At 36.9% G+C, this 234,699-nt stretch overlaps 22 protein-coding genes and 2 long non-coding RNA genes across 59 annotated transcripts; 13 read left to right on the top strand and 11 right to left on the bottom strand.

Annotated features, from left to right (window-relative positions):
- The first annotated feature begins 482 nt into the window (after window positions 1–482).
- LOC124404511 (disintegrin and metalloproteinase domain-containing protein 11) lies at window positions 483–44,318 on the top strand. 13 transcript variants are annotated; one of them, XM_046878694.1, is made up of 25 exons: window positions 487–875; window positions 17,065–17,115; window positions 19,599–19,744; window positions 21,693–21,755; window positions 21,850–21,929; window positions 22,553–22,622; window positions 22,908–23,054; window positions 23,871–24,071; window positions 24,246–24,320; window positions 24,909–25,081; window positions 25,466–25,632; window positions 25,780–25,943; window positions 26,700–26,873; window positions 28,439–28,743; window positions 29,448–29,567; window positions 29,664–29,745; window positions 29,828–29,923; window positions 30,703–30,865; window positions 36,943–37,081; window positions 39,247–39,399; window positions 40,432–40,503; window positions 41,738–41,787; window positions 42,004–42,463; window positions 43,013–43,213; window positions 43,488–44,318. In XM_046878694.1, exons 1-25 carry the CDS (start codon window positions 791–793, stop codon window positions 44,116–44,118), a joined length of 4,068 nt encoding a protein of 1,355 aa, XP_046734650.1. In that variant the 5' UTR covers window positions 487–790; the 3' UTR covers window positions 44,119–44,318. The 13 variants fall into 13 exon arrangements, with proteins under 13 accessions (XP_046734656.1, XP_046734652.1, XP_046734650.1 ...); XM_046878693.1 differs by having other exon boundaries at window positions 41,738–41,877; XM_046878692.1 differs by having other exon boundaries at window positions 488–875; window positions 41,738–41,886.
- A 1,475-nt stretch (window positions 44,319–45,793) lies between these two features.
- Window positions 45,794–53,948, top strand: LOC124404514 (protein real-time). Its single transcript, XM_046878702.1, has 15 exons — window positions 45,794–46,142; window positions 47,285–47,434; window positions 47,597–47,728; window positions 47,829–47,957; window positions 48,052–48,161; window positions 48,365–48,438; window positions 48,517–48,819; window positions 49,006–49,094; window positions 49,287–49,424; window positions 49,572–49,692; window positions 49,817–49,941; window positions 50,838–51,087; window positions 51,191–51,315; window positions 51,441–51,583; window positions 51,711–53,948. The coding sequence occupies exons 1-15, from the start codon at window positions 46,080–46,082 to the stop codon at window positions 51,778–51,780; spliced, it is 2,022 nt and encodes a 673-aa protein (XP_046734658.1). The 5' UTR covers window positions 45,794–46,079; the 3' UTR covers window positions 51,781–53,948.
- Window positions 53,949–54,653: 705 nt separating this feature from the next.
- Window positions 54,654–56,071, bottom strand: LOC124404518 (PHD finger-like domain-containing protein 5A). Its single transcript, XM_046878711.1, has 3 exons — window positions 55,919–56,071; window positions 55,452–55,642; window positions 54,654–55,376 (listed from the first exon to the last, which is right to left on the bottom strand). The coding sequence occupies exons 1-3, from the start codon at window positions 55,968–55,970 to the stop codon at window positions 55,287–55,289; spliced, it is 333 nt and encodes a 110-aa protein (XP_046734667.1). The 5' UTR covers window positions 55,971–56,071; the 3' UTR covers window positions 54,654–55,286.
- An 887-nt stretch (window positions 56,072–56,958) lies between these two features.
- On the top strand, window positions 56,959–61,504 carry LOC124404515 (MAGUK p55 subfamily member 7-like). Of its 5 annotated transcripts, none has more exons than XM_046878706.1 (11): window positions 56,959–57,323; window positions 57,817–58,103; window positions 58,209–58,340; window positions 58,526–58,552; window positions 59,079–59,246; window positions 59,329–59,400; window positions 59,469–59,593; window positions 59,728–59,855; window positions 60,148–60,324; window positions 60,452–60,795; window positions 60,891–61,504. In XM_046878706.1, exons 1-11 carry the CDS (start codon window positions 57,299–57,301, stop codon window positions 61,065–61,067), a joined length of 1,662 nt encoding a protein of 553 aa, XP_046734662.1. In that variant the 5' UTR covers window positions 56,959–57,298; the 3' UTR covers window positions 61,068–61,504. The 5 variants fall into 5 exon arrangements, with proteins under 5 accessions (XP_046734662.1, XP_046734660.1, XP_046734659.1 ...); XM_046878704.1 differs by having other exon boundaries at window positions 60,040–60,324; XM_046878703.1 differs by having other exon boundaries at window positions 60,022–60,324.
- A 2,556-nt stretch (window positions 61,505–64,060) lies between these two features.
- Window positions 64,061–67,118, top strand: LOC124404573 (vacuolar fusion protein CCZ1 homolog). Of its 2 annotated transcripts, none has more exons than XM_046878824.1 (10): window positions 64,061–64,311; window positions 64,664–64,761; window positions 65,022–65,133; window positions 65,211–65,426; window positions 65,502–65,677; window positions 65,779–65,922; window positions 66,030–66,175; window positions 66,276–66,540; window positions 66,603–66,730; window positions 66,826–67,118. In XM_046878824.1, exons 1-10 carry the CDS (start codon window positions 64,237–64,239, stop codon window positions 66,876–66,878), a joined length of 1,413 nt encoding a protein of 470 aa, XP_046734780.1. In that variant the 5' UTR covers window positions 64,061–64,236; the 3' UTR covers window positions 66,879–67,118. The 2 variants fall into 2 exon arrangements, with proteins under 2 accessions (XP_046734780.1, XP_046734781.1); XM_046878825.1 differs by having other exon boundaries at window positions 64,062–64,311; window positions 65,040–65,133.
- On the bottom strand, window positions 66,778–70,078 carry LOC124404572 (probable 28S rRNA (cytosine(4447)-C(5))-methyltransferase). The gene is made up of 9 exons (XM_046878822.1): window positions 69,932–70,078; window positions 69,614–69,717; window positions 69,366–69,520; window positions 69,019–69,254; window positions 68,763–68,930; window positions 68,457–68,652; window positions 67,988–68,356; window positions 67,398–67,879; window positions 66,778–67,354 (listed from the first exon to the last, which is right to left on the bottom strand). The coding sequence occupies exons 2-8, from the start codon at window positions 69,711–69,713 to the stop codon at window positions 67,409–67,411; spliced, it is 1,695 nt and encodes a 564-aa protein (XP_046734778.1). The 5' UTR covers window positions 69,714–69,717; window positions 69,932–70,078; the 3' UTR covers window positions 66,778–67,354; window positions 67,398–67,408.
- Window positions 70,079–70,683: 605 nt separating this feature from the next.
- Window positions 70,684–77,306, top strand: LOC124404571 (CCR4-NOT transcription complex subunit 3). 10 transcript variants are annotated; one of them, XM_046878814.1, is made up of 11 exons: window positions 70,759–70,917; window positions 71,118–71,180; window positions 72,926–72,949; window positions 73,306–73,538; window positions 73,642–73,797; window positions 73,955–74,134; window positions 74,637–74,924; window positions 75,058–75,313; window positions 75,597–76,192; window positions 76,269–76,478; window positions 76,579–77,306. In XM_046878814.1, the coding sequence occupies exons 2-11, from the start codon at window positions 71,156–71,158 to the stop codon at window positions 76,675–76,677; spliced, it is 2,067 nt and encodes a 688-aa protein (XP_046734770.1). In that variant the 5' UTR covers window positions 70,759–70,917; window positions 71,118–71,155; the 3' UTR covers window positions 76,678–77,306. The 10 variants fall into 10 exon arrangements, with proteins under 10 accessions (XP_046734771.1, XP_046734772.1, XP_046734775.1 ...); XM_046878815.1 differs by lacking the exons at window positions 70,759–70,917; window positions 71,118–71,180 and adding an exon at window positions 70,684–70,719; XM_046878816.1 differs by lacking the exon at window positions 72,926–72,949 and having other exon boundaries at window positions 70,756–70,937.
- A 227-nt stretch (window positions 77,307–77,533) lies between these two features.
- LOC124404574 (probable ATP-dependent RNA helicase DDX47) lies at window positions 77,534–80,150 on the bottom strand. The gene is made up of 8 exons (XM_046878826.1): window positions 80,017–80,150; window positions 79,510–79,603; window positions 79,278–79,442; window positions 79,002–79,168; window positions 78,630–78,866; window positions 78,253–78,476; window positions 77,862–78,123; window positions 77,534–77,714 (listed from the first exon to the last, which is right to left on the bottom strand). The coding sequence occupies exons 1-8, from the start codon at window positions 80,083–80,085 to the stop codon at window positions 77,565–77,567; spliced, it is 1,368 nt and encodes a 455-aa protein (XP_046734782.1). The 5' UTR covers window positions 80,086–80,150; the 3' UTR covers window positions 77,534–77,564.
- Window positions 80,151–81,045: 895 nt separating this feature from the next.
- LOC124404575 (acyl-coenzyme A thioesterase 13-like) lies at window positions 81,046–81,903 on the top strand. Its single transcript, XM_046878827.1, has 3 exons — window positions 81,046–81,348; window positions 81,421–81,605; window positions 81,702–81,903. Exons 1-3 carry the CDS (start codon window positions 81,265–81,267, stop codon window positions 81,901–81,903), a joined length of 471 nt encoding a protein of 156 aa, XP_046734783.1. The 5' UTR covers window positions 81,046–81,264.
- A 644-nt stretch (window positions 81,904–82,547) lies between these two features.
- Window positions 82,548–83,423, top strand: LOC124404576 (acyl-coenzyme A thioesterase 13-like). Its single transcript, XM_046878828.1, has 3 exons — window positions 82,548–82,684; window positions 82,908–83,092; window positions 83,185–83,423. The coding sequence occupies exons 1-3, from the start codon at window positions 82,604–82,606 to the stop codon at window positions 83,336–83,338; spliced, it is 420 nt and encodes a 139-aa protein (XP_046734784.1). The 5' UTR covers window positions 82,548–82,603; the 3' UTR covers window positions 83,339–83,423.
- Window positions 83,424–84,193: 770 nt separating this feature from the next.
- On the top strand, window positions 84,194–89,705 carry LOC124404570 (glutamyl aminopeptidase-like). Its single transcript, XM_046878810.1, has 15 exons — window positions 84,194–84,342; window positions 84,420–84,799; window positions 85,359–85,506; window positions 86,166–86,436; window positions 86,522–86,692; window positions 86,786–86,883; window positions 86,967–87,101; window positions 87,184–87,482; window positions 87,586–87,671; window positions 87,739–87,866; window positions 87,930–88,133; window positions 88,233–88,312; window positions 88,392–88,540; window positions 88,655–88,787; window positions 88,870–89,705. Exons 1-15 carry the CDS (start codon window positions 84,295–84,297, stop codon window positions 89,237–89,239), a joined length of 2,700 nt encoding a protein of 899 aa, XP_046734766.1. The 5' UTR covers window positions 84,194–84,294; the 3' UTR covers window positions 89,240–89,705.
- A 238-nt stretch (window positions 89,706–89,943) lies between these two features.
- On the bottom strand, window positions 89,944–96,421 carry LOC124404569 (peroxidasin homolog). The gene is made up of 4 exons (XM_046878809.1): window positions 96,216–96,421; window positions 94,057–94,574; window positions 92,605–93,696; window positions 89,944–92,059 (listed from the first exon to the last, which is right to left on the bottom strand). The coding sequence occupies exons 1-4, from the start codon at window positions 96,404–96,406 to the stop codon at window positions 89,982–89,984; spliced, it is 3,879 nt and encodes a 1,292-aa protein (XP_046734765.1). The 5' UTR covers window positions 96,407–96,421; the 3' UTR covers window positions 89,944–89,981.
- A 6,492-nt stretch (window positions 96,422–102,913) lies between these two features.
- Window positions 102,914–116,498, bottom strand: LOC124404866. Of its 3 annotated transcripts, none has more exons than XM_046879327.1 (4): window positions 116,391–116,498; window positions 115,388–115,735; window positions 106,601–106,765; window positions 102,914–105,990 (listed from the first exon to the last, which is right to left on the bottom strand). In XM_046879327.1, the coding sequence occupies exons 3-4, from the start codon at window positions 106,741–106,743 to the stop codon at window positions 103,209–103,211; spliced, it is 2,925 nt and encodes a 974-aa protein (XP_046735283.1). In that variant the 5' UTR covers window positions 106,744–106,765; window positions 115,388–115,735; window positions 116,391–116,498; the 3' UTR covers window positions 102,914–103,208. The 3 variants fall into 3 exon arrangements, with proteins under 3 accessions (XP_046735283.1, XP_046735281.1, XP_046735282.1); XM_046879325.1 differs by having other exon boundaries at window positions 116,323–116,491; XM_046879326.1 differs by having other exon boundaries at window positions 116,306–116,482.
- Window positions 116,499–116,927: 429 nt separating this feature from the next.
- Window positions 116,928–124,500, top strand: LOC124404867 (DENN domain-containing protein 1A). Of its 3 annotated transcripts, XM_046879328.1 has the most exons (15): window positions 116,928–117,202; window positions 117,660–117,815; window positions 117,916–118,053; window positions 118,194–118,329; window positions 118,416–118,469; window positions 118,549–118,806; window positions 119,484–119,585; window positions 119,712–119,939; window positions 120,020–120,196; window positions 120,553–120,585; window positions 120,769–120,823; window positions 120,893–121,076; window positions 121,197–121,329; window positions 122,268–123,095; window positions 123,899–124,500. In XM_046879328.1, the coding sequence occupies exons 1-15, from the start codon at window positions 117,186–117,188 to the stop codon at window positions 124,265–124,267; spliced, it is 2,868 nt and encodes a 955-aa protein (XP_046735284.1). In that variant the 5' UTR covers window positions 116,928–117,185; the 3' UTR covers window positions 124,268–124,500. The 3 variants fall into 3 exon arrangements, with proteins under 3 accessions (XP_046735284.1, XP_046735285.1, XP_046735286.1); XM_046879329.1 differs by lacking the exon at window positions 120,553–120,585; XM_046879330.1 differs by lacking the exon at window positions 122,268–123,095 and having other exon boundaries at window positions 116,930–117,202.
- A 902-nt stretch (window positions 124,501–125,402) lies between these two features.
- Window positions 125,403–131,018, bottom strand: LOC124404865 (valine--tRNA ligase). 2 transcript variants are annotated; one of them, XM_046879322.1, is made up of 18 exons: window positions 130,563–131,018; window positions 130,260–130,433; window positions 130,030–130,157; window positions 129,678–129,842; window positions 129,401–129,602; window positions 129,039–129,327; window positions 128,849–128,973; window positions 128,614–128,759; window positions 128,323–128,530; window positions 128,059–128,235; window positions 127,865–127,986; window positions 127,665–127,773; window positions 127,325–127,603; window positions 126,898–127,233; window positions 126,458–126,613; window positions 126,165–126,368; window positions 125,801–126,076; window positions 125,403–125,709 (listed from the first exon to the last, which is right to left on the bottom strand). In XM_046879322.1, exons 1-18 carry the CDS (start codon window positions 130,725–130,727, stop codon window positions 125,491–125,493), a joined length of 3,480 nt encoding a protein of 1,159 aa, XP_046735278.1. In that variant the 5' UTR covers window positions 130,728–131,018; the 3' UTR covers window positions 125,403–125,490. The 2 variants fall into 2 exon arrangements, with proteins under 2 accessions (XP_046735278.1, XP_046735279.1); XM_046879323.1 differs by lacking the exon at window positions 126,898–127,233 and having other exon boundaries at window positions 130,563–131,016.
- A 1,100-nt stretch (window positions 131,019–132,118) lies between these two features.
- On the top strand, window positions 132,119–140,181 carry LOC124404551 (nuclear pore complex protein Nup153-like). Of its 2 annotated transcripts, XM_046878772.1 has the most exons (8): window positions 132,119–132,355; window positions 133,181–133,471; window positions 133,567–133,879; window positions 134,064–134,673; window positions 134,796–137,934; window positions 138,641–138,768; window positions 138,919–139,040; window positions 139,483–140,181. In XM_046878772.1, the coding sequence occupies exons 1-7, from the start codon at window positions 132,287–132,289 to the stop codon at window positions 139,007–139,009; spliced, it is 4,641 nt and encodes a 1,546-aa protein (XP_046734728.1). In that variant the 5' UTR covers window positions 132,119–132,286; the 3' UTR covers window positions 139,010–139,040; window positions 139,483–140,181. The 2 variants fall into 2 exon arrangements, with proteins under 2 accessions (XP_046734728.1, XP_046734727.1); XM_046878771.1 differs by lacking the exon at window positions 139,483–140,181 and having other exon boundaries at window positions 132,120–132,355; window positions 138,919–139,148.
- A 6,210-nt stretch (window positions 140,182–146,391) lies between these two features.
- On the top strand, window positions 146,392–148,222 carry LOC124404554. Its single transcript, XR_006929019.1, has 2 exons — window positions 146,392–146,439; window positions 148,166–148,222. It is a non-coding gene; the product is annotated as an uncharacterized LOC124404554 (long non-coding RNA).
- On the bottom strand, window positions 147,809–155,530 carry LOC124404552 (WW domain-containing adapter protein with coiled-coil homolog). Of its 3 annotated transcripts, XM_046878774.1 has the most exons (12): window positions 155,332–155,530; window positions 155,088–155,121; window positions 153,576–153,813; window positions 152,905–152,990; window positions 152,634–152,714; window positions 151,907–152,108; window positions 151,044–151,382; window positions 150,533–150,756; window positions 149,973–150,114; window positions 149,644–149,870; window positions 149,282–149,409; window positions 147,809–148,901 (listed from the first exon to the last, which is right to left on the bottom strand). In XM_046878774.1, exons 1-12 carry the CDS (start codon window positions 155,370–155,372, stop codon window positions 148,823–148,825), a joined length of 1,821 nt encoding a protein of 606 aa, XP_046734730.1. In that variant the 5' UTR covers window positions 155,373–155,530; the 3' UTR covers window positions 147,809–148,822. The 3 variants fall into 3 exon arrangements, with proteins under 3 accessions (XP_046734730.1, XP_046734732.1, XP_046734731.1); XM_046878776.1 differs by lacking the exon at window positions 151,044–151,382; XM_046878775.1 differs by lacking the exons at window positions 155,088–155,121; window positions 155,332–155,530 and adding an exon at window positions 154,154–154,288.
- A 282-nt stretch (window positions 155,531–155,812) lies between these two features.
- On the top strand, window positions 155,813–165,650 carry LOC124404550. Of its 2 annotated transcripts, none has more exons than XR_006929017.1 (10): window positions 155,813–156,099; window positions 156,681–156,817; window positions 156,915–157,167; window positions 157,259–157,376; window positions 157,498–157,645; window positions 157,753–157,840; window positions 157,979–158,354; window positions 158,442–162,905; window positions 163,112–163,147; window positions 163,257–165,650. XR_006929017.1 is itself a non-coding variant. In XM_046878770.1 (10 exons), exons 2-10 carry the CDS (start codon window positions 156,751–156,753, stop codon window positions 163,259–163,261), a joined length of 4,854 nt encoding a protein of 1,617 aa, XP_046734726.1. In that variant the 5' UTR covers window positions 155,813–156,099; window positions 156,681–156,750; the 3' UTR covers window positions 163,262–165,650. The 2 variants fall into 2 exon arrangements, 1 of the variants encoding a protein (XP_046734726.1); XM_046878770.1 differs by having other exon boundaries at window positions 158,442–162,204.
- A 5,965-nt stretch (window positions 165,651–171,615) lies between these two features.
- LOC124404553 lies at window positions 171,616–175,902 on the bottom strand. Its single transcript, XR_006929018.1, has 3 exons — window positions 175,504–175,902; window positions 173,185–173,337; window positions 171,616–173,043 (listed from the first exon to the last, which is right to left on the bottom strand). It is a non-coding gene; the product is annotated as an uncharacterized LOC124404553 (long non-coding RNA).
- Window positions 175,903–175,995: 93 nt separating this feature from the next.
- Window positions 175,996–184,147, bottom strand: LOC124404549. Its single transcript, XM_046878769.1, has 7 exons — window positions 183,909–184,147; window positions 182,900–183,077; window positions 182,041–182,158; window positions 181,799–181,943; window positions 181,492–181,579; window positions 180,988–181,360; window positions 175,996–180,620 (listed from the first exon to the last, which is right to left on the bottom strand). The coding sequence occupies exons 1-7, from the start codon at window positions 183,970–183,972 to the stop codon at window positions 176,316–176,318; spliced, it is 5,271 nt and encodes a 1,756-aa protein (XP_046734725.1). The 5' UTR covers window positions 183,973–184,147; the 3' UTR covers window positions 175,996–176,315.
- Window positions 184,148–185,728: 1,581 nt separating this feature from the next.
- LOC124404490 (melatonin receptor type 1A-like) lies at window positions 185,729–208,284 on the top strand. Its single transcript, XM_046878652.1, has 4 exons — window positions 185,729–186,487; window positions 205,291–205,549; window positions 205,682–205,898; window positions 206,727–208,284. Exons 2-4 carry the CDS (start codon window positions 205,291–205,293, stop codon window positions 207,388–207,390), a joined length of 1,140 nt encoding a protein of 379 aa, XP_046734608.1. The 5' UTR covers window positions 185,729–186,487; the 3' UTR covers window positions 207,391–208,284.
- Window positions 208,285–228,689: 20,405 nt separating this feature from the next.
- Window positions 228,690–233,839, bottom strand: LOC124404030. The gene is made up of 2 exons (XM_046877835.1): window positions 232,609–233,839; window positions 228,690–228,908 (listed from the first exon to the last, which is right to left on the bottom strand). Exons 1-2 carry the CDS (start codon window positions 233,771–233,773, stop codon window positions 228,754–228,756), a joined length of 1,320 nt encoding a protein of 439 aa, XP_046733791.1. The 5' UTR covers window positions 233,774–233,839; the 3' UTR covers window positions 228,690–228,753.
- LOC124404029 lies at window positions 231,094–232,255 on the bottom strand. Its single transcript, XM_046877834.1, has 2 exons — window positions 231,983–232,255; window positions 231,094–231,914 (listed from the first exon to the last, which is right to left on the bottom strand). Exons 1-2 carry the CDS (start codon window positions 232,100–232,102, stop codon window positions 231,117–231,119), a joined length of 918 nt encoding a protein of 305 aa, XP_046733790.1. The 5' UTR covers window positions 232,103–232,255; the 3' UTR covers window positions 231,094–231,116.
- Window positions 233,840–234,699: the final 860 nt, after the last annotated feature.

Here is a 234,699-nt window from a genome sequence, read left to right as displayed (position 1 = left end):
CATTGCTTTTTTTTTTTTAAGACATTGAATTTTTCGTTAAATTTTATTATTCTTATTCTGGCTTCTTTACCTCTGATCTCGAGTTGTTTGTTATTCGTTAGTTAAATCCGTTATATACGTATATATGTGTATATACGTATGTATATATACACATATATATATATATACGCGTATTAACACGCTCATCCGGATTGTATGCATCTTTATATAAATTTATATATATATTATATATATGTTGTGATAAATAAATCTAAAAACGTTAACGTAACTATACAATCGTTACGCGTAAGTTATAAAATTGTTATAAAAAAAAGTCAAGAGCGCGTAAAATTATACCAGCGTTAAATATATTATATACGTATATGTATGTACTTATTATACATTTAAACCATACAATTGATAGGTAAAATTATTAATAATAATAAAAAAAAGACTGTCGCTGAAAGAAGATAATATATGATAACGAAATAAATTTCGCGATTTTTAAGACTCGCGTTGTTGGACTAAATAAATTATTCACCATATAAAAGTCCAACGATAAATATTGCACGATTGCCGTATTAAAGAAACTGATTATAATTGCACAAAAATACGGCTACTCCACCCTTCTGCAGGACATTTATACATGGCGTACGCGATTTGTCCCAGATTCGCGATATTAAACAATCAAATCTCAAGTAGGTACCAATGATTATACCTAACATGAGAAGAATCATCGAATCCAGCATCATCATAGTGTTTAACGAGCGTAATGTAAAATGGAATTAAACAATGTTGTTAAGACGTAAACATGTTTTGGGTATATTGTGGACTCTTTGTTCTCGTGATTGCTGTACCTGGATTTACTAGCAGCGCCGACAGCACTTCGAAGCGAGGTAAATCGCACATTTTAATTATACTATCGCAATTACCATTGTTATTTAATCTCTGTATTTTCCGCTGCACGTTTTTCTCAAGTCCCTTATCGACGATACAATTCAATTCACATTTATTCTTTCCTTCTCGTTCTTATTCAACTTCGACAAATCATTACTAACAATAAATTACTCGTCCCAAAAACTCGTATATTAATAGTAAAAAATTCAGTTTAGTCAAGTAATAAAAGATGAGTTTCTCCGAAAATTTTCGTCTCACAATTAGTTAGCTTATGCATAAAGATTGTCTTATTCAAATGTTACTTCGTAAAGTATACTGCATATGTTTATCGAATTTTCATTCATAAATTTTATTAAATCAATGTTATATAATTTAATTTTTTAGTTACCGTACGTAATTATCAACAGGATGTTAATTACTATCGTTACATTATTATAATAACTTTGTTCAATTTTCAATTCCCGAAATTATTTATACACATCTTCATATTGTTCAATCGTTATGCATATAATATTATTAGTATAGCATATTTGCAATGTAAAAATAATTGTAAAAAAAAATCTTGCAATTTCTCGACGAAGAGGATAAAAGTGGAAATTAATTTACAGAAAACTGCAGGAAACCCTCGTTTACACAATATCAGGTTTCTTTGATAAAATAAATAAATATACAACGTAAAATGTAGAATTTACTTTAGAAACCAAACTCTGTGTCTGCAGATTAAGATTTGCTACATTTATAGTAAAAATTATATTTTTTTCTATTTCATTTTCTTTTGTTTGGGCCAAAAACCGTGATACGTCTCTCTCTTCCTGTCAGGTTTGAGCAAAATTCCCTCTTTTCAAGTGGATGTAATATACAAAGTACGCACGCAGGGATTACGGAATTATCTATATATACGTATATAATTTACCCCCTTCGGACGGTTATATTTATTACGGTATATTCGTAATACGTAACGAACGAGAAACATTCGGCGAAAAGCAAATTAGGTTAGGGGTTGATGGACGCGGGTTGGAAAATCGGAAACCCGGGAGTTTGTCTCGAGCGAATTGAGCTGCGAGCCCCGGTGAATCTCTACGTGGAACCTACATACCTGTAATACATACATATATATTAAATTGGTTCAAAAGAAATGAAGAAAAAAAGAATTGTTTCCAGTGTAGAATCCTTGCAAAATTGTCGTTTATGACGAAAAAAAAAGTCACCTGCAGATTTGAGCTCGATCGGATAAGATTTAGAGGCCCCGCTTTCGAGTTTTAGTTTTTACAATGAACAAGCAAAAAAAAAAATGCTCACCTTAACACTCGCCGTCTCGATTTCGCACGATAATATAGACGAAAATGTAAAATATCAAGATACATTTTTTTGTAGACGGCAATATTTTGTAAAGAAAAAAAAGTAAAAACAAAAAAGAATTATGAAAAATTTTATTTTCTCTGATTTTAATACGATTATTTTTCATTATTCAATTTCTTCAGTTTTCGAGTCATAATGATTCTCGAAACATGCGAAATTGAAAAATAAATTAAATATCCGGAGACCTTTTTTCAGTTACATAATATTGTTGCCTGAAAAAAAAAAAAAACGGTGTCTTGATATTTTTCACTTTCGTCTGTATTTTCACGGAAAATCGACGGTGAGTATCAAGATGAGTATTTTTTTTCACGTGTTATTTTAATCCATAAAAAAAAAAAAACTCGAAAGCTGGACCCCTAAATCTTATCCGATAGAGCTCGAATTTTCAGCTGGGGTTTTTTTTTTCTTTTCATCATAAACAGCAGTTTTATGAAGAATCTGTACTGAAAATAGAAATTTTTTTTTTTTCATATTTAACACCGATCTACGACCATCCAACATTGAACCCCCCCCCCCCTCCTTCAGATTTAACGACCACCCTAACGCATCTACTACAGAGTTGCACCCGACATACCTTTGCACGTGAGGAAAACGTTGTTACCCGCAAACGGCAGGGTTTGATGGGATAAGTTTGGGGTAAAGGTAGAGGGAAATAAGGGTCGTTAGTACGGCGGGTAGAGGTACGGATGGGTATCTCCTATGGGTTTTCAATTGAAAATGTGTCCATCAAAAAGCCACCAGAATGGTGCTAGTAAAAGCAATCAAGGTTCAATTCGATTGCCGCTTTCTTTTTAAATGTGGAACTTTTGCTACACCAACGCCATCTTAATTTCACTGTATTTTACGGACAGTTTTTATATACGTAGATAGTCTTCCTTACATCTACTCTGTGGTGTGAGTATATATGGTGTGCCTGGAACTCCTACGACACGCCCCTTTCTTCGAGGTTAAAACCTTTAAGCGAGATGTGTACCAACCGTCTAAAGAAATCTCTATATTGTTAGGGAATTATTTTTCTGGAAAACGCTACCCTGCTCGGTAATACCATCATGTATAGTTGAGTTGTGAGTTATTTAAAGTCTCGCTCATTTTTTTTCTCCACGTAGATTCAACGTCACAACAATTAATCACCTCCGATCTAGGGTATTTTGGCGCTGTTGGTAGACATCTTACTTAAGTCTAGTTCAACGCGAGAGAGAAACTTTTTTGGACAAAGAAGCTGCACTCATAGGCACACCATGTATACTCAGACCACGTTCCACCCTCCATAGTCGTTAGGGATAGTCGTTATCACGAAGCAATCTTGAGGACAGCGCTGTGCAGTTGATGGAAAACGATACACTGTCGGGAAAGAATAAGAGTTACATGGGTGCCTGGGGGATGAGGTCCAAAAAAGGACGAGCCTAGCGTCGAATCAAATCAAATCAAATCTCTTTCTCTGTCTCTCTTTGTGGTACGTCTATCTGTTGTATGGGAAAATATGGGGAATTCCCTGCGAGCATGACCAACGTTTAAAAATTTCCTGACCATTTTTTATCTTGTTTAAAAATTTGTCTGGAATTATTCCAACTCCAAAATGGTAGCCATAATTTTTTCTGATTTCTTATTCAACTGCTCAATTATTTATAATAATATTTCAAGTGACTTTGAAAAGGATCTTTTTTCAAAATTCTCCAAAAAATTCTCAGAAACTGTAATTTCTATTTCAAAACCAGGCCAATTTTTTCAGAATTTTTTTTTTGTTTATTTAGACAATGAATAAGAAGAAAAAAATGGTGGAACGGTCTGAAAATTACCCGAAAAATTCTTAAAACTTCTGTTAGTCACTTAGAACATATTTTCTACATCGGTTTCATTATGGAGCGATTTTTGGCTAATTCTTTTTTTTTTTTTTTTTTTTTTGTTTTTTGGCACATTCAATCGATCTAGAAATGTTTTCTACATTTTATTTAGAATTTATTATTTTTTAATTCTAAACGAAACTCAGGGATCGTTGTTTTTAGAAAATATTTTTATGTTTCGTTTGTCGATGTTCACTAAGTCTTAAACGATCCGAAAATTGCGAAGTAACGATTTTTCCTAAACGTTCATCGTTACAGTAATCCAACTACTTAATTTCAAGTCTTCAACCTCACGTTGAAACGATACAAATTGCGAAGCTTCTGTAACAATTTTCGAACCTCAATTACGATCTGAGACACAATTAGGGGTTCAAGGAAATCGTTAATCGTCGCAATGTGTAATGCTGGTTGTACATCGTGTCAGGTTGTTTCCTGTGTCTTGACACATACCCAACACTGCTCGTTCATGTATTGTGAACGTGTTTGAAGCCACGTATGTACTTCGGCACTACGGAAATGGATGAAGAAGTGAATGGATGAATGGGCGCCATTCACTGTTCACCATTCATCATTCGTGCAGAATTCATGCTTCACCCTAACTGAAGTTGATTCTGTTTACATTGATCCGTTCAACAATTCGGATGGTTTCTTGCAAACAACTTTACGACAACAGAATAAACCAAAACTAATTTAGTGAAACAATTGTTGTTAGAAATTTTAAGAAGAAGATCGATTCACTTATACAATCCTATGCAGTGTTATAAGCTCGAATGAGAAAAGTGTTAAAATAAGTGATACCAAGTTCAGGTACTTCGGAGTTCAAAACTTATACGAAGTGCATCAAAGTCTGCACTTTATTGACAAAAGAAAAAAAAAAAAAAAAAACCTTGACGAAGTTGTCGTCTGATCTTGATGATTTTTTGAAATGTCGAATGATTGAAACGAGACGATTAATGTATAGGTTTCGGATAGATACATTCATCATTTTACCAATTGCTTGTGTACAACTTGCAAGCTTACAATTTTTTACAATTTTTACTAGCAATTTTTAAAAAGTACTAGTATAATAAATAATACAAAGAAAAAAAATTACACAATTATACCACACAGGTATACGTCATAAAATTGTGTTCAAGTATACGATCCTTTGATCTCGGATGCAATATATGTATGTATGTATATATATATATATATAGTATAACATGTCTCCAAAGTGAATGAGAGTTATATACGTGGGTTTTTAAATTAATTACTCCTAATCGTCAAGCTTTCCAGCAGCCTCGCTTTGAACTTTTGCGCAGGTAACAACGAACGCAAGAAGAAGAATAAAACGAACAAGGAAAGAGGAAAATTAATTTCGCTATATATATGACACGTATATAACAGCCAGTTTTTTGTTCTCTCTTTCATTCCGGGTTTTTTTTTCCGAGATTTTTTATTTAACTTTTTTTTTGTTTTTTGCAGTACCGCTTAAATACGGTTTGAAGGCCTTTTTCTCTTGCACTCTTTCTCTCTCTCTCTCCCTCTCTCTCTTTCCTTTCCTCCATGAATTGCAAACACCACCGATGTCAAGGGGGTCGAGTTTTTTGTCGTCACAATACAGATCGTTATAATACGCTAAAACCGGGCGCCTTGATATCCTGCGTAATCAGATCAGTATCTGGGAAAATTAGACTCTACGTCAGTCGGCAGTGTTTTTTTGTAAATTTTGAATAAACAGTAGATATCTGCGGCAAAGCTCGATGATGCGATAAACAGTTCACCACCACCACCATCACCCGATCACCATCAAATTCTGGACATCCGTATACCAGGATGTGTAAAAACGATGCGATATCGAAGTGAGGTTTAAAAAAAAAAAAAAGGAAAAGAAAAAAAATTACAGAAATTTTCAAACCTTATCTAAAACAAACTAAAATCAAATATGCCGGACTGACAAAACTTTCGACTCTTTTCGATACTTCAATGATAAAAGTAGGTATAACAAGATTCGGCAAACGAGATAAAAGAAGAACGAGAAAAAACATGAAATGAAACAAAAAAAAAAAAAAAAAAAAAAAAAAAAACATACGACATGAATAAATAACATAAATAAGAGGTGAATGACGTAAGTCGGAGAAATGAAATTTTTCTACCAGAGCTGTCGTGTATCTTGTGCATATATTAGTAGATGGAAGGAAAAGGAAAAGATAAAGAAAAGATAAATCAATGTAAGAAAGAAGCAAAAAAAAAAAAAAAAAAAAAAAAACAAAAACGAACGACGAGGATATATTTTGAAGAAGACACGAACTGCGAATGGATTAAAGAAGACGTTTTTGACGAGCGTGGTATTTGTTTTAGAATTCCTACGCTTTACCGATGTTGGAAGTGGCAAAGCGTTTGAAATCTGAAACGAATGCGCGTAAACCTTCTACATATATATATATATATATATATATATATAATTTGATAAGACACATGCTGTCTGTCATGTGAGTATAATATAAATCTAAAAACTTTGGTGAAACACGAATGAAGGAAAAGAAACAGAAGAGAAAAAGAAGAAAAAGAAAAGGAAAAAAGGAAGGTGTTCGTTTAAGGATACGTATGAGGTATACGCGGGCGAAGGTAGCCCTCACATTTTCCTTGGTAACCATGCAAGCGTTAAGGACTTTTACAAATAAAGTATGTCTCACTTTTTTTTCTTCTTCTCTTTTCTCAACTCGTCTCTGCTAGGCTCGCGATGCCTGCAGCACCACCAGGAGCAGCAGAGGTTTGACGGTAACTTCGTTGGCCCGGAAAGGTAACTAAATCTCTTTGGCAATCACCGGAATCCTTCAACCCACGTCCTACTCCAACGCTTCGAAACCCTGCAGCAGCAGCAGCAGCACACAAGGAAAACGTCGTCAAAATCTCTTTCAAACGAAATAGGAAGAGGACTTTTGAATTTCTTTTTACCCTACCTGTGCGGAAAGTAAGACTTTCGGACCTGCGCATAAACGAGAAGTTGTTCTTTCCCATGCAGGAGGTGGTGAAAAGTAGTTACGTCACAAGGGAGTGAAAGAGACTATCCCAAGCTGAGTCAATCTTGCGCTCGCAGCTTGGAATACCCTACTTTTCCTTCCTAGGTGCGTAATGTATTATTTTCCGCACTAGACACGGAAAGTTGGAAAATGAAGGGTCAGGAGAGATTGGGAGGCTCAAAAACCACGTTTGGCTCTGTTTGGACCTCGCGGATAAAACCGGGAACGAGTTTCTGATTCGCGCTTATAGTTGGAACGAATTTTTGTAAAAAAAAAAAAAAAAAACTTGATCAAGTACATCTTTTAGTTATAATAAAGTTAAATCGTAGTCACATATTTCTCGAGACTCCCGAAGATTCAAAGTCTCTTTCACAATTCAAACGTAAAATTAGGCGATTTTTAGCGTCTGTTGAAAGTGAACAGATGGGAAAGTAAATAAATTACGTCCTAGTTAGGAAATGGCAAACCGTATCTTCACTAGTGGGCAGAAACTGTTTTTTCCCACTAGTGGGAAAAATATTTCCAAAAAAATAAATATAAAAAAAGTTTCGAATGGTACGAGACCCGACGCTCAAAGGTCTAAAAGGGCAAAAATGAGAAAATTTAAAAATCCGACACAACGAAATTCCTCGGTTCGGTTTTAATTCTGTATTAGGCGATAAAAAAAAAGTAGAAAAAAAATTCGGCCCACGTTTTCCTTAACGCGGGGGGGATGTTTTGTGTCATTCACTGGATTCTTGAGAATTTTTCTCAAATTTTCGAAAATGGGCATTCGCAATCGACTTGAAATATTTATAAAAAATAAACGGTTTGATAAAAGGATTTGAAAAAAATTCAGGGGCCATCTTTTACCGAATAAAATGTTAGAAAAAAACATGAAATGACTTTCAGATGGTCGGGGCTTAACACTGGTCGAGTTGCTGTGGAATACCCCGTATGTACATGTATAGTGATATAGATAGACCCCAGCTTACCTCGCATGCAAACGGCTCGTTTAATATGCATTCGCTGTTTTACTGCTCCGTGTCACGATCGCGAACGACGTTTATTAATTCATTTCATACATGATTACTAACTACTCTGCCCTGCTGTCAAGGCTTATTGTTAATCATTTCATTTCTATCTCCTCCCCCTCCTCATCCCCTCTTATCTAACCTTCGAATCACCTCTGCACGTTAATTAATTTACAAATGTTAAATGAATTCAAATCAATCGATCGATTTCGAATAATATTATACTCTGTATAATAATTATATACATTAGAATTGTATTATACATGCAAATAATTATAATTTGTACAAAATGTAAGATAATCAACGATTAGATTTCCATTATACTTTAATACAGGCTATAATACACTTGAATGAAACGCGGTTCAAAGAAGCGAGAAAAAAACATAGAGAGAAAGAAAAAAGGAAAAAAAATGTATTCAATAAATCCGGGAATTATATATATATGACCCAGTAACCGGACCACCGGGCACTGACGGATTCCGTGCAAAGAAATAAGAGTAAAATTACTCTTGACAATTTTTTTTTAAAACAACGGTTTTTGAGTTAGAGCCGTTTGAAGTCCACCAATCACGGCGCACGAGTCTGGCGCGAGGCTAGCGAACGCTGCATGAGGCTCAGTTACGCTAGCCTCGCGCCAGGCTCGTGCGCCGTGATTGGTGGACTTCAAACGGCTCTAACTCAAAAACCGTTGCTTTAAAAAAAAATTGGCAAGAGTAATTTTAGTCTTATTTCTTTGCAAGGAATCCGTCAATACTCGTGTATAAGCCCAATAGAGTGCATAATAATACATAATAATATTAGAGATGTTGCGGCGGGAAATGAAAAATAATTGTGAAAAGAAGAGAGAAAAGGAGAAATAGAAAATTAATCGCCACTCGAGAAGCATCGGGCATGTTAATAACCATAGTATATGTACACATACTCATACATAGAAAACGATGACGAGGACGATGGCTGATTATCATCTATCGAGTGCCTCTTTTAGTATTCGAGTGTTGCCGCTTCGTGATATATTATATATATATATACACACATTATACATATATATTATATGGAAAAGATGTGCAGAGTTGTTCCTCTTTTTTTTTCTCCCTCCTGCGCGCATCAAGTTTTCTCGGCATTTCTCTCCCGGTCGTTAATTACTTTCAAGGGTTTTCAATCTCTTTATCTCTCTCTCTCACTCTTTGGCTTTCTCTATAATCTGCCTCTTTACAAGCTCCTATCATACAGGTACGATAAAGTGCATATCTTGTAGACTCGTTAATTACGTAGGATAAAGTCGTTCTTTCTTAATATCACTGCGATAACTTCGTTATACATGCATTTGTAAACATAAATTAGAGAAATTTACATTATTTTATATTTATAAAATAAGAAGGAAGCAAAAAAGTGTTGATTTTTTCAAAATATAAATGTTTCTGTTTTATTACAACTAATTTGTTTTATTGAATTATTAAAATTGAAGAGTCGGTTAAGAACTTTATAGACAATTCTGAAACGTCAAACGTCAAACGTAGACTTGATTTTATTACCAAGCGTCGATTTTCTTTAACACGACGTAAATTTATATTTTGATTGATGAAAATTCTTCTTGTTTGCGCTATTGTTCAAAAATTGAAAAAACTGTTGTAAAAAAGAAGTGAAAAAATCAAACAAGGATAATCTTACATACAGCGTAGAACGATCATCTTTTCCAAGAAGAGAATTTGTTCTTTCAATTTTGAAGAAATTTTTTTCGCGCCATGCCACGGTGGAAATTCGCAAATTATGCTTTTTTACATCTATTATAAATTTATTCAACCGATGTTAATTTTCTTTGCTCTTTTAAGACTTTTATACATCCTGAAGGAGTTTAATTGTTGCTGTTACGTTTTATAATTTTCATCGTAATATACATTATACATTTTTTAATACTGACATGTTTTTTTTTATGTATTGTTATTCTTTACACATATGATGATGACCATCTTATACATTGAAAGGAAAAATTGCGATGACGCAACGGTGGGAAAAGAGATGAGAGATATATGTGATATGTATAATATAGATATATGAGAGAACTTTAGGTATATACAAAAGTTTGGAAAACGAGACACACTTTTTCCGGATTAAGGCTGTGAAACGACGACGTCGCGTCGGGACTCGTTTCGCATCTATACCTATACATACATATACACACATATATATATATGGCATACATAAGTCTCTATAAATGTTTCTATGTATGTGTGCACGATGAAGAGCTTGGATCAGCAGAAAAGAAGAAGAACTATATGAATAGAGGAAGTAGAACAAGAAGAAGAAAAAATGGAAAGCCTAAATCTTTATGTTACATCTTAAATTATGACATAAATGTATTATACACGTATATATATATATACATCTGTACGTACATTACATGCCTGCTCATAATACTGAATTAGTGACGATTTCAATTTGTCAAAGTGCATAAAGGCTAGTAAAAGGCGAAGAAGAAAAGAAAAGGAAAAAAGGTGAACAGTAAACTATTATTATACCTATAATAGGTACTGCCGGAAATGCAAAAAAAGTTTTGACGAATGGCGATCAAATTGATTTGAAGAATACTGCGGGTAGTCAACGAAACAAAAAAAAACAACAAAATTTTGTTGTTTAACCATTTTTACTATTTTTATTTTTCTCGTGCGGATTTGAGTCTGCATTATTATATTTTTTTTGTTTTGGTCAAAAAATGATACCAAAATTTTATTTTATATATATATATATATCATGTCAAATGGCGGCAGATTCGTACGTTTCACAATTTTTATTTTCGCCTTGGAAAGTGTTTAATAATACAATATTCGGAGGAAACGGAACTGGATGCTGCACCCTGCAACGATTGAGTGGATTCGAGAATGAAAAAAGGGAAAAGGAAGCGATAGGGAGGAAGTCTGAGGGGGAAAATACGTAACAGCTTTTCGCTCTCCTTTGAGGAACTTCGTGAGAAGAGAGAATTATATATAACTGGGAAAGTTGTTGGTAGAAAAGTCTTGAGGGTAGAAAAAATGACCTTTGATAGGGTTCGTATACGCTTTTTGGAATCTGAAATTCTCTGACTTTTTTAGGTATTTTAATTTTTTAATCCTGAAAATATGATTTTTTCAGTATCCTTTCACGAAATATGCCGCTGATGATTGAAAATTTTTTTTTTCACACATTAATACTGAATTTCATTGTTAGACGATAGAGAAATATTCGGGAATTTAATAGTTTCGAAATTTTAAACCTAATCCAAAATCAGGTGAAATTCCGTTCCAAAGAGTTAATGAAAGTTGTTGAAACGTTGGAATCGCGAGTAGTTGTAAACGATTTTTAAAGAAAGTATTTCCACTGTGCAAATTCACAAGGTATATTGCAGAAATTCGTCCGAAACACAATAGTATAAATATCGCGAAGCTAGTGCGTTAAATCGATGATTTCAGCAGGTGTTGCGCATATTATTTTTCTAATTGAGTGCGCAAAACAGTACATTCCCACACTAGAGCGGGAATTTGACAGAAAAGTGTAAAATTTGTAAAAATGGAATTAAAAAAGATATTTCACATGATGCGATTCCCGCACTAGTGCGAAAATCTACTATTTTGCGCACTCGTTTCGGTACGCAAAATCGAATTTTGCGCACTCATTTAGGAAGATTCTATGTATGTATACACAGATGTATAAACAGTGCTGGAGAGCTGACTCGTACGTGTAAGCTTCCTAGGATTGCCGGTAAAAACGGGAACATTTTCTCTTTGGCAAGAGTGTATAGGGATGGGACTCGAAGGATATACGGTGCAAAGTCGTCGTTTCGGTAGAAGAGAAAAATAAAAGCCGAAGAAGACATCCTACTGACGGGTCACGTTTCACCCTGGAAACGGCCGGTCGTTTGCTGCACATATATACATACATATACTTGCGGGAGACGTTTGTTCGCTTTCTAGATTTAGAGGAGAAATTCCACAGCATTCTTTCTGCAATTTTTTCTCTCTCTTTGTACATTATTGAACTAACTTTTTCGAAATAAAAAAAATTCGTCTGTCAAAATCATATAATAGTTGTGATTTTTGAGATTTTTATTATAAATAATGCAGAAGTTTCAACGCAGATTTTTACTCTCCCTGATTAGGGAGATTCAAAAAGTTATTTTTCCTTTTCAATTACGCGTCTAATCTTTAGTTCACGATTGTTTCGCCGCATCTCCGAAGCGAAATCGACTCTCGTAATACAAAGTTTGTTGGTGGAAAAATAAGCTCATTTTTTTTTCATACCTTCTGTTTGGTCAATTAAATTCTCTGTTACCTCACCTTATAAAATTTTTATCACTTTTCCTTCCCACGGAATCCAGGATTTAAACTTCTTTTAAAATACGATCAGGGATACGAAGAAGATCCGGTTCGTTTATTCTTAATTCGTATTTCTCCGCACGCAGGGTTAGACGTGGAAAATTATTGGAAAATCTCCTCATGACGTCAGAGCCTGGTCGTCGGCGCCATTTTATCACCACATAATCTAACTTTTTCATTTTAATTGAGATAAATCGTAATTCTTTGGGTTACAAATCACTCATGTCACATGAAATTAATGAAACATAATCAATAATACACCCTGTTCTACCATTCGCATGCGAAAAAATATGTTCAACGGTCAGCCGTCAGCCTGGTTGCATTAGTTCGATTTTTTTCAACCAGATGACGCATTGCAAAGTGACAGTCCCAATAGAAAAAGGTTGAACAAACGGCATGACGACGGTTTCTAAAACATTGAATACAAAAAGAAAAAAAAAAAAGACAAACGTATACCAAAAACTTTTGGAATTCATTGATCGACAAACAGAGATCTCGGAATAGCCATTGGATTTATAAAATTAAATCCATAGGGGTAGTTTTCACCCTTCTTAGGGGTGCATATAGGTAGTATCGGGGGTTGTAAGTATTCTCGGCCTAAAATCGTTCTGTTTCAAAATAAATATTCATATAAATCTCATTCAAGAACAGTGTATAAAACAATGTTGATGATTGACCCCGTTTTTACTAAAATTTTAGATGTTCTTTTTGGTTTTATTAAATTTTTGACTCTAGATTCGGATTCAGAGTCGAAAAATACGAAACGTGTAATTGCACTTCCGTGTCAAACAAAAAAAAAACAAAATAAAAAATGAACCGCGCGAATAAAAGGGTTGAGAGCTTCATCCATCTGGCCCAAATAAAAACTCCCACAGGAGTTTATGTTACAACGAATAATAGGCTTTTACATTTCGTCACATTACCCGCCTAATTACGATACCCGAGGCCGGTTGGCGTCGGCCATAGAATAGTGGTTATCCAGAGAGGAAGTCTCATACACGTATAATGTGCCTAACTTGTCCATCGGACCTTAGTCTAACTATTTTGCATTCAGGTTACAACTAACTGTTTACACACACACATATATATGTATAACTGGTATAATAAGGGTAATACCGGCGGAGGTGGGTAGATTCGTGGATTCTTATTCAGGGTAGGGTTAAAAAAACTTGAATTGTCGATTAATAGAAGGACTAAAATATGGAATTTGCATAGCCGTGAAAATCTTATTCAAAAAATTAATTAAAAAATGTCTGAGGTCCAAGTATAGAATATTGTAAACATAGAAATTCGAAATAGAGAATAATCAAATATAGAAAAGTCAAATAGAGGAATTGCGATAATTCTAAAATTCGGCATTCCACGTTCTGACCATTCTTACATTCTCTTACTTCTCCACACTTTTCAACTATCAACATTTCAAAAATCCTTTTATTATATATATATACAAATTTTCGTTTGTTTAAAAATTCGGTATTACGGCTCTTCGATTTTTTCATCTTTCTATATATCTACCCCCACCCCTGTCATTCGACAGGCAAGCAAGCAGGCAGGCAGGCAGGCAGGCAAGGAAGCAAGCAAGCAAGCAGGTGCAGCCAGGGCGTGGTACCTGCCTTGCCACCCCGACAATATCGATTACGCGAGTCCGCGAGCGGTTGCGCATTCCGGGACGAGAGGTAGAGGGAGAGAGAGAGAGAGAGAGAGAGAGTGAGAGAGTGAGAGAGAGGTAGAGAGGGAGGAAAAGGGACACGTGGACGGACGCAGCCAGACTAAATTTGCGTTGGCCTATATTTTAGATCCGCACTCATCTGCCTCTCAAAGATTGATTGCTTTTTCCCACTCATGCAGCAGCAGCAGCAGCAACGGCAGCGGCACCGCCGGCGGTGAGGAAAAGAGGAAAAGAGGGAAAGAGGGAAAGAGGGAGGCCTCAACCCCTTCCTACGCCCATCATCCCTTACATATATATATATCAATATATATATACCTATATATATATATATATATATATATATATATATATATATATATATATATATATATATATGTATATATCTTACCACCGTCCTGCAGGGCCCTCGATTTCGCCCCCGACAGCCGCCGCCTCGCGCCCCTTCTATGTATATGTATATGTATACATACATACATACATACATGCACGTTATATACATTATATAAAAGCAGACGAAAATTTGTCGACCCGAATTATCGGCCTCGGGGGTTACGTAAGATTGCACCAACGAGCCGGGGATGAAGGGGAGTAAAGGGTGTAGTCCGCACTCTCGCGAATCCCTCTCTAATCCCTCCTTCGCTATTCGAACAAGTATAATACCCACCTCGAAACGTACACAGTATACACATGCAATAAACATACACCCTTACATTATTTCCAGATGTATGCGTGTGTGTGTGTGTGTGTGTATGTGTGTATATATATATATATATATATAGCGAATTTCTGTGTAGAGCGATGTATGCAAATAACCTTGTCACACAACCGAGTTACTCGAGATTCGGAAAATAATAGAAGAAGGGAAGACGAGAATATGATAAAAAAAAACTTTTAAAAAACAAAACAACACTTGGATTCAAGTTTTTCAAGTTTCACAATCATGTGTTTCATAAATTTATTCTACGTCCTCTATACTATGGGTATACTATGTATAACAAACAGTGTGAAGTATATTGTTGTTCAATAAAATGAATGACCGCTTAGTGTGTATATTATTATTATACAGAAATTCAAGCAATAATGGGGGGGGGGGGGGGGGCGAGTTTAAGCCACGATTCTACATATCACGAAAATGATTCCTTTATATTATTTGTAGTGGGAAAGTGTATAATTCGAATATGCAATCAAAGGTGAATATAAATATATTAACGTGATACGTAAATTCAATTTAGGCACGTACGTAACGAATATATTACATGCAAATAAAATGAATAGCTCGCAGCTATTAATTTTAAGAGAAATGAAGCTCGCGTTTTGGTTTTCAGAAAAAATGCGGGGTAGGTGGGTATTAGGTATACTTATTATTATTAACAAAGTGAACGATACCGAAAATAATAAAAAATTGTAATCGTTTTTAAGCCGGAAGTTCACAGCAGTATGCATGTGAGAAAAAACGCGATTATTCCTGTATATATATATATGTAACGTATTATATACATACTTGTGAGAACCCGCGTTTATAACTTATCATCGATTATCATATACCATAACGTATTACACATAGATGTTAGAGAACATACATATTACATAATTCTCGAGTTGAATCTCGCGGGAGTCTAATTTGCCGGGTTTAATGCCTCAATAACCCTCGACTCACCCCGTTGCTATCGTCGAGGTATGTAGTGCCTATAATGATATCATATTTGTAGAGGCACTTAAACCCTATATTATGTGTAACGGTATATCTAGAAAAACTCTGCGAACAACCGTTCAAATCAAACATCAAACATCCACGCGATTTCACTGCCTTTCTATATACCCAATTCTATTACCCATGGATATGGATACATATAATTATAATATACTATGTCGATATATTAGGGTGGGAAAAAAAATTACTATTTTCTTTTTTTCGTTATAGTCATACTGTGAAAATGTCGATGACGAGAAAAAATTCTGAAAAAATTTTGGCTCTTAATATTCATATTGAGAAAAGTATCTATATTTGCGGTTTTCTATTTCCTGTTTAACGAACATATAGGAATTTCTTTTTTTTTTTTTCTTCTTCTTCTTCTTCTATTTTGGAATTATATTACTCAACAACTGATTGGCGTATCGTTAAGAGCAATAAATATTCTTGAAGAAATTTGAACGATCTACAAATAAGATCTCTTGTACTTTTTTTCGTTAATCTTATATGGATCAAGGGTTGATAAAAATATTAATTTTTTACAACAGTTTACGTTAAAAATTTATTTCTTGTTGAGTAGTCGGAAATTTTGGAATAATTTCGATGTCTCGGTAAAGAAGATGACACGAACTTTAGGAAGTATTATATTTTTTTTTTTTTTCATTTTTCAACCATTATTTCATAGTGGAAATGAAAAAAATCGTGAAATTTGACACAACTAATTTTTAACCGCAAATAACTTTTGAAACAGTATAGATTTACGAATAAATCGTAACAGACCTTTTTTGTAGATCGTTCAATTTCCTATAAAAATATTTATTGCTCTTTACGATACGCCAATTCTTTGTTGAGTGATAAAATCCTCCCCCCTTCCCCGCCTGAAAAAAAAAAAAAAATTCCTGCGCTATTTAAACGGAAAATAGTAAATCGCAAATAAGCACCTCTTAATAAGAGAAGAGTAGAAATTTAAAAAATCAAATTAAAAATACATTCAATAATCTGTATTATTCGACCAAGTTTATTTATTTATATTTTTTTGTCATCAGTTACGATATTTGTAAACATTGTATAAACAATACCCTTAAAATGTGTTAAAGTTAATTTTCCGTTACTATTCGAATCAATTTTTTCTTACCAAATTTATTATAGTTATTACTATATATATATACATGGATATATAGTTATTATTATTATTATTATTATTATCATTATTATTATTTACCAGTACAGAGCAGTTTAATAATTTTTATAATATTCTTCTGTTTCAGAGGCCGACTATACTTTAGATGATTCCTTTTGGAATGAAGAAAGTCCTGTTGGTAAGCCGAGACAAATATTTCACCAATATGGTTTCAATTTCGTGATGAAATTTTTTTAACCCCCCCTCCCGCAAACCAATTACAACTTTTTGATTTTTATTTTCTTTTTTATTTTATTTCTTGGTATTTTTTTTTTTTTTTTTTGGCTTTTTTTTTTGTACATTATTGTTTCCTCGTTTTCGGAACTTCTCATTTTCTCACGCGGCTCTACCCTGCTAATTGAAATTTGCAATCAGGTCGAAATCTCGGAGTTAAACACGAACATATTATACTTTTCAATTATGTAGAGACAAACCATCGTTGTGTCGGATATCTGTGATTTTAATTCATCGTTATTTACTTTTATTTACTTCCTGTGTGTTTTACTGTAAGTTTTTTTTTTCTCTCTCTCTCTCCCTTTTTCGTACCGGCGGAAATGAAAATAATTTCATCGTAATGAGGAAAACCTTTTACTAGCAACAACATTTCAGGATTGCAAACGCAGAAAGTAAAATTTTCTTGTAATATTTTGTAAAAAACAGATTTGGCATAGCAATCCCACGTATATTTTTGTCCCATGATTTTGTTGCGATTGCGAAATCAGATCTGCACGGTAAAATGAATTTGTAAAGATTGAATAATGATTACACGATTGTTCCAACTTGAAAAATTAACGTTTGATTATTTTATTTTATTCAATTTTTGTTGCGATTTTGAAACAATTATTTGATTAATTTCTTGTACTTAGAACAAAATATTGGATTAAATTTCCACGAGAAAATTTTCAACAAAATGCGTCTGCAAATTGATTTTATTATATTGGAATATAATGTAAACAGTTTCAGCTAATGTGTAATAATTTGAAAACAAATAAAAATTTGAAACTCTCTCTTTCTCTCTCTCTCTCTCTCTCTCTCGGTATTATATAGATTTTTCTTGGTTACCCAACTAATTCTGTCCATCATATTACTTGCGCTTATTTTCATTGCTCCGTTCAATAATCAACTCCTTTTTATATTGTCATTTTCAAATCGCATACGGAGGAAAGCAGAAAGAAAAAATCAGAATTAAAGTAAATTAAATAAATAAATAAATAGAATAATATATCATGAAAAAGTTATACCGACCGTTGACCTACTTCGTGGGGAAAATTAATTGAAGAGAAAAAAGCAAAAGACTAAAACCAAATGCAGCACTCAGCGAGTGAGAGAGAGAAGGAGAGGAAAAAAAATAAGAATTCACAAGAAGCAGAGAAAAAAGTGTGAAAAATAATCGTAAACTAGTTTCGTTAGGCTGCACGGTCACGTATACCTATATTAATTACAACGTTCGAAATTATACTTACACTATAGTCTACATCATTCTACACATAACACGACATATTTATTATGTACATGATATTAAAAAACCCTTTATAGCACCTATAATTCATAACTTAAAGAGCGATGATCAGCGGTAGCAAAATTTTTCAATTCATTTTTATCAAGGTATAAGTAGTATAGTATGAAGAGAAAAGTCTGACGTCTATAAGTATACTTACAATGTACATACATATATGCTATGTGTGCTACAATATATAGAACGATATGTACAAGAATTTGGCACAGTTATTCTTTTGAAATTTATATATTCCGCGGTATATAAGCGATGTAGAGAGAGAACGACATTGATTATAAAGACATGCTGCAGGGTGTAGAAGATATTTTGCCGATGGATTTTTGACGTTGGTATTATAGGTATACATATATATATATATATATGTACATATATACATGCGAGATTATAAGGGTATAAACTATGAGGTAATACCTGGCAGCAGATCTACAAAAGGACAGACAAGGGTATCGGTGAGAATCGGATGGGTACGAATTCCAAGTATATACATATGTACGCAATACATGATTCATACGACATACGTATACACGTATAATGTATATAAATATGATGCATATACATGTTTGTGTGTGTATATAGACGGACAGAGAAGCTTCAACTTGAGTGATTAATGTGGGAGCTCAGAGGTGCTCGAAAGTGTGTTGTTACGGGTAAAGGAGAGGAGGAAATGGATAGATATAAAGAAAGGGAAAGAAAAAGAAAAAGAAAAAAAGGTAGAAAGAAAGAAGAAAAAAAAAAAACAATCGAAGAAAATAAGAGAAAAGCAAAAGAGGAAAGAGACGTGAAGATAGACACGTTGAATATAGGTATATAGCAGCATCACTTCACTCACCGAGTTTACGAGAGATCGAAGAAATGAATCATTATGAAGCGGTAGATTCGTACCGATATACGAATCCAAGTATGGAAACGAGCCATCTCGGCGCCTGCCGATAGGCAACCGGAGTTACAATTCGCCATCTCACGGGGAATGAGAATGAAAAGCCCGGTTGCCTAACCTCAGGCGCCGAGGTGGCTTCGTTCCATTTTAATATCTTACCGAACAAATGAATGAATGAAATTGTATAATAATAAGGCGTGTAAATTATAATGTGTATTATTTGTTTCAGGCGAGGTTGAGAGATTACTACGCGAATATAGACAAAACCAAGAGCTAGTACGAAATATCGGGGCTCATTACTATCAGATAATATACCCGGTCCAGTTGCGGCATCACGAGAAAATGGGAATATCCACAAGAGAAGTTGGGGCCAAGGTGAGAATATTAATTCATTATTATTAAGTCTAGTTTGTATTTGTGTATGTATGTACATCATGATGTTGTTGAGATGATACTGTTGTGTAGGATTTTCCTGTTTTACCGACATATTCAGAAAATCGTACCTACGCTAGCAAATTGCCGGAAATCTGAAAGGTCCATTATACCTGTATAATTAAAGTTCGTAAAATCGACGAAGAAACAGGTGTAACACATATCGATCGTTGGAATTCAACCATAACCTCAAAGTATGAGAGAAAAATATTTTGAAAACGGTATATATTTAGAGATGAATATTTCTATTGAGTTCCCAAACTTTTTATTCAACGATCAGCCATGAATCAAAATGTGAAAATTTATTTAGTACCTATAATTATCTAAAGTTTGAAAATATTTCGCTACGAGGGTTAAAAAAAAAAAAAGAAAAAAGAAAAAAGAAAGAAAACAGTGTGTTTACGGTACGAATTTTCGACTCGGTCGGTAATGCCCATCCCTAATTTATTAGCCATTAGTCACGAATGCGTGTTCTTTGAGGAAAAAGAAACGGATCGCTATACCGAGATTAATCTATTTGATAACTACACTGCATTCCTTGAAACGCTAAAAAATCCGTTATATCCCACTATCTGATAAATGGAAGAAGAAGAGGTTAGAAAAGGTTGTCTTCGACTAGAGTAAATCGGAAAGTTTAGTACAGCGAGGATCGCGCGTAGTCGGAATAAAAGGGACATACGTTCGTTGTAATTCCCAATGGTCCCCATGAAGAAAAGATACTGCCGTGGTAATCCAATACGTGCAGTAAAAAAACTTTAAGAAACTGTATACGTATACATACATATACATGTGAAGACATACATAGAAAAAGACACGAGATGCGACAGTAAAAAAGATCGAGATAGTAACGTATATAGAAAGAAGAAAAAAAAAAGAGAATAGAAGGAAGGAAAGAAGGAAGGAAGGAAGGAAGGAAGGAGGGGGGAAAGGGGAAAAGTTACAGGTATCAGCGAGGAGGAGAAGTTTTTCTTTGCTATCTAGCACGATATTGAGACGACGTTGAACGTGGCTTTGTCGGAAAGTCGATACATCTGTCAGTTCTAGCCTTTTTCTTCGACGTATAATATATGTATACACGTACATTCATACATAGTTTTATATACATGCATGCACCATATACATCGTACGATAGCTTCTTCACTTCACTTCACTTCACTTCACTTCTCTGCATCCACAAGGCAGCTCTCAACGATTATATTTTTATCCACGATGACGTCGCTGAAAGATGTTATACTGTGTGAACTAATATACATATATATGTATATAACATACGATATTCAAATCTATACAATGTACATACATTGTACATAGTATATAAGATTTTGTATGTAATTTCCATGAAGGTTCCCGTTCCTTCGCCTGAAGACAGGCAACCGAAGTACGTAGTTACATTTTAAACCTGTACTACCATTACTGAAAATATATCCTCGTTCGACTTACCAGCCGAGGTGTAGAATCTTTTAAGAAATTGAAAACGATGCCCTGTAATTATGAAAATGCCACCCACTGCGTATTTTTTTTTTTTCTTTTTTTTTTTTTTACAGAAATTGAAAGATCTCGTACTATTTTATAGAAAATTATAAATATGGATAGTTTTTAAAAATTGCATTGTCTTGTAGATTTTTTACTCGAAAAAAGAAATTTCCCAATTTCCTTAAAAAATCGTAGAAAATCGTAGAAATCATTTTCACCAGGTTACCTCATTCCATTATCAGCAAAATGATTATACGTCATGCTGGTTGCCTATCTGCTGGCGAAGCGCTGCAGGGAATCCATTTGGTGTACAAAGCCTCTCATTTCTCTTACGTTATACACCCTGTACTAATAAAAGCCTATATATTCTTATTATGTGTAAAAAAATCTCATTAGCCTTATACACAATGAATTTTAGAACCCACCGAGAAACGGACACGTGGGAGACAACAGCTATCAGAATCAAAGAGGACGATCACGCGTAAGGATATTTAGTTTCAATATTGTCTTTCAAATTCTCGCTGGCTTGTAATAAACTTTCGTTTTTTTTTTCCCATAACCCTTTACATTTTCAGACGGGAAAACACTATCATCGGACGTCCATTCTTCTCAAGGCCTTCAACCATAAATTTCGTCTAGACTTAGAATTAAATACGTAAGAAATTAACGAAAATTATTAATTCTATACTTAAATTATACGCTATCATTTTTATTGTTATTTCTTTATATTTATTTCTATCCCTCTCTCTTTCTCTCTCAGTTTATTACGCGTGGAAAAATCTTACTTGACATTTATTACCGCGGCGTATATTATATTATTATTATTTACTGCGCCGTGACTATTATTCGCTGTAATTAATTTCGAAGCCTGTTCGTTAACGTCAAACCGACGGATGACGAGAAAGACGAGGGAAAGGGTTAGAATTATTTAACGCGTTTATTATATCGGTAGAAAAGCTGGTTTTATTTTAGAAGGAATTAAAATAAAAAATTCGAAATATAATTGTAGTTTCTGTATTTGATTATTAACATTATTATTATGTACGAAGCATTAATTACAAGACATGTTGTTTTTCTATTTTTTATTCTTGTTTTCTCTGTTGTATAAGTTTTATACACAGTACCAGCTGTCTAAATCCAATTTCTATTCTTTGTCGTTATGATATAATCATTGCAGAAAGTATAATGAAATTAAGATTTTTAAAATTTCACAATTGTATATAATAAATTCGAAAAAAAAGGAAAACGAGCAATACAACACATTGTACCTGGTTACAGGCAACTCTTAGCTCCAAATTTGATGCAGAAGCACTTTTTGCCAAGCGGTGTGGAACAAGTATCGAATCAGGTACGTAAGACATTCGCGTGATATTGTTTTTACACATTTATTATACGCCACGTATGAAGCAGAGAATAATTGTAATATAAAAAAAAGTCAGTAATAATAGGAGGAAAAAATACAAAAATACAAAAATAGATAAGAGTTATTTTTTAATTTTTGCAAAAATCTTTTCAATTTCCCGTTAGATGTAGGTAATTATAAAATTATTTTATTTCTTTATTTTTTTTTTTTATTTATTTTTTTTTTTTCAATGAAAAATTACTCTATTAAAATTAATTTTCTACTTGACAGGAAATCGAGCATTGTTTTTATCATGGAACGGTCAAGGATTACCCGGGAGCAAGTGCGGCTTTTCATACCTGCGACGGTGTGAGCGGTGTTATTCATCTAGGCAACGAAACATTCGTCATGCATCCTTTCTACGGCGGTGATATGTCGGTCAGTAAAATCGAACGAGTAGAATTCTCAACCCACAATCACAATCTTCGATTGTACGCGTGGTGAGAGTATACATGGTGTGCCTATGAGTGCAGCTTCTTTGTTAAAAAAAAGTTTCTCTCTCGCACTAAACTGGACTTAAGTAAGACGTCTACCAACGGCGCCAAAATACCCTAGATTGGTGGTAATTAATTGTTGTGACGTTGAATCTGCGTGGGGAAAAAAATGAGCGAGACTTTAAATAACTCACAACTCAACTATACATGATGGTATTACCGAGCAGGGTAGCGTTTTCCAGAAAAATAATTCCCTAACAATATAGGGATTTCTTTATACGGTTGGTACACATCTCACTTAAAGGTTTTAATCTCGAAGAAAGGGGCGTGTCGTAGAAGTTCTATAGGCACACCATGTATACTCACACAACGATTCTGCGTAATAATGTTTGGAAAACAAGATATAAAGGAAGAAAGAAAATTCCCAGATAACAGTTCTCTTCGAGTGTTTAGTCGCATCAAGATTCGAGGCAGCCGCGAGTTTATAGCCTGTACAAAAAAAAATAAAAATACCTCGATAGAGAGGAGTTTTATGGGTTTTCAGAAACGTTTTTACGTAATTGACATTGATTACTTGACAAGGCAAAAAAAAAAAAAAAAAAAAAAAAAAAAAAAAAAAAAAAAAAAAAACGAGAACGTAGTTGACCAATTGCCAGAGTATTTGAAGAAGCTAATTAATTATAGTATAACAGTAGAAAATAACGATCATGCGTGGAAAATGAACCATAGAATGTAGACTATATACGTGCCTCTCTTTTAGCAGAAACATCCACACGTCATATTTGAAGCTCGTACAAAGGCTAACAAAGGCTGCGCAAATCTGGTTAATAATCGTCCGCCAAAAAATCGTCGGCAAAAACATATCCTCGGCCTTTCCGAAGACACATTTACACGGTACAAACGTGACGTTCGCGAGGCAACGAAGTACATCGAAACAGCCATGATAATCGACAAGGCCATGGTAGGTGATGTAGAAGAATATATACGTATATACGATGCAATGTAGAATCGAAATTGAAAATGGGAATGAAAAGACGATCACACTCGAATAATGCCCAATCATTAGTGGGTCGGTTGTGCAATCGTTCGACTAATTCGACTCCAAGGTACGTGCTAATCCGGATATTGCTTGCAGTTTGACAAGAGGAATGGCAGCACGAGAATGCAAGTCGTCTACGACGCGATACAGGTTGCAAACATTGCAGATTTGGTGAGTTGTTTCGCAATTTTTAACGGTCCGTTTCTCTGTCTCCAGAGATAAAAGGAAGCCATTACAATCGCGACGAAAATTAAGAGATGAGTTTTCACTATAGACATCGACCTTTTCAATTATTTAAATAACAGAATTCCAAGAAATCAAACACAAATTACGAATCTGAAGTCAGATCGCGAAATCCAATATGTCGGAAAATTTTTTTTAAATATTCCGATTTTCGTAGAAGGATATTTTTTGGATCATCGATAACGAATCCAACGTCAGACTTTCAACATTTGTAATAGTGGATCTATTACACTGTTTCGAAATAAAAAAAAATCTGTAATTCGAAATTTGAATTGGAGATTCTTCTTTTTTTTCTTTATAAACTTGGAGGTTCCAGTGTGAGAACGATAAGTTCGAGATCTGGCTATCATGGCCATTTTTAAGCCACTTGTATCCCCTTCTCAACACCCGCAAACACAATCAATGGATGTATCGTTACTCAAATTCGGTTGAACCTCAGGATTCAACTGTGATAATCCAGATTGCAGCTGATGATCAACTTATCTTGAAATTCCATTTTTCCGTTATTCTCGACAGTACTTTCGCACCCTGAACACAAGAGTGTCTGTAGTCTACATAGAAACGTGGCTAGGAGGTAACAAGGCGTCGATAAACAAGAGCAGCGAAATAAATAAGGCACTTGAGAACTTCAGCGATTATACAAAGAGGAGACTTTTCAGGGTTGAGAAGGACACTACGCAGCTACTTACGTAAGCATAATTTGAATGTTGGATCGTCGTAGATCGGCTTTAAATATAAAAAAAAAACGAATCTTTAATTTTTCGGCATTTTATTTCGAACTCTGAGTCCCCCTGCTGGCCTTTTTTTTTTTTTTTTTTTTTTTTTTGTACTTAATTCTTGAGCACTAAAATGAAATTCCTGTACAATCGAACGTAACGACGATTCGAAATTGAACGAAGATTTAAAAAAAAAAAAGTATAAAATACGACTGGGAATGGAAATCTGAAAAAATTATAGGGCAATTTTTTTTACACTCGGAGCCGATTCATGATCATCCAACATGATCTTCCATTTAACGACAATCCTAATGTACACATCCGTCATGTTCCTTACACAAAAATTTCTTCGATTAGGGGCGAAACATTCCACGGAGAATCGGGCATCGCGGTACCGGAAACGGTATGTTCAGACACCTCGGTGGGAATAAGCGTCGACCTGAACAGTTACGAGCCTCACCTAGTGGCCGGTACGATGGCCCATATGATTGGCCACAACATCGGAATGCGTCACGACAACGGGAGTAAGTTCGAACAATCATATATATGAAGAGGACTAACAATAAGTAGTTGGAAAGTTTTTCTCCCATCCCTTTAAGCTCGGATCGATGATCATATTTTACATTTTTTCTTTTTCCATTTCTGTTCCTTTGTTTTTTCATAATTTTCAGGAGAGCAATGCGTCTGCAAGGACTGGCACGGTTGTATAATGGCCCAGTCGATAGTAGGCCTGGAAAATGTTCAACCTTATAAATTTTCCGGATGCAGTAAATCGGACTACGAAGACGCGTTGAGACAAGGCCACGGTATTTGTCTTCTCAACAAACCAAACGAGGTAATTTATCGTCCATATATCATAAATCTGTAGATACACATCCATATCTGAATTTACGGTCTCAGATCACGTTATAAAGGTTTCATTGACATTATACCTATGATTATAGTTTTCTTTATCCTACGTTATTTTTACTCCATCATTCTGGCCTCGGCTATGCAGTGGTTACAATAATAATAACAATAACATCAATAATAAAAATAATAATACAGCAACCCCTTCGCACTAGAAATAAATTTTTTCACGATCTATAAACTTTCGCCCATTCCGCACTGCATGCTGCCGCTGCTTAAATACAGACTGCGGTGAAAAGGGGTTATTTAAAAGGTTTTTTAGTTCGCCAGCTCTTACGGCTCGGCAGCCCCCTTCTCTCTGTTTTTGTGTTTGTTTATTTGGTTTTTTGCTTTATTTTTTTCTTCTTTTTTTCTTTTTCACTCTTTGCACGGTATGTAGACTCAATTTTACGACGAGATAGGAGGTGTGATAAAAACAGACAACACGATTTAGAGACCTTTGGTTTACGTCCACTTCCCACTTCTCCTTGCGCAGAAGACATTAAAAAACGGTAAACCGTTAAAGTAGCTACTCCCGCACGATGCTCTTATGTTTATTTTTATTTTTCCTTTCTTCTTCTTCTTTTTCTTCTTTTATTGTAATACCATTAATACCTGTATCTCGCACGAGTTTTCTCTTTTTATTTTTTTGACTTTTATTTTTTATTTTATTAACCACAACTATGACGTTATCATTTCATAGCTGGCATCGTCGGTGACGGGGACTTGTGGTAACAAGAAAATCGACGACGGTGAAGACTGCGATTGCGGTACGATAGAAAATTGCCACGAAAAAGATCCTTGCTGTGATCCGATCACCTGCAAACTAACTTCCGAAGCGGAATGCGCTGGAGGTCCGTGCTGTGACAACTGCAAGGTGAGAACAACTGACAATAAATCCATAATATTATAGGTATTATACCTAATCAATCAATCAATCGCTATATCGGCATCAAATCTCACTGCAATAATTTTCATCGTGTATCTATCGACGGAGGGGGGAGGGGAGGGAAAAAATTATCGAAATATGATCACCTGTCGAATGGTGACAACCAATACCGCGTTATTATCAAAGCTTGTCACAAATTTTCCCGACCGACACATCGCGTGCATGGACTTTATGTATAGTATATCCTGACGATGATATAAGTTTCCTTGGATACCTATATATACATGTATATGGTAGGTATAAAGGAAGCTTCTGCCAGCAGTAAGTGGCGAAGGAAACGAAAGAAGGGGTGAGAAGGGGTGACGAGGATGGGGATGGGGATGGGGATGGGGGGCAGGGAGGGATTTATAATTGCTCGAAAATTCAACAACGTTCACAATCAGAGGGAGGAATTATAGAGGCTATAATTGACTTCCATCCGTCGAATCGTGTCGCTGGTTTCCGTGCAGAGAAATTTTGCTTTTACCCTCTACAATCAATTCTGTGTATCCAGTTTATACATAACCTATATATACATACCTATAGATATAGATATAAAACCGCGGAGGAGGGGCACCGAGGGGATGGGATGGGATGGGGTGTAGTGACGTCAATTTGTCGATGTGTAAATTCATTCCGACGACGCATAAGAGAATTTCCTCTCTGTATCCGTCGTACGTAGGTATATATGTATACCTCTATGTATACACGATTGACATCTGAAGGTACATAGACACGTCTACAGGGTGTCCCAAAATTCAAGCAACAAGTAATTTTGATAGAAAACACAGGTTTTTAAGTAAAAGTTTACATTCTTTTTTTTTTTTTTTTTTTCTTTGATTCAGGGAGTATAGAGTTCAGGGTTATGTGTGGAATGGGATAGGTATCGGGTAAATGGTCTCCCGAAGGGTTACTTTGCTGGCACGTGCGCACCTCTTTCGTTGAAATTTTCTTACACCTTCAATTTTTCACTTTGGTGATCAGAATTCACCGCCCAGATCACGCGATTTAACGCCGTTGGCCCTTTTCCTTTTTCTGCGGGGATCTTTAAAGTCTTAGGTTTATGCCGTCAAGCCCATCACAACCATCCACGTCTTGAACGAGGAAATTGAGCGCTGGTATCAACGAAATTCAGCCACATTTATGCAAAAATTATGCGTACCTATCATATAACCTGTACTGCATACTTCATAAATAGAAGAAAAAAAAAAAAAATGTTAATTTTTAATTCTTAACCTAAAAATTTCTATCAAAACTATTTCTTGCGTGAATTCTGGGACACCCTGTACATTATTCCAGATTGATTTTTAGAATATCAGGTTCAGGGTGCGCGAAATCCCGCCGAATGTTCTCGCAGAGATTCTGGGATTTTGGGATACCAAAACGTGACGGTATCTCGTTACGGTAATGAATGCTCGTTACACGTCCGGTAGGGTGTAAGACGATGGAATCAGGCAGACGAGACACCGACGTCAACCGGGTATCATGTGTAATTTGACGTTGTATCGATTCAGCTTCGTGCTCGGGGCGTCGTTTGCCGAGAGTCAACAAACGAGTGCGACCTCTCCGAGGTGTGTTCCGGTGAATCGGGCCAGTGTCCGGTCGACGTCTACAAGAAAAACGGAAGCCCCTGCGACAACAACGGCGGATATTGTTTCGACGGGGTTTGCCCGGCCCTTAATCTACAGTGCGAACAGGTCTGGGGATACGGCGGTATCGCCGCCGACAAACAGTGCTTTGAGCAGTTCAATTCCAAGGGGGCGATAAACGGCCATTGCGGTACCGACTCGAGTGGTCATCTGGTCAAGTGCGAGGCAGAGTAAGTCGCTGCTCCATAGACTATACGAATCGAAAGTTGGAGGATCTTTTTTCGTTCGACATTTCACTGGAATGTCATCGTCACAAATAGCATTTCACGGTGGTCATACTGACTGACAAGGATAAGGCATCCCAGATCGACATCTCCGATTTCATTTCTTTCTTAATATGTTATAGTTGATCAAAAACTAAACGACACGTATTTTTTTTCACCTGCCATTAAACACTTTAAGAGGATGAAACCACTCTATAAAGTTAGGCATGTCAAGGAATGATATCGCAGTTTCACCCACAAGAACTCCATACTTTTCAACCAATCCAAGTGGAAGAGGTTTGCTCAAAACGAGTAATAAAAAGTGTGATTTTCTCAATAACAAAATAAAAAAAGAAACTGCCAAATCGCCACTTGATATGCCTTACTTTGGAGGGTGGTTTCATCATCTTGAAGTGTTTAATAGCAGATGAAAAAGAAATATGTATCGCGTAAAAAGAAATCAGATCTGACAGATCGTCCTGGGATACCTTCTTTGTCGGGGAAAACTGGTAGGTCGGATAAAGAAGTCAGGATAAAGGAAATCAGCCTGTTTTAGCAGCCATCATGATTATACTGTACGATCTCCCAACTTTTATGATTCGTAGTTAATGTAACTGAGAGTCACACTGTACACGTGAACACATTAATCATCAAACCACGTCGATTTCCAGGAACATTCATTGCGGTTCGCTGCAGTGTCAATCCGGCAATAAGCAGCCGGTGATTTCCGGCATGGATCAGCTTTACTCGAGAACGATAATCAGCATAAAGGGTCAAGACTACGAGTGCAAGTGAGTTTAATTCACTGCGAGCGCCATTGAGAGGATGTAAAACTGGCCTCTTATCATATTTACCGTTCGTTATTGTTGTTCCTCGGTTGCTTTCAGGTCGACAACAGGAACCGTTGAGGGCTCTGAAATGCCGGACATGGGTCTGGTCAGAGACGGGACAACGTGCGGCGACAATCTGGTGAGAAGAAAAAAAAGTCGTAATTGTAGTTAATACAGGGTTGAAAATAACAGGCGACAAAAATTTCAACTTCCAATTACAGATATGCGTCAATCAGACATGCACCAGTCGCTTTCCACACGAGCATACTGGCAAATGTCCTACAAATCGTGACGACAACGAATGCTCTGGAAAAGGAGTGAGTAGTCCATTGATCTGATGGCTAACCCTTTCGGTCACACATTTTTCCCTTAATATTTTGGCTGGAATTTTTACGCGCGAGAGTTTTTGAGGTCGCTGATCACCGATCTGAAGTTCGAATTTGATCATTTCTAAATCCAAGATGGCGGATGCAATATGGCGGATGTAAAATTGAAAAAACTATCCAAATTCGATGATTCTGGCCGAAACCTGTTACCCGGAGGTTGTTGCGGTTGCTGATCACGGATCTGAAGATAGAATTTCATAATTTCTACATCCAAGATGGTGGTTCCAATACGGTGGATGTAAAGTTGAAAAAACTATCCAAATTCGATGATTCTAGCCGAAACTTGTTGGACACTCGCTGGTTTTTGGGGTTAATTTCTAAATGCAAGATGGCGGATGCAATATGGCGAATGTATAATCGGGTTAACTATCGAAACCCGTTACCCGGGGGTTTTTGCGGTTGCTGATCACGAATCTGAAGTTCGAATTTGATAATTTCTAAATTCAAGATGGCGGGTGCAATATGGCGGATGTAAAATCGAAAAACCTATCAAAATTCAATAATTCTGGCCGAAACTTGTTACTCGGGGTTTTTGGGGGTCACTGATTACGTATCTGAAGTGAGAAGTATAATAAAAAGTTATAAGGCTAGGATATAGAAATATTTGAGGTTGGACGTTCAGTATCCCCTTGTGACTGAAAGGGTTAAAGAATGAACTCACCCCGTTTTCGGTACCAACTCACCACCTGGTTATTCTCATTTCACCGCAGATATGCACGAACAGAAATAAATGCCACTGTAATCACGGATGGGCAGGGCCAGACTGTTCGATACTTCAGGAGCTGACAACAGCGGGGCCAATAACATCCAGCACAGCAGTGTCTGGTAAATCTGGCCTAGAGAGTAAAATGGCGAAGAAAGAAACCCCCTACGGTGAGTTAGCTTACCAAAGCGAACGAACCCCACATTCGTTATACTCTTAAAAATTTTGTCCAAATTTTTTATAGACAAGCCAATATCCGACGTTGCCGAATCTCCCTCTTTTCATAACCCATATATATCATACATTTACGTTATGTACAATATTATACAACTCGGAGCTGCTCTCGAGGTTCTTCACGCTCGAGATTCCTAATTTAGGAGGCACAAAATTACCAACTTCAAGGGGTGGCCACGTGTCACCCGCACTCGTTTTCACCCTCCAAAAAATATTAATAATTTACAGGTTATTCCGCAGCATCGCCGAGGAACGAGATTAATTTATATATACATATATTGTATATATATCCACAATTATACAGCTGCGTTATATAAACCCTCGATCGTTATACTTTTTACATCTTTATAATGAATACGCAGAATATTTCGCGACAGTATCGAGTAATTATTACTCTAGAATTGTATAATTTAGTATTTCGTTAAATTTTTTTTTTTTTTTTTTTTTCGTACGTGCGCTCCCGTTTTTACTTTCTTTCTTTGTGTTTTTTTTTTTTTCTCTATATTAAGAAGTAACGTGATATATATTCTCGACTGTTACACTTTTTAATCATTTATACTATACACTTGTTCGTGTTTATTTTATTATTGTATACATACACGCATTAATTCACAGTGAATTTATTTAAACAACGCGATATATCTTAAATATATATATATATATATATATATATATATATATATATATATATATATAATTTTCAACTATACATATAATCATCAACTTCTTTTGATTTTTCACTAGTTTTTTTTTTTTTCAAACAATTTCATACCCGCAAATGTGTACAATCGCAATACAAAGATCTCGCAGAACGTTGCAGCAAATAAGAAAAGCATAACAAAGAGAGAAATGATGAAGATATAGAAAATTCTACCCGATCTCGCATTCGTATGTCAACAAAAAATTATTATTATTATTATTATTATTATTATGGGGTCATACTATCAGCTGTGCACAAAATTTTTTTTATTGCTATACCTATATATAAATATACATATATATATTATCACACACGCACACCTTCAAGTATAATATATTAATACACCGGTAAATTGTGTGATAAATGTTTTCACGTTATAGGTATCTGTATACATAGCATATATACATTGATATACATTTATGTATTTTATACAGCCGTAAATAAGTTCGATATTGGTGTAATTTCGTTTTCCTTACGTTTTCCCGGTGTATTTATTTCTTATTACACATCGAATTATCCCAATTTTTTTTATCTAATTAAATATCTGCACCGAACGAATATCGATGAAAAGAAAGAAAGAAAAAAAAAAAAAAAAAAAACCGCCAAGTACATAGTGGATGATTTTCAATCGTTTGAATGAAATTTGAAAAAAAAAAAAAAAAAAACATTACACAAACAAATTATAAACAAGTACATATTAAAAACGTTGCAGGGTTTTCGGATCTTGTGGATCCTTAAAGAAAAAATCCGGAATTCGATTCCATCTTATCAACTTTTATTCATTCCGGCATTGCGTTTAGTTTCTTTTTTTTTTTTTCTTTCTTTTATTAAATTCTATCAAAATATTTCTTCGTCGTATTTATGCAAATTACCGGGGTGGGGGGGGGAGGGGGGAGGGGGGGGGGGGCTTATTCAACGCTGACAGGGTTAAAGAATTTATCGTCCATTCGTCGTAAAATTTTTAAGATTAAAGTCTCAGCTCTGTGCGAAAGCTTTTGTGTCGGCACGCGTTGCGAGAAAAAATGACGATAAAATGAGAGAAAAAAAAAAGAAAGAGGGACAAAACACCGCAAAAAAACTTAATAAGTAATAATGATAATATTCGAGTAAACGCGTGATTTATTATATACCTGTGCCTATAGAAATACATACATACATACATACATGTATATAGATTCAACCTTATATGTATGTACATAACGAGTCAAGTTTGAATAGAGGAAAATTGAAAATCCTCCACTGAAACGGAATTGGATAATGAAAAGAGATGAAAAGAAAAATACGGAAAACATTGGAAGAAAAAAAAAAAAACCTCGTTACCGCGAAAAAAAAAACAAAAAAAAACCTCGTTACCGCAAAAAAAAAAAAAAAGAAAAACGACGATACCTATTTTTATCAGTTATTACCTCGGATAAAATTTTATTGCTTTATAATATTATTAAATAGTATTTTCTCAACGATTGCGGTTAAGCAAATACCGTGGATTTCGCATGATGTGTTGCTCTAAATGAGTGATTAGAAAAAAAAAAAAAAAATAAAAAAAACAATAAACAATTTATGAGGATACACGGTACGCGTGCATGTGTGTCTGGTGGTTTCAGGGGGCGAGAAGCAGAATCTTAGCACGCCAACGATGGTAGTAATCCTGGTGGTTGTCGTCAAGTCAGTCTTCATTTGTTTTGCACTAATGGCTGGTTGCTACAGGTACAGTAGCCAAATCTACTTCCGCGTGTATGCAGGAAGCTCACTTGGCTGGCTGATTGTATATGTAAAATATTACACGTTTCGAAGAAAGAACGAAAAGAAAATAATTGAAAAGGAAAAGAAAAAAAAAAAAAAAAAAAAAACAGAACTAACCGACAGTTGAAAAAAAAATAATTTTTTTTTCATTCACTTGTTTATTTTATTTTGTTTGTTTGTTTTTATCATGGTGCTCGGTGGTGGGTTTTGATCAGCGTCTATAATATTATTTATATTAATATATACGTACACGAGTATAAAAATCTTTTTTTCAAAGTAAAATACTGATATTATACGATGATATAAGATATCGTTTTTTAATTATACCTTTTTCATACCTATTATATCACCTTATTACACCTATATTATTATTATATTATTATCATGATCATCATCATCATCATCATCATCATCATCATTATTATTATTGTTGTTATTATTATTATTATTATCATTATAGCTGGATGAGAGGAGGCATCGCACGCGGCCGTCTGCAATATTGCTCGAAATGATTAATGAATCAATGAATGAATATATATAAATATATATATATATATTTATATGTGTGTGTATATTTGCATACATAAATGTGCATACATCTTAATATACATATATATGTAATACAGATAGTATGTATACTGTATAGTATAATAAACATACGCATTATATTATATGTATATAATGAGTGAATTCTTAACGAGACTGCATGGTTAGTCAAATGTTAAAATTTGTATAACGCGCACGCGCTGATATCCGAAAGCAATTGTTTCACAGTGTGACCAAACGTCGTAAACGTAACCTTAAAAAGTTTTCACAGTAACTATACCAGTGACGACTGTGAAAATTTTTTAGGTTGGTCACCGTGACGGACAGTTACTTTCGGATTTCAGCGCGTGCGCATTAAATTTTAACAAAAGACGGACCATTCATTCGTTAGAAATACAATCTGCATATGTATGTATGTATGTATATACATATATATATATATATATATATTTGATCGATGTTTATGTATTGTCTTTTCAGTCCTGTGTTCACGGTGTGTTTTCGATGTGTTTATATTATATATACAATATACATATATACTTTATATGGCATTATGAAAAATCTATATTATTTTAATTACAACTTACGGATTTGATTTTTTTCATTGTTTCGCGTCGACTATTGAATGAGAAAAAAAAAAAAAAAAAAAAAAAAACAACCGATTGTCAAACGAGACAAAAAATTTCAAAACTATTTATACAACATGACAATTTTCATTGACGCATTTCCCTTTCGACAGTTAAACTATTATCGTATTAATTATTTATTTAATATTGTTATACACGATTCTTTTTTTCTCACGTATTCAACGGAAATGACAAAAGTCTTTCACTTGTATTCACTCTTCTACTACCTATACATATAACGTTTTCCTCTACCGTTCGCTCTGATCTTATCACATTACTATATGTATACATATACTATATATTATACATACAATTCTAAAATAGAGTAAAATATTGTGCACATATATATACATATACATATACGTGTGTGTGCCTATATAGTATATAGAAAATTTTTCACGGAGAACGACTTACACGTTTTATAAATTTATTATAATAAATGCATGTATGTATCTACGTATGATGATATGTATTACATACATGCAATGTGACAAAATTTTTTTCATACAATATGATATGTATATGTGCGCAAATGTGCCAGCTGTTGTATGCCCTATGTGAGCACGATTATAATAAAATTTTGGATTATTATATATATATATATATATATATATATATATATATATATATATATATATATATATTATACATGTCGAAAGAAGATTGAAAAAAAAAAGAAAAAAAAAAAAGAGAGTGAGAATCATGTTACCATGCTGCATCGTAAATTTTTGTGCTGTGTGGCGCACGGGGAATAAATCATACGATTTATTGTATACAATAATAATTTCTTTTTTTTTTCTATATATATAAAATATATATATTCATTTTATCCGATTGATTTAAAAAAAAATTTCTTTTCTTTTTCGTCATTTTTTATATACGTAGGTGTACGAGTTCTCTTCCGTTTTGCTTCTTCTTTCGAATTTCCTTTTATACTTTGAAAACGACGGTAAATAATATCGTTAAAAAACATTTATATCGCTGAAAAACATTCAAGAAACAAAGGTATCAGAAGAGCGTGAAAAAGTATTTTAAAAGCAAGATGGTTGCTTATTTTTTTTTTTTTTTTTTTTTTTTTTTTCTAATTTCACGACGCGTTCTTGAAACAATAATTTTTTAACCCTCATCTCGATACACAATTACAATACATGTTTTTACACGGATACGTGTAGGTACAAGTTGGATTGTAAATCACGTACATACATGGTAAACAAAAAAATGTTGATATTCCTTACCTGTTATAATCGCTAGAAATAATGAATAACAAAGCGATGAACAAAGAGTAACGATATCACGATAAAAACGATAAATAAGAAAGAAAAATAGTTTAAAGAAACGAGCGATTCTACAACCATTATATCCTATAGATAGGATATATATATATTTATATTGTATAATAAGTATGCCTTAAATTATACGTTGTGATAAATGCAACATCGTAACATGGCTTAATTCGATTACATGTGTTGTGTATAATAGCGATCATGCGACGTACATACATAAGTGTATAATATATATTTATATATTTATATATTATACACATATTATATACGTCAATTATCAACATTTATACTCGCACTAAGTTTTCTATCTATTATTATCATTTATCATTAGAAAATCTGCGACTAGTGCAAAAGATGAATCCAATATAATCGTTACGAAATTTTTATTTGTTTATTTATTTTTTGTCGTTTTTTTCTCTTCTTCTTTCAATTCGCGATTTTTTCTACATTTCTATTACTTTTGAATCATCGTACAGAAAAAAGTATGTCATACGCTCATATATACGTATAACAGTATACCTACGTCAAAGTAATTTGAAAAGGAAAAAAAAAATTCGACATTCAAAATGGATAAAAAAAAAAAAATTTCACTACGGTTGTTACTTATTTATTTTTATTCTTATCATCGTTGTTGTTGTTATTATTATTATTATTATTATTATTATTATTATTACTGTTATGATTATTATGAATGGTGTGTTATATACGTGCTGATATCGGCTTCTCTGTTTCTTTCTGTTTCTGTCTGTCGCTGCCATCTCTCTCTGTCTGCATGCTGTGGCCCTGGTCTGTGGGGGCGGATGATATCGGCAATACAACAAATTTTGGGAATCCCCGACTTGGTTTGGATAACACACGCGTCGTCGTCCTCGTCGTCGATCCTGGTTTACCATCGTCGTATCGATATAAAAAAAAAAAAAATAAAAAAATTCCTCCCTCCTCTTCTCCCCACCCCACCCCCACCCACCCCCTCCATTATTATATATATATATATGTTTATATATATATATAAAACGTTACGTTTAATGGATGAATCGATAACGAAAACGAAAACGAAAACTATGAAAAAAAAAAAAAAAAAAAAAAACACGAACAACCGACGAAAAACCGATCCGCAGAGAACTACCACGGCTCAAACACTATATTTTTAGTTGGTATGCTCATGTCGGTGGTAGGGGGTGTTTTCATAGTATTTGCTCTGATGGCTCTCTGCTACAGGTCAGTCGTAGTACATAAAAACTTCTCCCTCTGTCTCAGGTTAGTGTGCAGTACATACACATAGAATTTCTTTATATTTTTTATTATTCTTTATCTTTATTCCTTTCTTCTACTTATTCGTATTCAATTCAATTATTCTTCTTCTTATTCTTATTCAATTTATATACTCGTTTATTATTATTTGTTTCTTTGATGATTTTTATTATTTTCTTTCTTCATCCCTACGTATGTATTAAACATTCGTATTTTACTTTCTTCTTTCTTTGTTTCTTTTTCTTCTTCTACGATATCATATTCATAGATTTTCAATATGTCCAACGTAGTCTCTTTCTCTTCTCTCTCTCTGTCTTTCTTTCTCTTTCTCCACCTTTCTCCTCGCATTTGACAATATTGTAATATCTTTATATCGAACACACGTGTTAAATATTATTACACTACATGTAACATTTTATAATATATCGCGAAAAAAAATAATCTTTCGCGACTTTTTGTATATATATATATGTATTATTCGCACATTTGACGATGACAATATATTATGAAAAATGTAAAGTAACTTGTAAACGGATAAAGGAAACAACAGATATAAAAGTTTTTTTTCGTTTTTTTTTCGCAATTTTTTCTTTCTCTCTTCTCACGTTTTACTTTCCGCACTTTTATCTGTTCTGTACATACATATTCATTATCCTAAAAGCGCGGGGTAAATGAAGGAAAAAAAAATATATACATATATATGTATAATATATGAACAAGTCATCCGCGTGTAAAAGTAAAAAGTAAAACAGAAAAGTGAGAAATCATGTGATAAATCACTGGCGCTGTAATCAGTCGGACGATTTTCAAGCCGGTATAAAATATTAATCATACGCGGGAGAAGAATTATCGCTGTGAAAAGAATGGAAGAATAAAAGAAGTGGTAAAAACACCGAGAAAGTTTTTTTAAGACGAGTTATAAATTTTGTGAATTCGCAATTTTAGTGAACCTGCCGTGACATTTTTTTCTGACCATGGACATGTATACATATATATTATTATTTTGGTTTCTAATATTCGGTATCTCGCTTTAGAAACGTTGTAAAAAAAAAAAAGTATACGATACAACATAAAGATTTGGAAGAAACTCGATAAATTCCACACAGATTTGTTTGCACTTCTTTTTTTCTCACACTGTTTGCATCATTTTTTTTTTCTCCCCATATTATAACGTTTCACATGCAACATTGTACGAATTTCCATAATTTGAATATCCTAAAGAGAAAATCGAAAATATAATTCCCCTAACATCTTGTCACCATATATACCGATATTATTGTTTCCATCATACTTATAATTACCATCATTACTATTATTATTATTATTATCATAATTATTGTTATTGCTGTTATTATTATTATTGTTGTTGTTGTTATTATAATTTATTTTGCTTAAATAATACTTGTTAACGAATGGGTGGTACTGCAGTGAAGGGCATCGAACGGTACAGATCGATTTGTGCAAGGCCATCGTCGGGTCTACCATTTGACTGGTTTATACAATTTATGTTTTATCTATATATATATATATATATTGTAAAACCGCATGCGATACTTTATTGCATTATGATTATTATGATTATGATTATTATTATTATTATTATGAATATTATTACTATCATCATTGCTATTTTCATTATTATTATTATTATTATTATACATAATATCCACGATTAGATGGTAGCCCCAATACCGAAAGCCGTTACTTGTATATAATACCTATACATATTATATCAATGCATCGATATATGTATATATATATATATATATATATATATATATATACAAATGTTATTCCAAAATAGTATACAATGTACTCCTTGCTACTATACCTATACACACACACACGTGTATATATATATATATATATATATATCGATCTTATATGCATATACATATATATGGTGTGGATATACGTATACAAAGTACATTATAGGTATATTATGTCTGATCATGCATAGCCCACCAAATGCACAATTTTATTTTAAAATTCAAAAAATAGAAAAAGAAAGTACCAAAAAAGATGAGAAAACCCTGAAAAAGAACAAAAAACAAAAAAAAGAAACGAAAATTGCTTGTTAATTAATAGCGTTGCATGCGCTTCTTTGTCCTGTAATCACTGACCGTGGAATCGGCACCATGATAATCTATCCGTCGTGTATATTCTCACAGAAGGAAAAGCACCATACAAAAATACGATCCGCCATATTTAAAAAAACCAGCACAGAAAAACTACACAGGCGTATCCGGCAACCACAACCCCGAGGACGCCGCCCTTGACAGAGTCAACAAGATGCTCACATTCGGCAGCATGCCGTCCTACAGGTACGCGAAATCCTTCCGCCCAAATTTTTTCATATACTTTGATTTTAATTGTGTTAAATCGAAGGAGAGAGTTTTGAGATACTAAAGGAAAATAGAACAAAAAATTGCATGGAGTAATTGTTATCATCGTTATTATTTATATACTAAGTAATATGTACACATACATCGTATATAGTATAGGTACCGATGCTCAGATCGACTCTGCATGTTCAATAAACCTAGAAATCTTACGACCCATGTGTTGGATGAGCACCGTTTGCACTGTTGGCCGCGCGCTGCAGACTCTTTTGTTTGCTGCTCGGCATGAGGCGCGCGGCCACTGATCTCTAGCATTGGTTATACAGTAGAGACGAGTGCGCGCGCCGGTAGTGCAAACGGTGCTCATCCAACACCGTGGATCATACATTTCTAGGGTTATCGAACATGTCAGAATCAATCTAAATGTCTGTATATACAATACAGAGAAGCTTCTTAGAATTTCCGAAAGAATTCACTCCCCGCAGTTTGTGTATGGAGTAAAATTTTTTTTTCAAATCCGTCTTCTTTACCTTTTTTTTATTCCTTCTGCTTTTAAACTTCCAGTTACGTATTGCACACCCTATTATATACATATAATAGTATTGTTATACGGTATATTGTACAATCATACTGTATGATATACCCTCCATTTTGATGAAGTGAAATTGAAAAATGATAGAACAAAATTTGGCATATCGTAGCATTTGCCATCCTTACGAACACGTCAAAAGCAGGGTTCGTTCGTTTGTTCGTTTTTTTTTTTTTTTTTTTTTCTTTTTATTCTTTGGTCCTTTTGGACTTTAATCGACTTACATATACCTAATTTTATCCTGCATCTCCGTATCACTTCGTAGTTCATAACGTATCTATAATAAATATCTACCCATATCCAGGGATCTTTATACGAGCGCATTGTTAAAAGGCGTAACGTATCAAGATGCAATTTCGTAGGAATTACCTAACTGTAGGTAAATAAAAATAGCCCGCGGCATGCCTATATTAGTATATTTCTAGCCGCGACGAGAGCCAGCGCGTCCTGTTCCGACCCATGAATAACGTCGTCGCCGCGGACGGGACACGGCTAAAGTAAGTTCATCTCACCCCCTCTAAGTGGCGTCTGCTCGTCACTCTTCTATGAGAAAATCTCTGACTACGTATACCCATACCGTAACACTTTGACTCCACGTCCGATTATTTTTACCCTTCGTTCGTAATTCGGTATGTATATATATTGTATATGTGTAACGTACATACATTACATGATGTGCAATTCAAAAATCCAGTAAATAACTGTATTTTTTTTTTTAATCTCATATTTTTTACAAATGTTACGGTATAATTTCGAAATCAGTAATCTTACAAAGAAAGTAAAAAAGTCATGTGGTTCGTTCTTATTTTTCTTTTTCTTTTGTTTTCGAAAACAGACGTACATTTCGTCCCTCAAGCAATGGAACAGTGTTAAAAAAAAAAAACACCGCACTTGTAACAGCTTGAATTTTTTAAACTATCTTAATTTTTATTCTCATCTTTGATGTTGGAATATTGAAAAAACTTTTATAACGAAGTCGAGTTATATGCCCACATAATTGTTCATCCTAATCTTGAAAATAATTTATATGATACCTCGAACATTTGAAAACGGTTACAAAATTAAGTAGTCAAAATTACACGAGTTGTGGGCTTAGGGTTTTTTTTATTAACAAATTAAGACCGCAGTGAATCTCTTTTGACGTGTCGCTGGGGGTTGAATAATAATCATTGCATAACGCGTAAAGACAAATCGAAATATTCTAGACGCCTATATAAATATATACATAGTGTTAAACATACACCTAATACTTACTTAGAACATGCACGCGCCATTTAGACATACATATATATACCTATACGAGAAACAATCCAAACGCTGCTATGAAAAAATATCCTTTATAGACAATATTTTCGATGCCAAATATTACCGTACGAACGTCTGTAATTTCGCATGCTGTATTATAATTTATCGAGTTTGTGAAGAGCGCTTTGATTATTACATCTAAATTCTCTAATAATTAACGATAAAAACAATGCAGCTACAATAGTAGCTATACATGATATGAAATTCGAGAAACAAATTTATAAGAAAAAAAATATTTATTTCGATTCATGTTATCTCGGGAGTAATGCGATTCTTCAACGAATGAACGTTTTTTCAACGTTTTTTTTTTTTTATTTTTTTTTTATTATCTTAATTCTTTGACGCTTCTAGAATAAAACAATAATAATGGCGATTAGAGAGGAAATAGTGGGATAAAAAAGTGAATCAACGATTTTGAAATTTCAGGGAGCATAAACCGCAGACGAAGAGGTCGGGAATCGAAGTGGAAGACGGAGGTACGGGAGCCGAGGAGGCTGTCTCTTTCATTGATCTCCCACCAAACAGTCTCGCAAAGTTGCCTGAGAAAGGAATTTTAAAGAAACACGGTGGTTATGGTATTGTAATGCCTGATAGTTGTATAAAAGAAAAGTGGGCCGATGTCGACTCACACGAATCGGATAACCAAGACGCGATAATGTCCCAGTCGGAAAATAACTTGGGTGGCTTGTTAGGTATAGGGGGTGGTGGAACGATATCGGAGGTTGAAAGGACACTAAAAAGCTTAAACGGTTACCACGAGGACATAATAGAGGCCCTGCGAAATGCCGCATCGCATCGGGGCCTCGCGACAACGCCGTCGGGGAGTTGCAGCCTCCTCAACGAGGACGCTGTCAGGAAGTCGTTGGCCGACTGCGGCTATGCCGATTCCTACGGCAAGTGCTCGGACAGCCAGGAAAATATGTGCGACAATATACGCGACGATCATTCGGAGAATCGCGACGACGAGGACGACGACGGTGCCGTTCCGCCTTGCGGTCCGATACGCATAAGGAACCTCGAGGACCTCATAAGACAGCTGGAACACCATTCGACGCGCAACATGAGTCCGAGCGGTTCCGAGGACATTCGGATATCCGAGAGCGATCGGCAGTACAGGATAGACTCTTCCGTATGCAGCGAGTCTTCCCAAGGGTGAGTTGGTGCTGTTTCTCTATTCAAATTTCCCGCTCTTGTTGTACAATGTGGCTAAGCCAAATGGCGCCGAAAACTATTTAACCTATCGGCAATAGGTTTTAGATCAGTTAGGCTGATAGAAAGTTAGAGACAACCTTGTGCAAGCTATGAGGCTTTAGTTTTCTTACATTGATGCAGTACACTGGGAAAAATCCGTTGAAACAGATACTTCAAAATTAAATATTGGGCAGCGCCATATTTTCTTTACCGATACCATTCTCGGCAATTTTCACTCGTGAATCTTTCTGATCATTTTCAAATTAATCTCCGGTTGTTTGTAAAATGATCAATTCTTTCTCCGACCTTGATATCTCGGGAGCTGATCAACGGATTTCCATCATCTTCGTCTGAATTGACGCGGTTCTTTGCGACTTATTGTTAGAATTTTAAATACTGAGAAAAATCGGCAAATTCTGGCACGTTACTTTCAGTTTCTTGACATTAACCCTTTATAATCAGTGAAATGTAACGATCGCGCTAATATGACGAATTTTTCAATCCCCGCAGAAGTCGACGGTGCAGCCGGGGACGCGACGACGATTCGAGATTTGTTTACGCCAGATATCGACAGCCATCGTCAGGTCGCAGTCCTTACGGAACTCACCAACGTCCGCTCGGACATCAGATGCACGAAGAGGAAGGTATATACGAAACTGCGGACCCCGACAGGGGCTCCAACAACAGGGGTGAAACACCAGACAGCGAAAGGTATCACCAGAACCATAAAGCATGATGATTAGATCACGTTGAATTGCGAAAGCGGTAATTGTTTCGTCGGGTATGAATTTTAGCTTTATATTGCAGTATCCAGAGAAATGATTTGAAACCCGGCACCGATTAGAAAAAAGGGAACTAGATGGTTCCATTTATGAGTTTGGTTATTATAAAAGGTTGCGCCCTGATCCAGTTTGCAAATTATAGTGCGGGCTTTAGTGATAGCGGTATAGATCCAACGGGCTCGTATAATGTTGTTATTTTCTAGTGATGCATTTATTCAAGCTCAACAACAATTAGCCCGGTGGACGAATGAAGATGGAGTTCAATATCGACCGCCGCAGCAGAGCCCACCCTTCCCAGCGTCATCAATGGGAATAACGATTCATCAGCCGCACCTGAAACTGCTACTGCAATTGAGAAAACGAGAGGAACTCCAGCGGCAGAAGAAGCAAGCCGAACTGGAGACGGAGAAAAAGGGAGAGGAAGGACAAGAGGAAGAATTGGATGTGGAGTATCAGGAAGAGCGAAAAGATGTGGAGGATTCGGAACAACGACAGCAACAGGGAACGGAAAATCATCCGATAAAACATCGCGGCTATTATCCCTCCCCGCCCCATTCAGAAAATGGCCTCCACGACATGCACGTCGAAAAGGAGGCAATAAATGCTCAATCCCAACAACAAAACCCCCCCGAAATTCATGATGGAATCGATGTAAATCACATGCCTAATGTTAACAATTGCCCACTAAACGACGAAGACGACGATGATAATTTTAGTCTAGATTGTAACATAAAGAACGATTCCCAGAAAGAATTATTAAATACCAACAACACTAGTAATAATGAAAATACTGCCCTACTGCCCCCTTCGCATTTTCCTGAGTACAAGCATTGATAATTATTAATCGATGACAGATAGTGTCCAAAACATAGTGGTGTGATTTAATCTTGAACTCGCATTTTATACTGAGAAATAGTGTACATAACGATAAACTATAATTGCAACAACAGGTATTAAATTATAATATAAAATTAAAATAATCTATATGAGGAAAAAAATACGAATGTTTATTAATAAACATTAATAAAACACTTGTCAACTTTTCGCCATTTCATCACCTACTCTACATTGTATCACAATATTCATGGTATATCCATGCTGACGCAAATTAGTTTACTTATTGCATATAAAACTCTTTCGCGCGCGTTCGAATTATTTGTTTCAACTTTACGGATATTATAGCGACGTATGAAACACCTAATAGGAGAAAACTGAACGTACACAAAAATCCAATAGAAAGGAAGAAATTTTTATCAATAATTCCTTCCTACCCGACTGAAATTTCCTCTACTCCTGAGTAAATATTTTTTGCCGTGAAAAACGTGGACATGAACTCTTTTTTTTTTACTTCTCGTAATAATAAATAGTCGACAAAAAATAGAAAGAGGAAAAGCCGAGATACTCGTTAGTGTCTCTATCAATTCTGCTCGCAAGAATGATATAATAATTCCAAAAATTGTAAAATGGTGATACTAGACCGGCTAAAAGTGTACAAATAGTTCTTATCTCATGAATATTTTCGTCCCTAATATTTCGTAGTCAAGATAACCAGAAATCGAAGAACAAAAATCATTCAAACAAGATGGCCTTACTCGATTGATTCCGTCATAATTCGAAACTAAAAAAGCAACCGACTGAGCGTCACAACAGAATAAGAGAGCTATAAATTCTCGTCCAAGTGGGTTTCCTTATTCGACAGAGAAAGTAGATGAAAGGTGGATCTCCGTATGTTTCTCTATCTACTGACGCATGCGCACAAGATCACAAACGTCCGTGAGTCGATAAGCGACAGCAGCATGTCAGTTTGTGCAGCTTGTTCATATACAACAATTCGGAAGGTTATTCTTAGAAAATAGTTTAGAATAATAAAATATGCATGTTTTCACAAAAAATGGCTGTTTAGATTCAAAGTTCTTTTGCCCAATCTTAAAACCGCACGACTGCTCATGCGCTAGTAGAGAGAGAGAAGGGTAAACGACTTTCATTCTTTCTCTCTCTCTCTCTCTTCCTCTTTCAGCGCTGCCTTCCCTCCTCTATTCTTATACCTCCATGGGTGCGTTACGAAATTAGCTTGCAGCGCTAAAAACTTCCTAGGACTGAAGCAGAGCTTCTCACGAACTCGGGAACGCAAAGGAGATAAAATAATATTGACAGCACCAGGAGTCAATATCGGAACGCACCCTATATTGAGCATGTAACCGAGAGTGCATTCTGATATTAGCTCCCAATGCTGTAAAATTTTAATCTTTTTTGCGCTCCCGAGTTCGCGATTAAACTTCAGTCTCTTTCCTAGGGAGTTTTTAACGCTGCTAGTTGATTTCGGAACGCACGCTGAGAGGAATGGAATTTTCTGAGCAAGTAGCGTCGCCTACCGACAAAATAAGCAACTACTTGAAGTTGCGGTCACGGTCTTGATCACTGATCACATCTTGGATCACATGATCACTGTTTTTTTTTTTCTCCCCGAAGCGTCAACTGCGCAGAAGATACAAAACCGCAAATTGACAGAAGCAGCGACATCTTGGATTTGCAATCAGACGTAATGTCAGCTGTGAAGTAGCGATGGGTGTGTGTGTACGTCATAGTCTATTGACAACGCGACCCCGCATCGTTCGTTAAAATACGACACGAACGTACCTACATAAACAGATTGTAGCGAAAAAAATAGTTAAATTTATCGTAATTTTTTTCCTCCAAATTCACTCCCCTCCGTGTCAAATATTTCGTAAAAAGTATCTAAATATCGTAAAGTAAAAAGTATCGAAAACAGATAAAGAAACACTTCATTCATCAAAATGGTTCAACATTATCAATCTCCAGTCCGAGTTTACAAACATCCATTCGCACTTGTCATGCTGGTACGTATAAATCCATATTATAATATCAACCTTCAACCTGACATTGGAAAAATATTTCCGACAATTCATAGTCTATTTAATCGACACACGGTATTTTTTTTTTTTTTTTTTTCTTTTTCTTCCTTTCTCATTCACTCTGATTCCTTCTCTCTTGTTTCACCTTTCTTCTCTACATATTCTGAAATTACATCCATTTCAGTCACTGTAAATTGACCCATTAATTAGATTATCTTTAATCGCCTTGACAACTTACCACATATGTCCGGCACGGATGTATTTCATGTCCAATACGTACAAGGATAAATAAAAGGAATGACTTTCAACTTATTGCAACAAGCCTTGAAAATGAGCCTCGAGAATTTATTTAATTGCCGGATGTAAACCCTACCAATCGTATAAATATTTCTTTATCTCTATAATAATAATAATAATAATAATAATAATAATAATAATAACAACAATAACAACAACAACAATCAATGATGAGGAAAGATAATTATCCCATCATTCTCTTATTCAATCAGAGTCTAATGTTCTATTGCCGTCGTCGAGTTGTGTAACATTAGTGTGCGATAAAGCAGAGAAAAAAAAATAAACTAGCTGGCTCGCTGGACTCTGGATGAAATTAGCATTCGTTTCAGGTTTTTTTTTTCTTTCTTTTTTTTTTGTCCCTTCCCCAAACTTGTTTACAAGCATCACACGCTTCATAAAAATATTGGGAGATTAACACGTAGCCAAATTTATATGGACGATATGATAAACGGTTTAATTTATGTATAAATGGATACTAAATACTTCAAAGCACGGATCAAATGGTAGATTCTGAAGGTCGCTATACGACGATCATTGACACAGGAAACTGTTAACGATGCCTAAAATTAATCGTACACACAAATATCGCTCGGACACTATACACGCAAGTTTGTATGTGAAATAGCGATGTTCGAAGGTTGCCTACAGTGACTGGAGACTATTGCTATTCTATGAATGATTTTTAAGGTCGGCGTACGGAACTGACTGAACAGTAACCCAAATCCATAATCGGTGATCGTTCGGAATTCAACAGTAATATCACGAGAACGTACGACGGAGAATAACAATCAGCGGCTGATTTTTCATATGTTTTTTTTTTTTCCTCTTAGGCATACGAAAAACGATTTCCAACATGTCCTCAAATACCAGTTTTTGTTGGATGCGAGGTAACAATGGATGAAGAGAGCAATGGAGGGGCGATAAGGAAGACTGAACGACGTTGTAAACTGAATGTAGAGGCGCCTTATATTCTGAAAAAAGTAGGTCATCTTGTCTCTTACATTTCTCTGTAATCAAATATTTTACCTATTTCTGAAATTTTTTCTCAGTACCATTGTTACTTCAAGTAAAGTGTTTTAATTTTATATATTCAATCTCACGTAAGTTTTTTTTTTTTTTTTCTCCTCTTTGTCTTTTAACAGATAATCGGCGTCGACTTTGTCTACTTCATCCAGCGAAATGTTCTTGATAGACGCAATAGCATTTTGGAAATTGAAGCGTGTAACGAAAGCTTCTCCAACAGAGTAGCCGTTGTAGAAAAATGTAGATATTATGTGAGTACGAGTGATTTTCTTTAAGAAGAAATGTTGAAGACTCGGTAAAGTGTTATTTCTTTTTTTTTTCTGGTAATATAATAGCTAAATCAATTTTTAGATTCACCCAGAAAATTCAAGTTGGACATGTTTCGAACAAACGGCTAGTTTGGATATAAAAAATTTCTTTGGATTTGAAAACTCGATGGAAAAGCTAGCCATGAAGCAATATGCCCAAAATATTGCCAAGGTAATAATCACTGAAATTCCATTCGTGCGAATCATATTTTCTCTAAATATACCAGATGGAATAACTAACAACGAATTTTTGTATCACATTTCAGGGAAAAGAAATAATTGAATATTTCATAAACGAATTGAAAGAAGAAGGCATAACATACGTAGAACCCTGGACTGATCCTTTGCCAAAGAAAGACATTGAAGTCGATATTCCGTGAGTATTTTCCACTATGATTATACAGTTAAAATTAGACCAAGAATCCATATAGCTCATGCTTGGAAAAGCATTTCTGGAACGTGTACAGCAAGCTTATAGCCAGCCTAATGATAGCAATGCTGACTAACCACGTTAAAACAGACACGTTAAACACTAGTTTATTTACTCATGGATAATAAAACACATGTAAAAATTTTCAGCGTCAAAGGCGAAGGAGAAGTTGTAGGTAGTAAAGAATCCAACGATTCTGAGGCGAAGCTTCCAAGCAGCCGAGGTGAGATACCGAGTCCCGAGAATTTAGCAAACGCGAAACGTATTTACAGGATCGTTCAACAATATCCTGTTTTTTCAGACATGCAACTTTCATCGGATTACATCGCAAGATATCTAGGAAAGTTAAATATGATGCAAGAGAGTAGATTGGTACAATTGCGTCATAGTATAGAAGAATTACGCGGCAGTTCAGTTCCGGGAGATGCTACGTTGCTAAGATTTTTACGAGCTCGAGAATTTTCAGTCGAAAAAGCCAGAGAAATGCTAACGCAGTCTTTACACTGGAGAAAGAAGCATCAAGTTGATAAGCTTCTGGATGATTACGAAGCCCCGCAAGTGGTTAAAGATTACTTTCCCGGAGGTTGGCATCACTTTGACAAAGGTAAACAGATTTTGGAATGCAAACTACTATTACTAATCTAATTTTAATACCGGACATAATTGTCGGCAAGCGTTATTCGATTTAATTAAATTTCAGTTAGAGAATAATGTTCAAATGCACAATTTTTAAATTGTATTGAATCATTTTTTTACTTTTCATCATATATTTTTATTTGACAATTGACAGACGGTCGCCCGCTTTACGTTCTACGATTGGGACAAATGGATGTTAAAGGTTTGCTGAAATCAATCGGGGAAGACGAAGTCTTGTTACTGGTGAGGATATATTTCGGCTCTTTTTGAAGCTCGTGCGAATCTAATTTACAAAACTAAATTCAATTTTACAATAATATTATGACAGTGCAAAAGTTCGAAAGTGTGAGGTAGAAATTTCAAGAATAACACTCAGTTGTATACGCTAACGAGTACCCGTATCAATACCTAATAAGCGACAAACCATGATTACAGGCTTTGCATGTCTGCGAAGAGGGTCTGCAGCTAATGGATGAAGCAACAACAATTTGGGGCTATCCTGTGTCTCAGTGGACGCTACTCATAGATTTAGAAGGTCTAAATATGCGTCATTTGTGGAGACCTGGTATTAAGGTAGAGTAATTTTACTATTATACCTGGATGAGAAAAGAACCACGAATGTGAAGTTACTCGAACGTTTCATTCACATTAATGATGAAAACGATTGTTTAGAAAAAACAAAACTCAGACGATCAATGAGACTGCTTTTTATATTTTCAGGCATTATTGCGAATAATTGAAATTGTCGAGGCCAATTATCCTGAGACAATGGGTCGTGTATTGATTATACGAGCACCTAGATGTTTCCCGATATTATGGACACTTATCAGCACCTTTATACGTGAGTTTGAATATTTTCGCGTAGAGAATTTTCGTATCAGTTTGTTTTTATCTTATCTTTATTTTCCTGTCAACAGAACAATGTCTAGTTGTAATTTTACTAAGGCAAATGAATTTTGTTTCAGACGAAAATACGAGAAACAAGTTTGTATTCTCTTGCGGCACCGATTATCAAGAGCAAGGAGCCGGAGGTCTGACCGATTACATCGGTCAGGATGTGATACCGGATTTCTTAGGTGGTCCATCTGAGGTAATGCATTTCACGATTATTTATATATTAGATAATATTATTTTTAAACAATATTTTTGATAACTATCTTTACCGCGATTGAAACAGTTGATTTACTTGTTTTGAGAAAGACCTGTGAATCGATAGTTGCCGAAAATAAAACGTAGTAATGCATTGAATTGGGTGACAGGAAGGAGTTTGCGAGATGTATGATATGGTACCGTGTCGCTTTTACATTATCGACGCAGAAGCCAGCAGTGTAAGACCAATTGATGAAATATATAATCTGTGTATTGTCATTCACACATCACAGATCATATCGACGACACTCTTGGTTTAAGGCCAAAATTTAATAAATATTGTGTCTCAAAGTCCGAGTGATACTGTCATAGATTACAATCAATTAATATGTCAAACAACATGCCAAGAATACCGCCGCTCACAACGCTGCAGCATAATCGTATTATTATTTTTATTTATGTGCTTTTACACCTTTTTCACGTCCGATAATACACTTTATTGTATTCAACGACGTATTTTTTTCTTATTGTTTTTGTCAATAAAATACGCAATTTTTTAACATTCAGAACTGCAATTGAGATACTGGGCGTAAAGTAATCTTGAAAATAATTTAACCACACTTCACACGTTCGTCATATGAATGTTCAATGCACGAAAGTTCTGAACACACAGCGGAAACAAGTTGTAGGAGAAAAATAAGGAAAAAATCTAACGAATTTGTACTATCTGTAATAATCCGTATCTGTTTTCAAAACAGTGTCACTGAATTGATATTTGTGTGGCAAAGCTATCAATTTTTATCAGCTCATATAATTTAATAAAACTTGCTCTCTGTCGCGGAGTTCGAACTTAAAAATGCAGCTACTTAAAACTACCATGTTTTTCTTGTTCATCAGACATTCATAGTAGACGGAGGCGTCGTGCCCAAACAGTTGTACCGACTCGATCTGGAGGTCGGTGCCTCAACGGAACACGAGCACAGCTTGTATCAATCTATAAGTCTCAGTCGTGGTCAGGTCCACAATGTCGTTATACATTGCAACGATCCAGGAGCCGTTTTGACGTGGGATTTCGACGTCATGAGGCACAACGTGACGTTTACCGTACTGCGTAAAACAAGAAACAGTATATGCGACGACGCGGGTGGTGAGTGTGTTGTATAAGTTCTGTCGTTTTTGCTACATCTTTTGAAATCCAAATTTCCTATCAATCATTTCAAATATCAAATAAACTATGTTTCATTTTTCAGGCCCCAGTCGCTCATCTTTCACTAACGGTGAACTCGACGCTGCAGCAACGAAAGAATGGAAGGAGGGAATTGATTGCGTAAAAGTTGAACCTGGTGTATTGTGTCATGACGGGGAAAGTATTCAGGTATGTTATGATGAGATATTTTCGTTTCGTCCCTGGATTCGATTTTCCAAATATGTACTCGACGACTCTTTCACTAATTTTATACGCTACAAAATTCTTGCAATTTTTTTTATTCCTCCGAACAGGGTACCCACATAATGCAAGTAGCTGGAAGTTACATCTTACAATGGCAGTACCAAGAAGATCAAACCGAACGACTACCAGCAATTACATCTCACAAGGCCCAGCTTATGTATTTCTACGAAACTCTGCCGTCGGCTCAGTACAGGTAACGATACTTGATTCGTCTTAAAACAATACAAGAAGGTGGAAGCAATTTTTGTTTTTCTTTCTCTTTTTTTCAACCAGAATTTAACTTCGCAATTTTCATTTTTATTATTATTATGTCAAAACAGAGGTTCGATGATGAGTTTACAGTCGGCAATCAGCGGAAAGTCCATCGCTAGTTCATCTTTGTCCAGATGAGAGACAATAATAGCAGAAGATTGTAGCCACGTACCACTTGACGATGACGCCTGAACAATCCGATGTAAACTACTCAACAGGTTAAAGTCGACTAGCAGAATTAATCGCTACATCGATTCACCTTAGAACAATATATGGAAACAGTGACGCTACTGATTAAATTTCAATTTTTTTCTTGCAACAAATTGGGAAATACGTACGATACACTAAGAACAAAGGATATTACTAGTGAAAATACGATTTACAACTCTAGATCATTGCATAATATTTTGTAAACTTTTTGCTTTTCTGTTATATTTTTTTACTTTCATTTACTACATAATATTATCAGGAGAAACAGAATTTTTTCGAAGAAATTTTAGACTTGTTTGGCGTCAGAAGTAATTGGACAGACTAAACTGCAGCTAGCTAAATTAATCGAGTATAGTACATATATTCAAATATCTAATCATCAATTCGGAGAAATGTTTTATTTTATTTTTTCTCCAGTTTTGGAGAGTTTAAAGTTTAAAACGAGGAATAACTCGGTGATATGAATAATATCTAAATAAATATTTTAAATCCAGTAATATGAAATCGATTTCACCGTAATGAAATTTACATCACATACGTAACACACGACGAAACCTGGTCGGAACCTCAAGAAATTATTTACACTTCCCCACGTTGCAACTAAAGTTTAATTTGTATGTAAATATACACAGACTTGCTATGATCAATTAATATCGAAGCAATATTATAGAATAATGATAAAATAGAGACCTACGTTTGAGCCAATAATAAATACTGGACTATAAGTTAAACAAACATAACGTCCTATAAATGATACGGGTGAATTGATATAATTATTCAGTATCAAGCAATAATGGAGTAACAAAGATGAGGAGAAAGAAAAAAAAAAAAAAGTAGTAAATACCGAAGAACCGTATACAATAAATGTTTCACGTACCTCGCAATAGTCAAGATATGAACAAACTCGATGTAAAACAAGATTTCACAAAAATGCAACACATGTACAAAGAGGAAGAAACAAATAACCCAAAAAAAAAAGAAAGAAAGAAAGAAAACGATTTACAATTTTGCATCAAAATAATTATCGAATTTCATGTGCAACATACATGCTATTAAACAATCAATTGACAACTGATCAGAATAATCGAAGATATGTTAAAAAAAAAAATTTAGCTTAGGAATTGACACGAATTTTGTAATGAATAATTTCAGTTAAACAATTAATTTCGAGAGGATAACAATGTAAAAGCATGAATTCTGTTTTGGAATAAATTTTGGTAGGAACCTATGGCCCTCCCGCCCCGTCCAGACGTTATAATTACACGATAAGATTGATGTCGGTGTTATAATACGAAATAATAGCATTTAAATGTGGGAAAGTCCTGTAATTATAATATTATCATTTTTTTTTTAATTATTTCAGAAACATTTATTAACGGTGCCGGTGTAGAAAAAACCGCGCCAAGTAAACATAGAAATGCATCGCTTGGCGTTGAAATTTGTAGATTATTAAAATTAGTTCGCTTTTAAGAATATTTTTTTTTTATTGCAATCGTTAAATAGCGTGAATTTTTATCCTTTCTAATAACTTTAATACTCTTTGATATAAGGCATATTGAATTGAATTAACCTTTTACCAATTAGACGGTCGTTTAATAAGAGCTGAATATAAACGTTAGCAACGTGCAAAATATTTGATTTTAGAATCTCATATTCGTCATGAGCGTAAAGTTTATACGTAAACTAGTATAGACGTACAGTAATATTGCTTACGTCTTACTGCCCTGATAAGTAAAATTCAATAGCTGCTAGGATGTTTGAATACAGAGAAAAGATTTCAAGTATTTGCTCTTTACGATTAATCACATTTTTTATAAGTATATCAGATGACCAATCGAACAGGTGCTCTGTATTACTGAGAATTAGCTTATGCAGCACCGGTCGATCTTTAAGATGTAGAATAGTGAATTTGTGAATAGTAAAAGATAGATTGTTACAACGATAATAACTGATAATCACGTCGGTTGTTAGTCATAAATCAAAGCTGAGAAGTACAATACTGAAAACTAACCATCTCATGCATGTTAGTCAGGGTAGATTAATTGATTAGTGTTTAAATTAAAGAAAAAAATATATATATATGTAGATATGTAAACAAAAACAAAAACAAAAAAAAAAAAAGATAAAAGAAAAAAATAGTTGTTCAAAGTTATAGCAAATTTTCTGTAGGATATGAAGTGTAATTATTGGTCTATCAATCGTGGTTTATCATTGTAAAAACTTCAATTCTCTTCTCTAATAATTTTACTGACAATCCGGTCTACTAGAAGATGACTTGATAAGAAATAACTAATGCAGCTCAACAGTATTGAATATTGGCCAAATAGGGTAATATTTGCCAAATAAGTTTGTGCCCAAGTTAAAATGAATTGAATCAATGATATGTAATAAATTTCAACAGCTCTATTATTAAACATATATATTTCCCTAGGTATAAGGGTAGTAATAATCGGTATTGGTTTTAAAGTTCCAATTGATATTTATCGAACAAAGACTAGTTTAAAAGTGTTCATTTTCTCAACTGAATAGCGTGACGAATACAAATATAATATGATACATATGATATGATACGTTCGACAATGTTAGCAAAACTGTTAGAAAATGTTGAATAATTGATACAGGTAACTGGAATTGTTACTGGATAAACTTTTAGAGTTTAATAGCCATATAATAAGTGAGACACCGTAGCAGAAGAGTAATGCAAGTGGAGTTGTCTAGAGAATTGAATATTTGAATATTTTTATGCCGTCCTTTTAAACAGTTACGTATTTATAAAACAATATGGCTTTTTGTAAAAATGAGTACAGTCTTTTGGAAAAAACCCTTTACAGAGGTTCTCTCATATAGTAATTGTGAAAAGGTGAGAAACAAGTTTTTCTTTAACAAAAATCCTGCCCTCAAAATTACGTGCCAAAGTTTGACATCCGTGTTAATAAACATTGTTTGATCTACGTGCATTATTCTTCTAACGTTATTTCTTTATGTATGTGGTTTAAACGTACATTAAAAAACTTTTAGTACGTTGTGTGCAAATATAATGTACAAGGACAAAAACAAATTGTAAAGAAAATGAACAAAACATTATTTATCCGTAGAATAATGTTGATGACAAATGAATAGAGCTATATTTAAATAAAAATCAAATATAACTTTTCACGATAGTTTTTAATTTTCTAATTATCCCTTGCGTAAATCCAAATCTCTGCACAGGATTGACAGAGGGAAAATTTAATTAGGATTCAGTTAAATAATCTTGCCTATCGCCGCTTAGTGATAAGCAAGAAGGAAAATGAAATACAGGTGTATGAATTTAATTCAATCGTTTATTATAAAAACATAGAACGCAATGTTTCATTCTCATTCATTCTCATTTCATACATCATAACTTACAGATACCAAGATTTTGCAGTAGATATTTATGCAAATAATTACATCTATCGTCGTTTAAATCCATACTTTTTCCTTTCGTAGAATAGATCCGTCTTCGAACTTCCCAGGTTTACAATTTTCGGGCACCCGTCTCTCTGTTGTGAAAAATAATTACAGAATTAACATTTTCAGCGTCGCCAATTTCAAACTCTGATACTAATCTTACGTACGTCTTTTTCTTGAATCGTACATTCTTTGCAGTAATACGCATCAGATACACCGGGTCCTCCGCAAATAACGCAACGTCCTTGGTAAGATCCGTAATTACATTCGTCACAAATACGTACCAGTGTACAAGGCCTCACATACGAGTCGCAAATTACACATTTTCCATCACATTTTTCACACAATCGACCAATAGCTAGAGACGGAAAATTCAAATAGTTTATAGCAAATTAATCACAGGTGAAGCTAGGTTAGCTCGAGTAATTTTAGGTTATGTCAAGTTGTAGAATCGCCCGGATGAGACATCAAGAAATATTACAAAGGTTGCAATTTCGAAGACGATAATACCGGTAGTCTTACGTATTTCTAGAGCTATTATCAGCATTGAAATAAGTGAAAAAATCACAAATCGAGCGGAGAAAATAATGATCAGAATTACGATCAGGTCTTACGCTATTCTCAAACAACTTACCGACGCCCGGCTGTTTCCTACAAAATATCAAATCTGGATGATGCTTAGCCATGCTTTGGAATGATTAGCGTCGTTCGGATACCTCAGACTAATCAAAATTATTTCATCAACGTGAAACTTGCAACGAACGATGCATGGAACGGTGATTATTTACGTTGACATATTTCCACGGCATTCCACGGTTTGTTGAACCGCCGACTATTACGTTTTGAAGATGGTCGACTCTAGTGAAAAAAGCTGTGCCGGTATAAAAGTAATCTTCACCCGCCACCAGTGGGTACATACATTTTCAAACGCAAATACAAGGAATTTGAATTTTTTTTTAAACTTGTGCTATGATTCTTGAACGAAAATCAAACTCCCGTATTTCGCACAAATCATCAGACTATTAGTGTCTTGATGTCGCTGGTGCAGTCGGTCTATGTAACTGTAATTCTCATCCGAATGATCTTCGTTTAGCTTTCATGTGTCGACGTTGTGCCAAGTGTTATCTCTCCGTTAGACTTTAGTCCTATATTATTTACTTTTTAGTCTCAAGTTTATCTCTGTATAAGTTATTCTCCTGTAGAATATTTCATCCCTTTTGTTTTGGTTCTCATTTTCTTTTCCACCCATTGTAATGAAAGTATTCAATAAACACCTAACATCTAGCTTCAGAGATAGAACTGCAGTAGTTTGCTCCGCTCTCTCTCATTCGATAATCCGCGTCATAGTCTATCATAAACCGTTGACTCAAGACTATTAAAGACGGCTACCCTAACAGGATTTCCTGTGCTTATGGGATTGTGTGTCAAACGGCTTCCGCCGATAAAGAAGCTGTCGGATCACTACAGGCCTACTTACCTGCCGAGTAGTGGTCACGAAAATTTACCCAAGGGTAACAGATTCAAATTCGTCACCAACGCCAGAACCACTCACCCCCTCGCACACAAAATCAGAGTGTACATACATACAAACATTCGGCCACATTCGGCGATCTTCCGCAGCGACGAGCAGATGAATCCATTGAATATTTCCTCTCTACCCTCGAGTACGATTAGAGGGATGAATTGAGACCGCTACAGTCGTCAGATGCGATGAATTTGCCAATCCAAGTAGACACCAGAATTAGCTTCCTCGCAGCGCGTTCACTGACTGCAGTTTCGCATTATTTGGCATGTTAGAGCACAGCGCGAAGTGTCGTTCGTGCGTATTTTTGGACGTCGCGCGCCTTTTCGCGTCCGTCGGATTATGTACGTGCGAAAAAAGTAGTAAGGCTTCAACTCGGAGGAAGGAAATAGAGTGATATTCGAGCGCATTAAATTTTGTATCATTTTTCATTCCCGCATTGTTCAACTGTGCGAACGATTACGGGGTGAATGACGGGTCCCAGGTCCCGTGATGGATAATTCTAACTGGGATGCAGGTGAGTCTTTCAATTATAGCGTTATTTTTATCCCCTTATAATTCGTTCTGGTTTCACGATATTTTCTGACAAGTTGTCGAAAAAAATTGAATATTTTATATACCACAGTATACAATTTTCACCAATATTCAATGAAAATTATATCTGCACTACATTAGTCAGTTGTATTTGTTTACAGATTGTTCATTGAAATTCTCTCGTAAGTAATAGTATCAATTGGATAAGACTTCCAATCAATTCTGTAGACATTTCAAACCGTACTTTCTAAACTAGAACTAATTAGCAAAGCTGTGCAATCTTGTTGATCTTTTAGGCTGAACAGGCTTAGTCAAGTCTTTACATCAAATTTGTAAATAGACAATAACTATTTATAGAATATTCTTGAAGCCTGGTTATACACGGTTTTTACGCTTCTTATCTTCTATTCGTACTTCTCTGTATAACTACTCGTGTTATGCGGTATAAAATTTTTTCTTTTTCGCATAATTTTCAGCCTTATCAAAGCTCCTCATTTCCCTGGAAGACAATAAGACTGAACTTCCAAGCTGTAACGAGGAAGAATTAAATTTTCTCAGCGATTTACTAAAGTCAAAGGAGCTTAACGCGTTGGTTAACATTCACAACAAGATAATAAACAACACCAATGATGAAAAATTCTTTCCTATATTGTCCAACTCCATGGATGTCGACGTCGATGTTTTGGATGTACTTGCGTCAAAGACACATGTATCCGAAGATTGCAAGGAACTGTTTCATTTGTTACAGAAGCCTCACATGCAGGTAAGAGAAGTAAATCAATAAAATTGGAAGATAAGTGATTATATAATAAGTGAAAAAAAAAAAAAAAAACTTGAATCCTTTCATTTCACATTCTGGGATTTTCAGGCTCTGCTATGCACTCACGACGCAGTTGCGCAAAAGGATTACTACCCAAAAATTCCTGAACTACCGTTAGAAGTCGACGAAGATGATGAAATCATAAAAATTGTGGAGCTAATCAAGTCCGACGAGCCTTTGGTACGTCTTACCGATCGCTAGATTTCCTAGAATTAATTTACATTTAAGAGACAGCAAAAAGGGACAAGATTACTAGAGTAACGGCGAAGCACTGACCTCTTTCCCTCTCCCGAGATAAATGAAAATCATCGAAAGGCCAAATGTATTAACGAATTTCTTTTATCATTGACAAACTTGCTTCGAAGTGCGGTCCTGGTGTTGAACCGATTGTGGTAAGTTTCTCATCGGGCTTTGAAGATTGGTTACTTTCGTTGGCAAAACGTGAAAAAAAAAATTTACATTGAAATATAAATCTGCCAACTTTCCTATTTCCCTAGCAAATTCGATTCCCAACCTTTTTGGCGCCAAGTATCATTAGTTACCCCCAATAGTTACGTCATAAACCAGAAAAGTTGAACACTGTAAAAATTGTTTTGAAAATATCGTACGGCCATTAAATATTCACGCATCAACGGATGAGTCAAGTTCTCTGATTACGCTATGCTGTTCTATAAATTGCATTGTCGACAGAAACAGTAGCTGTCTATTTCATAAGGCTCTTATTCCAGAGCAAATGATTGAATCTTACGATTCGTTTTTTTATTGGGCTATTTTTGTGTCTCATTTTACTTTCTGCTCAAACTCGATGCATGGAAACGAAGATAGAAAAGCTTAATCGATCGCAAAAACAATAATTACAGTAATCAAATTTAACGTCTGATGAAATAAACCTGTATATCAGTTCTCATTTTCTAACAGGGGGCAACGATAAAGACCTGCGAAGGAACAGACAAGATAATTTTCGCACGAATTATGCTGGGCGGCCCGGCGGACAGATCTGGGGCTATTCATGTCGGCGACGAGGTTCTTGAGGTGAATGGTATCAGCGTCGAAGGAAAGACACCGGCTTGTGTGCTGAAAATTCTGGTAAGCAGATTTTTAATTCCATCGAGGCTCGTTCTTTGGTAAAAAAAAGTGCGTTGTTCACGGTTTAGCTTTCATGTTCTAGGACGATTTTGAGGGCACGGTAACATTCAAGCTTGTACCAGCGAGTAGCAAGTGCGGCGTCAGAGAAAGCAAGGTAAAGTCGAGAAACATTGTGAAATTATAAAATTACACGAAGACACTTCGTAACAACTACTTTCACAGGTTCGTGTTCGAGCACATTTTTCGTACACTGCCGCGGACGATCCTTACATACCTTGCAAAGAAGCAGGATTAGATTTTGTCAAAGGGGATATACTTCACATCGTTACTCAGGACGATTCTCACTGGTTGGTATTATTTTGATCAAGCCTAAAAACCCTGAATTAAACTTTTCTTCGACGCAGTAATTTCTTTTGATAATTAATAGGAAACGATTTCTTGAGTTCGACTTCAACTTTAAAATATTTTGTTGTTTTTTAAGGTGGCAGGCGCGACGTGAAGGCGATCGAAATATGAGAGCTGGTCTCATTCCAAGCAGAGCCCTTCAGGAGCGAAATATCGTCTTAGAGCGACAACTCAAGGAAAAGAGCGATGAATCTGACAATATAAGTATGTAGTACGCATTGCTATTTCATTGTCAAATTCTTAGCGTATCATAGGTTCGATAGAGACGAAAAAAATCAATCCCCCTTCTCTCCTGACTCTCTAATTTGAGTGATGAAACTTTGGACTTTTGTTGACAATTAACCGCCACGCACTCCTAACTCTCGGTTAGGCCTGTGTTCTGTTCCAGTGGCTTTGCCTGCCCTGTGTCCCCGTCCCCAGACCTCTTCGCTCGTCTTGCCCACAAAGTGCAACTTGCAGGGTCCTAAGACTAAAAAAATCATGTATGACGTGGCAGAGAATGACGACTTTGATCGTGAGGAGATTCCGACTTATGAGGAGGTTGCCAAACTCTATCCAAGACCCGGATTCTTCAGACCTGTCGTCCTTGTTGGGCCTCCTGGGGTTGGCAGAAACGAGCTCAAGCGGAGACTGGTTGCCACCGATCCGGATAAGTACAAGACTCCGATTCCTTGTGAGTTTTAAAATGAAGACAAATTCTAATCTCAAAGATCAGGAAAAACTGAAATAACAAAGTCATTCGCTGTCCAAAAATTTTCAAAACTAATCAGTAAAGGAACTTTCTTTTCACCATACATTAGATACTTCAAGACCGCCAAGACCTGGGGAGTTGAACGGCAAAGATTACTTCTTTGTGTCGCATGAAAACATGAAGGAAGACATAGACTCTGGAAAGTTTATAGAGTACGGTGAATACAAAGGAAATCTTTACGGCACAAGCCGCGAGAGTGTAGAGTCGCTAGTAAACGCTGGATATGTCTGTGTGCTTAGTCCGCATTATCAGGCTTTAAAGATGCTGCGAAATCCGCAGCTCAAACCGTTTGTCGTATATGTGAAACCGCCGAGATTTGAAATACTGAAGGAAACTAGAAACGAGGCAAGAGCGAGATCGACATTCGACGAGAAGAACTCCAGAGGTTTTACGGTAAGAATACGATATTTCACTTCGTCACATGCATCCCATTAAACACTTCACGTTTGATTTGATCTTTTATATCGTCTCAAACAATTTCGTTCTAGGATGACGAGTTTCACGAGATGATACACAGCGGAGAACGAATAGAGTTCCATTACTCCCATCACTTTGACGAAACAATTATCAACGCAGATCTATCGATGGCTTTTGAAGAACTAGTCAGCGCCATTTCGAGATTAGAAACCGTACCCTTGTGGGTTCCAGCTTCCTGGGTTCAGTGAGAATTATTGTCTCAAATAGCCTATTTTGTATAAATTCAAGAGCTTGATACTGAGAGATAGAATTGAAAGTCCACGGTGTATTTAAGTTTGTTTAAAATTTGAAAAAAAGAACGAATGAACGACGCCCTGCAGACCGTCGAAAAGTTGGAGGGAATAGTTTTTGTCGAAAAACTTTTACCCTACCACCGCCGACTCTGACTGAACTTCGTCAATAAATAAAAAAGAGAGATACGATTTTCTTAAAAAAAAAATGCATTGTGTTTTCGCAAGAGACACGCATGCTGGCGTCTAAAATTTTATTCTAAAATTTTTCATTATTTCAAATAATGAGTAACTGCCTGTGTCGATTACCACTGATAGGAATCGACGTGTTCAATCTTCTACAGTAATGAGTTAGATCGTTAATTAATAAGAATCCAACGCCAACATTTGGAATACGAAGACGAATGTTTAAAAAGCCAGAAAATTCTCAAGGATTTACTTATTCAACACTACACTGTTTGTGTTCAACATACAGGCAGCATTTTTAACAATAACACTATAGCCGGCCATATTATAGGTATTGAAATATAGATTTGTTAAAAATTAGAATATTGCAATATTTTTAGAAGAAAAAAAAAAAGGAAAAATTGAAAAACGAAAAATTAGACAAATCAAATGAAAGACATTGTCAAAGCAATGTTTAGCTATAAAACGAATTAAAAATGGTATTATAATATTAATAGTGTAATTAATTTTTATTTACCATTGAATTATTATTATTACTATTATATAAATAATGATTAACCCAATTATTGTTAACTGTTGCCAAATAAATAGACAAAGAATTGAAGTAATAACGCTATTATCCATATTCAAGAAAAAGAATAAAAAATAAAAATAGGAACCAATATTGTTACATCCCAAGCGACTGTAAGTTATGTTATTTTACAGAATTTATTATTGATGTATACTGATCAATATACAGCATCTGTTGAAATATTTAATTACGGTTTCAACGATCTTATATGTCTTTGTTTCTCAGATTTCTAAAGCCTACAATCTCCCAACAATTTTATTTTACTAAAAACATTCGTCCGACTATCCGGAAAAAAAATGCACATCATACCAGGCAATCTGGACGAATTGCACACCCTCTAAATGAAACGAAAAGTCAGTTTTAGAGGGTGTGTGCTTCGTCGAGATTGCCTGGTACGATTCTCATTATTTTTTTCTCAGACAGTACCACTAATGTCCACTAAAATCTCCCAGTTACAGATTTTTTTTTAAACATTATTACTCTTGAAGTAAAATTTATATTGAGAATATAGCCGAAACACGTGTATTTTAAATGGGAAAATCCACCCGCTTACAAAAATCTAGAAAAATTTGCGAATTGTTTTTTAATTGTTTGGCGTCCATTTGAGGGGCGGCCTGAAAAAATTTGGCGATACTCTAAATAAGGACATACATATAAGTTGAACTGAGACGCGCATCGGGCTGATTTAACACAAAATAACATCTAGGACCTTGGAGATTAAATGAGCAATTCGCGCTGGGTTAAAATACGCTTCCGCGCTACTTTCGCGAACGAAAAACGTAGCCCAGACGCACCTGTGCGTGTTCACCCACATGTTTTTCGCCGTCACATAGGCAAAAAGCGTTGCTCCATGTGCAACGATTGCCTACATACAGGCAGATTTGAACACTAGCATGAGATGAAATAATTCCCGATGCTTATACACGCATTTTAATAATAATAAATTGAAGAGACGGAAATGCGTTAAAAAATCGATCGTTGAGATTCTGTTTTACTGGATTGTAGTATTTCCATGAGCACGCGAGCAGTCTATAAGCTATACATACAAAGATCCTTACCTGGAATTGTGAATTGTAATCGGGGATCATCGTAAACAACCTTTCGGTATCGTATCATCCTCGAACACTGCAGTTTTCTCATTTGCACGTGACTGATTTACACAACTACAATGCACCGAATGTCACCAACTGATGGTTTCTACGCGAACGTTCTACTTCGACTGGACAAAGGTCGAGGAAATATACAAACCGGCATCGAACCGAAATCGCACCGTCGGACTTAAGTTAGTTCGGCTATCTCGTGACGTTGTTTTACTGATAAACTATCAATGACACCGCACTCCGTAATTATTCTAACGAAGACACACTTTATCCGCGATTAGTGCATGTTTTCATCCTAAAGAGAACATACCAACATCAACTAACACGCGATTACTATGATTGCCAGAACGAAACTCAACGACAGGAAAATAATAGCTAAAATGGCTACGTGATCGTTTGTCGATTGTTTATCAGAGCTCGCGTATCCCGCCAAATTTAGGAAATATCGATACAAGCGCCATCTTGGTGAAATCAAGATCATCAAATTGACCGCGGTAAGTGCATCAGTAGTTGATATAGTACTTTTGCGACAATTGGTGAAGCGAAAATTCGAATTTGCTTCCCATAGAGCCGCGTTTTATCGCCGTCGTTTTCCTGCTATGAACTTCTTTTGTTTAACTGATTAACCTCAACGTACTGATTAACCTCAACGTCCTCATAAAATAAGTGGATATTTACGCTCCTATCAACTCTTTAGCGGCGGAGATTCTTCATCCGGATCAATCAGACCACCTTCCGTTAAATATTTCAATGCCGCGTGCCTTTATTCAATGCCGCGTGCGTATAAGTATGCTTGTGCTGAAGTCGAAAGTCGCAGTTTGCTCACTTCTCTGTGCTTACTTTGAATGCGTTCCGAAATTAGCTCCTAGTGCTATCAGAAATCTCTTATCTCTTTTGCGCTGCCGAGTTTGTAACTAGCTCTGTCTCTGTCCTAGGGAGTTTTAAGCGCTGCCAGTTTATTTCGGAACGCATCGGAGTCTAAATTCAAAATGGTGGCTAGACAGCCAGCGTCATTCACGATTATTTTACTAACTACGAATGTAACATTTCCACGGCCTTGATCATCACCTCTTTTAACAACAGTTTACGGAACAAAATAGTCTCATAACCACTTTCCAACTAGCTGTCAGAATTCTCTCTGACAGAAGCGTCGAGAGGAGAGTGACATAGCGATAAAATTTATTTAATAATAATATGATATAAATCGAAATAATTTGTTAGCGTCGAATTAATTTATCCATCGCCGCAGAGCTAATATAAATCATTTGAAATGACATCGAAGACTGAAATCACTTTGGAACATTTTTATATTTTCAATGGAACATACGCAAAGAAGGAAGGAGAGGTAAGAATTTTGTCAATATTATTTGTCGTCGAAGTATTTCGGGTCATAAATTTAACTCGAGTCTAATATTTCACTCCCTTCCTCCGACACAATTGGACAAACACACCACTGCTATGTATTGTTGTCTGTAAAGATAACTCAAACTCGTCGATGATAAACAATTTTTGTGACTCACAAATTATCATATCAGAACACATGTGCACTAGAAAAATCCAGTTATTGAAATGTCATTCAATTATTTGCGGTATACCATTACCGAACAGTCAATCACTATTTATTTTTTTTTTCATTTTACACACAAACCACGAATTTTTGATTCAAGTTTTTTAATTGCCACCTGTTATTATTTTAGGAAGAGAAAAAGATTCTGTACTATTACCCAATTTCAACTGATTCGGAAACACAAATAAAAAATATCGGACTTGGCGAGGCGATCATTAAATTTACCCAGTAAGTAAACATTATAACACTTAATCATTCTTACCCCACAATTGATAATTCCTTTCAATTTCTATTCCCAATTTGTAATTACCTTTCTTGAAATTATTTTTAAACCCCAAACTTTTGCACTTACAAATTAGCATTCAAAACTTGTTTTGTAATAATTTTAACATCCCACGCAATGTCAAATTTGCAATCATAATGCTCCAACTTTAGATCTATAATAATCAGTGTTCAAATAATAGATGTCTACCACTGGATCATGAAAGTTTGCTTTTAATCAACAGATCCTTCAGCCCCGGACAAACATGTGATTACTGTCATACTCACAAAACCCGACAAATCTATTTCGAACCTGAGCCAGATTTCTGGATGGTTATGGTATTTGTTTTCTTATAATATCTTACAAGTGCTTTCAACCGAATCATGTCAATCATTTGTGTTTTTAATTCCCGCAGATTGTAGGCGTACCTTATCTTTGGAAGACCAAAGATGATACGGAATATATTGAGTACCAGCATGACGAAGTATCTAGCAGCGTGTGTCAAGCGATCCTAAAACAAACTTATGCAATGTTCAAACTGTTCATGGGATCTTTTAATACCATTTTAAATGACCCTGATTGCGGTTCAGTCCTTTTACTGAAACATAAATTGGATCACTTTTACTCAAGGGTAATTACCGATGGAGTAAAATTTTTTCTCCAGGACTTTGATCGATAAATTCAATTTTTACCGTTTTGATTCCAGTACCTGCCATCTCTAAAATTGAACAACAGTGACATTTTGGACGTTTTTCAAGGCTTGCAATTTTTACCATTAGATAAGACGACGTTTCTCCACGTTCAATGTTTTATGAATCTCGTCGAAGCAATGTTTTCCCAAGTAAAATACACTGCTTTCCTCTATAATGATCAACTAGTTTGGTAAGTAAACTAGTGATAAGTAAAGTTATTAATCACGCTTCAGGCGAAATTCGAGTAATTTCCGCCACTACGGGTTTGATAAAAAATATTGCTTTTATTAGGAGCGGACTGGAGCCTCAAGATATGCAAGTTGTTTACAACTATTTAGTAAGCACCTTGCTACCAGCTCACCTTGAAACTGAATTACACGGCGGATCCATGCCGCGCAATTCTCCATCCCCGTTCACAACCTCGCATTACGGAAAGTGAGTTTCGATTATTGACAACAGTGAATTTACAAACAAAACGCAGGAACAGCCTTAATTATTATTGACCATGCAATATACATCAATCTTTAAATTGTATATTCTAGGTTCGTAACTGGTCCTAGCAGCATTAATGAACCCAGTGGAATTGGCAAATTACCCAAAGTGTTCATAAATTATTCCACAACGCCGATTTCGCTGTATTTAGTAGTCTATCGTGCACTGAGTGCGACGATATGTTTATTTGTGGACAGTAGGTATACTTCGACGGTACTTTATAGTAAAATTATTTATAGCCATTGAACAATGCAAACGTTAGACACTCTTGCTAATTATGCATATATTTGTTGAAGGTAAGACCAGCTTGCTTATGGATTTTTTTAAAAGCCTCGACACGTTTCTCGGGCCCCAATTAACCACGCTGGTCAGTCTGGTGGCGGAACAGTGTTCAAAGCACGTATCATTCACGGCTGAGTCATGCCCAAAGTATTTGTACTTCAACAAGCTAAATTTAGCCTATAAAAGCACGATTCACATGGACAATAGACGCTGTTCTAACGTATTAACGACACCTGAAGTACTACGGATAATAACCGATATAAACAATGATACCAAAAGGTATGTAAATGTAAATCAAACTTTTCATACAGCTTTGCCAATGACCTTTGATGATATTTCAGATTCAAAGAAGCTGGCGAAATCGTGATAAAAACTATGAGCGAATACTGGGTAGTTGGCAAACTGTCGAACTTGAGAGAATTTTTTGTTGTGATGCAACAAAAAAATGCTAATTTAATTGAAATTGATGGTGCGTATAAAATTGAATAACAAATTTTTCAAAATTTATTAACAAAATTGAGTTTAAGCATTGTGTTTAATAATCACTGTACACGACCGTTTCAGATGAAGTAAGGAGACTCTGTGATCAGCAATTGAAAAGTATCTTCTTCCACTAGTATCAATGATCAATCAAGGACGGTTCTAACATTGAGTTGGCGATCAGATTCCACGACCAAAGTAATCGCTAACGAACAGTTTCTGAACATTTGAACAATTCGGTTCACCTAATATCACCTACAAATCTGTTTGATTATACATTCGGGTTGACAGGTATATACAAATGTATATAGGTAATAGTGAATTACCTCACCTGTGCTGTACAGCAACATGTAATATAGTAGATAACAAAAATATTCCAAAAAATAATATCTATTTACATCATAGTGCAATAAAACTGTACTGACATTAACTGAGACTCTACAAATTTCTAGTTTAGGGGTAAATATTTTTCCACCGTTATTTTTATCATGAAAAACGGGGAAATTTTTATACATTCATCCTGAAACTGGCTAAAACGTATTACTGAAGATCATTTATAAAATTTCTTTAATTAAAACCCTGCAAAACGTTGAACTCAGATTTGCTTTCATGTCATGATTTTTAAATCAGTTATCTAATTATCAGCAGTTTCATCTACACGATTAGTTTATTCAGATGTAGCAGCATCATCTTCTACAATTTCTCGCTTGACAACCATATTCGAAAACTTTTTAAATTTAGCAACGAAAAATCCGTCCATGTTATGTGTATGAGGATAAAAACGTCTGGTCAATTTAAGAGTCGGGTGAAACCTGTGCTGCCTATAGTTTGTAAAGCCTTCCTCACCGAAATCTAAACCAGTTGGTACGAGTTTCACGTCTCGTTTCTTCAACGCGTAATCAACTATCCATTCGTTTTCCTCCGGAAGAATTGAACATGTTGAATAGACAATAATGCCTCCGGTGTCGGAACGTGCATTGACGCTGTCTATGGCAGCCAATAAAAGTTCCCTCTGCAATGTGCAACAACGTTGAACGTCCAGTTCGTCTTTGTTTATTTTTACACCAGGATCCTTTGCCACAACTCCAGTGCCCGTACAAGGAGCGTCAAGAAGAACTCGATCAAAACCTTTTATGATCTGTAATGAGAAACAAAAAATACATTATAGCATTGTTACAAGGCAATTACTTGATTATTTTTACTGTATAATATAATGATAATCAAACAATGTAAGGGTAAAACTCACAGAAGGTATTTTCCTTCCATCGTAACTGCAAATAACTGAATTCACTATTCCGAGTCTGTGGAAATTTCCAATCACAGCTTTGATCCTATCGCGATTTACATCGTTGGAAAATAAGACTCCGGTATTTTTCATGAGAGCTGCAATGTGGGAGGATTTGCCACCGGGTGCTGAACACATGTCCAAAACCCTTTCATTCTCTTGGGGATCCAGGGCAATTACTGGTAAAAAACTAGACGCGCCTTGCAGAATGTAGTGTCCCGCCAGGTATTCTGGTGTGGCCCCCATCGGAACTTGCGAGGAATAAACTACCAGCCCAACTTTAGTCCATTTTCCAATTGGGTCTAAATTAACTCCTCTGTTGATCAGAGCCTGTGAAAACAAAGTCAGTACTAGTGGCATTGCTCTTCCTGGTTCGATCTACTAGAAATTACACCGTCGACCTGAAATTTAACGCAAATTTCATACTCACTTGGGCCAAATCTCTACGACGTGTTTTGAGACTGTTTGTACGAATGGTCATTGGCCTCTGTACTTCGCTTGCCTCTAAATATTCAAGCAGTTCATTCAAAGGAAAGATTTGCATCAATTTCTCCATTAGAAAATCGTTGTAACTAAAGTACATGCACAGATCAGTTCGCAACAAATCTATATACTCCTTTCGAGCTCTGTAAAATGTGAGAGTTCAATATTTAATTATGATTTATTTCACTTGAGCTAGCATTTTTCCAATACCTATAATCCGTACTGGCACATAGACTAGAAAATAAATAGATACCTGTCTTTGTCTCGTAGTCTTTTGAAATCTGATAAGACTATTATCACATCTCGGATTCGCTGTTGAACGTCTTGCAAGCTAACTGGGTTTGCTAATTCCTCAGCGGTAGGAAACGTGAATATATCTTGATGCGTTATCGATTCTTGCATTTCCTCGGCAGCCAATTTTCTGAAAGAATATTTTTTTCAAGACAAATTTTTAATGAAGGCTCCTTAGACTGATGTTTAACAACAGATTTTTTAACATCTGAAATTACCTTTCTTTTTCTTGTTTCTTTTTCAACTTTTTGTTAGCTTTTTCAATGGGAAGTAGATTTGACTGCTCTTCTTCATCTTCATCATCATCTTCGGTCTCATCATCTTTTGCATCCGAATCTTCGCTTTCAGCATCACTATCGCTAGCATCGCTGTCTGCATTTCTTAATGGCATTTGTGGTTCAGAAACTTCTTCATCATCTTCGGTTGCCGCTTCTTCTTCGGATTCCTCGGATTCCTGTGAATTATTCCATAGAACATTAATCTTTAATACATTTATCTAATACTGGGGAAATTCTACTTCTGAAAAACTATTCTATTGCATATAAAAATAATCTGAATGACTCACAGTCTCAGTTTCAACTTTCTTTGCTGCTTGAATTACAGATTCTTTGAGTTTCTTTTTTTTAGGCTCATTCGACTTCGCTTTTTGAGTCTTGCTTTTTAACTGTCTCTTTTTCGCTCTCTGCTTCTGCCGGTGGCTCAAGGAACTTGCATCTTTCACTGGAATATACAGAGAAAAATATATGTAGAAAAATTGGCACAAGTAATACCGAGTCGATAATGATGAATCATTTTCAAGCAAATTATTGTTACCAATGAGGCCTTTTGGGAATGTTGGATCACTTTGCTTCTTTGATTTTCTTCCTGGTCCAGCTGGGACAACAGCTTCGTCGAACTTTGCTTTACGACCCATGTTTCTAAGCAGAAAATAAATTTAGGTGAAATAAACGTAATCTGGACTTAGGAGAATTCGACGAATATACGGTACACAAACTTGAGCTTTCCTCAATCTTTGAAATATCGTTTAAATCGAGTAATCACCAAATATCGTTGACTGATACTAGAGTTTGCTTCACTTCCTCTATGAAACAATGAATCAAAAAAACTACTACTATCTGTAACCAAACTTACTCTGATTAAAACTGTTAGAGCCCTTATAATGTGTAAATATTTAATAGAACAAATTTTGTGTTTTGAACATAACCAAAGCGGGCTAACACATGGCATAAACGGCCTTGAACTAAATAGATTCGAGAAAGGTGAATGCAGTGCACAGTCTGTACAATGCAGAAATCGACCCGTGTAGCAAGCGTAAAGCTTGATTTACAACAGAAAAAAATGGTGGGTATGACGTCATTTTTCACCCGGCTTTCCGCGTCGTTAAACTTTTAAACGTGACAAAATCTTCTTGGAAACATTAAGCAATGAAAATTATACTGGAAAGCATTAAATTAGCATGTTTCACATTCAAATTGGAACTAAAATCAAGAGACCAGTGATTAAAACTGTTTTTAGGACTGTCTGCCATTTTGAAGCGCCAGTCACCCTGCCAATGAGATTGTGGGATAATCAATCGTAGTTATCTTCCTCATTGCGGCGGAAATTGAGAAGTTTTCGGAACAGCGTTGCGATCTTGCGATTGGCGTGTTTCCATTGTCTCCGCTGGCTCCGTTATTTCTTGTACTTTGTTAATTAAATATTATAATAAAAATTAGCAAAGAACCGTGTAGAATATTTCGATTCCATAAACAGTTGGCATATTCAATGTGGATATTAAACAACAGCTCGTTTAATATGCTTAATTATAGAGATAGAAGCGAGAAGGATAAATAGGTCGTTTTTTTTGACAAAGAATCAGATTAAAATGAGTTTGTGAATACCAAACTTGCGCGTTGATCGTCCCGCGATGGTTTTCGCAAGTGTGCGTCTGTGTGTTGTGTATGCGTACTTTACTGCGTGTGTGTGCATGCGCTCTAATGCATAATATACACATAGCAGCAGGTTCAGTTGTCCAGTATTTGATACATATTATTCATCGATGCTGTCACATTTTGTGTATATTTGAGTTGAGTGAAGAACCGTTAACGCAAAGAAGCGAACCGATCTTCTAAAGAGAGGTTAAAAACTCGAATCTACGATAATAGTGGCGAGCTTCAAGCCCGACTCGGTGATCGCTTTATAAGACGGTCGGTCGTTCGTTGTCATTTGAAAACGGAAGCCATCTTGTGGCCGAGCCTCCCATATTATTACCAGGGAATAATAGTTGACCAACTAATTGTTCCGAAAAATTAATTCGTATCTTTTTCATTACGTCTAGACTATGCACGAATCATTGTACCATATGTTTACATAGCCATGGCTGCGACGAGAAAGTTGCAAGGTGAGGAGAATATGTTTCCAGCATGTTTACATCTAGAACCTCTTGTGTTATTACCCTCCACCACGTATATGTTCCCTTTGCATATCGCCACATTTTGAGACCGTTACAACCGGCAATGCTCATTCAGAATCGAATAATGCGACCGCGACTTGAATCCCGCACAAATTTCCCATCCAAGCTTCAGTATTTGACAGTTATTATTTGCCCCCTGGGTGAATGCTTGGACGGTCTTCCTATCTCCACTCTTTTTATACCATTCTCAAAATCTTACCCCGACATTTGTTTTTTCACTTAAATATCACTCCTCATTAACAAATATCGACTCCTTCTGTTAGCATAACCTTAAAACTCTCACCTTTCGGTCAACTTTTATTTTCAAAACTTGTAATCACAGTTACAACTTTGTTGCCGGGGGCCTCCTGTCTTCTCGATCCTCCGTTATGAAAAAAAGTTTACATGTTTCATCTGTACTATGTTATTCATACTAACAAATTGACAGTTATATCAGGTCCGGTTCTTTTGCTACCTGTTGAAAGTAGTAACAAATTTTTTTTTTTTTTTGTAACCAATATTCATCGTTTATTAGATAACTTGGTTTACTTTTTTCATTATAATGTAGTTATTACATTTACACAATTTGTTTGATGTTTGTGAATAAAATCATACATCTTACTCAATGTATATGGAATGTCTGCGATCGATAATTAAAATTCTTACTACATGCACTTGAATCAGGATTGATGCTGTTTTATAATCTTAGCATGTGTTGATGTTCCTAATTGTGTATTGAGCGAATGAACTTATCGTCAAATTAGGATCGTACAGTTATCGAACAACCAGTGAAAAACTGAAAAACTCAAAAAGCTCATGTGATCGTTGAAATTCTAATTCATAGTTGAAACAATGTTGTGACAGAGTAAATTATTATACAGGCCTTACGACGAAAAAATATTGAATTTAATAGGCATATCGAAATGTGTGACTAATTATCCTAGCCAATAAATTAGAATTCGACGAACCTTACTAAAAAACAACAATAAAAAAGCAATTTGAAACAAGTAAACACATAGATTATTGCTAAGATTGAAAACCAGATAGGTTATTCAATTTAGTTTCACATTTTATCTCCAATATGTTGACAATGTCTAATGATATCTTGGCCATAAAGTAGCATAGTGTAAACAATAGCTGTTCTGATAATACTTCTGTTATAATATTGAGTACAAAGTTTAGTTTTCGTGTTTTGAATCGTTGAATCAAAGAGTTTCACACAATCATAATTTCACACAAAAATGCTTAACTCCTTACATATTTGTGAGCAAAATTTATATGCCTTAAACAATACGTTCCCTATCAGCATTTTTTCATATCAACAAAAATGTCAAGATTTACAGGAATTGGAATATTCTAATTAATGTATGTGATGTAATGTCATTATTTTCAGCTACGACGTTGATTTTCCCACTTCCCACTTTCATTTTAGGATGTTGTTCAGTTCTTTTTTGTTTGTTTTTTTGTTAGAAAACGTTGCCCTACTTTCAATATGCCTTACGCAGAATTTCCTCTCTTCTGTACCTTGACTTTTGATCCAAGTAGAGTAGAGAATATCATTGATCATCCACGCCCAGTCTTCAAGAATCTATTTGTAAAGGAGAAAATTTATCTATTGTAAAATTGGTGTTAATGGTAGAATGTTATTTTAACAATATAGATACTTATCACTTCTTTTTGCACCAACAATGTAGGAGTTAAGATGAGAGAAATAAAAGGTAACTCCTACTTTATATCACGTTAATGCGATAATTCTCTAGCTTGACTTTGACGGAGGGAAAATTTTACTAAGAAAAATATTATCTCACAAAATCTTTCCATAGTCACTTCTCGTTACATTTTCTGCCTATTTATTAACGAAAAATCGGAAAGAGAACATAAAATGAAACACTTGTAGTGTAATATCAGTATTTCTTGAAGCTCACATACTTTTTTGAAATAAGAAATACGATCGTTTATATTTTTATCCTATCCTTCATAGGCAATCAGAAGTTTGAAAAAATTTGAACATGTACCACTTAGAGTTATCTCGTTACAACGAAAACTTTTCTGAAAGTTACATTTAAAATTTCAGGTGAAATAGACAGGTGCCTTAAAAAAGTGACGGAGGGCGTAGAGACGTTTGAGGACATTTGGCAAAAAGTCCACAATGCCACTAACAGCAACCAGAAGGAGAAGTACGAAGCTGATCTCAAGAAGGAGATCAAAAAGCTTCAAAGGTTACGCGACCAAATCAAGAGCTGGATTGCATCTGGAGAAATTAAGGACAAAAGTACCCTCCTTGATTATCGGAAGCTAATCGAAACTGTGAGTAAATCGAATATAAATAGAATTGACGCTGAACAACTGTACGACCATAATTTGGTTTTGTTTTTTGGAATCGATTGACATATTCATTGATACTCGACAGCAAATGGAAAGGTTCAAAGTTGTAGAAAGGGAAACGAAGACTAAGGCTTATTCTAAGGAAGGCCTAGGAGCTGCCCAAAAACTTGACCCGGCGCAAAAGGAAAGAGAAGAAGTCAGTAACTGGCTAGCTAATTCGATAGATGCGCTCAATTTGCAGGTGAGATACAAAAGTTTATTTATTGTGACGATTTTTATCCGTCCTTGTGATTTTGTACCTACTCTCAACAACATCTGATCATCGCACATATTGATCACAATCTGCTGGCGAGAATCCAATCATAACGTTTACTATCATTGAAAAATTTTCGGTATAGCTGGATACATTTGAGTCTGAAATAGAGTCATTGCTTGCCGGAAAGAAAAAAAGGCTAGACAAAGATAAGCAGGATAGAATGGATGAGCTCAAAGCAAAGCTTGAAAAACACCGATACCACATTCGCAAGCTGGAGACGTTGTTGCGCATGTTGGATAATATGTCTGTCGAGGTTGACACGGTGAGTGCATCAAATTCATAGATAATCTCCTTATTTTTACTTTTTTGGGCAGCTGGCGACATTAAAACTTTATCTAAAACAGCTACGTACTACGCTGCTGCATTGTAGTAATTTTATAAACAAAATTAGTCGCTCAAGAAAGAAAAATAAAAAGAAACAAGAATAACATTAAGCATTCCACAACCTCTCAAATTGTGCAACAAATGCTTGCAATGTGAGGAGGATTGACAAGGAATGGCAAGAGAAAAAGAAAAACACCGTGTAATTGTTGTGTATATTCGGACATACACAAGTAGCTTGTTTGAAAAACTGAATGGTTCTACAAAAAGAATAAAAATAAAGAAATTATTGTCAAAAGCAGACGTTGTAAGGTGTAGAATTTGCGGGACACAGTGCGCGATGCATGTTTCATTGATCATTACTCCCAATGCTATGTTTTTTGTGTTAAATCGTCAAAGGTGATTAAAAGTTGTCTTATAAAATTTATGAAATATTTGTGTAGATCAAGAGGATAAAGGATGATGTCGAATATTATATTGAATCCTCCCAAGAGCCAGACTTTGAGGAGAATGAGTACATTTACGATGACATTATTGGACTGGACGAAGTCGAGTTATCTGGTGTTGGTATACCATCGTCAGCAACGACGGATAGTAACAACAGCAACGAAACGGGAGGCACTCCAACGTCCACTAATTCAGGAACTTCGCCCATACCGTCACCTCCTCTAAGTTCCACCATGCACAATCATTCGAGTGATAGTTCTACAGATACGGATAAGAAAACAAAGGTTCGATAATTGCAGACTGACGAATACTGCTGATTTTCTTGTGAATGAAGAAGTCAAATAGAAATAGTTGACACGTTATTTTACACCCAGATATCAAATTTATCACTTTTCATGTAATTTTTTATTCTTACAGCCTGTGAAACCGACGGCAGTGAGACCTTTACTTAATTCCCAAGGAAGTATTTCAACGACAGGAAGCACTACTGTAATAAAGATGAGTTTGTTGTCGAGCAGTACGCCGAGCAAACCCATTCCCATGACATCTAGCCATAGCTCGCCTAGCGCAACAATTAACCATATTGCAACGTCGAACGCTGGAAACTTTGCAACTGTTGCTGCGTCGCACATAAACTCTCAAGTCATCCATTCTACCTCTAGTAAAACATCATGTAAGCAATTGAAGAGATATCCTATTTTTCACCATCTAGATATCGCTCAAAATGTCTCACACAAATGCATTATGGGTAATTAGCATTGCAATTTGGTCAGCGGAGAAAGCAAACAAGATTCATCTAATATTTCTCATGATTAGACACGAGAGTTTTGACTTTGGAAAAGGGAAAATGTCGCATCATAAAACATGGAGTTATCAGAGAATCCCAAGCTGCTTATTCAGTTTACACTTTGATTCACGTGCGCACTCATCATTATTTGTTTGATATATTTTTACAGCTCATGGAAGTGAAAACGGGCTGTTATCATCATCATCAACATCAAGCGTAGCGTCGAACGTACCTCCAACAATTATGCAGCAGCACAATAATCCACCGCCACTTCAGCCGTCTCATATACTGCTAAATCAACAGAGTCAGAATCACAACAGCGAAGCGGAAATGACGACGCCGATTCCCTCGTCGTCGTCTCCGCCTTCGCCTGTGAGCAGTCGATCCTCGCCATTGCCTGCAAATTCCTGTTCACCGGTACCATCTGCCACCAACGGTCTCATCTCTAAAATTCCCGACGGCATGTCTTCGCTAAAATCCATTGCCCAACAAGTTATTGTCAGAGCAGGTCTTGAGATACCTCCATCGGAGCCAACTAGGAACCTCTTTGACACTACGAAGGTGTCAAATGCTACTTCGGAAGCACACATTCCGCCGCTACTTGGGGTGGCGCCGCTGGGACCGGTGCCTCTCCAGAAAGAGCACCAACTTCAATTCCAAATGATGGAAGCAGCTTACTATCACATGCCTCATCCCTCAGACTCTGAACGACTCAGATCGTATTTGCCCCGCAATTTGTGCAAAACGCCGCCCTACTATCAACAAGTAAATCTCTCAGCTACCGAGTTTATACAAAGGATTCAGTCGTCGAGACGTTGGGGCTAATTAGTTATCGTTACAGGTTCAGCTTCCACATTCTGATACAGTGGAATTTTTCCAGCGACTATCAACGGAGACGCTATTTTTCATATTTTACTATATGGAAGGATCCAAGGGACAGTACTTGGCAGCTAAAGCTCTTAAGAAACAAAGCTGGAGGTTCCATACGAAATACATGATGTGGTTCCAAAGACACGAAGAGCCTAAAGTTATCAACGAGGAGTACGAACAGGTAACATTTTTCACTTATTTCTATCTTAGAACCCTAAGCAATAAAATACTTGAAAATATGTGATTTTTTGCTTATCTATTGTGTTTGCATTTTTTTCCAGGGAACGTACATATACTTCGATTATGAAAAATGGGGGCAACGCAAAAAAGAAGGCTTCACTTTTGAGTACAAGTACTTAGAGGACAGGGACCTTAACTAATCTCAGATCTGTCGCTCATGGGGTCTCCGAAATGCACTATTTCTGTACCGGTATTATCAACAAAAAAAATCTAAAAGACATTTTATTTTTTATGATTCTATATTTTCACAAAATATAATTTTACTTATTGGTAAAAAAAAAGGTATCTGAAACGACAAAAATGAAGAGAAAAACTTTGAAAAAAGATATGAACACCTGCTTAGTGGGCACAATGAAGGCATTCATTACATAATTATACTGTGGTAAAAATCTCCCCCACCCCCCCTTACCCTCGAAAAAAAGTTAAAATCCATAATGACGTATGTTTACCGGGGACAGTACACTGTAACTAAATAATAATATGAGAGGCACCAGGAACACACCTGAGTAGAGTATGATTTGGTGTGTGGTCTGTGATCATAAGAGGAAGAAGTTATACTCGCTGGCGACTGACTCGAAATACCAGTACAAACATGTGTGCGGCCCACCCACCCTGCGAAGGTGAGGTGGAGGGCGCTCATGCTATGGTATGTCTTAATGTTAGATTATAAGTAGCCTTTTTGTATAAAGTATATTGAGGTATAAAACCCTTAAATTGAATTACTGTACAGAATGTGTAGAAATAGTGAATAATAATATTATGGAATATATTTTATTTCTCATTTAAATGAAACCTAAGTTGTTTCAATTTAACCAAACTAGTGCCTCTCATCCAATTGAAATTTATATTATAATTTTTTTTTTCCTTGTCTCTGAGACACATTTATTAAGAGGCCTCCATCAATTTTATACTCATAAACGCAGAAGACTGAAAATAACGTAGATCAATCATTTAACTTTATTAGATTAGAATTGCGATTTTATTACTTGATTTACACTTTCTTGTATAACAATTCTTATTTCCTATCTCAGCCTTTTCTCTTTCCTTTGAATCCCTTTCCTTTTACTCTTTTCCTAACACCGATAGATTGCTCTGTGTCGTCGTCGTCGTCGTCACGGCCACCTTTTCTCTTTTTTCCTTTGCCAGACTTTTTATTGTCGTCAATGTCCTTCATTTCCTAAAATATCCCAAGATCACAAGTATCAGAATTATTATTATGCCAATATTATTTTTGGTGGTATAAATTTGACCGAAATACAAATATTTCATGGTCTTTGTATTTTTTTTAAGTCACTTGGGTATATTGATGGAATAATTTACTCACCATTTTTACCATACGTTGAGCCTCTGATACTCTTTCTTGGAGTACCATAACTTCGTCTTCCTGCGTTGTATAAAGAGGCAGCTTTTTCGATATTAATTGCTCTATCCTTTGATACAGTTCAACGTCATATTGTGTAACAAACGTGATTGCCCTACCAGAGCGACCAGCCCTAGCAGTTCTTCCGACTCTATGGATGTAGTCTTTGCTGTGTGTAGGTATGTCAAAGTTAACAACTATATCGACATGAGGAATGTCGAGACCCCTGTTCAAGAATTCAGATAAATTAATGTGCATTCCTTATTCTATTCAATATCAATTGGCTCTAAGGCATCTGGGGAGTGATTACCGAACTGCCAACATTATAATACGTATATGCGATAAGTTTACTTACCTACTAGCTACATCAGTCGATATTAAGACTGATCTGTTCTTAGCCTTGAACTTTGTCAGTGCAGCTAGTCGTTTATTCTGCGACATCTGCCCGTGCAAGGGAACAGCCATGAACCCAAGATTTCGTAACAGGAGGGCTGTTCTGAGTGTATTGTTGCAGGTGGCGCAGAATACCATAAAACTATTTCCAGCCAATTCATTCAATATGTGAACCAGGTACACGTCCTGTTTGAAACAAGTTGATTTTTTTTTTTTTAAGTATTCGAGAAACAAGTTCTTTTTACCGGAATTGATGACTAGTCAGAATATGGAAGATTTAAAAAAAAATTTGCAGGGTATGATTAATTTATGGTATCAACGGATATACTAGTAATATACCTTGAATTTAGCAGGAATGAAGATATAAGATTGTTGTAATTTTTCAACAGTTTGGTACTTAGTGGACACTTCAACTTTTACAGGATTTTGCAAAGAAGCTCGCTGTAACTTTTGAACTTTTTTCGTCATTGTGGCCGAAAATAGTAATGTCCTCCTCTCTCGTGGTATTACCCTTAATATTTTATCAACCTCAACTTCAAAGTCCATGTTCAATATGCGGTCAGCCTCATCCATCACCTGAAAATGGAACAGAAAAAATGAAATCGGAATAGTCTTAAATAAACTGATGAAACAGTGGTAAATTATTATTATTAGGTTACTCAAAATAGGAATGAAAGATGAGAGGATGATAAATCCGAGTGTGAATATTACCAGATATTTAAGGGAGCGTAAATTAAATCCCTTGGTATTTTCAAGGTGGTCGACGAGTCTTCCAGGTGTCGCGATCAGAATATGGGGTTTTTTGGCCAGAGTCAAGGCCTGAGACATCATGTCCATCCCGCCTACAATAACAGCACATTTCACACCAATATTGGCACCTGTTGGAGATGAAAATCAAAGAATACTTCGTAACCCATATAAACGAATCATATCTAACATATAGCGCCTCTCAGACAAGCCGTAATTGTACTTCTGACAAAACCTTACCTAGCGCTTCAAACTGTTCTGATATTTGAAATGCCAACTCTCGTGTGGGCGTCAAAATAAGAGCGAAATATCTTTGTGGATTTTCCAACAAAGCTTGTAATATGGGAAGCGCAAAGGCTCCTGTTTTTCCAGACCCGGTTTCTGCCAAGCCTATCACATCCTTTCCTAAAATTATGAGATAAACCTGTAGAATAGTTTACTAGGAACCAGGATATATCGTACCAATAATTACCTTGGAGCGTTAACGGTATGGCTTCCTTTTGGATCTTTGACGGTGTTTTCCATTTCAGTTCTTCACATGCTTGACAAAGCGAGTCGACAATGCCCTGCAAGTAAGACGAAGCTTTTTAAGGGGTGCTCTGTTCGACCTCGATGTTCAGTTATACATCTTCAAATATCGAAGTCCATGCATCTCAAACGCGAAAAAAAGCGCGTAACAGCCCCATTTTATACCCAATTCTGAACATACTTACTCCAATATATTTTCATTTGATGCAGAATTAGAGATATGCCATGAATTCTACGAAATAGTAATCTTTTCGAATTGCGTATAACACGGGGATGTTCGTACGAGGATTTCGATATTTGGAGATATTTACGTCAACGTCGAAATCGACTAGGACATCATGTTAAGTTTTAACTCGAATATTGAAAAATGCCAGATTCAAGAATTGATTGCAGGATAATTCATAACCTTGTTTGTTGTTCTTTCAATAATTTTCATCAACTTCATACGTACCAAATCTTTCCAAGTAACACCCACATCGGATTCTTCGGGATCGATCTCTACGGTACTCGTTGATGCCATTTCATTGAATTATAATAATATTTAAACTTAAATTCTCTCACGTGTGACTATCGCTGAAATATAACAAAACCTTACAGGTTATGTGTCACGGTGCGTGGAACCCACGCGGAACCCGGGCAAAACAACTAGATAAGTCAGCAAGCACTTTTTTTATACGATTTTCAGTTACAGTTCTCCTAGAAATATGGTTGAAGTGTCGTGGACACGTGGACACCTAAGGGTCACACAACTTTTTTCAGATAGCCGTCTTGGGAGAACTCAATAGCAGCTAACTTGGGGGTTATTATGGTTTTTCACCTATCCCCAAGGACTTATTATACCATTTCCCAGCATTCAAGCATTTTGTTTGGTTGACTTAACTTTGCAAACCAATCAGAATCCTTGGATGGTGGGAATTAATAAGCCCCCTTCGATTTCCTACCACGGAACCAACGAGTCAGTAAGTAAAAACGCATTTCAATCAATTTGTTGCAACTAAGGAGATTGTTTAAAATACGCAAATGGTCTTTATCTTTTTCCAGCTCTTTCTTTAAATGAAAACACGGTGTTTAAATCACGCTGTACGCATTACAGGTCTTACCGTGCGCGTAGACTTGATACCTTGTGGTTTTGAGATTTAGCCAGACATGAACAACTGGGTGTAGTGTACACTGATATACAACTACGTCATTACTACTATAGAAATATTTTGGAATTCAACGTGTTGAACATATCGTCAGTGTTACGTTACCTTCTGGTGGTGGGGGATGGGGCCAAAATCACCTAAAAGGTGCGTTACGTAATTTATGGACAGCCCCTTGTAAGTGGGGAGAAGGATTCGGACCGCATTTAAATGTGGGTGCGAATAATAATTTCCACTATATGTAACAGTGGTACAGTAACGACGTTTCCATCATACTTTATTTGATTGAATTTAAAGAATACTCCGAGCAGTAATGAATATAATTAGATACGTTAGATATTTCTCATATCACAAGTGAAACAACTAATTTTCTACGCTCTTGAACTCATTCTCCGTGAGATACCGCGGTTATTTAACTTATTGCAAAACGAATGGGTGAACTCAGGCATATAATCGTAAATTAGATAATGCGAGCTGTATAGAAGAGTTCATATATAATAGAGTTCCGTTATTTTATTAACTTCATATTACAAATAGAGTTCTAAAAGTTGCCAATAATGTCGCGTAACATTGTCGAAATTGTCAAACGATACAGCGAATTCTGCCAAATAACTAAATCATTTGATCGCAATTTAAAAATGGTTGGCATCAAAAAATATAAATGTCACCTACAAATTTGTTATGATTTTCTCACGCAATTGGAATTTTTTCAGTTGAAGTACCATTCGGTGGAGAATGGAAAGGTCAGAGCAGAATTTACTGTCACCGAAGATCATGTCGATAACGAAGGGCATTTGCATAGAGGGATGACAACCACTTTAATCGATATGACATCTATTCGGGCACTGTTTACGCATAGAAATGGATTCGTGGGGATGTCCATAAATATGCATATTTCGTAAATTATAATGTTTTTCAACAATACTACTTATGTGTCATTTTTCTCACTATGGCAAAAACTTGCGTTTTGTAATGTGATTATTTGATGTTACAGATATTTACAACCAGCACTTCTTGGAGATGTGGTTTATATAGATGCTGAAGTATTTAAGATTTTACAACTGAGTGGGCCGAGGCCGATGGGATTGGTTGATGTCGAATTATCGAAGAAAAATGAAATGCGGGCTGAGAACGTCATTGCTCGTGGCCAACATTCATTGACCCCGTATCTGCAGGAACACAAAAAAAATGTATAATTGTTTCACCATCAGTTGCATTCGTACCGTTACCGAAAAAGAGTGAAGTCTTTGCAGAGATGCGGTTGCTGTTTGTGATCATTAGGCGTTATTATTATTGTCGCGCAACAGTAAAGAAAATAAGAAATATCATATTTTGTGTACTCAATATTGCGTTAAAATATATAACTATAGCAGGAAAAAAATCCCCGCTCATGGGGCGCTTACTTTATAATATTTTGAAAGCTGTTGGTCATCTGTCGTCAAGACAAAATTAAACCATTCACTCTGGTTGTTCCTACTGGTCTCAATAATCGTACACATTAGATTTATTTTTTGTATCACTAGCGTCGCCAGTGTTCCTTTTGTACCGAAGTGTCATTGGTTGCAGAGATGCGCAAAATCGATCAATCGATCATTTTACAATGTGATTGGTAGAAGGTCTTCAATTCAAACTGCCGCCTCATACTCCCTCCACTGTCTTCGGTACATACGACGCCTGTGCCATCTAATTATATGCAGCTATTTGTTTATCACTGCCAGTTCCCGTAATCAGCTGATTACAAAATATACCATTGAGGCTATGAGGGTATAAAATATTTCATCGTCACGTTGATTACATCACATACAATCAACCGCGAACATCACAACGTGGTCTTGATATACGCTTCACTGGTGATTGTTAACATTTTTTCTTTATAGTTATTTATTTACTGAAAAAATGTCACGTGGATTAGCAACAATCAAAAAAGTGGTGGAATATGTAACTAATTCTAAAGGATTCGAACAGTGCCTCAAAAATGTAGGTTGAAAAAATATAGTGTGAAGTATAATAGTACAAAGAATGTCTATTTATTCATTATTAAATTCCTCCGATGGAACAATAAGAAACAATGAAAGGTAGATTTTGTAATTTTAAACAACGGTCAATGTTATTGGCCAGCTTTCACTGCAAATGGATTTTTCAATAATATATATCTCTCATTATGCATGTATATCACTTCATAACAATTGTTCATCGCTAGGTGACGGTGGTGTCTGCCGGGGATGGAAAATGCAGGGTAGAGTTTCCCGTCGAAGATGGTCATCTGAATGGGGGAGGAACCCTCCATGGCGGATTTACAGCAACCCTAGTTGATTGCATTTCTACATATGCCTTGATGACCACTGGCACTGGTGCTCCAGGAGTATCTGTGGATATGAATATTTCGTAAGATCTACATAGTGTGATGACAACTTAATTGCATACCTTTATTCTTCATCTTATTACCATCAATAAACTTTTGTTATTATAATTTATAGATACTTAAACGCGGCATTTCCAGGTGAAATGATTGTAGTCGATGCTAAAACCTGCAAGGCTGGGAAAACTCTGGCTTTTCTTGAGGTCGAGCTATCGAAAAAAGATGGAGGACGTATCATTGCTCGAGGACAACATACTAAGTTTATCAAGTAGATTGAATGATAACTTGATATGTTATTGATTGATTGCTAAAACGCCATCGTATGGCAGGAATTTTCATGTTCAAAGTTCAGAAAGTTCTTAATAAAAAAAATACTTAAAATTCATCGATATACTTATAGTTGGGACAATATGGTATATGGTAATGCAAAAAAGAGAAAAAGGAAATGTAAATATATATTTTCTCGTTAAAAAATTTTTTCCGCCGCTGAACAGCTTTGATCCAATTCCTACTAAATTATATCCAGAATTTATCTTTACTGCAAAATGTTAACAATATGGTTTTGCAGAACAAATTCTAAACTCGGAACATACCGTTTGTATGTACACACTTGTACAAACAAGTTTCATATACCTAAAAACTTCCGGCAGTATTGAAAAATGTCAGAAATATGGATTTTCAAAAGAAATTCCAAACCTGGAACATACTATTTGTGTGTACACACTTGTGCAGACAAGTTCCATATATCTAAAACCTTCCGGCAGGATTAAAGAAATGTCAAAAATATGGAATACAACAGCTGTATGTACAAACTTGTAGAAACAAGTATAATAAATCTTAAACCTTCCGGCAGGTTCGGCAAATGTCAGCAATATAGATTTCCAGAATGAAAACCGAATCTGGAACATACCATTTATACATACAAGCTTGTACAAACAACTATGCGTCACAAATATGGAACGTCCAGGTAGAATAAGCATAATAGTTACCCGTTACTCTTCCTGATTCATATCGCTAGTATTGGAATTACATAAAATGTGGAAATTGTAGCACTAAAAATTGTCCTAGAGCAATAATTCGACTAATTTTACTGCTCCTCGTATCAACTGAGGTTGCAAAACTGATTGTGAGCTAGCACCACTTCATATATATCTCTAAAACCGTAATATCTCTAGCTATTCAGCAGTTAGTTTCTTTGCAACCTGTTGATATATCCTAGAAAAGCATCATGTTGCTTTGGTATTATTTGTTCGGTGTTACGCAAATTATAACATTGGTAAGTTAGCCGAAATAATTCTTTATCATGTTCGATGCATATTTATTCCGTCAATAATTCACTTTTTATCCATACAGACAACGGCAATCGACTACCGTCTTCCTACGGATGTTATTCCAACGCACTATGACCTTAGTTTATATCCTGACATTACTTCAGGCATTTTGTATGGTAATGTAAGCATAGAATTGAATGTAACAGCAACACGCAGCACAATTATCGTCAACATAAATGACCTCAGCGTATCCTCAACAATTTTAACATGCAACTTAACGGAATCCGTGTTGGATATTACATCAGTCATAGAAGACACAGATTCGCAGCAATACATAATTATGCCTTCAACTGAAATTGAAGCAGGAATATACACATTGTCAATGGAATACAGCGCCAATTTGTCTACAGACCTTGCAGGCCTTTATGAGAGTACTTACGTCGACGAGGACAATAATACTAGGTGAGTTAAGCATGAAATTATTGGTAACACTTCAGGACATATTTATAATCTTTCCATTGTAAAGAAGCAGGACAATTCCATCTTATTCTAGTACTTACTGGCCAAGATTCCCAAAATTTGTAATATTTAAAGTATTCAAAATATTTAAATATTTAAAGAAATTTTATTACAACATAAACGTCCATCCACATGTGAGATAATTTTAACAATGACACCTTATCGACTGCAGGAATTTTTAGTATATTACATATCTTTAGTACAGTCCGAGTCTTACATTCTGATAATATTCATGTAGTTTATTGCTCAGACATGATATTTTTTGCACGAAATATTTGTTTATTACGGATAGTTCTTATCACTATTCAAGGACACAAAAGCGATAAATTAATGGGACTATTCTCCAATGCTAGTTCACAGTTATCATGTTCAATCGTTCTTTGCATCGTTATAAATTATTTCAGTTGATGATCCATGCTGAATTGAAGACTATGTAAACTAGAAGAATACGAAACTCGAAAACTTCTAAAATGATTCAATGTCATTAACTTTCTCTTCTCAGGATAGTTACTGTCTCCACACTTCCACCAGCATATGCTAGAAATGTGTTTCCATGTCTTGATGAGCCAAAATTCAGGGCACCATTTGACATCAAACTTGTACAGCCTTCTGGAGATGATTACATTTCACTTTCTAATATGAATGTTGAGGTAAAACGAAGTAATCACTTGATCAAAAAATATTGTCACCACTTATAAGCCGCTCTGGTCACTGATCACGGAAAACCGAGAAGTTAGGAAAATGTCATTAAATTACAAAAGTAGTCAGGGAATATTTCAATTCGTCAGGGTATTTTGTGGCGGTATGCAACAAAAAAAAAAAAACAAAGCTTCCCCTGCTATGAAAGATAAAAACTCTAACAACATTGTTGTTCCATCTGCTTGGTTCCATGACCACTCAATAGATCATAAACGTGTTTTTGAACAGTAATTGATTTGTAGCTTTAATTATTAGGAATAAGAATTGGCACCATTAGTTCGGGTTTTGGCAAGGGAAAAAGTATAATTGGGTCAGGGAAATTCAGGGAATCTGTTTAAGTACTTTTAGCGGCCGCCATGTAAGTATTTGACTAATTTTTACAATTTCCATGAATGATTTTCGCGGGTTTCTCTGATATGATACCAGATATTGGCTTGTAATGTGCTATAGAGATTCGATTTAAAGATAAATTATTTCTTTATCAATTATTAAGTTATCATGTTGCTCGTTGAGCTACGTAAAATTGCAGAAAGAGCTTGATTTACTTTTTACAACATTTAATTGAAAATTTCAAGAGTAAATCATTTGTAAAATTTATTATATATTACAGAGTGTTGCTGTAGATGAGCCTGCGTCGGGTTTGAAAACAGTGACTTTCGCCACTAGTCCACCAATGCCGACGTTCCTTGTTGGCTTTACAGTCAATGATTTTAAGGCACTGACAGCAAATGTAACAAATCTTGATGGAGAAACATTTCCAGTCAGTGTTTATACTACCAAAGCCCAACTGGATGAAGGTGCTTTAGCATTAGAAGTTGCAACAGGTGCTCTTTCATACTACATCAATCTCTTTAACTTGTCTTACCCCCTGCCAAAGTTCGGTAAGTATTACAGCATACTTGTAAATTACTAATTTTTCTGTTTAGATATCCTAACAAATGCCAGATGAACCATGATTCATTACAGATATTGTTGCCGTTCATGACATCGGCTTCAATCTAGTGGAATCTTGGGGTATTGTTCAAGCTGCTGAACACGCAACTCTTTATAACATCAGCAGTAGTTCCACAAGCAACGTGGACGATGTCGTCTTTACAACATGTTACGGAATTACCCATATGTGGATTGGAAACCTTGGTAAGGAGGATAAAACTGCCTGATTATCAACTTCTATGAGACTGCGATATAAATTCACTGTTTCGTTTAACATTGATGAATCGATCGTTTCAGTATCTGTGGATTGGTGGGATGATATTTGGATTACCGAAGGTATTCCTACATGGGCACAATACAGGACCGCAAATGAGTTGTATCAGGATTGGGGCTTTGTTAGTAGCATTTGAGGATTACATAAATTTTAAGTCCAAGCTCTGATTTTGAATAGATTCAAGTCATTTCATGGTCTTTACAGATAGAACTGTTCTTATCTGACGAGGTTGTGACTGCTATGGATGTTGATGCGGCTGTTAACTCAGGTTCTATGATTCAAGAAGTCAGTACACCTGATGAAATCGCATCTATATATGACACTATCAGAACTAGTAAGGTAGGTGCTTGAATTTTACAGATGATAGGATATCATTTTGTATGAATTTTAACAGGCGTAATGAAGTATTCATCGATTTTAGGCAGCAGCAGTTATGCGCATGCTGGAAAATTTTATAGAACAGGATATTTTCTACGCCGCAGTTTCTACGGATTTGAAAGAATATGCATACCAGAGTGAAAATACCTTCGATTTTTACTACGGATTGCAGAGCCTTGTCGGTTCAAGCCTCAATATCTCGGCTATCATGAATACATGGACACTTCAAGCAGGCTTTCCTGTCGTAAATATTGTTAAAAACGGAACCGTTTATACTCTTACTCAGGAACGATTTTTATCCGATCCTAACGCCGTCTTAAACTCTACTTCATCAACTTACGGGTAAGCCATGAAATATCAGTAAAAAAAATTTCAACACATTGCCGAGCGTAGACATGGTTTAAATTTGAGATTTTTTCTGGTTAATCTCGTGATTTGTTTGCAGATTCAGATGGACAATTCCCATCACTTACATAACAAGTGAAAACTCGACATCCAACTTGGTGTGGTTTCAGTACGATGCCAGTAGCTGTGAGTAGTATGAACAACTTGAACTTTTGTACAATTGGAATATAAAATTTGATTTTGTACATTTTAGTGGATATTACTGTTGACGAATCGGTAGAGTGGATAAAATTCAATCATGACCAAGTTGGCTTTTATCGAGTGAATTACGAAAGCTCGGAGTGGGAGAAATTGATCAACATTCTAAAATCTGACCCACAGGTGAGTGCACCCGCAATTTTTGTATAAACTACAAAGACATCTCATGAAATTTTCACATTGTAGACATTATCTGCTGCGGACAGGACGCAGCTTGTAGGGGATGTGTTCAGTCTAGCTGCAGCTGGTCAACTAAATTATAACGTAACACTTGAGTTGGGTTCATATCTCAGTAATGAGTCGCATTATATACCTTGGAATGTGGCTTATACGAAAGTTCAGTACATGGTTTCTATGCTAGCCGATACTGATATATCCAGCAGCTTAAATGTACGTATTTTACATTGAATAATTAGCAAGAAATATAAGTATATTGCAAGTCTTATGTGCTGTTCCCGTTACTTAATTTACCTGATCTTTGTTTGCCAGGATTATATCATTAGCTTGGTGAAATCCATTTACGAAACTGTCACATGGACAGTAAGTGATTCTGACTCTCACATAATTTTGTAAGTAGCATTTTCATTTGTACAATTTAATGTCTTTACCGTTTCTCTTCTCAGAATTGATTTATAAACATGTCTTTAGGCGTCTCCGTCCAGTTGTGTTGGACATGGCATGCTACGCAGGTTATGACCAGTGCTTGACTGAAGCTGGAAGCCTTTTCTTAGACTGGATTAACAGTACCGATGATGTCCGTCCTCCTCCCGATACTCGATATGTAGTATACAAATATGGTACGTCTTTATTTAAAAAGCTGAAGCATCGTCTGCAGTTCATATTAATCTTGAGTGAACTGCATGATTCTTAGTCAAATCGCTGTAAAATGAGTTGACTTATCTTTTATACAGGCATGCAAAATGTGAATAGAGAGGACAAATGGGATGAAATGTTCCAAAAGATGCTAGACGAGACAGATTCAGCCGAGAGATTGAGGTTGTTGAACGGTTTGTCAGGAATGAAAAATGCTACAATCTTGACCAAGTAAGAGCGCATTACCGACATTGATAAAAAAGTAAACATGTTAATTAATGTAAGCATTTGTAAGCCCGAGTTTTCTTTATAGATATCTAAATCTGGCTGTCAATCAGTCGTATGTCAAAGCTGCTGATTTTTCTTTCGTCTTTGGTTTCATTTTGGAAAATTCGATCGGACCGGCTACAGCTTGGGATTGGATTCGGGATAACGTGGAAACTCTAATCAATGATTATGGCTTCAGTGAAATCGACATTGCAGGTTGGATTGATAAAATTGCGGCTACGTTCCACACTAAGGAGAGTATAGAGCAGCTGGAATCATTCTTTGAAATATATCCGGGAATAGAGAAGGAGGTTGACACTGCTCTTTTAAAAAATATAAACGATAACATCAATTGGCTGAACTTGAATAATGCTACAATTGACGCTTGGCTCGTATCGTATTTGACATCCGAATAATCACGTAGCTGATCCAAATTGTTTACCACTGCATTAGCTGACATATTCTGTACGCCTGTTATTTTTCCAGATAACTATTTCTTGTTGTTACATCCACCGAAAAATAGTGAATCGCTGTCAATCTAGAGAAATTTGCCAAAATTTTCCAAGAATTTTTTGATCTCAAAAATAGAGTATGATCATTTAGTTCAGTTCGTTTGGTGATGGAATATTAAAATTTGACATAATGGGTACTGCTGAGAAAATCTATCGCAGAAGTATCTTAGTAAATGAGTTGAGTAGAACTTTTAGATTTTCAGTATATCTTTATATGTGACGTTACTTTAAATAATCGGCTCACAATACATGTCCGTTCACATACTTATTAAGAAAAAAAAAATGTACATTGAGAAACATGGCTACAGATATTTCGACGAAGCTGTAAATAAGCTATATTTCATATAAAAATACACGTTAAGAAATTTTATGTACAACACTTACTTACGCATATCGTAAATTCACGTTAAAAAAAATTAGCATGTAAATGATAGTTATAGCGATAACAAAGTAATTCATACAGATCATTTGAAAAGCGAACGAAAACAGTATAAAACATAATGAACGAAAGTTAAATGCCGTGTGAATTCGTTCTTTTGGAACGGTAACTATAATTCTACTTTCTCCGTGTATTGAATCTTTTCCGTTTCTTTCATTCCCCGATTTTCAATCCTCAAACATACACGCGTCACCTCCAACAACGATTTCACACGTTTCTCGATCCCTTCAATCGTTTTAATTCGGCGTTCAGTTTACCAAGTTTCTGTTTCATCGTAACAACTTCCTTCTCTAATATTCTAATCGCATCGTTACAACTCTGCTTCTCCTCAGCGAGACTGTGGCGTTCGTCCTTCTTGTCCCGATTCCTCTTCTTCGAGTATTCCTCCTTGAGACTCCGTCGGAAACGTGAAAGTGAAATACTGTTACTCTGGGCATCGCAGTCTTCACAGCACTCTGCCCATAAGCGAAGATCAACCCTTGGTATCTCATCGCAAGAAACATATTCGCCCGGTTTATCAGTCATGAGAAATACGTCGCGTTGGACGCGCGTTATGTTGTCACCATTATCGCACATAATGCGAGCCAAACTGGTTTGCTTTATTTGCGTGAGCTGTTCCGGTCGGAGGGAGGATGGATTTTCGTACCAGAACCGATCTCCGTCTCTCAGACGTTTGAACTGCTCAAGCAAAAGGCACTTGAAAAGCGGCCCGACCTTGGCGCCGGGTAGCTGGTCCTCCAGGATCCCGCCGACCCAAACATCGACGTTACCCGGATGCCCGTAGAGCTCGCTGAGCTTCCGACGTACCGTCGGGCTGCTAATTTCTCCGGCGAGATCGTCGAAGGTCTCAACGTTGGACATGTTGCAAAATTTACGCCACTCCGTGTAGCCGGGAATGGCGTGATCCCTCGATCTCTGTATGTTCATCGCTGCTAGATCAAGAGCCACAGCGTGGGCGGTCCTGAACAACTGCTCGGTCAATTCGTTGTTCAGATTCTGATCTGGCCGTTTGAGCTTTGCCGGCGTAGCAAACATCCCCCTCATCAGCGGATCGACTCCTCCCTCGTCGACGAGCCTCCAAGGCGCGAAGAAGGCGTCCCTCAACGGTAAAGAACCTTGGGGAATCGGCTTGAACTCAGCGTCGAATCTCTCGAGACGCGGCTGTATAAGAGAATGTCCAAATCTGAGAGCTGCGGTGGTAAATACATTGGAAATCCCCGCATTAACGCCAGGATCGTACCCCTTGTACTCTCCTATAAGCTGCTCTATGGGGGCGCCGAATATCTTCGGTATCCAATGGTTGTAAGTGATGTGCTGCATCTGGGCTCCGACGATTCGACGCGCCTCCTGGTAAATCGTTTCGCCGTCCCATTGCGGGTTAAGCGTGAAAAGTTCACGGGCGATGCGGTTGTGTTCCCTGAGCCATATCGTGTGCATGGCGAGTAGCCCGACCTGCTCGTTGGCTCTTATATCACCGGCGACAAAGCAGTTTATCGTACTCTCAAGGGGGTTTCTACGGCAGTCTACGAACTCCCCGTTGGCGTACGGCAGCAGTGGTTTCCACCCCGGAAGTGTTGGTCCATGGCGAAGGAGACCTCTGTCGTTTGTTTGGTCGCGAAGATACCTGCCCAGGATATCGTCAAAGCCATAAACCTGCGAGGCGTCTATGAAACTCGTCAACTGGTTGAGCTGTTCCCTGGGCATCAAGCCGCCCCAAAGTGGACTCGTTTCGCCCGATCCGCAGACCGCGCTTGTCCTGATGAAGTCGATGCACCGCCTGTTGTTCACCCTCGGATCTCCGGGTGGTACGGGCATCGGGAAACACGGAGCCGCGTTGTCGCAGGACTTTTTACAGTCTATACCGTCCCAGGACTCGCTCGTGACCGAAGGGAGCGCGTGGCCCAGGTCGTGGTCGAGGAACTGACCCCACTGCATAACCATATGGGTCAGTTTGTCGTCGGAAGTAACGTCGTGTGTCGATATCAGCGTCGTTGAGACCAGCCGGGCCGCCGGCTTTGGGAAACCGTAGTAAAGACGGTCCGGTTCCCAACCCACAGGAGAGGAAAAACCGTTCTCGTATATCGGCTGCAGGATCCTCCTGAAACCCGTGTATGACGAACCCCAAGTCGGATGCTGTAGGTTGTTGCAGCTGCCGTCCATGCTGCGGTAACGACTGTGATAGCACATGTCTGAACAGTTGCTGATCCTACGGTGAGCCGTGCAACCCGACAGTCGCTCGATCTCGGCTACCTGAGCTGCGGTCAGTATCTCTTCGTACCTAAACTCTGGATAATTGAAGCACTATTAGGAAAGGAACTAAACTTCAGATCGGAGGAAAATAATAATGTGATACAAGAGGAAAGTAGGGTACCGTATGTTGGAACTGCATTGGGAAAATTTCTACTTCTACGAATTTTTGCAGAAATTCAAACATATATTTCGTATGATTTGGTATACAAATATGTATTTTCCGTAAAGAATAGTTAACTTCTGTTAAAAATTGTAGTAGCTTGTTAGAGTTTTTACTGAAAAAATTGAAATTTTAATCTAAATCTACAAGTTTTTATGAGGAACTATATGGATATTTACAATTCTGTACAAAAATAATTGTTTTTTAGAAAATTGTACGAAATGTCTCCATTTCCATAAAAATTCGTAGAAATCATTTTCACCACGGTGGACTGTTATACAGATAGTACGTTTCTTGCCCTATACTTTCCTACACAGAACGGACCAATTCTTTATCTGATTGTTCAACATACCAGTTTGACTCACGATCAATGTTTTCCATTGCAACAATTAAGCCCATTCTTTACAGTAATATACTCACCCGATGCGTTTCCCGTGACCCCAGCGTTCACCAATTTTCTAATGTTGACCAGGGTGCGTTCGAAGAGTTCAGCTGGCCTGGCGGCGGCTCTGCCAATAGCGTCGGGGTACCTGGAGAGTCTGAAGGGATCAACGCGTTGGGTCCCCTTACTGTTGAGGAGTGCCACTACCGTTCTGTTGATGGCTTGATCGACGGAGGTGGCGGCGTCGTTGAAGGCGCGAATAATCAGAGCATCAGTGGCTCCGGGGCGTCGGATTTTCACCAAGGCCTGAGCCGTGGCTCGGCCGTACTCGTTCACGGCTGAACATTCATACCGGCCTGTGTCCGCCACTGTAACATTGTAAAGGAAGAGGCTTCCGCTTCTGGAAACACGAACATTACTGCTCGCGATGCTGCGACCGTCCTTTTTCCACTGTATAAAAGGCTTCGGATCACCGTCAGCACGGCAAGGAACTTCGATTATCATCCCGGGCTCGGCCTCCATGTCCTCAGGACGGTAGGTCAACTTGGGAGGATTATTCTCCCGGCTTATTACCTCGAGATCAGCGCTTGTCTCTAGGACACCCTCGTCGTTTCTCGCCGCACAAACGTATCGACCAGAGTCGCTGTCCTTTGCCGCAAAAATTGTCAGCCGTGATCCGCCAATGGAAGTCTCGGTTATCGATACTCTTCCCGACGGCGTGATCTGCGCACCGTTTTTCCACCATGAAATTCTCGGCCTAGGATCGCTCTCTGCTTCGCAGTTCAGGTGAATATCCTTCCCGGATTTTGTGCTCTGGGAACGAGGGGTCACCGAGAACCTGAGAGGATTTGTTGCCGTTATCAGGGCTCGAGCCTTCCTCGATCTCGTCGTTCCCATTTCACTTTCGGCGACGCACTCGTAATCCCCGGCGTCGTTCTCCGTCACTTCGGAAATTCTCAGACTCCCGTCTTCCGACATCGCGAAATGATCTCCGTCCAGGAACACCTCGTTCGAATCACGCATCCATTTTATCTCCGGTTTTGGATCGCCCGACACTCGGCATGTGAAGACCACCGATCTGCCAACCCTCACCTCCACGTCATCAGGACCCTCCATTATCCGCGGCTCATCTGTTGGAAGCGTTATCTGATTTCAAGGTGGGTCAAACTTCCAATCCAACGAACACTTCGAATCTTGATGATCGAAGGGTTCGTTCGCTGGAGGTAGAAATTATCTATCTTCTACGCTATACGATCAGACTTTCCAATTGTACCACGATTTCATCTCATTATTCCATGCGAGCTTTACCCTTTCAGATTTTCCCTGGACCATGCAATTCCCTATACCATCGGGTTTAATTGTGCCTGACTATACTTGCAAACATTTAAGATAAATTTGATGGAAGAAGAACTGAATTTGGTTCAAATAATCTCCATAAGATATTGTGAACATGCAGACGTAATATAGTGAACATTATAATAAAACTCAACGGCAATGAAACTCCTTCGGCAACATCCCAATCAACGAACGGCCCCTCATGTTGTTCGGAGAGTCGCAAACGGCTGCCATTTCCCCTGGTTTTTCTTGTAACCGTTGAACAAGCCACATAAGATCACAATCGCATACCAGCGAGTTACTATCAAGTCGTAATCGTGTCATAGGACCGACGTTACGAAACGCGTCCGCAGGTAAACGGGTGATCTTATTGTTCTGTAAAAAGAGTCTCTCGAGCGCGGCCAAGTTGTTGAACGTGCCATCTTTTATCTCGGTTAAGTAATTGTTGTGAAGATACAATTGTTCGAGTTTAACCAGTCCGTTAAACGCACCGGACTCGATAATAGTTATGCGATTTTTGTACAGATACAATTTACGTAGATTTGGCAAATCCGAGAAAGCATTCGCCTGCAAATGTCTTATCTGGTTGTCGTTCAGTAGCAAAGTGTGCAGCTCGTTCAACCCAGGAAAGACTCTCGGGTCAATTTCCACTATGTTGTTAAACCGCAAATCTCTGAAAAAAGATAGAAAATTCTTCTTAGTTTTTCCGAAAATCGTCGATTTAAAAAAGTCAAGCCCCTGCCGGTGTACTTATATAGGTATACCTCTGAGATATGAAAATATTTATGACGATTAAAAACAGAATTTCTCCCCGGGTATGTGAAGCACTTTTTCTTTTTCATAAACAGTGAAAAACCACGTCTGCGATTTCTCAAAATTGCGAGGCGCTACCCCGTGAAGTATCTAAGTGTGTAATATCTAATCTGTGTAGCGTGTGAACAGACGGTCCAGTCATTTATCTTGCTCTATGCCGGTATATTTATAAATCAATTTATAAACAATCATTGAGCTTCTGCAGCCTCTTCAGCCGTTCGCCTCTCGAAGTGCGATTTTTCTATGACCACGGGCGGGGCCGTCAATCGTGCAGAATCTGAACGGAATGTAAACTCAATGGGCCAGATTTGCGCGGCTATCCTAACAGAGAGTATTTGTTTTCTCGAAGCTTAAGCAATGCGTAAAATTAGGATCTGTCTAACCTTACGATAGCATTTGGTACGTGTATTTCATCGCTTTTATTATCACGCTATATGCATACGTGTACATATCCTTTTCCTTTGAACCAGAACATCGAAATTCCTTAGGTATAATAATACTAAAGACTGAAAGATCAGTTTTATTACAAGGCTGAATTAGTCAGCAACGTTATCGTAATGATTCGTGTTTCCACAAACCCGTTGTTTCGTAATTTTAGGAATCTCTGAAATGCAGTAAAAGTAATTCATATTTTCAAAACTTACCCACTTCAAAGTCACTATAGAAAATTGCAAAATAGTGATTTTTTTCCCCCCAATATTTCGTTACGCTGACTAACTTCAGCCTCATGTTTTATGAATAATTAATGGCGTTTCGAAATTCAAAAATGTACCTGATGCAAAAACGAAAATTTTATTTCTTTCTAAAATATCTGTACATAGAAACATAAAACCATCTACGTCACATCGACATGACGATAACTGTGTAATCGTGATTAGTTCCGCGAAAAAATTCAACTGAATATTGATTCGATCGATTAAATTTAAAAATATGTAAATTTCAAACGATTCAAATGAGGTGAGTACTACTAAATAAAACAGGGCTCGGCGATTCGTGTCGTAAATCGAAGTCTGTAATAGCGAAAGCCGATCATGTTATTACCATAGAATTAGGAGATCATGCGATATAATATGCTGCATGTATAACAGAACTTTATCTTATCCATGCAGAGATATTCGTACATTCAGCAGCGAAATATCGAACATATAATATACTCGTCGAAGATGAGGCGGGCAATAGAAACATGCAAGAGCATTTTCTTTTGAAAACATTGGAGAAAAAAACGGTGCTTTCTGTATTTTACAATAATTTTTTAGAAACTATGATTTCGAAATATGAGTGTGTTTTGTTTTATCACGGTTTACTGAATTTCAGACAGTTCGAAAATGGCGAAATAACGGTTTTTCTTTAGCATTCGTGAACGTTACTAACTTTAATATGATTAACACGCCTCGTATACACATCCAGGTGTAACACGATTAGCAATTTTATTTAATTGTTGAAGAAAAGAGGAGATAAAGTTTCATCTTTTACAAATTAAAAAACCTTATTTCTCACTCACAGAACACTGGTATCGGTAGGTGCGCTCGGTAGGCGATTTAACTTTTGGAAGGTGCACCGGACGGTTTTCCTATAGCAGACACACTTGTTGGGGCATTCGTTGTCCGAGTCCGGGTAAGACTGCAGACCATCGCATTCGCCAATCCCGGCAAGAACCGCCAGAATAACAACGAACACCAGTTTCGCCGGCATGATTGTGTATATTGCCGAACGATGAATTTTTACTGTGCCGCAGTGTCACGATTTCCGGTCTACATGTGCGTCATGAGTATGAAATACACCCAAACGCAAACTTGAGCTTTTCCTCTCTGTCGCGAATCCGATTCTTAGTCTTATTATTATCTCGCGACACGTTATATAAAATCCGAAAAGTGATTGAATTACGACAAGTTTGAATTTATTATCGGGCGTTTTGCCCAATAGAAATAAACTGATATGATTTTCGAAAACATAAAAAAAAAACTTCTTTTCTTGCGATATTGGCGAAATTTAGACCGTCCGGCGACACGTGCTGCAGCTCTTTGATCTCCGCTGCTCAGCTCGCCGCACTGGCTGGTCCCAGAGCTACTGCTAGACACTCGAGCTGCTGGGCTGGTTCACCCGGCATCAAGAGATTGTCAAGTATTGGTGGGTATGTATACATGCATGCAGCTACACCCATGCGGTAAACACATAGACGCACGCCTATGGAGGTATGCATGGAAGTATGAAAGGTTCCATGATCTGAGAGGCTTACATTAGCCCTGGGAGTGGGAGACCCGCTGCCTTCTGCCTTCCTCGGCATCGCGGGCCTTCCATGTGCACGTAAAACGAAGTATTACTAACAAAGGGTCTCTGCAACTCTCATTTACTCTCTCTCCCTCTCTCTCTCTCTCTCTCTCTCTCTCTCCCCCCCTCTTCCGCGCTTTTTCGCTCTTTCGATGCTTCGTTCCACTCTCTAATGTATACATTTACGCTCGAGATGATGCATGCATGGTCACTCATTCGCCCGCATAAGTATACGCATTGAGTCGCAAATCTCCTTTCGCATGCATTGGCAATTGAATCTTCAATGCGTCGACTACAGTAGCCGGTTCTTGTGCATTATACATGTATCAGCCGGCTACCTGCGGAATGTAAATTTTCAAACTTTTGGGGTATCCAATTTATATTTATAGAGATCTGTTAATCTCTATATATGAGAAATTTGATAAGCTTTATTTGAAATTCAATCAGGTTGACTGATTTTTACACTTAGCATTTTTTTGTTTGTTTTGTTTTTGTTTTAATTGTTACAGTCTGCTAGAATTGAAAAGTTTCAACAACGCTGTTAATTCTTGTGCAAAAATTCATCGATAATCATCTTACTGTGTTCTTATTCCAGAACAGTTTGTGCGCTTTTCTGTTGCCGATATTCTTCCATTTCTAATTATAGCTATGATCTAAAAGTTTTCTGCTCCTTCTTAGAATTCTTTATCAAGTTTCGCACTTAAGAAAATGTCCACTATACGAGTACATGCATATTAGGTATGTACGTATGTATAATAATATACGACAAATGTATCCAATGTACCGTTATTACAAATACATTATACGTAAAATTACCGCGCGGTATTTAATTCTGATTCATATAAATCTGAAGGATAGGTACACATCTCGTATACCGCAGGATCGTCTTAATAGACAAGTCTCGTCCACGAGATTATTTAGTCTTGAGAATAGTCACCTGCGTGCCGTATTAAGGTCTCGTCTTAAGATATCCTGACTATTAATACGGCCCTTATATATATATTTTTTGTCGGTACAGTCTTTGTCTCGACTTGTGTCGCTTAATGCGCCCTCGTCTCATGTGTGTATATAGATTTGCCCCCCCCCCCCTCATCCCTATATACACGTGGAGTGGATTCCAGGTTGTACCTACAATTGGATATGTAGCACAGCGCTGGCGTGATTGTGTTATAATTCCGTGTTCTTGTCTGCCGGTGCATTGCACCGCAGTCACGCGTTCAGTTTCTGTGTTGGACAGTATATCATTACACACATGAGTATATTTTTTACTGACTTCAACTTGTTCGTGATGATATACACCCACACCCAAGTCAGACGCGAGGTTCTTCGTCTTCCGATTCTCTTCTTTTTTCTCCTGGAAACATTTGATCATTATAAAAATCGACTAACTCTAGATCCTTATGTTCCGGGGGTGAAATAATAATGATACATAAAAATCTGGCTAAAACCGGGAAGACAAAATATGTGCAAAACGATTCACGAGCGAATTGACACGCGAGTGGAAAATCAAAATGGCGTTATTGATCCTACGCTTCAAAATTTCGTTTCGGTTATACGATTATTTCCGGCACTTGCTGGTTATCGACCGCTATTTCAAACCTTACAAAACGGTGGCAGAAATAGCTCAGGTATATCATTTATTATCGAACGGGGTGTAAATATGGAAAACACGACTTGCGAAACTGCAAGCCGTCGGATAAAATCGTCTGCTCGCCGACGCAAAACACCGTTATAATACAGCTTAGAAAAATATATAATTTTTTCCGACAAGGTTAAGGATTAGAAAAACTGGCTCCTAACTGAAAATCGAGTGAGAACCGCTCTGAATTGACTCATATATTAATTTTGTGGCTAAAATACTACGACAAACGGGGCGATTCTTGATTCGCAACGAGGAGACGAGCAACATAAAGGGCGTGGAGTAATATACGCCTGAACGATGATCGTAACACATCGATTAACGGAATAGCACAATTTATCCGTCACGTGTTGTTGCTTTTGGACTTGACGGTTGCATAATTAAATTGACAAAGGTCGGGCCGTGCGAGGCGCGTTGACAAAGGCCCTCGATTTCGTCATCGTCTATATAGTTGGCGCTTTAAAAAGCACATGAGCTAACAGGATGGGATGGGAAATCTGTGACTATCTCTCCTCTTCACGTCGCGTCGCGTCGCCTCTCCGTCCTCGTGGATGATTCTCGTGTCGAATTGAGACGAAAGAACGCGTCATCTGGCACAATAACGAATAGACGTACGAGGAACTACGCGTATTGATATTGTACATAACCACAATCTTGTATCCATATAAAAACACGCCTACATCTGCATCTAACGCGTATTGCTCGTCTCCTGCGCTAAGACGTGTAATAATTTTAAGCAAAGCACGGCCGCAGTGCAGATTCAGCGAGACTCGAGTCGCGGGCAACGGAAATAACCGGTGACTCAATGTATTTAGGCAGCGTTGATTTAACGCTCCAGCCATAAACTGATCGGCATCATCTCGCGAGTTTATAAAGCATTATTATGTATGCATGTATAGAATATTGAACCTTGTCTTACGTAAAATCGGCAGCTTGAAAATTAATATGGCTGCAGAGCAATATGGCGTCTGAAAGAGAGTAATTACGACTGTCTTATTATATGGAAGGGTAGAATATGCTTTACCGCCAGATGCGGCCATCTTTCATATTATATCTATAACAGACTCCTCAATTATAAACTACATATAGAAAAATACATGAATATTTACTATAGTTTTCTGATCGTTCATGTAATCATATAATTCCCACCATCGGCGCTGATACTTGTATCAGAATTGTGTGAGAGCCGCCTGATAGGGGTTCGGATCGTTATATTTATATCTTATATAATGTATTACGTTATATATGTACATGTAATAAATTAAAACTCCGCCACCAAACGATAATTTCCAATTCTTGTCGGCAACGAAAAGTCGTCACGTGTCAATTCATTCATATTAAATTTCAGCACTATTTCAATTTACATAATCACACTCGTATACATGCATAGCTAGCTATGTATATATAATTTTTTTATGCGATCATATCGTGTATATCCCTGGTGAAAATTTCCACTATTACGAATTTTTCTTCATCTTACTTCGTCCAAAATTGTAAATCTGCATAGTTTTTCGTAAAGAGTTGTTAATTTTTTTTACAAATTGTAGTACCTTGTAAATTTTTTACTGAAAAAATTCGACTTTTTATAAAAATGTAAACATTTTTATGAGAAATTATACATACTTCCAAGTTCCTTAAAATTTTTTAGAAAATCATAAAAATCATTTTCACCAGGGATACGCAATTTTCTAATTATTTTGGACGTATTAACGGACGCGAAAGGGTTCGAAAACCGTGAAATGACTCATAAAAAGAAACAAAATATTCTAGATCGCTGCCCAATGGGATTCGGTCAATCTCTGCGGGAATGAAGTTCTTTACCTTATAAGGTAACGGACTTACACTCGTATAGGGATACAATACTCGCTGTGTAAGTTGGGTTGCGTCATAGCAGGCGAGTTTTTGAATGTTTCACATGTCGCGTGGACGAAGATCGATTCATTGCACGTATTAGCAATAAAATTCGATATGAAAGAGGGAAAATTTTCAATATCCGATCTTCAGCGAGTTAGAATCCCATTCGTATGAGCTGCTGGTTAGTCCGCGTTCGTACAATCTTTGCACTCATTGCGGAGTACTGAATTAGAACGTAGTGCAATGACTATTATACGTCTATGTATATACGTAGTATGCATAAACTTGACTTGGAAACGGAAACTAAGAACGTTATACTTACACAGACTGCACATACATCGCATAATGATTTTATCTCTGTGCCGCAGAATCTCGTTGTAGAATCCTATATTCTTATAAACAGTACAGAAGCTTGGTGTTTAGTGAAATGAATATTATTTATCATTTGTCATTTGCCACAAGTCTGACTAATAAAAACGTTTCCAGAGTCGTGTGATTTTGAGAAACGATATTAGCAATGTTTTATTTTTCTTTCATTTTTAAATAACTTTTAAACTTTTAAATTAAAAACTGCATATCCACGCGATAACGCGATTCATAATTAACAAAATAACTTGTCACCACGATATACGCGGATTTAAAAAGTAATTAAACTGTAGGAGACGGATAAATTCTCACTGAAAACAACGCAAACTCCAAAAGAAACTAAAGCAAATTTTTCACACGTCATTTAAACGACGAGGTGAATTCTCTCTTGTACATACATAACGAGTGAACACTTCACAGCTGTATGTACGATCCATTTATTTTTCTAACGAATGCCTACCTGACAAGAAATGTCGAAAAAATTGCGTACATAGAGATTGAAACTTTTCTGATTATCTTTTGAAGGCAGTTTATGTGTTCGTCTAATTTTAAATCTCATGTACGATACGCTGTGTTGGGGTGCAAAAGAGGTTGGAAAATAAACGTAATGCAACGTTTTTCAACGTTTATGAGTACTTTCGATATAAATTTATTGCAGTCGTAAGTGTCAGTTGAAATGGTAATACATACAATAGGTTTACAGAAGTAAGGTTTAATTTATAACAATAGGTATATATTTATATATCGGGAGTAAAACTAAACTTCTTATATCCGCACAATAATCGTCAACTTAACTCTCCGTCTAATTTCTTATAATATATATCTACTAGTTATAATAGTAATAATGATGATGACCATAGATATTTCTATATATACAACAATGCAATCTTAATAATATGTAATATACATATTTAACCTCAAGTACACGTACCGCATACGCTATGTATAGTATACCCGCATACCTTAAATAATATGATGCACACAATAGATTTACGACTTTCACATTCAAAGCTATATACGTGCTATGTATAACGCTTAGCTTCCACACATTCATCCAAGACAATCCACATACTTATAGTTCTTCGCATTGCGTCCGTATCGCATTGAGAATAAAAAATACTCTGCCTATATGTGTCCCATAAAGTTTCCAGCCATACTAGTAATCACCATATTTAAATTAAACTTCTAAAAAACAAAGTCTTTCTAATATTATGTCTATATTTACAGCTAAACAGATTTACCGATACGACGGTAATAACGCGCTCGCTCCTCCTCTTCTCTATAATTTATACAGTTCATCTTTTGTCAATGAGTTTTTCATTTTCTTACTTATTTAGGAGAAAAAAAAAAAAAAAATCAACTAAAAACACTCTACGAAGTATAAATATATTGTAAGAATTACGTGTCAAGTTTATCAGAGCTCCGTACCACACATTATATTCTGAACTTTAATGCTTCTTTTTACATTCTGTGTTATCAGAATTCGTTTTATTAGCTACTATTTTTGTTTTATTCCTGATAAACTAGGCCATGATAATCAATTTACGCGATCACTGTGATTTGGTACAATATTTCTATGTCTGTGATAATATATTGAGAGATTTTACAGGTTTTTAATTTTCATATTTTATAAACTCGTTAACGCTATTCGATTCGCTGCATTTCATCCAACAATTTTCTTCAATTGTCAAAAACGTTTTACAAATTATCGCGATTTTGTCTATGCATCAAGATTGTCGTACAAATCAAATTTCAATGCTTCAGATCTAATAATCGAGAAAGAAAATTCAAAGATGAATAATGCAGAAAATATTCCTATAAGTTGCCAGCGAGTGTTCGGAAAAATAATATACACATACTCTTACGTTATGCAGCATTGAAATCAACTTAAAAATTATTAAAACCCGTCCTAAAACTGGCGTCGACATTTACGCCATATTTGCAACTCAATTATTCGCTCAACTATACGGTGTGTATACCGTCGGTTGAAAAGAAAAAGAAAAGATGGTTTAATCGTCGATAAGAGTTTCGTGTGTGTATGTACATATGTATACATATAAATATATGTATATATATCGCGACTCTTCTACATACGACATCACGGTTCTATCGAGTGTTTCAGTCTGTAATTCGGTATAGAATTAAATACCTCGCGTTTAACGCTACATTGTATGCAATGCAAAAATGACATGGATGTATATAACTGAGAATAAAGAAGAAAAAAAGAAAAAGTAAAGAAAAGAAAAGATAAAAGAAAAACACAAATTTGATAAATTTAAGTCAGTATAAAACGAAATTAATTTCTACCATAATCATATCTCCCGGTGATAGCAGTAAACATGTATGCTGCTAATCGAACGAGTAGACTCATGCAATTTTCATAAATATCGTACGATCGCGCATTTTGCAATGTCTCAATTCGCGAAGAGCGCGTTGAGCCTCGCCGGGTGAGCAAAAAGCGACGCGAGCGTCGCCGGTCGGCATTCCCTTGTCGTTGTACCGTCGTATGACGTTTTCACGCTTGACGTCAAAGTCACCAAAGAAGTCGATGATCTCGTCGATGTCTGCCTTGAAGGGTACGTTCTCGAGAGACAACACGCACCCGGGTTTACCGAAGCCTTCGACGTACTCGAGGGGTGGATGCCGGCCACCGTACCCCATGTGACGAGGCATCCCCCCCATACCCCCCATCATGCCAGGAGGACCTCGAGGGGGGTAACCGGCGTTTCCATACCTGCCCATGTGGGGCGGCATGGACGCTGGGTACCTGCCTCGCTGGTCCTGTTGCATGGAAGCGTTCCCGTAATGCTGGTTGTCCTGAAGGTACTGAGAATCGGCGAGACCCAGGGTCTCCATCATCGTCGTCCTCGAGACGAGTTCTACGGTGGGTGTATTTTTTCCAAGGGGAAGACCGTTCTTGGCCGTAGCTCTTATCGCCTCCTGGCTCGTGTCGAACTCGCAGAAACACTCGCCGGCCGGTTTGCCGTTCTGATTAAGCATCATGTGAATTCTGTGCGGCACGATACCGATGTCCGAGAAGAAGTCGAGCACGTCTCGATCTATCGTCTGGAATGGCAATCCCCGCATTATCACGCAGTCCGACATGGTAACGGCCTCGGTGTTCGGTGCAACCGTAGAGTTTATTTCCGCCTCCCGTTTCATCTGGACGAATTTCTCCTCCGTAACAGTCGCCACCGTCACAGGTTTCATACCGATTTTTAACGGCTGCGATATCGCAGCCTTCGCCTCTTCGACACGTGAAAATTGCACGTAAGCGACGAGCTGGGGTGTCGAAGTCTCCTTAGCCATCATCATGAACAAATTGTTTATCTTAGAATCGTGGAACAATTTCGCTATGTCGATCTCTTTCGCGAACGCCGGAAGGTCCGAGACAACGACGCAGGTCGAAGATCTGGGATCGTTTTCCTTGGTACCGCCAGTCTGCTCCAAACCATGATCCCTGCTCTTCTCCTTGAGCTCGGGTACGTAGGAGTCAACGGCCTTGTCGAATATCACTTCGTCCAGAGGAAGCACCTCGACTTCCGATCCTCTAACGTACCTCTGTACACTTAAAGCCAAATCCTTACCCTCAGCCTTGCCGAACTTGACGTAAGCAATGCCTACGCGATTCCCATGGTTGTCGTTGATCAACTTCAAACCATCCTTCCTAATGTAGATCCCGGGGAAGGCGTGCCTTACGTCGCCGTAACCGGCAGCCAAAGGCATGTTGCGAATCTCGACACAGTTGCCGGTTATCGCCGGTTTCACTACGTTTTCCGCCGATCCATGATACCCGCGGTTGTTCCTACCGCCCATTTGCTGCTGCCTGTCGTGCTGTTGTCCGTTGTCGTAACCACCGTAACAATTGGTCTGAAACGCGTTCGGGTTTCGCCTGCTGTCCAGTTCCTGCATCTTGCTTAAAAACGGATTGCTACCCGACCCGCCACCCGGCATATTCGGCTGCCTCATACCCGGCTGATACTGCATAGAATTGGGACTCCCACCGCCATTTCCGCTGTACATCCTCGACTCCTGGGGCCCATAGGACCCGCCGCTACCGCCAGACCCCCGGGGCGGATATCTGCCCTGATCCATCCGGCCGTGAACGGCCTCGTTCTGGGACCACATGTCCCTCCCGCCTCTCGGGCTAACCCCGATCGCCCCAACCGCCGCTGGGCTCAAACTGGGCATGGGGCCGGGAGATATTCCTTGGCCAATACCGGTCATGCCCATGGAGTGAGCCATGCCCTGTGAATGAGGCTGTATCATACTACCGACGCCGTTCAATCCGTTGATGCCGAACTGATTCGGCTGGATGATCTGCTGCTGGGAGGCGAGGATCGGCGCCGCGGCGAATGAGAGGGAGCGCTGATCACCAGAGGGATCACTGGGGAGAGCGGCGACGCCGGCGCCAAGGATACCAGGGGCCAGTATAGGGGCCTGAATGTGGGCCTGAGGTGGCACCTCCCAGATCCCGTTTTCGGCTATCGACGGCTTTTTGCCACCAGCGGTAACGGAGAGCGCTACGGGTCCGGAAATGACCCCGGTTTTGTTGTTATCCTTGTTCGGAAACTGGCCTACGCACACGACGTCGTTCGCTTGATCCTCGTCGTTCGAATCCTTGTTGCGTCGGTCCGCACCCGAGGATCGTTTCCCGTCCCGATCCCGCGACCTCGTTCGATCCCGCGATCGCGATCTGTCCCTCCTCCTCCTCCGGTCTCTACGATCTCGGTCCCTGTCCCGCGACCTGCTTCTGTCTCTGCGCCGGCGATCCCTGCCTCGATCCCGGTCCCGCCTGTCCCGGTCCCGATCCCTGTCGCGGGACCGCGATCGGTCCCGGGATCGAGATCTCTCTCGCTTGTCTTTGCCCCGATCTTTCGTCGACTCGGGATCGAGATCCCGCTCCTTTTCTTTGTGATCCTTGTCTTTTTCCTTCTTCTCGATCGGCGCGTTTTCCGGCTTGGCCGGTACGGCAGGGACCACAGCGATCGGCGTGCTCTGCATGAAGGTCTGCAACGATATCGTCTGCTGGCGGGCGGCCTCGATGACTTTTTGCATCTCGGTGCGGGAGCTCAGCAGCAGTTTTATCTTCATCTCTTTTATCTTACCACCGTCGCTCATCATCGCCTGACGCGCATCTTCATCGGTACTGTGAATCAGGAGTAACGGTTAAGACAATATTTTCACAGAGATGAACTCTCTCCTCCTCCTCGTCTCATCCCAACTTCAAAAGATTGTTTAGATATTTACTTTGTACCAGGAAATCGACTGTATGAAACACGGACTGACCCCGTTTTTTTAACTCCATGTTTTTACAACTTGTTTATACTCAATTAGAAGAGCGTTACAACAGACGAGATTTATTATTTCTTTCGCTTAGTTACATTTAACCTTGTGAATCTGTTTTTCTACGTTTAATACCTTCCGGAGGGAATTTTTTTCCAATGCAGCATTGAAGAATAATTCGGAATGCATCTTAAGGGGTTATACGCATTTGTTACCCTGATATGTATAAAATTTTTTACAATAATAAATTGAAGCGTCTCTTTGTGAAAAATCGTTGAAAAATTCCTATTTTTCGTCCTCCTGACTGCGTGCAACGCCTTAATGTATTATTTTTTTTCTCCGAAAAATTTACAATTAATTTTGATTCTGCGTAACTTTTTTTTAAACAAGAGGTCAGTCTTCACGCAACGGACGATTTCCAGTATAACTGTGAAACGATATGGTATCGAATAGACTTCTCTGTTCAATTATACCTGAAAGCTATGAAAGCATCTCCTAATTCGCCGCCGACGATGTGGACCCCGCCTTCGGGGATGCTTAAGCCTCGGAAAAACTGGCGTATATCCAGCGCGTTTGCGGACCACGCAAGATTCTGTAGTCTGATTATTACGCTCATTTTCGCACTATTTATAATCAATCTGTAACAAATGAAAGAGATATTTTTCGTTTTTTAAATGTTTCATTTTCCACTTTCGTAATTTTATTTATTTTTTCATCATATTTCCTCGTTCTCGCTCTAGTTTCGTCGACGAGGTGATTGTGGAATTAACAACACAACATATAAGAAAATGAAAACAAAAAAAAAACACGTAAGCTTTTTCAACCGTGAGTGATAACTTTAAAAGTCAATCCAACCATTGTTACATCATCTTTCAAACGTGGCGAATCAAATATGTGAAAGGCTTGAAATGAGAGTTTGGAAAAATTCTAAATTTAAGTTGAGTGATTGCCACATCTCGAATGGCTTTAGAATTAGCATTGTCTTGTGAAACTCCATGGTCACTTCGTCATACCTAAATCTGGGCATTAAAAAATGTCCAATAGAGAGATCGTTAAAATTCGAGTGCCCTCGTAATATAAGCTGAAATGAATTGTGTTCGACGTATACTGATTTCAAAACATAAACCTAGTGGTTTGTTAATTTTAGAATTAGGCTTCAGCCTCTTATTTTGGGAAAGAGCCAACATCGCCGAGAAATATCGGCGGCATAGTTCGCGCGGGAAGGAAGGAAAATTTTGTGAATCATGACAACAAACAAGAAAAACGTTAAAAAATTATCAAAATTCATTCTATACGTAGATTTTCGTTCTTTCATTAATTTCCTGAAAGAATTTTTTTTAAAACGTTCATATTTAAATTGAAAAAAAAAAAAATATTGCAAGTTATTTTGTCGCTAGCTCGAAATTTTATAGAACCTCATAAATATTTCGAAGCTGAGTTTCGTAGAAGTAAATAATTAATTACACGAATAACCCTTCGTAGAAAATAATTCGTCTTAAAATGCTTATACCGTGTTGTACCCAAATAACGGAAATTTAATAACGTCCGATTTTCGACTAATCATCATTTCAGTAGAACATAATAGTTTTCGGCGTAAAGCGCAAGCACATTGAAAGCGTTGCTGTTGATGAAAATCCAGCGTAACGTAACGGGTGACGCAATAATTCCATCTTTATCGTATGCAAAAAGTTGACGACCTCGACCGTACGTATCGACTATCCCGATGACCGTCGTAAATCATTTTTAATGCTGCGACAAATATCGAAGGTACATAGGCTCTATATAATTCCATCACCACATCATGTAATATTATAATCGAATAATATAACAAGTTTTCTTTTCGTGCAGATCGATCCATCGTCTCAACCTGTGTCGACTAATTATGAACGGTTTGAGGGGAGGGGGATTGTGTTAATATAATATTAAGTTGAAAAAAGTGCCAGTGAAGATCATTTGGATTTAATTATTGGATTCATATTAACGTAATCTGTTATTTATTTTTTCTCGTTATAATCATTTTCGCTGTAGGTTTTTTTTTTTTTTTTTTTGTTTTTTGTTTTTTGTTTTTATGTATCAGTCGAGTTATATCAGAGTAGATAGCGTGAAGCTTAATTATTGTCCAATTTAAGAGTTCTGAAAGTTGTTGAATCGAAGAGAAGGAAAATTCTCATGAACGAATATCAGGAAGTTGCGATGAATAGTAGCCTCTCCGACCTGCGACCTCTCTCTTCCTAATCGCCACCGTCATTCCTCTCCTTTTTGTTTCAGTTTTTTTTTTTTTTAGATCCGTTCACAATACGATACGCAAGACTCACTGAAGAGCTGCAAGATATAATTGCAGAATAAGCTGCAAAACATATTTGAACAGTCGCAACAAGAATAAAAGCTGTAGAATGGAAGTGATTTCCTTGAAGAACGTATATATGAAGCTGACGATGAGCTTGGAGAGGGTAAAATTCTTAGCACAATTTCTGATGGTTGGCGCTGAGTAAATGAAGTGTCATAAACTATTATCATACACGATAACAGTCGGAAACGAGGCCTTACGCAAGTGTAATGAGAATAGTCTTACCACGCAAGTGTAAGAATTTTATAACACGAGGAAAGAAACGAGGGCGTCTTCGATAAGTATGCCAACTTATACATTTCATGTGTGATACCCCAACTCGGGTGCTCATGATAACTTTCGAAGTCTTGCCACAGGCCTGGTGAAAATGAATATAATTATTAATCGAGATCTCCGGATAAATTTTTTTTTTTTTTTTTATAGCAGCCTCGAGCTTATGCCGAAGAGTTTTCTCAAATGAGAAAATAACCGTATAGCGTTGAATTTGTGCGTCTGAAGAATATCTGGATTAAAATATACGATGAAAATTTCGCCGTTTACGTATTATATACAGTGGATATATTTTTTTAGTGCTCTAACCTCAAATCGCGACTTCGTCGGATCGAGACTTGTGCGGATGAAGTTTTTTCATTCGCGAGTTAGAGCACTCGCCTTCGACTCCTACCGTAAACCTCAGATCTCGTCAAAAAATCGTATCCATTCGTGTTTTCTGTACACAAAGTACTCGTTTCTATAACGGTCGAGTAAGTCTGCGAATGCGCATGCGCGGGGTACTGAAAAGACCACTTTTAAGTCGTAGGAGTTGAAACTGTTATTTTCTGTACTCCGCGCATGCGCCGAAATTACGCGAACCTAACCTCAATGTAGTTCTTGGTGAAAAAAAAGCGTAACATACTCTTGTTGTATATGAATAATCGTGTGCAATAAGGAAGCAAATTTACGCTCGAAAAGACCGAGTTTGCTTCCTTCTTACACAATATAATATTATCGCCGTAAACCACAAACGTACTGCTCTTGTTTTAAATGTTTTCAAAATGTAGACCTCCAACTCCAGGAGAGAGAGAGGGAGAGAGAGATTCTTCGGCTTTTATCAGCATCGTGACGACACTCCCTCGGCTCATTGTGAGTCAAATCATGGGTGGATGAGATAATGGTACACTTCAATTCTTGGACAAATGTTATGTTAACGAGTTGAGGCGAAATCTATTATCGGTAAGACGTTGGCACTTCCCCACAGATCTAACGACGGTTGTCGATTCTATTCAGGACACGATTCAGGAGTAAATAACTCCCAATATACAACGCGAAGATGTTGGTTTCATTGTTGTTACGAGCAACGAGATTTTATACTGCCGATTTATACCGGATTTGGTATCTCGTCGGTTCACAGTCACATACGAATCAACATGAATTAATGAGGATTCATTTAATGTCCGCATGAAATACGTGCCTGTCGGCGCCAGCGCGTGGAATCAAATTTGGAATATTCCTTGGACGAAAGTTCTTCCAATTTGCAACTATCCTCAATACTTTACGTACAAATTTAATCCTTTAATCACCTTCAATGAAGTCTCTTCAGCTACAAAATTGAAATGTATATACCAACAAACGTTCATTCAGGATGGCCACAAAATATTAGATTTAGATTCTTCGAGTTTTCTTGTTTTTCTAAAACAGAATATCAGGTGTTTTTTTCATGGCGACATATACTTATGACATAAAAGTCTTCTACATTCAAGTTCAAGTTCTATGATTAGTACCACCAAGTCTTCCTTCTGCCTTCACTTTGATGGAGCCTGAATCTCGGTGTGCCGGTTGAACTATCATAGAATTTTCATGCAAATATCAGCAGAGCATGACCTGCTTGCAGATATATTTCTCAGACATTGCTTACGAAATAAAAAACCTCAATTTGGGGGTAAATTCGTACCCCCAGCTCGTAGATATCGCTAAATTCCCGTAATAGAAAAAAGTTAAGGGTATGAATTGACTTCCAAGTTGAGGTTTTTGGGGGATATTTTCACGGTGAGGTAATTTCTCAGTCCTTTTTCTTTTATACTATAAAAAAGTCTTCAGCTTTTCCAAATCTCCAATTTTTATGGCGATCCTGATTATCTGGCGGTATTTTTTCATCACACACACACACACGCTTACGCACGCTAGAGTTATCGAAGTAAAGAACGTTAGTAAAATATACTACGACGGTAAATAATCTGAAATAAATAACAAACGTGACGTTAAGTTAAATTTTACCGAAACAACAAGTGACCCAAATCCAAACAGTAAATAATGTTCTCAGACACCCAATAATTCTTGGTATAGTAGAAAAGTCACAGACTCACTCCTCGTCGACATTTGTGTCAAATATTTTATAACGATTGTTATAACTATAAGGCTGAACAGCTTGTTGAACATGGAGAGATTGGATCACTCAACAGTTCATATATGTAATATTGAGGTAATATTCTGCAAAAGAACTTGATAGGGGGTGGGGGTTGGGGTTGGGGGGCAATCAGAGTTCAGGAACTCACGTCAATAAACGCTCTCCATTCTACGTATATATCGAAACAAGACTAAGATTACCATTCGACATTCCAAAAAGAAGTTCCATCAGGAGCAAGCGGATAACATTGAAGACATGTCGAGTATCGATAATTGACACAAAGATGTAGATGCAGGTAGACGAAGGAATCGCACACTGATGCACCAGGCTCCGCAGTGTCTTTCGGTTGCTCTAGCAAGCAGGGCAATTCTATTGGATTATTCTTTCGGCATAACTCATCTATGCGTAGATGTGTACCCATTTATAAATGCCTGGAATTGAAGGGGATGATTGAGTGCGCGAATCCTCGCATGTTCGTTGATTTTTAACGTATCCCATCATCATTACACGCGACGCAGCGGGGTAGAAAGTATCATTTTTCGTGCAGCTTGAAATAATCGCACATTACTATCCAGTCGGGTGAAATTTAGTTGTCTGTAGAAAAAAAAAAAAAAACTATTGACGATGTAGATATTAAGTACCACATAGTATAAGGAAATTATCAGAAAAAATATTCGCATGATTTATGGATTTAAGGTGTCATTATGTTATTCTGCGTTCTTCTTCTCTCGATGCTCACTAAGCAAAGTTAGTCTTGAAACGAGCTAATTTCTATATCCGGCGATCGATGGACCGTCAATTCAGACTTCCCAGTCACCGTTGAGAAGTCCACGACGTATCTTTTCAACACGAGGACCAAGTCGATGAACAGGAATCACCGGATCGGTTTCTCCTTAACTTCCGGGGCTTCGCACTATATGCATCGTGTCTCGACTCTCTTATCCTGTGTTGAGTTCGAGGTTTTTCATGAGGAGAAAAAATTTATTACCTTTTAACGGAGTTCGGGGCAACGCGCATTCGTCATTTGGTATTCTTTGACAAGTTTTCACAATTAGATATTAAGATCCTAGCACCGACTGACTGTGCGATGAACAATTCGATACTAAAAATTTCTACTTTACTATGTAGTAGTCATAAACGTAGAGAGATATTAAAAGTAAGCAACCTGGGTCAAAAATACAAGGATAACGCAACAACGAACCGTCTTTTAAAGAACTTTTATCGATTAAGATAAACGCTTGAAGTAGCTTTGGAGATGAGAGAATTTCGTAGACGTCGCTAATTTTTTTGCAGCATGAATGAACTCGCAATTATCGACTTTTGCTCCTATTTCCTCCATCCTCTAAATTGTGGTTTAAGTCTTATGATAATAAAAGAATAAATGGATAATTTTTTATAACAGCATTATAAGGCATAGAATTCGTGTTTAATGTTTTTATTCTTTCTTTCTTTCTTTCTTTCTCTTTTTTTATTTTTATTCTCAACGGAGTATTGTTAGTATATCTTCATTGCTGAAGTTAATACGCTCAGTTTAGAATCATTTTAAAATTTCTTGTCGTTGAATATTGGTCTTTTCGATGAATACTCGTTTCAGACTGAACGTTGCCGTGTTCAATTATACCAGTTTAACTTCAATCCTCGGATTGGTATACATATTTTAGCCACCTTTCATCAATTCATTCCGTGAGGAAAAATTCCAATTGTTCACTTCAATGTCAACAAACCAAAATTTCCATTTTACGATGGTTGTCGTTGGTGAGAAGTTAAGCGTTACCTTAAATTGACTGGCGAGCAAGAATTTCAATAGTCAAAATAAGAAGATTGCACTTTTGTTACAAAGTAAGTAAAAGGCAAAGTTCAGCTGAATGCTATTTTGCAAGTCACCTTTTATTCGGTTTAAACGCGTTATAAAAAGCAAAAAAAAAAAACAATTTTTTTATAGTAACAATTCGACGATGTCTTCGTAACTGCTATAATCATGTTCCATGCGAAGAAGAAATGCTGAGGAAGTGTTATAGAAAAAAAAAAGTAATGATCGCTTAGAACCTTAAAAGAATTACCATTGTGTGCAGTGAAATCAGTAACGGTAAGACGTACTTGTCATGGAGCAGCCGCAGCAAGGCATTTCCAACATTTTTCATTTAATCATCGAAGCGATCACCTCGTTCAGTTCACTGTTCCAATGCATCGTTCGAGTAGAAGACTGCGATTACATGTCACAAGACTAGAAGCTGCCAACGAAGTTATCTACTGAAAAAGGGTGAATCAGCAGGGCGAGAATCGTCTTCCGAGCACAACGTTGTAGTCAGCTTAGAGCGTTGTTCGAGCCAGTTCGCAGCAGACCACCAATGATTTGATAACGCGATGACTTTTCACCTTTTTTTTCCCGAAGAATTTCAAGAAGCTGTAGAAATCCTATTGAAATATTATCGTATTACTTTTTTCTACCTTTCTAATTTCGGTCTCGTTGGAATTTAAAAAGTTTACGGTTGGATACGACGCATATGTTTTGAAACGGTTATTTTTTCAATTATGTTACAAGTTAATTGGACAAGTTTCATTTGAGTAATCGAGGGTTTTGGGAAACAAAACTTCCAACGACTGTAAATTCCTGCACTATGTCTCATAACGTCACCGCTTTCGTTGATTTTGTAAAAATCCTCAAAGCTTCGCAATCTTTGAATTAGAAAATATTCATTCAGTATCACAAATTCCAGAGGTATGAAAAGGTAAAGAAGAAATAAATAAAAAAAAATCTAGTAATAAAGTACGCAGTACAGCAATTTTTAATGAAAATTAGAAATAATATACGTCAACCGACTTGAATTTCTCCAACGATCGTTCACCGCTAAAAAGAGTATCCACGCTGGCTTCAAGACGATCAGATACCACCAGGTGCAGGTTGGCATTGAACGATATCTCGGTGATTGTAAATAATAACTTTTCTAATCAAACTGAGGAACACAGAAATTCCTGTTAAAATCTCCTCACAGTTTTGCATTCTCTGGGTGACGAATATAGATAATCAAGCTGATATTCAATAGAATATCTAAATAGTTGCTTATAATTATTAACTCAAGTAACCATTTTTAATTATTAACTCTTATCAGTTTATACTCGTCAAGTTCACTGCATGGTCTTCAAGTTATAGTTTTGTTACACTGATTTGGAATAGCTTCTTTTACATACGTTGTATTACTCACATTTTGAATCCTTCTAAAATAATTTCTTTCAGTTATAATTTTTACTTTATTTTTCTGATCAATTTCCCTTCACGATTAATAACAGATTTTATATCCTTTACATACTCTTCCATGCGTGAGAATCTCATTGGAATAATATTCCACGTTCATATTTACCGAAGCTTCTTCATAGTTTAGAAAAGCATGTAACTGCTGTTTTAGACAATGATCGGTGTATTAGTTAGTTCGATTGATTATACAATATATTTTACAAATGTTTAAGACCCAGTCTCTTTAATTCGTAGATTTCATGTTTACTGCGGGCAGAAATTAAATTTATTGTAGCCATTATCAGTTCAATCCATTCAGATTTAGAGTCTGTTCATTAATATTCTTTTCATGCGCATTCTCAGAACACTGGAAATAAACTTCGAAATAAGATAAGTTTAAGGATAATTTTATTTTGGTTATTTTGTCACTTCAAGACGTTTAAATTTATCCATTCATTATCAACGTCCCTCTAAGAATGTAGTTACTTGTGCAGTAATGTAAGTCAATACTTGTATTCACGACTCGATGAAATAAAACCCATATCTGAGTAAAATCGACGTCTAAACAGCGCAAGCGTCTGAACGGTAAGATGATGTTTCGACTTAACAAGAATGCTAATAACTCAACCTCAAGGTATACGCAGCTAGAAAAGATTTCTTCTTTTCTTTTCTATATCGGAAGTGATTAATTCTTACGGACTGAAACGAAGGTGCCTTTTTGTGTGGACAAAACCATTTTGTGATAAATTATTTCTGGGCATTAGGATAAAGATAAGGAAGTTGATCAATGACCAAAGTGCATGGGTTGGAGAAGAAAGACGTTTCGTATTACATTGATTCGACTGAAGGAACAAAAAAAACAACAATAAAGTAAACGATGGTAAGCTACCTGGTCGTATCGCATCAGGGGAAGTAATTCAATGATGAAATTTTCTAAATTCATCGTTGTTAATGGTGCTCGCTCGTAGCATTTTGATATTTTTTTACAACTGTGCCCTTACCCAACACATACTTACCTGTCTTAATTAAGGGGTCGATAAGGTATCGAACGTGTGCGAATTCCCAAACTTGGGGGAAGATTTTGGTCGTGTCGAAGAAGAATAAGAAGAAGAAGAAGAAAAGATGGGTATTGTAGGAATTTTGGTAGTATACGAAAGTAATAATCCCAGTATAACGAATGAGTAAAAATATATAGTGACAAGAAAAAAGAAAAAAAAAAAAAAACGATTGGTAAATTACAAGACGCCGACTCCCAATAAATATACTAAATTTTATTACATTACTAATGGAGGTGTTACCTTCTCACAGAATACTCTTCTTCACTGTAATACTCTCTTCCTTGGACGTAATCCTCGGGCAGCTAAAAGGTATCGCGATGAACGCTAAGAAGTTGTGTGGTTGTTGTTGCTGAGAACAAAGAGGACCAACCACATCAAACGGCCCATCAGCGGAAGAGGGCAATGAAACGTAGCGAGCAGAAAAGAAGCAGCAGCAGCAACAGCGGAGTAGCAGCAACAACTGCAGTGGTCAACTGCGATGATTCACGTCACGTCACGTCACGTCATTGACACGATACACTCCTGATGTTTTGACGACGGCTGTACCTGCTCCTTAACCACCTAACACACACTGAACCGCCTAAGGCCCTGGAACACACATGATTTTTTCCACACTGTACGTCGAGATCTGTTATGTCGCAAAAACGAATTCCTAATTATTAACAACAGATTATGCCAAATCAGGTTATACCAAGAGCGAAAAGGCAGATGTTTTCGGTTTTATCATATATTAGATACCTATCGGAATCGAGGTTAGATAGTTTTGATAAATCAGATTTTCACAACGGTGTCAAGCTAGTTACGTGTGACTTTGTAATGGACAGATATCGAGATAAGAAATTATTATTAGTATTATTTTAATGGCTCGAAAACAGATGTTGGCTCAAGGCTGAATAATAACGGTTATTGTTAAAATAAGACAAAAGATTAATTATTATTCATGTAATACGAAGTTTGAGTCAGGATGGCGGACGATTCAAGCCTCTGTTGAATAAGGGTAATTTTATTATAATTTCTACGCAGAAAATGTAGCTGAATGGCGTTCGTTCGGTGATGGCGGGCGCTTGTCCGATGATCGGAAGCAAGGAAAGCTCGGACGTTACGCTGAACGGCTTTTTTGAGTAAACAGAGGCTCGTACTATCACGAGTCAAACTCACCGAAAATTGCAACTTACAACGAAAAAACGGCGAATTATTGTACGCTGAACGCCGTTGGAGAGGTTTTAAACAGATTTTAACTAACGATCAATTCCCAGCCGCAACGAAATCCTCGGACGATGACTCCTCGGAACTCCAATGCACTCCGATGCTCGTCCTGTAATCGTAATGGCTGCCGTCGTCTCGCAGAGACACAAACACCGAAGGCAATTCAACAAGACGCCTTCTCGACTTCCCCTTCCTTCTCTCGCTGACGCGTCATTCCATGCTGGCGCCATCTGCACGGTGGCATCACAAAGGTGAACATTTTTTCGAAGGTTGTGTTATTTTATCCGCCTATAATTTCTAACGTCTCGTTCCGGAATTTTCTCATTAATCAGGGACGCATCGAGATATTCATTATGATTCTCAAAAAAGAAACTCTGGTGGGTCAACTATAGGCGGACGTAACTGTAAATTGGCGTTATTTTTCGCGGCAATCGAGCTTCCGGTCGGTCAAGAGGAACCAGGGTCTTACGTCTCTGTAGGTAAAGCAGATCAGAGTAAAAAAAAAATATGTCTATTTTCATCTCTAAGAATGATGACTAATCCATGGTATTTGATAAATGTGGGTTGGAGCGACGATCTCCATCGCGTATATTTTCATTGACAATAAAAGTCTGATAATATACGGATAATACACTGTCTTTGACGTCTGACTCAGATAGGCTAGTCGTGCGACGTGAGTGAAATGTCAGAAAATGAAACTGGAGTGCGGTTGTGATAATCGTAAATAGTTCACTGTGAAGTTTATGATTAATTTATATAATGTAGCGCAATGCTCTCACAAATACGTGTCAAATATTCATACTGAACACATTTTTCTCTCAAAAACTGCATAATGGGATCCAGATTGAGGTATTAACATTGTTCTACGTATATCTATTTCCTTCCGGCCGTCTCTTTGATTATTCAACTACTCCAAAGTACTCCTCATATTAATTACATGCATAGAATAAAGAATGATGCAATTTTCCATCAAGGTTTTATCGAGTACGTTAAATTTTCACTGTCCACACGTTTAGAAAGTTGAAAAAAAAATCCTTTCAAAGCATCCCTGAAAGTCTATATATATATATATATATATGTATATCTATATATATACATCAGCGATACGTCTAATAATTTTTTTCCTCTTTCCACCTCCTTAAATGTTCATGTAATCTTGTTTGTATTGGTAAATATTCTCCGGAAGAAGAAAAGAAAGTGTGTTTGAGACGACGGCAGCAATCTAAACATAACCCTTCTTCTGAACTGTTGAACAGGAATTCTTTAATCTCAATTCAATTTATTTGATGGTGCTTTGTTTCTCTAGAGAAAATGTGCGACACCTGTTCGAGTGTTTCTGCGAAGTCGCTGCCCCTGTTGCGGACAAAGATCCCTGGCTACTACAGAGGTTCCCGGAATCTTTTTCCGAAGAAGAAATACTTAAATCTGTTCCTAAATTTGCGTACCCTTGTAGTTTCGAAAAGTAAGATATTATTCTGTTACACATTGAATATTGTTTCCTTTCATTTTATACTCAAACTCTAAAGAAATGAATGTAATTTGTGTAAAAACCATTATTTCAGCGTACTTGTGCAGCACTTTTCATTCGTATTGACGAGTATCGATTCAAAATGGACGTTTGGATTCTGTCGACACGATCCAAAGACCGAAACGGCGTTAGTAATTTTGAGTGCCTTACCTTGGCATGAAATCTTCTATAAGTAAGTTGAGTCAAAACATTTTCATCGTCAGATTTTCCCTGATATTCGATAAACACATTTTATATGCATTTATCAATATTTGTTTTGCATAATTTATTCTGACCATGTAATAATCGCAAATTCTTTCTTTTCTTCCCCAGATTGTTAAATCATATTGCCACCATAACTGCAAGCGGCAAAGATGGAGATCTTTGGAAATTCCTTCAAGATGTTTATAGCAAGGGTGTTCCTTCTCCCGGAGCTTCGCTTACCATTCCTCTTCCAGATCCTAGTGTTGTAAGTGAGAATAATTGAAAATAATTGGTTATTTTTTACCGAATATAAAAACCTCAGTCAATAGTAAGACTTGTAATTTTCCTTAGGTATTCGTCTGTCAAAGCCCAAAACAATTTCAGTTGCCTAGTATTCCGGAAAACGTGAGCATATATTGTCTAAAACTTTTGTTACTACTATTATTTTTACTAGACAAATACATTGACGTTATTTATATTTCAGAGAAATTTGACTGAGTATTATAGCGCCATTGATTCGCACAATATGATGATAGTGTTCGCCTCCATGCTGTACGAAAGACGTATTATATTTACTTCGAAAAAGTTGTCAAGACTGAGCGCTTGTGTTCAAGCTTGCAATGCCCTGATCTACCCTATGATTTGGCAGCACATATATATTCCCGTTTTGCCATTGGCCCTGATGGATTATTTGCTAGCTCCGATGCCTTTTCTCATCGGCGTGCCAGCGCCTATACTTGAGGTATTATAAAAATTTTAACTCCAACGAACGTTGATCATTGAAAATTTTTCATTAGCATTTATTGCATCGGTATTTACGTCAGGAGATGTGATAAATTATACAGACATGTTTTGTGTAACGCAAGTAGCACTTATCTAATTTATTACACAACTTCACCTGAAACTTGATATCAGATACGAACTCAATGAAAAACGTACGCAACTTTTTTCCCGTAAAAGCGAATCTGTATTAAATGTAACTTATTTATTTTCATGAAAACGAAACGAATAAAAAAAAAAAAAACATAAAAAAAAAGGAGATACGTTTAGTAAGTATCATACAATTTTTACTGTAATAAATTTGAGTGCGATCCAAAATTAGAGGGGTGAAGAAGAATCAGTCATTCTGTTAACAATATCTATTTATCTCTGATTATTCTTGCTTGTTTTACAAAAAATGAAACCGAAATTTATACTGAATCAATTATCTGGTCACGATTCAATTTCAAATGATATTTCAGAGATAAACCAGAAACTAAAAATTGACGGACATGTGGCCTTGGCGGTACAATGTCAACGCATAATATTACCAAGCCTGGCATACGTCAATATTGATAAAGTTTCAAGGCAAACTTTTATACTCGCATTATTTTTCGACACTAAAAATATTGTGTTTATTAAAACAAAAAACAATTTTAGAGAGTACGTCAAAGCGATTTGGGTGAAGTAGTGATCCTTGATGCAGACAACAACACTATTCAATCCCCGTTTGACGATCTGGAGTCCTTGCCTCAAGATGTGGTAAGGCTGTTTGATTAATCTTACACTTACAGAGAATGATACGGACTTACACGCATACCTATGCTATGCTATGGAAATTAACAACTTATTAGTTCAGGTAATATAGATCATTTTATTGTTACTCAGATAATTAATCTCAGAAGAGCACTACGTAACAGAGCTGCCTTGCTTGGTGATGGAGTGTCAAGGGCATTCCTACGCGCATTAGTTCAATTGACGGCTGGTTACAGAGAGGCTCTAACTCTCCAGCAAGGGGAACGTATTACGTTTGATGAGAAGGCCTTCGTAGACAGCCGGCCTTCGTCAATGCAACCCTTTCTTCGTAAAATGCTGGAATTACAAATATTTCAACAAGTGAGCATTGTCGTTATTAACGGATTCCATTCAGTCTGAAAGCTTTGTTTCAAACTCAAATTGACGTTTTGCCTTCTCAGTTTATAGAAGAACGTTTACACATGCTCAATTCCGGTCTTGGTTTCTCTGACGAATTTGAAATGGAAGCTCTTAATTATTCGGAAAAATCTGGCAGTAAATTCCGACAGCAGTATCGCGAATGGTCGTACGCGATGCGCAAGGAAGGTTCTGCATTTTTTCGGAGTGTCAAAGATAAGGTCAGCTATCTCTGTATTTTTAAACTTCTGTTTTTATTTTATTTGTACATTACTCTGTCGAGGTAAAGGAATTGCAGTTCAGTAATGCTTTTGTTTTACTTGCCTTTTCACTTATAAACATTTACATTCTTTCAAATTTCACCCCTCGCTTGTGGTTTTAGTGAAGCTTGAATTATAAATGTTTCGATAGTATCATTATTTGATTCCTCTTTGTTGTTTTCGTCCGGTGTTCAAAAAATTTAATTAGCAGCATAAAATTCAACGTCATGGTTCCATCGGAAATCATCGGTTAAAGGTTGCGTGATGTGTGTGGTTTTTTTCGTCTGCTCACTGTTCAGAGCTTTTAATTTTTTCAGGCCAATCCTGCAGTCAAATCAGCTGTTAAATCGGTAAGTTAGAAGTGTGAAAAAATATGTATAATAATCAGAAGTTGTTTAATTATTACTACTAAACAGCAATGTAATTTCTGGATTAAATTACTTCACTGATACATATCTAAATATCGAGCTTAGGCTGTGATCGCTACACATGTCATTATTAGTTAATCCAACTATTTTATCTCACTTACACAGGTCAAGGAGAAGGGTAAAGACATGAAAACAGCGTACAAAGGCTTGCGCTGGAAAGGTAATTGTCCGCAATTATCAGTTGAAAAGTGCTCCACTCAATTTACAGTAACTTCAAATTTACTTTCAGGTCGAACGAATAGACAAGAAAGTGGCATGAGATACCAACAGCCCAGGTCAGCCCCGAGTTCTCCTACGTTGGATAGAAGGCCTGTTACATTTGCGTCTCCTTCGAAACCAGCTGCCGCTTACACAGCAACTACTAGCTATCGAAAAGAGCTTCGATTCCGAAACGCTGCTGTACCCGACACAAGGTAAGCTTTAAAATCATCACACAATAAAAATCAAAGATAATTTTTTCTCGTTTAAAATGAAATTGATCAATTTAGGAGATCTTTGACGAAATTTTATGCTAGAGAATGCTTCTATTACAGCAGGAAGCGATACTCTCCATTGAGTCCCAGTTCACCCGAGGAAACAGATTATCCGGTTGAAAGGCTAGACATAGATCTGATGAACGAACTTCGAGATGTTATATATCCTAATACTCCGCCTGTCGATAGAACGGTGAGTTTGCAATCACAGATTTTTTAAATTAATATCTTAAAAGTACAGTGTCTCGATAATTGGAATATTTATTCCGCATTTGGTAAATTTCAAACAATATTTTATAAACCCTGCTGCAGATCATGTTATATCTTCCAATTTTTTGGTGACAAGGAAAAATGAAGAAAAACGGAAGCACTTTTGTTCTATTGTTCTTGTCCAATGTTCGATTTAACGTGTTTGGAAGTTAAGAACGTATTTATTTTAACGATTAACGATGTAAAACTACAGAAAAACTATCATTACTCTCTCTCTCTCTCTCTCGCTCTATCTTTCCTCGTTTATGTGTATGCTTCCATTTTTTGTGTGTGCTAGTGTACCGTCATTTTTTAAAAATGTTTAATATATTAGTATCGTCCATATTGTCTGACTATAGCTTGTTTGCGCTGCTGATTTCTCTGATGAATGGTTTGAACGACGTTCATTTTTCGCTCACCGCAATAGCACAACATTAACATTTATAGATATAACAAATTTTAAAGCATGTTGTATGTACCACAAGATTGAATTAAAGCTGCACAGTCACACCGACTTTGTCCTCGTATTCTCTTTTGTGCATTCCCTGAAGTGTCTTAACTTTTTTGGCCTTTTGGCCGGTGTGATCGTGCAAGCTTAATAATCACAACCCGTCGATGCTAGTACGTTTTTTACAGCACTATTTATTGTTTTTTATTTTTAATTTATTACATGTACACCATGAATGTTGATTTTTCATCAAGACTATCTCAAATAACAACGCACTTATTTATTGTTTCGTATGAAATGAGAAACCAATCAGTCAGAGAGACTTGATTCTAAAATTGAATCCCACTTGAATTTTCTTCTTCAATAATAATAATAGCAATAATAATGAGCACTGCATATGGATGGAAGTGAGTGTGATGTGCATAAACTTTCAGTTGAAGCCAGTGCGCAGTTTAGACAGCTTGAGGTCTGCATGGAGTGGGCGCTTGCGGCACGGCCCTCTTCCTTCCGACACTTCCATTGCCACAGACATTTACGATCCCTCCCGTACTTCAGATTCCTTCTCTTCCTCCACCTTAGAATCATCCTCGACTAGTTCCAACGCTCAATGCACAACAAATCACAAGCTGCTAGAACCTGGCACGCCATTGATTTCTGTAACTAGTGATACCCTGCTAGATATTTCCGATTCTTCGACTACTAATAGCAGTTCTAACATTAACGGAATTGACTCGTCAAGTCCGTCTTCGATCAGATCTTTATTCAGTTTGAAAAATTCGGACAGTATTCCATTTGCTTCACTTGGAATCGAAGATCGGGCGACCAACAGTTCGAAAACAAACAATCGTGTGGAAAAATCGACTCGCGGTTCGCACGAATTTGTCAATCCCACCAATCCGTTTGTCAACAAAAGTATATCTCATACTCAGACTTTGGTGGAACATAACAATGACCAAAACAAAACTACAGAAAATTTGAAGACTGACGTACTCAGCGTGCAAGATTCGGATAATTCTTTCGATCGAGAACATCAATCTTCGTTACGGATTTCTTGGTTTAATAATCTATTGGATGCTAATTTGAATATTGCAGATCCTAACTCGCAATTAATTGCCGATGATCCATTTGACACAAGCCAAATACTGAACCCTTTCCACCCACAGAACCCATTGTTAATTCATCCCATCAGCCTAAAGCCGAGTCCGACCAGCATTCAACCACTCCCTCCATTAAATAATCAGCATTACTCTGCACAGGCTAAGGTAAACATGAATCATGTCATTATCTTAATCGATTTATAGTATATAGAAAGTTATTATTATTTTCTGCACTACTTATTTTTATCCATTGACCACTATTATTAGGTGAGATAAAACCTATCATTTTGCTTTTATACATCAGGCTTCTTAATCGTTCCAAGCTTTCTACAATTGATTTAATTTTAGGTATCGATTCACAATTGGTAACGAATTCAAGAAAAAAATCTGTTTAAAACTCGCGTTGCAGAATAAAATACTCTACTCTTTGTGTTTATTGAGAAGCCTGAAATATCAAGAACACCATTGAAAATTGCTAGATTGAATATTTGATTTGCACTTGCAAGTAAAATTAGTGTGTTTGTCACTTTGTATCATCTTATTAGCATTCAATGTTCATAGATCCCATAGTAAATTTATGCCGTTATTTTTTTTCATAATACAATCGATTATGCTCGTGGCTATATTGACATGAATTGCACTCATCTTTTTCTATCGATTACTGATCGAAAATGCATACAATTTCATCTGTAATCCAGTGAAAACATAAACAGAGATAAAGAACAATTAAAAACAACAAATTACACAAGGTCCAATGCTTTCGCAGCCTTATTTTTTTTATTTTATTGTGAAAAAGTTCGTGTGTGTGTGTGTAAATTATATACTTATTCAATATATCTGTAAGATTTGAAAGTTTACGTAAATAGCTGATATTATTCATAAGTACGCTTATGAAGATAATGCAATAACGAATTAATTTACCCAGTTGCAGAAAATAAAAAATGTTTATCGTCAATATTACGTTTCAGGATACACCAGAGCCCCATGATTTAATCAGACTAGATTCAACGAATAGCGACGATGAGTTTGACCCACTTTTATCAAAGTCTGTAAAGAGTAACAGCGCCAAACAAATGACTCAGTCATTGCATCTTCCACAGATGGGAGAAGGTCTGACAAATCCTTTATATCCATATTTTTTACCTCAGCATAAAGCTAGAGAAGATCTTGACTTACTTCAGGAGTATGGTCTTGATTTCAATAAATTTAATCTAGCCAACGGCGCGTCTTCCGCAATGACTACATCGTGTAATCACACACTTCAAGAAACTAGTACAGCTGCTTCGTTCAATACGTCCACTGTTAAAACTCAGAATAATTGGACAAAATTTGAATGAATAGAATTTTGAGCGAAGTTGTATACATATCAAGATAGTGAATAATGATATTGATGATAATGTTAATAATAATTGTAAATACATGAATTATATTTGTTACTATTTATACGTGGATATGAGATTGTGAATATCGTTTTGGCGTGAAAGAAGTGAGTTTGTTCGAAATTGAAATAGATGAAAGATTCTTTTCACTGTATATAATTTGTTTTCTAAATTCAAACAGTATAATTTAATTCGTTTTACTGCAATCAATATGAAAGAACACAGGGTCAAAGATGAGTTACAAGTTTCAATTTTCCGTAGGTACACATAAGGGTGATCCTTACTTTAACTATTTTCGAATTTTTACAATGGTGACTCCTCAAATCGATTTTAAATAAATAAAAATCTCCTTCAATTTCAGATTTTTTGTAAATTCTTAATCCCGTGGTAAAATATCTTAAAAATATTTACTGAAAATTAAGTAAAAACTTGTGTATTTTAAATGGCAAACTTCACGAGCCTTGCTCAAGAGTTCAGGGTTGAGATAGAGACCTGTGCTTCGGAAAAGGTTTTTATTCATTTATTTGGAACCAATTTACAGGGTAGCCCAGTCAAAATTAGACAAAACAGTGCAAAATAAGGATCAACCTAGTCTACATACGGGGTCATTCGTTGATTATTCAACCTCAGGTAGAACCTGCTGCATCGATCGCACTCGTGGCGAGTATTTAGTAAATGACCCGGTAGATACGTTGCCTGTTTTATTTATACGAAATATTTTACAACCCACTACTTATAAAGTCCAGCAGGAAAAAAAAACTTATTCACTTTAACCGTATTATACACGTCATGTTATAGTTTATTTAGTTTGAAAATAGATCGAATACTCATTGTCAGATACATAATTTAATTGTTACATAATATTACCCATAGATTCGTTAATTTTTTTTTTTTTTTTTTTTTTTTTGTAAAAATCCGCACTTTAATAATGTAAAGCCTAATAAGAATGACAGGCCTGTAGATAATTTCTAATTTTAAATGCTCAAATAGCACAAATAATAAATTATAATAAAGAAGTTTATAGTATTCTTGGGATTTTTAATATAAATTTATCAAACCCCGAAATCGGGGATGAAATGAAAATAACGATTTTAATGTTTTTAGCGATTGGTTTTTACTTCATTTAATAAAGAAAAATCATAGAAGTACATACAAATTTGAATCTAGGAAATTTGAGACTGCTATTGCATCAGCTGTAAAGCGTCCATAGCTTCTACCAGCCGTTCCAATTCGCCTTTGCTACTGGTTAACTTTTCCGTGTTTGCTAGCTGGACATCCGCAGGAACTTTGGTGGAATAGTCAACTGCTGACATCGCCTGGTTCAGCTTATTTATACTCTCCGTAAGTACGCCTTTCTTTCTACCGAGTTTTTCAAGCTCCTTTTTCGGGTCGACCAATCCCTGAAATAACAAATTACAATGAATGTTATGGTTTCCGAAACATAATTAACTAACGAAATGGTTACAGTGATTTTCATTTTATTTTATTCACCTTAAGTAATAAGTGAACTTGGATCTTGTCTGTCACAGGTATAATGACGCATCCGGCTGGAGCATTGTCGAGATAAATTATGGAGTAAGCGAGTGTTCCAATCAACAAAGAGTACGTCTTGACTTTTTCTTTGATACTGTCTTCCGAAGATGTGACGAATGCGTCAGTTTTAGTCTTGTTTGGTAAATTATATGTAGCTCGTGCAGATCTGATGGATTTAATGATTTTCTGAGCAACATCAACATCCGCTTCTATGCCTTGATCCCTCCAAGGACACTGATGAAACAAATAAATATAATTTCAATGTCGAATCACTATCGCTGCATTGACTAAAAATTCTCGAGAAAAAAGTATCATCATTCACCTCACTTTCTTCTGGATACGGAGCCACGCAAATACTTGGATAAATCAATTTTTTACGTGGTAAACGCTGGTAAAGTTCCTCCGTTATGAAGGGCATGAATGGACTGAGTAAACGCAATCCTATGTCCAAACTTTTGAACAACACTTTCTGAGCTGTGGACTTAGTCTTTTCATTTCCACCCTGGAACACAGGCTTCAAATATTCCTGAAAAATGAATTTTCCAGGAATGAAGTTTAGAGTAAATGATTGGAAGAAAGGGGGAAATTGATTGATATATATTATTAAATCCTGACCAGATAAACGTCGCACAAATCGTACAGCCAGAGATTGTAACAGGCTGTAGTTGCAGCTGTAAGATCATACTGAGCTATCCCCTCGTCACAAACTTTCGCCGCATAACTCAGCCTTGAAAGCATCCACAAGTCAACTTCGGTTTCATTTCCAGAGAGCTGTAAAATTTTTATTACAAGTTTATGTATACTTATTTACTATTTAATGTCAATAGTAAGAAAACACAATTCATAAGAACGAAAATTCATCATGCTGAAGAGGTAATCTACATTGCTGAGAAAAATGACAAAATTGGAGTGCTTATTTTCAGTGAAAAATAATGTAGAACATCACAACAAGTAAATGTTAAAATAATCTTTAAAACAAAACCCAAGCTAAAAATGTTTTGGATACTAAACATACTACAAACAATAATTGAGTAAACGCTATTGTCAAAGCGTACCTGAAATCCGTTTTTAGGACTATTGCTAACGTTACTTTTAGTCTGTTGATAAACTTCTCCATCTTCTGGGTGAAAACTGGATCTTTCATGTGTATTATAACTTTCGATGTGCTTAAACCATCGCAAAAGATGCGGTCTGTGCGAAAAATCAATATGCAGGCACTTCAACGTTTCATGAACCTTAACATCAGCCTGGGAAGGCGTGTATCCATTTATGTACGAATAATCTGCCAAGAAGTTATTTAGCGCGTCTTGAACACAATTCTCGTTTAGTGTGTGCTGATACCATTTATAATCGCCAACGACATCCTCCGCGCTCAAAACCGCGCAGCTTTTCTAACGTGACATTTACAATAAAATTTTCAAATACAAATTTTCCGTATTCAAGTGTAATTGCGTGTAAAAACGTTTCATTCTCTTTCCTCACCTCGTCGCTTTCGGCGTCGAATAAGAATCCATCTCCTAAGTACATCAGGGCAAACTTTGTTGCGTTCCAAAGTTTATTGCAGAAAAACCTGTAACCCTGAACCCGCAAAATGTCGAGATTGATGTCACGTCCTTGAGTTGTGTAAGCACACAGTGCAAATCTCAATGCATCTGTTCCGCACTCCGGAATTCCCTGAGGATAATCCTGCTTCTGTCCTTCTGTAGCTTTTTTAAGTTCTTTCGGATCCAAATTAGAGTCCAACAATTGTTTGTGAAGATCCTGAAGTAATGTCTCAGCTTAACAAACATTGAAATGGTGCCAGGAAATTTTTCACACCTACCTCTAGAGCTATTCCGTGTATTACATCCATCGGATCAATGACGTTTCCCAAAGATTTACTCATTTTTCTGCCATGCGCGTCTCTCACCATGGCATGTAAGAAAACTTCCCTGTTAAACGCAAAGAAAAATAGTATTTTTGTAACATTAGGAGTCAAAAAATTGAGAAGCGAAATTTTCAAAAATTATAGTCAGGACTTACTTAAATGGCAATTTACCCAAGAGCTTTCGACCAAGAAAAACCATTCTTGCTACCCAAAAGAAGAGTATATCATGTCCTGTCTCCAACAAAGTTCCAGGATAGAAAGCTTTCAATTCATTAGACTAAAACCAGATTTGTACAAGATAAGGAAATGTGATAAGTTAGAACTAAATGACTATGTGGTATTCATATACCTCTTCTGGCCAGCCAAAGACAGAGAATGGAAAGAGACCGGAAGAAAACCAAGTATCTAAGACGTCAGGATCTTGTTCCAATTTGATCTTATCAATGCTGACATTGAACCGTTTTGCAGCTTTTTCTTTCGCCTCTGCCTCTGTTCTTCCGCTCACCCAATAATTGTTGTCGTTTTCCTGAAATGGTTTATTTCATTCGAAATGGACTTTTCATTGTATACGTGAGTCAAATTCGATCTTATTATAATAAAAATAACGACTTACCGTTCCGTCTGAACCAGCTGAGTCGAGAATGGATACAAAATATGCCGGGATTCGATGACCCCACCACAGTTGACGAGAAATACACCAATCCCTGATACCCTCTAACCAATGATTCCAAGTTCTTTTATGCTGCTCTGGAATAATCTTTAATTCTCCATTTTCAACCACCTTAATAGCATCAGCAGCCATTTCATCACACTTAACGTACCTATAATTGCAAGATATAATTTCATGTCTCAAGCTTTGCTTAAAGAGTGAAGAAAGCATCGAATATAGAGAGGATTTACCAACCACTGTGGTTTCATGAGTGGCTCAACAACGTCCTTGGAACGACTACAAATTGGTACAACCATTGCATTGTCTTTGGTCTCAATATATAATCCTCTTTTTGTCAATTCTTGCAGAATAGCCTTCCGCGCATCGAATCTTTTCATACCCTGAAATGATGGAAGCATGCAATAATCTCTCAATACTTCAACCATCTTATAATTTATTTTAGTTTATTTTAGGTGAGGATGATACGTACCGTGAATTTTCCATAATTACCGATGACATTTCCCGCGTCATCAAAAATTGTTATGAATGGCAAGTTGTGCCTCTTTCCAACTTCATAATCATTGGGGTCATGGGCAGGTGTTATCTTCACAGCGCCTAATTAACGTAACGAGAATATACTCAAAACGTTTTCTTTCAAAGTGACAAAGGTGATAATTTACCTGTGCCAAATTCCATTTCCACAAAATCGTCGGTTATGATTGGTATCTTTCTATCGCAGAATGGATGCTTCACGTATTTACCAACCAGGTGAGAGTAACGAGCATCCTTGGGGTGCACTGCGACCGCGACATCTCCAAGCATTGTTTCAATACGAGTTGTAGCGACGACAACCTTTTCATCTGAGTCTTCTACTTGGTATGCAAATGATACGAGCACACCAAACTCAACTTTCTCTTTATAGCCAGGAATAGCGAGAAAAGTTCTCCCAGGTAGCTCCATTTTGTCCACCTTGGAACGACAGTGATCAGTTTATTTCTCACCATTAAGGCGTAATGAGACAGGAAATAGGAATAATTGTTACCTCAATATCAGAAATTGCACTTTTCAACGTACAGGACCAATTCACAAGGCGATTACTCCTGTAAATATCCCCTGACTCATGCAGACGTACGAAAGCTTCGGTAACGGCACGGCAGAGTTTTGGATCCATTGTGAAACAAGCGCGATCCCAATCGAAGGAGCTACCGAGTTTACGAAGTTGCTCGTAGATGCGGTCTCCTTTCCTGCAGATTTATTTAATTTCTAAAATTGACACCTAGATACATCGTGCTAAAAGTTAAGTCATATCTTGCACTCACTCATTTTTCCACTCCCAAACTTTTTCCACAAATTTTTCCCTCCCTATGTCATGACGTGTCTTTTGTTCGTCCCTCCATAATTTCTTTTCAACAACAACTTGAGTCGCAATTCCGGCATGATCACAGCCTGGATTCCAAAGCGTCGTTCTCCCCTTCATACGATTCCTCAAGTTCAAATGATAAATCAGTTATATTACAAAGAGCAAGTAAAAATGATTTGGGCAAGTAAAAAATATTCTTGATGAGAATTTATCAAGCAGTTATAGAGCTAGATTGTTTCTTAGGTATACCTTAAAAGCGGAGAAAAACTTTCGTCGTTATTACAGTCTTGTTCGAGAAACTATCAACTTACCATCTGGTAATTACATCTTCGATCGCATTCGTCAGTGCGTGTCCAAGATGTAAGGAACCGGTGACATTAGGTGGTGGAATAACCATGACGAATGTGCCTTTGGGATTTGTTTCGTTGATGCTTTTGCGCTGCAAACATGGTATAAAATGAATTTCGAATGAATTTTTCTGCATCTGCATATACTGTTGTGCTTCGTAAATTTATTACTGAAGGACTTTGACCAAACTTACTCCATACTCAGGCTTAAAAAAACCCTGCTTTCTCCACCAGGAATACCAAGCCGCCTCGACAAAGCGAGGGCTGTAGGAATCAGGCATTGAACAATTGACATCCTTCTTTTCCCCCTCTGGAGTGTTTATGGTATATAATACTGCTTGCTTGCCTTCCTGCTTTTTTTCAACCTTCTGCAAAACGTATATACTTTAATCATGTTTTTGTTTTCATATAAAATATAAGTGGACCATATGGATTAGGGAAACGTCATTGTTGCGATTAACAATGAGGCAGAATTAAAGAGTGAATATGAAAACTACCTCAGGTTTTTCTTTGGGCTTAGTTGGAGCAGAGGTTTCTTTTTTATCTATCTTTTGTTTGAACTTTTCCAACTTAGCCAACTTCTTAGCCTCTTTCTCAAGCTGTTTCGCTGTCTTTGGTTTAGCAGCCTCTCCTTCGGATCCGTTTGCGGCCGTTTCAACCATTTTTATTGCAAGTTATTCAAAAAGAATGTATAATTCTTGGTACACGGTATCGCGTGTTGTTCGCTGTCTCGCTGAAAATCGCCGAAATTGTCAATGTTAACAACTTAACCAATTACTCCGCGTGGCCTGCATGCCGCCGTCTAGCTGATGTGAGAAATGAAAGGATTGCGAAAAGCTCCAGGCGCAATGTTATGTGATTCGCTGTTCGGACGGAATCCATTTTCAAGCTACTTTCAAAAATGGGACCATTGTTCGATTATTCGCAATTAGCTAGGCTAAGTCGCGATGTGTTGTGTAATTTAATTCTTTAGAGATGAGAACGTTTAAAACTTGAGAGTTCTATTGACCATCTTTAATATCGTTTATACAGTTCCGTCTGAATATAGAAAGAAAATAATGCATCAATACAGTAACAAGGCGCACTGCATGAAAATGCATGTACCATTTGAGGTTACTTTGAGAAAATCTTATAACGCTTAGATGCCTGGAATATGATAATTTTTCCCAAGTCTATAAATTAATTTTGCAGCTTCAATAACGACTTAGATCGCGCAAATTTACGCACCTAAGTTTTTTGATTTTTTACAGTATTTGTCTGCGCGTCATTCAGACGAATCAATCTAAGGAACCTTTGAAATTCATAACCAATTGTGAAATCTTTTTTTCATTGAATTGAAAGTCTCATCTATGATATATTGACTGATTCTTCAGTCAAAGTATGAGACAAGAATATAAATTTGGCAGGAGAAATATCCATAATACGCATGTGGACCAAAGTTTTAACATTTTCTGCATATTAATTTATTGATTTTGAATGAAGTCTAGAAGAAGTTTAGAAGTATATTCTGTAAAGGAAACTGTTGCCCAGCTATTTTCTGCTCGCATTAATAAATCGTAATGATTAGCTATAATTATTCAACAAGTTCGCTTAATTTTAATGGGTAAATTCAAGATCCCGACTCATGAACATCGACGGCGCACGGAGATAAAGAAAATCTTAGAACAGGGCGAAGTTGTTTGAGAGAGAAAGAGATGTATAAGGGTTACTCCGTCTCTCTCACTCTGCATTTGATTCGCTGATAGGAAATGTATCGGCCAATCAGGTGTCGAGCGAACGAGACAGATTATACCCAACTATCTCTCCCTCTCTCTCTGTCTCTCTGATACATGGCGCGCTCTCTTTTCACGTCAATTTTCTGACATAACACGAAACTATATGATTTCAACGGCCTATTCCGGTCGTTAGTGTCGATCGTGTCGATTTTTGTCAGAAAATTGACGCAAGAGGAAAGCGCCCGTAATTATATCAGAGTTATGTATCTCAGGTAGTATAAGTTCTATGGCTATCATGAATATCGATAATCGAGACTACGAGAGTCGATCGGTGGCGTCACGTGCCCACGAGCCAACGGGAAGCTTGACCCCTCACGGTGGTGGAGGAACCGCCATATTTTCTCGTGGTTTCGTCGTGAAAGTTGGACGATGTGAGGTGTCAGTTTGATATGCAATAATCTAAATTAATGTGAGTGTGTAATAATAAACAAGTAAATGGTGCGATCATGGCAAAAGGAGGTAACAGTTTGAGCAACAAACGTTCGAGGAACGCCAAGCCCTACGACGCAAACAACGTGAGTGTAACTCGTTCTGAGCTCTCGGCCACTGGCCTCCCGCGACAAAAGTTGCCTTCCAACGGTCCTTCGCGCGTTTCCCAAAATAGATATGATTTTAAAACGTGCCCTGAGCAACGATCGAGCCGATCGTGACAACTTTCCCCATCCCCGGCAGTCAAATTCGATCAGATATTTTACCCGACAAAGTTTTATCCGCATCAAATAACCTCAAACTCTATACGCGCACACCCACGGCGGAATTTATCGTCATTCAAAACGCTCTAACCTTGAAATGCTGCATGGGTTCTACTACAATTGTTCAATTTCTTATGCTCAGTTTTATATCTATTAATAATAATTTTTACCGTGCCTAATGCCGTCGAGCTCGTTACGTCAATCGAATCTATAAATTACATAATTATTGGAATTTATTCACCCAAACCTCGAAATTCGATATACTTAATATCTCTGTTGGCTAATTCTAGCTCCAATTATTATTGTATATTATAACGCATGCAATCTCGTCACATTGCAACAATTTGCACTGTCTTATGTATCCGATATATCAACCACAGGCTATATACGTCTGTTGAGATAAACATTCAATTTTCAGTTATTTATTACTCGCTATGTCGAAATGCGATTGAAATTCTCATCTTACTTGCAATTAATATTTATAGTATCTAGAGCTACCTCGGCATTTAGTTTGTCGTTGAACAAATATTTTATGTTTAAAATCTGAGTCTCAGTTAATTATGCAGTATTATTGATTTTTCTCAGAAAAAACCTGATATTTTTATAAACTGCCTTGAATAATGCTTATTGTTGTTTTTTTATTGACAGTCTTTTGTGAAAAAAGTCGCTACGAAAGTCACAGATTTGATACCGCAGAGATCGTGGATCAGCAAATGGTTTAACTCATCGCAAGACAATGGCGAAATGTTAAACAACGAGGAGAACTTAGAGGGCTCTGAAAATGAGCAGGAATCACAGCAACCTCCGCCTTCAAAGCGGCCAAGGATTCGTATGGATGTAACTCATCCCCCCGGAACATTCAATATACAGCCAAGAAGTAGAATTTCAGATAACGAGGTCGACCCTCAGAAAGAAGATTACGTTATCCACAATGAAACTGTAATTATGTCCATTTGTTTATTCCTGTTCCATTACTCATATCGTGATTCATTCTCGATAAATATTATTTATTAATTCCATTTACGAATTTCCAGACAGCCGATTTCCTAGAACCTCCAGTAGCTGGAACTAGTGGGGTTCGTCGTTTAGTGGCATCGACACCAGCTATCCAATCAGAAATTGGCAGTACGAGCAATCAAAGGAGTAGGACAGAGTTTATTTCATTAACATCGCAACGAAATAATGGCACGGCGAATGGAACAGACGATAATTCAGAGTCCAGTGAGAGCACAAGCGGATGCAGCTCTCTCATACCCCAAGTCAACAGGCAAGAAGCACCCTCAAGTCTGGGGTACAACAGATCTTTCACAAGCAGAAAGAGATACAATGAAGATAAACTAAACTACAGTAAGTTTGAAAATTTAAGTAATTGTCGATTATATTTTTACTGGAGATGGAATCGGGCATTGCATTATGTTCAAATTGGATCAATGGGCTCTTGGATCATTCTAAAAATTTGGTCAAGACTCGAAACTTTGCCCATACATCTTTTATTTCAGGTTTTATATAAATTCGGTTTCTGTGTTTCCAGCGAATCACCTACAGTCCCCACGGTCTCTGTTTTTGGACAGTAATCCTAGGGATTCATTAAGCAGTCGAAAGCCAAGCTTCAATGCATCAGTAATGAACAATTCTCTTGAACGAGGACAGTCCTCGTCTCCGTTTTACAATGGCAATACCACGTTTGGAGGAGCCAACATGGCAGGGTTCCAGCGCCGAGGACGTACCTTGTTCAATAGTACGAATGAACTTCAATTGAAAGTACCAAACAGAACCAACATTCAAGTAAAGTCACCAAATGTGACCGGTGTCGATTCATCAGGCATGAGTCAAACTGCTAAAAGGATATTGGAAGCACTAGAGCATTTTTCGTCTCCGATTTTGGATGCTAAAAAAATTCCAATGAATGCAAATAATAACTCATCGCTGATCGGTGGTAGAAAACGACAGAGGGATGAAGGCTGTACTCCGTTGGCACGAGTAGGTCTCCGTCATCTGACTAGAGAACTTACCGTACCTACAGTGCCGGATCTCCTAAAGCTTAGACGTCGTCAGAGATTACAAGACACTACTGTAGCGGCTAGGAGAATCGTTTCCGCTCGCAGTGCCCCCCCACCATCTCCCCAGGAATACAGATTGAGGTATATTTAAATTGATTTAAGGCAAATTTTTAGTCAATAGTGCTATTCGTTTTTTTTTTTTTTACTTTTTTTTGTATGTAGAGCAAACTTCAATCTCCTTAATTTCATTTTTTGTTTTACAGGTCGGACGATGATGAGAAGTCTAAATACTCGGGCAAGGTTAAAGCTAAAGGTAAAACCGATTTGGATGAAGATTGTGTGACCGATACAGTCAATTTACCGAACGTCACGTTGCCTATTAGTACTTTGCCAACTTTTGATATAAAGCTACCAGTAATTACAAGTAACATGGCCAAGGGAGTGAAAGATGAATTATTCAAGTTCGCTAGCCCGATAAAAGTGACGGACACTACTAGGAATTTAAAATCTATCAACAACTTTACGTTCAGCAAACCCATCAATGCCAGTGTTAAAGATTCCGCAGAGGGTAGTCATTCACTTTCGAAAACATTGACTTTGGAATCTGATACTTCTTCGGCTAGTTTCTCGTCTAGTAATAATTTCATGTGGTCCAACACCTCGACAGCCCCGAAGTTGAAGGAAAAACCCAAGGAGGATGTGGTTGTGGACGGAATCAAAACGTCCAGTAAGTTAAAAACAGGCAGTGTTATGGATGTTTTGGGAAAGAAATCAGACCTACTTACAGATTCCAACAAACCTGTAGTTGGCATGTGGGAATGTAACCAGTGTCTGATGAAGAACAACCAACACGAGCCTCAGTGCATCGGTTGCAAAGCTTCTAAGTCAGTTTCCAAAGGTGATAAGACAACAGAAAATACACCAGCTTCATCATCACTCACCGATACGCAGTCTAAGCCTGTGACCACCGATTGTTTCGGATCACAGTTCAAAACGAGCGCCAGTCATTGGGAGTGCTCCAATTGTGCAACGTCGAACAAACAGACTGATGTCAAATGCACGTTGTGCGCTACCTCTAGATCTGAAAGCATTAAGGCTCCGACAATCGGCTCTACATCCAGCCTTGTTCCTGAACCAGTCAAGTCTGATTTAATGGAAAAGTTTAAGCCTCCCGAAGGGTCGTGGGAATGTCCTGGTTGTATGCTCCGAAATCGTTCATCGGTCGAAACTTGCCCTTGCTGCAACGCTTCAAAGCCCGGCTCCCTGAAGGTCAGTCCTAAAAGAGTATCTGCTAATTCAGGATTCTTGACTGCCATTTTGAATCCCAGTGGAAATCAATTGGCTAATAACACTGATTCTGCGGAGAAAACAAAGTCGACCGATCAGGATTTATGGGAGTGCTTGAATTGTAAACAGAAAAATTCTAAAGCCACTTTGACCTGTCCATGCATTAGTGCTTCGAAATCCGATTCGAAAAGTACACCGATGTCAGGATTTGGGGATAAGTTTAAAAAACCTGAGGGTGTTTGGACATGTGACGATTGCATGGTACAGAATAAAGCAGATGTTATCGAATGCGTAGCTTGTAGTGCTGTGAGACCTGGTTCAAAGAAGGTAGCAAAATCAACCTCAGCCACGGGCAGTGGGTCGAGTGTACAGTTCAGTTTTGGAATTCCCGAGAACGCTGGAGGTTTCAAATTTGGAATTGACAAAAGTGATGAAAAAGTTGACGCAAATAAGCCGGTCCCTTCGTCGACAGGTTTTAGCTTTGGCGCTAAGACAGACTCACCCAAAGCTGGCGGATTTACCTTCGGTGTTCCTCAGAATTCTTCAGGATTTACGTTTGGTGTTGTGGATAAGGAGAAAAATAAATTTGAACAGAAAACGGATACAAAGGAAGAGAATGCTGTTCAAAACGTGTCGAAAAAACGGTCATTGAACGTCGATGAACCTAAGAATCAAGCTCCGTTCTCATTTGGTATACCAAAAACGGAAGAGTCAAAATCATCTGCTGAAAAACAATTTACATTTGGAGCACAACCAGTGGCTAATACTATTGCAAAGCAACCATTTTCTTTTGGAACGGTGAAAACTGAAACACCTGTGGACAAAAAAGACACATTACCAGAAGTGTACCTAACTGGTCCAAACACAGAATCCCAGAAATTAAATTTTTCAGCACCAACTAGCGACGCTCCTGCAGCAATCTTGGCCAATGATCAATCTAGTTCAATAACAACAAAATCACCCATTAATACAGATATTACCAAATCTGCAGAGAATCCCACATTTGGCACGACAAATGTGCCTGTGTCACATAGCGGCGGTTCAACAGTTACGACAACCGCAGTCAGCGTCCCGACATCTGGACTTTTTACATTTGGTTCTGCAACGACGATTCCAAGTCAGCCGGAGGCAGTTCCGAGTCAAGCGGTGCAAAGTTTTGGTCAAAATCCAGTGCCAGCTCCAACGTCAGCACCGACGTCTTCAATGTTTATGTTTGGATCTACCAAGCAGGCGAGTGCGAGTACAACAGCCACCACGTCACATCCTGATAAATCTGAAATTATATCTTTTGGCTCGACTAACAGCCCTGCGTTTAATTCCGTCACTTCCACGCCACGTTTCGAAAGTAACGAAAATAAGCAAGCACCGTCGTTCGGCGTCACGGACAATAAGCCCGGGTCGCTTTTTGGAGCGGGTGAAACAAAGGCTCCAGTTTTTGGCGCTCCTCAGGATAACAACAAAATGATACCGCCGTTTGGCAGTATTAAAAAAACATCATCAACGACGTTTAACTCGCAAACGCCTGCATTCGGAGTCTCCTCTTCTACCACTGCATTCGGATCTGCAGCACCAGCTTTCGGAACAACGTCCACACCTGCATTTGGGACCAATCCAACACCGAATATCTTCGGGACGTCGAAACTAGCAGAAACTGCTCCGTCTTCCGCGTCTGGACTCTTTGCATTTGGCGGAAATTCTACTCAGCCTACCGCATCTCAAGCTTCCAGTGGATTCAATTTCTCACAAAATCCAACTCCGACGTCTACCCAACCGTTGGCTCAAAAACCTTTGTTCGCATTCGGAAGTACTAGCACCAACACACAGCAGCCCGAAAATACCGGGTTTGGAGCTCCCGCTAACTTCAATCCACCTACCGCCTCAGATACAACTCCAGCAACTTTTGTATTCAATGCTCCTAAGCCGGACGCAGCTCCACCATTTTCACAAACTGCGCCTATTTCCACATCGATATTTGGCACTCCTCAGGCTACTCCTAGTTTTGGTCAGAGTCAATCGACGCCGGCCTTTGGTTCCACAGCTCCAACTCCCAATGCCGGTTTCAACTTCGGAGGCTCAGTTACTCCTGCGCCTTCTGGATTCAACTTTGGCGGAGCAGTAAGTACTACCTTAATTTCTAGCTTGAATTAACATTCGTGACAGAAGACAGAGGATTACTTTAGATGTAAAAACAGTCAGAGAAAGGTTGAAAGAATTGAACTTCAGTCCTAGAAAGACCTGGATTAGTCAATATTCTCTAAGTTTGGGTTCTCAAGGGTTTAACAGAAGAGATCGTACTTTCGTTAAATATATACTATTTTTGTGGGAGACGAATATTTTTTTTTTATTTTTCATGTTTTGCAAGTGCGTATCGAAAACTGGCCCTTCAAATTTTTTTTAACGTCTCAAACTAAACATCCACAAGTTACAGTGAATTTGTGAATTTTCGCAGATCGCTCGTTACTGCAAAGCCATAAGTTGCAACCACCTGAGGTTTTCGAGAGCCTTTAGGGAAATGTTTGAATGAAATTTTAGTTGATTTTCTAAAGCCTGTGTTGAAAATTCTGCGAATTACTCTGAATGAACGAAAATGTTTGCATTTTACAACTAAACTAACTAAGATAAATAACTTTTTCAGGAATCATTATTTACAGGGTGACGAGATGAACAACTTTTGTCTAAAGCATTTTTTTTTCTTTTCTTTCAAAGTGCACCACAAAAAATTTGAGCTACAGAAAATTAATTTTTAATTGTTCACCAATTTTTTCCACCAAACCTGGGTTTACTCAACACGATTTTTGACTAATTGAAATTATTATCTTAGGCCACAGCTGCCGCGCCTACAGCAGGATTTCCATTCAACGCACCAAACTCGAATCCGAGTGTTGCCTTCAATCCCAATGCAGCTCCGACGTTCAACTTCACAGGCGGCAGTGCGCCAACAGCATTCAAGTATGTATACGAACGAATTTCCTCCACGTTGAAACCCTATTATTTGTTGGTTTTTTTTTCTTCTTCCATCACAAACCGAGTGGATTTCCAACCAAGGAAATTGTACAGCATTTTCTTGCTAATCAATATTTTCAAAATATTCATTTTCAGTGCTATACCTCAGGCTATACCTCAGGCTACAACCCAGGCAACACCGCAAAGAAAATTCAAAAAAGCAGTGCGGAGAACACAGCCTCGGTAGACGAGGAGTTAACACACATGCGATTGTGTCGGTACTGTATAATGAATAAACTAAAAAACGTATGAAATTGATTACATCAGTGTGGGTGAAATGCCAAGCATTCGTGTAAAAATATACCTAAGAACATTAAACAAACAAACAAACAAACAAAAAAAATCAACCAGAAATGTGCTCGAATAGCGACGACGACGACGATGACGACAACGACGACTACGACAACCACTTGTGTTCCGCAGCAAGAACTAATGTATACATTATAAATTATTTAAATAATATCCACGATAACAATCGGCAGAAGTAATAAGCTTTCAGTTTTGGCATGAAGCCAGTTTTTACCGATGCAGACAAGCCGTGACGCGATACGTGTATCGTTATCCTGAGTTTCTTTTTCCTTGTTTTTACTTTATTTATTTATTTTTATTTTTTTTTGTTTTGTTTATTGTTGATTCTTTTTTGCAATTGATTTTATGCAGGTTTCTAGATAAAGGAAGCAAAAAAGAAATTTAAAACAAATTTAAAGTCAAGGGTAACACTTATAAAATATGATATGACAGGGCAAAAGTTGATTTTGCTGAAAACGGTGAAACGTACAATATATATACATTATATATGTATATATCTCTTACTATAAGAGATTCACAGAGCTAAGCACAGAAGAATTGCATGCAATTGATACTAGATGATCGGCAGGAGAGTGTGACAACCTGCTCAGGTAAGTATAAGTCATTCGCATAACTCACGACAACGTAGGTCCTTCGTGAAAAACTCGACGGGAATTTTTCATTAATTTTTGTTTTTATTTTATTTTTTATTTTTTTCCTAATGTCCCTTGCGAATGTGAGATATGAAATATGAAAATAAAAATATGTATAATTATTCAACGATTGATTGTTACATGGTTTTCACTTTTCCTACTATCATTGTCTCTGCGCTACACGGATCACATCTATATGTATATTAAAGTCTGTTATAAAGAAGAAATAAAATATGTCGTGAGTTCGGCGAATAAAGTATAAACCGGAATACCATCATATATATGTGTAAAGGTATATCGATTCGCAAAATATCCGATATCCGTATTTTTAGTTAGGTAGTTAGTTAGTATCGCGCGGTCAGTTTTAACAATATTCGATAAAATTGGCCCAGGCATAGTGTAACGTAAATACACTTGGTGAGGGAGGGGGGGGGGGGGGGGGAGGGGGGGGGCGAAAGTGGCATTCAGATAAAGTACAAACGAATTACGATTACCAAAAAATAAAATGGAATAAAGAAAGAAAAAAAAAAAAAAAAAAATCCGTTTGTGTCATTTGTTTAGTCGAGATTGTATATTTTTCTTATATATAAAAATGAAAGAAAAACGAAAGACTAACGATGAATTGTTGATGAAAACTATTAAGATAATAATTCTGAATGCCGCTTTATTGGTAATTTAAGTATGATAATAATAATTGAGAGAAAAAACAAAGAAAAAAAAAATTCAAAAAAAGAAAAAGAAAAAAAAAACCAATGTTGTGTGTTTTATCATAGGATGAATGAAGGATAATCAAAGTGTGTAAGGTCAACCTAAATAATAACGATAAGTAAAAACAAAACAAAAGACCATGGGACTTCTATAAAATAGTATTTTTATTTTCTATTCTTATTATTATTATTATTATTATTCTTATTCTCAGTAAAACAACACGCTGAATGTGCATCTAGATTTATTTAAGTGATCTAATCCCTTTCCTCTTTGTAATTATCTTTTTCGTTTTTCTTACTCTGAAATAAGGTAGAATATAAGTAGGAGAATAAAGAAAAAGAAAGAAAAACAAAAAAAAACTAAAATAAATAAATAAAAAAAATTGTATTTCCTTTTAGCAACGAGAAGAAAGAAAAAGAGCTTGCCGATGTAAATTATGTAAAATCGTGAAATCTAAATCCTTGTAGAGGTCCCAAGGTGTTTCAAAAATAGTTAGCCAATGTAATGGTGATTAATGAATCAATATTCAGCCATATAATATGTTTTATTTAATAATAAGTATAGCGTTATGTCCACATATTATAATTATAATTATAATAATAATAATAATAATAATAATAATAATACGGCTTAAGATTAAGGTATAACGACAGTGGCCAGTAATAGCTCGGCACATTTTATATGACTCGGCCATGTAGTATGTAGGTTGAAAAAAAAAAAATGCAAAACCCTGTTAAACATTGTTGTGCTATTCATTGTTATATATTTTTTACACCTAGGTTTTAGGACATAATAATACACACAGACACACACACACACACACTCGCAAATTTAAGTTCTTAATTGCTATAATAATATTACTATAATACAGTGAATGTTATATGTGTATGTATAATCTCTTAGTAATATATATACATATATATTATACTAAGCTTTTAACCATCCGCACACCAGATACATTTTCACAAGGTGACACGGTGAAACAGACGAGAGACTTGCGTGTTCAGAAAGAAAAAAATAAAAACAATAACAATTTCTATCTCATATCTATCGAACTTCCATTCTAGTTTATCGTTAATTCGACAACGATCGGTCCATTTTTCAAACAGTATATATACATCGTTTAAAATATTTGTCACATTAGTAGCACGTTGTTTCTGAATTTGTATACTTTAATATTATTTTATGCCAAGTATAACATTCAATACTCAGTTTTATAATTTCTTTTTCTTTCGTATAAAACAAAAAACATGTATGTTATCAAGATTTTTCATTCCTTCATCTACTATGTCTTTGGATTTTAAATCCCGGATATCAATTAGTTGAAAGAGTTTATTTTTATTTACAGTTTTTGCTCTTTATGTGGAAGTAATTTGAACGGAGCTTACGTACTCTATAAATAAATGGGACGATCACTCGTTCTAAGTTTCTTCTTTATCGAAGTATCATACTATAACAAAGCTGCATGCTATCGACACGAACAAGGAAACGGCATAAATTTGCTTGGGAACTCCACGCTAGATAGACATGATACATGCAGATTTTTTCATCCATCATTTAAAGACGATATGGACTGAAGATCAGAAATACCTGATATACTACTAAAAAAAAAAATACATAATAGAATATAACATATTAGTACTATAGATATAAATGACAAAAAGTAAAAGATGGGGAAAGAAAAATAAAAAATAACTTGCTGGTAAAGTGACAATGAGCCGAGTTATTAACTAGCGACACTGTCTTAAGAAGAAAGGAAGAAAATAATAATAATAATAATAAACTGTGAACATTCTCTGTATAGGCTGTGTCCTCCGTTTGTAAACGTGAAAAGTGTAATTAACGTGAACAAACGGATTTCTAAATTATTCAATTATATTTACCGTTGTGTGCCAGGAATACGTATGCATTTAATAATTTTTCAATTATACATATTATATGGCCTTAAAGTTTTTTAACAATAAATGCAAACGTATTTACTTTGGGGGTATTATTGAATTATCTAAATGATGAATTTTATTGGATCTGTTTTATAGCGTTTTATACTCTCATATAGTGTGTCTAGGGAAGTTTTTTCCTATTTTATATAATTATAACGCATATAAGGAACTTTATGATAATTTTGAAAACGATGATAGAAATAGATACAACAGTTGATATTATACTGGCAACTTTAACGTTAAAATCACTTTTGAATACGGAGGAAAAAAACTGACCGATGGAAAGATTTTCTTTGTCGGAGGTGATTGTAAAACCGGTGTACATTGTTTGTTGTTGTTGTTGTTGTTGGTTTTTTGTTTTTTGTTTTTTTTTTTTTTTACCATCAAAGACAACGTAACTTTTTGCCTGTGTATGTACGCAGAGTATCAATTGACGTTGTTTGTTTCATCATTTTTTTTAACACTGTATATCGAGAGTTTGTTATGAAATAAGTCCAATGAATGATTGAAGAAAACAAAGAAAGAAAAAAGAAAGAAAGATAAAACTAATGATTATATTGTGGGAGAATGTTCACCGTACGCTGATTAGTTGCGGAAAGATTATTCATTTTTCCGGAACCGTAGGATAACGTAAACAATAGTGTTAATAAAAAATAAAAGTTTGGTGTTTCTCAACTGAAAAATGGGTGTAGCGATTCGAATATTCAGAATAAAAAGAGAAATTATATAATATTAATTGAAATAAAACTACAGAAAACAGAAAACTATAAAAGAGGTAACATTTTTTATTTTCTGCGATGACGTGACAATTTATGTTTAAAAAAGAAAGGAAAAAAAAAAATCAAAATCAAAAACAAATTGTTCAGATTATAACGCAGCCGACTTATTGAAACAAATAATAACCAGGTCTAAAGAATATCATTCTAAAATTTATGCAATTTCTTACGTTGCGCCAGGAGAAATATTCCGATTCTCTATTCATGATTCTATTTTATCCTGCTTAGTTATGAATATATATTACGATTATAGTAATTGTATTCCGCCCGGTTATGAAAACAGTATATACCAGATGTATTGAACTGCAGCGAAATAATTATAATAACAATAATAATAATAATAATAATAGTAGTAATAATAAATAATGGTAATTCTATAAATTTGTAGACCTAAGTCGATAATGATTCTATGTTAATTACTGATTTAACAATGAACTGAAGTAATGTATATCTATAATGGGGAAAGATAACGGAAGAAAAGTTTAGAATTTAAAAATTAGATAAACGTTTCTAAAAGTTAAGCTTTCCATGAAGATTACTAGTATACATTATATCTCATATATATATTATACATCCGACAAAGAGGTAGCTTTCTGGTTGTGCAAAAGGAAACCGTTCTCTGTTTTAATTTCGAACTTAATTTTGCTTTCTCACTCGGTTTTGTTTAAATTATTGTTATAATTGTTTTGTTTTTTGTTTGTTTGTAATCTGGAGGATGACACTGTATAACGATACTAGATACACAAGAAAGGGTGGTACACGAGAAAGTAATAAACGATGTAGACATGTATCGGTGAAAGATGATAATCCTCCGAAGGTAAATGAAAGGAAAATATAAAAATATAAGATACAGAAAAAAAAGTATTGTTATACGTAATGTACGGCTTGATAAAGTTGAGAAACACTGCGAAAGGATACATCCATATTATTGTTGTTATAATTATTATTCTTATTAATATTAAAGGAGAGAAAAATGAAAGAAAATGAAAAAATCTACCCTCAACTTCGTAATTGTAAGAATCGTCGTATTTAGAGTATAAAAATGAAAAGAAGAAAGAAAGAAAAAGTAACAACACCGTTTAATGAACAATGTTATATTGTAACAACTTGGGCTTAAAAATTTTTACTTTGTAGTTAGGAAATTAATGATTTTAGGGAAAATAGATATTTAGATCGTTACAAATGAACGAAGTAAATTTGAGCCAAAGAATTTTTAGCGAATATTTTTGCGGCACTGAGACGCGATTTTTCATATATTGAATGAAACGAAAAAAGATAAAAACGAAGAAATTTTTATCAAATTTGCTGTAATGCAAGTAAACGGCAAAACTATTAGAAAATAACGAAATTAAATTCGAGTGATAACAAATCGCAATATCTTGAAATTCTTTGGGTCACATCCGACTATTATAATTATAATAATAATAATGATAATAATAATAATAATAATAATAAAAATTGAACGAACTCAGTCTTAGCTTCTGAGATTTTGGTCAAAATTAATTGTACATCTCGTTTTTTCTTTTAGTACTTGGTCGTCTGTCAGTGCAGAGATTCATTTCAGTTTTCTTCTCGATTCCAAATTCAAGTAGCAGGCTGACTTCTAAACAGTTCCTTAACGAAATATACGAAATACGAAATTTACAAATGACCTGACTCTACTTTATTTGTATAAATTTATAATTCTATATTCGTCAATTAATCGATCTTTCAATCTATAAAAGTTTTATAATTATATTTAATAATCAAATAGATTGAATTTGTAAAAACTAAGTTAATAATATTGGCAAATATATTTCTAAAGTCTGCGTATAAGACTCACGCGACAGGTGCTGTTTACATTCTTTCATATTTTAATACAACTTGCAGCTTTTTTTTTGTTTTCAAACGTATAGAAATTTAGGAAGAAATTTATAAACAGAATGAATTTAACGTCAATCAGTATGTTTTATTTTTACATTTTTTTTCTTTTTTTTTACCATAAAAATATTCCACGATTGATAGAATTTTTCCAATTTCTTGATGGAATATTATCTGTACATCGTACCTTGCGTGGATAAAAGATGGCATTCGATTGAAGAAAAATAAAGAAAAGAGACGATAAAAAAGTGTACAGCTACAGGGTGCTATTAATCATTTGCAAATCCAGCGGAAACGTTTTGCTGGTAAAATTTGCTGTTGCTGTATTGTCACATTCGGTATAATAAAAAAAGCTCATATTTAATTTTTGAGGCATAAAAAAAAAATTATCGCAAAAAGAATTGAAGAAGATTACGTGATGGTAATGAAAAAAAAAAAATAATAATTTTCATAAGAAAAAGCTGGTAAGTTGTACCGTTAAAGTATATCTTAGTTTAATAATACATATTAATTACAGAACTGTGCGAAGTAGTTTCTACGCTAAGTGATATCGGATATCACGAGCGAGCACAGAAGTATACAGTGCAGTAAATTGGAAAGGAAATGATGCAGTCAATCAATATGGATCAATTTTACACAATCGGTATGGATTTACACTTAATTTAAGTATGCCATTTTATATATATATATATATTTTTATTTTATTTTAGATTAATATATACTTTTGAAAGTTTCTTTTTCTTTCTTTTTTTTTCAATGGTCACGTAACGATTTGCACGTGAAACAAAAATATTGATGAAAAAAAAAACAAAAACAGTCGAGGTTCTCAGAATATGCATTATTATATTTCTTTTTTTCTCTCTACTTTTATTATTCTGTCACAGTATTATTTGTTTGCTTGTCAATTTTCTTGTTCCTCTTTAAGAATTAGCAAAACTGTACATACAATCGATGTACTGTAACAATGGTGATGATGATGATGATGATGATAATAATAATAATAGTAATAATAATTTCCCTCCTAGGATGGGATTTCATTATTATACAGCAAAATTTGCACAAGAATGATGCACCTCAAAAGCCTAAAATCTATGAAAATTCTAAACGACACAATATTTGAAATAAATAGATATATATAAGACGCACTACTTAGTCAATAATTGCAAAAAGAAGTGTATGTGTGTGTGTGTGTGTGTGTATAGGTATATATATATACATATATATATATACTCGTACGTAGATATAAAAACTTTTGCGTCATTTAAAAATCTTAACAATTATTCGAAAGAGTTCCAAATTGCACAACGAACTCTAAATTTCTAAAGTGATTTTTTACTACTATACATATATGTACATATATATATATATATATATATATATATATATATATGTGTATATATTTATATATATTTTTCGTTTTGCACGAAGAGATTGACGGTGTGATCACTGATTTAATAGATGCCGAAGCTTCAAATCATCAACCAATCAATTAATTCATCAATAAATTGTTCAATTATATAGATCAACAATTGAGAGCCATCGAAAATGTGCGTACGTATAAATTACGCGAGATATTTATCAAAACTTTGTGAATGGAATAAATGAAAAGATAAAAAAAATTAAAAATAAAAATAAATAAATATTATGGTTAGAATAAAAAACGCGTAAAATAAAAGAAGAATAATATTGTTACAAAATATACATTTCGGGATATATCGGTGTTACAGATAGAATTTTACCGTATAAAATTTAAAGCCTCGGATCTATATCGTGAAGGGAAAATTTCGCGGATTAGGTAATAAGAACAGAACGATATTTTTCTTCCTGCATAGTTTAAAAATACATAAGTAATCGATCCAATTTTTCGCTAATAATTATTATGTTTACTATAAATACAACTCTTACGGAGTGATATACGTAACACCAAGATACATCGTACATGGTTGTTATAAATTTCTTTTCTTCGTTTTTTTCCCCCATTTGTTCATTTTTTTTTTTTTCACTTTCTTTCTTTCTTTCTCCATCCGTCTACGATATTTATTTTTTTAATTTTTTTTTTCTTTTTCCTTTTTTTTTTTTAAATTCAAATTGTTAATATTACAAATCATTATACTTTGTAAATGCACAATTTATTAGCAGCTAAAATGCATTACTTTACAACTAACATCAGTTACTTATAGGAATATGTATATGCCATACCGTTTGCGTGTGTGACATTTGTGCAAAAAGATTATTCACGTATGTATTCATCTATAAATATATATATATATATATATATATATATATAGAAATACAACGTTAATTCGCAGGCGACAAGATCTTTTCGAATATTTCTTTTTACAAGAATAGTAATATTTCTTTTTAACTTAATATGGTTTTTTTTTTGTTTTTTGTTTTTTTAAATGGTTTTTTGGTGATATTTTTTTTTTCTTTTCAAATTTTTTTTATTTCCATTTTCACTTCGAAAACACATTCGTTATTAAAACAGACTTGTAACGACACAAGTTAGCATTAGTTATTACATCCCTCATACGTGGCATACGCGAGCGGTTACTAATTCATTGAATTACCTAATATTGTTCTAAAACAAACAAGGAAAAATAAAAATTATAATGATTTTAAAAATTACAATATTACATCTCCGTTTAGCGATTCAACCGGTATTTTTTTGTGGTGTTGTTGTTGTTGTTGTTGTAGTTTTTTTTTTCTCTTTTCTTTTCTCTTCTTTTGTATAGTTTTTTTTTTTTTTTTTTTTTTTTCTTCGTTTGCTATTCATTTCTTAGAAAACTTCGCTGCTGCATAGGTACGAAGGCAGAACGATTACAATCACACCGACCAAAAGTACATCTCTTACAACAAAAGAGCTAAAGATGCTAGCGTGCCTTAATGACGACGATGATAATAATAATTATTATGATAATAATAACAATAATAATAATAATAATAAACTGATACAATTGTAACTAGAAACAGACAGAGTAGATCGTCAATATAAGAAAATGGTGGTATAAAGAATTGGATTAAAAATTGTGGCACGAATTTTATTCCGAGATTTACAACCAAACTTTTCCTATTCTCTTTTTTTTTTTACCCCTCCCCCCCTTTTTTTTTTATATAGTTTTTTCCAACTAGTTAAAATGCCGCTCATTCTTCACGGGATATGAAACATTGACACGTACAACAAAGATAAATACAAGACAGCGTGTGTGTGTGTGCGCGCGTGTGTGTACGCATACTGTGTGTATCGAAGTCATCGTAATGCACGCATTAGTACATTTTTCTTGAATTGGACCGAAATAGAAGAGTGTTAACTCATTTCACTAACTTCAGTGTGGCGGATCAATAGTATCTTATTATTATTATTTTTTTCTTGTGGTTGGGTAGGCCTTGCGTGCTTCTCAGAGAGGATTGAATTCATATTTTTTTTTAATAATTAATAATAGTAATGATGACGATGATCATAATAATAATAATAATAATAATAATAATAATAATAATAAGACTCATCAAACGGCGCGACTCGCTGAGCGGCTCATCCTCTCTGAGCAGCCCGACTGTCATATCAATTACTATATTCATATCACTTCTATTATGATATTATTATAATTTAGGTACAATCTTAATTATTCAATATTAATGAGAATATTAATAATTATGTTTTATTTTTATTATTTGTATTTATTTATTTTTTTCTCGCTTCAATTAATTATAGGGTGTAATTATTATTATTATTATTATTATTATTATATTATATTATATTATAAAGTCCATTACACTAAGAATCGTCGGACATAAAGGAATTTTGGGATTTTAACTCTTCCAGTGTCTGAATTTGTTGACGGAGGAATAATATCCTGTAACAAAAGATATTTTATCATTTGACGATGATGATATTTATAATATAGTAAGGAAATTGTCATTGAAGTTAATTAGACAAAGTTGTGGCGGAGTGTGTTTCTGGTAAGTTCGAGCTAGCGGTAAAAATAATATTAATAAACAGAACATGGTCGATGACAGAAAAGTATGCCTAAAGTATCATCGCAATTGGGAATGTTCTTTTATCATGTAAATGGTTTTATTGTTATTGCTAGCTTCGATACTTAAAAAAAAAGATTCGGTTAAATTTTATTAAATGACATTGTTGCGTTCAAGCAATCTAAAAATTCAGCGCTTTGACTTTCCACATAGTGAGTGATAATTAATTTCACTTGACAAATATCGTTAATGAATTTACCTTTGTTCCTGTAATGTCGCCTGGATTTCCGTTAGCCTCACTATTGACCGGGCTGTTTTGAGCTCAGCTGAGACTCGTGTACACTGCAGGCTACCCATTGTGTGTGCTTCCTCGCTGAGTTTTTGTGCCTACCAATTGTAACCAAAGCGAATAGAATTTTTTTTTTCTAAATTGGTATATACGAAAAACTTTTATCATTAATTTCACTAGAATTTTCTGTATATTTACAAAGTTTCGTCAAACTTTTGTCGGAAGATCACAAAATAGGTAAAAAATAAGTAAATGGGTCTTTGGCCGGTTGTTTTTTTCTTTCACATTTCTATACCGCAAGAGAAAGATGAATTAATTTGACATCGACAAACCTGTTTCTCAAGGTTGTCAGCAGGAAAAGCACGCACGTGCTGTGTTAAATCCTCTCGGTAATGATTGGCTAGCGAGGGTGTGAGGGAAGGGGTGAGCGGAGGCTGCACCCTGGATAGGGCTTGCAATCCTCCCCCGTTTCCTAGACTACCTAACGATGCCAGTGTCCCCAATCCTTGCAGAGAGCTGACACCTTGTACTCCAGGATTTGTCCCACCAGGACTTGTCACTGTGCAAAACGATAACGCAAAAACAGCGATTAAAAATCTATTCACTATTCTTATTAATAATGTCTTTGAATTTCTTCTTTTCCCCAGAATTTCATTCTTACACTTTCGAGCATCGATACAGTCCTGGGTTTCCGAATGCGTCGGAGTGGGTGGTCCCTCACTTGCTACGTTTCCTGTAGTGTCGACTTTCAACGGAGCCATCACATCATTGCCGCCGTTACCTCTATCGCTGCTACCTGACTGCTGTAAAGTTGTAAGTTCTTATGTTTTTCTTTTGTACATTGTTTCATTTTATAAATTGTTTCAAAGGCCAGGACTATTTTTTATATAAAGTTAAAGATAGTAGTCAGAGTTAGTAACCAACGTTTTTAAACTTTTTGGAAATAGAAAAATGTAGTTTAGTTTCATCCTCATAATTCTATAAAAGTATCGGTAGTTCAAGATATTACACAAAATTTTGATTTTTGGACTTCACTACCATATTCGAATGAACATTACAACGTTTGGCTGCTAATTCTGTTTTTTTCGTGCTATTAAAATCCGTCGAATTGAAGTGAATGAAAGGATACCTTGATCGGGAATATTGTGTTTCAACGCTTGAATTTAAGAACGAGAAAATACATCTCATTAACAAATAACAAGGATCGGGTATTTCACTTACTTGGCGAGAGAGCATGATGGCTGTTTGTATGGTTTGGAGTGCTTTTTGCGGTGTAATGTCGGGCTGTTCTTTATTTCCAGTGATTTGTGACAAAAGCCTTGGTAAGTTAACGAGGGAAACAGGTGGTCCCGGAGCATTACTGTTTCCCTGTTGCTGAGTCGGTGAACTAAGCTTTCCGGGTGTTTGTGGTGTAGACGGTGGGTGCGAAGTCAGACGAGGTAACGCTGAAGAAAACGAGAATTGTAATTTGTTTTTGAAAAACAACAAGTTTCCGATATACCTAAAATTAATATGAATATCGCACGCCAAAAAAAAAAACGTACGTGTTACCAAATTCTCACACTACAGGTACGCTGTACTCCGACGTATTTTAATGTAAGAAGTTAAGGGAAAATAAACGAAAAAACGGGGTAGCGGTGCAATTAAAATCATTGTCCATTCTCACACAGATGATGAATTGAAGTTGTATTTTTTGGGAGAAAAAAAGAGTTTGAAGTATGTAATTGCTCACCAGTTGCAAGGAGTACAGGCCCTTGTGGCAGTGTATCGTGAGTACTAGAAGTTAGGGGTTCCGAGGTGGGTGTGGAGTCGCCCGGCGAGATGTCCATATCTTGTGCCTGACGTTCCACTCCCACCTCCTCCCTGCAGGATTCTCTTTCCCTTTCACGTTCCCTTTCTCGTTCTTTGTCACGTTCTCGTTCTCTAATTGAAATATCCTCCCTGCTACTACCACCGCTACTTCCGCCACACGAGCTCCAATACTCCCGTTTATCAGACTGCCGCGATGACTTGCCGTCCCGGACGTTGCTACTGCTACTATTTGATCTTGAGTTGGAATGTTTATCATGACCTAAAAACAACGCGCATCAAAATCACGAACCTCACTCAAAATATTTTTACCATATGATATGTTAGATTGTAGCAAGCTTAGCGTTAGTTCGTTTTTTTCAATCTTTCCATTTCTTTCACAATCCAAATAATCATAACGAAGTTTTTCGAGGGTGAAAAAGAAACAAGGATAAATACGCATCTCACTGAGGGTTGTTACAGCGATTCACATTTGGCATGCTTTGGAAAATCGGAAAGATTCGCCTCATCACTGAAACCTTAAACTCGTACAGGGATTAAACAACTTTTGTGCAATTTTTAACACCAGGGGATATTTTATATGCCCTAACTTTCTGAGACAGTATCAAATTTGAACAACGAAAGTCAACATTGATAGTTGGGGCACGAGGTGGTTCACATACATTGCTCGTCATAGGTCACGTCAATGAAAACCCCGGACTTTTCTTGGTTTTCTCCGGCTTTCCAGTGATGTAACAACCCTGTATTATTTTATTTTCAAATATCATGTTACTTTTTATTACTTACTTGACCTAGATGAGTAATCGTTAGATTGACGCTGCCGACTGTCTGTCCGGACAATCCATTCTCTGGGTTTCTCCCATTGCGAGATTTCCGTCTTGCAATTGTAGTAATACTTTTTCCCAGATGAGCTCATGTGCTCCGACCAATCCCCAAATCGAGCCGTTCTCTCCATGGCGCCACCACCTCGCTCATCACCCCGTTTGTCCTAAACATAGTGTTCTAAAATTTCCCGAAAAAATTGTATTGCCATTCTATTTTTACCGCAAACCCTTTTACAACTTTACAAAATATTTCTTGCCAAAAAGAACTGCAACATCCATGTTATGTTGCAGTAAAAAAAAAAGTATTAATTCTATTAATATTTCCGGTGTAAATATTCAATACTACCTGCAGAAGATCTCAAAAAAATTCATTAACTGACTTTAGTAGTTAAGAACTGAATCGTGTTAAATGGACAAGAGGATAAATAAAAATTTTAGAAATGGCCTGTGGTGTGGATTAAGCTTCAGAAAGAATTACAGTAATTTAGAAAGATAATCTCAAGTTTTGCGTCGGATGTTATAACATTTTCATTTTCCAAGTATTAGTTCAACTCGACGAATGATTAAAATTTAAAACGATTGTCTAACAAAAATAAGAACTAATATTAATTACCGAAACACGATTGCTCTCTCTCTGGGCTGTTAAATTTTTTTTTTCTTTCCTTAATCAAACCAAAGCTGATACTAACCTGACAGGAATTATGTGCTGGTTTTCGTTGGGATGCTGAATCCCGTGATGAATTTGACGATATTTTTAAGGGATGTAAAATCTGCCAATAAAAGAAACACAGAAATGTTATGCAAGTCGTTGTACCTTATAGAAAAGACAATTTCTGTGTCATTAGAAGCAAGTGATAAATGAAAAATATCTCAACGTTTAGTCGCTCTAATTTAACAAAACACGAAAAATTAGTCTGTAAACAGTTTGTCAATAATATTGCGATTGTGTTTAAATCTCACCTCCGCGCCGCTCCTATCATGGTTGGTCCTGTGCTCAGAGTCTCTACTTTCACGGCTTCTCTTGTCTTTCGGGGATCGTGCACAATCTACACATATGCAAGCAAGCATGTTAGGGCTGAAAACGTTAAGACACAACCTCGTTTTTATACTGAAAGAACAGAATTATTCATTCCCGTAGGCAGAGTTAATGGTTGCCCGAAAAAAGGATATGAACAAGAAAAAAAAAACAAAAAAAACTTAATGATAATGATCGCAGGAGTGAAACGTTCGTGACTTTTCACGACTCGTTCTAAACTCTACCAAAACTTCTTTCTCAAATGAGACTCAGAAAGACGTAATGGTAATTTAAAGAAAACTTTAGAATACATGTCGCAAAGAACTTCAACTCGGGCCGGCTAATGTTTGCAAGTTTTACTGACTGAAAATCACTTTAAAAATAATTAAAATTTGATGAAACTTGCTAGGCAAATTGTTAAGATTGATCAGCTTTAATACTTTTGGTAAGAAAAAAATTTATTGAACAAAAAACGAAGCGACTCGTATTACTCCGATAACGTCGGCGGAACGATTCTAAATGCAGGGATTAAGTTTGTGAATTTAATTAATTTCAAGCTCTTCAATCAAAGTGATTGGTTGGGTTTATCAAACGAGACGCGAGAATAACGACTGACCCGAATACTTGTCCCTAGAGGATAGCTTGTAGTCTCTGTTTTCTCTCTCCTTTTTGTAAAGAGGTTTCGCTGGGTAGCTACGAGGGCTGTCGCGGTCCGCTCCCATCCCCATCCCCATGCCTCCTGCCGGACTGTACGAGTTTCCATTTGGGGAATCGCGCATTCGCCCCTCGTATCGACTGTCCGATGACGTTGTCGACGATGAATAGCCACCCTTCGAACTGCTATACTTAGCGTTCTGTAAATGAAAATTTTCAAACATAGATTTTTACACTTATATTAGGAAGAGTGAGGGAAAGAAAAAAATGTGAAGAAGAAAATGAACGGGCTCCATTATTTTGTACATTTTTTTCTAAGTGTCGATATTACAGTTAATTAGTAACGTTCTAAAAACAAAAGAAAGGATATGCAAGTTTTTCCCATAAACATATTTGTTAGAAATGAAGAAAGACAGAGGTAAAAAAAAAAAAAAAAAAAAAAAAAAAAAGAGAGAGAATGTTACGAAGACAACAGAAGAGCGATCAACAAAGAGTAAAATTTTAGTAATGACATTACATGGGTGAAAAATAATTCGTTACTTTTAGCGTTAACACGGCCTTAAATCATCTCTCGTTCGTCTTTACGGTCTAAATAGGAAGAAGTTTTTTCACTTAAATATAACCAACGGAAATATCTGGATTATTGATTTTTTAACGAAAGTGAGGTTATGTTTACAGTACAGTAAACTGTTAGGTTTTCTTCAATATGATGAGTTTTCAGAGGTAATTGAAGACGATTTAACCGATATTTTTCAAGCTTCTACAACACGAGACAATCTTAAAGTGTTTATATTTTTTCATTAAAGTCTCGAAACGTTTCGTGAGTTCGCGTACAAATGGGAGATCGAAATTATTGCTCCATCACGGAAAATTTACATTTTTTTTCCCTCTCGGTGTCTCTTTCACATAGCTCGGGAAAAGCTTTCGATTCATCCGAGACGGTGAAAAACATAAACACGATCTTAACGAAGAGATGAAAAAAATATCTACATAAATATTGTAATTATATTTTTGTTGCAGTATGAACGCGCGCGAGAGCGAGAGAGAGAGAGAGAGAGAGAGGAAGAGAGAGAGAGAGAGAGAGAGAGAGAGACAGAAAGAGAGAGCGAATGATGTACGAGAAATGAGAGAAAACGTATACCTAACTGGATGAAATGAATGAATAATAAGAGGTAAAAAACAATAGTGAAATATTCACGGTAAAGAAATATATCAGCTCAGTGAAAACGCGGATGAAAACATATGATACGTTCGAATGAATGGAGGATTGTGTCGGATAATTGTCACCGCGATTGTAAAATAGTCTGCAATGACATTAGACCGCGCGCGAATGACTTGTCGATGATGAAAAATCGAGCAAGGGGAACGACGGTAGTAAAAATGTGAAGAATATTTGCGTGTGTCAATTTGTTGTTAGCTAATCCCCCGCAAAATCCCGCCCTTGAACGTGGGAAAATTACCCCCGGATATTTACCTGATAGGGATGGGCCTGGTGCTTTTCAAAGTACCTGTAATCATAAAAAAATATACGAATTATCAAAAGGCAACGGATTTATTTCCGTGATGAATTGTCGAGGAACGACGGCATCCATCTCGGAAAATTTACTTTGAATGGCGGTGGTGGAGAAGAGAGGTTCGAGTGGATTCGGGGTATAGTAGGTATGTCGTGAGTGAGAGGTTGGTTGTGTCAGAATCGAAATTTGACGGCGATGCCCTACCCATCGCTAATCCTTTGTGGTTTCCTTGCATGCATTACCATCAATGCAAGTGTCTGTGGGAAATTCGCGGCCTCGGAGGTTGCCTTTTCGTACGGTTAATGTCATAAAAACAACATTAACGTTTATTTAACAGTCAACTTTCTTCTACCCGGACGCCATGTCACATACGTGATCGGCCGCTGCTGTTGCCAGTCGACTTAGCCATTCGGTACCTGTCACGTCCGCAACTGCTAATGTCTGCTGTCTGTAAGCTCTGGCTCGTTTCACGTCGATGCATGTGTACGTATACGATTTTTATTTAATACCCCCAAACGAACGATCGGCATATAACAGAGACAGAATTATTCCACACGTTAAAACCCGATAAAAATCTTCGAGGATACACGACATTTGCCGTGACGGCATTTGCCCCTTATTATATATTGATACTTGTTTTGAGCTTTGCATATGTCGGTGTATTAACAAACATCTAATCGTCTAGGATCACGCCGCTTGCCGACGATTTCAACCGGAAGGTGTATGTATGCATGGTGCGTCGAACATCCGTGAACGCAGCGACAGACGGCGCTAGGGGTAGCAAACAAAACACGGAGTTCGGTTGGCGCAGTGGTAAAAACATGCAGAAGAAAAGCACCAAAACGTGAAGGCGAGGAGCGTACCGCCTGCGATGGAATTTGCCGTGGAAAAACGGAACATATTTGTAAATTAACGATGGGATTTCGACATGCGGAGGCCGCCAGTGGAACCAACGAGTGACTCGTCGATAAGGTACGGCTCGGTGCTTCGAAGCCGCTTAATTTTCAACCCAAGATAAACCTCGGACATAATCCCTGTTTTCATTGTTGACCGCCGTCAGACAACGCTCGCACCTTCTATGGCGCAGTCTGGAGTACAGCGTGTCTGCGTTGCCGGGAATTGATGATGACAGCCTAGCTTATTTACTTTTAAATAACACAGGGGGTCAATCCCCCGTTTAAGCTTTTTACCTCGATCGATTTTCTACATTCGTAGTACGGCCGAAAATTTACGTGCTCTTTCCTATCTTTATCGTTGACGCCGAAACTCTCCTTTGTCAACCCTTCACTTACGTATCTTCCCACCTTCTTATCGTTTCTTGCTATATTTCCGGAATCGCTTCCTCGTCATTTATTCGGAAATCGTCTCCACCTAATGATAATGTTTTACATGCATGCAATTATGATGCCGAATTTTTTGGTATGCATGTGTTTTAAAATGCCCTGCATCTTACTGGAATCGTTTTTTAGTTTGTATTAGAAACTTCGCAAACGATGTTTTTTTACTTATAGAAATACTATTTCATTTCTAAATTAGTATTCATTTTATTACAGGACAGACGCTCGACGGAAAAGGTGATCCGTGTATGATTGTAGATTTTAACAGTTGAAATTGTCTCAACCAATGCAAGACACAGATATCACGAGTTCTATTTCGCCTCTGCTCCATGTTCAGGATTATGATGTCTGTGGTATGAAATAATGATTTTTAAAATAGCGACAGACCAGACTTTCAAACAGACAACTCTTGATCAATGTAATAATATTTTTATCGTCGTCTTGGTGTAGAGAAACTTGGAACGGGAAAGGGTGTAAAAAAATTATTGCCAAGAAAACCTCCTACCTCATTAATTATGGAAACTGTGTATACGAATGAGGAAGAATCTGAACCTAATGGAGCTGCGAAACATCAAGGTTCCGAGCTCCTCAAATCATTGGGCGAAAATTTTCCTTGGCTCATTAAATTTTCGAGAGTCATTGAGTCATCGGTTGGTAGCAAAAATGCCAAACTGCTTGATCGTTTACTAAGTGTATATATCAAGTAAGTTTGTCAGTTGTTATTTACGATTTATCCATTGTGTTTATTCAATCATATTTATTGTCAGACAACTTAACGATCATTCAAATTATAGGAATATGTCACGCGATGTGAATAAGTGTTACACTAAGCCGCACAGAGCAGCTAAGCTAAAGACCCAAATGAGCGAAACTTTGATATTCTTTCATCTCTACTGGAAAAATATTAAAGAGGTAAATCTTGGAACAGGAGAGAATTTTCATTTAGCAAGCACAGAAATTACAGTAAATATTAATACCAAATAGTTGACATTTACCGTACAGTGTTAATGATTTATTTAAAATTAAATTTCAGAGAGTTGATGATCATAATCAATATTTGGATAAGATGTCGCAGATATTGGGAATGTATTTTGACATGGAGCTCAAGGCGTCTCGTAGAGGCAAGGATTTGGCTTCAAAAATCGCTGCCAAGCTACTTACGGCTATGTTCATATATCTGGGTCAGTCATGTGATTCTAACTTTTGATTAGATTTTTATAATTCATAATTTGATTGTTTATATTTTGTAACAAAGATACAATTGATGATTAACGAATTTATATTGCAGATAATTCAGAAGAACATATATTCAGGGTTTTGTTGCGGGCCAAATTCATAACGAAAAATTACAGTCAAATATGCAGTCCCATATTCACGTACGTATTATCAAGTTTCGTTATAAGACAGAAAGAAAAAAAACCTCGTTGCGTGCGTATTATAGTTGCAACGTAAGATTTAGATAACATTGAAGCGTTATTCATGAAATTTTACATTATTTCTTCTCACGTTTGTAGAAAATTGTTCGCTGGTTTATCTGGTCGCACAACAAGCATCACAGCCGTGACTTATGCCCGTTACTTATTGGCGTTAAAATTATGGAAACGAATAAAGGACGACCTGCAAGAGAAGAAGAATATTAATGAATTGGGCGTTGCAATACTTGGTCACAGAACTCCGATATCGAGTACCGAGCTTGGAAAAATTTTACCAAATCCGCCAGAGTGTCACAAAAATGGAACTTTGTGGTTGCTGCAACCGAATTCATTTGACCTACGCAAAGCTTGCGACAGTTTTATTAAATACGAATTAAGCGAGCACATTATTTCACTGCCAGATACTACTGAAAGATTCAAAGTTACGGATAGCATTGACGTGGTGCCTTCTGCGCAGGTGAGATTGAATGACAGAAATGATAAGTTTGAGACAACATTTTATCGACTTGAACAAAATTGAATTATTTGTACATTGTATTTACAGATTAACTTGGAATCTACTAACAGATTACAAAAAGAAGATATCGTTCAGCTAGACAAATCTCTGGTTGAATTACAGACTGTTAAAAAAGTGGTAAAATTGAGAAGGTTCAAGCCTTCCTTTCCAAAATTACGGCCAGGTGAAGTAGTGTTTATTGATTTGACAGCTGAGAATGATGAACAGAAGCAAAAAGAAAATGGGAAGAAGAAGAAGAAAAAGGACAAGAAGAAGTTGAAGTGGCTGAGAGAAGTCCGTAAGAAATCAAAAATAAGGAAGGAACGCAAAATCCTTGATAAAACATGGATTGAAAAGACAGATGCTCATAGTACCGAGGACAACAATGAAGAAACCGAGTCAAATTCAAGTAACCGGCCAATTTCAGAAGATAAAGTCACTGAAAGTACAGAGCGAATGGAGAGAACATTGGTGAATATCAACAGATTTGGTAAACGGGTGACTAGACTACGTGTAGATTCTGTTGACGGAACAAAGCAGGAGAAAAATAAATGCAACGTCAATTGTAAGGGGTGTAAATTTTGTCATTTGATGGGACAACTAAAGTATACGACTATTGATAGAATGGAAGATATAGAAAGGTCTGAAAACCTCATCAAATCACAATCTTCGCCACTTAATAAAGACGATACAACAATTTCTGTGCATACAACATTTGCCGAGTGCGTAAACGAAGAACTGCAAGGTTCTGGAGCTTATAATATTCAAACTGTGTCAGAATCATGTGGCTCTTATTATGATACGGATCAAGTGGAACGAAAAAATTCTGCAGAAAGCACGACGCAGGAGCCGCTCGATGTTATAGACGATAGTACAACTGATAAAAACTGTGATAAACTAATTACTACAATTACAAATACGTCTAGTTTTAATATTACTAATGAATCTGAGAAGAACAAGGACATTCTCGTCAAACGAAACGTTTCTTCACCAAATGTAAAATTAGAGGCTGGTCACACGACGGAAATTGTCATGCCCATACCCTCGAAAAGTTCATGTCAAAATTCACAGTATATTTCAAACGTTCGTGACCATTCGAAAATGAGAAAAGGTAGTAACGAAACTTGCGTTACATCAACTACAGCTTCGATCTTTGGCTGTGGTACCGAGGAACAAATAAATGTGATTTCCGGATCGAAAAGTGAACCTACGATACAGGAGAAAGAATGTGATCTGAATTTGGGTGATAATAACAAATTGTACACTCAAGACATTGCGACAATTTTCAAGAAATTAGTTTCAACTTCAAAGAAGACGAAATCATTGGATGTGAGTAACGATAACTGTAAAAATCGGGCTATCAAGGTTGTCAACAACAAATTGCAAAACATTTTAATTCATGCTCTCTCTTTTGATGAAGTTATCGAGGTAGGCAAAGATGATATCGATTCTCAGTCCGAGGATGACGAAGGGAAAGGATATTGCAGCAAATCCTCCGATCAAGAGAAAAAAGTCCAAAATTTTCACAAAGAGTTGTTCTCCAGTGAGGACTTAGACTTTTTTCAAATACCAAGTATACAGCTATGCGACGATCTTACAAATAACAACGACGTAGAAAGTCTTGGGGATAATGGCAAAGTTGATGAATTTGAAAATATTGACATATTGGACAGCATTTTGAACGGCTATATGAGCATGCAAGATGTACTTGAGGACCAACAACACTTGCCCATGACTTCTGGTAGCAATGAAACATCCTCCGCCAACGTGATGGGATTCTTCACGGAATTCCTTAGGCAATCAGAAACTGCACAGTCGGCTGACGACGATTATGCAACAGAGGAGGCTTGCCATTCAGACGTAGTGCCTAAATCTTTGCCAGAAGGCAGTCTGGGCACAACTGGCATTCTCAATTCCCTTCTAGATTCAGATTTGACAAGCATGGATTCTCCTCCTAGTGATTTTATGTACTCTAATGTGCAAACAGTCGATCCTAGATTGATCAGGAGATCACCTACGGCAGAACGGAGTGCTTTTTTAAACGATTTCAGCACAGTGTCGGATTTGTTCTCTCAGTGCGAGCAATCCTCAGATGAAACTTTTCAACCACTCGAGTCCCTCGCTAAGAAAACAAAGGACCAGTTGTTTCTGGATGAAAAGGACAGTCTGAATTGCATGGACTTGGAAGAGTTTCGACTAAATAGCAATAAGCGAGCTGATTTTGAAATGCCCTTGCTTGAAGAAGAGCTGATTCAGCTACCCCAGCATCCGCTGATCGATGACGCAATAATAACACAGATATCAGTGCCGACACGCGAATCGCAGATGTCCAACCGGTCTGAGATTGATAATTTAAACGAAGTCAAATCCATGCTGCAATCATGCATCGGTTCTCAGGAATTCAACAACATGCAACAATTGGCAGAGAATAGTTATGACTATTCAAAATTGAATAATTTCAAAGACTTTGCGTCGTTTAAACTTAGAGACATCATACAGCATTCGCCAAACTCGATTGATCACAGCGTAGATTTACCAACGACCACACTGACGGATTTCACACCTCCTCATAGCGTCGATGCTCCTCAATCGCCATACACTTTTGCCTCGTCGCCGGCACCTGTACACGTTCAAACAGTTCCTTACTCTCCTACACATTCCATTGGGGCTTCTTGCCATCAGATATCCACAAATATGTTGACGCCTCCTCCAAGCACGCCGCAACTATCTCGTCAAAATAACTTAACACCACCTCCGACCCCACAACAGAGTCAAAATCCATTAAGCGAAACTCTTGGTGAGTGTCAGTCGCAGGCAGCTGTCGCTATCAACGGAAATATCCAAGAGGGTGCAATTCGTTACTTCACTGTTAAATCACAATTCTGTTCGGCTGCTGACGCTAGCAACGACGATCTTCAAGAACGAAACTCATGCATGCAGAGTAAAATTGCAACGCAAAAGGTACAGAACAAGATTATGTACATCACTAGATCTAAGAAGTGTGCCAAATCAAGAACTCGTCCGACCGAAATTGAGAAAGATGAAACAGCCAAGCGAGATGAAGACCAGTCTTTGCATCTGTCGCAGGTTCAAGTTGCCCTGACGAGATTACCCACGGCTGAAATGAAGGGCAGAGATAGCGGAGACCAAAGTTTATTCAAGAGTCACTTTATTGTAAAAAGGGAGGGGGACATTTCATCCGACAAACAGCTGAAAGCTGCACAATTGCAGCGTATTGATTTGAGGAAACTGAGCATAGCCGCTGCACAGAAAAATAACAAGTCAGTGTTGATAAATTTGAACGGAAAGACAAAGCCGGCGTTGGTGTTTGAACGAAATACCGTGCAAGGTGACAAGTTGTTGAAAAGTATGAACAACGATCCTGTCGGTAATCGTCATATTATATATAAATTGACGCCTAACGTTACACCTGCTACCTCGAAAGATAAGCCATATTCTAAGCTTCCGAAAGTTAACTTTACTCTGCAAAACCGTGCTGACGATGTCGTCAGTAAAACGCAATCGACCGCTGCCAGGTCTGTCAGCAGTAATATAGGGACACAGAAAGATCAGGTTCAAAAGATTATCAAGCCGCGGTCTTACATGAGACGAGGTGTTAAAACTCAAGCTAACCAGTCTGGCAAGGAGCTCAACGTCAGGAAAACTTTCACTGTTCCCAACACGGAGGAACCATCTCTGAAGAGACGCAAGATCACTACAAAATTGATGCCGTCATTAGAAAACGAAAGCATTATTTATACGGTTAATCAGCCAAAGCCACAAGAGAAGCATTCAAACGTTATCAGAAGAGGTAACTTACCAGTACATTTATTTTTCTCCAGTTTAACGAGTATGTTCGTGTCAATTTTCCTTACCTGTTACATCTGTGGCACAATTTTCTGCTTTTGTACGAAATTTAAAACTAAATCGCAGGTATACGTAGATTTTTATTTCCTACGAGTATCTTGAACCGGAAAACTTTGCTTCAATATCATGAAATTGATATGTTCAGACAAAATTGTAGAGATTTTTAACTGACGAGTAAAATTCTTCCATCAAAACGTTTGACGAAATTCAACATTCACTCATCAATGAAGAACCGAGATCTACATCAATGAAGATAAGATGGGCCAACATCAATGAAGATACTTTCGTGTATATTGCTTTATTCTTCTGCTCCTCGCTCATTGAGTATTTCATACAAATCTACGTAACCTTCTGCTTTACAGTACAGTAAACAATGAATGCAAGCTAACAACAAACATTTCGTAATTTTCCAAAAATCATTAGCATTTGCTTTGCCATGTTCATCGCAGATAAGATTCGGTTTAGAATTTCAATTCACGCACATTTAAAGGCGAGTAGAGCGACAGGAGAAGATTCAAAAAATGAATTCAAGGTGAAAGTATCTACCCTAAACTACAATTTCTATTCAATTGCAAACTTGTTTCAAGATTATATTCCACTAACAATCATAAATTCATCTCTTTTGCAAGATGAAGCACGTAAAAGGTAAGAATGTATTGTAACAAAGTTGATACACTCAACTCTATTTCTTATGGAATAAGAATTTGTGTGTCAAGAATAATGTAACTCAAAGTTGGAAACACCTGTCTCTTTCGTTAGAGATTTACTAATGAAGTATTGTAAAAATTAAAGTGTAACACACAGATAAAGTTATTTGAAGATTAATTTTTTTCTGTCTTTCTTTCTTATAGAAATCAGTCGGAGAGACAGAACGAAGAAAAAATTTGGTGCGTAAACTTCTTGAAGAGTTGAAATTTGTCAATCTTATCGATTTTCTTTCACTCCAAGGAAACGAGTGTACAAACATATTAATTCAAACTCTCTTCATTCTTTCAGTCTGACAGAATAACTGCCTGCACGATTTACTACGCAGCAGTAACAACAGCAGAAATGAAAACCGGTTATCGAACCAGTGAAAATACGTAAGACTTACATGATTATAGTTATATTTTACAATAAATCAGAATCATCGGCTGATAGGTATACGTTATATATACCTATGTAAATATATATATATATATAGCTGAAGAATTTGTTGAAGAGTATGATAGAAAAATCGACCTCTATATATGGTGATTATTTTCAAGCAGTTATCATCATTATTATTATTATTATTATTTTTGTTTACAGGGATTTATTTATACTTCAAATTAGTTTTTAAATTATTTTATTCTGCCGACAGTAGTAACATTAACTTTATCTTTGCTCGTTGTTTCATTGTTTCTTTGCTTATTGCTTTATCAGTGACTGTTAAGAAGATGACTGAAATTTTTTTCAACAGTTAATCGGTAATCGCTATACTCTTTCTATATACATACATACATACAACGCAAGTGCGCAACTCGATTTTAATCATACAGCTTCATACATATATATTCACTCATTTACAATGTCATACAAAAATATGTGATATACATTTTAGAAAAGATTAACTACTGTAATTTTGATCCCTCCTTTCTTCTCAATCAATTGTTATATTTTTGATGTGTATTATATTTTTATTATTTCATCGTTCGCCATGCAATTTTGGTACAAAATTATCTAGGAATGATAATTCGTTGTCATTGGTTCGTAATATGTCCAATCTTATACTGTAATACCTACAATAAGAAACTATTTCGCTAATTGTAAATATAATAATTGTAAATAGAAGAATGAACGAGACCGTGCGAATGTAACGTGTATCTTGTGATTTTATTGATGATCTCTTACAAAACAATTTAGACTTTTTTTGGTTTTCACATTTTAAGTAATATAATTGATAACTATATGATATTCATTGCACTGAATTTGTATACTGTATATATATACACGTAAATGTATACACAATTGAGTGCAAAGAACAATTTTAATTTTGTATCATACCCATATACTATTATTATTATTATTGATATACTTACATGAAATCACGGAAGATATTAAAAAGTAACTGCTGCTACTAGACGTCATTCCAACAAAAAAAAAAAAGTAATAATAATATTAACTCTTATATTCTGTTCAAAAATCGGTGTCATTAGTTTATCCGAGAATTCAGAATCAATCAAATAATATTTAGCATGTATTCACCTCTCCTACAATTTCGCCAAAATCGATTGAATTTGAAATGCACCAATTTTCTTTGATTTTATTTTCATCTTCACTTACATGGAAAGTTGTTTTACTGCTTGTAAACGTAAACGTAAATGTAACGAAGAAAAAGTCATACTTGAATTACCTGAGTTCAAAAGGACATACGTAGATTAAGTGCGTTTAATAATAGTAATAATAATAATAATATGAATAATAATAATGACAATTTTCTGGGCATTTATACCTACTAATAATTATTGTTATGAATTTGATATTTTGCCATCAGTGTACGTCTATTTGTACGTTATAGTATAATACGAGGCAAAGTCCACAATTTGAATGAATTGCACACGTTTTCTAAAAAAAAAAAAAAACAAAACAAAAAAAGAATCAAATTCAGTTAGTTTTATATGTATATATATATATATAAAACTATATATGTATATTTTTTTCAACTTTGTTTAACATAGATAAACTGTCAAAGAAATTCAGTAACTTTATGTTAAACTTATAATTGTAATTGTTTTTAGTACAATTTTTTTTTTTTTTAAATCGAAATTAGTAACCAATAATTTGCAACGTGTGATGCGTCGTTTTAAGTTTTTTTATTTTTTACTTTCGTATTTATTGGGTTTCGTTATAGCCAATTCTATGATTACAATGAAAATAATTGAAGAAATAGAACGCGTGTCCAGTCATTGTTAATATGTCCTAGAAATTTTATATATATTATTATTTTATAACTATGTAATTTCCCAGTAGCAAGTTAAGAGAGGAAAGAAAAAAAATTAAAAAAATTAAAAAAAAAAAAAAAAAAAAACAAGTACAAGTAATAAGTAATAAGGTTAAATATTGTAACGTACGGCACTTGCTTAGGAAGAGAATAATATCGAATAAAAGTTGTACACCGTTATAAAACTAAACAAAAATAAGAAAATCATATTACTTTCTTTATATCATACAACACTGGCGAACATTACGTTTTTTTTTTGTTTTAGTTTCTTTTTTCTCAAGGAACTAGCACATTCTAACTCACAATAGTGACAGCTTTTGTAGTTTTACATGTTTCATGACGTTTTCGCTTAATATTGTCGACTACGTATCGATCATTCCTTTAACATAAAAAATTGTTGAATCGTAAATTTGAGTAGAGAAAAAAGTGAAAAAAGAATACCATCTTAAGTACGCTAATTATGGATATTTAAAATTATATCTAATATTAAATTTTGTCTGATACGGCAAAACAGGTAGTTGTTTAATTCATAAACTCACACCATAATACGTAAGATAACATGTTATCCCACTTCGTAATGAAACAGTACAAATGTAACGCTGTAATAACAGGAAATACTGCTCGTTGCCGACCAGTTTATCCTGGGCAGTGAATTGCTTAATCGGTTACAACTTCCGAATGAGGGAGATTTTGTTGGTAGTAAACAATTGCATCGATTACTATTATCAAAAATGATTAAGAGACAATTATAAGTTTTAATCTTCTTTTGTCAGATTATCGACTTAGTTTGTCAATCAAAAGAAACAATATTTACGTTTTTTTTTTTTTTTTTTTTTTTTTTTATATCAAAGTTTCATTTGAAATAAAATATTTGATCTGTTATTTTCCCAAAGCTTGAAAAAAATTTACTTTTTATTGGCCACAAAATTATAGAAAGAAACGAATAAAGATTATATAATATATATTATAATATGCAATGAAATGATAATAATATTTGCCGGGCAACCGTTCAGTATTTTTCATAATACTATATATTACTCCTACCAATAATAATAGGATCTACGTAATGCATTCCTAATACCTATGTTCTCTGTAATATTACGATAACAACTCACACATGTATACATGCATTTCTCCCGCGTTTTCGTGTAACACTGGATCCAATCCACTCATGCAAAATATTCTTCAATTAATTAATATACCGTTATATTAGAGAGCGTGATAAATGCTTATTCAAAAAATTGGAATATATAAGTATTATATATATATATATATATATACCACGAATATAATATTACGGTTGCGTTTCATGTAGGTACAAAGTATAATTATCATAAGTGTCATACCTAGTATTATCTTAGTTTTTCCAAACTGTACAACACTGAGACTGAAGTATAAAGAATATTATGCCATTTTTGAATTAAGAAAAAAAAATAAAAATAAAGAATAGAAATACAATTCAATAAACTATAGTAAAATAGAGAAAAAGGAAACAAAAGTGAAAAAAAAAAAAAAAAAACTATTCCATTGAATTATTTGTTACGATTTATACATAGAATTACGACTGATTCTCACGTGTAAGGATTAAACAATAATAATATTCGCTTATATTCCCTGATAGTTAGTTAACGGTATAATATATATATATAATAAGGAAGAAGAAAAGAAAATACAGAATCAGAGTAAACTGAAACAAAAGTGTTTTTCTTTCACATAAAATTTAAAGAAATATTTATACTTTGGCCAAATAATGTTGGATTATGGTTCAAACGTATCGTCGTGCCAGCGAGTAACTTTATCGTAAATATCGAGAGTATCCCACGGAGCGAGTAATTCTTCCTTCTGCTGAGTATCGAGATCGCAGTTGATCTCAGCTGTATTGTTGTTTTCGTCATTACGGGAAAAAATCGAGTAACTTGATGGAATTATTTCGGTTAATTCGGAACCATTGCTATCTTCGATAATATTTCGCTGAGTATAGGGATTGAACTTGATTTCCGTTATATTGATATTATTATCGGGAAGTGATAGCTCTCCGTTAATCAGCGAAGACATTTTCATAGAACGACTACGATGCTGACGATGATTGCTGTTGAGTATTCCGTATAAATATTCGTCGCGAGTTGTGACTCTCAAATTATTAACCATCTGCTTGCGTGTTGCATGATCATTTTTCATAAAATTTACTCGTTCCGAACTGCCTAAAAAAATATCGCTTCGAATGATTGGCTCGGCTAATTGCAATTCGTTGTTTGAAAGTCCCGCGTTACTTCCGCACTCGATTTTGTTTCCGTTTTCCTCTGCGAGGTCTTCCGGTAAATGCTCATTCCTGATTATCGCGCGTGTTTTTTTTTCCGGCTTTAGGCAATTGTTTGTCAACGGCTGCAGCGGCTCCACTACCTGAAAGTATCTGGTGATTTTTGATTGATTTAAATTTTTTACTAAAACCCCAGCGCGTAAGGCTCTACTCGTTGAATAATCAACTTCGATGCTTATGGGGATTGAATAGTTTGAAAACTTAATTGGCAGTTGTGATTTTGCCGAACGTTCGTTCAACGACTTACGTTTTGTCGTCGCCTTCTTGATCTGATCGTCATTATTCGTGATATCCTTTTCCGGCAACGTGAAGTTGGCTATTGAAAATTTTTTCAACGGTTTGCTATTCTTCATTATCTGAGAGTTTGGTATTACTTTTGTATTTTTCTTCATCTTTGTTTGTGGTTCTTCCGCAGTATCGATAATTACCGCGTGATTATGAACATCGTGATTCGGATCTGATTCCAATTTCATTGTCCCGCTGCACTCCAACTCCAGACGCGAATAAAATTTTTCAGGCTCCTTTCGAACAACCAGAGATTCAAGTTTCTCGTTGCCGCAAATTTTATCGAGCCCGGTTTTCTCCGGCGTCGAACGATTCCCAAACCCTTCTTTTCTGTTCAAGCAAGGGTGAACGATGCTCTCAGGAATTGAGTAAGAAGAAATTTTTATCCCTTGGGACGCTTGTCGCATTTTTGAATGATTATCGGTACACGAACATGTATGATACCCGCGTTTCGTCTCAACGTTAAATCTCGATTCCTTCGAATTTTTCGTTTTATAGACGGAAAGTTTCTTTCCCGATTTCTTTAACAATTTATCATTTTTTTCTCCCGTCTCAGTGCCGCCGGAATTAGTAGTACCTTGTCCTGCAAGTTCCCTCTTATTTGTATTTCTCGAAGACTCAAACGACGAGATTACTTCATCTCGATTCGTCGATGAGGTCGGTATCTGTTCTAAATCTGTGACGTCAAACTTATGACGATCGTCGTTTTTTTTCACTAGCTTTGACTTGGCTACAGAGCTTGTAGTTTTATCCCCCCTAATTTTGTCGCGATATTGCAGTGAATTCTCCGCATTGTCAAATCCGTCAAACTCGTAGGGATCAGGATTAGACCCTTCGATCTGTCTTTCTTCGCCGAATTCCTTCAGTGCAAGATCGATCCTTTCAGCGAACGAATTCACCGCTCGCTTTATCGCGTGTTCATTCTCATCAGGCCCTTGGTAAAAATTCTCCTTGCTCTGCACTGCAGTATTTGAATTACCTGCAGCTGCAACTTCACCGTATCGATCGTGAACTAACTCTTCGGTAAAACCGTCGATCTCTCTTTCTTCCCTCGTGCAAACCGCAGGAGTAAGATTTTCGGTCCACACTCTATGCCGAGAAGGATCGTAACGTCCGGCCGATGAACATCTCGACGTTTGAAGCTTGTACTGTTTTTTCACGATATGAAAACTCTTCTGAGCAATAGTTTTCCACACATTTTCAAATTTCGCCTCGATCAACATGCCGACAAGAGCCTTGTACCGCTTTAATTCTCGTCGATATTTCATTACACCAGTTATACGACAGTTCTTTTTCACACTCCATAAAGTACCGCCGCCGCGTGAACTTGGCCGCATGTCATTTCTAACGGAACCTTTGGTTTCGGACGTATGACTAGACGGACAGTTAATAATTGATCCCGTACTTGTGGATGGGATTTGACTGGTTGAATCAGGCGCTGAAGCCGACTGTCCATTATCGATCGAATTGTTCGCAACCGACGTTTTAACGCTTTTATTACTTTTGCCCGCGATTTGTGTTTTGAAAAACTTACGCATGTGCCCCACTTTCGGTCGTTTCACTATCGGCAACATTTTTTGTAACACGAACATGCGTATATTCGAGTATTCTGAGATGAAATTTTTCTTGCAGGTACTTAACGAAGCCGAATCGCTCGGGTGAGCGAAAACGTTCGAAACACGGTCAACTTTAATTAGGTATGGTGATAATTACGGTTGGGAACAACTCGTAATATCCGTTTGGCATATGCGGATTAACACCGCGTAAGAACAACAAGAATCGCCCGAGGAACACAGAGAAGTGCTGGTTTCGAGGCAGAAGGTGAACAACGACGCTACGATATGCTTGTTTTCAAAACAAATATAGACAATCCGAAGAGAGGTCACGCCGCAGTTTAGTGACAACACTTGATCTGGACGAATCGTGGATCAAGCTTAAGATTACAATGGCTATTGTGAAAAGAGGTATGTTTATAATTTTTCGTTTAAAAAATAAAAACACGATATTTGTTCAATTATTTATTGTAAAACAGCAACTAAATGTCACGGAATTGAGAACATTTTCTCCTTTCATTCCTTATCGATACAAAGTTATACAGTATGGCGAATTTATTTTCTTTTCTTTTTTTTTCTTTCTTCTGACGAATAATTTTCTTTTTGACATCTTTTTCTTGTGTTTTTTTTTTTTTTTTTTGTTTTTCTTTGTCTTAAATTTTTTTGAATGTTTGTTGTTTTTCCATATAAAAATAATTACCATCGTACGCCATATATGTGTATGTGTATTATATATGTATTGATTAATAATGTATATACCTGTTCATGAACACAAGAATTTTATAATTGCATATACATATATATTAGGGCGGTTCTTGAAAAGGTCATTATTTAATTTCGATGTCTTAATCTCCTAATCGGTACCAAATGATTCGGAAATAATACTCCAATTTTTTCAAATTTTTATCCCAACTCTAACCCGTGCCGCCAGAGGGATGATTTTCTAGTTTTTAACCCTTATCAAGGTGACAATAAATGCAGCAAACGGATTTCGATGATATTTGATATAGCGAGGGGTTTCTCCGGTCATTGAATGTGAATCAGAACTTGGATATTTTAAAATTCAAAATAGCGAATTCAGTAGAATAGTTTATCCGCTGACAAACATTCCAAACGTAAAAGTCGCTTGGTATTGTCATATTGAATCTGTAATTTTGAATTTCGAGTCCAGATTCGTAATCAGCGACCCAAGAAACCCCCCTTAACCAAATTTCATCGAAATCCGTTTGGTAAATTTACTGTTGTCGTGAGTAAAAGGGTTGAAAATGGGGAAATCAAACCTTTGGCAGTTCGTGTTAGAGATGAGATAGAATTATGAAAAAATTATGGAATTACTTTTGAATTATTTTGAGCCGATTTGGGGGGTGAGACAGTCGAAATTCAAAAATGACCATTTTAACGACCACCCTAATATACATACCTATATATATGCGTACAGTTTATAACCAGTATACACATGTACTATATGTAGTACATGGTTGTACATACAAAAATTACAAAATTTTCTTATACCAGTAATATAAATTACACGAAATACAATACGAGTTGTAAGTATCTATGAATATAGGTACTCTATGAACAGAAATTACTGAAAACTTATTTTTACTATTATTAACTAGAAGTACGCAGGTCATGATTCCGTTTATTTTCTATTAATTTCATTTATTCATTCATAGTTTTTATTTGTTGCTGCCAATTCCAGAAAAAAAAAACTTAATTGCTTTAATATATGTATGAGTTTATACTTTCTTTTTATATATTTGTGGTTTTCTACAATGTATAGCCTTGATATGCGAACTGCGTCTATATCTATAATATTACTTGTTATAATAATTATTGTTAATGAAATATATTTTCTATGGTACACGCGCACGTGTGGATATATTATGTATGGCTTTAATGAACTACGTATGTGTTTGGCAGGTTTCTATTATTCAGGTTTTACTAGATTGTATGGATTTATTTATTTTATCGCGGTGCTCTGTCTTATTCATTATATTAGCCGTATAACCAGCCTGAAATACTAGTTAAAATTATGACAAGTATGATCGTAATAAATGAAATAGAGAACCTAAATCAAAAAATAAGAATCCAGAGTTTACAATGAAATTTTTGTATCTCTAGCGGTACAAAATCGATACAGAAATGACAGGGGAATAAATAGAGGGACAGAGGACTTTGAGCACACTTGAAATATCGTCAAGTGAAACGAGAGGAAAGGGAATAAATAATTTTTTACTATAAACCTGAAGTCGATGACAAGCAACATTGACAAATAAATAAATAAACTAACGGCTACACATGTTATACCTACATAATAAGGAACCGAACTAAAATTATCAGACTTATGGGTTTTCTTTTAATATCGCCAAAGACGAATGATCAATTTCCTAAGTACTAAAAGGTGCAAAATTGTCATACTTATTGTTGAGCATTTTAAATTATAAATATCGTGAATGAGGTTAATAACTTATTATTTGTCAGCGACGTCGTCACAGTAATTTGTGCGTTGAATAAATATGTGATGTAGTATTCACGCTTACATGTGCCGTGTCATAGAACAACGATCGACTCTCTGTATAAATGTATAATTAATATAAATAAAGGCTAAAATATAACTAGCAGGTGGCGGTCGATATAAAAAAAAGAAAAAAAATTCTGTTTATCTAAATAAATATACGAACACGTGTCTAAACTAAGTGATAAATTTAGACTTCCTAAAAATAAGAATTGAAATACATTGTACTTTCTCAATTGAAATTTAAAAAATACCAATTACGGTACTGAGATCAATACTTGGTCGATATACTTTGACAAATAATGCATAATTGGTAAAACCATTTCGATACACGTGAATTTACGTTAATAGCAATTAATTTTACACGATTGCTGATTTTTATCTAAAAGGAAATGAATAATAATCAATATTCAGTTGCAAGAATATCATCGATATAAAACTTGGTTAAAGTTGGCTGTAAAAGTTCACGTCATGATCGCTGGATTCAGCCAATAATGATCACTCGCAGAATTATACGGGAACGAAATTGTTGAATTACTTATTACAGGGACTAGACATACTACTTCATTAAACTCAATTGAAACGCGCTCTGTACCCATTAAGAATTCAATGAATTAAGATAATTAAACAAATTAAATAAATAAGATTTACACTTTTTCTTAGCAATGATATGCGATATTTTCAGTTCTATAATATATATGGTAACTGTCTGTCATTACGGCACAAATTCATTCATAAAATTGCTACAAGGGTTCGGAAGCTATTATTAATTTCAGTATTTGACACTTGATAATTTTCCATAATATTGACGCTTAATGGAATGAGTTATTGGTGGAAAAAGAATGAAGAAACGTAACACATATATCATCTCAACTTGGTTACAGTATCTATCCGGTTCATAAACTCTCAGCTTATCGCTGATAATTTAAGACTAATCTAACATCAATGCCTTCCTCGCTCATTACAAAGCTCACAGACCAACCTGCAGCCATTGCGATCTTCTTATATTCCTCGAATAAAGTCAGCTGCTCAAATTTTCCATTTGTACCTTTTCTCCTTATAAGTGAACGATGTCAAAGACGACACGTTTCTCACACGTTGGCTGCACATTTTCTCATCACGATCATCCCTTCTCTCTTTTCAAATTGCTAAGGATATCCAAAGTACTTGTTACAACAAATTCTTCTATCTGACTTGTGTCTGCTTTGTACTTAATGTTATCGATTCGAGATTTAGATTTTCTTTCCTTTTCGCTATTTTCCAAGAAAGTTTATTGTTTTTAGACTTACCTTAATTCACTTGACTGCGATATCAACAAAACATGACGGCCTGCTGCTTTCCTCTCTTGCATCTACTCTCTTTATCAAAGCATGAAAGAAGCATTTGCTTCGCTATCATCCTGGGCTCCACATTTTCAAAGGCAGTCTTTTCATCGGCGTTAACTGAAAAGCACATCCGTGGTTAAGGAAGCAGTTAATTCAAACCGTCGTTCAAGTCATGCAAGTTTAATATAGATTCTCACAGCGTCTAAAGAAGAATAAGTTTGATCAAAGTAGTTAAGTGAAAGTGAAATAGTAGCGAAAGGAACCAGTAAATCTTTACGTTTTATTAATATTTTTACCCGTGAAAGATTTTTTTCCATCGAAACAAACTTAGTATTTAAATCATGCAGTGGGGGTCGGGAAAAAATTTCAAATACATTCAAAACGCATGCGATAGATTTAGCAGATAACGCCAACGCGGAGAACATTGAAAGTTTTTGCTCAGGAAGTTTCACACAATAATGGTCAGTTTGCTTTTTTTTCAATCATTGCCAGGATGCTACTTTTGTTCATTTATTTATTTATTTTTATTGTAAACATGTCTACTACGACGAGAGAGTGAAATAAACTGGCAAACTAACAGTTTCCTCTTACTCACGGGCAGTGTGAATCCGCAGTGTTGTCAGTAAAGCGAGAGTCGAGAAGTTGGATCCTCAAATTGCTGCTCGAAGAAGCACTGCTGTTAGGTGTATTATTCGAGGTATCCTGCACGTCTTTAAGTCTGTTGGCATTCATTTGAAAATGTTATTTCAAGAGGAGAAAAAAATTTATCTACATTATCATTTTGGTCGGATAAACGAGTGAACGGAATGACATTGGGAAAGAACAAACAATGCTGGAAATAGTATAACACACCTAATTGCAACATCTCTTCAAGTTACCAGCAAAATTAATACCTAAAAATGATGCGTTGATTTATTCTTATATTCTTATACCTACTAAACATGAATTTTAATTTTTTTTTTCCTCTCTCGCTACACGTTGTTTAGGCGTTTTTTTTTCTTTTTTCTTTTTTTTTTTTTTCATCGCTTCAAGGTACAAATTTAGCTAGCGTTTTGTCGGGTGATTCGAGATTAATCGCTGTAAGAGGAAAATAAGTTAAGTGTAAAGGAAACTGACGACGGAACTATTCACACAATCCTCGACAGTGTTTTTCATTTTATTTGAATTCTCACAAAGGCTGTTATTCTTACACAGTGTGTAATTTTTCCCTCTTATTGAACACTTTTATTCTTTTTCTTGTATATTATTATTATATTTTTTTTTGTCGGGGTTTTTTTTTTTTTTTTTTTTTCGTATTTACTATTTCGAGTACGACTCAGTTTTAATATAATATAATACTATAACATATAAAAAATAGCACCACATACCACCTTTAGCACTAATTAATTATTCGATTATCGTACGAGATATCAAAATCACAGTTTTCTATTATCCTGGGAAGATAATATATGTGTGTATATATATATATATATATGGGTGAAAACACCATGATATATGTATATCATTTAACAATATGTTATTCGACATTTTTAATTAAGCAGTTTAAAAGATCAATATTAAAATTCTGTCAAAAAATATCTTGTGATTTTAATACTTTTTTTCATGCCGACAACAAGGCAAATTTCAAGCAAAGCTTACTTTTTAAATAGTATCCTTGTGAAATTTCAACGAAACGTTCTCGTATCCTCTTCATTACGATTTTTTGTTTTCATTTTCTTTTAAAAGGAATCGAAATGGAATTCGATATACGACACTATGGAAAAGTTGTGCTCTAATTGCGCGACACAGTACGTTTGAATGCGCATAAAAATAAATCATAAGAAATGTAGTAGTATTAATGATAATAGTAATAATAATAATAATAATAATAATAATAATAATAGTAGTGATATTAAAATTTTGATAAATAGCCAACAAACGTCAATAAAGAAAGATAAATAAAATTTGGAAAATTATAATTTTTATGTTTTTATAAAACACAATTGTGTAACGAAATATGACTTTTTTGCCGTATCCGGATCAATAGAATACCCTAATATCACCTTAGTACTTTAAAAGTACATAGATATAACAATGAAAAGATTTTAGAAAATAACATCAATAAATTTTTCTCTCTGGAAAAAACCTTTTACCAGAGTTATAATTTTTTCTAATTCGCAAATATCAATTTCTAACGCCTTTGTAAATCACGAATGTGTATAGGCGAATAGATTTTTGTTCCACAATCATCGTGGTGGACACATATTTTCTAGATTATTATATCACAGGATAAAGTGGTCTTACCTCCAGGCAGACGTAGTACTAGTAGTAGTAGAAGTAGTAGGAGTAGTATCGATGCCAGAATTTACTATACATACTTCTCTTTTTTTAAATATATAAAATCTACTAATGATTGTATAAATATTTTTTCAAACAAGATTTCTACACCAATATTCACTTTTTCAAATATAGAAACGATTCTACTCTCACAGCTTATTAATATACCTAAAATTTCAATTTTTTTCGGCTTTTTGTTTTCTTGCTTCTTTTCTCCAAAGTAAAAATCAGAATTTGTCATTTACCTTGACCCAGGCGATATCTCTTGAAGTGAAAAATATCATCTATGTTTGCATACATGTGTTTGAATATACACATGAATATATACATGTTTCTATTTACATTCTTCTATAGGACGCATTTATCTCAATTCTTAATTTTTTTTTTTTGTTTTGAAAATTCACCATTCGGTAAAATATGATAATATATATATATGAAAAATGTTTACGGTACTTTTTATAACCCGAGATCAAAATACTTTGAAAATATCAAATGAACAATTTCTTTCAAATATCTTCCAGTGATGACGATCCTGCTTCATCTTTGGCGCGCCTCTCTTTATCTTCATGACGAGATGCTGATGTATTAAATCTTCACTTTTCCATCTTCCGGCAAGACATTATGTTATCTAGAATCTTCCTGCTGTGGGTTAATTACAACTATATACACGAATATTAGGATTTCAAATTTAAATAGCCCATGCAACGATCTTTTCTCCTCGCTTATTTTATATTTTATAATGATAATTGTTCTCACTTCTCGATGTCAAATAGTATTAATCATCGGCCAGTCTTTTTACGTTTACGTTTCGATTCGGTCAACGTGTTCAATTTTGGTTCGACAAGATCGATGATACCATCATAGTTGTAATCCACTTTGGGAATGTTTCTTGTAGAGCTTCTGGTTTGTCTACCTTTAGTTTTACCAACGTTCGCCTTTTTCGTTTTTTTAGGACTCTTTGGATGGTTGGGAACGATGGTCGTTTTTCTTTTTAACGAAGATGGCGATGAAATTGCGATCTCCTTACGCTGGGCCAGGGTTTTAAAATTTTTCTGACATCCAGACGCCGTAACATTCACTTCAGCAGCAGTTTGACGCCGATGCTGATTGAGTTTTCTGGCTTTCTCATCCACGTTGGCGCAATTACCTATCGAAGTAAGCGAAGTGTCCTTCAGATAATCCCTTCTGATCATCTCCGTTGTGTGATGAGATGAGTCATCTTTGATTCGAGGAGATAATTCTATCACTGTGGAAGGCATCGTCGGTTTTTGCTCGAAAACAGGGACGGCGTTCTGTGTGAGATTTCTAGCTTCCAGAGCGGCTATGGACATCATCGGTGTCCCTGGATAGTTCTCAACTTTTTCAAGTTTTATCGGCGTGTCTTGATAGATCATTGACATCATTGCATGGGCTTTCAGTCTCTTTTTCAGAGGTAATTTACTATCGAATTCAGGTTTATACTTCACCTCTGGAACGTTATTTTTAACATTGGTCGGGCTTAATACTTTATTATCTATAATACTCTGCTCAATTTTATGTAGCAGCTGATCGTCGTCCAGCTTTGCCAAAGCTGCTTCAGCCAGCTTCAACGTCTTCTCTTGAACAACGCTGTTTTTAGCAGTTAGTTTAGATTCGGTAGGGACGAAGTAGGAATTCGTTTGAAGGAAGGGCGAGTGAGGTGGTAGATATTGTCTGTAATGTACTTCATAAGCACATTTCAAACAAGCACAATGGGACAATTGACAAGTTGGAATAGGTTGCGGGATTGCTTGATACGGCTGGGAAGAACTCACCTTCATATTACAAGGCGCGCAGTCACAGTGCTCGTGTTCAAGACTGTACAAATTTGCCGTTGTAGTTACTGTGCTATAGACATGTGGGATTTTAGGTGGGCTCCTTGAGTTTAAAGGCAACATGTTATTGGGATTAATATTATTATAACTTCTTTTTGATACCTGCAGATGAGAATCGCCAGGCGTTAATTGACTTCCGTAGCAGGACGATCTTTTGGTAGACAAGTCGTCGACACAGCTTTCAAATTCTTGTTTTATATTCTGTTTAAATGTTAGATTTTCAATCGACGTACCTTTAACTTTATCTCCACGCTTCTTACTTGACAATTTCCCGCTCAATCTTCCAGTTGTTGTCATATTAATCACACCAGATTCTTGACTGATCCGCTCATTCGTCGTCATTTGAACATCGTTCGATGTTTCAGTGAGGATGATCACCGGTGGCGGAGGTTTTTTAACCGGCTCTAACTCTACCACAGATTGCGGTGTGTCGGTACTTCGCTGCCTTGACATCTGGTCGTAGCTACTTTCGTTCAGAATTTCCTCCCTAATATATCCGATATCCGGTTTATCTCTGTGTTGGGAAAACTTTTCAGCAACTGGTTTGAATTGCTTAGAAACCTTGTTTTTACTAGCAGTATGCACTTTGGACCGATGGGTTTTCGCTCCTTCTTGACGATCCGTGTTCTTTCTCGAGAGATTTATCGGAATATGGTTCATAATATCGCGCATAGCTGTGGAGATCCTTTTGGTCGTTTTAGGAGCGCTCTTTTTCTCTTCGCCCAAACACTCGGCTGTATTGTCGCTCGCTTTGTTGATGATGTACAAGTTACTGTTTGGCGATTTTTGTAACAGAACAACAGTCTCTCCGTTAACTATAACGTTTGTACTGTCCTTAATCATCTGCGTTACGTTTTCAACTGAGATCATATTATTATGCAGTGTACTTGAATTGAGATCCACTGTCGTTTCTAGAACAAGAGGAACCATGTCTAAAGATTCATTTTCTGTTACATTATTATCCGACTTTTCTGACCCCAAGTCAGTCCCGTGGATTTTATCGTCGTTTATTTTTTGCCAAACACCCGCTATTCCGTTGATGCTCTTGCAGCTGATCGTGTTATTTACGTCAAGCAAGACTTCATTACTGACTTCTTTGATCACACCGTTATTACTCAATAAATGACTTCTTTTTATTTTCGATTCAGGACACGAAATTTCTTCCCCTAAAATTTTTGGTTTAGTTAGCGATTTCTCAGAATATTCAAGGTTAAATACATGCTGCGATACACTGGCCAGCAGTGATAAGCCATCAATATTTTCACGAAATTGAGACTCTTGACTCGCTAATAGATCATTTGAAATATCACGAATATTATTTTCAATATTTTCAGTAGAAATCAGAGTATCGTTTATCTTTGGTATCAATGTCTCTTCGTCGACATATTCATTCTCCACATTAGTAGTCGATTTATCTCCAGTTTCAGCTTCAGATTCATTGTTTGTAGAATTATGCTGATGTCTTTCGACGATCTCTAACTCTGTGATTTTCTTTAATTCCGTACCATCCAATTGATCACCTTCACCAGATTTGTAGTCACACTGTTTTAGAATATCGTATTTGATAGGCGCTGATTTTTCAAAATTTTCTTCGTTATCCTGCTCAATCCGACAACGATAGGAGTCCGCTTCTTCTTCCTTTTGCATCACAATCAAAATTTTATTCTCTACGTCTGGTTCTGCGTTTGCATCTACAATAAGCTGACTAACGTCTTGCAGATGAAATTTAGCAGAGTTTGTATTCTCAGAATCAATGACTTCAAAGGCAGCGACGTTATCAGAGCTTTCCTCTTTCACAGCAAAGTTTATCACCTTCTGAATTTTACCCGACTTATTCTCGTTGTCCACCGACTGTTCTTGTACAGTATTATTCAGCGTATTCAAGTATGTTTCGCGAGATTTTGTCAATCTAAGTTCATTAGTGTGGAAAGTTATGTTCGTTAGATCATTATTCAACTCATCTTTAATCCTTGGTAAATCATTCTTGATATTATTCTCACGGTTCGTATCGCTCACCAAGTAACCGGGTAACGACGAGTCCAGTTTCATGTTTTCCATCTCAGAAGCGATATTAGGATCCTCACACGATTCGCTTATTCCGCTATTGTCCTCTGCATATTCATCAAGATCCACAATTGCCACATCCAAAGGATTCCGAGTGAAAATGACACTGACATCGGAGCTCTCTGACGGACTTCTGTAAGCTTCAGATGTTTCAAAAATCTCGTCTCTTTCTGTACTTGATACCTGTTTGTGGACCACTGACGCGCTGTCGTTTTCAATCGAAACAGTTATAGAACCTGTTTCATTTTGTTTAGATGGACTATTCACGTGATTCTCACTACTAGTATCCGCAGTGCTGTTGTCGCCGTCATAAGTCTCAAACATGTGACTTAAAGTATTAGACAATTGAACAACAGATGTTTCTAAATGAATTTCGGAAAATGAACCGTCGCAATTTGCATCAAGATTTAACATGTGACTAGAATCTGTGCGAGCAATTGTAACTGTAGTTGTAGCTTCGCACGTTGCCAGTTTCTCGGCACACTCAGACTTCTCGTCTTTACAAGAGTTTGCTGAATATTCTACGGAAACAAAGTCGCCCGCAACGTTTGACGATACGCAATTTTCAGGCACTGGCGTTGTCACAGTTGATAATGATTCGGGTGAAGTCGGATTAATCACAGCATTAGCCGAGAAAACTGAAGGCTCTGGAGTAGTTGCAGTGGACAAAGACCTAGCCGATGTGCTGCCAATTATATCAGGGAGTGTTAAATTGTCGGATGAATTGCTCTCATCAGATTGAGCTTTCTTCTTCTTCTTCTTTTCCCCTGTTTTTACACTTTTCATGTTAAGTTTCTTCTTCACTTGTGCCAGCCAGTGAAGCTTGAGCTGCTTTTTCTTTTTTATCACTTTTTCCGTTATTTCTTCGCTCGTTAGATCGATATACAGAATGTCACCTGTCTTCTTTGATTTGGGTCTTGGAAGTACTTTTCCAGGTTTATGCGGCTTCAATGGTACTACTTTACTAGACTCATGTTTTGTCTTGACGTTATTTTCCGATTTCGTACTTTCTTGGGCGGAACATTTTCCCATACAAATCCCGCCGCTGCTGCAGATGCAGTTTGTTTTCAACAAATTTTGCTGGCGTGTTTCTACATCTGGTATATTGACATTATCGGTCAGATTGTCAATGTGGTTCGTATCTCTGGACATGTCACTGCCTCCCAACTGGGAATAAATATACATGTATATATTAAATGTTACAAACAAATCCTTGAAATGTTTTTTTCCTCTTCAAATTACATCTTGAACAAATAAATGCAATCTTAAATCTAAAAGTTTCCCTTATATTTAACAACATAATTTGAAATTTACCAACACGTTTATCACTGTAAAAATCTCAACTCAGAAACAAAATGAACTTAGCGATTATTTTTTACTGTCGTTACTACATACAACACACCTTAAATTACTCATGCAAGATTGAATCTAATGTGTCCTATCTAGAATCACAGAGAAGGAATTGTCTCAAGAAGAAAGTCTTGATAAGATAAAGAAAAAGGATAACAAGGAAAATGAAGTTTTAAATACATACCAGTTCCAAGTCATCGAAGCTAGGTGTGTTTGCAGTGAAATTTGGTTTACTGAGGTCACCCTGATTTTCATCCTCTCGATTTTCCTTGCAGTATTGGACAAATAGTTTGCACGCCTTTTCTATGTCAAATTTGTGTAGTAAGAGAAATTTAGTAGAATTTGCCTGAGACTTTGGAACCTTTGGCAGCACATATTTGGCCAGAAATGGTGTTGGAGACACAGGAGGTGGCCCTAGGTGTAAAATGGCTGTCGAATTTATCTGATTCTTCACAATCGCGTTGTTATTTACTTTTTTCCAAAGCCGATAGATCAACAGGTAACGAACATACATCGTGTCACAATTAGGTCGTGCAGGTATAGTCTTGAATACTTTGCTGTGAGGGAAACGTAACATGTTTATTTAATTGTTACCAATTGATTTGCAGATTGATTTAGTAACAGCTATCAAAATCAGAAAACTCTTCTATTGTCGACGAGATATTCATGCAATTCTTAATCAGCTTACATTAAAATTGGATCCAAGATGTCGTGGTAATTTCGATTGATGAATTTTGCTTTGATGAATGTATCCAAGATGTGTTCGTTTGAGTTTTCTGCAAATTATTAATAAAAATTATACATTTTTCCTAGCGTACGTTGCCTGCAATCATAATTTATGACATTAAACTCAAACTTTATGGAATATTATGTGTGCCACTGGTCACTATCCGTTAATCAACAAAATAAATTTAATATCGAAATTATCGACGTTTCTCGTTACTATTTCAGAGATGGTGCAACGAAAGAAGCAGATTGAGTGTAAATCAACTTGCCGAGGTAAACAAAGAGGCAGGACGTTAGACGGGCGGCTATTTTGCTATGATGTTCTTTGCCTCGCCTAGATGCCTTCAGCTCCATATCCATGTACATCGCCAATAAATCCGACATCTTATCCAGGTATGAATTTCTATCGCATATCTAAAATATTTTTAAACCGATTTTGAGCTTCTATTTATTTGCTGCGCAAAAGGAATCCAAATTGCAATTGCAATAGAGGATGATGTTTGATACTTACCTCTACAAGTTCTCGATAGTAGAATAAAAAGAAAAGCAACGTCTCGCTAATCGAATCTTTTAATTTCGCTGCCCTATAAGGTTTGGTGTAACATTCGGTAATGTTAACGCTCACATTTCTGGAACACACATGCAAACAATAAATAAACGAGTGATTTCAGAGAGGAGAGGAAATTATTTCACATACGTAAGTCGAATACATGTCAAGCCAGAAAGCAGTGCAAAGAATTTAACTGTTCAATTTTTTTAAGCAATCTACTTTGTAAATTTATGGTCAATTTATCGGTATAATTTTATTTTTGAATCTATAGTCCAGTGCTAATTTTTTTTGTACATTTACTGGTCTACAGAACAGATAAATTGAAAATGGTTTTCTTAAAAATGCAATATTAAATCTAACTCTAGAACTTGGACAATGTGCGATGCTAAAATGCATGTGCAATCAATTATATGAGTTACTTTACCTTGATTGCGTTCATGTGCATCTATAATGTCCAATTTTACAGAGTATATATATTCAATCTCTAAATTTTGCTTCAGGCTATCTAAAACTAACTCTTCGTGCAATTTTTCAGTCATCTTTTTTGCAATTCACACATTTTGTACTTAGAAACACTTCGTTACAGTTAATATAATATTTCTCACTCTCTCATTAGGCGAATCGGTACAGTAAATTAAATTTTATTTTACACTATACTTAATGTAATCTAGCCAATTTTGCATTGACTTTGTGGTCAAGTTTTCCACGAGTTTTCGAGTCGTTAAAGGGCTCGAATTTTTAATGATTGCAGTTTTGATGTTTCAGTATAATTAGGCATTTAATCATTTCTTTTGAAATAATGTTGTCAATAAATATTTACCTGGCGTAGAATTTCATGAGCTTTATTAACGAGACGATATTGGGCTGAGCCAGAAGGCACCTACACTTTTTCTTGAATTCTGAAATCCAAGGAAACAGTTCTTCGACGGTCGATTTACCTCCTTCCAATTCAGCCTTAGATTCTCCATTTCTTTCAAGTACTGTTCCATTTTCATTGACTGCGAATGTAAATTCATTTTTTCAACAAACGTGTTGATCAATACTGTGTATTATTTGTCGATGCAATAAATTTTCCATGCAAATGAATCCATTGAACCAAAATTAAAGACAAGGAATTTCAATATCTATGATGACTTTGTACTGAGAATTTTTGTACAGGTGTAATTAGGTGCAAATTGTAAAAAAAATTGTTAAATTTTTAAGTAAAAAAAAAAAAAAAAAAAAAAAAGGAAGAATAATGCTGAAAGAAAGAAAGATCGTCTTTGTTTTGGAAATTTTCGGGGTTCTTTTTTTTTATCTCACCACCCCTCCTTCTCCCCGGAAATGAACAGATGCTAAACGACCCTTCTTTGTCTCAAGATTTAAAATGGAAACATGAGAATGAAAAGCGATATCAAAATCTTTTAATAAAACGTAAAAAAAAAAACATCGCTCGAGTATTTACGACGAGATTTAACAATATTCGCACGTGGATTTTCAAGAGGTGAAAAAGGCCAGTCGGTTATATATCTGTGAAAGGTACTTGTTTCAAGTGCGTTAATTCGGAGGGAAATTTGTCTGCCAGAAGTGCAGCGAAACAGATGAAAAACGACGGAACAGACGATTTTCGTGCGCGAAGCAAACGTGAAGCAGGGATCGGAAAGTTATTTATTCCCTAAATTTGCGGGGAGATGATAACGGCCGATAGGTGAAAGTAAGGGCTTGATATAATTTTCCAAATTTAATTGAAGAAATATAGAGAAAAAAATGCGATACGTTGGCTTGCGCATTTTTAGGTTAAATATTGATAAACAACGCGGAACAATAAATATGGCCGAATGAATTTTTACCCTCAACTGGCGTTAACCGATCCTGGGTGCTCGTTACGGACGTTTCCTGAGTCGCTTCACTCATCGCGCAACAACCAACCGTCTTTCGAATACGTAAAACGCTACGTAAAGACGTTTGATTTTTTAAATCAAAGTATAACTATCTCCATCGCGATTCCCTTGCTCTCGTTGTTGCCCTGCTGCCTCTAACAACGGCACTGATGTTCGTTATCTGCCGTTTTTCAACCATCCAGAGGATATCCAATGGGATACGCAGAAGCACAGATCCTCGGCTTTTCAACGGTAGTCCCCAGAGCGCGCTACCGACTTCTTCACCAATTTGAACGTAGTCGGTTGATTCATTGTTGCATCGCATTCTTCGATTAATTCAACCGTCTTTCATTAGTGCATTAGTGACGGTGCACGACTCTCTTTTATTTAAAATTTTTTTATGAAAATTAGCGGGAACCTTTTTATAGTTAATTAAGGAGAAGCATTTGCTTTAATTTTTATGTCACTATTCAACACGGCGTCATTTTGTGCAATACGTTTACTGGAGATGTTATACGTAGGACGAGTACATCGTTTAACTGGCTTATGCGCACTGTCTACCTTATCAATACCGTATAACTGGATTATGAAACGATGGAAAATCCCTCCCAGCCATGTTAAACGTCCGTCTGACCTTAGGCCTTAGGGTCTCCAAAGCATTTGCCGTTCTAATTACTAGGAATTCGTAGAGGACACGAATACATGGACTCATAAACTTTACAGTTTACGATACGAAGCCCCGAAATGGACTTTCACGCTCCGACATAAGTCAATACTAAGTCAACCTCTCGTCTAATCGTTGAACGGCGTTTAGAATTCAGTGAACTCTTAACTACTGAGCCTTAAAATAGAACTTCAATAGATCGAAAATAAAATGTAACTTGTAGTAATCTGCATAGATTCATTATTCATAGTTAAAACATATATTTCACGTAGCAAAAGGGTGACGTAGAACTCGGAGAACCGTTCGGTTAATCAATATTCGGAAATCAGCCAGCCGAACACTTCGTTCAAATTTTTCATACCTGCACTACTTTGGCAAACATCGGATCACCTGCACCGCAATGCGATATTACCAAGGTAAGATAAGTGGTACGGTCGGTAAGGTAGAGGAGGCACGAGGATTCGTGTCTCATGCTTGACCGTCGCGCCGCGAGATGTCGCGCTTGATGGACAAAAACACGGTGTAAGAATAAAATAAAACCATAAACTTATCTCTATGGTTCTACGTCGAGGGCAGCGCGCGCAGGTTGCCAGGCGTCAGGGGGGCACGGAGATCCGGGCGCGGGCGGTTTCCATCAAACTTCGTACGTTTCGTAGTTCGTCGCTGGAAGTCGGAAATTCCGAAATCAGTCAGTCTACCGGTGTCAAGCGCCGCGACGACCGCCGGTCCGCCGCAAATAAATGCCGTATAGTTGCTTAGTGGACTAGCGAGAATAAAAAGAGAAAAATTTAACGATATTCCTGAAATTGTATTCCAATATCTACACCGTGAATTAAAAACGAAGTAAACTTAAAATTAATCCTCGTTTTTTTTTTTTGTTTCTCTTCCATATTAAACTTAAATTACACAAATATTTACGTACATAAATTCTATACAGTTTAAAATAGGGAATAAATAATTTTCTACATCCATACGTGTCTATATAAATTATTCTGTAGAGTTGGATTACACGTTACGCATGTAATAAAAGAAAACAGATAAGAAAAACAGAAAAGTTTTTTTTTTTTTTTTTCTTCAACATTTCACGTTACTTTTCTCTTCTTCTGTATCTGCTGCATTCTTATATACATTCTATGAAATCGCATCACGAAAAAAAGAATAATACCGCGGGTCGAGCAGCTCAGTCGGTTTATCATACTCGAATACTTACATACACACACACCTACCTACTGTCTACACCACCTTTGTAATTCTTGGCAAACGAGAAACGGTTTCAACGACGACGACGCTAGTCTAGAACGCAGATGAAAATAAATCCGCGCACCGTACGTGCAGTTATACGTATATACGATATAGTGCGTATGGTTGTCAACTAGAATAAAGTAAATCAAAATTTTTGCAGGTGTTTCATCTACATAAACGTTCGAAGCACCGGTTACACGAAGACAAGTGATGCGGTATCGTGAACGGGAATATTTAACTGTCGTTACGTTCCTCAACGAAAGTGCTATTCTATCTACAAATGTTATTGTAAATGGATAGAAATCGTGTGCAATATTTCACCTTTTCATTAATACTTCTGTACGGTTAATCGTATGTGTCTATAAGCCACAAATGAGACGTAAGTACAAATGTTTTAAACAAAAAAACAACAACAACAACAACAATAATAATAATAATATTTTACGAACACGTATGGTGATTATGAATATTTCTTAACAGAAATAATATGACGACGTTTTAAACATGTTTAAACTGACGCGATTTAATTATTCTACTATTAAAATTCATCGATTATAATATCGGCGAAGAAACTTGAATTAAGAAGAAAGAATTTACCGGACGGAATTTCGTCTCGATTAAGAAGACGAACTCAACATAGAAAGTAAGAATTTCAATTTTACACAAATCTGATTGTATTTTCAGGTTCGTAAAGAAATGTAACGAACTTATGGATCCGTCTGACTTGTATTACTCTCCCGCGACATTCAGTTCAACTCGGGAGAAAACAAAAATATATTTGTCTGCATTTCTTTCACACCAACGTCTGTTTATGTTCTCTTCTCCCCCCCCCCCCCCCCCCCCGCCCCGGTTGTTCGGATTTTTCATTCGTTTCATAACGGTTTTATTGTAAAGTAATTTCAAGAGAGAAAAAGAAAACAAAAGTAGCCCCCCTCTCGATATGTGTTTTTGTTGACGAATACACGTATACATATATAGTTAATGATGTCTACGCGTGCCAAAATATGCGTGAACTGTTGTACATTTTATATTCCAAGGATGCCGTTTAAATACTGATCTCGAGTAAATGAAATCGAATCTTCGTTCCTGTTTTATTGCTAGTAAAAAGTAATAAAAATTTAAAACAACGATTTCACGTCTTGTCGTTGGTGTTCGGGGAAATTTGTTGATTACGTTAATTTTGCTTGTTAAAATAAATTTTTTGCTTATATGGGGTAAATTTGTCAATACCTCGTAAGATTCAGTTTCCTTTGTGTAATATAATAGTTTCAATCTCACCGACGCAATTTAAACGCGCGGCAGAATCTGAACTCGAGGTTCAGAGGCATTTCAATTTCACAATCAGTTTCAGTTAATTAAACGATTCCCCCGCAGCTTCTTCTTCGAGTAGGTGGTGTTTTGCACGCGCATATGAATTGTATAATATAATATTGTACAAGTATTTCATAACTTCGTGTACTCATTGAGCAAAACCTTCGTAATTGCGGGCGACGTTTTTGCTACCAAGTTTCGTTAAGCTTCGTTATTCAATTATTAAAGCCACGATATTATAACACAGTTATTCGCTCCAGACAGGTAACAATAGTAGAAAGATCTTTGTACGAGATATACAAGAATAGATATAGAGACAGAATAATAGAGAGATTCTGGTTTGAAGATACCTGTAATGTATTCGTTCACATTCACGAGTTGCGAATAAAAACTCCACGCAAGTTTGGAACGTTTTAAAAACACGACGATAACGGTTAATTGAAATTTCCGTATCATGCAATGTACAAGATGTCTATAACTCTTCTTTTACAATATATATCTGTTTTATGTCGTATCTACGGTTTGAGCCTTATATATATACATCGTTTTGTACCATCGGATTGAAATGAAAATTTTCCTAACAAAATTTGAACCTTGTAATATATAGGATTCGTCATGCATAGTTGAAAATTTTCCTTTCGATAGTTTTTGTTTCCGAAATTTTTCTTGACATATACCTACATTGTACATGGTATATACATATATGGATACATATAATAATATCAAGCGATCCTTAACTGATCGATCTCTTGCGGACGCTTCTTATTACACTTTTATGCTTTGCGGGTTTATCATGGCAAAAGCAGCACTATTCACGCTATGATCGTTACATAGGCGACGCGACGATATGATTAATAATTAAAACTTGACGAATAGAGAGATTTTGTCTCATTCTTTGTCGTTGCTAGTCGAGTTTCTTTCCCTGCAAGCTGCTGTGAAACAATTTAACCCTGTAAGCAACCAAATCGGTATCTGGTCTAACATCTCCGTAAACTAAATGTCCCCTCGGTTAAAATCTCTCCTTCGTAAGATCTCAAGGATGATGAATAGTAAGTAACTTAAAATAAATAAATTAGAACAGATAAATATACCTGGTGTACGGAAAATCCTACGAAATTTGAAATAAATGGATATATTAAAATGAATGAATTCAGTCGCGTGGATATGACCCGGGAATTCAGTTCGGGGAGAATCAATCCAGGGGGATGTTAATCCTAGAACCGTAGCAAATAGATTTCGTCGAAGGTGAAAGAGGAAAAATTTGTTATTGGATTTGTTTCTTGCTTAGCCAATCTCTTTCTCTGTTGTAGTCTTGCGACTCATCGCTTTACTTTCAACTGATCGTTATCCGGTGATTTCAGGTACGCTTGGCACTCTCGCGATGCGCTTGACAACAACGTTTTGAGCAAAGCTGTTCTTTTCCTCTGATCGTCCCTCGCGTGTTCATCTATTATTTTTTTTATATTCGTACACTATTTCGGCCACAAATCAATTACAGATACTTTTAGATAAAACGATAAAAATTCTTATTCTCTACTTTACCCACCACGTATATATAAATTTTCACGGACGAAATCTTAGCTCGAATATCCTTATCCACAACTTCGGAGAGCCCTCCGTACCCGCGTGACTGTGTTTTCAAATTCGACCAATCGGCTCACTGGCACGTGACTCAGAGATCGCTTTGCGCATGCGCAGCGTCAGTAACGCGCTTTCTCATTGGGCGGTAGTGAAAATCGGATTACTCGATAATTGTCGCGCTCCTAACCTTCGCGCAAACGGATATCTGCATCGAATTTTCGCCTGCAGGGATCGAGTCGATACTTTCGTGGATAATGGTACGTAAAATTTTACAAACCGTTAATACGTGTGACTATAAAAAGTAGGAAATCTCGGGATTCAGTGGATCATCATCCCCTCCCCTATTGAAGATATAAAATTTTACGGTCAAATTTTAGCTCTGACGTCACCGTCAGATTTCCTTCCTTTTTCACACACACGGAACAACTACCCGAATTCATCGACCCTTATTCGGCGCCCGGTTCTCCGCCCCAGTCATCACACGTGGCGTACATACCACTATATATTATATACGTATGTATGTATAGTTATATGTATGCGGATTATATGCGTATGGAGGAATACAGGCGTGGGCTCGTAAAATACAATCCCAACGTTTTAAGCTGAAATTACTTCGAACCCTCTCTCGAAGTGGTTATAACGGAACGTTTATATGTGCGTTATATGGGCATGAGATGTGTATACTCGTATCTACATTGCCGTCGACGTTACGTCAGCCGCCAAACCGCAAATTCCCGAATCCCACTGGCCGCACTGGAGACGATCTATGGGGTGAATTAGAAACCCGAGGAAAATTTACTCTCAGAGAAAACGAGCCGGTTCAGATAGATGATCGCCTCTATCGTAATATACATATATATGCAACATAAATTCCGAGTATGAAATCATTTGCGTTCAGAGAAGAACAAAGAAATTTTTCAATTTACCAAAAATGTAGATTTTTTTCATATATTCAAACGAATACGGTTTCATTAGATAAAACAAAATGTCGTCATATCGACGTTTTTGTTGAAAAAACGATATATTTTTCAACAAAATTTCCTTAAATCAAACAAATCTTTGTAGAATATTTAATGTTTTGCCTAAATTATAGGTATATAGGTATTTGTACCTAAATTCTAGTGATTATGTAGATATGATTCTTTCTGCCAGCAATTGAAAAAGACCGATTATTGAATTTGAATAAATAATATTTACGAGTATCGACCGAACTGAACTAACTTCTGGCCTATGTAACACCTCGTACGGAAAATGAGATACAAGTTAACCTCCACTTAGGTAGTACATATGCATGCAGTATAACGTACAATCCGAGGTCGCGCAAGTCCCTATATAAGTACAATTATGCCTACATACATACCTATTCGACCTGTTCTTGAGGATTGGTTTGGTAGAAATCGATCGACCTGTCGACGTATCTATGCATGTATGTATGTATGTAGGTAAGGTAGGTATGTGGGTAAGGCAGGTGTGTAGGTAAGGTAGGTATGAAGTACACGGGCTTCCGATTCGCCGGTATACTGACCACACTTGACCCATAATTATACTTCAGCTTACACAACGTGTGCATAAACGAATTATATTATACATTATATTTAAAAATAAAAGTATGTTTCACGTTGTAGAAAATAAAGAAGGGAAACGAGGTCATTGAACAGAATTAATTTACTATGTTACATACGGTGTAAAATCTGATAACGAATTTTTATAATTCCTGTAATGTGTTCAATCTTATGATATACTCATCGGTGCATAAAAAATTGTGTCATCAATTATTAAAGGATGAAATGAAATCTGCACAGCTTTCTTGTATCTTGATCATCGTTTTTTATAAATAATTGTCAAGTATATTATGAAATGGGGGTAAAATTTTCTGACAAATCGATTGATTGAGAAATGGAAATTTTGTCGAAAAAAACTCGGGATTTCTGGAACACGTAAAAAATATCTCAAAATCATTCAAAGACTCTTTTTTAACTCACAAATAAAGGCATTTTGAGACAATATATTCATTTTAATGTGAACGGGTTGAATAGTAATATATCGATATCGGTATATCTATACCCGTAATTGTCTGACTATAAACGCAATCGTGTATCATGCAGAGAACGGTCTCCGGCGTGAGGGAAATACAGCTCTTGTATAAAGTTTGAATGATATTTCCTTGCCGAGCAGCAGCAGCAGCAGCAGCAGCAGTGCAGTGCAGTTTCTGGTTTCTCGTCTCACTTATTACCCACTTCCGTCGTAATTACTCCCTTATAATTTTGCAGATATTGCTAATTGTTTAAATACCGATTTACAGCGTATGTTTCAACAGCACCTTATTATGTATACGTTAAAATTATAGCTATAATATCCATCATGAGAAGAAAATTTCTTCGAGACGAATAATTATATATATATATATATATTAATGTACACAATGCACGATCAATTTTTACGATATGACATTTTTTTTCCTATCTTAAAACCTTCGTTTATATATCCATGACTTTTTTCTTCCCTCGTGGTTTTTTTTCTATATATAGTGGCATGGATCTGGTTTCTTCGCGTTACATGAGCGAATATGTATATATGTATGTTCAATATACATGTATATGCATGCACGTATTTATTATATATTACTATATTATAAGGATATTTGAGAGAAGTGATAAGTTTTTTTTTTTTTTCAAGCATCGTGCCGTCGAATATATGTGATATATAAAAGGTGTCAAAAAAAAAAAAGAACACGCAAGAAAATCGCGAAGGGAAAAAAATACAATATACGAGATGATTTTTCACGAATGTCTGCCATTTTTCAGACATTGTTTTATCGGGAGTTTGGATAAGGATAAAGCACGTATAGAAGAGACTTGATTTTTTTATTCATTTCAGAGTTCTGTAAAAGAACGGGTTTCAACGGTTTTCATTTTACAGTTTGCAAAATTCACTGTCATGATTAATGCAGCGCGATATTTTCGAATTTCTCGCCTTTCTTTTCTATATAATTTTTATATTCTGAATCTATGATAGCTGCATGCATGGTAATCAAATGTTATATGCACTTATAGTACTAAATGCAGCTGCAGCTTAACGAGTTATTGAAACATTCACTGCAGTAGTGATGAGGTGACGTGTACATATATATATATATAACGTGAATATAAACATATGCACATGTGTTTTATATATATATATAATTGATATATATGTATATAATTGAACACGTGCGGTGGCACGTGCGGATGAATTTGAGTTGGAAAATTGCCAGTAGGTATGAGGAGAAAAAGAAAAAACACACGCTAACAACACGAATATAGGTATATTATGAATGCGCGACATTGACTAGGCTTAGAATCTGTATGTCTATAATTATGTACTCTGGGTAATATTATACATTTCAGCATATAGCAATTCTATATTCGATATATTTCTTTCAATTTCAAATAGTCTGTGTGTAACGATAATATAAATATTTTATTGTAAACTATATTGTAAACTCGAGGCAAAAATTTTCTACGTTGCTACCGCACTTGACATAACCAAAAAGTAAACGACTGCTCTCGGCGACGTTTCGGCGAAGGTTATTACAGTTTTCGTACGTTTATTCATTCCGGATGAATGTACAGACGGATTACGGCCTATGATAAAGATATATTTTGGTGCATACGTCAGTCCGATTCAATGGCAGAGAAATTCCTTATATTTAAACTTCGGAATTCAACATGGCGCCGAGGTAAGCAGTCAGCTGAGCGGTTTGGCTGAATTTTTATATTTTATGAATATGCACGGGGTATAACATAAACGTTTGTTGTTTCCAGCACGTGCAATTTCCTGTAAACACAACAATTTCTGCGCTCGTTTATAAATATTTCACGTTTTTTTTTTCTCGTCATAAAGCTACATTATATTTGCTGCATGTATATAAACAATCTTGTTTTCAATACAGGTTTTAGCACTAAAACCGGGTAGCGTGCAGAAGCAAATTATGCTATTTTAAGTAAAGTTATGTACGATCTCTGCAAGTTGTTCTCCAAATTTATTACACACAAGTTTACATGGTACGTACTTAAAGAAACAAAATATTAGGCTATATACATAGGTATGTCGGTTTCACTGATTCCATTTTCTGTTTTGTCATTTCGGTTTGTTGGAATCAACTTTCTTAATCCGATAATTGTTTTTTTCAAATTTCTTTTTAAAGTAAGAATTGAACAAACACAAAATTAAGTCGAGAGGAGAGAAAGAAAAAAAAATACCAGGATAGCCGGAGTGCGTAGAAGAAATTTTTACATTTGTTTCAAGAATTCAAGAAAGCTGGCGAATTTTTTATATTCCCCTGCGTTTTCAATTTACCTACACTACAAGGAAGTGGTGTTTGCATAATACACGGTATATATCCCGCTTGCATGTCATGTAGCAGGGATAATCTGAATTAAGCTCACGCTGTATGGTGTTAAGTTCGGCGAGAAGCCGAAAGCTTTCGTAAGTGTGCTTGTATATGTGTGGGTGGGTGTATATAGTGAGTCGTTTGTCAAAGTGTGAAATGGGCAATTTAATATAGGTTCAATCCGCCTACATTTATGCAATTCAGATACATATTATCAAAATCAGCTTGTATTCATGCATTCAGAGTACATTCTGACGAAATTTACCTGCAAGTATGCAATTAGATACACTTTACCAAAATCCGCCTGCACGTTTGCAATTCAGGATGCATACTTACGAAATACGCCTGCATTTATGCAAATTGGATAAATATCTTATTGAAATCCGCCTGCAATTATGCAATTTAGGGTAGATTGTAACACAATTTTCCTGCATTTTATTGAGAATCTTAGACTACCTAAAAATCGATGATATTATGAAAATAAAAGAAAATAAGAATCAAACAACCGTAGGGCAGCGCGTGCAGCGTGAAGATTATTGCTCGGTGTTTGTATTGCACGTGCTATAGAGAGTCAGCAAACTTGTGTTCAATGTATAATTCAATCCATGCCACTCTCCTAAATTGGCGAACCTTTTAAGCTGTACTCCAACTCGGTGAATGAAACTGAGATGAGGAAGGGTCGAAAAAGAATATATCATGTATATATGTATAGGTACCTTTACTTTACCGGATATTACAGGCGCGGTGAAACGAATGAACAAAGTTAAACTAACGATAAACGACAGCAAAAATTGAATCCTATTAAATGAAAATCTGACGATCATTAGCGGAAGTCACGATTTTCAAAACACAGTTATTATCAGCGTTATTACTACCATTGTTATTATTATTATTATTATTCGCGATCGCTGAGAGCCTCTGTATTGTAAGCACAGAACCGACGTGCAGTAAACGAACAAGTAGTAGTAATCCGCTTTAGTCAGCCGCTGCCGCCGACGCGTCGCTAACTACACATAGAAACCCCGACGTCGGTGGCTAGACGATGCTGAATAATCGGCGTTTCCCTCTCGACGAAAGAGGGTCGCGGCTTTTTTCCTTTGTTATTTCGAGCTTCTTCTTTTTTCCCTCAATTGATGCAAACGATTGTCTCTTCACCGTATGTAATTGTCACAGATTTGAATACATTTCACGGAAATGGGTTAGAATTCGCAATTACGTTGTGGAAATTGATATACGAGAAAACAAGATGGAGGAAAAAAACGAGAAAAACTTAGAATGAACAAAACCGTTCAACTACACATTGAAGTAATATTTTCTTGTTCTATAATAAGTAGTAATAAAAAGTTTATATGTTGTGTGTATAGCCAGAATTTGACTCAGTTAGAAGAAATGTATTTGATATAAATAATTTATGCATAATCGTAACCACGCGCTAATAAATTTGCTCATACATTATTATACCCTCGTCATGACAACAGATCTGTTTGTAATTCTCAACGTGTATGTAAATCTATGTATATATAAGAAGATTTGGGGACGACGACGGAATTTCGTGATTCGAAAGTGCGGTTCCAAGTTACTCTTTTTATTCTCCTTCCACCCCGCGTCTTATTTTTACCCAATCTCACATCTACACCCTTTTCTTTACCCTTGGCACGCACACATTGCCTAGAGGCTACTAGAGAAAGAAAACCATGCACGCGTGGGCGTTTCAATTTCCAGACTCGTATGCGTGTTATACAAATACATGAAGATTGTTCATTGGGCACAGTTATTTCATCAACGATTTCCTTTATTACTCGGAAAAACAAACTCGATGAAAAGAACTTGGCAAAAATAAGGAAAAAATCGTTAACATTTAGTTTATACAAACCGGGAGAGTTCGTGGAAATGTCTGACGAACAATTCAACATTGGGTAAATCCGCTTGAATCTATGCAATTGATCAGGGCACTTACTTTACCCATCGATATCGACATTTCTTCATTTCTGACAATTGGTCGAATATTCCTCACTTCCTCCAATCATATTGATTTCCCACGAAACAAATGACGATCGTTCAACCGTGTACCTTTAATTGCATAAACACAGGCGGATTTACCCAACGTTAAATTTTCACGTAGCATTAAACACATATTTTTTTATTCTTTCAACTTTCTTTCCGTAACGTGTGAAGTTGTTTTCTATATATTGAACGGGGTTCGAGTTTTCGAGACGACTCGGTACCATCTTGTGTTCTTTTACTCGCGTAGGTATAATAATATAAGTTAGTTGGGAGACAGAGAGAGACAGAGAGAGAGAGAGAGAGAGAGAGAGAGAGAGAGAAGGGTGCGGTGGCAGTAGTAGAAGTAAAGGCTGAGTCAGGCAGGCCGTAGTCCCCGGCGGAGCTTTCAATCGATACAGCTTCCCACCGCCACTCGCGTTGGGCGCGGTGGAGGACCTACCTGTTAGCACGATCGACAAACTCCGTTATACCTACGTCTATGCATGTACGAGTGAATCTACACATGTTCGCACGCACATAGGCACGGATTATACACCTTCGTGCATAAGTTGTTTGTGGTTTGATGTTTTTTTTTTTTTTTTTTAAACCCCTTTTTTCCCTTCCATTCTTTTCAATCTAACGCTTTCTCTCCCCGATTCATTGTCTTATCGCGATATGTTGCGAGGTATCAAGTACATGGGTATACATTTTATATGTAGGAATATTATATATGTAATACCTATGTGTGAAAATATGGGTGATTTGAATCACGCGATATAATTGGGGGTGACGATATTTTTCCCGGGTAGAGACACGTGGATCGGATTAGAATTACAAAATCGTGGCACCGTTTTTGTTACTTACCACGTTGATATTTCTCTTAATTTTTCTCGTTAGTTTCTATTTTATTACTTTGTATACGTCTTTTTATTATTTTTCACCACTGAAAATCTTAATTTAATTTTAAAAGTTGTAAGTAAAGAAATTATAACAATTGAAAAAAATTCTGTTGTTTATAGTACAACATTAATTTGATATAGTTTCTTATATAGCACCGAACAATACGGGCCTAAATTAGTACATTATCGATAAAGGAAGGGTGAAAATCATAACTTGTTCGCAACAACTATTCAGAGGTAGCAGCTGTTATGTGACAGCTTCCTTCCGTACTTTTGTAGGGAATAGGTTATATACTAGATATTATAACGGCATAAGACGATCAGAACAGAACGAAACGCTGCTTTTCTAGCTCGAGGGCATAGTTTTGCACTGATATGATAGTTGCAGAAACGACTGAGAAGTTTGATAGTATTTTTCCGAGGATGTTGGGTACATAATTGAACCTGGGATAGATGCGACTGAGTATAATCCAGAAAATTGATCGACTTAAATGAAAAAAAAAAAAAAAAAAAAAACCACACTTAACGTATGAAAAACTTCGTTTTACATGTTAGATCTTGAAAATATTTTATTTTCTTTCTTCTTCAATCATTGCGTATAACACACCTTCAGGTATTCCCAATGTTAATTATTCTGTAGTACCGTAAAGCGGGGACGCAATATCGCTCTTTTCCGCCCTCGGACAGTTTTAATTTCGTTGAGGCACGTCGTCCTCGTGCCTTTATAATCCTTGCCTCTATTGTACAGCCCCATGTGATAGAGACGGTAATAAGAGGTCTCTCTATTCGGACGACCTTACATCGCCGGCAGAGCACTCGGGTTTAAAATTCCCAAACGTACCTCATACTTGTCGTGAGGGTGACGAGCTGTGCAGCCCCGGTATGTATATGCCTATATTTTGAACGAATTTTCACAGCGACGTTCCCGCACGTCTTACGATTTTTTCATACGGAGACGCCGAACAATTTTCGCTGGCAAGGATAAATCATAAGTTGAACGATTTCTTTTCTCTCTTTTCTTTCTTTTCAACCCTCACGACGAAACTCGATCGTTGAAAACTCTTCTTTCACATATGCCCGGTTATTTCGTGGAAATGTTACACGGACAATTTAAGGTCGAGTCAATCAGTTTGCATTTCTGCAATTCACGCCGCATTTCACCTAAATGTATTCTCAGTTGCCAGAATGTAGGCGGATTTTTAGTAAACCTTTACAGGGTGTTTCCGAACAAAGGCCGGAGTATGTGTAACTGCCGGTATGAGTTATCACTAGGTATACAGTGCGTTTAAAGTCCTTGCGACTGAGCTAGAACTGTTCGTCTTGTCAGTTCGTGTGGATTTGGCCAACCAGTTGTTTCGTTGTTTTTAATCTGTGCTGACGCGTTCAGTGATCGCGTTCTGGGGTTACGTTAAAGTGATTATAGGTATGAGTTATGACCTGACAGAAGAGATTACGACTCGGTAGGTCTGCTTTACCGATATTTGTTCTCCTCAGTGGTAGGCAACCCAACATACTGTGGTATTTACTCGGAATCAACCTGTGCATGGCTTGAAATTGCATAAATTTAGGCGGACGTCGTTGAGCTGTAACTTGAGTTGCATAAATGCAGGCGGATTTATCCTGCGTTAAACGGTTATTTATGTTAAACATGTACCGGAAATAGCATATGCTAAAATAATCATAGGTATATAAAAATGGATACTTATTGGAGTAAAAAAAGGTATAAGGTACATTCAGTGCCTGATAATAATGATAATAATAACAATAATAATAATAATAACGGTGAAAAAGAGAGAGATCTAGCAATTTCTAGGAAAATGGTGTGTAAATAAAGCGCATCCGGAGGAAATCGAATAAGAAACTCAAATTATTCATACGACTTGGTCATCTCGTCGTCGTCGCCGTCTCCGTCGTGAAGAGAGGGGATGCAGACATAATTCCAAGAAGCTGAAAATGGCATAGCGGAAAATTGCTTGTTCCTTTCTCCTCTGATTCATCCTTCCGGATCACGGTACGAACCACCATGGTGTAAAATCATTTTTCGCGCATCCTTCGTCGATATTCACCCGAATCTTTTGAGCCGTAACCCACTTGTATGTATAACATAGTATACGTACACATACCTATGTATATGGTACATGTAGCCATTGTAGATGGGTTTTCATATAATTTTCTTTTTTCTCTTTGTTCTTCTTCTTTCGTTTTCTTTTCCTTCCTCCGAATCTCTTTGTCTCGTGGAGACTGATTTGTACTAAAGATATAAGGGTATACCTATGTAATACGGTATGTAACACCTGAAATTAAAAATTATCAGCAGATATATATATATATATATATATATATATGTATATATATATATACATATACCTATATAAACTTCGATAGTCAAAAACAGCTGACGCCTTGCTGCAATTTGAATTGAATAAGCAGAAGAAGAAAAGAAAAGAAAAGAAGGGATGAGAAGAGAAGAGGATGGAATGTAATTAGACCTTCGACTCGAGAAAATCGTTGAATAGACAAGTTTTCGCTGGGGTTTATATATATAGTTATATATGTATATATATCCTGTAGTGTATAGATATATATATATGCGTAGGTACACATCGAGGACGCTGTCCTTTCCTTGGAGTAATTGCACGCTTAACAAACCCCGAATAATCCAAGGAACAACTAGACGCGCCATGGGGGGATCCCCGTAAACCTCCAACAGCTCCCGTGTAGCTTAGTCAGCAGGCTTACTCTGCTCGAATCAATCGGCTCGATACTCAATTCCTATGGCAAGAGAAACTTGACTTTGATTTCCTCAATCCCTCCAGGGGCCGACTCGCCCTGGATTATCTACGCTTTATATTGTTTCTACTCTGTCTATCTCACGATCAGTGTTTTACTATGTCTAGATATCGCTCCCTGCACGTATGACAGCATTATACCATGTAAAAGGATATCGGAGATTGAATTTACGAATCTTGGATATCAATTCGCTGGAAGAGAGGAAAAGAAGGTCGCTGTTTTTGTTTTACTAGATCTATATAGGTATGATAGTTGTGATGAAAATATGATATGCTTTTCTGTGTGTCAATTAAATCTCTGCCAAATTGTTCGGACGTATCGGTATCATTCCATGATAGTAAAGCCTCCAGGACCCTCAATTTTTATTTATTTATTTATTTATTTATTTATGTAACGGTTTTTAAGTTACAAGTATTCAAACATTTCTATGATATTTCGAATTTCTGTTGTTTTTTTTCAATTCAATTTTAAAAATGATTCCTTAACCATTTTGCATCTTGGAATTTTTTTTAACTTTAATTTAAAATCAATCTCACGTTTCTTATAATTTCAACAGGTTCCGATACTGAATATATCTTGAAACAGTCGCGTAAAAAAACCTCCTTTCGGGTGACTGATCTTTTCGAAAATTTGAGAAAATAAAAAAAAGGGATTAGAATATTCGTAGCTCCAACTGTTCACGGTTATTCATTTATACTTGTTCAGCATGACGTCAAATGTTGAAAACGAAGAAGCTCCTGCACTTATACATATTTTATGATAGAAACGAGGGCAACGCTCCGCGGCCAACGTCCTCGTGTCTTCCATGGTCGATCACGTCAGAATCCTTAGAGACGAGGACGAATTTTTTCTCTTTCTCTCTCTCTCTCTCTCGAGAGAGAGACTGCTATTCCTTTTTGTTCGTCTGACGGAATAACGCGGATTTATCGTTCTCGATTTCGCTAGGGTTGAATCGAACCCACGAAAAGAACAGCCCCTTCGGAGCCCGCGATATTTTACCTCATACCTATGTAGATACATAGCGTAGGTATATGGCGTGTACGAGTGAGTACATATGTACATACATACGTCAGATGGGAAATCGGTAATATATGAATTGCAGGATGTCGAATCGAGTTTCTCTGCTGTCGAGAGGGTGCCATAAGAATTTTCGGTTTTTATAATACCTTCCCTCTCTCTCCCTCCCTTCCACGCCTCTCGTCACATCAATCATCATCATCATCATCATCATCTTCGTCAGCATTCATTGCATTATAATGATCCATGTTCCCTGGGGAGCATTAGTATAAGATTGTGTATAATACGAGCCGATAAAAGGGCCGTAATCAGTGGCTCGATATCAACTTTACTCTGTTTGTTCCCCGCCGCGAGACAGACTCGTATAACCTACCTGTTTTACGCGCGAGCTCATATACGAGGGATAATGTATTTGGGACCGGGATAACCACAGCTTTGAAACACTACTTTAGTTCTTTGTCTCTCTCTCTCTCTCTCTCTCTCTCCCTCTCATGCCGGTGAAATTCTCTCCGCGCATCTGACGGTGTGATGATCAATACGCGGGAAAGTCTCTCTATATCACGTAGGTATTTTCTGCAATACGTGTGTAACATCCGTAACGACGATTTATGTTACATGCAATATACCGTGATTTGAATTCATTTTTTGAAACAGTCGCTGCAATACGGCCCCATGCATACTTATTGAAATCAAGCCTCCGCAGCAAATTTCGAGTTTACTCTCAGGATTGAATGAACATAAGTCGAAAGAAAAGGAGTTTAGGCTAAAGATTAAGTTAGATGTATAGAAAGTCTTGATCATTTTTTTAATAATTCGAGGAATTATAATGGTTCCGTTAGTTTTCATTTTTCAGTCACGTTCAAAGAACACGCGTGTGCTTAATCAAACTTTCTTATGCCACAATCTGCACGCAAGGATTATTGTTCCTGTAATATTATGCATATGCGTGTATACGTATAAAAGTTTTTTTAATTATTACCTCCGACAAAAATCTAGGTTAATGCTCCGAGGCTTGAGTGCAAACCTTCTTGTACACGTTTACGATTCACTCGTACATAAAGAGAGCAAAATGCAAAACCACTAGGTGCTTTCATCATATACGCTGACAAATGCATATTCCTGAGGAGAGAGAGTATCAACGTGAACGTTTTTCAACGTCTACCTAACGTTAATTGCGTTAATGTATGTCGCCTTGCTAAGTAATGATCGCAATAGGAAAATTAAATTTTACCGAAAAGGTAAAACAGTATCAAGATTAATTACTCAGATAAAATTCCTGGTTATTTAACACAATTGAAATATCAAACAGAGATAACAGACGAAAAAAAATATCGCCCAGCGAATCGTGTCGATTATCGCGACGAGCCTAATTGCGAAATTGTGTAGAATTCACGAATGATTCAATTTTTTACGTAGATTGGGAGTTCCAAGTATAATGAATAAGCCACAGGCAGTCTGGGCGGGGCTTGTGTGTTAAGGGCGAATCGATATTGTTCCCATTATCGTTAACGTTGTTTTATACCCATCTCGACATTTTACGCCTAACATACAACCCGATAATTTCATAAAACTGTGGCATACCCAAATCGATATATGCGATAAATACGCCTGCATTTATGCAATCTAGGATACATCTTATCCTTTCCCGCCTGCATTTCGACGACCGGGAATACATTGCTGTAGAACATATCCGGAATTGCATAAGTGCAGATGAGTTTCGGTAGAGTGTACAACAATTGCATAATTTTAGGCCGTTTTTTGAGAAACTGGATTCTGAATTGCGACGTACCCAATTCAATGTACGATGAATACATTTTATCCTGCTTCGCCTGCATTCTGATAACCTGGAATATATTACTGTAGAACGTACTCTGAATTGCATAAATGCAGGTGAATTTAGGTAAAATATACCAGAATTGCATAGTTGTAGGCGTTTTTTTTCAATAAGGGCCTCGAATTGCACGAATGGAGGACTCCCCTTACGGTGCATATAAAGACCCGTTGTACACCTCGAAAACGCGGGGATGCAAAACTCCTATACCGCTCAAGCGATCAGAGTAAAACTTGGGCAGTTAATGCCTTATTTTGGCAAAAAGTGGAGCGTCTTTTTACTTTTTCAAAATTTTGAAAAAAAATTTACAGATTAGTTACCACCCACAGAAATTGGCCAAATTTTCACAGTTACACTGAATTGATCGAACTATCCGGTATGATGCCACTCGGCGATGATGAAACACACATTTTGAGCCCAGTTCCATGAGGTTTGATGGTGAAATGACGAAATGGCAGCTGATCTGGTTTTCGATTACGAAGTACACCGAAATCTTATTTTGGCGACATTTGTTACCGACATTACACACATACATTACCGACATGCGCGTAATATCGGTAACAAATGTCGCCAAAATAAGATTTCGGTGTACTTCGTAATCGAAAACCAGATCAGCTGCCATTTCGTCATTTCACAATCAAATCTCATGGGACTGGGCTCAAAATGTGTGTTTCATCACCGCCGAGTGGCATCATACCGGATTTACTAATCTCTTAATTTTTTTTCTCGGTATAACGAGTTACACAATGATGTATCAGATGCGTAATGGGCAGGGTCGTAGCTTCAAACTTTTCAACGTTATGTTTCAGCGTGCAGCACGTGCGACAAATGTACCCTTAAATACGCGTCACAGCTGCCGCCGTGATATTATAGAGGGTATACGTAACACCGAGTCACGTAATGTTGAACCACTAAAATGTTGTACGTTAGCCTAAAGTCTCTATTGAGTCAGAAATTAGAGCGAATACAGCAATTTCTTGCCAACTCGTAGGGCCTCCGTTGATTACGCAACGAGTGGAGAATAATTTATTACGAAAATTTCCATCATAACTTACCTTCTAAGATTTTTCATTTTCGTAATGATAAATTTGTCACACGTTTAGGGTGCAACGGTTTCAATTTACGGGCCGGTTGTGATTGCGGGTAACGTCGTTAAATCCATTAATGTCGTCAAGACTCGCGGCGCTCCTCCTCATTAGTTTATATACACATACATGTATATATGTGTTATGTATACATAAGAACGGAGAAGACGCTAATGAGGGTAACGAGCCTCTCACGCCCACAAGATTCGATATGCTCGTCAGTTTGACGAGAGCATCGTTTTTGGTTTACGTTGCTCCTTCAAGCAGAAAATCACCTAATACGTATTTTGAACTTGTTATTTTCTGTAACGTTACATTTATACCTCTGGCTTTAATTTTCCTGATTAAAAAAAAAAATACTGTCATTTTTTAATCTACGAACTGAAAACAATTCCAATCCCCTGAAACACCCTACATGTTCACGTGTTAAATCATAAAACGTTTTCACAAGATTCAGCGTGTAATTTATTACATGATTTATCTTGTGGATTCGATAAAATATGTAAGAAATCACGTATTAAATTAGTCCAGTACATAGTGCATTATATATGATTTTTGATCTAGTATATTTGACGATACATACTTTTGTAATTTATTACGTGATTTCTTACGAATATGTTTCATCGAATTTACAAGACAAATCATGTAATAAATTAAATTCTGAATTCTTACAAAACATTTTGCGAATTAATATACGAGAATTTTCAGTAGGGTAGGGCGAGGCGTGTACAATGTAAACACTGTTACGCATGTTCGTGTAATTATGCATGTATAATAGACGTATACATTAGCGCGTAAATCACGTGGAAAACTGGCATTTTCCAGGGGTGACGGAATAGACAATGTGTAAGGACTAAACGGTTATATTCATATTCTTGAAGGTCAATTTGATCGAGTGCCAGTGAATATACCTTATACTTATGTTCGCAATTTGCTTGTGCATATGCCTATCTATGTATGTTATGTACACGTGGCCTATATAAAGTATTTTACGAATGACTGCAGTATGGTTTACGGTTCTGAAGAAGGGTATAGACGCTGTTTACACAGCCCTAGAGAGTTATTATTCGACGTAAACTTCATCGATTTTAAAATTTCGAATTTAATCGATGCGCAGGCATGCAGAACTCCGTGCCAACTAGACGGTGGTAAAATACGTAATATTGAAATAAAGTCAATGCTTTTTTGCAAATGTTTTTTCACCATACGACTTTCTTATAACAGTGTCTCATCGCTGACCGTTACAATTTCTGATATACCCATAGAAGCGAAATTTAATATCGTCTGTAGGGGGCGTATAGTACATAGGTTATGAATTGTATATATCCTCGGTCCTAATACTGCGAGGATATTATGAGAAAAAGTTTAATATCTCAACTCTTCTACTATATATGTATGTATAGATATATTATATGCAGGGTGCACCGTTATTGGCGATGCAGTAATATGTGAACGTTAGTTAAAATATTACGCCCAACATAATAAATTGCACCGTTTATTATCATCATCGTTTTACGTTATTTAATATAATGAATTATTCCACATCTTCCTGTTACCTGTATTAATTTGCCATCTTCATGTACTTGTCCAATACCGCTATGGACAAAATAAAATATCTATCTATCTATCTATCTATCTATCTATCTATCTATCTATCTATCTATCTATCTATCTATCTATCTCATCATTTGCACCACAATTTCGTCCACTCTTTGTATAATCAACTTGAATACCAACTCAAGTACGCTGTACGCATAGAAGAATGATATTAAAAAAATTGGTGAAATTAAAAATCAGTATTTTTTTTCTTTTCATGACGGAAAATAGAGAAACACTCAACTTCGTTCGCAAATGCCGACGAATTTATTCATCGTTAGTTCTGACATTATTTCGACGATCCGCGCATGTGTTGTGCGGGTATTAGGTATACATGAATACAGATATTGCGCAGTACGTATGTAGGTATGTGTGTATAGCTCATGGTATATGCATATATCGGCTGAGCAACAAGTGTGAATTCCATACTATAATCGAACCTGTCGTTCTTGGCTGTCGTCCATCCATTCTCTTAGTGATAAATAATGAGCGTTGGCCCAGTTTCTGCATACGTATGAGTATTTATGTATGTACGTAGGCATGTACACACGTGACACATACCTGTGTCAATTGAAATGCTTTTCGCGTATCATCGAGATTCATATCACGATGGCGAATCATTGAATACCGAAATCGCTCTGGCAATTTGCTACTGCTCGAAAAAGCTTATAATCACAGGCAAAATAATAACAGAGTAAAATTCAATCCCTTGTTTTGTTTTATACATCGTAATACGATTCACAGAATTAAAAGTACTGTGAGATCTCATATTTGGGCAGATAATCATCACTCAAATTGAGTTATATTCGATTATCATAGTAGCTTTCTGTTTCACCGTGTTTCAACCTGATCAAACAAACTGAAATTTCGCACAATGCGCCTAATCCGATCAGCTGATCGCTTACGACGACGCCATGTTGCCTGACTAGCCACGTCCACACTTTGAGGCGCCTGTTTTAATTGTGCCTTTCTTTTTTCAAGATGAACGTCACCACGATAAGCACGGCTGGAGTCAGCACTGCGATTGCCGGTATTGTTGCACTGGGTACCGGTGTCGTCGTTGAAAATACGAGGGGGGAAATAGCCGACGCTGGTGACGACGTCTCGCCGGTAACTCTGTCTTCCGATTGGTCGAGGGTTGCCCGTCTTCTGCTCCTGGCGTCTCTGGCCGTCGTCGGTAGCGTCGGTAACGTCTTCATGATATCGGCGGTAATGGTCGAGGATCATTTGAAGAAGAGGGGTGAGACTTTTGAATTATTTTTTTCACAATACTTACCCTTTTGATGCTAAAATTATACAGGTGTGCAGGAATTTATGGATGGCTATAAAGAACTGCTGCAGTTGATTAACAAATTCGAATTTCCTGATTCAGGTAACGCTTTTCTGGTCAACGTTGCACTTGCCGATCTTCTCGTTACCGGCCTCGTTATTCCTGCTTCTGCGATTGTCATTTTAGCCGGTCAACAAGAATCTCCTAGTATATGTCGTTTCGAGTGGAGTTTAGAGGCCGTTTGTTTTCTCGTCACCGTTTTCACTCTCGCTACCATCGCCGTAGAGAATTATGCCCGTCTTTGCCTGTCCGAAGAAAGGTAATTTAGTATTTATTTTTACAGACAAAATTTCCAAACTCTGCGGTAAATATGTATTATACGTTTAGGTATAAGTGATATTATATGTATACACATACTAATATAAATATTCTGTTTTGACTCTGATACTTAACGCACGCACACTCACGCACATACAAACTGTACCTATAGTTCATTGTAAGCTGCCTGAATATTATTAGAATATAGTTAAGTTGGTAAGTATATACAATAGTATATTGTGTATCAAGGAGGCAAATTCAGTCGTTTCGGGCCGAGCGTAAGTTTGCAATACGAGTCGTAAGTAAGCCGAAGACAAATATTGAAAATACGTGCGGCGAAAAGACCGTTGCCTCCCTGTTGCACACGATTCTTTAGATAACGATAGTAAGTTACGCAGATTTTCACCAAGCACGAAATTGAGGTTAGGGTTGCCTAATGTCAGAATTGCTCGCGACAGCGCATGCGTGGAGTGTAGAAAAGACTACTTTCAACACTCCCAGAACTTAGAAGTCCGGTCTTTTCAGCACTCCGCGTCTGCGCATTCGCAGACTAACTTGACCGCCATAGAAATGGGTACTTTGTGTACGGAAAACATTCATGGAAAACCGGGCGTATACATGCTCGCGTTATATAATAGTGTACAGTCTTTTGACACGCGTGTTACACGCGTAAGCCTTACGGCTCGTCAAAAACCCTCATCCGTAATTCCGTACGAGTCTTAACCCGTCATTTTTATCACGTAAGTTAAGAAATCGCTACTTCGTTGCGATTTTGAGGTTAGAGTATTAAAAAAATAATTCCCTTATTCACTAATCCATCAAATTTCAGGTACGAAGCATTGACGCCGAGTTGCGTGACAAGCCTGATACTGACGGCCTGGTTAATCGCCGGGACGACGGTAGCCCTCCAGTCGTCCCTGGACCTGGGGCCGGACTTTTGCGGGCGACGATTCAACGGCATCGCCTTAGTCCAGGCCGTCGGCGCGAGTATCGTCGTTGGAGTACCGGCCCTGATAACGATACTAGCCTACCTCTGCCTCGTGGTGCGGGTGCGCAGGGCGACGAGGGCATCGTTCAAACCACCGGTGGCATTCACCTGGGACTACGACCTGACCAAGACCAACATGTACAGCTTCGCAATGTTCGCAGTCTTCTGGCTACCCTTTGGCGTCACCCTCTGCGTCAGTTCCGTTCGCCCGGTAAGCGCCAGGGTGTTTTACAACCTGGCGTGGTTCGCCTTGTCGAAGTCCTGTTTCAACAACCTTTTGTACTGCGTCGCCGATCGGCACTTCCGCAATGCATACGTCAAGCTCTTTCATTACTGCTGCTGCAAGACCACCGTCAGCTTCTCAAGACGGACACGCGGTGACGGCACCGGCAGATCTTCCGGCGACGTTCGGCTTAGGGTTCACATTATACATTCGTATGCAAGCCCCGCTTCCTGTAGACCAACTGTCGCCAGGCCCAATGGACGGGACGTTTACGAGTTGTAGACATTTCACTGATCGTTCAGCTATTCTGTGGAATAATTATTATTATCGAATTTTTCTGCAGTACGAGATGCGGAAAGCATTTATTATTTGTCTATAACAGGTATTATGACGATACCCGTTACCGTGCAGGCTGCACTATAAGTCTATAGGCTGCACGCCTCTTTGACCAGAGGGGATACAATACAGAAGAGAGTCATCGAAGAACCGTCGGTAAGTCAGATCACTGCACATACCTGTATCTACAACAATTTTCTCTGATGTCCTGTGTTGAGCGGAAACTTGTGTTAGATACCAAACGGATTTCCGTTCTGTCTTTAGTGATAGATTCTTTTACGTTTCTTCTTTTCTCTGTTATTCTTTAACCCAGAAGTAGCTTTGGCACTTCGGGTCCGTTGAATAATTTATACAGTACGTCGATTTAGTCGAGGCTGCATTTTAACTTGTAATAAGAAAAACTATCAATCTCTATTTTCTTTCTTTTTTCTTCGTATTTTACTCCCGCGGAATACAACGGCCTAGATTTCCGAAAGACTTTTATACATAACTTATATTACTATACGATTAATAGTTTTTACTATATCGTTGGGTGTAAATGTCCCTCTGTATCGTACTACATAATATAACGTATAGGTGTATCATCTATTCGTGTAGTATATTTAATGATATAGGTGAATTGCGGTGATAACTGTTCATTAATATCATTTGTACAATTACACACTATTCCGTTAAAGAACTTCTTTTATACTTGCAGCTTTCCGTTTTTATGATCACCGTAATAATGTGTATAGATGTTCCTACTGTATATTGACGTGACGCGACTGGCGGATAAATAGAAAGTAATTATCATTCACGCTACAACTATATTTCATTAATATTGTCTATTCAATTTACCGCGTTTCGCAGTCGTTAGTTTTATTTATTTTCTTCTATATTCTTTTTCCTAACGTCGTTTTAGAATTTACTTAAAAAAGAGATTAAGTAAAGGATATTGATAACAAATTAATGATTTTCTATGCTAATACTACGTTATCTATACAACGCATTTAAATATTATACATGTATTTATCGACGAGAAGTAATTCGTCATCTGTATAATCTTTGTCCAAAGACTGAATGTACATCTGCGATCCACTTTTCTTCTTTTATGGTTTGCCCTTTTTGTAGCGTTTTTCTTCTTATGGTGCCTGCTTGATTATTGTTTCCTATTAATTATATGGACAAAGAGCTTCATTTCGCACACGCGTTATAATACAACGTTGTATATTGTAATTTTATAATGTGCTTTTTGCTCCGTCCATTGTAAAGTTCATGCTTGTATTATAAATTGTTTATATGTTAATATTGCCCGTTGATTCTAACGTGTATATACCGATCATGCGGTATAATTCATGTATCAATGATCGCTATTTAATGCGCAGGACGTAATATTCCGAATAACGTGAAATGCGATATTTATAATCATTGTCTATTCCTGCCTATTCATGTCTATAAATTTATAATACTCGAATTGCATTAAGTATATAATACAAATTGTACGAACCGATCCAATTTCAATTTTCCACCAAGTGTATAATATTTCAGCAATTCGCCAAACGTTAGCTGACTTTTTTCAATTTTTCTTATCTTTTGATTCTCGAACGTAATTCAATTTATGAGTTTTAGCACATCACGAGCAAAGCATTAAACTAGTTTATCACTTAGTCTTGTGGTTTGGTTTTCTTGGTTTCTTTTTCAGTTCGTTGTTTTATGTTTTACCCTGATTAGCGTCGACTTCCCTTGTTCTCCATAATCTTTTTTCCTTGTAAAATATACCCGCGCGTGCAGGACTTTTAGGATTAAGTGTATATTATACTCTATACATGTGTCTAGTCTGAGAATATAATTATTATTAACGTATTATGTATAGTTAATAACGCACTTGTGGGATAATGCTATGAAGCTTTTATTGACATGTTTAAGGATCGAAAAAGGGGGGCAAAATGGAAACACATGGAAAGACTGCTATTCTATAAACATAAATAGTTATAACAATAATATAATTACATAATCCGTGATTCATTAACGTCTAACAAATTTATGTGTTAAGGTATCATTTATTTTTTAATTTTTTTTTTTTTAATTTACAAACTATGCATTTTATCTAGTCGAATCATTATCCTCCATCGATTATACTCCTTTAAGATTTCTTCCTTTTATCTCTAAGGAAGTCAGCCGTATAACCTATAATATTATAATTAAACAGAGTATTACTGTGTATTTATTTACTGTAAATACATATATCGTTTATACACTCATAATAATATTGTAAATATAATGGATACCTGTACATGTAGAAAATATCTCGTAGCAACAGTTACAATTTTAATATAACATATAGGTATATATTAATCTATATATTTTACATGCGCCTTCTGCCGAGCTGTGATCAATCCGTATATATGATTACCAATTATTATTATCATTATTGGATATTGCGCAATACGGACAAAAAAATTAGACGCAAGTTTTATCTATGGACGGGTTAATTGAATTTTGCACACTACATAAAAATAAACCTAATCCATATTTTCTTATTCTTCTAATTACACCAGCAATTGATTTTTCACTTTACCTATTCACTTGTAGTACCTAGTAGATTACATAGTTTATATATAGATTATTACCATCATTATTTCTGGTTAAAGACTAAAACTACACGTAAAACTCTAGAAGGCTGGGGTATAAGTGATTTGTATACATATACTGTTGTATAGTTATGAAATCATACAATTAAAATATTTCAAATTTATTTAATACGCCAGTGTTGAATAATTGTATGAAATATAGGTGTGCAAAATTTATTTACGTTAATTAGTATTGTTACAACGGTACAATAAAGAATGACACAGGTTTAAAATATTCAGAAATGGGACCAGGTATAACGTTTGCTGTATTATTACACTATGCAATTTCCTCTTGCTGTTGTTATTGTTGTTATTACTATTATTATTATTATTATTATTATTATTATTATCATCCTTACCATGGAAATACCATAATCCTTTTCTCGACTCACGCGTTTCTCAAATATGATTGCGTATTATTAAACCAGCTATTATTGATCATTCCGAAAAATACAGTATTATAAATTTTTTAACTATACTCTAAACTTTCTTAGATCAGGATAAAGGATGCAGGATTGAAATGACGTGGGAAATTAATTTTCGTATAATTTGGGTATAGATTAATTTTTATTTGATAATTTGCATATATGTATAAGCCCAACATATTAAATTACAAATATAACCTTAATTAATAATAGTAATTGAAGTTTTATCATTTGCGTTATAAAATTTTTAACGTTCTGTTTGCATATTGCGTACCTCTTTTTTGAATCAACCAAATGCACGAAATAACAATTTAATGATTTATGAATAGTATACTCGTATTCTCATGGATATTTCTACATGTTGCGTACCTACAAACACCTATTTTCTATACAACAATTATATATAGATGTATGTACGTGTATAGTAATAATAATCATAATAATGATAAGATGGCGAAGATAAATTAAAAGATCAGAAAAAGAGAATGTATAAACTATAACTAAACTATTATATATATATATATATATATATATATATATATATTACTATTTAATATATACTTGTATATTTGTATAAATCTATACAACTTATGTATGATGATGATGATGATGATTAATTATGTGTACCGAAAGCTCGTTTTGTTAGTGAAAATGATAACGATAATGAAAAAAAGAGACTATAATCTTTGATTAATATTCTGTAGCATGATACGATTTTATTATTCTCAGCTCCCACGTCGGAGATATTAAGCGACATTTCTAAACAGTATAAAACACACGTATACATACCGACGCATAAATTACGTACAAGAGTGAATCCCGTCACTGCGATTTAAACGGCGAAAAATTCGATAATAATTAAAATTGTGGACGGTTATTTTTTTTCTTAATTAATTTTCACGACGCTACGCTTTCGAGGACGTTTTTTTTTACTATATCGCATTCCACTGCAGCTGGTACGTATACATACATAAAATCCATTTGTCGTGCGTGAAAATTCTTATGTACGCTTTAATTTCGTAGAATGAAATTACAGATAAGCATTAGATGTACGAATAGTGTTGCGAGTAGGTAAAAAGTAGAGAATTGTTGTAGGAAATTTGTAGTTGAATAAAATAATCGTCAGGATTTATGCAGATGTTAAAAATTATGTAGTCAGAATAATGGGATATAGATTAAAGGTTTATTGTAGAAACATCGAAGTTGAAACACAGCAGTAAACGAAATGCTTCATTGATTAGAATAAAAAATTATCTTGAATTTTTCAGCAGGATTTTATTTGAGAGTAATTTGCTAATGATAATTGCTCGCGATTAGAAATGTGAATATCGCACAGCTTTCGAGGGATATAAAAATGCATAATTAATGTATCAGGCTGCGGGGCTGTTGAATATTTTTTTCTCGAAGGAGATTTGCAATGACATTATCACCTCGATAGTAATTTATAACTAAGATGCGATATATGTGTATGAAATTACTGACTATAAAACTTTTGAAACTATGTGGACCATAATTTCACAATAATCACATTTTCTAATCTAGTTTAATCTAGTTTGTGTGGAGACGACGTAACGTATAAATGTGTCGCTAATTATTAAGTGACTCATACTATCAATATTAATCATTTTTAATCATGTGTGGTAAAGTCGCTATTATAGTACAATGATGTACGTTCACATGTGTAATATACTACAATAATTGTGTCTCTGCGTAATTGTGAATGAATTCCGTAAATTCGTATAATAAGCATTCCAATAATTAAAATTATACATGTAATCAATTTATATTAATTAAATGTGATGCTTAGGTGGATGTCCATGATTAGACGAAAGTGATAACGAAATTAAATGATAATGTGGACTGTGCAATGATAGTTTTAATATGGAGGTAGGAATGAAACGAAATCCCTGATGTAGTTGCAGATAGATATATTTATGCAATAGCACATGTCGATAGATGTAGTCGAAGTACAGTTCAGCTATGCGTAGTTATAGAGTGGAATAATGTGTGTATAGGCAGATAGTCGCTGCTAATGCGGTGAATAGTGTAGCGAAACTAGGAATCGATGCATTTAGTTTGTTGTTTTTATCTATAGATATGAGTGGTGAATGTAATTATAACTAGAATCTCAAATTATATTGATATATACGTGTGTTTATTTTTTACTCAATGTATTTCATATATCGATGTATTTCACGTACTTACAGTATATCAAATATTTTATATTAGCGAGTTTGTTCATGTATTTAAATTGTGCCATATAGAACACACTGTAGGTTTTGTATTATTGTAATAAAAAGATTCATTTTCATCCACTGTGTCGGAGAAATTACAAGGTGATCAGTTTTATAGCACTCCTAGATCAATTGAGTATACCGATGTAAAAAACAGCAAATTATCTAGAGGAAATCTTAGGTTTTTCAGCCGTAACTCTTGATACGTTGCTCGCAGCGTATTCGGACCACGCGCAATCGCTTCCTCTCGCAAAATTACGTAGATATAGGCCATGAAAAAATCAATTTAACTCTCTTACAAAATCGGCCAAATTTCGACTGAAAAAATCCAAAGGGGTTAGCCTTCTTTTTTTGCGATTTTCAGAGCTCGGAAACTTTTTGCCTCAGAATCGTTTTGCAGGACTCTTTTTCCACTAATTGGACCCTCAGGAATGCGAAAATGACATCAAAACCAGCGTGGGATCAGAAGCAGAGAAATTGCGAAAGAAATCTCACGTTTTTCAGCCGTAACTCTTGATACGTTGCTCGCAGCGTATTCGGACCACGCGCAAACGATTCCTCTCGCAAAATTACATAGATATAGGCCATGAAAAAATCAATTCAACTCTCTTACAAAATCGGCCAAATTTCGACTGAAAAAATCCAAAGGGGTTAGCCTTCTTTTTTTGCGATTTTTAGAGCTCGGAAACTTTTTGCCTCAGAATCGTTTTGCAGGACTCTTTTTCCACTAATTGGACCCTCAGGAATGCGAAAATGACATCAAAACCAGCGTGGGATCAGAAGCAGAGAAATTGCGAAGGAAATCTCACGTTTTTCAGCCGTAACTCTTGATACGTTGCTCGCAGCGTATTCGGACCACGCGCAATCGCTTCCTTTCGCAAAATTACGTAGATATAGGCCATGTAAAAATCAATTTAACTCTCTTACGAAATCGGCCAAATTTCGACTGAAAAAATCCAAAGGGGTTAGCCTTCTTTTTTTGCGATTTTCAGAGCTCGGAAACTTTTTGCCTCAGAATCGTTTTGCAGGACTCTTTTTCCACTAATTGGACCCTCAGGAATGCGAAAATGACATCAAAACCAGCGTGGGTTCAGAAGCTGAGAAATTGCGAAGGAAATCTCACGGTTTTCAGCCGTAACTCTTGATACGTTGCTCGCAGCGTATTCGGACCACGCGCAATCGATTCCTCTCGCAAAATTACGTAAATATAGGCCATGAACAAATCAATTTAACTCTCTTACAAAATCGGCCAAATTTCGACTGAAAAAATCCAAAGGGGTTAGCCTTCTTTTTTTGCGATTTTCAGAGCTCGGAAACTTTTTGCCTCAGAATCGTTTTGCAGGACTCTTTTTCCACTAATTGGACCCTCAGGAATGCGAAAATGACATCAAAACCAGCGTGGGATCAGAAGCAGAGAAATAGCGAAAGAAATCTCACGTTTTTCAGCCGTAACTCTTGATACGTTGCTCGCAGCGTATTCGGACCACGCGCAATCGCTTCCTCTCGCAAAATTACGTAGATATAGGCCATGAAAAAATCAATTTAACTCTCTTACAAAATCGGCCAAATTTCGACTGAAAAAATCCAAAGGGGTTAGCCTTCTTTTTTTGCGATTTTCAGAGCTCGGAAACTTTTTGCCTCAGAATCGTTTTGCAGGACTCTTTTTCCACTAATTGGACCCTCAGGAATGCGAAAATGAGATCAAAACCAGCGTGGGATCAGAAGCAGAGAAATTGCGAAAGAAATCTCACGTTTTTCAGCCGTAACTCTTGATACGTTGCTCGCAGCGTATTCGGACCACGCGCAATCGCTTCCTTCCGCAAAATTACGTAGATATAGGCCATGTAAAAATCAATTTAACTCTCTTACGAAATCGGCCAAATTTCGACTGAAAAAATCCAAAGGGGTTAGCCTTCTTTTTTTGCGATTTTCAGAGCTCGGAAACTTTTTGCCTCAGAATCGTTTTGCAGGACTCTTTTTCCACTAATTGGACCCTCAGGAATGCGAAAATGACATCAAAATCAGCGTGGGTTCAGAAGCTGAGAAATTGCGAAGGAAATCTCACGTTTTTCAGCCGTAACTCTTGATACGTTGCTCGCAGCGTATTCGGACCACGCGCAATCGATTCCTCTCGCAAAATTACGTAAATATAGGCCATGAACAAATCAATTTAACTCTCTTACAAAATCGGCCAAATTTCGACTGAAAAAATCCAAAGGGGTTAGCCTTCTTTTTTTGCGATTTTCAGAGCTCGGAAACTTTTTGCCTCAGAATCGTTTTGCAGGACTCTTTTTCCACTAATTGGACCCTCAGGAATGCGAAAATGACATCAAAACCAGCGTGGGATCAGAAGCAGAGAAATTGCGAAAGAAATCTCACGTTTTTCAGCCGTAACTCTTGATACGTTGCTCGCAGCGTATTCGGACCACGCGCAAACGATTCCTCTCGCAAAATTACGTAGATATAGGCCATGAAAAAATCAATTCAACTCTCTTACAAAATCGGCCAAATTTCGACTGAAAAAATCCAAAGGGGTTAGCCTTCTTTTTTTGCGATTTTTAGAGCTCGGAAACTTTTTGCCTCAGAATCGTTTTGCAGGACTCTTTTTCCACTAATTGGACCCTCAGGAATGCGAAAATGACATCAAAACCAGCGTGGGATCAGAAGCAGAGAAATAGCGAAAGAAATCTCACGTTTTTCAGCCGTAACTCTTGATACGTTGCTCGCAGCGTATTCGGACCACGCGCAATCGCTTCCTCTCGCAAAATTACGTAGATATAGGCCATGAAAAAATCAATTTAACTCTCTTACAAAATCGGCCAAATTTCGACTGAAAAAATCCAAAGGGGTTAGCCTTCTTTTTTTGCGATTTTCAGAGCTCGGAAACTTTTTGCCTCAGAATCGTTTTGCAGGACTCTTTTTCCACTAATTGGACCCTCAGGAATGCGAAAATGACATCAAAACCAGCGTGGGATCAGAAGCAGAGAAATTGCGAAAGAAATCTCACGTTTTTCAGCCGTAACTCTTGATACGTTGCTCGCAGCGTATTCGGACCACGCGCAAACGATTCCTCTCGCAAAATTACGTAGATATAGGCCATGAAAAAATCAATTTAACTCTCTTACAAAATCGGCCAAATTTCGACCGAAAAAATCCAAAGGGGTTAGCCTTCTTTTTTTGCGATTTTCAGAGCTCGGAAACTTTTTGCCTCAGAATCGTTTTGCAGGACTCTTTTTCCACTAATTGGACCCTCAGGAATGCGAAAATGACATCAAAACCAGCGTGGGATCAGAAGCAGAGAAATTGCTAAAGAAATCTCACGTTTTTCAGCCGTAACTCTTGATACGTTGCTCGCAGCGTATTCGGACCACGCGCAAACGATTCCTCTCGCAAAATTACGTAGATATAGGCCATGAAAAAATCAATTCAACTCTCTTACAAAATCGGCCAAATTTCGACTGAAAAAATCCAAAGGGGTTAGCCTTCTTTTTTTGCGATTTTCAGAGCTCGGAAACTTTTTGCCTCAGAATCGTTTTGCAGGACTCTTTTTCCACTAATTGGACCCTCAGGAATGCAAAAATGACATCAAAACCAGCGTGGGATCAGAAGCAGAGAAATTGCGAAAGAAATCTCACGTTTTTCAGCCGTAACTCTTGATACGTTGCTCGCAGCGTATTCGGACCACGCGCAAACGATTCCTCTCGCAAAATTACGTAGATATAGGCCATGGAAAAATCAATTCAACTCTCTTACAAAATCGGCCAAATTTCGACTGAAAAAATCCAAAGGGGTTAGCCTTCTTTTTTTGCGATTTTTAGAGCTCGGAAACTTTTTGCCTCAGAATCGTTTTGCAGGACTCTTTTTCCACTAATTGGACCCTCAGGAATGCGAAAATGACATCAAAACCAGCGTGGGATCAGAAGCAGAGAAATAGCGAAAGAAATCTCACGTTTTTCAGCCGTAACTCTTGATACGTTGCTCGCAGCGTATTCGGACCACGCGCAATCGCTTCCTCTCGCAAAATTACGTAGATATAGGCCATGAAAAAATCAATTTAACTCTCTTACAAAATCGGCCAAATTTCGACTGAAAAAATCCAAAGGGGTTAGCCTTCTTTTATTGCGATTTTCAGAGCTCGGAAACTTTTTGCCTCAGAATCGTTCTGCAGGACTCTTTTTCCACTAATTGGACCCTCAGGAATGCGAAAATGACATCAAAACCAGCGTGGGATCAGAAGCAGAGAAATTGCGAAAGAAATCTCACGTTTTTCAGCCGTAACTCTTGATACGTTGCTCGCAGCGTATTCGGACCATGCGCAATCGATTCCTCTCGCAAAATTACGTAGATATAGGCCATGAACAAATCAATTTAACTCTCTTACAAAATCGGCCAAATTTCGACTGAAAAAATCCAAAGGGGTTAGCCTTCTTTTTTTGCGATTTTCAGAGCTCGGAAACTTTTTGCCTCAGAATCGTTTTGCAGGACTCTTTTTCCACTAATTGGACCCTCAGGAATGCGAAAATGACATCAAAACCAGCGTGGGATCAGAAGCAGAGAAATTGCGAAAGAAATCTCACGTTTTTCAGCCGTAACTCTTGATACGTTGCTCGCAGCGTATTCGGACCACGCGCAAACGATTCCTCTCGCAAAATTACGTAGATATAGGCCATGAAAAAATCAATTCAACTCTCTTACAAAATCGGCCAAATTTCGACTGAAAAAATCCAAAGGGGTTAGCCTTCTTTTTTTGCGATTTTTAGAGCTCGGAAACTTTTTGCCTCAGAATCGTTTTGCAGGACTCTTTTTCCACTAATTGGACCCTCAGGAATGCGAAAATGACATCAAAACCAGCGTGGGATCAGAAGCAGAGAAATAGCGAAAGAAATCTCACGTTTTTCAGCCGTAACTCTTGATACGTTGCTCGCAGCGTATTCGGACCACGCGCAATCGCTTCCTCTCGCAAAATTACGTAGATATAGGCCATGAAAAAATCAATTTAACTCTCTTACAAAATCGGCCAAATTTCGACTGAAAAAATCCAAAGGGGTTAGCCTTCTTTTTTTGCGATTTTCAGAGCTCGGAAACTTTTTGCCTCAGAATCGTTTTGCAGGACTCTTTTTCCACTAATTGGACCCTCAGGAATGCGAAAATGACATCAAAACCAGCGTGGGATCAGAAGCAGAGAAATTGCGAAAGAAATCTCACGTTTTTCAGCCGTAACTCTTGATACGTTGCTCGCAGCGTATTCGGACCACGCGCAAACGATTCCTCTCGCAAAATTACGTAGATATAGGCCATGAAAAAATCAATTTAACTCTCTTACAAAATCGGCCAAATTTCGACTGAAAAAATCCAAAGGGGTTAGCCTTCTTTTTTTGCGATTTTCAGAGCTCGGAAACTTTTTGCCTCAGAATCGTTTTGCAGGACTCTTTTTCCACTAATTGGACCCTCAGGAATGCGAAAATGACATCAAAACCAGCGTGGGATCAGAAGCAGAGAAATTGCTAAAGAAATCTCACGTTTTTCAGCCGTAACTCTTGATACGTTGCTCGCAGCGTATTCGGACCACGCGCAAACGATTCCTCTCGCAAAATTACGTAGATATAGGCCATGAAAAAATCAATTCAACTCTCTTACAAAATCGGCCAAATTTCGACTGAAAAAATCCAAAGGGGTTAGCCTTCTTTTTTGCGATTTTCAGAGCTCGGAAACTTTTTGCCTCAGAATCGTTTTGCAGGACTCTTTTTCCACTAATTGGACCCTCAGGAATGCAAAAATGACATCAAAACCAGCGTGGGATCAGAAGCAGAGAAATTGCGAAAGAAATCTCACGTTTTTCAGCCGTAACTCTTGATACGTTGCTCGCAGCGTATTCGGACCACGCGCAATCGATTCCTCTCGCAAAATTACGTAGATATAGGCCATGAAAAAATCAATTTAACTCTCTTACAAAATCGGCCAAATTTCGACTGAAAAAATCCAAAGGGGTTAGCCTTCTTTTTTTGCGATTTTTAGAGCTCGGAAACTTTTTGCCTCAGAATCGTTTTGCAGGACTCTTTTTCCACTAATTGGACCCTCAGGAATGCGAAAATGACATCAAAACCAGCGTGGGATCAGAAGCAGAGAAATAGCGAAAGAAATCTCACGTTTTTCAGCCGTAACTCTTGATACGTTGCTCGCAGCGTATTCGGACCACGCGCAATCGCTTCCTCTCGCAAAATTACGTAGATATAGGCCATGAAAAAATCAATTTAACTCTCTTACAAAATCGGCCAAATTTCGACTGAAAAAATCCAAAGGGGTTAGCCTTCTTTTTTTGCGATTTTCAGAGCTCGGAAACTTTTTGCCTCAGAATCGTTTTGCAGGACTCTTTTTCCACTAATTGGACCCTCAGGAATGCGAAAATGACATCAAAACCAGCGTGGGATCAGAAGCAGAGAAATTGCGAAAGAAATCTCACGTTTTTCAGCCGTAACTCTTGATACGTTGCTCGCAGCGTATTCGGACCACGCGCAATCGCTTCCTCTCGCAAAATTACGTAGATATAGGCCATGAAAAAATCAATTTAACTCTCTTACAAAATCGGCCAAATTTCGACTGAAAAAATCCAAAGGGGTTAGCCTTCTTTTTTTGCGATTTTCAGAGCTCGGAAACTTTTTGCCTCAGAATCGTTTTGCAGGACTCTTTTTCCACTAATTGGACCCTCAGGAATGCGAAAATGACATCAAAACCAGCGTGGGATCAGAAGCAGAGAAATTGCGAAAGAAATCTCACGTTTTTCAGCCGTAACTCTTGATACGTTGCTCGCAGCGTATTCGGACCACGCGCAAACGATTCCTCTCGCAAAATTACGTAGATATAGGCCATGAAAAAATCAATTTAACTCTCTTACAAAATCGGCCAAATTTCGACTGAAAAAATCCAAAGGGGTTAGCCTTCTTTTTTTGCGATTTTCAGAGCTCGGAAACTTTTTGCCTCAGAATCGTTTTGCAGGACTCTTTTTCCACTAATTGGACCCTCAGGAATGCGAAAATGACATCAAAACCAGCGTGGGATCAGAAGCAGAGAAATTGCGAAAGAAATCTCACGTTTTTCAGCCGTAACTCTTGATACGTTGCTCGCAGCGTATTCGGACCACGCGCAAACGATTCCTCTCGCAAAATTACGTAGATATAGGCCATGAAAAAATCAATTCAACTCTCTTACAAAATCGGCCAAATTTCGACTGAAAAAATCCAAAGGGGTTAGCCTTCTTTTTTGCGATTTTCAGAGCTCGGAAACTTTTTGCCTCAGAATCGTTTTGCAGGACTCTTTTTCCACTAATTGGACCCTCAGGAATGCAAAAATGACATCAAAACCAGCGTGGGATCAGAAGCAGAGAAATTGCGAAAGAAATCTCACGTTTTTCAGCCGTAACTCTTGATACGTTGCTCGCAGCGTATTCGGACCACGCGCAATCGATTCCTCTCGCAAAATTACGTAGATATAGGCCATGAAAAAATCAATTCAACTCTCTTACAAAATCGGCCAAATTTCGACTGAAAAAATCCAAAGGGGTTAGCCTTCTTTTTTTGCGATTTTTAGAGCTCGGAAACTTTTTGCCTCAGAATCGTTTTGCAGGACTCTTTTTCCACTAATTGGACCCTCAGGAATGCGAAAATGACATCAAAACCAGCGTGGGATCAGAAGCAGAGAAATAGCGAAAGAAATCTCACGTTTTTCAGCCGTAACTCTTGATACGTTGCTCGCAGCGTATTCGGACCACGCGCAATCGCTTCCTCTCGCAAAATTACGTAGATATAGGCCATGAAAAAATCAATTTAACTCTCTTACAAAATCGGCCAAATTTCGACTGAAAAAATCCAAAGGGGTTAGCCTTCTTTTTTTGCGATTTTCAGAGCTCGGAAACTTTTTGCCTCAGAATCGTTCTGCAGGACTCTTTTTCCACTAATTGGACCCTCAGGAATGCGAAAATGACATCAAAACCAGCGTGGGATCAGAAGCAGAGAAATTGCGAAAGAAATCTCACGTTTTTCAGCCGTAACTCTTGATACGTTGCTCGCAGCGTATTCGGACCACGCGCAAACGATTCCTCTCGCAAAATTACGTAGATATAGGCCATGAAAAAATCAATTCAACTCTCTTACAAAATCGGCCAAATTTCGACTGAAAAAATCCAAAGGGGTTAGCCTTCTTTTTTTGCGATTTTTAGAGCTCGGAAACTTTTTGCCTCAGAATCGTTTTGCAGGACTCTTTTTCCACTAATTGGACCCTCAGGAATGCGAAAATGACATCAAAACCAGCGTGGGATCAGAAGCAGAGAAATAGCGAAAGAAATCTCACGTTTTTCAGCCGTAACTCTTGATACGTTGCTCGCAGCGTATTCGGACCACGCGCAATCGCTTCCTCTCGCAAAATTACGTAGATATAGGCCATGAAAAAATCAATTTAACTCTCTTACAAAATCGGCCAAATTTCGACTGAAAAAATCCAAAGGGGTTAGCCTTCTTTTTTTGCGATTTTCAGAGCTCGGAAACTTTTTGCCTCAGAATCGTTTTGCAGGACTCTTTTTCCACTAATTGGACCCTCAGGAATGCGAAAATGACATCAAAACCAGCGTGGGATCAGAAGCAGAGAAATCGCGAAAGAAATCTCACGTTTTTCAGCCGTAACTCTTGATACGTTGCTCGCAGCGTATTCGGACCACGCGCAAACGATTCCTCTCGCAAAATTACGTAGATATAGGCCATGAAAAAATCAATTCAACTCTCTTACAAAATCGGCCAAATTTCGACTGAAAAAATCCAAAGGGGTTAGCCTTCTTTTTTTGCGATTTTTAGAGCTCGGAAACTTTTTGCCTCAGAATCGTTTTGCAGGACTCTTTTTCCACTAATTGGACCCTCAGGAATGCGAAAATGACATCAAAACCAGCGTGGGATCAGAAGCAGAGAAATAGCGAAAGAAATCTCACGTTTTTCAGCCGTAACTCTTGATACGTTGCTCGCAGCGTATTCGGACCACGCGCAATCGCTTCCTCTCGCAAAATTACGTAGATATAGGCCATGAAAAAATCAATTTAACTCTCTTACAAAATCGGCCAAATTTCGACTGAAAAAATCCAAAGGGGTTAGCCTTCTTTTTTTGCGATTTTCAGAGCTCGGAAACTTTTTGCCTCAGAATCGTTTTGCAGGACTCTTTTTCCACTAATTGGACCCTCAGGAATGCGAAAATGACATCAAAACCAGCGTGGGATCAGAAGCAGAGAAATTGCGAAAGAAATCTCACGTTTTTCAGCCGTAACTCTTGATACGTTGCTCGCAGCGTATTCGGACCACGCGCAAACGATTCCTCTCGCAAAATTACGTAGATATAGGCCATGAAAAAATCAATTCAACTCTCTTACAAAATCGGCCAAATTTCGACTGAAAAAATCCAAAGGGGTTAGCCTTCTTTTTTTGCGATTTTCAGAGCTCGGAAACTTTTTGCCTCAGAATCGTTTTGCAGGACTCTTTTTTCACTAATTGGACCCTCAGGAATGCGAAAATGACATCAAAACCAGCGTGGGATCAGAAGCAGAGAAATTGCGAAAGAAATCTCACGTTTTTCAGCCGTAACTCTTGATACGTTGCTCGCAGCGTATTCGGACCACGCGCAAACGATTCCTCTCGCAAAATTACGTAGATATAGGCCATGAAAAAATCAATTCAACTCTCTTACAAAATCGGCCAAATTTCGACTGAAAAAATCCAAAGGGGTTAGCCTTCTTTTTTTGCGATTTTTAGAGCTCGGAAACTTTTTGCCTCAGAATCGTTTTGCAGGACTCTTTTTCCACTAATTGGACCCTCAGGAATGCGAAAATGACATCAAAACCAGCGTGGGATCAGAAGCAGAAAAATTGCGAAGGAAATCTCACGTTTTTCAGCCGTAACTCTTGACACGTTGCTCGCAGCGTATTCGGACCACGCGCAATCGATTCCTCTCGCAAAATTACGTAGAGATAGGCCATGTAAAAATTAATTCAACTCTCTTACAAAATCGGCCAAATTTCGACTGAAAAAATCCAAAGGGGTTAGCCTTCTTTTTTTGCGATTTTCAGAGCTCGGAAACTTTTTGCCTCAGAATCGTTTTGCAGGACTCTTTTTCCACTAATTGGACCCTCAGGAATGCGAAAATGACATCAAAACCAGCGTGGGATCAGAAGCAGAGAAATTGCGAAAGAAATCTCACGTTTTTCAGCCGTAACTCTTGATACGTTGCTCGCAGCGTATTCGGACCACGCGCAATCGATTCCTCTCGCAAAATTACGTAGATATAGGCCATGAAAAAATCAATTTAACTCTCTTACAAAATCGGCCAAATTTCGACTGAAAAAATCCAAAGGGGTTAGCCTTCTTTTTTTGCGATTTTCAGAACTCGGAAACTTTTTGCCTCAGAATCGTTTTGCAGGACTCTTTTTCCACTAATTGGACCCTCAGGAATGCGAAAATGACATCAAAACCAGCGTGGGATCAGAAGCAGAGAAATTGCGAAGGAAATCTCACGTTTTCCAGCCGTAACTCTTGATACGTTGCTCGCAGCATATTCGGACCACGCGCAATCGATTCCTCTCGCAAAATTACATAGATATAGGCCATGAAAAAATCAATTTAACTCTCCTACAAAATCGGCCAAATTTCGACTGAAAAAATCCAAAGGGGTTAGCCTTCTTTTTTTGCGATTTTCAGAGCTCGGAAACTTTTTGCCTCAGAATCGTTTTGCAGGACTCTTTTTCCACTAATTGGACCCTCAGGAATGCGAAAATGACATCAAAACCAGCGTGGGATCAGAAGCAGAGAAATTGCGAAAGAAATCTCACGTTTTTCAGCCGTAACTCTTGATACGTTGCTCGCAGCGTATTCGGACCACGCGCAATCGATTCCTCTCGCAAAATTACGTAGATATAGGCCATGAAAAAATCAATTTAACTCTCCTACAAAATCGGCCAAATTTCGACTGAAAAAATCCAAAGGGGTTAGCCTTCTTTTTTTGCGATTTTCAGAGCTCGGAAACTTTTTGCCTTAGAATCGTTTTGCAGGACTCTTTTTCCACTAATTGAACCCTCAGGAATGCGAAAATGACATCAAAACCAGCGTGGGATCAGAAGCAGAGAAATTGCGAAAGAAATCTCACGTTTTTCAGCCGTAACTCTTGATACGTTGCTCGCAGCGTATTCGGACCACGCGCAATCGATTCCTCTCGCAAAATTACGTAGATATAGGCCATGAAAAAATCAATTCAACTCTCTTACAAAATCGGCCAAATTTCGACTGAAAAAATCCAAAGGGGTTAGCCTTCTTTTTTTGCGATTTTTAGAGCTCGGAAACTTTTTGCCTCAGAATCGTTTTGCAGGACTCTTTTTCCACTAATTGGACCCTCAGGAATGCGAAAATGACATCAAAACCAGCGTGGGATCAGAAGCAGAGAAATAGCGAAAGAAATCTCACGTTTTTCAGCCGTAACTCTTGATACGTTGCTCGCAGCGTATTCGGACCACGCGCAATCGCTTCCTCTCGCAAAATTACGTAGATATAGGCCATGAAAAAATCAATTTAACTCTCTTACAAAATCGGCCAAATTTCGACTGAAAAAATCCAAAGGGGTTAGCCTTCTTTTTTTGCGATTTTCAGAGCTCGGAAACTTTTTGCCTCAGAATCGTTTTGCAGGACTCTTTTTCCACTAATTGGACCCTCAGGAATGCGAAAATGACATCAAAACCAGCGTGGGATCAGAAGCAGAGAAATTGCGAAAGAAATCTCACGTTTTTCAGCCGTAACTCTTGATACGTTGCTCGCAGCGTATTCGGACCACGCGCAAACGATTCCTCTCGCAAAATTACGTAGATATAGGCCATGAAAAAATCAATTCAACTCTCTTACAAAATCGGCCAAATTTCGACTGAAAAAATCCAAAGGGGTTAGCCTTCTTTTTTTGCGATTTTCAGAGCTCGGAAACTTTTTGCCTCAGAATCGTTTTGCAGGACTCTTTTTTCACTAATTGGACCCTCAGGAATGCGAAAATGACATCAAAACCAGCGTGGGATCAGAAGCAGAGAAATTGCGAAAGAAATCTCACGTTTTTCAGCCGTAACTCTTGATACGTTGCTCGCAGCGTATTCGGACCACGCGCAAACGATTCCTCTCGCAAAATTACGTAGATATAGGCCATGAAAAAATCAATTCAACTCTCTTACAAAATCGGCCAAATTTCGACTGAAAAAATCCAAAGGGGTTAGCCTTCTTTTTTTGCGATTTTTAGAGCTCGGAAACTTTTTGCCTCAGAATCGTTTTGCAGGACTCTTTTTCCACTAATTGGACCCTCAGGAATGCGAAAATGACATCAAAACCAGCGTGGGATCAGAAGCAGAAAAATTGCGAAGGAAATCTCACGTTTTTCAGCCGTAACTCTTGACACGTTGCTCGCAGCGTATTCGGACCACGCGCAATCGATTCCTCTCGCAAAATTACGTAGAGATAGGCCATGTAAAAATCAATTCAACTCTCTTACAAAATCGGCCAAATTTCGACTGAAAAAATCCAAAGGGGTTAGCCTTCTTTTTTTGCGATTTTCAGAGCTCGGAAACTTTTTGCCTCAGAATCGTTTTGCAGGACTCTTTTTCCACTAATTGGACCCTCAGGAATGCGAAAATGACATCAAAACCAGCGTGGGATCAGAAGCAGAGAAATTGCGAAAGAAATCTCACGTTTTTCAGCCGTAACTCTTGATACGTTGCTCGCAGCGTATTCGGACCACGCGCAATCGATTCCTCTCGCAAAATTACGTAGATATAGGCCATGAAAAAATCAATTTAACTCTCTTACAAAATCGGCCAAATTTCGACTGAAAAAATCCAAAGGGGTTAGCCTTCTTTTTTTGCGATTTTCAGAACTCGGAAACTTTTTGCCTCAGAATCGTTTTGCAGGACTCTTTTTCCACTAATTGGACCCTCAGGAATGCGAAAATGACATCAAAACCAGCGTGGGATCAGAAGCAGAGAAATTGCGAAGGAAATCTCACGTTTTCCAGCCGTAACTCTTGATACGTTGCTCGCAGCATATTCGGACCACGCGCAATCGATTCCTCTCGCAAAATTACATAGATATAGGCCATGAAAAAATCAATTTAACTCTCCTACAAAATCGGCCAAATTTCGACTGAAAAAATCCAAAGGGGTTAGCCTTCTTTTTTTGCGATTTTCAGAGCTCGGAAACTTTTTGCCTCAGAATCGTTTTGCAGGACTCTTTTTCCACTAATTGGACCCTCAGGAATGCGAAAATGACATCAAAACCAGCGTGGGATCAGAAGCAGAGAAATTGCGAAAGAAATCTCACGTTTTTCAGCCGTAACTCTTGATACGTTGCTCGCAGCGTATTCGGACCACGCGCAATCGATTCCTCTCGCAAAATTACGTAGATATAGGCCATGAAAAAATCAATTTAACTCTCCTACAAAATCGGCCAAATTTCGACTGAAAAAATCCAAAGGGGTTAGCCTTCTTTTTTTGCGATTTTCAGAGCTCGGAAACTTTTTGCCTCAGAATCGTTTTGCAGGACTCTTTTTCCACTAATTGAACCCTCAGGAATGCGAAAATGACATCAAAACCAGCGTGGGATCAGAAGCAGAGAAATTGCGAAAGAAATCTCACGTTTTTCAGCCGTAACTCTTGATACGTTGCTCGCAGCGTATTCGGACCACGCGCAATCGATTCCTCTCGCAAAATTACGTAGATATAGGCCATGAAAAAATCAATTTAACTCTCTTACAAAATCGGCCAAATTTCGACTGAAAAAATCCAAAGGGGTTAGCCTTCTTTTTTTGCGATTTTCAGAACTCGGAAACTTTTTGCCTCAGAATCGTTTTGCAGGACTCTTTTTCCACTAATTGGACCCTCAGGAATGCGAAAATGACATCAAAACCAGCGTGGGATCAGAAGCAGAGAAATTGCGAAGGAAATCTCACGTTTTCCAGCCGTAACTCTTGATACGTTGCTCGCAGCATATTCGGACCACGCGCAATCGATTCCTCTCGCAAAATTACATAGATATAGGCCATGAAAAAATCAATTTAACTCTCCTACAAAATCGGCCAAATTTCGACTGAAAAAATCCAAAGGGGTTAGCCTTCTTTTTTTGCGATTTTCAGAGCTCGGAAACTTTTTGCCTCAGAATCGTTTTGCAGGACTCTTTTTCCACTAATTGGACCCTCAGGAATGCGAAAATGACATCAAAACCAGCGTGGGATCAGAAGCAGAGAAATTGCGAAAGAAATCTCACGTTTTTCAGCCGTAACTCTTGATACGTTGCTCGCAGCGTATTCGGACCACGCGCAATCGATTCCTCTCGCAAAATTACGTAGATATAGGCCATGAAAAAATCAATTTAACTCTCTTACAAAATCGGCCAAATTTCGACTGAAAAAATCCAAAGGGGTTAGCCTTCTTTTTTTGCGATTTTCAGAGCTCGGAAACTTTTTGCCTCAGAATCGTTTTGCAGGACTCTTCTTCCACTAATTGGACCCTCAGAATGGCAAAAAAAGCTACTCGCAGGATCGTGGGGCCAAAATTTCAAAGATTAGGAAAAAAATACGGAGAAAGTTATATTGGTACCATCGATTTCAATCCAAAGTTTCGCAAAATGGTTACAATAAAATATTATATATTTTGTATCCTGCAGACGTCTATCGCACCTGTGCGCAGACAGGAATCGAAACTGCACCGGTAAACTACAATAATATTTGTCTCATACAACATTGTCAATATTCTCCGTAATGCAATGTATGTACTACATTGCAGTTATCTTCCCCGTACAGCAGTCAGACTTCGTACGTAATATTTTTACATTTTATCGCATTGTTTTCTTGTCTTGAACCTCACAACTATGTTATAATACTTATTTCAATTAGTATTATATCATCATAATTGTTGGTATAATATATTAATATTAGTTTAACATTCCAGTATATTATAATTGTACTATTTGGAAACTTGCTAAAGTGGTAAACACTGACATCCCAACAGTTGTTCTAGAACTAAGGCATATTGAATAAACTCAAACTGAAATTCAATCAATTGGAACCTAAGGAAACCAAAAAAGCCTTTTTCCGATTTCGTAGCCAGAAAATTTTTGTTCTATGGTTGATTTGAACGATACTTTGTAGACTAATTGGGCTACAAGGAACTGAGAAAAGGCCTTTTAAACGTTATAGAATCAACATCTGATGGAATACGATGAAAATATGCAGAAATTTTTTGTTTCTTGGATAAAAGCTCTTCAGAAAAAAAAAAAAAAAAATCGAGGTTATAATCGTTGCGATAAAGACAAACCACATAATAGTAGTTCAGCTTGCTTCTTTGTTAACCTCAGTCGATAATTATGGAATTCAGTTATCTTACGAAACCGTTGCGAATGGTTACAAGTTAGGTTACAACATGACTCCACTATCGAAAGTGCTAAAGCTAATTACCTACGGAGACGCACGGTACTCGTATAACAGTTATCAACATGAAAATCTCATCGATTGGTTTGCATAGCGCTGTTAGCGGTGTTTTCAGAGATCTTTTGAACTCTAGAACAAGCTTTAAATGCAGTCGGTGTGCGACGCATGGTAATGTTTTTCAGCTAATGTCAAAATCCTTTGAATTGATTATAAGTTACGTTGATTTCAACGGTAATATCACTGTTAGCTAGCCAGGTGGATAAAGGAAAGTACAGAAAAATACCTCGTCATTACTTCGCAGAAAGCCGGTACGGCATCTCGAACCCAGTCTCTAAAATTAGTCTGATTACATCTTACCAGACCCGCTTTGACCTCGGTTCATCGTACGAATTGTCCGAGTATAATAGCAATCTACATTATATTAATTATAAGCAATTAGAGAAGCTCCGAAAGCATAATGAACGATAAACGAGTCTGTTTCAAAATGTGTCGACGTTGTTGGCCGGGGTGATGGTTTTATTGAGAATATAACTTGTCATCATCATGTCTACATATACGGTCAAAGAAGTGTCAAAACTGATCAATTAATTTCTTTTTTCCTTTTCCTTTTCCTTTTTTCTTAGCGCCCTTCTTCTCTGCGGCCACAGGAGGGTCTTCTGGGGGTTCCACCCTAACTAATTTCGGCAGGGGTGGAGTTTTTGGTTTCGGAACAGGAACGTGCCTGAAAAAACGAGTCGAAAATGGTTAGACAAAGTTCTCAGGGATCGATAATCGACTCCAATCTGCAGGATTAGAAACGCTAATGAGTAGCAAATTGATTGTGACTATATTCAAATTTCTTACATAAAGGCCATTTGCACATCCTGCGTCTTTTTGTCCTCCGTAACTTTAATCCAGATATTCGATTGAGTCCTAGGTTTCAGGAATAAGCCTTTGGTTGAACAGCATGGCACTTCGTCCAACGCTTCCTGGGCTTTCAACTTCTTTTCCCAATCATCTTTCCACTTCTTGAGTCGTTCCTCTTCTTCCCTTTTGCGCTGCGCAGTATTTTCTTCACCCCCGTTATTCTGCTTCTCCTTCTTTACACCCCCTTTGCCTCCCTTTTTACCGCCCTTCTTTCCTTTTCCGGCGTACTGGACGAACCTAAAGTGCTCCGGGTCCTTCAGGTCGATTTTAGCAATCTCGTCGTTTTTAAATATTTTCAAAATCGACAAACGTGACTCTGTAACGGGGCTGACAGTTGGATCCCGCTGACGATGAGTCAACAAGACACCTGCGGTTTGTATTTTTAGTATCACGTCTAACATAAGACGCTGGTATTCCAATGCGACGAGAATACATCCGGAAGTGATGCTGGCCAATGTGGAGTACGGGTTTACGACCTACGGGACATCAGAAACTGGCCTAATTAATCCATTAGCTAAACAGAATTAGCCTCAATTAGTCCCACTTAATGAGGACGTGAAACCCACGTATCAGATGCAATAATTCGCGGCCTAAGGAACGTATGCTCGCCTTATTAGAGTCATCTCAGATGACGTGTTTACTTTGGGTACTCAATCAGTAAGAAAAAAAGTCTCTAGCAACTTGGTTAACTCTGCTTCATCCCGTGATTCTATAATCCGGCTATACCTACAATTTTTTTTTTTTGGTATCAAGTATATCTGTACATACAGTATTGTAAAAGTTACCAATTTTTCGAGCGAAATCTGTGGTTGCGATTGTCTGCAAATTATCAGTTTAGAATCCATTATAGGAACTCGGTAATTTTTTTTATACGAAAAAACAGCAATAAATGGACGAAGAATAGAAAATGTCAATTTAAACTATCGATCATCGGTTTGATGGATTGTGAAAGTTTGGTCAATCTGTATCATTATAAGAGTTTATAAATAAAGACAGCTGAAGAATGATTAGATATAGAGATAGGTATATAAAATAGATAGATTTGATTGCAGATTACGGCAAGAGATCGTTTTCATCTAAGAACCTGTATGACTTTTAACCAAAGGTTATTGCACCTATGATCAGGTATATTAAACGATGACATCATTGCCTAATTTGAATTTAGAAATAGAGGTGAATTAACTTGTCGGAATAAATTCAGAGGTCACCAATTGCTGTGAACGAATTCGATAGCTGGTGCACAATCACTTAACTTAATGACAATTCTTTTCAATCAGTTATATCAGCAGCTGCATGCACCAATTCTCATATCGCAATATTTATAGCAAATCATACTGATACCATCCAGATTAAACCTGACGGTGACTGCGTCAAAGTCACTTCAGTGCTGTTGGGCAAAACGATTGTGCAAGTATTGAATATCTATAGAGTTTCCGCCGATAAAGAAAGGATTTACGAAATTCGAGCCTCACTCCTCGACGTGAAGCTGGCAGACACACCGATATTTATCATGAGCTTGATTCTGCCTTCGAGAGCACTAGGTATAACATATTATACCTACGTACCGTTAATTCACACACGCGTTAAGTTTTCGCACGTGGCAGAGTGTTGCGCAATATTAACGCACGTGGGTTTGCTACTTATTTCCTTATGTTCACCGTAATGATTATAGGTACACGTTTGTTGATATAACAGTACAACGAAGACAGAAATAGTTATAACAGTAGAGTCTAAAAGATGAAAAAATTAACGTTCACAATGTGAAATACAATACATGATGATTGCTTACAGACCAATAGCTCGAGCGACATTCGCACCAATTTGAATTTCAAAAGTAATCCGACTATTTTAGTTGTAGTACGAAATTTTTATTCCGAGAATGATGAAAAAATTACAACATTGCTGAACTTTCTGTACTCCGTACGTGTCGTCAAATCGTCATCGCTTTGGGAACGTAGGTAGAGATCGAATTCCCCTTCAGCGTATAGCAGCTTCCTGACTCTAAGGATGAAAGCAGACTCCGAGGATCAGTTGAAGCCCTTTCCTTCCTTAGCGGGACATCCACACTTGCGGGTTGGTTGTTCGTACGAAAAACCGAAGGAATTTTGGGGCGCGATGGACGTCGCCGGGGGGCAGGGCTCCGGGGGGCATCTTTGAGATGGACAACAGGGTCGAGGACCGTAGTCAGGGGGTTTGTAATTAGCCGGAGACCGAGGGGTGGTTTGGGTTTGTGGTGTGGGACAGCAGGTCCTAGGATAGGATTCACCACTGCCCCGAGAATTGGCCTGAGCTTCACGAGTGCAGCAGCATTTTGGCCCTGGGTTATGGGGTAGAATCATGCCGGAGGGTAGTTTTTTGCACTGGTATACGGGACTGTTGGCTGCCCCTTTAAAAAGGTACGGTTTTTTGTTATGTGGTATCTGGAACTGGGTGACGATTTTTTTCCCGAAACAAGACACCCTAACGAACACGGTGACCTCGCCGACGTTCTGACCAGTAGCCGTGGTGATCCTGAAGGTCTCCCTCATGGTGCGGGATGGATTGCCAGCCTCAAAGACGTGGTGACTTAGAAGGGCGTTGAACAGATCTTTGGCTTGAATCTGATGAGTACCGATCAACATTACGTCGGGCAGAACTCCTGGCGGCAATTTTTTGTACACAGACATCGTAACCGGAAAGGTGGGCAATGGTTTTTCCACGACGATCGATGGTAGAGCGAAAAGACAGGATTTACCCTTCTTGAAATATTGGACGTCACCGCCGACGCATGTGCATCCGTCGGACGATGCCTCTTGGCAAATGTTTATCGGCGGTAAATTAAGCACCTGCGGAGCAAGCATCGTTTGCGAATAAATGGTAAAATAAGAAGCATGAGACCATCACTGTATCGTACCTGGAAAGACACACAGGTCACTACAGGTAACATGTCATCGTGCATCGCGCGGACTGAGGGAATGTTGACTTTGTCGACGAGGAATTCCATGAGAAAAAGTTGCTGTTCCTGACCCTCCATGATATCGGAGGTGAATTATTTATTCAATGTTTATGCATCGGTTAATTCTTGTCAATTTAGTCATGTGAACGTAGAAATTTACAGTGTTTCGGTAATTTTACAAGGAGGAAATTAGCTTCAATTACGACATGTCATTAATTGACGAGTGACGTGAAGTGTGATCTGTTGAAGCTTTACATTGACGCAAAATTCTTATACGGTGGATAAAAAATTGGTGGAAAAATCAACGTGTTAGCTCGTAAATTTTTTTTTCATCAATCTTATTACCATTAATAATAAAGTAAACGACGAAAGGGTTGAACGATTTAATTGTATAGATATACAAATCCAGGACGGACTAGACAGAGTAATCGAAAATCAGTACCGGAAGTATAAAATGAAAATAACGATTCTCTGCCCCCCTCGTTATTTCTTTCCCTTTTTTCCTTTTCCCTTCCCCTTCCCTTTTCCCTTACCCTTCCCACCTTTATCACTATCAGTCTGTGCCTCGCGTGTCTCGTATCTAATCGGGGGACGTCGTTCGGGTCCTTTCGGCGTCCGCATCTCGAGTTGTAAATCGGACTTTTCACCCTCGGCAACAAGTCCCTTCTTACCGATCCTCAGGATAAAAACATCGTGCTCAGAATCCGGAGGATTGTTCGGCCCCGTAGCCTCGGACTCGGGAACGACGGTGACCGTCGGCTGCTTGCTGCCATCCCCGGCGTCAAGGAGTCCCGAAACCTTCAGGACGACCGCCTTGCCGCAAGGACCTCCACGACTCGACTGGATCGGGCCGCAACCGATGGTCGGAGAGGGGTAGGAAGCCGAAGTCTGAATCGGGGACTTGATCTCGGTCAGAGCCGGAGACGCGGGTCGAGCGACAGCCCCAAAGCTGAGGCCGCAAGGGAGGCAAGAAAAATGGGCCGGTTCGCATATCGGACACTGTCCCAAATCCTCGGTGGACTCCTGGCAGATGTCAACGCTGCTTGAGTTTATCATACGGCACTTGTAGGCGAGTGTTTTGTCCTCGATTTCATCCCCTCTGAAGAGAAAGGTCGACTGTTTCTGGGCCCCGTCCGGAGGGGCGTCGAATTCCGTCACTATCGTCTGGCCGAAGGCGGAGAGCCGAGTGTAGACGCTTATTTCACCGACCATATCACCGTTGAAGAGCAGCGGATATTCACCCTCGCATGATTGGGGTGGTGGTATTTGGTTGTCCGAACAACACTGGAGGTCGCATTTCAGCTCGGCGAACTGCTTGCTCAAGTCGATAAAGCTCACGCCGACTAAAACGTTCGGCTTTATGTTATCCGGCATCTTTTTCTGGACTATCAGAGCTACGTTGAACTCCGATATCTTGTTTATCACGACGTCTTCTGCTATCGCAAACATAACCGATCTTCCGGAGTAGAAGTATTCTATTTCATCTGCGATACCGGCTTGCGGTTCGAACATCGGATCCACCGGTGTAACCTCTATACTGTCGTCGTTGAAGGTTAAGAATCTGAAGCAAACACTCGTCGGTACGAAGAACATTTGATTCAGTTTTGCCAATCTCTCGCCGGAGATACTGTGCACGAAAAATTCAAGCAGGAATAGATACTGTTCCTTCATATCCGGCGTCTCGTTCTTCGTTCTGGTACCAAAACCTGCACTGGCCTTCGGAGGCGTCTGCATCTTCAAAACGGACATTATTACTTCCGGCTTCTTTCTTCACCACGATAATATTTTCAACTTTCTTAACGCATTCGCGAACAGAACTTGTCAATTTTCTTGCTAACTTTTTTCACCCATTCTTCCGAAAGAAAATCGGTACCGAGGATATATGCGTCTGCTTTCCAAAAAGTTGAGGAACCCGTTTATCGCGTATGTAGATTGACAGGTATCGATTTCTCGAATTTAGCAAAACTCGTCAAAAGACGTTCCGTGAAAGCTTATCTCGATTACTGTTGAAAAAAAGAGTCGTATCGATCCGTTAATACGACCGTTGCTATCGATACTACCAACCACTTACGATCATACTTCACCTTCAAGTGGCAAAATGGATGAACTGGAAATGATTCCGTACCTCATACCTACTCTCAGGATGAATTTCAACTCGATGAATTAATCATTACAGCGAATTGCAAATCATCATGTACTTTGTACGCATATAAAACTGAGAGATCCGTAGTTCGATCTTCCGTCAATTTTGATAACCAAACGATTCTTCTATTGTCGATAGTATCCAGAGCCCGAACCTGTGGGACATTGCATCACCGACGTGTCGCCAAGCTATCTAACAGATGGTATATTCTTTAACGGTCGTGTTGGTCCAACGCACAAATGTGTTGCCAAGCAGTTATCACCGATCCCACGTGTGCCTGGTAAGTGAACTATCTGTATTGACAAATCGATTTACAGATAACCAGCTTGGAATGATAAGCTAACGTGGTGAACAGATGTCCGAGTTACTAAGTGTCCAACCATCGTTATGTACGCTTCTACACCTACACAAGCGTGGGTTGGTCTCGTTGTTAGAGACGATCAATTAATCAATGGGGGCGACATCAATTCGTGCGTAAAAGACAAGACTGTTGTCCATCTAATCATGTGTATCGAATTCTGATATAATCATC

The sequence above is a fragment of the Diprion similis genome, chromosome 3 (assembly GCF_021155765.1).
Source record: "Diprion similis isolate iyDipSimi1 chromosome 3, iyDipSimi1.1, whole genome shotgun sequence".
Lineage (NCBI taxonomy): Eukaryota > Metazoa > Arthropoda > Insecta > Hymenoptera > Diprionidae > Diprion > Diprion similis.
The sequence above is the reverse complement of the archived record's forward strand: the minus strand, read 5'-3'. Positions and strand labels throughout refer to the sequence as shown.

Coding starts and splice junctions, on each gene's coding strand:
- LOC124404490 (XM_046878652.1), top strand. CDS start 205,291: ATGAACGTCACCACGATAAGCACGGCTGGAGTCAGCACTGCGATTGCC. Junction 205,550..205,681: donor GGATCATTTGAAGAAGAGGG/GTGAGACTTTTG, acceptor TTCCTGATTCAG/GTAACGCTTTTCTGGTCAAC. Junction 205,899..206,726: donor CTTTGCCTGTCCGAAGAAAG/GTAATTTAGTAT, acceptor ATCAAATTTCAG/GTACGAAGCATTGACGCCGA.
- LOC124404572 (XM_046878822.1), bottom strand. CDS start 69,713: ATGGGTCGTAAAGCAAAGTTCGACGAAGCTGTTGTCCCAGCTGGACCA. Junction 69,255..69,365: donor AGAAAGTTGAAACTGAGACT/GTGAGTCATTCA, acceptor AATAATTCACAG/GAATCCGAGGAATCCGAAGA. Junction 67,880..67,987: donor ATGGAAGGAAAATACCTTCT/GTGAGTTTTACC, acceptor TTCTCATTACAG/ATCATAAAAGGTTTTGATCG.
- LOC124404575 (XM_046878827.1), top strand. CDS start 81,265: ATGTCGCGTAACATTGTCGAAATTGTCAAACGATACAGCGAATTCTGC. Junction 81,349..81,420: donor TTGATCGCAATTTAAAAATG/GTTGGCATCAAA, acceptor GAATTTTTTCAG/TTGAAGTACCATTCGGTGGA. Junction 81,606..81,701: donor TCCATAAATATGCATATTTC/GTAAATTATAAT, acceptor TTGATGTTACAG/ATATTTACAACCAGCACTTC.
- LOC124404576 (XM_046878828.1), top strand. CDS start 82,604: ATGTCACGTGGATTAGCAACAATCAAAAAAGTGGTGGAATATGTAACT. Junction 82,685..82,907: donor TCGAACAGTGCCTCAAAAAT/GTAGGTTGAAAA, acceptor GTTCATCGCTAG/GTGACGGTGGTGTCTGCCGG. Junction 83,093..83,184: donor TCTGTGGATATGAATATTTC/GTAAGATCTACA, acceptor TATAATTTATAG/ATACTTAAACGCGGCATTTC.
- LOC124404570 (XM_046878810.1), top strand. CDS start 84,295: ATGTTGCTTTGGTATTATTTGTTCGGTGTTACGCAAATTATAACATTG. Junction 84,800..85,358: donor GACGAGGACAATAATACTAG/GTGAGTTAAGCA, acceptor TTCTCTTCTCAG/GATAGTTACTGTCTCCACAC. Junction 88,541..88,654: donor ATATGTAGTATACAAATATG/GTACGTCTTTAT, acceptor TCTTTTATACAG/GCATGCAAAATGTGAATAGA.
- LOC124404866 (XM_046879327.1), bottom strand. CDS start 106,743: ATGAGCGTAATAATCAGACTACAGAATCTTGCGTGGTCCGCAAACGCG. Junction 105,991..106,600: donor GATGCTTTCATAGCTTTCAG/GTATAATTGAAC, acceptor CCTGATTCACAG/TACCGATGAAGATGCGCGTC.
- LOC124404514 (XM_046878702.1), top strand. CDS start 46,080: ATGGTTCAACATTATCAATCTCCAGTCCGAGTTTACAAACATCCATTC. Junction 47,958..48,051: donor ATGCCCAAAATATTGCCAAG/GTAATAATCACT, acceptor ATCACATTTCAG/GGAAAAGAAATAATTGAATA. Junction 48,820..49,005: donor TTGGCATCACTTTGACAAAG/GTAAACAGATTT, acceptor GACAATTGACAG/ACGGTCGCCCGCTTTACGTT.
- LOC124404030 (XM_046877835.1), bottom strand. CDS start 233,773: ATGTCCGTTTTGAAGATGCAGACGCCTCCGAAGGCCAGTGCAGGTTTT. Junction 228,909..232,608: donor ACCCGAACGACGTCCCCCGA/TTAGATACGAGA, acceptor CGACTCGTTTTT/TCAGGCACGTTCCTGTTCCG.
- LOC124404574 (XM_046878826.1), bottom strand. CDS start 80,085: ATGGCATCAACGAGTACCGTAGAGATCGATCCCGAAGAATCCGATGTG. Junction 79,604..80,016: donor GTGTTACTTGGAAAGATTTG/GTACGTATGAAG, acceptor TCTTACTTGCAG/GGCATTGTCGACTCGCTTTG. Junction 79,169..79,277: donor AGAACAGTTTGAAGCGCTAG/GTAAGGTTTTGT, acceptor CATCTCCAACAG/GTGCCAATATTGGTGTGAAA.
- LOC124404552 (XM_046878774.1), bottom strand. CDS start 155,372: ATGGTAATGCATGCAAGGAAACCACAAAGGATTAGCGATGG. Junction 152,991..153,575: donor CTCTAGGGACAAGTATTCGG/GTCAGTCGTTAT, acceptor GCATATGTGTAG/ATTGTGCACGATCCCCGAAA. Junction 149,871..149,972: donor CTGTATCGATGCTCGAAAGT/GTAAGAATGAAA, acceptor CGTTTTGCACAG/TGACAAGTCCTGGTGGGACA.
- LOC124404511 (XM_046878687.1), top strand. CDS start 791: ATGTTTTGGGTATATTGTGGACTCTTTGTTCTCGTGATTGCTGTACCT. Junction 17,116..19,598: donor GAATGAAGAAAGTCCTGTTG/GTAAGCCGAGAC, acceptor TATTTGTTTCAG/GCGAGGTTGAGAGATTACTA. Junction 40,504..41,737: donor GCGGACGGGACACGGCTAAA/GTAAGTTCATCT, acceptor TTGAAATTTCAG/GGAGCATAAACCGCAGACGA.
- LOC124404549 (XM_046878769.1), bottom strand. CDS start 183,972: ATGAGTGAAGCGACTCAGGAAACGTCCGTAACGAGCACCCAGGATCGG. Junction 182,159..182,899: donor CTCATGAAATTCTACGCCAG/GTAAATATTTAT, acceptor TGTGTGTTCCAG/AAATGTGAGCGTTAACATTA. Junction 180,621..180,987: donor GCTTCGATGACTTGGAACTG/GTATGTATTTAA, acceptor ATTTATTCCCAG/TTGGGAGGCAGTGACATGTC.
- LOC124404573 (XM_046878824.1), top strand. CDS start 64,237: ATGACATCGAAGACTGAAATCACTTTGGAACATTTTTATATTTTCAAT. Junction 64,762..65,021: donor GCGATCATTAAATTTACCCA/GTAAGTAAACAT, acceptor GGATCATGAAAG/TTTGCTTTTAATCAACAGAT. Junction 66,176..66,275: donor GATATGTTTATTTGTGGACA/GTAGGTATACTT, acceptor TATTTGTTGAAG/GTAAGACCAGCTTGCTTATG.
- LOC124404865 (XM_046879322.1), bottom strand. CDS start 130,727: ATGGTTGAAACGGCCGCAAACGGATCCGAAGGAGAGGCTGCTAAACCA. Junction 129,843..130,029: donor GAAGATGTAATTACCAGATG/GTAAGTTGATAG, acceptor TTTGAACTTGAG/GAATCGTATGAAGGGGAGAA. Junction 127,987..128,058: donor TCTTTGGCTGGCCAGAAGAG/GTATATGAATAC, acceptor ATCTGGTTTTAG/TCTAATGAATTGAAAGCTTT.
- LOC124404867 (XM_046879328.1), top strand. Junction 119,586..119,711: donor AGTCCTTGCCTCAAGATGTG/GTAAGGCTGTTT, acceptor ATTGTTACTCAG/ATAATTAATCTCAGAAGAGC. Junction 120,197..120,552: donor TTCGGAGTGTCAAAGATAAG/GTCAGCTATCTC, acceptor TAATTTTTTCAG/GCCAATCCTGCAGTCAAATC.
- LOC124404515 (XM_046878703.1), top strand. CDS start 57,299: ATGGATAATTCTAACTGGGATGCAG. Junction 58,341..58,525: donor TCAAGTCCGACGAGCCTTTG/GTACGTCTTACC, acceptor CTTGCTTCGAAG/TGCGGTCCTGGTGTTGAACC. Junction 59,247..59,328: donor CTTGTGTGCTGAAAATTCTG/GTAAGCAGATTT, acceptor TTCATGTTCTAG/GACGATTTTGAGGGCACGGT.
- LOC124404569 (XM_046878809.1), bottom strand. CDS start 96,406: ATGCCGGCGAAACTGGTGTTCGTTGTTATTCTGGCGGTTCTTGCCGGG. Junction 94,575..96,215: donor CCTACCGATACCAGTGTTCT/GTGAGTGAGAAA, acceptor ATCTTTTTTCAG/AGATTTGCGGTTTAACAACA. Junction 93,697..94,056: donor GCCGAAGGAGTTTCATTGCC/GTTGAGTTTTAT, acceptor CGCTTCCAACAG/ATGAGCCGCGGATAATGGAG.
- LOC124404518 (XM_046878711.1), bottom strand. CDS start 55,970: ATGGCTAAGCATCATCCAGATTTGATATTTTGTAGGAAACAGCCGGGC. Junction 55,643..55,918: donor TAGGAAACAGCCGGGCGTCG/GTAAGTTGTTTG, acceptor TTCCGTCTCTAG/CTATTGGTCGATTGTGTGAA. Junction 55,377..55,451: donor GTACGATTCAAGAAAAAGAC/GTACGTAAGATT, acceptor TTTTCACAACAG/AGAGACGGGTGCCCGAAAAT.
- LOC124404551 (XM_046878772.1), top strand. CDS start 132,287: ATGGCAAAAGGAGGTAACAGTTTGAGCAACAAACGTTCGAGGAACGCC. Junction 133,880..134,063: donor TGAAGATAAACTAAACTACA/GTAAGTTTGAAA, acceptor CTGTGTTTCCAG/CGAATCACCTACAGTCCCCA. Junction 137,935..138,640: donor GATTCAACTTTGGCGGAGCA/GTAAGTACTACC, acceptor TTATTATCTTAG/GCCACAGCTGCCGCGCCTAC.
- LOC124404029 (XM_046877834.1), bottom strand. CDS start 232,102: ATGGAGGGTCAGGAACAGCAACTTTTTCTCATGGAATTCCTCGTCGAC. Junction 231,915..231,982: donor TGACCTGTGTGTCTTTCCAG/GTACGATACAGT, acceptor CTTGCTCCGCAG/GTGCTTAATTTACCGCCGAT.
- LOC124404550 (XM_046878770.1), top strand. CDS start 156,751: ATGCAAGACACAGATATCACGAGTTCTATTTCGCCTCTGCTCCATGTT. Junction 157,377..157,497: donor ACTGGAAAAATATTAAAGAG/GTAAATCTTGGA, acceptor ATTAAATTTCAG/AGAGTTGATGATCATAATCA. Junction 158,355..158,441: donor ACGTGGTGCCTTCTGCGCAG/GTGAGATTGAAT, acceptor TTGTATTTACAG/ATTAACTTGGAATCTACTAA.
- LOC124404571 (XM_046878813.1), top strand. CDS start 71,156: ATGGCTGCGACGAGAAAGTTGCAAG. Junction 73,798..73,954: donor TAGATGCGCTCAATTTGCAG/GTGAGATACAAA, acceptor TTTTCGGTATAG/CTGGATACATTTGAGTCTGA. Junction 74,925..75,057: donor ATACGGATAAGAAAACAAAG/GTTCGATAATTG, acceptor TTATTCTTACAG/CCTGTGAAACCGACGGCAGT.